We start from the raw sequence: 288,358 nt of genomic DNA, 5'->3' as shown, positions 1-288,358 counted from the left end.
ATAGAGGAGGGAGAAAGGTTGTTTTCTGCTGCTCCAGAGAAGCGGACACGGAGCAATGGATTCAAACTACAAGAAAGAAGATTCCACCTCAACATTAGGAAGAGCTTCCTGGTAGTAAGAGCTGTTCGACAGTGGAATTTGCTGCCAAGGAGTGTGGTGGAGTCTCCTTCTTTGGAGGTCTTTAAGCAGCGGCTTGACATCTGTCAGGAATGTTTTGATGGTGTTTCCTGCTTGGCAGGGGGTTGGACTGGATGGCCCTTATTGTCTCTTCCAACTCTATGATTCTATGATTCTAGAGCTGTTGCCAGTCACTAAACTAGAACTAGTCACTGAATTAGTGGACCAATGCTTTGATGCAATATAAGGCAGTTTCCTATGAAGAACTGTGGACTCTGTGTGTATGTGCACACACACAGAGGATAGTTTTCATGTATGTACGGAAAACATATTTAAAATACTTTAAGTCAGGCAAGCTGGTGGACACATAACCATAACCACAGCCCTGCTTGGTCAGACTAAAGTAGGCCTGTTTTGCTCAGCATGCTGATACCTCAGAATGCCTCTGCAGGTGTGACCAAGAATTAGTGGGGTACTGGGACTCCCCTTCTGATTTCTGGGTGTCAGATGCTGGATTTAGCATATTAAAATCCAACCCAGGAGCCAGCCTGCTAATGGCCTGCTAAAGATGGGTCATTAGGGTGACAAAGGGATTGACTCTGTGCCAGACAGCAAATGGCAGGGGCCCCTCCCTCAACTCAAAGTTAGTTACAAAGACAAAGGCCTTTGAAGGAGAGTTTCAGTGTTTCTGCTGGGATGTGACAAGTAGGTAGCCATGTTGGTCTGACTTGGTCAAAACAAAATAAAAAAAATCCTTCCAGTAGCACCTTAGAGACCAACTAAGTTTGTCATTGGTATGAGCTTTCGTGTGTAAAATGCAGGAAGCTGGAACAGAGGGCCAGACAGATTTCAATTTGAGTCCAAGGCTGCAGCAAAGGAGAAACAAGAACCTTTTGGGGTTTTGATGCTGTGAGCCCCTCCATCATAGGCTTAGGTTGCATATATGTGTAAATAAACCATATATCATAAAGACTCCACAGGCTCTGCTGTCCCTCATTTCGAAACAGAAACATGACCCTGGGTGAGTGCCTGGAAGCCCCAGAATCTTGCACCACTCAGAGACTGGGGTGGTGTGCAAAAGGATGCTTCAACCCCACTGATACTAATGGGTCTTAAGTGAGTTGTGATGCATTTGTTTTCAACAGGAATAAAACGCAGCTCACCTTCTTTGAGAGCCAGTGTGGTGTAGTGGTTAAGAGCGATAGACTCGTAATCTGGGGGACCGGGTTCGCGTCTCAGCTCCTCCACATGCAGCTGCCGGGTGACCTTGGGCTAGTCACACTTCTCTGAAGTCTCTCAGCCCCACTCACATCACAGGGTGTTTGTTGTGGGGGAGGAAGGGAAAGGAGAATGTTAGTTACGCCTTGAGACTCCTTCGGGTAGTGATAAAGTGGGATATCAAATCCAAATTCCTCCTCCTCCTCCTCCTCCTCCTCCTCCTCCTCCTCCTCCTCCTCCTCCTCCTCCTCCTCCTCTTTGCACTGGACCCTCTGTGAGTCTACATGCACTGGGAGACCTCTGACCAAAGTCATCCTAGGAAGGCTTGGACTTTGCTCTGGGCTGAATTTACTGCATGGCCTTTGAGATCTCTCTCAGTCTCGGTCCCCCACCTGCAAAATTGGGATAACTACACCTTACAGAGTGGTTGCGAGGATTACTGAGATCAATGCATGTGAAGGACTCTGAACAACGAACATGTGTTATTTACTGATAGTAAAACATTTATGAAGCATAGTACCTGGTGTCAGAAGAGCACCTGAAGTAGTGTAAAACTTTTAAAGAAAAAAACCGCAATGAATCTCAAGCAAGCAATAATTCAGATAATGATAACAAATCTTTCTTTTTAAAAAAGAACTCAAAACCACAAAGCAATTCAATACACATCTAAATCATCTCAGAGGGAAATGCCAAGGCGGAAACAGAACTTCACTAGAACAAATATTAATTTTATAATACGTCAAAATAGCTGTTTTGGCAAACAAACCTCATTAACTGTTCCTTTATAGCAGAGGACCACTCTGCAGAAATCAGCAAGCAAGCCCTTTCACACTATGGGCACAAGCATGGCCACAAGCGTAGCCACCTGTTGCTTGCCTCTGATCAGTTGGCTGTTAAGGCACAAGAGCAAGTTAGGCCTGATTCCCCCCCCCCATGTAAATTGGCATCCCTGCATAGAAAAATTTCCATCCTGGACAGCTTTGAATATCACCCAGTGCATATACATATTCTGAACCCATTTGACCACTGTCTGCTCCCTGCAGCTTTCTGGGAAAGGCACCCCAGCAAATGGGTTTGAGTCCCATGTTGGGCAAAGAATTCCTGCACTGCAGGTTGTTAAACTCAATAACCCTCATTGTCCCTTCCAACTCCACAGTTCTGTGATTCTAAGAAATATTGGAAGTGGCACAAATCGGCACAGCACCTCCAGCAGCCCTTCGGCCAGTCTCCCCCAACTCTCCTGTCCCACAGATGTTTACAACTACAACTCCCAACTTCCCATTGATGGGAAGGCTGAAGTTCAAGCCATCTGCTGTAAGCCATCTCCTTTCAGAATGTCAGATATTTTTGCTCCTCTGTCATCTACAGATTATGAAGATTCCCAATGCCTAACCCCCCACCCCACCCTCCATTCAATTAAATTCATTTAAGTTTTCAGTGAGAAACATAGCTTGTAGCAGGGGGTCTGAGGGCTTGCTGCTTCTCGGGCTTTTTTGGGGGGTGGTGGTGTGTGTGTGTGTGTGTGTGTTTAAAGGCTGGACTCGTGGGTGGAGTGCTTATTGTTTTCCCCAGCTTTACACTCCTGTGTGGGGACAGACTGAGCTCCAAGTTCTCATGAAGTTAAAGCTGCAAAGCCCTTCAGAGAGAGAGCAAGACCAAAGCCTTTCAGACTCTTGGCCTGCCAACTTTGAGTGAGCCCTGCTTTCTCAGCCCCACAACCATCCCAGCCTTTCTTCTCGGAGACAATGTGAATTTTAAAGACGGCCCAGCAGGGTGTAGTACATTTTTCATTCCAAAGAGAGGAGGAGATAAAAAGGGAGGGGAGAGGAAGGGGGGTACTGAGGGGGGGGAATAGAATCATGCAAGGCAGCTTGGCTTGATACAACCTAGGAGGGAGGGAAAGATACAGGATTACCAGAAAACCTGAATAACACAAAGTGGTTGGGGTTTGGTTTTGGTTTTGCTTGGGAGCTGAGCAGATCACCAAATCAAGGGCGAGAGAGAGCCGGTCTGCGGAAGCGAGATGTTGGTGGCTCCAGGAGAAACAGGATGGGCTCCCCATGAGCCAAGCAAAGTGGATGTGGGGTTCCATCCTAGCTCTTGTGGCTGATTCAGCCCTGGGTCACCAAACAGAAAAGGCCCGCTGGATTGGAACTTTGCAAGAGGCCCGGCCAAGCTGGGCACCTCTGCTCTGCTCAGCAGCCAATCAGATGCCTCTGAGAAGCAGAGCCCCTAGGCTGCAGCCCCTCTTCCAGAGGATGTTCCAGCACCTGGTATTGAGAGGCTAGTTTCCACACTCCATTTTCCACCCTCCATCCTGGTTCAAAGAGACCTTACAGCTGAGCGGAAACTCTCAGATGTCTGCAAAGGAGTGCGGTCAGAAAGAGAGGACTGGAGGGCTTTTGAATGGAAGCTAAACTTTAACCTTGCAAGTGTGGGGAACAAAACTGGGACCAGGGAAGTATTGGTCCTCTCCAGGTTCTGTCTTTCTTCTCCCCACCACCCCTGCCCCTGCATTTTCATCTGCTAGCTATGCTCTTGCATTCCTCCTCCACTGGGATTCTGCAGAAAACAATGCTGGCTCATTCAGCATGAATGATTATGGCCATTCTCAACAATCCTGCGTCGTGCCATTTTGTTAAGAGGATTGTGCCATGCCAAGCAGCTGCTCTCAGGCTTCTCCTGCTGCTACTGGGTGGCCACAGATTGTCCCCCCCACCCACCCCACAGCCCATGATCCTCCTGACACAGCAAGTTGATCCAAGGCAGGCCAGCCACAGTGTTGCTGGGTAATAACCTCCCTCCAATATTTAACTTTTCCTTGGGTCTTTTTAAATAAAAAAATTCCTTCCAGTAGCACCTTAGAGACCAACTTAAGTTTGTCATAGGTATTAGCTTTCGTGTGCATGCACACTTCTTCAGATACACTGAAACAGAAGTCATCAGACCATTATATATAGTGAGAGGGTGGGGAGGGGTATTACTCAGAAGGGTGGTGGGTGACTTCCGGTCTGGCAGCCATTGGGATCGGCGGGGGATTCTCGATCTCCGAGATCCCCGAGCATTGCAGAGGGGGGGGAAGGTCACCCGAGCGAGGTGGCCCCCCAGAGAACCCCTGGACTGGGCTGTCCAGGGACATGGCACCTGGCAGAGCTCCTTGAAGTCGCGGCCGCTGCGAGTAACCCCTCTTTTTTAGGGGGCGAAGTCAGCAGGCGGTGCGCGACGGAGCCTCGGGACAATACGCTCACTCTGCGGCGCAAAGCTCCGAGCCGACACCAACTGCGCACCAGATGCCTCCAGAATCAAAATTGGATTATCAAGTAAGATTGTACATTTAAATTGAAAATAATTCGGACTTGGGGGAGGAATTTAAAGATGACGGAGGTCGTTCCCCCCCTTCATTGAGACTCTCTAGACGCAATTACCGAGCCTGCAGCCACTAAGCTGGAACGGGACTTGGAATCTCCCTAAAAATAGCAAGCAGGAGCTCTCCCCTGTGGTTAGCAGATCCAAGGGGAGACGATTTTATGCCACAAGACTGGATTTCTGTAAAATTGGATTTATTTTTCTAATTGACGACCCCTTTGGAAACCGGGGGCGGGAATCTGGAGCCCCGGCTGGCGAAGTGTAAGATACGTCTCCGACACTTCTGCCTGATCGCCATATTGAAATTGGAGAGGACAAAGGAAATCCCTAGACAAAACAACATCACAAGATGGGAGAGAATGGGATACAAAGAGTCTGGGAAAAAATCTATGAAATCTTTGAAGGAGTAAAAGAATACAAAAGGATTACAAAGTCATGCCTTGAGACACAGCAACGACTTCTCTCCATTGACAAGGAAGAAAAACAAGAGGACGAACTAGAGGATGATAAGAATACTGATACAAAGTTGACAGAACAAGAAGAGGAAAAGTTTGAGATTGAAGTGCAAGCGGTGAGAGAGCTTGCACAGGACCCAGATTGTTACCAAGGAGTTCCAATGCCTAAAAAAATCCAGGAGCTGTCTCTCCTAGTGAGAGGAGGAGAGTTGGCTCCAGGAAAAAAGAAGCAAGTGATGGCCCGGATTCGAACCTCCTCAGTGAGAGAGGGGAGGGGAGGTCCGGGAGAAGGTCATGAACAATGGGGGCGACAGAAGGGTTGCTGGGAAGAAGAGAGGGGGTTGGAGTGGGTGAGAGACGGAATAGGTTGATTGCCAGAGGACATTACAAATAAGAGACGGATAATACGGTTTAAAATCGGACTGCTGGTCGGGTCATCCAGAGAAGGGCACCCGGATGAAGGAGGGTGATCTTCTGTAAAATAATAAATGTTCTTTTTTGTTAGAGACTGTTAAAAATAGAGATTTGAGGAGATTTTTAGGGAAAACATGAGGCTGAAGGGAATTATTATAGATTTAAAGTGTGGGGAATATAATTGAAGGGATTGTATGTAATTGGATATTATAAGGATTTAATTGAGATATGTGGATAAATGTAAAGAATTAGAAAAATTGCCAAAATGGGATATTAACAAGACTCGGGAAGGACGGAACGGGGAAGTCTAAGGTTATTACAGTGGTCTTCATATCAGATGTTTAACTCTTTTTTCTTTATTTTTTATTATTATTATTTTTTTTTTTCAGTGTGCTTTTTTTCTCTTTTTTGTATTTTCTTTTTTTCCTTTTTTTCCTATTTTTGTTGTTTTTCTTTTTCTTTGTTGAAGATATAAAATTGACGTGAAGGTATATTGATTTGTATTGTTGCAAAATTCAATAAATATTATTATAAAAAAAATTACTCAGAAGGGTGGTGGGAATGGGTGATTGGCTGATAGGTGTGGTAAACCTGTTGATGAGAGTTAACGACTGCAATTCGTCTTACACAGGGGTCAGCAAACTTTTTCAGCAGAGGGCCGGTCCACTGTCCCTTAGACCTTGTGGGGGGTCGGACTTTTTTTAAAAAAATTTGAATGAATTCCTATGCCCCACAAATAACCCAGAGATGCATTTTAAATAAAAGGACACATTCTACTCATATTAAAACATGCTGATTCCTGGACCGTCCGGATTTAGAAGGCGATTGGCCCGCATCCGGCCCCTGGGCCTTAGTTTGGGAACCCCTGGTCTTACAGGAAAAAGCAAGGAGTGAGATGGCTAAAAATAGCTTTATCATGTATAATGAGATAAGAATCCAATGTCTTTATTAAGACCAGGTTTCTCCATGGTTCTAAGTTTGGTGATAAATTGCAGTTCAGCAACTTCTTTTTCCAGTCTATTTCTGAAATTCTTTTGTAATAAGACAGCTACTGTGAGATCTTGTATAGAATGTCCTGGGAGATTGAAATGTTCTCCTACTGGTTTCTCACAAGACAGAGAAATCAGGAGAACACTTCTTATTATCTTGAAGGTAGGGTGTCTTTTCTGCTTTTACCACTTGGTGTCGCTGTTCATTTCTCTTCGTTGTCTTCTGCGCTTCGAGTTCTTTCTTTGCGTCCAAATCCCTTCTCCTGTGTCCTTATGTTCTTTCCTTTCACTCTTTTTGGTCCCCGCCTTACTCCCCACGCTGCTCCATCTTGTCTCCAACAAAGACCAAGTCACCGTAAGTCCTTTCTGGGTTTGTTGTTTTAAAAGTCCTTTAAAAATCTCTTTGCATCCCTTGTACGCGTAGCCTCAATTTTTTTAAAGTTCATTTTACTTAGACATTTCTGGTTATGTTTCTTATTTCTCCTTTTCGCCGTTGTTTTTTTGTTTAATTCTATCTCTCCCACTCCTCCCCTCTCTTTTGGCTTTTTGCGCTGAGTTGCGCTATGTTACTTTGTTTCCCCATCTCTTTGTCTTAAAAGTTCAATACCAGGATAGGGAGGGTGTGGGGGGGTGGGCTGGAGATAGATTTCGGCAACAATATCTCAGCAAATTCTTTCTCTTATCCCCTGAAGCCTCTTAGTTTTACTGTGCTAGCGTTTTGCAGCAAGTATAACTTCATCTCAAGGTCTTTCTTTTTATCCCCCCCCCTTTTTTCCTTCTTTCTCCGTTCGTTTCTGAAGTTGTTTAAAGTGCTCCCTTATCAGTCCACTGAACGTTTTATCAAAAATACGGGGTAGTTTAGTTGGAAACTTTACCGCTGCTCACCGTTTCGGGTTCTGGGGCTTTTTGTAGAGAGGCGTTCTTATCCTTGCGTCTGGGCTCCTCCGCTCTTTCGTCCACGGACGTAGAATGCTGAGGTTCCCTTCCAACGCCGCTGGATACTTTGCCTCAGGGTCACTCTCTGGGGCTTTGTTTGGGGTCGCGCAGCCCTCGCGTTACCCCCAAAAGCCTCTTCTACAAACACTCCTTCGTGGAGCTTCTGCAGAGTGCATCCGTCCCGGTCGCGGTATCGCCGGAAGTCTAAAAAAGCTAAGGAAAACAACTGGCCAGGTGATTGTTTAATTACCTTTACAACAACTAAAATAAAAAGTAGGATTCTCCGAACTATAAGAAGGAAAAAAATTGGAAATAGAAGGAAAACAAATCATTGCCCTGAAAGAGGTTCCACCACGCATTTTGAAAAAAAAGGAGAAATATCACTTCTTAACTAAACACCTGAAAGCCAAATCCATTTTCTTTAAATGGGAATATCCCGAAGGATTGACCTTTACCTTTAAGGGAAGAAAAAGGAGATTTGAAACACCAGAGGACGCAGATATATTTTACAGGAAGTATAAATCAGAATTGGGAGGAGAAAAACAACAGCTAGAAAGAGGCTCCAATCTGAAAGAAACACAACAGGACTACGAGTCAGACAGTGAGTGAAGAATTTACAAAACAGAATGAAAAGAGCATAAAAAGGACAGAATAAAGACTTTTGCTTTTATTTTAAAACGATACTGAAATAAAATTAAATAGATTTCCGAAATAAAAAGTGATATTGAAACAAATCACATACACTTTGTTGGAATGTGAACGGATTAAATAACAAAAAGAAAAGGAATAAGATACAACATATATTGATAAATCAAAAACTAGATATCGTGTGCCTCCAGGAAACACATGTAAAGAAAGAACATAAAAAAATACTGACATACCCGAAATTAGGACAAGAATTTATAGCTGCAGACAATGTAAAAAAAGAGGGGTAGTAGTGTATGTAAAGCCACGGTTGGAACCACAACTAATATATACGGACGAAGAAGGCAGAATAGTAATACTCAAAATTAAAAATGCATGAGAAACTATAAACATAATTGGAATATACACACCAAATGGCCAGAAAGAGGAAATTTATAAAAAAAAAAAAACTGGAAAAAAGCTGTTAGAACATATAGAAGGAAAAATGATAATTATGGGAGATATGAACGGAGTCAACGATCCAGATTTAGACAGAACAGGAGAAAGGAAAGGAAAGAAACATGGGAAATTACCTCCCACCTTTTTTAAGATGGTAGAGGATTTAGATTTAAAAGATGCATGGAGATTGAAAAATGAATTAGAAAGAGACTATACATATTTTCTCCGAAGCAAAAAAATCGGCAAGTAGGATCGATGCAATATGGGTAACAACAGAATTAGTAAACAGGATAAAAGAAATACAAATAATCCCAAAATTAATATCAGACCATAATCCGATCCTATTGCAGCTAAGTCCGGAATGGAGAGGAGGTCTAAAAAGATGGAAGTTAAATGAATCTCTGTTATTCGATGAAAAAATAGTAGAAGGTGCAAAAAAAAAACATTAAAAGAATTCTTTGTGTTTAATAATAAAAAAGATACAGATGAGAAAACAATATGGGACACAAGTAAGGCCCTCATTAGAGCATACTTTATAAATCAAAATGCCATTCAGAAAAAAGAGAAGGAAAAGGAAAAAAAGAGGTTAGTGGAAGAATTGAAAAGAAAAGAAAATGATTTAAATAAGAATCCCAAAAATAAAAATTTAATTAATGAGATAAAGCTATTAAAATCAGAATATAAAAGAAAAATTGAACAAGAAATGGATTGGAAATTGAAAATTTGGAAAAGAAATAATTTTGAATTTGCGAACAAACCAGGCAAGTATTTAGCCTGGCAACTTAAGAAAAAGAATAGTGAAAAGATGATAAACAGAATTAAAGTAGGAGAAAAAATTATAGATAATCAGCAGACAATAATGAAAAAAATTGTAAAATATTATGAAGAATTATATAAGAGAAAATAAGAAAATAAGGAAGAAATGCAAAAATATTTGGATGAAAATAAATTGGCAGTGAATATAAAAGAAAAAATTAAAAAACTAAATACCCCCATAACAATACAAGAAATAAGAAATATAATGAAAAAGGCAAAAACTGGAAAAAAACCAGGTCCAGACAGACTGCCGTTAGAATATTACAAGAAAATGGAGGAAATATTGATAAGTCACCTGCAAGAAATAATGAATAGGATATTACAAGAAGGAAGTATGCCGGAATCTTGGAAAGAAGCATATATTACACTACTACTGAAACCTGATGCAGATTTAGACAGTAAATGCCTAACTATAGACCTATATCACTACTAAATGCCGATTATAAGATCTTTGCCAGAATAATTGCAGATAGATTAAAACAGGTACTTAAAGAAATAATACACCATAACCAGGCCGGATTCTTGCCAGGAAGGCAAATATCAGACAATACAAGAAACATAATAGATTTAATGGAATACCTGGAATTTAAACCAGATAAAAAGGCGGCCTTTTTGTTGCTGGATGCCGAAAAGGCCTTTGACAACGTATCATGGCAGTTTATGAAGGCTCAAGTCAAAGCATTAGGAATAGAAGGAGGGTTAGAAAGAGCGGTAAATGCTATTTATGATCTACAGAAAGCAAGATTAATAGTGAACGGAAACTTGACAGATAGTTTCCAAATAACAAAGGGGACAAGACAAGGGTGTCCGCTTTCTCCACTATTATTTATTACCGGTATGGTCTTGGAAATTCTATTAGAAAAAATCAGAAAAGAAACGGAAATAAAAGTAATAACTATTGGAGAAAGATCTTATAAAATCCGAACATTTGCCGATGATTTAATAATTAGCACACAGGACCCGAAAGAAAATATACCTAAGGCATTAGAGATAATTCAAAAATATGGGAAGGTAGCAGGGCTGAAAGTTAATTACAAAAAAACCACATTGATAACAAAAAATTTAAATGCAGAGGAAAACATAGAATTACAAGAACTAACGGGTATACAGGTAAAAAATAAAGTGAAATATCTAGGTTTGTGGATAACGAATAAGAGTATCCACTTGTACGAGAACAACTACGTAAAAGCATGGAAGGAAATAAAAAAAAATAGGAGACATGGAGTAAATTGCACCTCTCTTTTTGGGGTAGGATATCAGCAATTAAAATGAGTGTCCTCCCTAAAATGTATTTATTTCAAAACATTCCAATTTTAGGGGGGATGAAATGTTTTGTTGAATGGAGGAAAGAATTAGCAAAATTTATCTGGAACGGCAAAAGGCCGAGAATTAAACATAAATTGCTGACAGATAAAAAAGAGAGAGGGGGCTTCGGCTCAGGGGCGTACTCAGGATCAAAATTAGGGGGGCAAGGGGTGGGAGGGGAGGGGCCACATGGGAATGTGGGCGTGGCTACGTTGCCTGCACCACCCAGCTCTTCCGAGGAGGCGGCCCCAGGCTCCTGCTCCCGACGCGAAGCTCCAGAGGCGTGCAGGGAACGCAAGCCTGTGGCTGCCTCCTCCGCGCCTCCCTGGTCTTCTGAGGAGGCGGCCCCAGGCTCCTGCTCCCGCCGCGAAGCTCCAGAGGCGCGCAGGGAACGCGAGCCTGTGGCTGCCTCCTCCGCGCCTCCCCGGTCTTCCGAGGAGGCGGCCCCAGGCTCCTGCTCCCGGCGCGAAGCTCCAGAGGCGCGCGGGGAACACGAGCCCGTGGCTGCCTCCTCCACTTACGCTCCCCGCACGCCGCTGGAGCTTCGTGCCGGGAGCGGCAGCCTGGGGCTGCCACGCCTGCGCCCTTCAGCCTTTTGCTTCTAGGGGGGGCAATTGCCCCCTCCTGCCCCCTGCCTACGCCCATGCTTCGGCTTACCCGAGCTCGAACTGTACCATGCAGCTGCAGGATTGTCATGGATAAAAGAGTGGGTTACACTAAGAAATCCAGAGTTATTAGACCTGGAAGGCTATGGAATTCAGTATGGATGGCATTCCTATTTAGTCTATGACAAGACTAAAGTACACAAGGTAAGAACCTTACCAGAACCATCTGGTAAGAAAGTCACTCTAAGTCTACAACATATGGTCAAAATTTAAGGGGGTATTGGAACCAAAAATTCCGCTGTGGGCATCTCCAGAAGAAGCCACAGCGGTTAAAAAATTAAATATGAAAACAGATTGGGTAACATACAGATTTATTATGGAAGGAACAAAAGAGAAATTAAGATTGAAAAATTATGAAGAAATTAAAGAAAAGATATCGGATTGGTTCCAATACTTCCAGATAAGACAAAGGTTCTTGACGGATAAAAAAATAGGAATAGCTGAAGAAACATCAAGATTTGAGAAAGCAGTGGTTCAAAGTAAAGGGAAGCACATTTCACAATTGTACGATATATTACTGGAGTGGGAGTTGAAAGAAGAACAAACAAAAGCAACGATGGTGGAATGGGCTCAAGACTTAGGACACAATATTATGATAGACCAATGGGAAAAACTCTGGCAGGTGGACATCAAGTTTACGGCCTGCTACAACTTAAAGGAGAATGTCTTTAAAATGATATACAGATGGCATATAACACCTGAAAAGCTATCTAAAATGTATAAAAATAGGTCCCCCACATGTTGGAGATGTGAAAAGGAGAACGGGTCGTATATACACATGTGGTGGACCTGTAAGGAGGTCAGAGAACTGTGGAACATCATATACGAGGAATTTAAAAAAATATTGAAGTGTAACTTAAAAAAAAACCCAGAGTTATTTCTGTTGAGTCTTTTGCCAAAGGAAATAGAGAAAGATAAAAGAACACTGCTTATGTATGGAACGGTGGCGGGAAGAATTATAATTGCAAGGAACTGGAAAAACAAAAATGTACCCACAATAGCGGATTGGAGAATGTTAATGGTAGAATATATGCAGCTAGCAAAAATGACAGGCAAAATGAGAGGGCAGATGAAACAAAATGTCTGTAGGGAATGGGAAGTATTTGAAGAATATTTAAAAAATAATAATGTAATAAGAACTCCATTGGCAAATCTAGACTGAGCCTGACTAATTATTGTATGAAATGACAAATAGGATAGAGACTATGAATAAAATAAGGGAAAAGGTAACTAAGATAAATAACTGTGCAGAATTACCCAGTTAATATATAATGCAGCAAGTATAATTGGAGGTCAAAGGAAAGTAGAAGTAATGTAAATAGTAGAAAGAGAAATGTGTTTGTATTAGTATGGGTGTTTGAATTTGTATGTTTTGTGATTGTATCTGTGTATGCATGTTTACTTTACTCTTTTCTTATCTTTTCCTTCTTCCCTTGATTGCTTTTTTGTAAATCTTCATTTTAATCATTTTCATCAATAAAGACTTCATTTTATTTTATTTTTTAAAAAAGAATTATTGCTTCTTTTACATTTCCTTGTTCAATCTCAGGAAAATTTCTCAAGCGTAAATGAGCTTCGCGTTCCTTCATCTGAAGAAAAGCAATCGCAATCTGGGTTGCCTCCTCTTGTTTCTTCAGTTGGAGTCTCTGGTTTTCCAATTCTGTAACTCTGATGTCTACTCCTTGTATCTGGACTTTGTTATCTTGTACATCCTTTCTTAAAGTTCCAATATGTTGTTTGATCGGACATGCAATTTTCACATGGAATTGAGTCAGGTTGTGCATCCACAGCAGTGGTCAGAGGAGGAGTGACTGCTGGGAGGAGCAAAGAGAGAAGAAACCCCGTGGTGCATTTGCAGCAACAAAACTGGACACATTCATCTGCCCCAGCTGCAACAAAACATATCTCTCCCCTATCAGTCTCTACAGCCACAGCAGGCGCTGCAACTCTCCAATGGTTTGACTTTACCTCCAAAGGTGCACTCCTCCATTTTCTCTGAAGAGACAGGTGGATGCCAACTGCCTTAAATTCAGTCACATACTGGTAAATTCAGGTTAAGAACACAAGAAGAGCCTGTTGGATCAGGACAGTGGCCCACATAGTCCAACATCCTGTTCTCACAGTAGCTGATCAGATGCCCATTATGGGAAGCCTAAGCGCAGGAGCTGAACACAAGAGCACTGTCTCCCCTCCTGCAGTTTCCAGCAGCTGATATTCGGAAAGATTGCTGCCTCTGACCATGGAGGCAGAGCAGAGCCATTGTGGCTCATAGCCACCAATAACCCGCTCATCCATGATATGTCTACTCCTATTTTAAAGCCATCTAAGTTGGAGGTCATTGCTGTCTCCTGGGGGTGTGTGTGTGCATTCCACAGTTTAAGTATGCACTCCAAGTTCGTTTTCCTTTCTAACAAACAAAACAGAAACAATGCTCATTAAGTAGCCAACGTCATCTAACCTTCCTGCAAACAAATGAGGATGAATGCCTATAAGCAGGTCAACTGGGAATACCACCCCCCTGCTTTCCAAACCAACTGTTTTGGTACCAGTGGCAAAAGCTGCAACCCTAGTCACACAGCAGACAGTTTTGGAAACTGTATCCCACAATGCAGCTGGTGCTTCTTGAACTCTTGGAAGTGTTGGCCATTTGGGAGTGAGGTGTTGGGCGACACTATGTGTGAGGTTCACATCAAACAGCGGAGGTCCTTGGAGGCAGGCAGGCAGAGGGATGACTAAACTTCTTTAGCTCCCACACAGAAGCCCTAGGAAGGAACTATAGTTAGTTACTCCTAACAGCAGTCTACACACCACCGTAATAAAACTACAAGTTACAGGTTTATTTGGGAGGCTGGGAGGCTGGCCTGGCAATCTGCTTTAGGTGACAGTGACCTGCTTCAGCCATTACCATGAGGTTGCAGGTGGCAGGATAGATGAAGGCAGGAATTTGTGCCTGCAGGACAGGCTCCATTGCAATCTGGATGTGTCCCCCACTATTCATAAGAACTCTAGGACTTCCTGGGTCCAAAAGGTGGCAGGGGGAGGGCCTGAATCTCCAGGTAAGCAAGACTTACCATAATAATATAATATAATATAATATAATATAATATAATATAATATAATATAATATAATAAATATAATATAATATAATATAATATAATATAACATAATATAACATAATATAACATAAAGGTAAAGGTAAAGGGACCCCTGACCATTAGGTCCAGTCGTGACCGACTCTGGGGTTGCGCGCTCATCTCGCATTATTGGCCGAGGGAGCCGGCGTATAGCTTCCAGGTCATGTGGCCAGCATGACAAAGCCGCTTCTGGCAAACCAGAGCAGCACATGGAAACGCCGTTTACCTTCCCGCTGTAGCGGTTCCTATTTATCTACTTGCATTTTGACGTGCTTTCGAACTGCTAGGTTGGCAGGAGCTGGGACCAAGCAACGGGAGCTCACCCCGTCACAGGGATTCGAACCGCCGACCTTCTGATCAGCAAGCCCTAGGCTCAGTGGTTTAACCACAGCGCCACCTGGTTTATTGCCCTACAATTAGACTGAACCAGGTAACTGCACGGCAAAGTGCAGAGCTGGACCATAACCTTTATCCAAGTTACAAGCCATTGCAAGCTCTTTGGTTTCTAAAATTTTGGGCCCAGTTCCTTCAATTCCCCCTGCCTCTCTTTTTCTTAACATTCTAGATTTTGCTTTTTAGGTTGAGCAAAAGGGGGGAAAGGTGGGGGGAGGGGAAGTGACTGAAGGGCTTATAGGGCAGTAGGCAGTGGAGGTGAATGCCTGGCACCTTTTAAGATCTGGGGGCCAACTAGGATGACATGGCCAAAGAGGCAGTTAGTGAATTTGGAGAGACAGCAGCATATAGGTAAAGTGATACCCTTTACTGGGCCAACCTTTGTTGTCGGAAGATTATAGAAAGCTTTGGAGTCAAGCAGAAAGCCACCGCAGCAGGGCATTCGTTATTGCCAATAGAAATTGTTCCAGTGGAAGGGATTTCCTTTCCTGTCTTGCATTGCATTCTTCCCGGGCATGCAATGCAGCAATTGGCAACACCGATTGCCTAGCAAGTTTTTTATTCACTTGTGCTTGCCATGCACAGTTCTGAAATCTGTCTGTTGGAGAAAACGGGCAGTGTGTGCATGCCTGAGAAAGGAATCCTCTTCCAGGCAGCAGGCGCCCTCGCTAGGAAAGGGAGATCCATTCCCCGCAGAGGCCTGGTTTCACACCCGGCAGTTGCTCAGAGGGTAATCTTAGGAACTCAGCTGGGAAGATCAGCAGCCTCTGCAGCACTCCCAGGCAGTCATCACTTGTGTAGATGAATGCGGGAATCACAATGGCACACTCCAGAAGGCCCCTCGCCCTTCCTTTAGCCCCCCCCCCCAACTGCAAAAGAAAGTGCCAGTTTTAAAGCACGTGGAACCCGGGTGGAGGCTTTGATCTATTTTTTCCACGGGAAGCAAGATCAATTTTCATCTACCTTCTCTAGTCACAGATCAAAAGGAACAATGTTCAGAGGAGGAAAATGGAGAGGGGGAAAGGGGGTGGATTCTTCTGTACCCTGAAAGTGTAAGAGGAATGCAAAACAAGAAGCGGAGCTGCCTCTGTCGAGGGGTGGCAGGGAAGAGGAACACCCTCTGGCTGCTCGCTGCGCCTGGCCCTGCCTGGCGGAGCACGAGGGGCGCCAGAAGGATCATCGCGCCATGGCACCTGATACACTTAAGATGGCCCTGTATGTATCTATGTCTTCTTGTCCCTGAACCTGTTGCATTGTGGCCCCTTATTTTGACCACACTCTTGTCTTCAGACAATGCAGAGTTGGTGTGTAGAGAGACACTTTGGTGTTTAGTGTTTAGAGCAGAAGTTCCCGAACATTTTCAGGGCACTGCTCCCTTGGTCCATAAACTAATTCCCAGTGCCCGCTATTCTACCCTAATCTATAAAAATCATGATTCACAATACAGTGGAACCTCGGTTTATGAACACCTCGGTTTACGAATTTTCGGTTTACGAACACCGCGGACCCATCTGGAACGGATTAATTCACTTTCCATTACTTTCAATGGGAAAGTTCGCTTCAGTTTATGAACGCTTCAGTTTATGGACAGACTTCCGGAACCAATTACACCCATGCTTCGGGTTAAGTACGCTTCAGGTTGAGTACTCTGCAGACCTGTCTGGAACGGATTAATCCACTTTCCATTACTTTCAATGGGAAAGTTCGCTTCAGTTTATGAACGCTTCAGTTTAAGTACTCCGCGGACCGTCTGGAACAGATTAATCCATTTTCCATTACTTTCAATGGGAAAGTTCGCTTCAGTTTATGAACAGACTTCCAGAACCAATTGTGTTCATAAACCGGGGTACCACTGTAGTTGTTTGCATGACCTCTTTAAGGAAAATAACTACACAGTAAAATTCAAAACAGTAGCAGTTTATTGCACAAAATAAAAAAAATTCCAATAGTAGCACCTTAAACACCAACTAAGTTTTTATTTTGGTATGAGCTTTCTTGTGCATGCACACTTCATCAGATCAGATCAGGTATCTGATGAAGTGTGCATGCACATGAAAGCTCATACCAAATAAAAACTTAGTTGGTCTTTAAGGTGCTACTGAAGGAATTTTTTTATTTTGTTTCGACTCAGACCAACATGGCTACCTACCTGTAACTACTTTATTGCACATTTATTCGAAATCCAGTTAAAGCTATTGGGTTTAATTAATTGAACAAAACTGATGAACTTCAATTATACCTTTTCAAAGTCTGATAGCCATTTAGAACTCCAGTGCCCTACTGCTAGCCCCTTGCCTCTTAATGCCCCCCATGGTCATCCCACAGCCCCCCAGATAGTGGTGCCACCTCCTTTGGGAACCAATGGCATACAGTCTTAGACTAGAACCAAATAGATCCAGGTTCCAATTCCACCCAGCCACCAAGCTCACCGGATGAACTTGGGACAGTCTATTCAATTTATTTATTTCATAAAATATATACTTTGATTGATTGTATGAAAACCCCTCAAAGTGGTTTACAAAAGGAGTGAAATGATAATCAGGCGATAGAATGGAAAATAAAGATGATGAGACAAAGGACTTTTGAATCGGCAAATAAATGTGGTAAATGATTGGCATGGCAATTAAAGAAGAGACAGAAGCAGTACACGATCACAAACATTGTTGAGGATGGAAAATCTATAGAGAACCCTGCGGAGATAAGGAAAAGCTTTCAGAAATATTACAAACAGTTGTATAAAAGAGAGAAGGAGGACAATGATAAAATAGAACAGTTTTTGGGCAGAAATGGATTACAGAAAATCCCCCCAAAAAAGATCCTACTTAATGGTTTGATATCGAGACAAGAGGTGGAGACAGCAATAAATCAAATGCAAATCGGCAAGACCCCAGGCCCTGATGGATTGACATCCAAATATTGTAAGACATTAAAAGATTGGCTCATTCAACCGTTGATGGATGTCTGCAATAAGATAATTAGGGGGGGGGACAAAGCACCCGAGACTTGGAAAGAGGCCTTCATTACTCTGATTCCTAAGTCAGATTTGGATAGAGCTCAAGTGAAGAATTACCGACCAATTTTCCTATTGAATGTGAATTATAAAAAATTTGCAAATATTTTGGCCACAAAATTGAAGAGGGTTTTGAATGAATACATTCATAAGGACCAGGGGGATTTTCTGCCTGGGAGACATATGAAGGAAAATATTAGGAATGTGATAGATATTTTGGAAATGTTAGGAGTTAAGAAAAAATGTAAAGCTGTATTAATGTTTATCGATGCTGAGAAGGCTTTGATAATGTGACATGGAGGTTCATGAAGAGAAATTTGCATAACATGGAGTAGTTACAGGTAGGTAGCCATGTTGGTCTGATGCAGTCAAAACAAAATTTAAAAAATCATTCCAGTAGCACCTTAGAGACCAACTAAGTTTGCGATTGGTATGAGCTTTCATGTGCATGCACACTTCTTCAGATACACTGAAACAGAAGTCACCAGACCCTTATGAAGAGTCAGAGGGTGGGGGTATTACTCAGAAGGGTGGTGGGAATGGGTGATTGGCTGATAGGAGTGGTAAACCTGATGATGACTGTTAACAACTGTTAACGACTGCAATTGGTCTTGCAGGGGGGAAAAAGGGGTGAGGTGCTGAAGAAAGTTCAATCATGTATAATGAGATAAGAATCCAATGTCCTTATTCAGACCAGGTCTCTCCATGGTTTTAAGCTGGGTACTGAGTTGCAATTCAGCAACTTCTCTTTCCAGTCTGTTTCTGGATTTTTTCTGTAATAAAACAGCTACTTTGAGATCTCCTACTGGTTTCTCTGTCTTGTGATTCCTGATGTCAGATTTATGTCCATTTATCATTTGGCGTAGGGATCATCCCTTTGATTGGCTCCACCCTGTCCCGAACCATGACCCATCCCGCCCCCTCCTCAACCAAACCCCTGGATAGTGGGGTAGAAGTGGCAGGATCATTAGGTGGGAGTGACCATGGTCTTCTGGAGTTTATTATACAGCGGAAATGAGAAACCAAGCATACTAAGACTCAAATTCTAGACTAAGAAAGCTGACTTCAGAAGACTGAGGGAAACACTGGGTGAAATCCCATGAACAGAAATACTAAAAGGGAAGGGAGTTCATGATGGTTGGGAGTTTGTTAAAAGGGAGATAATAAAAGCACAACTTCAGGCAATACCAATGAGACAGAAACATGGAAGGTGCCTAAAGAAGCCAGGGTGGCTATCTAAAGAACTTTTAACTGAGTTAAGATCTAAAAGGGATATGTACAAAAAATGGAAAAGGGGGGAAATCACCAGAGAGGAATTCAAACAAATAGCCAGCACGTGTAGAGACAAAGTCAGAAAAGCTAAAGCACAGAATGAACTCAGGCTTGCTAGAGAGCTTAAAAGCAACAAAAAGGGCTTTTATGGGTATGTCCGTAGCAAAAGGAAGAACAAGGAAACAGTGGGGTCACTTAGAGGAGAAGATGGTGAAATGCGAACAGGGGACAGAGAAAGGGCAGAACTCCTCAATACCTTCTTTGCCTCAGTCTTCTCCGAAAAAGAAAACAATGGCTGACCTGAAGAATATGGAGCAGATGATTCAGAATGGGAAACACAGCCCAGAACAAGGAAGGAGGTAGTACAATAATACTTGGCTAGTATACAGTGGTGCCTCGCTTAACAAACGCCCCGTAAGACAAAATTTTCACTTAAAGAAAGGATTTTTCTAGCGGAGGTTGACTCGCTAGACAAATTCGTTTTACGAAAAATTTGTCTAGCGAATCGCGGTTTCCCATAGGAATGCATTGAAATTCAATTAATGCGTTCCTATGGGCAATTTAAAAAAAAATAATCAATGCATTCCTATGGGATTCGCTAGACAAATTTTTCGTTATAAGAATAGACCCATGGAACGAATTAAATTCGTCTAGTGAGGCACCACTGTAGATGTATTTAAGTCTCCAGGGCCAGATGAACTACATCCAAGAGTATTAAAAGAACTGGCAGTGGTGATTTCCGAAGCACTGGCAGTTATCTTTGAGAATTCCCGGAGAACAGGCGAAGTCCCAGCAGACTGAAGGAGGGCAAATGTTATCCCTATATACAAAAAGGGGAAAAGGGAGGACCCAAACAACCACTGCCCAGTCAGCCTGACACCAACACCAGGAAAGATTCTAGAGCAGATCATTAAGCAAATGGTCTGTGAGCACCTAGAAAGGAACACTGTGATTACTAAAAGTCAGCATGGGTTTCTGAAAAATAGGTCATGTCAGACTAATCTGATCTCATTTTTTGACAGAATTGCAAGCCTGGTGGATGAAGGGAATGCTGTGGATATAGCCTATCTTGATTTCAGCAAGGTCTTTGACAAGGTGCCCCATGATATTCTTGTAAAGAAGCTGGTAAAATGCGGGCTAGACAATGCTACCATTCAGTGGATTTGTAACGGACTGACTGACGAAACCCAAAGGGTGCTCATCAATGGCTCCTCTTCATCCTGGAGAGAAGTGACTAGTGGGGTGCCACAGGGTTCTGTCTTGGGCCCAGGCTTTTGCAACATCTTTATCAATGACTTTGATAATGGGCTTGAGGACATCCTGATCAAGTTTGCAGATGACACCAAATTGGGAGGGGTGGCTAATACCCCAGAGGACAGGATCACACTTCAAAATGACCTTAACAGATTAGACAACTGGGCCAAAGCAAACAAGATGAATTTTAAAAGGGAGAAATGTAAAGTACTACACTTGGGCAAAAAATGAAAGGCACAAATACAGGATGGGTGACACCTGGCTTGAGAGCAGTACATGTGAGAAGGAGCTAGGAGTCTTGGTAGACCACAAACTTGACATGAGTCAACAGTGTGATGCAGCAGCTCAAAAAGCCAATGTAATTCTGGGATGCATCAATAGGAGTATATCATCTAGATCCAGGGAAGTAATAGTACCACTGTATTCTGCTCTGGTCAGACCTCACCTGGAGTACTGTGTCCAGTTCTGGGCACCACAGTTCAAGAAGGATACTGACAAGCTGGAACGTGTCCAGAAGAGGGCAACCAAAATGGTCAAAGGCCTGGAAACGATGCCTTATGAGGAATGGCTTAGGGAGCTGGGTATGTTTACCCTGGAGAAGAGAAGGTTAAGGGGTGATATGATAGCCATGTTCAAATATATAAAAGGATGTCATATAGAGGAGGGTGAAAGGTTGTTTTCTGCTGCTCCAGAGAAGCGGACACGGAGCAATGGATTCAAGCTAAAAGAAAGAAGATTCCACGTAAACATTAGGAAGAACTTCCTGATCGTGTGAGCTGTTCGACAGTGGAATTTGCTGCCAAGGATTGTGGTGGAGTCTCCTTCTTTGGAGGTCTTTAAGCGGAGGCTTGACAGCCATCTGTCAGGAATGCTTTGATGGTGTTTCCTGCTTGGCAGGGGGTTGGACTGGATGGCCCTTGTGGTCTCTTCCAACTCTATGATTCTATGATCCCCCACCCAGGCGAGCTCCCAACTCCACTCGGCCCAGTTTGGAAAGCCGACCCAAGATTCTGTGCAGAGGGAAGTCTTTCTAGGTGCAGTACCAGAGTAGCCGTTGCTAGAGGGCGCTATTTTGCAACTCTCCTGTGCTCCCAGCATGCACTTTTGTCTGATTTGTGAGTTCTGAAATACATGCTTTTGGGGTTTTTATGTTGCACAGGTGTGATATCTGTCTTTGAAAACGGTATAGGCTTGCTCTCATAGTCACATTCAACTTTGTGTCTAAATTTGAATGCAATCGGTCAAGCGGTTTCCTTGAACATTGGAGACGAACACACATGCCCAGTTTACATTTATATATATATACAGGAAGATTGAAAAATGTGTTATAATAAAATAAAAACACCTTTTTTAAGAAACCGGAAGCCTTTCTACTTGGAATAGTAGGGGAAGAAATCCCAAAAGAAAAGATGTTAGATTCTTTTTGTATGCCACAACAGCTGCAATAATATTACCTACTAAGAACTGAGCTACCCAAGATATACCAACTGTAGAAGAATGGCAAATGAAGATGATGGACTTTATGGAACATTCCAAAGTGACTGGACGACTCCGTGATCAGAAGGAAGAGACGGTGGAGGAGGATTGGAAGAAATTGAAAGTATATTTGAAAAAATATTGTTATATTTGATGTATTAAAATATTCTTTTTGGAAGTTGATGTAGGCTATCAGTTTAGAATTAAGAATAATAATTAGATAAGAATATTATCTATCTATCTATATATATGTGTTTTGTTAAACCCCAGCTTTCTCCGAAACCGCATGCCCGATCGTCATCAAATTTGGCCACAATGTGACTTGCGGATGGTACAGTGTTCATATCAAGTTAGATTGGACAGATGGCACACCTATGGCAGGTATATACCTGATTTTGTGTCAAAATAAATAGCGACCTCCAGTGGACATCAAAGGAATAGGCAGAATAGGAGCATACTCCCGTGAGATCAGGCAGTCTGCCGAGATCCAGACCAACCAACGAAATTTAGGCCCAACGGACAGCCCCGGCCCTGAGATCCACATACCTCACTGAGATCCACCCTGCCCCGCCATCCACCGCACCAAAATCAAACCCACCCCACAATCCAAGCAAACCCACCCCCATCAATACCACCCCACGATCCACCCCCCCCGAGACATCAGATCCATACCTTTCCGGACACCACTCAACCGAAATCCAGGCTGCCTTGAGCCAGGCCGCTCACCCAGGATCCACCGCCGCCCACCGAGATCCAACCACCCCTGAAGTGAAATCCAGGCCGCCTCGACCCAGGCCGCTTGCCCAGGAGCTGCCTCCACTCACCGAGATCCACCCGCCCCTTGAGCCATCCCACCTGGGAGACTGCACCATCACAAAAACAAGGCCTCCCCGGAGATCCAACCCCCCTCCCCTGCCATCCACCACAAACTCCATACACCATAACCAGGGCTATTTACTGTCTGGCTCTGAAGCACCCTCTACGATTGCATGAAGCCCGGACAGCCCCGTGATTTCCCCAGGAGCTGAGGGTGATGAAACAATCGTTGAGACAGCTAGAGCACCAGTGGCGGAAAACTCGTTCTGGATCAGACTGGACATGGGTTAGAGCTCAACATTGAGCCTACCAAGTGGCGATGGTGATGGCGAAGAGGACCTTCTTCACCATTTCTGTTGCATCTGCAGAAAACAGCAGCAGGAGACTCAGGTGGTTTGCAATCTCGCGGCCTGTCTCTCCTTCCTCTTCCTCTGTGCGGCACCAGGTCCGCCAACTGGGACAAGCGCCCGCCTCTCCATAACGGCCGGGCTGGAGGGCAGCGCCTCTGGTGGGGAAGAGGAGGAGGCTCCGGGTGCGGCATTGCTTTGGCGTGACGGGCAGGGGCGCCACGTCCAGCCTCCGCCTCTTCCCTGGTGCCAGGGAAGCCCTGCCCAGCAATGGCAGGAAAGTGAAAGTTGCTGAGAGGAGGGAGGTGCAGGGTCCCGAGCATGTGCCGGTGCGTGCACAGTCGGCACAAAAACCAACGGGGCATGTGCAGATCGGGTCACCTCCAAGCTCTCCTCCCCTTTTCTTTGCTTCTCGCAACCATTTTCTCTGCAGGCCAGCCAGCCATATGGTAGACCAGCGTCCAGCGCCCCGGGCAATGCGCCAGTAAAACCAATGTGAAAGACGACTCTGGCCAAGGATGCAGAGTCATTTAAGGTCATGTCCAGCCTGGCCCTCTGCTTCCAAGGACTCTGGAGAGCCCACAAGACATCAAGGGTCACAGGATATGCAGACAATCTTAGTATCAAGTGAAGTGAAGGAGAAGGAAGCAGATCTAGGGTACTTGCTGACCGAAGGACACAGTTGGCGTGTGCAGCGGCTGAGGAAGCCCCTCGGGCACCCAGAGCGGCACCCAGGGGCATGTACCTGGGGGCAGGGCATTGCCACACAGTGCGCATGTGCGCCGTCGCCACGCATGACGCATGTGTCGTACATAGCAACACTGCACATGCGCGCCATGCAGCAGCAGCAGCGGCACTGCAGCGCCGCACGGGGATGGCACCGGGACCCGCCGTCCGTGGCTGCAGCCACAAGCAGAGGACCCCGGTACCATCCCCGTACAGTGCTGGAGCGGCGCTGCTCGGCTTGGGAGTCACGGGGGCGTGCCCAGGACGGACCGCCCCATTGCCCCCTTGCTACACCGGGGGGGCATGTGGACAACCAGGTTGCCCAAATGTCCTCTGAGAGGGAGGTGGCTTCAAGCACAGTGGCACTTCAGAGCATTCATCCTTGGAGAGGAGGTACCTAGGTGTGATTGGCCACCTCATGAGAAGAGAAGAATCCTTGGAAAAGACCTTGATGTTGGGAAAGATGGAGGGCACTAGGAGAAGGGGACGACAGAGGATGAGATGGTTGGACAGTGTTCTCGAAGCTACAAACATGAGTTTGACCAAACTGCGGGAGGCAGTGGAAGACAGGGGTGCCTAGCGTGCTATGGTCCATGGGGTCACGAAGAGTCGGACACGACTAAACAACAACAACAACAACAACAACCTAGGTGTGACGGATTGGCCTGGTGGGCAAAAGAACTCCAGGGTGCAAAGAGTTAAACCCCCAACCTCCTGGATAAATGACGCATTCCATTCCTGAGGGGCGGGACTGCCAGGAGTTTAAAAGGAATGGGAGGCAGTTAATTCGGGGGATTGTGAGAGGGTTGTGGGAGTGAAGAGATAGCGAGGGAGTGTGTAGGAGCAGGAGATCTTAAAGTGTTCTGAGGAGTTTAATTGAATTATATTATCTAGCCATTGTTAAATGAAACTAAGAATATGATCTAAGAGCCTGTACACATGAAACCATTACGCATTTAAAAGACATCTAGTGTAAATAAAGCTTTCTTAAATGTTAGTGGATGTGCTTAGTTATTCCAGCTGGGTATCTAAACTCACAGAAGTGGTGGCTCAATAGAGGACAAAACTTACCTCGGGATTAGAGGCGACAGTTTGTGTCTTAGAGTTACACTGAGGAGGCTTAGGAGGATAACCTGGGGTGCCACAAAGTTGCCAGAGTGGAAAGGGCAAACCTTTGCAGTGGGGAATCAAACTGAGTGAGACCCTTTACTGTAGGCAGGAGGTTATTCTGTCAAACAGCCTAGAGTTTCTCAAGATACCAGGCCACGTAAGCTGGAAGACTCTCTTTACTAAGAAACCCACAAGTAAAAGGGGTTTATTTTAAGGCGGCAGGAGAAGAGGGAGGGTGGTTTCACCCCTGGATTCCTGTGTCACATTTTTAGTAATAGAGAGGGAGGACATTTCGTCACATAATTGGTGGCAGCGGATCCCCGAAAGTTTAGTGACAACGCAGGGACTGGGTTTGTCGCATATTAATTGGTGGCAAAGTCCTTGGGTCCGTCACACTAGGCCTTCCTTAACCCAGTGCAGGAACTCAATGCAAACAGCTGGAGGGAAGGAGGGAAGGAGGAGAAGATGGGGAAGCTGAGCCCCAGGAGGGTGAGTTGCCCCACAAGGAGGAAATCTTTCCTTCAGGCATTAATATGAGTCATGCCAGGAAGGAGGTGGGGCAGACCAGTTGCAGATGCACAATTCCCCCCCCCCCAAATGTTGTAGAATCATAGAGTTGGAAGGGACCACAAGAAACTCCCTGGTGCACCTGTATCAGCCCATCTGGACGCCTTCCTCTGCCTCAGCTGCAACCAAACACCTCTCTCCCGCATCAGTCTCTGCTACAGCAGGCACCGTAACTCTCCAATGGTTTGACTTCACCCCTGAAGACATACTCCCCCACTGTCTCCTGAGACAGACAGGCTTATTTATCTAAGGGTCCTGAGCCAAGCAAACTATAATTCTGCAAATTTATTCTGTGCCCACCTCATAAACTAAAAGGCTGAACAGCAGATGCTGTGGCGGTGATATCATGAGAGCAAAATTCCCCACCCCACCAATAAACTCTATTTGCTATTCAGTGACTCAACACACTGCAACAGGAAGGAATTAAAATTAAAGGAATAGAAATGCAAGCTCCAACCACTTCCAAAGCACTTACCTGCTAATCTACAAAGGCCAGATATTTGCATACATTTCCCAGCTTCTCAAGGTTTGGCAAGGTTTTTGTTGTTGTTTATTGCAATCTGGTGGACCTTTTGGAGATCCAAAAAAAATCCTCTGGAAGCTAATGTGTTCTCATCCTGAAGAGCAATTGAAGGGAACGGTGGTCGCCAACATGCATCAAAGTTCCAAATCCTGGATATTACACTAAGATGCTCTCTGCATGTGGCCAAACCTCTGCCAACACCCAGGTTCTACATTGTGTGAACGACAGTTCTGAATGCAATGAATCTATTTTTTTTTAAAAAAAGTTGCTAGCTGCACCAGAAGTAGAATCAACAAACATATATCAATCTTTCTGCCATTGTTTTTTTTTGAAGTATTTTTATCAAAGATTTCTTGATTTACAAGGGGGTGTGCAGTGTCTCTCTCTCATTTTTTTACATATATCATGTTTGCAAAGCCGTTACATTTGTTGAGACACTGGGAAGAAAGAGGGGGAACGAGGTGGATAGGGGGTGGGATCGGGTGGTGATGTTTCTATTTGACTTAATATATGTAGGGTTTGATGTCAGCATTGTTTGTGCAGGTTCGCTTTTATTCGCTTCTGTTCTTTTGGTGGCGAGAGAGTTAATTTGTGGTTGGCTGCGGTGGTCTTTGTTTTCGTGGGTGGGTGGGTGTTTTGGATCAGATTAGCCATACTGATTTGTATGCTGTTGGTAGATTTTTTTGTCATTGTCTTGCTGGGCTGTGGTGTGATAAAGGGGAGCCATACCAGGGCGAAGGCGTCCTCTTCTATTTGTCCCCGTGTCAGTTTCAGCTTATTGGTTAGCTTTTATAGTAAGGCTGTTTCTCATACTATTTGGTACCATTGGTCCATGCTGATTCCTGACAGGTCTCTCCAGTGTCTGGTTATGATGTTTCTGGTTGCTGAAAGTAGGTGGGTTATGAGTTCTTTGTGGTGTGAATGGGCATTATTGTCTTGGAAGATGTTTAGTAAGGCCAATTCTGGGGTGATTTCTATTACTTGCTTAGTTATTTTACATATTTCTCATATGGTTGTTGTCCAGAATAATTGGATTTTGGGGCATTCCCACCACATGTGGATTTATGTCCCTGTGGAGGTGCACCCTCTCCAGCATTTTGGTGAGGTTCCTGGGCGTATTAGCGCTAGTTTTCTTGGTGCTAGGTACCACCTGTAGGTGAGTTTTAGGGTGAGTGATTTTCTTTTCATTGATATGGATTTAAAGGGGGGTTTAGACCACATTCTGGTCCACTGAGTGGGGTTAATCTCATATCCTATGTCATCCTCCCATTGTTTTTTTATTGCGTCTAGGGAGTTTGTGGGATTTTGGAGTAGTATTTTGTATATTGCGGATACCAATATTTTCAAAGGTTGTCAGGGGTCTAGTTGCTGCTGATTTTACTGCTGGATTGTTTAGGAGGGTTGGTGTTGTGCTAACCAGGGCATTTGAGTGTCTTCTAGTTTGTCTTGTGTTGACAAAGGTTTGATATATCTATAGAAGTCTGTTAGGTGATGTAAGCCTTTGGTTTGACAGGTTTTTATCTGGAGGTTTTGTGCTGCATGATGGAATAATGGGTGGTAAGCCAGGGGAATTAGTGGGGATGGAGTTGGGGATAGTTTGCCTGTTTCTGTTTTCCATGCTTTGAACATGGTTTGTGTGTACCCGTTAAGTGTTTTGGGAATTTTCCTTAGTTTATTTGGGAGGAATGGGTATGCTGTGGTGCAGATATTTTCAATTGAGTCCCTCTCTAGGTGTACCCATTGTTTTGTCTCATCCTCCAGTATATATGGGATTATATGGCCTATTTGGTTGGCTTTGTAATATGCTTCTATGTTGGGGATTCCCCATCCTCCTGTTGAGGTGGGGAGGTGCAGGTATTTGGTGCTTATTCTTGGTTTTTTATGTGAGAAGATGAAAGAGTGTAATTTTCTCTGCCATTTGCATAATTGGGTTGGGGGGATCCAGACTGGGAGGGTTTGGAATAGGTAGGTTAGTTTTGGGAGGGTGATCATTTTGATCATGCCTATTTTGTCTGAGAGAGTGGAGTTCATGTTGTCCCATCTCTTTGGGTCTTTATTTATTTGTCACCACAGGGGCTTGTAGTTGCGGAGGTATAATTTATTGAGGTTTTTGGTTATTTGTACCCCTAGGTATCTGAACTTGGTGTGACAGAGTTTTATCTTGGTGATACTGGTGAGTTTTTACGGTGTGTGTGGAGGGGTGTTGAAGCACATGGCTTTACTTGTAGGCCCGATGCCATTGCAAATGTGTTGAGTTCTCTGATTAGGGAGGTTGCTGCGTTTAAGCTGTTGTGACCATTAGGTCATCTGCGAAGAGTCCTAATTTATAAGTTCTGTCTTTTATTTCCACTCCCTTGATGTCTGTGGCTGCTCGGATTCAGATTGCTAGGGGTTCTAGAGCCAGAATAAATAGGAAGGGAGACAGTGGGCACCCTTGTTTTGTGCCTCTTTGAATTACTATGGTATTTGAGTCCATATTGTTGACTCTGCATTTTGCTGAGGCTTGGGAGTATATTTGTTTGAGGATTTGTAAGAAATTGGGGCCAAATTTCATGCTAGTTAGCACTGCTAATAGATAGTTCCACTCTAAGCAATCAAAAGCTTTGAGGATGTCTAGGGACATAATTGTCAGTGGGAGTTTGGTTGCCTTGGAAGCCGGTTTGGTCTGTAGCTATTAACTTGGATAAGAAGATTTTTAGGCGGTTGGCCAAGATTGATGTGAATATCTTGTAGTCTTGGTTTATTTTTTTTATTTTTTATTTTTTTTACTTTATTGGTTAAAAAATAGGTTTATACAGGTATATCTTCGATTTGCATTACGTAAATTTACAACAGAAAACAAAAATTACATAGAAATTACAAAAAAAAGATTACATAAATAATGCATAATCTAACGCAAAAAGCTACATTCGCAACGTGAACAGCTTGTAGCTGATATTTCTTTTCCTAATGTCTCATAACTACTTCCAGACCTCCTAATTACACAATATCATATTTTTTCCAGTACTGCGGATTGGTGTTCTAGTTTTCCCATTTCTTTTCTTTTCTTTTTTTCCCTTTCTTCTTTTCTTTTCAAACGTTACTCTATTTCTGCTAATAAACAATTGTTTGGATAGTATAGGTTTAGGTACCTTTTATAAGCACTTCATTCTTTTGATATCTTTTGTGGTGGTACTTCTCTTATTGAGTTGGTTAATTTTGCCAGCTGCAAATATTCAAGCACAAGTACTTGCCATTCTGTTACTGTGGGCAAGTTCTCGCTCTTCCATTTCCTAGCCACTAAGACTCTGGCTGCTGTGATTGTATATAGCAGTAGAGTTCTAGCTTCTTTCTTAATATCTGGTGGGAGTATGCTCAGTAGAAACATTTCTGGTCTTTTCTTAATTGATTGTTTTAGTAGTTTTTTAATCTCTTCATAGATGGTATTCCAATATTTTCTAATGTCTTGGCAAGTCCACCACATGTGATAGTACGACCCAATTTCATTCTTGCATCTCCAACAATGTGGATTTGCCCCTTCATACATTTTGGCCAGTTTGTGGGGAGTGAGGTGCCAACGGTAAAACATTTTCATGTTGTTTTCCCGCAGGCTGTAACATGCAGTAAATCTCATGTCTTCTGCCCACAACTTTTCCCACTGCTCCATCTGAATGTTATATCCGAAGTCCTGGGCCCACCTGATCATTACTGCCTTGGTCTGTTCCTCTTTTGTTTCCCATTCCAGGAGGTAATCATATAGTAAGGATACTTTTTTCTTTTTTGTTCTTATTAGGTTCATTTCAAATTTAGATGTTTCCATTGCCAATCCTTGTTTTATATCTGTTCCGAATTTTTGGTTTAATTGAAAATATTGCAGCCACTCTGTTAGATTATTTTTGATCTCCTCGTATTTTTTCAATATTGGTTTTCCTTCTTTAATTTCTAATACTTCTCTATACGTAGGCCAATTACTTCTCATGTTCTTTCTTTTCACCGCACTGGCTTCAATTGGTGATGTCCAAAGCGGAATTTTCGGTTCTAATATGTTTTTATATTGTACCCAGATTTTATACGGGGATTTCCTTACTATATGATTTTAAAAACCCCTGTGCGCCTTGACCTTTCCATATATTAAATAGGAGTGCCACCCGAATCTTGCGTCGTGGCCTTCCAGATCCAATATATCCATTCTTTTTAATTTAATCCACTCCCCCAGCCAGACGAGTCCGGCAGCTGCATGGTACATTTCCAAATCAGGTAATGCAAATCCACCCCTTGTTCTTTTATCTATTAAGAGTTGGTGCTTAATTCTGGGTTTCTTCCCACTCCACACAAATTTAGCTATCTCCTTTTTCCATTCCTTAAAACACTTAGATCCTCCTAGAATTGGGATAGCTTGAAATAAGAACATCATTTTGGGTAGGACGTTCATCTTTATAGCCGACACTCTTCCCCATAAAGATAAATGCAATTTATTCCATACTTCCATGTTTTTTTTTATCTCTTTCCATGCCCTATCATAATTGTCTTCATATAAATTTAGGTTGTTGTTTGATATCCAAATTCCCAAATATTTTCCTTTGTTTGTTATCTCCAATCCTGTTTCATCCTGTAATTCTTTTTTCTCCTCCTTTGTCATATTTTTGGTTATCATTTTGGTTTTTTGGTAATTTATTTTCATTCCCATTATTTTTCCAAATTCCGTGATTGTGTCTATAACCACTGGGATACTCTCTATGGGGTCCTGCGTTGTTACTATTATGTCATCGGCAAACGCCCTTGTTTTATATACCCTCTCACCAACTCTTATTCCTTTTATATTGTCTTTATTCCTAATTTCTTGTAATAGGGGTTCTAATGCTAGTATGAAAAGCAGGGGCGACACTGGGCAGCCCTGCCTTGTTCCTTTAGCGATTTCGATTTTATCTGATACATTACCGTTTATTAATAACCTTGCCGACTGTCTGTTGTATATAGCTCCTATTCCTTTTCTGTACCTCTCCCCGATGTTCATTATTTCCAATTGCTTCTTTATATATCGCCAAGAGACATTGTCAAATGCCTTTTCTGCGTCCAGAAGTAGCAGTGCCGCCTTTCTTTCATTGTTTACTTCCAGGAGTTCGATTATATCTATAATATTTCTTGTGTTGTCTGCTATACTTCTCCCTGGAAGGAAACCTGCCTGGTCTGGATGTATGATCTCCTGTATTGCCTCTTTGAGTCTATTTGCAAGAATATTTGCAAATATTTTGTAGTCGCTATTAAGAAGCGAAATTGGTCTAAAGTTAGACATTAATTCTAAATCTCCTCCCTGTTTGGGGATAAGGGTTATGTATGCCTCGGTCCAAGAATCGGGTATCACTCCACTCTCTAGGGCTTTATTCATAATATCTTTAAGTGGTGTTGTTAGTGTTTCTGCCAAGCTCTTATAGTATTCCGATGGGGGGGCCATCGGGGCCTGGTGACTTACCCGTCTTCAGTTTTTGTATTGCTCTTATTATTTCTGTTTCCGATATTGGGGCGTTTAGCTTTTGTAGTTCCTCCTCTCCTATGTCAGGTATTTTATGTTGTTGTAGATACTCTTCTATTTGTTCTTCCTTCTCTGTATCTTTTTTATAAAGATTCTCATAATATTTCACAATTTTTTTGATTATTAATATAGGGTCATCTATAAGTTTTTCTCCCACTTTTATTCTGTTTATTTGTTTACCAATTTCTCTCTTTTTCAGCTGCCACGCTAAATATTTTCCGGGCTTATTTGCAAATTCAAAATTATTTTGTTTATTCCATCTCACCTTTTTCTCTATTTCCTGTTCTAATTTTCTTTCATATTCTGTTTGCAGGAGTTTTATTTCTTTTCTTATATTTTCGGGGTTTGATCTTTTTAACAGCTCTCTTTCTTTTTTCTTTATTTCTTCAAGTAAATTTTCTTTTTCTTTTTTCCGCTTTTCTTCTATACTTTGCTTTATAAAAAAGCCCCTCATGACCGCTTTTCCTGCGTCCCAGATCATACTTATATTATCATTTCCCTTTTTATTTATCTCAAAATAGTTTTCTAATTCTTTTCTTGCTCCCTCCACAATCTTTTCATTCTTTAATAGTGACTCATCTAGTTTCCATCTCCTTAATCTTGAGACCCATTTTGGTTTTATTTTTAACACAACTGGATTGTGATCTGAGATTACTTTGGGGAGTATTGACACTTCATCTACTCTTGTTATTAATTCCTTAGATATCCATACCATGTCAATTCTGCTGGATGTTTTCCTGACCTCTGAATAGAAGGTGTAGTCTCTTTCCTCCCCATGTTTATACCTCCAGGAGTCTATTAAGTCCAGAGTTTCCGTTAGATTTGTGAAAACTATTGGGACCTTCCCTTGATTTTTGGTTTTCTCTGACCTGTCTAATTGTGGATTAATCACCCCGTTAAAGTCTCCCAGAACAATCAACTTGTCCCCCATATATTCCATTAATTTTGTTTCTACTTTTTTATAAAAAGCCGTTTTCTTCTCATTTGGTGCATAGAGCCCCATTATTATAAAATCTTCCCCCTGTTGTGTTATTTTGACTATTAACATTCTTCCATTTATATCAGAGTATATTAATTTTGGTTCTAGAGTTGGTCTAATATACATTACTACTCCCCTTTTTCTTGTTTGGTCTGCTGCAATGAACTCATTTCCTAGTTTCGCGTTGATCAGTACCCTTTTATGTTCCTTATTTACGTGCGTTTCTTGCAGGCACACAATGTCATTTTTTTGTTTACATAATATGTGTTCTATTTTATTCCTTTTCTTTTTATCATTTAAGCCATTCACGTTCCACGTCAATATTTTTAAAAACATCTTTATTAAATCAAATTTTTAAAACATAAACAACTGGATAGTTTTCCTGGCTTCTAGTTCTTTTAATCTGGGTCTTGCTTTTCTTCGCTCTGTCTTTATTCACTTTCCTCGTCTTCTTCCTGATCTGTGTGTCTTTGTTTTGCATTTTCTGGGCCGGGCTCTCTTTCTGCTATCTGTCTGTCACCCCCAAAATCGTTTCTATATGTTCTTAGGAATTTTTCTGCATCCTCTAACCTTTCTATTCTTTTCCTTATTCCTTTGAAGGTAAAGGTAATCCCTTCCGGGATTTCCCATTTATAGTATATTCCTTTCGAGTTCAGGGCGTTTACCAGGAAGTGGTATTTTTCCCTCTTTTTAAGTATGCGTGGCGGGATCTCCTTTAGTATTATGATTTCCTCTCCTTCTATTTTCAATGGATTTTTCCTTCTATTTCGAAGCATCATATTTCTGATTTTGTTTGATGTTAATGTGATTAGGCAGTCCCCAGGCCATCTGTTGGCTTTTGCCTTTTTAGAATTTACTCTAAATATACTTTCTGTGTTTTCCATCATTTTTTCCTCACTTATTCCTATCCATTTCGCCAGTGGCACTATTATTAATTTTTGTATATCTTCTTCCTGTTTTTCTGGCACTCCCCTTAATCTGAGAATCCTTTCCTTGGCTTGCATCTGTAAGATCGACAGTGCATCCCATGTCGCTTCTTGTTTTATCTTGAACTCCTCATTTTCCTTCCTGATCTTTTCACTTTCTTTTTTATGCTCTCTGTACTCTCTGGTTGATTTCTTTGATGCTTCCTCTAACTGTGAAATTTTTGTTTTGAGTTCCTCTACCTCTTTTTTCATTTCTTTATTTTCCTCTATTACTTCTTTCATTTGGGACTCTAATTCTTTTATTGAATTTGCATTGTCCTCTGTTTTTGTATCCATTTTATCAAATTTTTCCTCCAGACTCTTCACTTTCTCATTCAGGTCACTTTTCATTTCTGTAAATTCCCTCCTCATTTCCCCTATGTCCCCCCTTAGGCTCAAGATGAGCTCTCTCAGATCCATTTCGTGGTCCTGTCCCGAATTTCTCCTTGTCTGATTATTTAGGGAGCCTGAGTTGTATTTTTTATTCTGGGTCATGGTGGATAACTTATTCCGTATTTCTGTCTACCAAAGTAGATATCTCCCACAGTCTCCCCTTTTGTATTAATTCACCTCTTCTCCCACTTTTAGCAATTATCTCTAGGCCCTCTTCTTTCTCCCTTTCTTTCCTTATGAAGAGGGAAGGAAAAAAGAAAGAGAGAGAAGGAAAAAGAAAAAAAAGAAAAAGGGGGGAGAGGAGGAAGAAGGAAGGAGGGGGAAAAAAGCAAGAAGGAGGAAAGACCACTTTCCCACTTTCCAAATTATTTGTTATGTATTGCTGCTTTCCCCAATTTAGACCAATTTAAACCAATTTGAACCTCCCTCCCTCCCAGAGAGGAAGCTATAACAACTATAACAACAGTATCGGTAGAGTAATATCAACAGAGAAGTAAAAATAATAATATCAGTATAGTGGGAGCAGCAATATCAGCAGAGCTGTCAATAATATTCCATCATGATGGAAGGTACTTTTGTTCGAAGCTCCAGATGGAAAAACACAGCCCAATTTCCCCTTCTTCAATAAAAGGGAGAATAAAAGTCAGTTTGCTTCGGTTCTTATATTCCTTTCCTGCAGTGTCTTCTTTCCACCTTTCCTTTCTTTTTCTTTTTCTTTTTTTCTGTCCGTTGTTGTCTGCTCTGGGCTGGAGTTTACCTTTCTTGTGAGTCTATTCTTTGACCTCTTGGCGTCGCTATCACTCACTCACGTCAGTCTCTCTTTCTCCTCCTCTCTCTCCTCCCGCTTTGCAGTGCTATGCACTCCGTCGTCTTCCTTCCTGGTTGCTAATCAGCCCAGCCCAGCTCAGAAGCACGCTACTCCATTTTTCTGTTCTTACTCATTAATTACACATAAAGGTATTGTCCATTTAATTCAAGATTTGGAGGTTGGAGTTTAAGATTCAGTGTCTCTCCTCTTTTGTTTTTTCTTTAAGTTCCCTCCGCCTCCTCTCTTTCCTTTCTTTAGATTGGCTTTATTAACTACTCAGTTTCTCAGTTGCTCAGTGTTCCTTATTTAAAATCTGTCGCAATGTCTCTTTTCTATTCTCCCCTTTTCTTGTTAACGTTTGTGGGAGAATCCCCGCAGTGGTAGCTTTTGTATAATTAGAAGGGCTTCCTTTGTTTTCTCCCTTCTAGTCCCCGATATGTACTTCACCGGCGCCTTTTCCTTAGGGTGGGGTGTGTGGGCTTATTATGCAGAGCTGCATTCAGCGTCTGTATTTTTCTTTTCCGCTCCCCCTCTCCTTATTTCTTTCTATTGGCTTGTCTTTGTCCTTTGGGGTTGTTGTGTTGGATATCCCCCCACTTTGCTCCCTCGGACTTTGGGGCTTGCTTGCCTTGGGTCGTTCTTAGCCTAGCGCCACGAGTCCCCCCTGTCGTCTCACCTCGTCGGAGATGTAGGCTTCAGGGGTTTCTCCTCTGGTCGCCCTGCAGGCTATTGTTTGCCCTGGTTCACCCCAGGGCTTTTTAGGGGGTCGCTTAGCCTCGCGTTGCCCCTAGACCCCTTAGGCAGCTGCTTTGAACACGGGCGAGCGCGAGGAAACAGGAAGTCCCCGAAGTTCTGCTCCTTTTCCTTGTAGTCTTGGTTTATTAATGAGATCAGGTGGTAGGATTCTACTTTGAGGCTATCTTTCGATGGTTTTGGGTCCAGGTTTTGGGGATGGGCCCCCCTTTCATGGTGTCATTAAATAAGCGTGTCATGTCGGGCATCAGGGATTCTTGTGAAGCCGTCTGGGCCTGGGGCTTTGTGTGGTTTCAAGTTTTTGAGGACCGTGTCTATTTCCTCAGGGGTGATAAGACTGTACATGAATTCCTGTTCCTCATCAGTTAAGGTAGGGATGGTCAGTCCTGTTAGGAATTTTCTGATTTCCTTCTCAGGTGGGCTGTGGGAGGCGTATAGGTTGGAGTAAAATTCTGCGAATTCTGAGGTTATTTCTTTGGGGGAGAATGTTATGTTGCCGTCTTTTTTGGTGATGCAGTGAATTCTTGTTTTGAGTGCTTTTTTCCTACATCTATTTGCTAATAGTCTGGAGTTTCCCCCTCCATGTTCACAGAAGCGCTGTTTAGAATATAAAATGTCGGTCATTGTTTTGTTGATTTCTTTTTTTAAAAAATTTAAAAATACCTTTATTAAATTTTAAACAAATTTAAAACAAAACATCCATATAGATTGCAAACAAAAATAAACAAACAAACAACAATACAAATTCAGACAGATTCAGTTTTGTTGATTTCTAGGGAGTCTATTTCTCTTCTTTTTTGTTCTATAAGTTGACGTAGGTTTTTTTAGATCCTGTTTGTTTGTATCGTGATGAAAGGGCGGAGATGTCTTGTTCTATTTTGTTGCTTTTTGAAGAGGTTTGTTTTTTAAGGAGTGCTTTCTCTTTTATGCAAGCTCCTCTGGTAACCGCTTTCATTGCATCCCATAAGAGGGGGTTGTTATATTTTCTACATAATTTTCCTTAAAGGAGTTTTGGAGAGTTTTTCTGAGACTTTCCCTGATTTGTTTGTTTGTAGTTAGGGTGGGACTGAAGGACCATTATGGGATGGTTTGTGTTCCTTCTCCTATTTTAACAGAGACTTCTACTGGGCCGTGTTCTGTGATTTTTATGTTGCCTATGTTTGTTGATTCCACTAAAGGGATCAGACCCTGTGTGAGCAGAATGCTGTCCAGTCTGGACACTGTACCCATGGCGTCTGGATTGGAATGTGTGGCTGGTGTCTCCCGGGTTATGGTCACCCCACATGTCGTATAGAGCCCTGTTTTTAAACATTTTTAGTAACTTGTAAGAGTCCCTAGTTGCGGTTTTTTTTCTTGAGGAGGGTTGCCCGTGGGTTTTTCAGGGATATGCCTTTCATATTTAGGTGGAGGTCACCTCCTATGGTGGCGCTGTGGGTTAAACCACAGTCTAGGGCTTGCTGATCAGAAGGTCGGCGGTTCAAATCCCTGCAACGGGGTGAGCTCCCGTTGCTCGGTCCCAGCTCCTGCCCACCTAGCAGTTCGAAAGCACGTCAAAGTGCAAGTAGATCAATAGGTTCCACTCTGGTGGGAAGGTAAACGGCGTTTCCGTGCGCTGCTCTGGTTCGCCAGAAGCGGCTCAGTCATGCTGGCCGACATGACCCGGAAGCTGTCTGTGGACAAACGCCGGCTCCCTCGGCCTATAGAGCAAGATGAGCGCCGCAACCCCAGAGTCTGACACGACTGCACCTGGTGGTCAAGGGCCCCTATACCTTTACCACCTCCTATGATTGCTTCCCCTTCAGAGGAGAGGAACTTAGAATCATAGAGTTGGTAGAGACCACAAGGGCCATCCAGTCCAACCCCCTGCCAAGCAGGAAACACCATCAAAGCATTCCTGACATATGCCTGTCAAGCCTCTGCTTAAAGACCTCCAAAGGAGACCCCACCACACTCCTTGGCAGCAAATTCCACTGTCGAACAGCTCTTACTGTCAGGAAGTTCTTCCTAATGTTTAGATGGAATCTTCTATCTCGTAGCTTGAATCCATTGCTCCGTGTCCACTTCTCTGGAGCAGCAGAAAACAACCTCTCACCCTCTTCTATATGATATCCTTTTATATATTTGAATCATATCACCCCTTAATCTTCTCTTCTCCAGGCTAAACATACCCAGCTCCCTAAGCCGTTCCTCATAAGGCATCGTTTCCAGGCCTTTGACCATTTTGGTTGCCCTCTTCTGGACATGTTCCAGCTTGTCAGTATCCTTCTTGAACTGTGGTGCCCAGAACTGGACACAGTACTCCAGGTGAGGTCTGACCAGAGCAGAATACAGTGGTACTATTACTTCCCTTGATCTAGATGCTATACTCCTATTGATGCATCCCAGAATTGCATTGGCTTTTCTAGCTGCTGCATCACACTGTTGATTCATGTCAAGTTTCTGGTCTACCAAGACTCCTAGATCCTTTTCACATGTACTGCTCTCAAACCAGGTGTCACCCATCCTGTATTTGTGCCTTTCATTATTATTTTTTGCCCAAGTGTAGTACCTTACATTTCTCCCTGTTAAAATTCATCTTGTTTACTTTGGCCTAGTTCTCTAATCTGTTAAGGTCATTTTGAAGTGTGATCCTGTCCTCTGAGGTATTAGCTACCCCTCCCAATTTGGTGTCATCTGCAAACTTGCTCAGGATGCCCTCAAGCCCATCATCCAAGTCATTGATAAAGATGTTGAATAAGACTGGGCCCAAAGAGAACCCTGTGGCACCCCTCTAGTCACTTCTCTCCAGGATGAAGAGGAGCCATTGATGAGCACCCTTTGGGTTTGGTCAGGCAGCCAGTTAAAGATCCACTGAATGGTAGCATTGTTTAGCCCGCATTTTACCAGCTTCTTTTTTTTTAATATATTTTTTATTGATTTTACAGATTACAAAAAGAGACATATATAAAAGAAACACTTTCATAAACAAATTTTCCACCTTCTTTCCACCCCCCCTCCCATGGGCCCTCCCCTGCCACAGGAGTATCCCATGCAGGCAGGCAGTTGAAGATGTTCCATTTTGTAGATGAGTTTATGTCCCCCCTCCCCCACCCACCCAGAGTCCCCCCCTGCCACCAGAGAACTCCAGGAGCAGAAAGCAGAGAGACAACCACCCAGCAATCCAAAAAGAAAAAAGCTACACTAAAAGAAAAAAGAGAAAAAATTTCAAAAGAAGAATAATAAAAAAGAAAAAAGACAAAAAACAATAATAAAAACAATCTTTTTCAAATTTACATTGATAAACCATATTTTGTGGGCTTCCCCTACCTCCCCCCTTTCCCAGTTTTCATCCCTTTACTATCCTCTTTAACAGTTTCCATATCTATAAACAACTTACTTTTCCTCTTCATAAAATTTTTAAACTTAGCTAATACCATTTTCTCTGAATCTCTTAATCCTTATAATTCATCATCCAATTTTTCTTCCCTTGCCTAATTTTTTCCCCCTCAATAGACTTCTTAAAATTTTAAATCCCTAAACTTCTTTTATTTTAACTTTTCCCATAATTAACTCTTACACTCTAAAAAATCCCAATATAACCTTTCTTCCCCAAATTCCGACTACCTCCCTCCAATCCAGCAAGTTCCGTAATCAACAATCCTAATTTGCTCTTGATAATCCGTCCTAATAATTACACTCCCATTTTTCCTTCATCCCACCCCCTTTTTCCAATGTTTTGTCCCCCAGATATCCATGGGGCCCCCCTGAGTTTCTCCCCTTCTTAAGTTATTCATGTCCTTCTCCTTGTGGGAAATCTGTAATTCCATTGGTTCCTGTCGTTCCCTCCTCAAAGGAGGGGTACTCCGCTTCTCTTTTTGTAAAGCAATATCAACTTTTTCCTTGTGGTGTGCTTCATTTTGTGTTGTATTGTCCCAGTCATCATCGTTGTTCTCTTCGTGCTCCACGTCAGAGTCCACCTCATTGACCAGATCATCCAAATTGCTGTCGCTATCATTGTCGCTATCTTCCTCCTCCATTTCCATTTCAATATCCTCATCATCTGAAAAATCATATTCAGCAATCACCGTCTGAAATTGCTGCTTTAGTTCTTGCTGTTGAATCTCATCTCGGCATAGTCCTATTTTTAGTTCCCACATGGCTGTCAAAACAATCCGCTGGAACTCAGGCGAGTAGCTTTTTGTTGACATAGTTCCGTCTTGTCAAGGTCACTGCTTATCGTGTGGGGTGGAAAATGGTCGCTGCTTATTTTCCCAGTCTCAGCAAAATAGTTGCATTTTCCAATTCCAGATTCACAAAGGTCCAAACCAACATTTCACAATTCAAACATTTCAAAAGCATATACTCCTAGCTTCTTGAGAGTCTAAATAAAGTAAAACTCATTTATAAATCCTCGTCAGCTCGCTGGGTTGTCTGGGCTGCCGGCTCCCGGGGAAACAAAAGGTTTTCCTCTTTCTTTTTCATCATTCTGCAGAGAATCGTCCTTCTCCCCTTTTACCCTGCATCCAGGGGAGGACCTTTTATGTCTTTTGAGGATGCCTTTTAAACATTCAGTTCATGGCTTCGGGTATTTATTTTACTGTTCCTTAGCTACCGGTGGGAGGGGGTGGCTTCCGTTTTATTTCCCTCTCTCCCAAATCCAAATTAGTCCAGATTAATATTCAAAACAATCCAAATTTGAGAGCTTACTTACAGTCTTAACTTCTAATTCTTTCTTTTGGAAGAATCCAGCGCTCTCCGCCTCCGGCTCGGAGCTTCTCCCCGCTAGAGCGACGATGGTGCTCAAAATGGCCCCCGCGACTTCGACCCTTCTCACTCCGGCGCTCTTACTAGGGCAGCCGGACGGTTGGGGAGTCCGGTTTTGGGCTCTGCCGAGCAGTTTTGCCCCCGGGACGCCCGACCCGGGGTTCTATGGGATGCAGCGTTGCTCTCGCTGCCCTCCCTCCTCTAGCAAAGACGGGCTGTCTCGGAGCGAGACAAAGACCCCGCCGATCGGCGCTGGCGCTGGACTGGAAGCCCCTACCAGCTTCTTTACAAGAATATCTTGGGGCACCTTGTCAAAGGCCTTGCTGAAATCAAGATAGGCTACATCCACAGCGTTCCCTTCATCTACCAGGCTTGTAATTCTGTCAAAAAATGAGATCAGATTAGTCTGACATGACCTATTTTTCAGAAACCCATGCTGACTTTTAGTGATCACAGCGTTTCTTTCTAGGTGCTCACAGACCGTTTGCTTAATGATCTGATCTAGAATCTTTCCCGGTGTTGATGTCAGGCTGACTGGGCGGTAATTGTTTGGGTCCTCTCTTTCCCCCTTTTTGAAAATAGGGACAACATTTGCCCTCCAGTCTGCTGGGACATCGCCTGTTCTCCAGGAATTCTCAAAGATTACTGCCAGTGGTTCTAAAATCACCTCTGCCAGTTCTTTTAATACTCTTGGATGTAGTTCGTTTGGCCCTGGAGACTTGAATACATCTAAACTAGCCAAGTATTCTTGTACTACCTCCTTCCTTGTTCTGGGCTGTGTTTCCCATTCTGAATCATCTGCTTCATATTCTTCAGGTCGGGCATTGTTTTCTTTTTTTGGAGAAGACTGAGGCAAAGAAGGCATTGAGGAGTTCGGCCCTTTCTCTGTCCCCTGTTCGCATTTCACCATCTTCTCCTCTAAGTGACCCCACTGTTTCCTTGTTCTTCCTTTTGCTACGGACATACCCATAAAAGCCCTTTTTGTTGCTTTTAACCTCTCTAGCAAGCTTGAGTTCATTCTGTGCTTTAGCTTTTCTGACTTTGTCTCTACACGTGCTGGCTATTTGTTTGAATTTCTCTCTGGTGATTTCCCCCTTTTTCCATTTTTTGTACATATCTCTTTTAAATCATAACTCAGTTAAAAGGTTCTTTAGATAGCCACTGGATGATTTCAACCCAAATGGCATACGATTGAAGCAATACCTTCCCCACGGAGTATTAAATGTGCACGACAACGCTGACTTTTCATCTAACTTCACTTGCCAATAACCATCCTTTTCATCCACTATTGTAAAGAATCTTTTACCAGCTAAGGAACTTAATACATCATCAATTGTGGGGATAGTATAGTAATGTCTACTGATTGCCTTGTTTAGATCACGAGGATCAAGGCATACACACAGTTTTCCACCCCCCACCCCCCGTAATCACCAAACTACTCACCCACTCAGTAGGGCACTCTACTTTGGAAATTACTTTAGCTTCTTCCATCTGGCCTAAGGTCTCTTTCAGTCTATCTAAAACTCTATACGGCACTTTTCTACAAGCATGAACTACAGGGGAAACACTAGGAACCACCTCTATGTGGTAGGAGCCTTCAAATTCTCCCAGCCCCTCAAAGACATCAGAATACATTGTCACTAACTGCTCTTTTGACACCACTTCTGGTAGTTGCACATTATCAACTCTACATATCAAGTTCAAAGCCTCACAAGCCACCCTTCCCAATAATGGAATGGTTGATCAGTAACATAAAATCTCCTTCTGGTGGTGCTGGTCTCAAGAACAATTGTGCCCAAAGGCGCTATCCGTGTCCCTCCATAGGCCATCAATGCTGTCTTTGTCTTGGCCAGACTCTTCTTCCCTGGGACCTTATCATATATTTCAACCGGCAGAACATTTGTCTCAGCTCCAGTATCAAGCTTAAACTGCACCTTCAATCCTCTCAAAAAAAATGTCAGCAAACCATCCTGGAGGCTGTGCAGCTATAGTGTCCATTTCCTGAGATAGCACTCCTATAAACAGGCTGTGTAAGTCCATATCATGAACTTGGCGACTTCTTTGATCTTTGGCAACTCCAGTTGTAGATGCCTTACACATTCTGGCGAAATGGTTTTTCTTGCCACATTTATAACAAACCTTTCCTAATGCCAGACATTTATGAAACTTATGTGTGCTCCCACACTGAAGACATCCTTTATATCCACCATAGTCTTGTCTCTGCCCCAAACATGAGTTCACATTCCCAAGAGTCTGTACTGGGACTTCAAAGTTCTCTCTTATCTCTGCAGTTTCATTGAGGTGTTTCATCATAGTAGACATCTCACTGAGCTGGTTTGCTGTTACTTGTTCTATTTGACAAGTCTCTACAGCCTTTTCGAGAGTAAGGTCAGACTCCTTTAACAACTTCTGCTGCAACCTCTCCGGTGCACTAAACACAAGTTTATCTCTGACCAACTCATTAAATGCCGAACCAAACTCACACCTGCCAGCTCTTAATTTAAGTTCAGTTACAAAACGTTCAACAGTGTCCCCCACCTTCCAAGGATGATTTTAAAAAAAATACCTTTCAAATATCACATTTTTTCGTGGAGTGCAGTACTTTTGAAATTCTTCCAGAACCTCGTCCACAGTATGTGGTTCATCATCAGGAAAACTAAATGTCTCATAAATCTGTACCGCCTCTTCTCCCACACAATTCAACAAAACAGCAACCTGCCTCTTTGCCGAAAAGCGATCAGCTCCAGAAGCCGTCAAATACACACAAAAAGCTTGCTCCCATCGTCTCCAATTCTCTGCTAGGTTTCCTTGGAGCACAAGAGGACACGGGGGTCAAAAAGAATCCATCTTCTGACACCATGTAATGTCTCCAGGAAACCCTGGACTTTGGCAGTGAGGAAGCAATGCTGCTAAAACAGTCTTTACTAAACTGCAGTCATAGTTTATTAGTTTATTAAAGAGTTACACACACCCTGTGCCAACTGCCATAACTGTCACATACATCACAGCCCCCCTGGCTTCTTTAGGCACCTTCCATGTTTCCGTCTCATTGGTATTGCCTGAAGTTGTGCTTTTAATATCTCCCTTTTAACAGATAGGTAGCCGTGTTGGTCTGAGTCGAAGCAAAATAAAAAAATTCCTTCAGTAGCACCTTAAAGACCAACTAAGTTTATATTTTGGTATGAGCTTTCGTGTGCATGCACACTTCTTCAGATACACTAGTATATGTTTCTAGTGTATCTGAAGAAGTGTGCATGCACACGAAAGCTCATACCAAAATATAAACTTAGTTGGTCTTTAAGGTGCTACTGAAGGAATTTTTTTATTTCCCTTTTAACAAACTCCCAACCACCATGAACTCCCTTCCCTTTTAGTATTTCTGTCCATGGGATTTCACCCAGCGTTTCCCTAAGTTTTCTGAAGTCGGCTTTCTTAAAGTCTAGAATTTGAGTCTTAGTATGCTTGGTTGCTCCTTTCCGCTGTATAATAAACTCCAGGAGAGCATGGTCACTCCCACCTAATGATCCTGCCACTTTTACCCCACCTTCCAGGTTGTCAACATCCTTCTTAAATTGTGGTGCCCAGAATTGGACACAGTATTCCAGGTGGGGTCTGAGCCATGGGCATAGCCAAGGCAGGGTGGAGAGGGCAACTGCCCCCAAAGCAATAAAAATGCATAGCTAACTGAGGTTGTGCCCCTCTGCTAACAAAAATCCTTGCTACACCCATGGGTCTGACTAAGGCAGAATAGTGTGCGACTATTGCTTCCTTTGATCTGGGCACAAGATTTCTGTTGATGCAGCTCGGAAGAGCATTTGATTTTTTTGCTGCTGCATCACTCTGTGAACTCATGTGAAGCTTGTGGTCTCCTAAGACTCATACAGTAGATCCTTTTCACGTGTACTATTAGTAAGCCAGGTGTTTCTTGTTACAATAATTTTAAGGTCATATATAAAAATAATTAAATGTTCATAACTGTATATATAAACCACATGTCTGAAACCTCACAGATTAGGTCCTGAACAAATTGACCTCAAATATTTCTCTGCAAGGTCAAAGTGGGAAACCTCCCCATTGTCTCTTCCTCACATATCTACTGGTAGTCCTCACAAATCCTGTCTTAAGGGCACATTCAAGATATGAGCAGGGTGTGAGCCTGTGGCCTAGATTCAGGAATTAAATAGTTATAATAACAAAAGAGTGGCCAAAACCCAGATAATGCAACCAGGTAACTTGCCAGACAGGAGATAAAAAGCGCACTTATATTTCTATTGTAGACCGCCTTTTCTGTGATGTATGTATGATGTTTCTGGGGGTGGTCCTGGACTCCAGGGCGGGCAATTTAAAATGTCTATATAAGGGCAGGCACACCTTTGTTCTGGGTCCTCCTCCTTTCTCCTGCCTGGGAGGGGAGCACCCCCTTGCAACAGCTTTAATAAAGATCAGGCTTACTAGCTGCTTTGCTTCTCAATTTTCTCTGGTTGGTCTCTGTTATTTTCTCCTACTGATAGAGAACTTACAAAAGGACTCTATATGAGCTCTTGGGTACCCCATAAGAGAAAAGGAGCAGTTTTTCTTCTTCTTCTATCACCCTCATCTTATATTTGTGTAGTTTGTTCTTCCTGCCTAAGTGCAGAACTTTACATTTGTCCCTCTTGAAATTCATTTTGTTAGTTTTGGCCCAGTTAAGATCTGTTAAGGTCATATTGAACCCAGATTCTGTCTTCTGAGGCTTTAGCCACTGCTCCCAATTTGGTGTCAACCCCACAGAGGTTGTCTCTAATAACTCCCCCCACCCCTGCCCCCCAGAGAAGCAAACAAGAAAAGCTGCTGTTCCCCATCTTGTAATGCAGTCACTTAGTAGAGGGAAATGTCTGAGATAAATCACAAGTTCCCCAAACTGTGTGGGAATTCTAACCTCTGGAGCAGAAGTGGAGAACCATTTCAGGTCAGGGAGCCGCCACCACTCATGTGCAATCATCTGGGGCTGCATAATGCTGGTAGGTTTGGGTTGAGGCTGGAGAGGACCCAAGTCATTTTGCAGATACACAACAAACGTTCATTTTGTGGGGAGAGGAAAGGTCACCCTTGTTAATCCCTCTTTTGGGGATGGAATGTACACAACTGTCACTCTCCTTAACATTTAGAATTAAACAGCCCCTCTGGCTTGTGTTTGCTGGGTGTTTATTTTCCCAACTTGGCAACAAGCTTGATTTTTAATATGCCTGGAGGCTGAAGGAACACAGGGCTTTTAGGTGCACATTTTAGTTTCTCCAAAAAGCAAAACTGCAGTTGCCAAATCTGCAGCATTTTTTGGGGGGGGTGGGCCCTTAATCTCTGATAATCAGTTCCAATTCTTATTTGTCTAAACTAATCAATAGCCTCTTTCCTAACAAAGGGCATTGGTACCGGTAATTATTTGGAGAAGTTGTAGTAATTAGCTGTGGGTGTGTAAAGACAATGAAAGCACAACGCTGGGTGGTGGTGCAAATCATTCTAAGGAAGACAAGGGAAAACTGAGAGGGGTACTGCCTGTGTGATAGCTCTTCTTGTCTTGGAATCTGGAGACAGCCCTAGCAGCAGTGGCAGAAACAGTGGAAGCAGAGAAGCAGTGGGGTGTAGTGCTTAGCGCATCAGACTAGGACTGGGCCAGGTTCAAATCCTCGCTTGGCCATGAAACTCTTTGGACTGTCTTCCCAACCCTGAGATCCTCTGTTGTTGAATTGCAATGCCCTCTCACCCCAGAGCATTTGCCAGACCAGCTGGGGCTGATGTGAGTCCAGAACATCTGGAAGGCCCCCAAGGCTGTCCTTTTGCATCATGGCTGTGTCATGAGCAGCAGTCCAGAGCAAGTCATGAGCTTGGAGTTAGGACCAAAGACCAACCAAGAACAGAGGACAGGACCAAAGACCATAACCAGAAACACAAGGAACACAACACCTCAAGTATTTACCACCTAAATCTACCACAGAGGCCTGCCAGTTTCTAGGAATTCTGAACTTCTTGGTGCAATTTTGCCCTGCCTATCTAATGTTACTGGCCCACTCTGCCAGCTGTTAAAACTGAACAATGCATTTGTCTGGGGCCTGCGTCAGGAATGCTCCTTTAAAATGACCAAAGAGTGGTGCCTATTCTTTTGACATTGCCCCACAGAAAAAGACTATTGTCTCCACAGGTGCCTCACCTTACATTTTAGGAGCTGTACTGCTGCTGTGCCAGGAGGATGGGCACATCCAGCCAGTTGTCTTTGCCTTGAAGACCCTATTCTGAACCAGCCTCTGATATAAAGTTGCAGGAGATTTGGAGAGCTCAGCAGACAAATCCCATTTCGTGTAAGAGATGACACAGCACAGTAAGGGAGGGTGGCCTGAAAAACGCTTGCTTGACAGCCCTCATAGCTGGAAACCCCTTAACCTTGAAGAAACCCTTTAGCCAGAAGGTAAAAGTTAAGGTGTGAGGCCTCCAATCAATGATTACCCAGGCCTGTGATAAAATCAGCCTGTTGCTCCATGGCCCAACAAGGACATTTGGGCTCAGCTGTGCTACCTGTGGTCCTGAACCCACATCTTCATCTCTCTCCAAGATGCTGTCTTTGCCTACTCTTGCTGTTCATCCCTCTCTGGGTGACCACGATGTGGCAACCTCCCACTTCCCTGGGCATCATGCCACCTTAGCAGTCAGCATCTCCATGGATTATGACACTTTTTTTCTTTAAAAATGTTTAGGGGTACTCTCATTTTGACTCAAGAAAACCATTTTATAGTTCAAATCAGGAAAAATAAATACAGTAAATGGACAAAAGTACAAAGATTCACAAAATGTTTAGGGGTATGTGTACCCCTGCGTCCCCCCAGAAAAAAGCAGTGGACACAGGTGTTCTGATCATGTGGTGGCCCAATGCACTCAGGTGAAGTGACTTCTTTTCAGGTGCCCATGCACCCACTCTGTGGATGTTGTGGGTGGGGCCAGCAGTGGGGCCCCCTCCGCCTCCACATGAGTATATGTGAAGAGGGCTTCTGAGCATGATGAGAGTGGTTCGAAAGCACGCCCCACAGACTATAGCTAGTGTGTGTGAAAGCCACTTTCACTGCCTCTCCCCTTAGAATGCCTCTCTAGATTCAGTATCCTTGTCAGCAGGGGAAGCATCTCTGAGCTTGTTACTCTGTACAAGTACCACAAGAGGCAGCTTGGTGTAGTGGTTAGAGGGTTGGACTTGGGAGAGCAAGGTTCAAATCCCTGCTCAGCCATGAAGCTCAATGGGCGATTTTGGACCTTGGGTGGTATCCAATGTCATTGTTCTCTAGTGCAAGAATTTACATTGGTGAAATGGAACTTGCTCCCCTTTCTCTCCTCCATGCCCATCTCAAATCTGCTCTGGAGGGCTGGGAGCCCCCGCCCCAAGCAGGTTTACAGGAATCACGTGGGGGGGGGAGAATGGGGTGTGTTCCATCACACAAGGAGAAATCCTTGTGCTAACAGAGCTAGTGACTTAGCACTACTTTGGATGCAAGCCACAGTCCCACAGCCTAGCCTACCTCACAGGGTTGTTGATCAAACAGTAAAGGGGAAAGCATTGTAACCACTTTGACCACTTCCGAGCAAAAAACACCCATACTTATTTCTGATCTTATGTAAGATAAAAGCAGTACAGCAAACCCCCCCCCCGGGGGGGGGGGAAAGGATGACAGAAGGTCCAAGCAGGGGTGCAGTGCAGACCAAAGGCCACAACAATTGACAGAAAGGCTCCGTGGCTTCCAGGCAAGCAGATGGTCCTCTGGAGGACCAACAGGACAGCAAGCTCGGGGTTGTTTTCTTTTCTTTTTCTTTTTATAAATAATTTTTATTGATTTTCACATATAGGGGGGGAATTAAACAAAAAGAAAAATACAAAAATACAGAACAATATAATCACATCTTGTTTCTTCAAACTTCTTCACTTCCCCTTTTTACCGCCCTTTAATAATTAACTCATACCATTTCCACTCTTAAGTAGACATCAAAAAATTACATCTTAACTCCCATTTCATATCTTATCCTATATAATAAAGTCCCTGTGTCTCTGCGTCCAGATTCCGTGTGTCCCGTTTTCCGCGCTAATGCGCATGTGCCCCAGGGACACAGGGATTGGACGCAGAGACAATATCTTGGTTGCGCGCCCAGGACACTCTCATGCGGCCCGGAGGCTATGCTAGCGGGCCACTCCCAGCGCTGGCCTCCATGGGCGCCTAGAGCAGCGTTTCTCAACCGCTGTTCCGCAGCACACTAGTGTGCCGCGAGACACTGGCTGGTGTGCCGCGACGTGTGGCGACGAGAAGGGCGATTTGCATTGTCACGTGCCTGGCGGCCGCCAATAGTCACCACTGAACCGCCGGAAAGGAAGCCGGCCGGGTCACGACGCGGGGCGAGCGCAGCTCTCAACAGCCACCACCACGGGAGGGTGGTTTTAGACAAACTTAAAGAAGCTGGCTGGATGAGCTCAACCTGAAACTTGCTGAGCAAAGGATTGTGCTGGCAGAGAAATCAGCGGCTTGTGAAGCCTTATTACAGGAGATTGCAACCAACACAGCAATTGGCAAGTGTTTCTTACAGTCATAATTATATAGTCAATATAGGGCGGCACAGAGCTAAATTTTTTAACTTTTTTAATGGTGGTGTGCCTCGTGATTTTTTTCATGGAACAAGTGTGCCTTGGCCAAAAAAAGGTTGAGAAACACTGGCCTAGAGGATCCCCTCCCCCTCCCACCACCGTCACCCCGGCTTCAGCCCCGCAACAGCCATGGGCGCCCCCGGAGCCACCTTCGTCACCAGCCTCCGTTGTTCTGGTGAAGGAAGGAGGCGGTGGCGGCGGTAACAGCAGCAGCGGGAGCAGCCCGGGCCAAGCCTGCCTCACCTTCCCTGGCCTCTGCCCGTCCTGAGCTCCTCGCCCTCAGGGGGCCGGCCTCCATGGGCAGCGACGGAGGAGCCCGTGAGAGGAGCGACGAGGCCGCGGCCTTCCCTCCCTCTCTGCGCTCAGCTGCGGGGCACGACGGGAGAGCGAGTTTGTTTACTTGTGTTCCTGGCGCGCCCCGCGGCCGAGCGCAGAGAGAGAGAGGGAAGGCCGCGGCCCCGCTGCTCCTCTCACATATCCTCTAGCGCCCATTTTCTAAACAGGCTGAACGACACTAGTTCATACATAATTCTTATTCATTTTGTATAGAAGAGTGAAGAAAAAGTAGAAAGGAAAAACCCACAAAAATAGTAAAAAGACATAATCATATTTTTTCAATTTCTAATCTAAGCATTTCGGACTTCCTCATTCCCCCTTCTTGAGTTCCTTATTGTTCACTAATTATTGCAGTTTCCAAATCTAAAATTACATTCTTTCTTCCAATTTGTAACTTCTTTTTAACCATTTACCCTTCATACTTCTCTTTACCTTTATTACCCAACATTCTCTACCCTTTTACCCAAAAATATTCAAGATTAATTTTCAAAATCTCTCCCCCCCTTTTAATTCCCACCCTCGAAAGTAAATCTACCCCCTTTCCTTGGAATCGGTGTCTCCAGAGATTTCAGCCAGCTCTTTGATGCTTTCCGAGTTCAAACTGTGTTTTATCAACCTGTAAAAATTACTTCAATTCCTCTTCACCCCACTCCTGCTCTGTCCCAACCTAAATTTTGCTCAACCCTTCCCCCCTGCTGTATTCCCAACATTTTATTTTCAATCTCATTCTCTTTCTGCCCCCCTCCTGCTTCCTTCTCCCCCTCTCTCACTGGGGTAACAACCTTTTTGTTTTCCCCCCTTTTGAGGGACTTTTGAATCAAAACCCTTCCCTGTTCCACCCCTCCCACCGGTGAAACAGTGATTTCTTCTTCATCCTCTTCTGTCTCAGAAATCAGTTCTGTTGGTTCAGCAATCTGCTCTCCCGTAATTGTTGCGTTTCCTTCAGAGTTACGGTTCTCCTCTGCCATTTCCAGAATTTTCCCTGAAGTCATATCACAGCATGCGTCTTCTTCTAATCCTTCCTCTTCTTCCTTTTCTTCCTCACTAAATTCATGTGGATTGTCTATTTCAAAGTTCGGTTCTATTAATTCATCAATCCTCTCATCCATACTTGTTACAGCTCCTTTAGGATTACGGATCTCCTCTGTCATTTCCAAAATTGTTGTCAAAATCAAGTCCCACTGTGTAGCATTCTTCTCACAGTCCAGAACCTTCTCTTGCAACCTGTTGGTGCTCTCCGCCTCCATAATTGTGGCAGGCAGGAAGTGGTATTGTTGTTGTCCTTGTCTTATATTTTACAAATATATAAAAAAATAAAATCCCGTCTGAACTGGATCCAACCTCTATTTCATTACTTTTCTCTTAATGTTCAGTCTCAAATTCAGCACTGAGCAGCCTTAAGATTTATTTTTGAAACTTACTCTTTTACTTGTCTGCAGCTCTCAGTCTCAGGCTTATACAGACAGTCACATTCTTTTCTATTGTGACGTCATAAAGACGGCTAGCCGGTCCTTCCTTTGACCCGACTCCAAGTTCACAGGGGGGTTTCCCCTTAACAAATCACAGTCTTTTACAGAGATTTATAAACACTTTGTCCTTTTCCCTAACTCTGCATCAGGAAAAAGTTTTCTTTTAAAGCAAAGCTTCTGAGCTTTCCATAGTTTTACTGCATCATCCGTTACTCAATTGGGGGGGGCACTTCCCTTTTAAGCCTCCTCCCAGCGCCAAATTTCTCAGTCCAATTCACAAATTTTGACTTACTTGGTCCAAATCTGATCTTTTAACAGGAAGAATCCGCCGCTTGCAGGCTGTAGGCTCGGAGCTTCGCTTTGTGGAGGTAACAATGGCTCCCAAAATGGCTCCCGCGACTGCCACTCTGCTGGCTCTCGGGGCTCTAACGAGCTTACCAGGCAGCGGAGGAGTCGCCTTGTGTCACGGTCCGGTCGGTGGGCGATTGAAGCCCTGACTGAGGACGTCAGGACCAGAGGCAAGATGGTGATGTAGAAGCAGGAACAGGTGCAGGGCTGAGGGTCCAGCAGCAGGCAGTCACAGGGTCAAGGAGCAAGGCAGAGGCGAAGGTCTGGGAATCAAGGAGCAAGGCGTCAGCAGGGCGAAGTCCAAGGGTCGAGGATCAAGGCGGCGGCAAGGCGAGGGTCCAAGGAGCAAGGCGGCGGCAAGGCAAGGGTCCAAGGAACAAGGAGCAAGGAGCAAGAGGCCAGATGCAACCAGGCAGGGATAGCGTTGCTGTGGCAAAGAGCTGAAGGGAAATGCTGAGCTTCTATCCCTCCCAGCTCCTGCCACCAGGTGCAGTGAGATATCAAGTGGCCTCACCTGAGTGGCCACTCCTTGCTTCTCCAGCACAAGCTGAGGCAGGCCCCAGTCCTGCAAAGCACTACAGGCCCCAGAGCCTGACTCCTGCCCATACTCCTGACACCTTGGGGCTCTGCCGGGCTACTTCGCCCGGGACGCTCTACCCAGGGTTCTTACGGGGATCCACGTGGCCCTCGCGGGATTCCCCCCTCCCCCAGAGCCAGAAACCTTGGAGCTCGAGGTTTCTGCGCCTCTCCGCCAGCACGGCAGACCGGAAGTTGCTCGGGGTTGTTTTCTTTGCGCTGGCTGGATCACACTCAGCAGATAGGAAGCTGTTCCAAGTCTGGATGCCCTTCATGTCTCAGTAGAGCCATCCTCTCTCTCGTCAGGCTCCTGCTGCTTTTCTGCTCCAGTCGTCGTTGGAAGCCATCTCTCCTGGAAGACCATAACAATACGTAGTGTGGAGGACAGCCCCTTGTCAGTTGCTTCCTTGACTGAAACGGATAGCATTGCCAGGGAGCATTGGACCCCCAAGCTTCCAGCTGCCTACAGGAGCATGGGGGCTTTGGGAATTCTTTTTAATCACAACTCAGCCAGCTCCATGGAATCATAGTATTGTAGAGTTGGAAGGGACCACGAGGGTCATCTAGTCCAACCCCCTGCAATGCAGGAATCTTTTGCTGAATGTGGGACTCGAACCTGCAACCCTGAGATTAAGAGTCATGCTCTCCCAACTGAGCTATAGCTTTTCTACTTTGAAATTCATGTGTGGATGCAGAGAAGCATCTGGTGCTAATAAGAGGTTAAATCCCCAACTGGCACTGCCGTGGGTGGGGAGACATGGCAAGCCCCCAGTTGATGCCGGCAGCATTACGAGTTAAATACACTGGGAATTGTTAAATAAGTAAGTGCTTATCCATCACTCCAGAACTCTGTATGCATTGGCCAGCAACTCAGGAACTGCCTTAGACCACTGGTTCACCTAGCTCAGTATTGTCCACACTGACTGGCAGCAGCTCTCCAGGGTTTCAGGCAGGGGACGTTCCCAGCCCAATCTGGAGGTGCCATTGGGGAACTGAAGCTGTGATCTTCTCTGTGCAAAGCAGGTAATTTAGCTCTTCGCCCGGGGGGGGGGGATGGAAGGTGGGCAGTTTCCTTGTAGAATATCTGTCTGCACATCGCCATTAAGTCTTTGTAAGTATGAGAACAAGAGAGACATACTTAAAAAGGAAAAAAGCTGAAAATTCAGGGCAGCGACCTAAATTTTATTCGAAGGGGGAAGCAGCTCCTTCACTCTGGCTCTCGTTCAAGTGCAAGGGAAAGCCACACTCACTGTCCTGCCCCTTTGTTCCATATGTGTGCAGGCATGGGCTGTCACTCAGTGGTGCAGAAAATGCACTTTGGACATGCTCAGTAGCAGTTCTCTTACTCATTAGTGCATGGGTTCCACGGCTTGTGCTAAAACCCTCAGCCTCAGTACTAACCCTGTGGTTACCAAGTGATGGATGAGAGTGACGGGAAGAGGAAATTTAGTACAAAAGAAAACACTGGACCACATGAAAAGCTACCTTTGCAGCACCTACAAGTTTCTGTAGTGTAGATCAATATCAGCTCCTTGAGTTAAGATGGAAATAATCCTGTGGTCCTGAGAGCAAATTTAGTATTTCCTTCATGGTGCACCTTAATTTTGGGAACCTGAAGCTACAGGAGAGATGCCTTTAAAACAGGGGTCAGCAACCTTTTTCAGACGTGGGCCAGTCCACCATCCCTAGGAGCATGTGGTGGGCCGGACTATTTTTTGGGGGTGGGGGGTGGGGAATGAATGAATTCCCATGCTTCACAAATAACCAGAGATGCATTTTAAATAACAGCACACAGTCTATTCATGTAAAAACATGCCGATTCCCGGACCATCCGCGGGCCGCATTGAGAAGGCGATTGGGCCGCATCTGGCCCACGGGCCTTAGGTTGCCTACCCCTGCTTTAAAAGATTAAATAAATTCATAGGGGAGATGTCTTATCAGTTATCACTAGCCATAATATATATGATGGAGACTCCATGTCCACAGGCAGTCTATCTGTAAATACCTGCTGCTGGTGAGCAACAGCCAGAGAGGACTGTTGCCACCAAGCCCTGCTTATGGCCTTCCTGGAAGCTTCTGGATAGCCGCTGCGAGTGCAAGTCTCAGCTGGGAGTGCCCTTGAGTATGGTCGAGTAGGGTTCCTGTTTTATTTTAAACTAGCTGGCCCTGCCACACATTGCTGTGGCTCATCCCTGTGATTTTCCCCACCCTGTGCTGATCCATGAAGTATCCCGCCCATAGCTGCCAAGTTTTCCCTTTTCTCGCGAGGAAGCCCATTCAGCATAAGGGAAAATCCCTTTAAAAAAGGGATAACTTGGCAGCTATGATCCCGCCCCCAACCCCCGGCTTATCCCTGTGATTCCCCCCTCCTCCCCCCGGTTTATCCCTGTGATTCCCCCTCCCTATCCCGACCCATGACGTATCACACCCCTTTCTCTGCCCACCCCCCACCCAGGCGAGTCAGTACCTCCATTCAGCCTAGTCTGTAAAGGCTTCGGCCTAGTATGTAAACAGGAGCCGAGGTGCTGTTGAGAGAGAAGGTTTTATAGGTGCAGTACTAGAGGGCGCTGGTTTGCAACCTAGTTCTTTTCCCAGCATGCACTTTCGTCTGAGTGGTGTGTTTTGAAACACGGGGTTTTTGGTGTTTTACCTGCCACAGGTGTGACATCTGTCTTAGCAAACTTTATAAGAACCTTTGGACATTCGCTTGGGACATTGTGTCAAAATGTGAATGCCATCGGTCAAGCGGTTTCGGTGAAAAGTGGACACAAACCCACATGCCTTTTACACACACACACACACACACACACACACACACACACACACACACACTGCATGCATTCAGCCACTGGGGCTTCCCAGGGCTGCAATGGGTTCTTGTGTGAAATCATGAGCAAGCATTTACAACTTAGGCTGCATTTATGGAAGGTTACTGGTTCATTTTAAAACCGGACACTCTCCAGTTCTTACCTTCCTCAAACATTTCCTTTATCTTTTGGGGAGACCTTTTGTTTCTTGCACATTCCTGTGATCCATTTTTGTTGAGGAAAGCTCTCCACACCCTTTTATCCCTAGCTAGGAACAACAATGCAACAAAGAAAAACACCAGAATGCTATTCCTCTCTCTTCTTCAAATGCCTAGCAAACAAAAACCAAAAAACCACAACCTTATAGCAAAGTTGCGTTAAAACAAAGTGCATCTCATGTGTTATGAATTTCAAGAGTTATTTGCCAAAAAAAAGTGTGGAGGTGAGGTAAGGTGTTCACATCACAAATGAGAATTTAATGGAAAGAGCTTCAGATATGGAACTTAAAAAAAAATTTAAATCCCCGCAAACGAGAGCCAGGGCAGATGGAAAGTTGAGACATTTGTGTTGATGTCTGCAAATGTTTCCCACCCAAACCCCTTATTGCAGGGAGGGTGCCCCCTCTGCAGATACTGTGGGACGCCCAACTCTTATCAGCCCTGGTCAGCCTGGCCAACAGTCAGGGTTGTTAGGAGTTGCAACCCCACAATACCAGGAGGGCCACCTGTGATCTACGACGAAGCTTTGCCTGCTGTATGCAAGGGAGGGAGGGAGGGTTGCCCCTATTCAAAAGAGGAGTTTATCTTCTTAGATCAGAGATGGTGCAGCCTGCAGCTCTCCTGATGCTGCTGGACTCCAACTCCCAGCATGATCAATGGCCAGGGATGATGGGAGTTTTAGTCCAGCAACCCCTAGAGGTCTGCAGGTTCCCTGATGTGCAGCTACTCAGATGTAGGTCCCTCTGAATTCAATGGGCCTTTCCCCACATAAAACTGTGCATGGGATCGCAGCTTTAAAGGCAGACATTGAAGCGTGTGTGTAGTCTTGCAGCTGCAATGAATGCAGAAACACACACATGCACACCCACCACTATAGATCAACTTGCCTCATGTGGCGCTGGAATCTATTTCTCCTAAAAATACTGCCTGGCTGCCTCAACAGCAAATTATAAACCCAAAGCGGCCCAACTGGGCTGACCTCCAAAGACTCAAAATGCAGCCTCTGAGCACAACACCAATGATAAATAAAACACCATTTAGTTGTCGGTGGTTTGTTTTTTTAGAAATTTATTTAAAATGACATGCTTGCTGTTTTGTGTTCTCTGCAAAGGGCTTGTTGCCTCTTCCTACAGCGTGGAGGCCTCTCCAGAATTGCCTATCTTCCCATCACCAATCAGGTCTGCTCCACAAGGGCAGGCTTTGCATTACCGGTAGTTCTGCCCATTTTCTTCCCAACTCCCAGCACCCATCTTTTCCAGGAAGTGATCTGTTTGTTTGCAATTCAGGGAGCTGTCTAGGCAGCCATGTAACACACATAAACATTTCTCCAACATTTGTATATGTAGCTCATAATTAACCACAATCCAGAGTTCCAAAACAACAACAGCTCAGTCTGGATGCCTCATGCCAATCTTGCTACAGATGTTGAAAATTCAGTACAGGGGTCCAGCCCTCAGAGTGAAAACATGTCATCGCTGCTTTGGGACATTGTAATATTCCCATTGTAGGTTTCTCAGGTGAGTGTCCACTAAAATTCGTCCAGTTACTGAATATGTATATGCTGTACTTAAAAGCCAGTGGATGAAGCTCAATGCCATTTTTAAGTGACCATGCCAATTAACTCAAGATGAAACAAGGCCGTTGTTCTAAAAAGCAATGAAAAACTTCCATCTTCATAAATCTCTTAAGGGATGCAAATGTTGAGGTATATTTACCCTCTTATGATTAGGCAAGACTTCTCCAAAACACAAGAACTTTCCTTTGTTCACTACATCTACAACGAGTCCCTCCCTCGAGTCTTATTTGAATGTTTAAAAAATGAAACTTATTTGAAGCTGCTCTTTCCACATGCCTTGGGAGGAGAAAGAGAGCTTGTGAGCAATCTTCACAAAAGGAATGTCACAAATTCAATGAGGAGGTAGTTCCACAACTATTTGGCAAGCAGAAGAAGTAGGACCGTTAGGACAGAGGCCAAAAGATCCAGACCCGGCATCACGATGCCTGTTCCAAGGTTGTGAATCACTGACACCTCTTTGCTTTTCTGATCCCAGAGCTGCTTGCTTGAAGGGATGTTGTCTGTGTCCAGATCATAAGCCAGCTCTAGAATAAAGAAAGGAAAGAATATTGAATATGGGCGGGAACCTACTGCTAGCGGTTCAAATGACTTTAAGAGAGGGTTTGAGGACTCCAGGTCTATCAGTACAATATACCCACATCTTGATTTCAACCATATGCTGCTGAAGCCTGGCTGGTTGAAATTCCACAAGTTAAATGCTAGTAAGGTGGGGAGCTTTTAAGGCTCTCTTGGCACACCAGTTCTGGGATAATCTTGCTCTACCTTTTTGGAGGGGTGTCCATTTCCCATTTTTACAATCTTCAGTTCTCGTTCTCCACATTTGCACAACTTTTCTTCATGAAAATTCATCAGGATTGTAGTGAAAATCTCTCCTAATACACACATTTCACTGCACAATTTTGCCAAATGCACACATTTTGTTTTGCAAACCAACATTCCCTAATGTAATGCTGACTCTCCTGTGCCATTTTTCACTTATCATATGTATTTTTACACACACTTTGCCCTACTAGATTCATTTTGGCAGAAGAACTGCATTTCAAAATTCCCAGGTTTTCACCACAACATTCCTTTCCTTTAAAGGAGCAGCCTGAGGTGTGGGAGATGTGGGTTGAGGGTGGGGGGGATGGAGAGAGAGAAGAATCCAGACACCTTACGTAGTGTTGAGAATTCTTCTCTATTCACTCCAGCAAAAGCAACCACAAAGCAGGATTCCATTGGGGAGCACAGACCACACACCACATGGCACATTCGCAGAGGACAAGGGAGCCCAATCACGTTAATGGCTTCTGTATGATGCAAACATTCCTGCCAGGGAGCCAGTTCTCAATTAAATCTCTTGGTCCTGCCAAGATTCTCTCCCCCACCCTACCCCGCCACACAAGCTCTTCCAGGCAGCCTCCCAAAATCAGCTCCGGAGCTGAACCAGGCAGGCTACACCCATGTGGCAATTTTGACAACCTGTGCTAATTCAGTTTCCCCAGCCTCCCTCCTCTTATGCTCCAGTCCTGTACTTTGTGCTTCTAGTTAGACAGACCTTTTGCAAGGATATTCGTTAGCTCCGCTGGCATTTTCGAGCAGGAGAAGAGGCACCTCCTCACACCAGCAACTCTTCTCTTGAAAGCACCAGCACACACCCACTCTCTCCGAGTGCATTTGTGTGTGTAAAAGCTCCCTTCTAGTGGTGAGTGGCTGGCTGGGCTTGGATGTTTGGTTTTTCAAACTGGTAGCACATCGAACGCAAAGATCTTCTGGACTTGCTTCAACATGCAACAGGAATGACAGCGACCAGCAGCTGTAAGCCTTCAAATATGTGCTTTCCATGTCAACAACAAAAAATGGGGGAAGGGTTAAGGGGTGGGGGACATTCCACAGGGGAAACACAATTTGAATTATGCCTCTCATCTCGCTTGGCACAAACTTTCCAGGTACCGAGTCATCACCAACCAGCCGCCTTTTGCTGGACGCTAACATTTCTGGAAAGCTCTGCAAGGGCAGATAAAGTCATGCCAAAAGCCAGGAAGAGAAGGAGATTTACTTTTGAGCTGCCATAGCAAGCCTGTGCATTGCAGCAGAGAAAACACACACACACACAATGTAAAAATAAACCTAGTGGGTAGGGTATATGGCAGGGGTTTTATATATCTGTGCCTGGCTCCCTTCTGCTCTCCCCTCTGTTCACAATCCTCACCATCCTCACCCCATTTTCAGCACCATAAAAGGCCAACCTTTGACTCATGCCTTGCAAGCAAAAGGAGAACATGAAAGGCAATGTGAGGCTGGCACCCAGCCAGGCAGCCACAGGAGAATTGGGGGGGGGAGTGATTGCTAGGTGCCAATGCCAGAGAATGCCTTCATGTTGCCATGCCTCTGGGCCTTCTGAAGGAGATGCCAAGCACAGTCTGGTGGATGGCCTTGAGGTTGGACAGAGCATTAAGTTGAGCAACATCTTATCCTCTCCCGTAATTGCATTGCTGCCATGAAGACTGTGCCGTGAGCATGGAGGGGAAAGAATTATTTGTTCTTTGACACCTAACACCCATCAAGGATGAATTGAATCAGGAGGTTGAGAAAGGTGGGGATGTTGACCCACAGATGAGCAAGAAGGGCAGTGCTACCAAGGCACAGCTATCAAAGAGGCAAGAAAAGCAAGGGTGACCTGCATGTTGCTGAAAAGATAACAACTTTTGAGCCTTGCTTGGTTTACCCAGTAATGGTGACACTGAGTGTCCTCGGACCATTGTCAACTGGGAAATGGGAACATTAATACTCCCTGCCTCAGAAGGGTATTTGTGAAGCTTAAGTCCCTTTGCACTTCTGACAGGCTAAATATTTAATTTTCAGTATTCCTTTGCTGCCTCTCTTTTGGGAAAAAGAAAGTAACAACCCACTTTGAAATCTAAATAAAAACAAGATGGGCCACTGCATCGAGCCCATTTATTTTTTAAAAATCAAACAGATAGTTAGGGAGGGTCTGGGATTTTGTCAATGGACTCTGATGCAGCTGGATCAGCAGCAGGGGCTCCTTCAGGCTCTCCTGCCACAGGGCATTTTGTCACTGGGAAGGAGGAGGCAGGAAATCCCCAGCAAAGTCAAGAAATTTAACATTTTACTGTACCCATTCCAGTTTACAAACTTTCTCTCTCTTACACACACACGGACACATGGCAGTGAATGCGAGTGCAGAGTATGAGTGCAAAGGCAACAGAAGATGGAATACTTTGGCAGACTTTGGAGCCAACTGAAAATCCCCAAAATGGACCAGCCTTGGTTTCACCAACACGCGTGCAGAAGAGGGCTGCACTAGATGACCTCTGACAACCCATCCAACTCTTACAGGCTGTATCCACCCAAGTCCTACTCAAGGGGGAAACCCATTAAAATAAATGAACCTAAGGCCTAGCATTGGTACAACCCTATGGTGCCTCATTGAGCAGCACACAGAATATTGTGGGTGTGACGTATCCCTGGTGTTTCAGAGGTGCAAGCCCTACCTCTCTCTGTTGTTGTTATGTCCTGGCCTCACACATTCCAGCCCCTTTCCTCTCCCTCTCCAGCTCCCCAGAAGCTCATCGTTCACCAAGCTCCACCGAGTCTCAATCTGAGAGTACAATGAATATGATTCTATAAGTTTCAACAGTCCTGCATTAGTGGGAGGAGGGATGGGAAGGGAGTTCTCTGTAGTGGCCCCTGGTGCCCCAACTCCTCCTTCATTTATTTCCAACAATTGTAGCTCATCTTGCTGCCAAGTTCCTTTTAAAATAAAAGAAAATCCACTTGCAGCAATAACACAACACAACTAAAATAAAAAGGTGCAAAATTAACCCCAGCAAGGTGAATGTGTGGGATTCTGCCTGTCTGACGTTGACCAAAGGGTAACGGCGGGGGTAGCCGAGTTTTTGGTAGCAGTCCTCCAAGGAGCAGGTTAACAAGGAAAACCACTGACTCTATATGTATATATATATATATGTATGTATCCAACTGCTGCCTTTTTATATATATTTCAAGGCTTTTATATGTTATTTTCTCTTTTATGGTTTTATTTGCATAATGCCTAATAAAGGTTTGATAAGTAAGCAAAATTAAAAAACTACTGATTGAAAAAATAGCCAATTCAGCAACAAATCAATATCATAAAAAGGACCCAGGAAGCTGTCACATATTTGGCCAAACTATTTTTTTTTAAATTTTTTATTGAGGATTTTCTTGGTTTACAAAGGTAATGCAGTGTCTCATATTTTTTCCATTGTTATACATCAATCTTGCTTGTTGAGACATTAGGAGGAAGGGGGGTAGAGGTGGGTGGGGTGGGTGGGGTGGGTTGCCTATGTTTCTGTTTTCCTAGATATATGTAGGGGTTCAGTGTCAGCATTGTTTGTGCAGGTTCTCTGTTGTTCGCTTGTACTCCTTTGTTGCTGAGAGAGGTCGGGGGTTGGCGTAGGGCAGGGGTCCCCAAACTAAGGCCCGGGGGCCAGATGCGGCCCAATCGCCTTCTAAATCTGGCCCGCAGACGGTCCGGTATTCAGCATGTTTTTACATGAGTAGAATGTGTGATTTCACTTTAAAATGCATCTCTGGGTTATTTGTGGGGCATCGGAATTCGTTCTTTCTTTTTTCAAAATATAGTCCGGCCCCCCACAAGGTCTGAGGGACAGTGGACTGGCCCCCTGCTGAAAAAGTTTGCTGACCCCTGGCGTAGGGTGTGATTATTCATTTGTGGGTGGCTGTGGTGGTCTTTGGTTTCTTGTGTGAGTGGGGGTGGGTGGGTGCTTTTGATTAGTTTAACCATATTGATTTGAATGCTGACGGTGGGTTTTTGTCATTATCTTGTTGGGCTGTGTAAGTGATGAAGGGGAACCATATTGGGGTGAAGGTGTCTTCTTCTGTTTGTCCTCGTGTGATTTTCAGCTTGCTGGTTAGTTTTTCTAGTAGGGCCGTTTCCCATACTACTTGATACCATTGGTCCATGTTTGCTCCTGACAGGTCTTTCCAGTGTCTGGTTATGATGTTTCTGGTTGCTGACAATAGGTGGGTTATGAGTTATTTGTAATCTGCGTGGGCGTTGTTGTCTTGAAAGATGTTTAATAAGGCCAGTTCTGGGGTGATTTCTAGCACTTGCTTAGTTATCTTACAAATTTCTCGTATGGTTCTTGTCCAGAATGATTGGATTTTGGGGATATTTGGCCAAACTATTTGCCCATCCTGCCCATTTGTGATCTGCTCTGACCACCAGCAGCTCCCCAGGGCTGTGGCAGAGAAGGGTCTTTACCCAGCCATCCCATGAGACCCCACCCTCTTAAGTGGAGATGCCAGGATTGAACCATGGATCTTCTGCCCCTCTGCCACTGAGCTATGCCTCTCACAAGTGTAAAGCAACAGATAAAAGGAAACAGATAAAGCAGCAAATGCAGAACAAAGCAAACCCACTGTACTCCCAGGAAGGCTCAGAAGAAAACGCAAAGGTCTTTGCACAGATTGCTTCACAGTCAACAATAAGGGCCTGAAGGGCAGGTGCTTCTAACCAGCAGGGGGCGCTAGTGAATGCTTTCACTTCCTGAAGACCATCTTCATCTAGGGGAAGCTGTTAAACAACCATGTCCTTTTAAATGTATTTCTTCTTCTTCTTCTTCTTCTTCTTCTTCTTCTTCTTCTTCTTCTTCTTCTTCTTCTTCTTCTTCTTCTTCTTCTTCTTCTTCTTCTTCCTATTGTAGTGTAGTGGGTCTTCAGTAATTTCAGCTCAGTGCAAATAAGAAACAGGAGGCGAGGATCTGATACAACATCTCTTTACTTCAAAGAACAGGTAAGAGCCAGAACACAGGAATGGGGAAAACTGGGGCTTATATAGTAACAGAGAACTAGCAGGGAAAAGATACATTTTGGTGGGAACCAATGGCAAGGAAACCCTCCAGCGGAAACCAATCCGGCAGAGGATCCAAATCCTGCACCCTGAACCAGCAAATGATAGACGTTCTCGCTGGAACTCTGTAATACACTACAATAAACTCTATGTTACAGTACATACTTGGCTGTGCTATTACTTTAATACACAACAATTATTATTATTATTATTATTATTATTATTATTATTATTATTATTATTATCATGCAATGCATTTTGTGTTTTGTAAACCGCCCTGTGATGGTTGGTATATTAATTTTTGTTAATGATGCTGATGATGATGCAGGCATGAGATGGACCTCTTATTTCCTCTCATTTCCATGGACTCTGCCCAAGAACCACACCCCCTTCATACCTGGCTGCTGGAGAGCATCGAGTTCTGGACAGCCCAACAAGCAGGCTGAGCACATGTTTAGGCCATCAGCAAAACAGAACTTGGCATTTGATGCTTCAAAAGAATTAGTCACCACAGGGAAAATAAAAACTTAGCCGGACTTCCTTAAACTCCCCATTTTCCTCTTCTCTTTTTATTACTTATCCCTGCCTAAGCCAGGGGGTATCCTACTAACACTGATTGATGTCAGCCTGACATCAATACAGTACCAGGAAAGATTCTAGAGCAGATCATTAAGCAAACAGTCTGTGAGCACCTAGAAAGAAACTCTGTGATCACTAAAAGTCAGCATGGGTTTCTGAAAAATAAGTCATGTCAGACTAATCTGATCTCATTTTTTGACAGAATTACAAGCCTGGTAGATGAAGGGAACGCTGTGGATGTAGCCTATCTTGATTTCAGCAAGGCCTTTGACAAGGTGCCCCATGATATTCTTGAAAAGAAGCTGGTAAAATGCAGCCTAGACAATCCTACCATTCAGTGGATTTGTAACTGGCTTACTGACCGAACCTAAAGGGTGCTTGCTCATCAATGGCTTCTCCTCATCCTGGAGAGTAGTGACTAGTGGGGTGCCACAGGGTTCTGTCTTGGGCCCAGTCTTATTCAACATCTTTATCAATGACTTGGATGATGGGCTTGAGGGCATCCTGAGCAAGTTTGCAGACGACACCAAATTGGGAGAGGTGGCTAATACCCCAGAGGACAGGATCACACTTCAAAATGACCTTAACAGATTAGACAACTGGGCCAAACAAAGCAAACAAGATGAATTTTAACAGGGAGAAATGTAAAGTACTACACTTGGGCAAAATAAAAAATAAAAAATGAAAGGCACAAATACAGGATGGGAGACATCTGGTTTGAGAGCAGTACATGTGAAAAGGATCTAGGAGTCTTGGTAGACCACAAACTTGACATAAAAAAGCCAATGCAATTCTGGGCTGCATCAATAGGAGTATAGCATCTAGATCAAGAGAAGTAATAGTACCACTGTATTCTGCTCTGGTCAGACCTCACCTGGAGTACTGTGCCCAGTTCTGGGCACCACAGTTCAAGAAAGGTACTGACAAGCTGGAACGTGTCCAGAAGAGGGCAACCAAAATGTCTTATGAAACAATGCCTTATGAAACAATGCCTTATGAAGGAACGGCTTAGGGAGCTGGGCATGTTTAGCCTGGAGAAGAGAAGGTTAAGGGGTGATATGATAGCCATGTTCAAATATATTAAAAGATGCCATATAGAGGAGGGAGAAAGGTTGTTTTCTGCTGCTCCAGAGAAGCGGACACGGAGCAATGGATTCAAGCTACAAGAAAGAAGATTCCACCTCAACATTAGGAAGAACTTCCTAACAGTAAGAGCTGTTTGACAGTGAAATTTGCTGCCAATGAGTGTGGTGGAATCTCCTTCTTTGGAAGTCTTTAAGCAGAGGCTTGACAGCCATCTGTCAGGAATGCTTTGATGGTATTTCCTGCTTGGCAGGGGGTTGGACTGGATGGCCCTTGTGGTCTCTTCCAACTCTATGATTCTATGATTCTAAATAATGCGAGGAAGTCAGATCTTGCCATTACAACATAGGAAGAGCCGGCTGCTGGATCAGGCCAGTGGTCCAACTCTAGTTCAGCCAGTGTGGTGTAGTGGTTAAGAGCAGTGGACTCATAATCAGGTGAACTGGGTTCGCGTCTCCGCTCCTCCACATGCAGCTGCTGGGTGACTTTGGACTAGTCACACTTCTCTGAAGTCTCTCAGCCTCACTCACCTCACAGAGTGTCTGTTGTGGGGGAGGAGGGGAGAGGAGATTGTTAGCCGCTTTGAGACTCCTTCGGGTAGTGATAAAGCAGGATATCAAATCCAAACTCTTCTTCTTCTTCTCTTCTTCTTCTCTCAGGGCCCAACAATGGGAAAACCACTAGGAAGAATTAAGCCCCAAACCACTAACTTCTCCTGCAGTTTCCAGCAACTGATATTCAGAAGCAATGCTGCTCCTGACCATGGAGGCTGAACAGAGCCATTATGGCTCACAGCTGTTGATAGTCCTCTCCTCCATGAATCTGTCTAATCCTTTTAAAAAGTCATTTAGGTTAGTGGCAACCACTGCCTCCTGTGAGAGGGAGTTCCATAGTTTAACCATCAGGGCCGGCTCTAGGTAGACCCCCAGTGGTGCGGTGCCCCAGGGTGGAAACCATGCTGCGCCCTGCGAGGGCGGGGGCGCCGGAGCGATCTCCGCCCCTCAGCACCAGTGCGCACGACTTGCTCAAGACTGCCCTGTTAACCATGCTTCATGTTACACACAACACACATGCATTTCTATTTCAGCATACATGTAAATTCTGTGCCTTTTCAAAAGTAAAATTTTATTTTTCAGTGCAGTGCTCTTATTTTGAATTGCATGTAGAACCCACCACAATCTGTTCCGTGCTTAGGGCAGGGTCCCCAAACTAAGGCCCAGGGGCCGGATGTGGCCCAATCGCCTTCTAAATCCGGCCCGCAGACAGTCCGGGAATCAGCATGTTTTTACATGAGTAGAATGTGTTCTTTTATTTAAAATGCATCTCTGTGTTATTTGTGGGGCATAGGAATTTGTTAATATTTTTTTTCCAAAATATAGTCCAGCCCCCCACAAGGTCTGAGGGACAATGGACCGGCCCCCTGCTGAAAAAGTTTGCTGACCCCTGATAGGGCTTCTAAAGGGCATAATCTGGCCCTGGCAGTACCCAGTTCTTTTCTACATCTTCTTAGAATCCTGCTGCATGGCAGGGTCTCCGGGTAGAAACAAAGCTGCTGGGTGCCAGTTTGCAATTATCCTGCATGTTGAGTCGCATCATGGGCAAGTGTCGTGGCACCAGAGAATTTGTGGTTTCTACCTCTCCCAACTCCAATTTAAAAGGGGTGTTCACTTTTAAATGCAGTGGATTATGAGAAAATGAAAAAAGCTGCTTCTCACCCAGAGAGGGTCAGAGACAGAGAAAGAGTGCTCATCAGTGTTGTGTATTGAGTCAAAGGATTTTATCTCTGTATTATTATTGTCTGTATTTGCATTAGGATAAAGTAACTGCCTTTTGGTTCCAGAGGGTACAGCTACTATTGGTTCATTTAAGCTGCTGTATTTGGATCCCCTGTCTTATTGGTTCCCTCCAAAAGGCAGCACTGTGATTGCCTGATATTGTTCCCTCCAAAATGTATCCGTTTCTAGCTAGTTCCCTGTCCCTATAAATGTAGCCTTCCTGCCCTCACAGTCAGTCTTGTTCACTTTAATAAAGAGCTGTTACTAGAGAACTGTCTCCAGCATGTTATGTCAAGAGAGCTGAAATCACAAACCCCACGTCACAACAACTGTCGACGAGGATGGGATCCGGAATGCTGAGGAGCGGTTAAACACAGCCCTGCCTCAGAGTCCGGATTGCAGCGTAGAACAAGACTCACTGGCCAGCTGAGTAGACGACCCTGCCCGCTAGGACAATGGAGAGTCCAGGGGTATTGGAGCCCTTCCAGCCATCAGAGCCCCACACGTGGGAAGACTACGTCGAACGCTTTGAGTTCTTTGCAGTGGCTCAAGGGATCACCGATGCCAGCAAAAGAAGGGCCACATTCCTGAGCTACTGTGGGCCCGAGACCTTCAAGCTAGCCAAGGCATTACTTGCTCCAGTGAAGCTGAGTGAGACATCTCTCCAAGATATTCTTGCCTGCCTAACAAGCCACTTGGCGCCTACTGAGACCAAGATGGCCCGGCGGATGGAGTTCCATAAGAGGCAGCAGCATGCTGGGGAGTCTGTATCCGCATTTCTGGCTGAACTCCAGAAGCTCGCTCAGCACTGCGGCTTCCAAAATCTGGAAGAGACTCTCCTGGATCGGTTTGTTGGTGGTCTGAGCAGCAAGAAAGCCAGAGGACGCATCGTGGCTAAAGAAGAGGTTACCCTTGCTTCAGCCTTGAAGGAGGTCACCGCCACGGAGAATTATGAAAGAGAGGAGCTTGATGCCAGTCGCAAGGCCACTAAGCCACAGATAGAAGTTGCGCATGCCATGGACGAGCTAGAGGCTACTCCGAGCCAGAACCCAGTCCGTGGGGTCGAGTTGGTGCGTCAGGCCTGCACAGTGCACAAAGATCACTGAGGCAGTTGCCCAGGTTGTGGCGGAAACCATGGGCGGAAGAGTTGTCGTTTCAGGGATGCTATGTGCCGGACGTGCGGAAAGACGGGTCACATCGCCAGGGTCTGTAGATCGGCGGCGTCGGGAGCGACAGGAGCACCTAGACTGGAGCATTGCAGACCGCACACAGCAACTCGTTTTCTAAAGGACTGCCACTACGTAACGGAGATCAACGGGAGGGCCGTGCAGTTTCCAGCGCAAGGCAAGGCACACGTCAAGGTGAAGATTGAGGGTCAGCAGTGCAACATGGAGGTGGACTCCGGATCTGCATTCACCATCATGTCGGACCAGACCGCGAAGACATTCTTCCCCAGGGGTAAGTTGCCCCCTCTGGAGCCCTTCCCGGCAACCTTGCAGTCGTACTCAGCAGGCCGCATCCATGTTATGGGAATGTGTGCTGTGAGAGTACAGTTCCGGGACAAACAGGCTGTACTCAAACTGGTGATTGCGAAGGGCAGTCGCCCCAGTCTCCTGGGCACTGACTGGTTCCCCGCCCTGGGACTGAGTGTCTCAGGGCTTAATTCAATCCAAACCTGCCCTGAGATGAGCGAGGCATTATGCAAGGAATTTGCTGGTCTCTTTAATGGAAAACTGGGTTGTTATGAAGGGCCCCCAGTTGACTTCGAGTTGGACCCCGGGGTGGCCCCAATCCGACTCAAACCAAGGCGAGTGCCATTTGCACTGCAACCCAAGATCGAGGCAGAGCTGGATAAATTGGTCAAGCAGGGAGTTCTCTCAAGCGTGGACTCTGCTAAGTGGGAGACTCCAATCGTCACGCCCCTTAAAGCAAATGGGGAAGTCAGGATCTGTGCAGATTACAAATGTAATAAGGCACTCAGGGGAAACTCATACCCCATTCCAGTTGTATCACATCTGTTGGCTAAACTGGCTGGGGGCAAGGTGTTCGCCAAAATTGACCTGGCACAAGCTTACCAACAGCTGCCAGTAACCCCACAATCAGCGGAAGCACAGACTATTGTCACACATAAAGGGGCGTTCAGAGTTAACAGATTACAGTTCGGAGTTTGTGTGGCCCCAGGGATTTTTCAAGGGCTCATGGAACGCCTGTTAAGAGGTCTGCCAGGGGTCTTGCCATTTTTTGATGACGTTTTGATTGCTGGAAAAGACCCACAGGAACTGGTTGCGCGTGTCCGTGCAGTGTTGCTCAAGTTCAAGGAGGTGGGATTGCAACTGAAAAAGGAAAAATGCAGTTTTGGGGTGCCAACGGTGGATTTCTTGGGGTTTAAGATTGATGCATCAGGCATCCACCCCACAGATGCTAAGATTAAGGCCATCATCGAGGCACCACAACCACAGAACAAGACGGAGTTGCAGTCATTCCTGGGACTTATTAACTTTTATCATTCCTTCTTACCCCAGAAAGCTTCGGTAGCTGAACCATTACATAGACTTTTGCAGAAAAAGAATGTGTGGCGATGGGGGCGGGAGCAGCAGAAGGCTTTTGACTCCTTGCGAGAAATGCTGAGTAGCAGGAGCGTCCTTGCTCATTATGATGAGTCGAAGCTGCTGGTCCTGGCATGTGATGCCTCTCAATACGGCCTGGGGGCTGTGCTGAGTCATAGGGAACCGGATGGGTCGGAAAAGCCCATCTCTTTCTATTCCCGTACGTTGTCACCCACGGAGCGCAACTATGCTCAAATTGATAAAGAGGCACTAGCAATTGTGTCGGGAATCAAAAGGTTCTATTATTATTTGTACGGTCGCCAATTCTCCATTGAAACGGACCACAAACCACTGTTAGGGTTGTTCAACCCAAACAAACAAACGCCACAAATTCTCTCCCCCAGAATGTTGCGTTGGTCAATATTCCTGAATGGGTTCCAGTACACCTTGACCCATGTGCCGGGGAAACAGTTGTGCCACGCTGATGCGCTGAGTTGATTGCCCCTTCCTGGCGGGAGCAATGAGGATCCTGCTCCGGCGGACCACATTATGATGCTAGAAACACTTCTGGGGGCTCCTGTAACAGCTACTGATATAGCTGAGAAAATGAGGAAAGATGCTGTTCTCTCCCGTGTGCTCACTTGGGTGGGGAGGGGGTGGCCAGGTGGTCCGCATGAAGAAAAATTCAGGCCTTATGCGACAAGGCAGCACGAATTGTCCATGCATAAGGGTTGTCTCCTATGCGGAGATAGGGAGATCATCCCAGCACCACTGAGAAACAGGGTTCTTGAGACGCTTCACATGGGACACCCGGGAATGGTCAGGATGAAGTCGCTAGCCCGATGTTATGTGTGGTGGCCTGGAATGGACCAGAACATAGAACAATGGGTACGAACATGCAAGGCATGCCAAGAGGTGCGGCCAGAAGTGGCCAGAGCACCAGTCCACTGGTGGGAGCAGTCCAGGACTCCCTGGAGCCGGCTGCACATAGATTTTGCTGGGCCATTCCAAGGGAAGGTCTTTTTGGTTATCGTTGATGCATATTCCAAATGGTTAGAAGTGGCGATGGTCCCTAGCATGGCATCAGCTGCCGTAATCAAGGTGTTGAGGCAGCTGTTTGCAACCCACGGGTTACCTGAGACCAGCGTATCAGATAATGGGGCAGCTTTTGTATCCCAAGAATTCAGGGCATTCTTGGCTGATAACTTCATAAGAGGGGTCACATCCGCGCCCTTTCACCCATCCTCCAATGGGCAGGCTGAGCGCATGGTAAGAACAGCCAAAGAATCCATTGCGCGCTTAATGGAGGGTAACTGGTCGGCTCACATTGCGCGAATGTTATTTTTGCAGCATGCGACGCCGTGTACTGCGACGGGCAAGTCGCCAGCCGAGCTGCTCTTAGGTAGAAGACTGGTAACGGTGCTGGATTATGTCCACCCAGATAAAATGCCAAACCGTAATTCAAGAGCAACCCCCCAGGCTGAGACTGACACAACAAGGTATCTCACCCCTGAAGATCTGGTCTGGGTGAGGAACTATTCACGAGGTCCGCGGTGGGTGGCCGGTGTGATCACCCGGGCTAGTGGACCTGTGTCCTATTATGTGACCTTGGAAAATGGGCAAGTTTGGAAGAGACATATAGATCAGCTGAGGCGCCGGGCGCTCAGCAGGGAGGAGTCAGATAATTCATCCCTGGCTAATGACGCACAGCTGCGAGACCAGAGTGAAGATGGCCCAGAGGTGCAGTCACCAGGGGCTTCAGCAAATGAACCAGGGTCTGCTAGTCCTCAGGATGACGAGGTACAGGTAGGGGGCCCTGAGATGTCTGGGACTCCATCTGTTCCTGACGAAACCCCTATAGCAGCCCCTCCACCACAGGTAACACCCAATCCAGAACCTGCAACACCTGTTGTCAGGAGATCAAGTAGAAGTTGTAGGACCCCACAGTACCTGAGGGATTACGTCTGCTGTGCTCACTAGGGGGGGAGGGGTGTTGTGTATTGAGTCAAAGGATTTTATCTCTGTATTATTATTGTCTGTATTTGCATTAGGATAAAGTAACTGCCTTTTGGTTCCAGAGGGTACAGCTACTATTGGTTCATTTAAGCTGCTGTATTTGGATCCCCTGTCTTATTGGTTCCCTCCAAAAGGCAGCACTGTGATTGCCTGATATTGTTCCCTCCAAAATGTATCCGTTTCTAGCTAGTTCCCTGTCCCTATAAATGTAGCCTTCCTGCCCTCACAGTCAGTCTTGTTCACTTTAATAAAGAGCTGTTACTAGAGAACTGTCTCCAGCATGTTATGTCAAGAGAGCTGAAATCACAAACCCCACGTCACAACAATCAGCACCATGGGGCATTAAAGGCATAGGAGCAAAGATAGCTAGAACAGTGGCAACCCAGGAAGGCATGCAGACTTCTCCCCTTGTGTTTGCCCAGTCGTTCTTGGAGCTGCCATGGATTCCAATACACAAGCGACCATTTAGTGTCATGGACAAAACATGGACAGGATGGTGAGGCTTACCTCCCCTGTTGGAGACAGCATGCGCTCTGAATGCCAGTTGCTGGTAATCACAAGAGCTGCTGCCCTTCTGCCTTATACAAAGTCTGGTCATTGAACCCATCTAGCTCCATATTGTCTGCACTGACAGGCAGTGACTCTCCATGAATTCAGACATGAGAGAGGTTGCACAAAGTAACATGCAGTTGTGTTGTCATGTAACAAGAGGTTCTCTTTCTACAGGTACGTATGACTCACTGTTACATGTGCCTGTTGGGACCCCTGTAAGCCTACCTTCCACCACCTCTGTGTGCTTATTCTTCTAAATACCCAGGTCTTTTCCTACCTGTGTGTGCATGTACCTTTTCCTTTCATCCCTGGCCTGCCATCTGTGACATCCTGTGCTAATGCCTCAGCACATTTTGCTAGACAAGGCTGCCCCTGTTCACCAGAGGTAGGGCCTTCTCCTCCTGCCTGGCATCCTTTTTGGCCAGCTTGGATCTTTCAACTTACTCATTGTCAAGAAGGTGGGGAGGGGAGAAGTATTGCCTTCAGCATGGGACAAAGTCATTTCCCAACTGGGCTCAGCTGTATCTGGAATGCAATGCACAGGGGAATGAAATCCCCTGTAAAAGTATTGCAAGGGTGTCATTGTGTAGAAACACCCATTAGTGTACAAACAGGTTCTTGCCATGGCCAAGGTTTTTGTAAAGGTTTAATGTGCATCAATTTAAGCATGAGATTTAGCTATGGTTCCTGCATTGCAGGTGTTGTGTATTGAGTCAAAGGATTTTATATCTGTATTACTATTGTCTGTATTTGCTTTAGGGCAAAGTAACTGCCTTTTGGTTCCAGAAGGTACAGCTACTATTGGTTCATTTAAGCTGCTGTATTTGGATCCCCTGTCTTATTGGTTTCCTCCAAAAGGCAGCACTGTGATTGCCTGATATTGTTCCCTCCAAAATGTATCCCTTTCTAGCTAGTCCCCCATCCCTATAAATGTAGCTTTCCTCTCCTCAGAGCTAAGTCTTGTTTGCTTTAATAAAGAAGTGTTACTAGAGAACTGCCTCCAGCATATTATGTCAAGAGAGATGAAATCACGAACCCCACGTCACAACAGCTGGCGACGAGTGTGGGATCCAGAACGCTGAGGAGCGGTTAAACGCAGCCCTGCCTCAGAGTCTGGATTGCAGCTGAGAACAAGACTCACTGGCCAGCTGAGTAGACGACCCTGCCCGCTAGGAGTATTGGAGCCCTTCCAGCCATCAGAGCCCCACACGTGGGAAGACTACGTTGAATGCTTCGGGTTCTTCGCAGTGGCTCAAGGGATCACCGATGCCAGCAAAAGAAGGGTCACATTCCTGAGCTACTGTGGGCCCAAGACCTTCAAGCAGGCCCCAGGCATCGCTTGCTCCAGCAAAGCTGAGTGAGACATCTCTCCAAGATATTCTTGCCTGCCTAACGAACCACTTGGCGCCTACTGAGACCAAGATGGCCCGGCGGATGGAGTTCCATAAGAGGCAGCAGCGTGCTGGGGAGTCTGTAACTGCATTTCTGGCTGAACTCTGGAAGCTTGCTCAGCACTGCGGCTTCCAAAATCTGAAAGAGACTCTCCTGGATCAGTTTATTGGTGGTCTGAGCAGCAAGAAAGCCAGAGGACGCATCGTGGCTAAAGAAGAGGTTACCCTTGCTTCAGCCTTGAAGGAGGCCACCGCCACAGAGAATTATGAAAGAGAGGAGCTTGATGTCAGTTTCAAGGCCACTAAGCCACAGATAGAAGCTGCACATGCCATGGACAAGCTAGTCCAAGCCAGAGCCCAGTCCATGGGGTCGAGTCAGTGTGTCAGGCCTGCACGGCACACAAAGATCGCAGAGGCGATTGCCCAGGTTGTGGCAGAAACCATGAGCGGAAGAGTTGTCATTTTCGGGATGCTATGTGCCGGACATGCGGGAAGACGAGTCACATCGCCAGGGTCTGTAGATCAGCATTGTCGGGAGTGACGGGATCACCTAGACTGGAGCATCGCAGACCGCCCACCGCAACTTGTTTTCTAAAGGACTGCCACTATGTAACGGAGATCAATGGGAGGGCCATGCAGTTCCCAGCACAAGGCAAGGCACACGTCAAGGTGAAGACTGAGGGTTAGCAGTGTGACATGGAGGTGGACTCCGGATTTGGATTCACCATCGTGTCGGACCAGACCATGAGGACATTCTTCCTGGGGGTAAGTTGCCTCCTCTGGAGCCCTTCCCGGCAACCTTGCAATCATACACAGCGGACCGCATCCATGTTATGGGAATGTGTGCTGTGAGAGTACAGTTCCGGGATAAACAGGCCGTGCTCAAATTGGTGATTGCGAAGGGCAGTCGCCCCAGTTTACTGAGCACTGACTGGTTCCCCGCCCTGGGACTGAGTATATCAGAGTTTAATTCAATCCAAACCTGCCCTGAGATGAGCGAGGCATTATGCAAGGAATTTGCTGGTCTCTTTAATGGAAAACTGGGTTGTTATAAAGGGCCCCCAGTTGACTTCGAGTTGGGTGGCCCCAATCCGACTCAAACCAAGGCAAGTGCCATTTGCACTGCAACCCAAGATTGAGGCAGAGCTGGAGAAATTGGTCAAGCAGGAAGTTCTCTCACCCGCGGACTCTGCTAAGTGGGAGACTCCAATCGTCACGCCCCTTAAAGCAAATGTGGAAGTCAGGATCTGTGCAGATTACAAATGTACTATCAATAAGGCACTCAGGGGAAACTCATACCCCATTCCAGTTGTATCACATCTGTTGGCTAAACTGGCTGGGGGCAAGGTGTTCGCCAAAATTGACCTGGCACAAGCTTACCAACAGCTGCCAGTAACCCCGCAATCAGCAGAAGCACAGAGTATCGCCATGCCTAAAGGGGCATTCAGTGACAGATTACAGTTCGGAGTTTGTGTAGGGATTTTTAAAGGGCTCGTGGAACATCTGTTAAGGGGTCTGCCGGGGGTCTTGCCATTTTTTGATGACGTTTTGATTGCTGGAAGAGACCCACAGGAACTGATTGAGCATGTTACTCAAGTTCAAGGAGGTGGGGTTGTAACTGAGAAAGGAAAAATGCAGTTTTGGGGTGCCAACTGTGGATTTCTTGGGGTTTAAAATTGACGCATCAGGCATCCACCCCACAGATGCTAAAATTAAGGCCATCATCGTGGCACTACGACCACAGAACAAGACGGAGTTGCAGTCATTCCTGGGACTTATTAACTTTTATCATTCGTTCTTACCCCAGAAAGCTTTGGTAGCTGAACCATTACATAGAAGAAAAAGAATGTGTGGCAATGGGGGCGGGAGCAGCAGAAGGCTTTTGACTCCTTGTGAGTAGCAGGAGCATCCTTGCTCATTATGATGCATCAAAGCCGCTGGTCCTGGCATGTGACGTCTCTCAATACGGCCTCGGGGCTGTGCTGAGTCATAGGGAACCGGATGGGTTGGAAAAGCCCATCTCTTCCTATTCCCATACATTGTCGCCAACGGAGCACAACTATGCTCAAATTGACAAAGAGGCACTCGCAATTGTGGCAGGAATCAAAAAGTTCCACGATTATGTGTACAGTCGCCATTTCTCCATTGAAACGGACCACAAACCAGTTAGGGTTGTTCAACCTGAATAAACAAACGCCACAAATTCTCTCCCCCAGAATGTTGCATTGGTCGATATTCCTAAACAGCTTCCAGTACACCTTGACCCATGTGCCGGGGAAACGGTTGTGCCACGCTGATGCGCTGAGTCGATTGCCCCTTCCTGGTGGGAGAGATGGGGATCTTGCTCCGGCGTAGCACATTATGATGCTAGAAACACTTCTGGGAGCCCCTGTAATGGCTACTGATATAGCTGAGAAAACAAGGAAAGATGCCGTTCTCTCCCGTATACTCACTTGGGTGGGGAGGGGGTGGCCAGGTGGTCCGCATGAAGAAAAATTCAGGTCTTATGCGACAAGGCAGCACGAGTTATCCATGCATAAGGGTTGTCTCCTGTGGGGAGATAGGGTGATCATCCCAGCACCACTGAGAAACAGGGTTCTTGAGACGCTTCACATGGGACACCCGGGAATGGTCAGGATTAAGTCATTAGCCCGATGTTATGTGTGACCTGGACCAGAATGTAGAACAATGGGTGCGAACATGCAAGGCATGCCAAGAGGTGCGGCCAGATGTGACCAGAACACCGGTCCACTGGTGGGAGTAGTACAGGACTCCCTGGAGCCGGCTGCACTTAGATTTTGCTGGGCCATTCCAAGGGAAGGTTTTTTTGGTTATCGTCGATGCATATTCCAAGTGGTTAGAAGTGGCGATGGTCCCTAGCATGGCATCAGCTGCCATAATCAAGGTGTTGAGGCAGCTGTTTGCAACCCACGGGTTACCTGAGACCAGCGTATCAGATAATGGGGCAGCTTTTGTATCCCAAGAATTCAGGGCATTCTTGGCTGATAACTTCATAAGAGGGGTCACATCCGCACCCTTTCACCCATCCTCCAATGGGCAGGCTGAGCACATGGTAAGAACAGCCAAAGAATCCACTGCGCGCTTAATGAAGGGTAACTGGTCGGCTCGTATCACGCGAATGTTATTTTCGCAGCATGTGACACTGTGTACTGCGACGGGCAAGTCGCCAGCCGAGCTGCTCCTAGTTAGAAGGCTGGTAACGGTGCTGGATTATGTCCACCCAAATAAAATGCCAAACCGTAATTCAAGAGCAACCCCCCAGGCTAAGACTGACACAACAAGGTATCTCGCCCCTGAAGATCTGGTCTGGGTGAGGAACTATTCACAAGGTCCGCGGTGGGTGGCCGGTGTGATCACCCGGGCTAGTGGACCTGTGTCCTATTATGTGACCTTGGAAAATGGGCAAGTTTGGAAGAGACATATAGATCAGCTGAGGTGCTGGGCGCTCAGCAGGGAGGAGTCAGATGCAGATAATTCATCCCCGGCTAACGACACACAGCTGCGAGACCAGAGTGGAAATGGCTCAGAGGTGCAGTTACCAGGGGCTTCAGCAAATGAACCAGGGTCCGCTAGTCCTCATGATGACAAGGTACAGGTAGGGGACCCTGAGCTGTCTGGGACCCCATCCGTTCCTGACGAAACCGCTATAGCAGCTGCTCCACCGCAGGTAACACCCAATCCAGTATTTGCGACACCTGTTGTCAGGAGATCAAGTAGAAGTCGTAGGACCCCACAGTACCTGAGGGATTACGTCTGCTGCGCTCACTAGGGGGGGAGGAGGTGTGTTGTGTATTGAGTCAAAGGATTTTATATCTGTATTACTATTGTCTGTATTTGCGTTAGGGTAAAGTAACTGCCTTTTGGTCCCAGAAGGTACAGCTACTATTTAAGCTGCTGTATTTGGATCCTCTGTCTTATTGGTTTCCTCCAAAAGGCAGCACTGTGATTGCCTGATATTGTTCCCTCCAAAATGTCTCCCTTTCTAGCTAGTCCCCCGTCCCTTTAAATGTAGCTTTCTTCTCCTCAGAACTCTGTCTTGTTTGCTTTAATAAAGAAGTGTTACTAGAGAACTGTCTCCAGCATATTGTGTCAAGAGAGCTGAAATCACGAACCCCACGTCACAACAGCAGGGGATTGGACTAAATGACCATTTGGATCTCTTCCAACACTTATGATTCTATGTCTTTGTCTCTAACATACTCAGCCCTATCTCTTGCTGCTGCTGCTGCTGCTGGGGACTGATCCTGGGATCTTCTGCACACAAGATAGGCTGTGGCCTATCCCCTAAAGATATAGTAGTAATCTAGTCCTGGTGGTTTCAGAGGAAGAACTGAATTAAAGAGCAACGTGCAAAGCTGTGTTATGCTGAGTCAATCCACTATTTCGTATAGCTCAGAACTGTCTACACTGACTGGTTCTCTGGGTTTCAAGTGAGGGAAATATTTCCAGCCCTCCCTGGAAATGCCACGGGGGGGTTGAGCCTGGGACCTTCTGCATGCAAAGCAGGTGCTCTGCCATGGAGCTACAGCCCTTCCTACAAGGACGCATCATTTTAGGGAGTGAAACTTAATTTTTGCATATTTCTTCAGTGAGCGGTCTGAAAGCATGTTTCTGGGTATGAGGAATTCTAGGGAAGTAATAGTACCACTGTATTCTGCTCTGGTCAGACCTCACCTGGAGTACTGTGTCCAGTTCTGGGCAGCACAGTTCAAGAAGGATACTGACAAGCTGGAACGTGTCCAGAAGAGGGCAACCAAAATGGTCAAAGGCCTGGAAACGATGCCTTATGAGGAATGGCTTAGGGAGCTGGGCATGTTTAGCCTGGAGAAGAGAAGGTTAAGGGGTGATATGATAGTCATGTTCAAATATATGAAAGGATGTCATATGGAGGAGGGAGAAAGATTGTTTTCTGTTGCTCCAGAGAAGCGGACACGGAGCAATGGATTCAAACTTCAAGAAAGAAGATTCCACCTCAACATTAGGAATAACTTCCTGACAGTAAGAGCTGTTCGGCAGTGGAATTTGCTACCAAGGAGTGTGGTGGAGTCTCCTTCTCTGGAGGTCTTTAAGCAGAGGCTTGACAGGCATATGTCAAGAATGCTTTGATGGTGTTTCCTGCTTGGCAGGGGGTTGGACTGGATGGCCCTTGTGGTCTCTTCCAACTCTATGATTCTATGAATTCAAATCTGCTATTATTTTTGTGACTGGGCAACATTTAGCTTGGTAAGGCAAAGTTTGATGAAGAAAAACAAAGTGCTTTTGGAAACCAAAGAATTTTAATCTTACCGTCTGAAAATGTCAGGGAATGCCAAATACTACTGCTACAGGTAGTAATATATAATATATGTAATTTTGCACAGATCTTACTTACCAGTCAAAACTAAATTATATTAATTTAACCAACATATGTTTTGAATTCCCAACTCATGTTGCAACTTTTTACCCAACCCCCCCCCCACTCAAAAACAGAGCACAGAATTAGTGCCGGCACCCCTTATGCCAGGGGGAAGGTCCTTCTAAGAACAGAGCAGAGGCACAACAACCCCAGAATTCAGGCCGTGGCTGTTTTTTCATACAAGGTGCATTGCAACAGGGTGCTTCCAGCCCTTGTTGCTAAGTTGCTTTGAATTACATCAGTTTTTTTTAAAAGCAACTAATAGGTTTAATAAATACACAATAATTTCCATGATGCTTCTAACTGCAGCTTCAGCTGCTGCCAACTAAAATAAAGGGGAGCCAATTCACTATTATAGCAGGGAGGCTGTGGCTGTCAAGATGTTGCTGGAATCCAACTGCCCCTCATTCCTCCCCATTGGGCCCTGCTCTCTGGGGTTGGAGGGTGCTGGAGTCCAGCAGTGTCCAGGGGGCTCCACGTGCTTTTTAATCCCTGAGCTAAGAGGCGGCATCTGCCTCGCTCAGGAAAGAATGCCTCTTCTAAGCAGAGGTATCCTTCCATATCTTGCATGCAGTCATGAATGCTTGGAGTGAATTTAGAGGGGAAAGGCTATCAAATCTCTGATGCTTTAATTGGGAAAAGAATGGAAGATGCATAAAGAGAAGCAGTAATTTTTTCAAAATCAAGATGAAAAACCACGGCAAATACAGCAGGTAATGGGAACAGAAGAAACAGAACTGGGTGCAAACTAATGAATACATAATGAGTAAAGAACTATGGAATATTATTTTAATATATGGTCACAGCAGAGAGACTCTTGTGTGGACAAAGACGGAAAGGCTAATTATTGTTTAATACGGAGGAATTGTTTAATTTATTGGAGACAAAGTTGATAGTAACATTACTTACAGAACCTCTTTTGGACTTTTTGTTTAAAAAGGAAAATGAATTAATCTATCTAGGTCAGAAGACTGGGGAAATATTGCCAAACTGAAAGCAGATCACTTTGGTATCATTCAGTGGAACCGTCTCCCTCGGGAGGTGGTGGACTCTCCTTCCTTGGAGGTTTATAAGCAGAGGTTGATGCCTACATTGCAGGGGGTTGGACTAGATGGTCCTTGGGGTCCCTTACAATGCTAAGATTCTATTATTATTATTATTATTATTATTATTATTATTATTATTATTATTATTCTGTGAACCACCCTGAGACCTCCAGGTATAGGGGGCTATATAAATTCAATAAATAAAAAATGATTCTAGAGAGAACACTTTGAATAATTTATTTCATGTAACTGAGAGATGGGAAATCTGAAGTCCTATCTTTCCTTTCCTTTGGTGCTTTATTTTCTTTTTTATCCCACTCTCTGTTTTAGTTTCTTTTATTGTATTATGAAAAAGAATTAATAAAATCTAAAAGAAGAAGCAGATGGTGACAGCAGTCACGAAATTAAAAGACGCCTGCTTCTTGGGAGAAAAGCAATGACAAACCTAGACAGCATCTTAAAAAGCAGAGACATCACCTTGCCGACAAAGGTCCGTATAGTTAAAGCTATGGTTTTCCCAGTAGTGATGTATGGAAGTGAGAGCTGGACCATAAAGAAGGCTGATCGCCAAAGAATTGATGCTTTTGAATTCTGGTGCTGGAGGAGACTCTTGAGAGTCCCATGGACTGCAAGAAGATCAAACCTATCCATTCTTAAGGAAATCAGCCCTAAGTGCTCACTGGAAGGACAGATCGTGAAGCTGAGGCTCCAATACTTTGGCCACCTCATGAGAAGAGAAGAATCCTTGGGAAAGACCCTGATGTTGGGAAAGATGGAGGGCACTAGGAGAAGGGGACGACAGAGGACGAGATGGTAGGACAGTGTTCTCGAAGCTACCAACGTGAGTCTGACCAAACTGCGGGAGGCAGTGGAAGACAGGAGTGCCTGGCGTGCTATGGTCCATGGGGTCACGAAGAGTCGGACACGACTAAACGACTAAACAACAAGCAGAGGCTTGACAGGCATATGTCAACAACAACAACAAAAGAAGAAGAAGAAGAATGCTGCTTCTTAGATCAGGGACCTGCGGCTCTCTGGGCATTGTTGGCTCCAGCTGCCATCAGCCCTGGCCCTGGTCATGCTGCCTGAGGCTGGTGAGAGTTGGGGGTCCTATAACACCCAGAGATCCCCAGGGCCCCCACCTTTGGCTTAAGTAGATCACCATTTAGGCAGGGTCCACAATTCCCTGCTTCATACTTGAAAAGCCCCAAGTTAGATCGCTGACGTCTCCAATTAAAAGGACCAGGGAGCAGATGGTTAAAAAAAACCTCTCTCTGCTTAAGACCACGGAGATTCACTGCTCTTGAGCTAGGAAGACCAACTCAGTTCTGACTCAGCATACTGTAGCTTCCTCTGTTTGAGGTGCACACCAAGAAGCTCATCCCTCCACATCTGGCCACCTTCGCCAGCCCAACAGTTTATTCATAGGCAAACTGGTTCTTAAAAATAAAAGGCCAGTTGCAAGAACACCATCAGTTGCATATCTGTCGCCCTGGTACCAAGATCCCTCCGGCGCCCCCCGTGAGTGAGGCGGGCAGGAGGGGCGCACGGGGAGCTGAGAGGCGCGGAGGAGGTAGCCCCAGGCTCACGCTCCCTGCGCGCCTCCGGAGAGCGGCCTGAAGCTGCTCAAAAACTGAGAGGTGTGGAGGAGGAGGCCCCAGGCTTTTGATCCCCGCGTGAAGCGCGAGCCTGGGACCGCTGCGCTGCGCCTCTCAGCTATTCAGGCGGCCCCAGGCCAGCGCTCCCCGTGCGCCTCTGGAGAGCTGCCTGAAGCCGCTCAACAGCAGAGTCGCGCGGAGGCAGACACCAGCGTTTGGCGCCCCTTCTGTGCCCCTGATGGCCAGGCGCCCTGGCGCCTTGTGCCACCCAGCCCGGGCCTAGGGACGGCCCTGATCAGTTGCAAGAGCACCCAGAAGCAGGTGACTGCTTCATTTATTTACTTATTATTCTTACTACTTTAAAATGAAAACCTGCAGTTTGTCAAAGGTTTTGTGAAACTGAGCTATGTATGTCAAACCATTCTGACTGTGTCAGTCTCCTGAGACTGAAACACCGTTCAGCTGCTCTCCTGCTCTCCTGAGGACAAGATGTTCTCCTCCAATTACATCAGGCCTCGTGGAAGAACCCCCGTTTCAGCCTCACCATGGAGCTGGAACACTGTGGCAAAAGAGAGGGTGGGGAGAGCTTTGGAAAGCAACCCTCACTTTTCACAACAGATGCTTTGAGTCCCTTCTGTGGGAACTGGCTGTGCTCTGCACTTTGCCACTCAGCAGACTCTGGAAGAAGCAGCCGCAACACAGAATGCTGTGGGTGGGAGAGAGAGAGAAGCAGACAGACAGACAGACAGAGAGGGTTTCTTTATCCACATTGCCACTTCTCAGATTAATTTGTAGCAGCAGCCCTTCTTTCAGTGGAGGCATAGCTGCCAAGTTTCGGATTTGAAAATAAGGGATCAGCACCCTCACCTGTCCCAGGGACAGTCTATGATTCTCAGGGACAGTCCACGCCGCGGTAAAATACAGAAATCCACCAAACATTAAAAGCTTCCCTAAACAGGGCTGCCTTGAGACGCCTTCTAAATGTCTCAATAACCTAAACTGATTTGTTAAAATGTTAGAGGGGAAAAATATGAGAGACATTGTACACACCTCTGTAAATCAAGAAAATTATTATTTATTTTAATATCCTTCTGAAAGCCGCCCAGAGTGGCTGGGAAAACCCAGCCAGATGGGTAGGGTACAAATAATAAATTATTATTATTATTATTATTATTATTATTATTATTATTATTATTACTGTATATATCTGGGAGCACATACACTCAAACTATCAGGATTCAAATGTTAAGGCATATGAAGTCTATGGTCCATCCAACAACCTTGCATTAAAGTGGTAGCTATATATAATAGATTCAGCCCCTGATTCAGCTTTGACCATTTCTTTTAGTTTTGTTTATTGTCAGAACAAAGAAATTTTCAGCTCTTCTTAGAAGATATTACAAAAAGTTTTTGGATGTTTCCAAACTACTACTGCTCTTTTTCTACTTTTCAGAAAGTACTACCAATTATTTTGTAAATGTATCCTTTGTACAGGTAGAGCTTTCTTCACCACAGCATGAGAGTATTTTTCCATTTCTCTCTTACTAAAAACACATCTGTAAAGTCTGCCTCTAGTCTTTTTTTTAACTGTGGCGTACATAAAGGGTTTTTTAAAAATAAAAAAGAGAAGATAAAATTTTCACACCCATCTTTTACTCACTATGAGATTAGAAGTATCAGCTTGACCAAATACAAGTACTGTAAAGGTATTCACTGGACAGCCCACTGATTGAGAACTGTAGAACTGTAGTTCCACATCTCCCCCCCCCTCCCCGGATATACAAGCCAAGTAAATTGATTTGTCTGCCTCAGTTCCCCCAATGACATGCTCTCTGCTTTTGTACAGGTAACTTGCAACATTTACAAACTTTGCCATCACCTAGCATTTTCAGCTTTTCTGAAAGGGAAAATCAGTATATACATACTATCACATGTTGTATTGCTTCTCTGTAAATATTACAATGCATTGCATTCATGCAAATCATTAAAGCTTCCCAATGTCTGGAGCAGGGGTAGGTAACCTAAAGCCCGTGGGCCAGATGCGGCCCAATCGCCTTCTCAATCCGGCCCACGGACAGTCCAGGAATCAGCGTGTTTTTACATGAGCAGAATGTGTCCTTTTATTTAAAATGCATTTCTGAGTTATTTGTGGGGCCTGCCTGGTGTTTTTACATGAGTAGAATGTGTGCTTTTATTTAAAATGCACCTCTGGGTTATTTGTGGGGCACAAAAATGTGTTCATATTTTTTTCCAAAATATAGTCCAGCCCACCACATGGTCTGAGGGACGGTGAACCGGCCCACGGCTGAAAAAGGTTGCTGACCCCTGGTCTGGAGCCCCACAAGTCCCTCTCTCACCACAAGGAAAAGGAAGATTCCACTCTGCTTTTTCTCCCAAGGCCAACTGAAACAGATGAAATTCTGCCCCCCAAGGAGGTCAAATGGGAATTTTGCCACAGGTTTTAATAGAGCCAGGACTCCCCCCCCCCAGCCAACAGAATAGCTCAAGGCTTCTGGTTACCAGCTTTCTATTTTAAAGTCTTTGGGCTGCACACAAAGTACGTTTCTAACAACGCTGCTTTTGGGGAAATAACCGTGATTAAACGCTTATCAATCACGGTTTGGAAAGTAGCAGTTTATGCATATCAATAAGCTTATCACTCTTTTCTATAGCACCTGTAACCATGATCCCCCCATGATTTAAAAAAATACAATACGACTTTGAGAGAATTAAAACGCCTGCTTAATTATTATTACTATTATTTAGCAACAGAATTTTGCCAATGCAGAGGCTTAAAAGGGGTGGCTGTAGGCAAAAGCAACCACACATAACACACCCTAAGGACATGATGGCACATACAAAAGGGTGGATGTGCAAATCACCCCAACACACACACATACACCCTCTCCAGATTCCTCCTTTTTTGCGCACAATATACAGCACTGCACAGGGAGGAAAAAGAGATGCAAGATAAGCACTGCGATCTATTTTCAGAATTAAAATCTGGCAGTGATCTACCCCTGTTTTGGGGGGGGGGGAAGAGAGCCCCGTTTTTTAGGGGTTTGGGTCAAAGCTGTTTAGCTTTTTAGAGAGAGGGAGTGCCCTATTTTAAGCCCTGTTTTATTGGGGTTCAGGGAGGAAAGTTAGTTCCGTTTGGGGGTTGTTCTGGGGAAATTTAAGGAAGAAGGGGTTTAATAGTCACTCACCAAAAGATCGCTGTGAAAGCAATCTGCCTCACAGCAAAAACTCCGTCTTCCGTTCCAGAGATCAGGAGAAAATGCAGGGAGGGGAGAGGGGGCGGGGCCAAGTGCTCTTGCCTCTTAGGCAAAAGCAAAGGAAACGGAGACTCCGATCCACTGGAACCTGCCAGGGATCGACCAATTGCTGCCCAGCCGAGTCTGGGCTAAGGAGGAGGCTGCTTTTGGGGGTGAGGGGAGAGAGGGAGGGCGAGGCTTGTTCGCTCCTTAGCTCGCCGGGGAAGATGGTTCCTTTGCAAGCGGCTGCTTCTGGGGAAGAGGGAGGGGAGGGGAAGGTTCAGGGAAAGGAGCTGCTTCCTTTAAAATACGGGAGATTTAAGGGATATTTTATGATCCGGGCTGCCAGCGGGAAACACATTTAAATGCGGGGTTTCCCGCCAAAAACGGGAGACTTGGCAGCTATGAGTGGAGGCCTGATCATACAGCTTCAGTTCATTAACATATTGCAACGGGGCTCTGTAGACCCATCCGTTTTGGAAATGCTTGGACCACAGACTGGAGCAGCCATAAGTGGGGTGACTGGGACCAGGCATGGGCTATGTAGAAAATTATACCACTGCTAAGTGGTTTGAGCAACTATTTCATGAAACATGTACACATTTGCATGAGTGTGTAAGCATAAACATGTTTAATCAGTCATTATTATAGAACAGGCATCCCCAAAGTGCGGCCCTCCAGATGTTTTGGCCTACAACTCCCATCATCCCTAGCTAACAGGACCAGTGGTCAGGGAAGATGGGAATTGTAGTCCAAAACATCTGGAGGGCCGAAGTTTGGGGATGCCTGTTATAGAATAATAGATTACTACTACTACTACTACTACTACTTTTTAATCACCTTCTAAACCAGTCTCGGACCCAGGTGGCGCTGTGGGCTAAACCACTGAGCCTAGGGCTTGCTGATCAGAAGGTCGGCAGTTCGAATCCCTGCGGCAGGGTGAGCTCCCGTTGCTTGGTCCCAGCTCCTGCCCACCTAGCAGTTCGAAAGCACGTCAAAGTGCAAGTAGATAAATAGGTACCGCTATAGCGGGAAGGTAAATGGTGTTTCCATGTGCTGCTCTGGTTCTCCAGAAGCGGCTTTGTCATGCTGGCCACATGACCTGGAAGCTATACGCCGGCTCCCTCGGCCAATAATGCGAGATGAGCGCGCAACCCCAGAGTCGGTCACGACTGGACCTAATGGTCAGGGGTCCCTTTACCTTTACCTAAACCAGTCTCATGGCAATTTTCACATAAGAAAATTAAATACAGTTAAAACCACAAAACCAACAGATACGTTTAAGGCATGACTAAAAGTCCAACAAGTGGATCCTTGTGGCAATGACCCATTCATCCAGCTGGGAATAGCCTGTTGGAACAAAAGCATCTTCAGTTGTTTCCAGAGAAGCTGCGTCTCAAGAGGGAATAGGGGCAGCCACACTAAAAGCCCTGCCACACGTTTGTGCAGAGTGGACTTATGAGATCATAGAATCATAGAGTTGGAAGAGACCACAAGCGCCATCCAGTCCAACCCCCTGCCAAGCAGGAAACACCATCAAAGCATTCTTGACATATGCCTGTCAAGCCTCTCCAAAGAAGGAGATTCCACCACACTCCTTGGCAACAAATTCCACTGTCGAACAGCTCTTACTGTCAGGAAGTTCTTCCTAATGTTTAGGTGGAATCTTCCTTCTTGTAGTTTGAATCCATTGCTCTGTGTCCGCTTCTCTGGGGCATCAGAAAACAATCTTTCACCCTCTTCTATATGACATCCTTTTATACAGGGCAGTCTCGAGCAGGTCGGGCGCCTCCGCCCTCACAGCATGGCTTCCGCGCGGCTTCGCTGCACAGCTTCCCGCCTACCGTCTACTCTATACCTAGAGCCGGCCCTGCTTTTATATATTTGAACATGGCTAACATATCACCCCTTAACCTTCTCTTCTCCAGGCTAAACATACCCAGCTCCCTAAGCCGTTCCTCATAAGGCATCGTTTCAGGCCTTTGACCATTTTGGTTGCCCTCCTCTGGACACGTTCCAGCTTGTCAGTATCCTTCTTGAACTGTGGTGCCCAGAACTGGACACTGTACTCCAGGTGAGGTCTGACCAGAGCAGAATACAGTGGTACTATTACTTCCCTTGATCTAGATCAGGCATGTCAAACATGCGGCCCTCCAGATGTTTTGGCCTACAACTCCCATGATCCCTAGTTAGCAGGACCAGTGGTTGGGGAAGATGGGAATTGTAGTCCAAAACATCTGGAGGGCCGCATGTTTGACATGTCTGATCTAGATGCTATACTCCTATTGATGCAGCCCAGAATTGCATTGGCTTTTTTAGCTGCTGCATCACACTGTTGACTCATGTCAAGTTTTTGGTCTACCAGGACTCCTAGATCCTTTTCACATGTACTGCTCTCAATCCCATCCTGTATTTGTGCCTTTCATTTTTTTTTTTGCCCAAGTGTAGTACTTTACATTTCTCCTTGTTAAAATTCATCTTGTTTGCTTTGACACAGTTGTCTAATCCATTAAGGTCATTTTGAAGTGTGATCCTGCCCTCTGGGGTATTAGCCACCCCTCCCAATTTGGTGTCATCTCCAAACTTGCTCTGGATGCCCTCAATCCAAGTCATTGATAAGATGTTGGATAAGACTGGGCCCAAAACAGAACCCTGTGGCACCCCACTAGTCACTTCTCTCCAGGATGAAGAGGAGCCACTGATGAGCACCCTTTGGGTTCGGTGAGTCAGCCAGTTACAAATCCACTGAATGGTAGCATTGTCTAGCCCGCATTTTACCAGCTTCTTTACAAGAATATCATGGGGCACCTTGTCAAATGCCTTGCTGAAATCAAGATAGGCTACATCCACAGCGTTCCCTTCATCTACCAGGCTTGTAATTCTGTCAAAAAATGAGATCAGATTAGTCTGACATGACCTATTTTTCAGAAACCAATGCTGACTTTTAGTGATTACAGCGTTTCTTTCTTTCCTGGTATTGATGTCAGGCTGACTGGGCGGTAATTGTTTGGGTCCTCTCTTTCCCCCCTTTTGAAAATAGGGACAACATTTGCCCTCCTCCAGTCTGTTGGAACTTCGCCTGTTCTCCAGGTATTTTCAAATATTATTGCCAGTGGTTCTGAAATCACCTCTGCCAGTTCTTTTAATACTCTTGGATGTAGTTCATCTGGCCCTGGAGATTTGAATACATCTAAACTAGCCAAGTATTATTGTACTACCTCCTTACTTATTCTGGGCTGTGTTTCCCCTGCTGAATCATCTGCTCCATATTCTTCAGGTCTGGCATTGTTTTCTTTTTTTGGAGAAGACTGAGGCAAAGAAGGCATTGAGGAGTTCGGCCCTTTCTCTGTCCCCTGTTTGCATTTCACCATCTTCTCCTCTAAGTGACCCCACTGTTTCCTTGTTCTTCCTTTTGCTACGGACATACCCATAAAAGCCCCTTTTGTTGCTTTTAACCTCTCTAGCAAGCCTGTGCTTTAGCTTTTCTGACTCTGTCTCTACACGTGCTGGCTATATGTTTGAATTCCTCTCTGGTGATTTCCCCCCTTTTCCATTTTTTGTACATATCCCTTTTAAATCTTAACTTATCCCTAAATCAATAGATTACCTGCTTGGTCATACCACATCTGACTTTTAAAACTTGGTCAGGATGCACTCCTCTCCCCAACTTAACCCTCTCCCCCTTTTTTAAAGCAGACTCACCTTAACTGAAAGAGATATTGAGACTGCAATTATGGGAACATCTCCTGGGGTGGACTTGTAAGCTCAGCCCAATGGGCCTGAATTACTGAAAATTAGCAAGGCTAATTTTAATGTCACCATTCAGCCAGGCTCATGATTTGCAATTTCTTAATGGCCTTCGCAAAAGGAGCCTTTATATATGGCACAATCCTGGCTTCATTCTTACCTAAATTCCTCCTCTTAGGTCCTGTGAATGGGCCTGTTTTGTAGCCAACACAAACTTTGTCCAGTAAAATAATGTAAGGGACTCGGAATGAAAGGAGCTTAGCTGTTCCTTTGCTCCTGTTATTTTAAAGCAGAAATAACTTTGGTTTCTCCTGAGCCTGGAGACAAAGCCCTGAAATGCAAAGCATGCTCCGCTCCTCAGCTCCCCATGAAAAGGGCCTTCAAATATTCGCTAGGACAAGTAATGGACTTATTAGAGGGATGAAAGGAGGGGCTTTTCAGAGAGCGAGCCACTGCGCTTTAGTCCTGTCATATCAATGATCTTGCTTCAGAATTTCATTCTGTTTACATTCCTCTCCCCCCTCCCTTTTAAAATTCCCCCCTCCACCTCCAGCAGCATTAAAAGACTGACACTTGTAAAAATGCTCATTTATGTATGTTAATGGGTGCAACATCAACTGGAGAGGTGGGAAGAAAGGGGGGGGAGAATGCCATGATAAAAAAGAGGTGGAGCTAAGCACTCATGCAACAGTTTCAAAATGGGTGTTCCATTTCATGAAGGACCCCAATATATTTGCACCCTTATATAAGCAAGGTCACACATTTAAAGAGTGGGGGGGGGAGAAGCCTGATCTCACAAGCAACTAGCCTGTATCTGACATCTGCATAAACACAATGGGGCATACCACTGCTGGGGGGGATATTCCTCTGTGCAGCCCCGCATGGCAATTTCACAGAAGCAAAGGCTTGGGGTGAGTTATTGTGCACAGGATATTTCAGGTTTGGAAAAGGTTCAGAAAAGGGCAGCCAAACTGATCAAGAGGATGGAGAGACCCCCCCCCCCCCGTGGAGGGAAGTTATAGCATTTGGGACTTTTTAGCTTAGAGAAAAGGAGAATAAGATGTCATGATATAAGTTTATAGAGAAGCAGACATAGAAAGCTGGTAGAGAAAGTGGACGTACCATGAAGCTGAACATTGGGAGATTCAATGAGGCATAAGGAAGGAAAGTACATCTCCACACAGTAGAGCAATGGAACTCACTCCCATGGGAAGCAGTGATGGGTACCATGAAACTAAGATGGCTTTAAAAGGAGGGGGGGACCATTGCCAGCTATACCTGGAATTGCACCTGGAGTTTCTGCAAACAAAGCTGATGCTCTGATGCTGAGTGACAGTCCTTCCTCTTTCAAGTTCCCCAGACAATTGCATATTCCAGTGGCAAGAAGATCTAGGTACTTGGGGAAGTTTTGATCTTCCCTGGAAACGATGCCTTATGAGGAATGGCTTAGGGAGCTGGGCATGTTTAGCCTGGAAAAGAGAAGGTTAAGGGGTGATATGATAGCCATGTTCCAATATATAAAAGGATGTCATATAGAGGAGGGAGAAAGGTTGTTTTCTGCTGCTCCAGAGAAGCGGACACGGAGCAATGGATTCAAACTACAAGAAAGAAGATTCAACCTCAACATTAGGAAGAACTTCCTGAGAGTAAGAGCTGTTCGGCAGTGGGATTTGCTGCCAAGGATTGTGGTGGAGTCTCCTTCTTTGGAGGTCTTTAAGCAGAGGCTTAAAAAGCAGAGACACCACCTTGCCGACAAAGGTCCGTATAGTTAAAGCTATGGTTTTCCCAGCAGTGATGTATGGAAGTGAGAGCTGGACCATAAAGAAGGCTGATCGCCAAAGAATTGATGCTTTTGAATTATGGTGCTGGAGGAGACTCTTGAGAGTCCCATGGACTGCAAGAAGATCAAACCTATCCATTCTTAAGGAAATCAGCCCTGAGTGCTCCCTGGAAGGACAGATCGTGAAGCTGAGGCTCCAATACTTTGGCCACCTCATGAGAAGAGAAGAATCCTTGGAAAAGACCCTGATGTTGGGAAAGATGGAGGGCACTAGGAGAAGGGGACGTCCGAGGACAAGATGGTTGGACAGTGTTCTCGAAGCTACGAACATGAGTTTGACCAAACTGTGGGAGGCAGTGCAAGACAGGAGTGCCTGGCGTGCTATGGTCCATGGGGTCACGAAGAGTCGGACACGACTAAACGACTAAACAACAAGCAGAGGCTTGACAGGCATATGTCAGGAATGCTTTGATGGTGTTTCCTGCTTGGCAGGGGGTTGGACTGGATGGCCCTTGTGGTCTCTCCCAACTCTATGATTCTATGACCTTGCCTGTGCCTGATTTTTCTCTTCCAACCGTGGCATGCTAAATGTGGCATGGAGGCCATCTGTGTGTGCCGTGGGCAACACACAAGCATTGAAACCTTGTGCATCAAAGCATGCTGCCTTTGAGGTTCCCTTTGTTTCCCAGGCTGGATGTTTGTGGAATGATAAATCTGGATTTCAAGTGGGGTTGGGAGGAGAGAGAGCAGGGCAAGAGTGGGAACACCAGTCACCAGAATTAGCTCCCTATTCAAAAGTCACATCATCAGGAGAGTGCATGCGTGCACACAATGCAGCATCTGCTGCTGGCTATTTCCAGCATCTGGCAAGGATGTCTGCTTCTGGACCTCTGGCTGCTCAAACACTTCTTTCCATCTGCTTTTCTGGATGACACCATCTCCCCTCCGAGACTGATGGAACCAATCACTAAGGTACAGGTGCCAGGCAAACCCAGACCTCTCTAAATTCCTAAAAATCCCTGCTCCAGAAAACAAAAAGGTGTGCCTCTTATTCTTGTTTACAAAAATATCCTACCTTTCTTTCAGGAAATGCACAGAGCTCTCGCTCCCCCTCCTCCATATTTTATTCCCACAACAACCCCATGAGGCAGCTTAGGCTGGGAGACTGTGGCTGGTCCAAGGTCACCCAGCAAGCTTCATGGGTGAGGAGGACCTGGAACCTGGGTCTCCCAGGTCCTACTGAAACACCATTGCCACCACTCCATTCTAGTTCGGAGTTTTTGTTGCTTCAGCAGCAGCAGATGGCATGGTCTCCAAAGTGGTCCCAGGTTCAATTCACTGTCAGCATCTGCAGATGGGGCTGGGAGACAATCCTGTCTGAAAATCTGGAAGATACTCAAGTAGATGGACCGATGTTGTTGCTCAGAAACTCACTGGGTGTGACCTTGAGCCCAGTCAATGTCTTTCAGTCTAACCTACTTCACAGGGCTGTTGTAATTAAAGATGGGAGGAGACGATATTATGCACACCACCTTGAGCTCCTTGAAGAAACAGGTGGGATAGAAATGGAACAAGCAAACAATATGGAACTCTTCTCATTCATGTATTGATTTTATATCCTATGTTTCCCCCCTCCCCCAAGGTACTCAAGGTGGCCTACATGGTTTTCTCCCCCTCCCACAATTACTCTGTGAGGGAGTTACAGGTAGGTAGCTGTGTTGGTCTGATGTAGTCAAAACAAAATAAAAAACAATTCCTTCCAGCAGCACCTTAGAGACCAACTACCGTAAGTTTGTCATAGGTATGAGCTTTCGTGTGCATGCACACTTCTTCAGATACACTGAAACAGAAGTCACAAGATGCGCCCTCATATAAGCATCTGGTGACTTCTGTTTCAGTGTATCTGAAGAAGTGTTCATGCACACGAAAGCTCATACCTATGACAAACTTAGTTGGTCTCTAAGGTGTTGCTGGAAGGAATTTTTTTATCCTTTTTTTTAAAAAATAATTTTTATTAGTTTTATACAAACAAGACAAACAAAACATGCAATGTAGACTCTGTCCCTTCATTTTCCCTCCACCCACCAGTCCACTTCTGCCACCAGTAGAACCCGCGGGCGTTGAGATTCAAAGGGGTCCCTTGTAAGCTGGGTTTAACCTCCCCCCTCCCTCCTCCCCCCTCCTCCCCTCCCTGCCACTGAGAGGACAGGGATGGTGGAGCTCTGAGGTTTGGTTTTCCCCCAGCTGTTTCTTCAGCACAACAATCAATTTAACAATACACAACAAAAAGAAAAAGAAAAAAGAGAAAAAAGAAAAATACAATAAAATATCCAGTTCTTATTTTGTTAACATTATAATTGTGACTTCCTCGACTCTCTTCCTCCTGGTTTTCCTAACTTCTTTAATTAATTATGGCAGGTTTTCTTTTCTAGTTCAAAATCTTATATCTTATAATATTAACTTAATCCTCCTCCTTCTTCATGCTGCCCCCCCCCAAGTCCCCTCCTGCCACAAGAGTAACCTGTGGGGCACAGCACTTCAAAGGATCCATTTTTTGTGTCTGGGTTTCCCTCTACCCCTTCCCCTCCCCTCAGAGCACCCAGGAATTTTTTTTATCCTGTGAGGGAGGTTAGCCTGAGAGAGGCATTGACTGGCCCCCCAAATTTTGCCCATTGAGATTCACAGTCAAGTGGTGATTCAAACCCTAGTCTCCCATGTCCGGTTCACCCCCCCCCCAAAAAAAGCCAAAGATTGGCTTTGACAGGAGTTTTACAAGATCTCATACGATATTCAAAGCAAAATCCTGTTTCATAAGTGATAACCGTCAGCTCCAGCTACTCGAAATTAACTTTGTGCAGAAAAAAAAATGACTGGTACGTTTGTGTGTGTGTTTAGCACTAGGTACAATTTGTGCCTGAAAAGGCAAAGTGAGACAGGCAGTATTTTATTTTATTTTGAAAATTAATTTACTGTCTTTTGTACAACAGTTGCCCTCCAGCGTGATTTAGGGAGCACACAATAACTCCCAGGTACGTAGCTATGTTATGAGCTTTGCCTAACACAGAGGAGTTTCCTTGGGGGGGGGGATGGAGAGCAAAAAGTAAACAGCTGCAGCGAACTGATGGAGCTCAGAGAGAAACACAACATTGGGAGTGGGGGCAGAGGGAAGAGATATTACTGATATCCCGATAATAAGCAGAAGTCCCACCAGGCAGCTTGAGCGGTATGGCAAATAGGAACAGGAAAGGCTCTCCCCACTCTAACCCCCCCTCCCCCATAACAGCTGTTTGAAAGAGTGAGTTCCTAGAACAGGAAGCACCTTTCAGAGACCCAAAATAGTGGCAGTTGCAACCCCTCTCATGCCCAAAGCAAGCAGGAGGAGGAGGAGGAGGAGGAGGAGGAGGAGGAGGAGGAGGCTGCACTTAAGCCAAAGTAAGGAGAGGCTGAAACAAGGTGCCAGATTCACTACTACCCTGTTTCTCCGAAAATAAGCCGTAGCCATAAAATAAGCCGTAGCAGGATTTTTAAGCATTCAAGGAATATAAGCCATAGCCCGAAAATAAGACACAGTAATAGGCGCAGCAGCAATGCCGGCCACGGCAGGAGAAGGAGGAAAAAAATAAGACATCCCCTGAAAATAAGCCATAGTGGGGGTTTTTTTGAGGAAAAATAAATATAAGACGGTGTCTTATTTTTGGAGAAACATGGTAGGATGAGGGTGCTGAATGCAGGCTTTGCCATCCTGGTATGAGCTTTCATGTGCATGCACACTTTCATGTTCATAGGTATGAGCTTTCGTGTGCATGCACACTTCTTCAGATACACTGGAACAGAAGTCACCAGATGCTTATATGAGGGCGCATCTTGTGACTTCTGTTTCAGTGTATCTGAAGAAGTGTTCATGCACACGAAAGCTCATACCTATGACAAACTTAGTTGGTCTCTAAGGTGCTGCTGGAAGGAATTTTTTAATCCTGTGAGGGAGGTTAGCCTGATCCCTCGTAGCCAGGTAAGATTGTATTCCATGAAAACAGCCTTAACAGTGAGTCCATAAGTGACTGTGGAGTCCAATTCTGGATCCACACGTCCTTCCACAGTGGGGACATTGGTTTCCGGGCAGGATCACAGTGAGGGTTTTCCAAGCACGCCTTCCTCTTAGCATGTTTCCCCCTTTTGTCCTGAGTTCAAGCGTCTTCAAAGCCCATGACTCCTTTGGTCAAGGCTGTTCTCCAACTGGAGTGCTTGCAGGCCAGTAGTGCATGTAGTGTTTATACTGCATTTTTATTGTCTACAATGACTGGCAGAAGCTCTCCAGGGCTTCACGCAGGGAGTCTCTCCCAACTCTTCCTGGAGATGCCAGGGATTGACCCTGAGACCTTCTGCATTCCAAGCAGGTGCTCTATCACTGAGCTCTGCCTCTTCCTCACAAGGTCAGTCTCTGTTTTGGTCATACTACCACCAATGCTTTATTGATTGTATTTTGTAATGCTGTATTGATTTGATCCTTACATGTTGTACTCTGCCTTATGAAAGTGCAGGTTATAAATTCAAAAATATATAAAACCATCATTCTCCATCCCATTTTCAGCTAGCTTGCCAGGAAATTGGTTCTTCGCTTCTTTTCATTATATATATAACTATATACTAGCTGGCCCGGCCACGTGTTGCTGTGGCTCAGTCTGTTAAATGGATCCTCAGAGTCCCCCTTCAGACTCCCCTCACCTTGAGAGTACCACTTCATTTTGCTGAAATGTTTCACGCATGTTCTGTTGATGCAGGGTCATCCATGTGACTCCCCCCACCCTGTCCCGACCTATGAGGTATTGCACCCGTTCCTCCCCCCACCCTGGGTCATCCCTGTGACTGTCCCCACCCTGTCCCGACCCATGAGCTTTCGCAGAGTCTCCGACCCCCGACCCCCCGGCACATCCCTGTGAGTGCCCCCCCTTGTTCTGGAGGCAGTGGCTGCGGCAACTTTGGGGTGGGGCTTGCAATGTTGGCTGAAGCAGCGCCGGGCGGGGCCCGGCTCTCGAGGTGTTGGCGGCCAGTCTGTCTCTTGCCTGCGGCCTGACTTTGGGGTGCGGCCTGAGTCAGAGGTAGGTTGGAGGCACTGGTGGCAGCAACTTTGGGGTGTGGCTTGCATCGGAGGTGGACTCCAGGCGGCCATTGGGGTGCGTCAGAGGTGGGATTGAGGCATCAGTGGTGCGAGGTGAGCTCAAGAGGGCCATTAGGACATGACCTAGGAGGAGGAGGGAGTGGGTGGGTTGTGCCGGTTCCGTTATTGTCCACTGGAGGTGCAGTACCAGTGTGGTCGGCGCTAGAGGGTGCTGTTTTGCAAGCTCTCCTGTTCCTTTCCCCCCCAGCATGCACTTTAGGGTGAGTTGTGAGTTCTGGAACACGGGGTTTGGGGGGTTTTACGTGGCCCAGGTGTGACATATGTCTATGTGAATTGCCTAAGATACCTTGTGTATTCGTTTGGGATGTTGTGTCAAAATTTGAATGCAATCGGTGAAGAAGTTTCGGAGAAAGGTTGGAAGTCACACACATGCACCTTTTACATTTAGATAGATAGATAGGTAGGTAGGTAGGTAGATATAGATATATTCCCAAGATTTATATACTTTCCAAGATTTATATACCACTTAACTGCAACAAACCCACAAAGCAATTTACAAAAGTAATATAAGAATAAAGTAAAACAGTAAAAACAACATTTTAAAACATTTAAAAATTATTAAAATCAAATATTAGCTGAAAACCAATTTAAATCACACATCACATATCTGTGTGGGCTTGTGAAAGCAAAAAAGCTTTTAGCAGGTGCAAAATTAGTACAGTGAAGTCACCTGCCTGATGTCAATAGGTAGGGAGTTCCAGAGGCTGACTTCTTAGCGCTATGCTGCCCTGCAACAGCACCAGTTCCACAGACTGAAGCCACTGAGTGGGTGCATGTGAGGGGAAGATGATCTTGCAGGTAAACTGGTCCCAAGCTGTTAAGGAACAACCTGACTGAAATATACTTGGAGTCGAGAGTGAATTTCATGTTCTTTATTCAGCTTGTAGTAGCAAGAGGAGAAGAGGGGAAGAAAAATGGCTCTTTCCCCAATATGTCTGCTTATATTCATTATTTACACAATGGGCCTTGTGTGATTGGCTACTTCAGGGCTGCACCTGTGGGCCAATCAGGTTGCAGATTCACTTCTGCCAGCAGCCTGATTGGCTGCTCCTGCAGGCCAATCAGATTGCTGATTCACTTCCAGCTGGATTGGGTGGCTCCTGCGAACCAAACAGACTGCTGCATTTTGGATCATATTGTTCTAGGATTCTGCTCAGTACATAACACTCACCTTTAAATTGTCCAGGTAGTTTGTTCATTTATTTATTTGACTTCTACCCCATGACTCCTCCCAAAAGGGCCCAGGTTGGCAAACAACAAAAAGTTAAAACAATATTTCTTTTCCCCCCAAAAAAAACAAAAACAAAAAAACATTTAAACTATTTTGAAACAATTAAGAAAAATCTAAAAATAACCCATAACATTTAAGAGCAAGCACCTACCCTCACAGCTGCTAATTTCAAGTATCATTAAGTCGCCCGGCACCTGGGTAAACAGGAACGTTCTAAAATTAATCCTGAAAGGTCAGAATGGACTTTGGCCAGACAAACTAATCACAAGAACCTGGTGTGACAAAAACTCCAGGCTCAACATGCGACAATCAAGCTCCCTCTGAGCACAAGACCCTGTTAGGCCACATTTTTAAAGTTATTGCATTTATCTCTCACCTCGTTTCATAGTTGCCATTCTCTCCTCCCCATTTAATCCCCACAACAACCCTGTGAGGTAGGTTTTGCTGGAAGGCAGGGACTGGCCCAAGGCCTTAGTTTGGGGACCCCTGATATATGCTCCCCATGGGCATGGTCAAAATTTTATGCAATGCCCACGTCCTTTTTTCTTTTTGCAAATGCCCAACGCAGTAAGAGGAGGAATGAGGAAGTCAATAGATTAGAAATAAGATTTATAAGTGAGAGGTTTTTTTATGTTTTTTTGTCTTTTTTGTGTATGTTTGTTGTTTTTTGTATTTCTGTATTTTGTATTTTTGTATTTTTATATTGTGTAGAGTGTGTTTTGTAGTTGTATTTTGTTGTTGTTATAAAATTTTAATAAATATATTTTTTAAAAAATGAAATGAACAAATCTGGCCAGATGACCGCAGAGTCACTTTTCACACACACACACACCCCTCTGCTTCTCCATATACAGTACAAAAACACACAATCCAGATACAGATGTCATCCCAGAAACACACAGATGACCTAAATCTTGAAATGGCAAAAACTTTATGCATCTGATTTAACTAAATTACTGTAACTCATTTGTGCAGCTGCTGCTGCAAACCGAACTATTTCCATGGGTTTGCATTTCTCATTGAAAAGAATGTCAATTCTCTTGGTCAAGAGAAACCTTATCAAACAAAAAAAGCAAGTAGATGTTCCCTGGGACTTGATTAAGGAGCACATAAAAGTTAAGAATATAACAAATGCCCGCTGGGTGCAGCATCCTACCTCACAAAGGCCAATCAGAGGGAAGCTGCTTGCTGTTCCTCCTGAGCTGGTATCCAGACTTTCTCAACCAGAAATTGATTACCAGTACATTGCAATCAAAGTGCCAAATTCCAACAAGCTTCACAGCCAGGGCTCCTCCACCAGGCTTCCAAAACACTCTTCTTCTAGCACTGATCTCTGGGCTTCCCATCTAATAATGCAGACAGTCATGCCAAATATTATCTTGTGCTCCATCTCATAGCTTCGTCAGCCTTTCCAGGATTAAGGATTGAGGCTGCAGGCAGGCGACAGAAAGGACACTTTTCTGCTCGAGACCCTCCTAGAACATTTCTGCCAGTCTGAAGAAATGGATAGACCACTATCCACAGACCACAGATCTGAGGGACCACTTTTGTCCAGCGGGCCAGATCCAACCTGCTTTTGGCCAGATTTGAGCAGTGGACCCAATCCTGCCAAAATTCATCTTTTCAGGTGAGTGTGTAGGACTCGTGCTTTTTAATACATTACTGGATGAACATTAAATATAGCATTGTTTGTTGTTTTACATTTTAAATTGCTTTTATTGTTGTATTTTATTTTTTCATGTTACTTTGAAACTATTTCTTTTCTATTGTTATAGGGTTTTTTAGGGGGTCAGTCTGGATGTATGTGTGGTCCCCTTCTAGGCCTGTGATCCTTTATGAGGTTAGGATCTAGAAAAGGAAGTCAGTCAAACCAGCTATTTTGTAAAGGTAATGGCCACAGCTGCTCAGCTAAGTATCTATCACTAGCATCTTAAATAGATTGCTCTGTTGTCATAGAAACAAATGGGTGGGCTTTTCCCTAACTCACCTGTCATCCTAGGATGGAGATCAACAGTCTAAGATGGGCTGGGTTTGGGGGAGTTTTGGCTAACGCTAGAGGGGTTGGGGGCTGCCTGGGGGCACTGTCATACAGTGGTTCCGCTCCTTCCTCCTGGGCTGTGTTCTGAAAGTGGTGGTGGTGGGGATGAGTGCTCAGACCCCTGGGCTCTCATTTGTGGGGTGCCTCAGGGCTCTGTCCTCCCCCCCATGCTTTTTAACATCTACATGCAGCCTCTGGGAGAGATCATTAGAGGGTTTGGGCTGGGTGTTCATCATCCTGCCATCCAGGATGCATAGCAGAGCACATGAATCTGTACACATCTTCTGTTTTGAGAGTTTTCCACCTGCAGGAGCCCTGAACACTGCTGTTTTCCAACATAAAAACAATAAGCAAGTGAATCATCTACGTATCTTCCCCTGATTATGAGTTACTTCTTGAGTTCTTTTTATGAAGTGGATTGACAGCTGTGGGAAGAAGACTCAGTGGCAGGCAGCCCTGAGAAGGGGGAAAGCAGGGGTAAGTTAAATCCTGTTGCCATGAAACAAGATCCTTGCAAAGCCAGTGGCTCTCTAGCAGTTTATATCTGATGTATGCCAGGGTCAACAGTAATGCCTGGAGCAAACTAATATTGGGTTGTATTCAACAATTCTCCTCCTCCTCCTTTTTATGACAATTATTATAATTTAGTAGTATTTTAATTTATTCCCTGCCCTTCACCTGAAGGCCCCAGCACAATTTAAAATACAACGCTAAAAAATGGTTTAAAAATACTGCAATCGCAAAAATAGGGTGGGTCCCAAACATACATGTCTCAGTTTTACTCAGAGTAGAGCAATTAAAATGAACTTAAAATCAGTTGAAAGATTTCATCTCTCAGGAATACTTGACATGGATGCTGAGGGCTGCCAGAACCTTAGTTACCCCCAAATGGAAAACCTTGCAGGATTTGTGACTTTTGCTTTGGTATAAAAATATGTGGGTTTAGCATTGCTGGGGGGGGGGGGCTCATAATTTACAAACTGCCAAAGGCAAAAAAAAAATGCTATTTGTATACACAAATTTAAGCCCATGCACATATCCCTGAGCTTCCTCTTTTGGGCCAGTGCATTGGAACTCACGCCCACCTCTCCTTATATTCAGGGCTTGCACGCTTGACCTTGCTATGTCGTCGTGTGTTGTCTGTCATTGGGACAGGGGCACGGCAGGAATTTTCCCCACTTAGCTGGTTAGCTGGTGCCATTTGGGCTTCACCTGCTGTGTAGCAAATCGTCACAACTTGTAAGGTTGTGGATAGGCTCTGGTTCAGGTGATGGGGTGGCAGAGCGCTCTGGCCATCCCTATGCAATGGGTATTCCACTAAAGGAATCCATTGACTCATTGGTTGGTCCTCCCTGTGAGGGGTTGTGCCCTGAGCCTAAGTCCAGGGGACATCTAGGTGGAGGACTAGCAGGGCTCCTGCTTTTCACTGTCCCAGGTCAGGGGCGTAGCCAGGATGAAAATCAGGGGGGCAAGGGGCAGGGCCAAGGGGCGGGGGGAGGGGCCACAGCGGGGCAAGGAAAGCTCCCTTCTCCCTTGCCAGCTTTCCCTCCTCCCGCCCTGGCGATCGTGGAGGGGGAGGAGGGGATCGGAGCAGCTGCTCTGACTCCCTCCTCCCCCTCAGCGATCGGCAGGGGTGAGGGGGCGCCAGGATCAGCCCGAAATCGGGCTGCTCAGACTCCCTCTTCCCCCTCCGCGATTGGCAGGGGCGCCAGGATCAGCCCGAAATCGGGCTGCTCAGACTCCCTCCTCCCCCTCCACAATCGGCAGGGGCGAGGGGGCGCCAGGATCAGCCTGAAATAGGGCTGCTCCGACTCCCTCCTCCCCCTCCGCGATCGGCAGGGGCAAGGGGGAGCCAGGATCAGCCCGAAATCAGGCTGCTCCGACTCCCTTCTCCCCTCCGCGATCGGCAGGGGCGAGGGGGAGCCAGGATCAGCCCGAAATCGGGCTGCTCCGATCCCCTCTTCCCCCTCTGCAATCGCCGGGGCAGGTGGAGGGAAAGTCCCAGAGCCACGCAAAGCGGTTGCCTGGCTTTCCCTCCGCCCGCCAGGGAGAAGGGAGACGGCAGCGGGGCAGGCTGGCCAGCGGCCCTGCTTCTAGGGGGGGCAATTGCCCCCTCCTGCCCCCCTGCCTACGCCCATGTCCCAGGTGTTCACCCAAGGCTGACTTATGGTTGGTGCCCTGGGTCAGCGCTGCCTGCAAGGGTGGAGGGAGCTAGTTGAACCAGAGCCTATGCAACCACTCACTTTATTGTAATCAATAAAGTTCTGGCCTAAATTCTGCCAAAAACAAAAACAAAAAAATTGAGTTTTGTCTGAATTTATTTCGGGGGTGGTTAAAAGGTCTACACTCGCAAATATTGGTTAGAGTGCAGTGCTGAGAATGCAAAGGTTGCAGGAATTGGGTGGCTGCATATTCCTACATTGGACACAGGAGAACAAGCACAGTGTTAAAATGAGTAATAACATGTTTATTATTTTATGTACCATATATATTAACTGAATTTCTTGCCCACTCTTTATGTCCCATAAGAATCTAAAAGCATAAGGAGAGCCTGCAGCATAAGGCGAGCCTGCAGGATCAGACCAATGATCCATCCAGTCCAACGTCCTGTTCTCACAGTGGCCCCCCCAGACGCTCCAATGGGAAACCTTCAAGCTGGACTCCTGAGCACAAGAGCCACACTCTTCCCTCCTGTGGCTCCCAGCACTGGCATTCAGAAGCATTGCTGCATCTGACCAGGGAGGCAGAGCAGGGGAGTTGTGTCCCATTTTGCTGCTTGAGGCAAAATGGGAAGTGGCTTTGCCACCTTCCTCAACCTGTTGCCACTGCCACCACGCCACCCACCACTGCCACGTGGCACCTCCCTCACGTCACCTCTGCCACTTGCATCGCCCCTGCTTCTCTGCCAGAGGTCATAGGAGCCAAGTCCTAGGGGCTGAGGTCACTTCAGCACCTCCAGTGAAATATTTGAGGGGGCAAATAAAATAAAAAATGTGGGGCGGGGCTTACTTGCCCTCATCCCCAATATTTTATTCAAGTTGCACCCCTGCCAGTGGTGGAGGTGTCAGGGTGGGTGGGGGAGACTATGGGGGTGATGCCTAGGGGACTTCTGCAGCCTGAGGCAGCTGCTTCACCCCACTTCATGGGTGGGCTGGCCCTGAGGCAGAGAAAAGCCATCATGGCTAGTATCCTCATAAGAATCGATCAAGTGCTCCCCATACCTCCTTGCAAACACCCCTACTAGGCTAGAGTCCATTTTGTTATTCCCATTTTCACAGAATAGAATCATACCGTTGTAGAGTCGGAAGGTCCCCTGAGAGTCATCTAGTCCAACCCCCTGCAATGCAGGAATCTCAGCTCAAGCATCCCTGACAGATGCTTACAGGTGGCAAGGCCAGGGAATGCTTGCTTGCCCAAGACCACCTAATGAAACCAGGGCATAGCTGCCAAGTCTCCCGTATTCCCTGGGAAACCCCCGTTTTTCCAGCTGCCCCCAGCCGAAAAATGGTTTTTTTTGTTTTCCCCCCGGTTTATTCTGGCGTGGCGGCCATTTTGGAACTGGGCGGAGCATGCTCAGAAGCGACTTTTGATGCTGCTTTGCCCAGTTCCAAAATGGCTGCAGCGCGACTTCTGGTGCGGCGGCCATTTTGGAACAGGGCAGAGCAGCATCAAAAGTCGCTTCTGAGCATGCTCTGCCCAGTTCCAAAATGGCGGCAGCGCTACTTCCGGCCTGCTACTTCCGGTCCAGTCCCTTATTTCTCAGGCTGGAACTTGGCAGGTATGAAACCAGGGTGGAGCCAACATTTGAACTAGATGCTTTCCAGCTCACCCCTGTTAAGCCACTACTTCCCCCTAGTAGTCTTTCAGTGGGCGAGGGTGGAGTCAGGTCTGTTCATTGCAGCCTGAGCAAACATGATAGCACAGAGTTGTGCACCTGAAGCCTGTGCCCCATTTTCCACAGCAGATTTGACATCTGGCCCAGCATTATCATATCCTCTGGTTCTGCCCCCCCCCCCAGTCAGGGTCAAACCACACATTATGAAGGGGAATGGTTTTATTGACTAATGAACTGCAGGCGTGTGGGGGTGCTACAAGAGACCTACTTGACCCTCTCTCTATTTTACCTCATTTCCCTGGTCTCCATCTCTACCTATCCACTTCACCCCTCTCCTGTTTCTCCCACAGGGGGTTGATGGGTGCCCATGGAGGGTCAAACACCCCCTCCCCCCTGCATAGCTTCTCAGATCCAAAACTGGCTGCATTTCATTAAAGATGAGGCCACCAACAGATCCAATTGCAGACCTGCAGTTTTGGCCCTGAAGATGGCTTGAGCATTAGATAAGGAAAGGGAGATGCCTCCCTCTGTATATGAACCACAGATGTCCTCTCATTGCCCAATGTTCACCAGGGCTGGATAGGATAATTCAAAGGTCACTTTTGCTCTCTCTTACCCAGTATTTTACTATCTCGGTGTTTTATTTATCCATATATATATATATATATATATATATATATATATATATATATATATATAGTGCCTGACAAGCAGCGGCTAAATACCTCAGCTTCCACTCCATTAAATAGCAGGTAATTGTCCCTGATCAAGGGGAGGGAATTTATACAAGCATCTGGCCTCATTTTAAGAGACCCTGTTTTCCTCTTTAAACTTGAAAGCTGGAGGGCTGAGCCTACCCAGGTTCATTTCTCTGGTCTTGGGAAAGGGAAGTGAGCAGCAATGCTTGGGAAAAGAATGCTTTTGCAGGGACCGAGGGGAGTGACATTTGCGCTGTGGTCCACATAGGAGGGAGGAAGGAATGTGGGAGAGATTCCGTTCAGTTCACAGAGAAAGCAGAACTCGACATAACACTCACTTTGCAAAACAGGGTGCAAAGCGAAACACACCCATCCTTCAAAATCTGCACTTCTCCGAATTAACATGCAGAGAAATGCTAGGGTAACTTATGCACACAGATGAAAGTATTGATGAAAGCGGCAAACACTGTGGAATGTGCTCCTCAGTGAGGTCCACCTGGCACCTTCATTGACATCTTTCTAACACCAGGTAAAGATTTATATCATCCCCCTACCAAGCTTTTGACAAACTACTGTTCGCATGCAGACAAAGCTTCCTGTGTTTGTTACGTGCTTTATGGTATGAATATATTTATTTGTGTTTTTACCTGTGTTATAAGTCTCTTGGAAACCTTCAGGTAATAACACTGGCTGATCTAGTACCGATAATGATAATGGTGGTGATGTAATTCTTATATTGGGGAAAATCGCTTTGCAAATACTTGTATGTTGGGATAAATCCCTATCCCCATGGTGATGGGCAGACAGGCCATTGGCCCGATGGAGCAGGATCTTCTTACATTTTTGTATACCCAAGGCACAGTGGTTAAGGGCACCCAAAGGTGTAGAGTCGCAGGACACAGCCTTCCTAGCATTTTTTTTTAAACATACTTGTTATTAATTTTACAAAATACAAAAAAAACGGTACATACATAAACACCTTTTCCACCTCCTTCCTACCCACCCACATGGGTCCTCCCCTGCCACAGAAGTATCCCATGTATGTGAACAGTCAGAGATGGTCCATTTTATGCTTGGATTTCTGTCCTCCTCCCCCTCCCCTGACCCCAAAGCCCCCCCCTGCCACCAGGGAGCTCCAGCAAACCAGGGCAGTACGCAGGAGGCCATCCATCCAACCATCTATTGTCATACCAAAAAAAGAGAAAAATAGAAATAGGAAAAAAGAGAAAAAAGAAAGGGCAAAAAAAGAGAAAAAAACAATACAAAACAGAAAAATCCATCCTTATAATCACAACATCACTTTCCCTTCACCCCACCCCCTGTTTACAGTCTTTTGCCATCCAGGCCACCATACAGGACCCCTGAATTTCTTCTCTTCTCTGCATATTTTTTCCTTCTTCCCTGTGGGCGTTCTGGAGTTCCAGTAATACCAATCGTGCCCCCCTCAAAGGCAGGGCACTCCATCCAACTTTTTGTAGAGTAAAGTCATCATTTTTTTCGTGGTGTGCTTCATTTTGTGTTGAATCATCACAGTCCTCATTTTCCTCCCAAATCACAGTCACCATCATTGTCATTCTCACAATCATCTTTTTCAGTGTCAAAAGCTTCATCTTCTAAAAAATCATATTCTGCCATCACCATCTGAAATTGTTGCTGTAACTCTTGCCGTCGTGTCTCCTCTTGACATAATTCTATTCTTGTTTCCCACATTAAGGTCAAAACAGACCGCTGGAACTCAGGGGAACACTTTTTTGTTGACATAGTTCAATCCTGCCAAGGTCAAAACTTGTCACGTGGGGTGGAATATGATCACAGTTTATTTTCTCGACTCCATTTTAACAAACTGGCTGCATTCTTCAAGTCTTATTAACAATAAAGTTCGAACTCACATTTCACAAACATTTAAACCAAAAAAGAAATTCCACAAAGTCCAGAAATACAAAGTGAAATAAAAATTGACTTATAAATCCTGATCAACTCACTGGGTTGTCTGGGCTGCCGGCTCCCGAGGAAAAGAAAGGTTTTTCTTAGTCTTTACCTCTTGCTGCAGGGCACTCACAGTCTCTCTCCCCTTTCACCCTGCATCAAAGGGGAGATTCTCTTTGATGCCTTTGAGGGATCCTTTTGAATTGCAAATCTTCTGTTTACGGCTTCGGGTTTCTATTTACTGTCTCTTTTGTTGCCGTGGGGGGGGGTGGCTTCCTCTTTTCTCCCCTCTCTCCCAGATCCAAATTGTTTTATAATCCAAATCGTGAGGTTACTTACAATCTTGTTTCCAATCGTTTTATTTTCGGAAGAATCCAGCGCTCTCCGCCTTCGGCTTGAAGCTTCTCCCTGCTAGAATAACGTTGCCGCTCAAAATGGCCCCCGCGACTTCTACCCTCCTCGCTCCGGAGCTCTTATTAGAGCTAGCCGAAGGGTTGGGGAGTCCGGATTGGGGCTGTGCCGAGCAAATTTGCCCCCGGGACGCCCTTCCCGAGGTTCTAAGGGGCGCAGCGTCGCTCTCGCTGCCCTCCCCACTCCTAGCAGGGACGGGCCGTCTCGGAGACGAGACGAAACCCCGCCGATCGGCGCTGGCGCTGAACCCGGAAGCCAGGACACAGCCTTCCTAGCAACACCCCAGGGATCTGTGGTTCTTGCCCATCTACTGTTGCTAGTTTGATGTCTATGGCTAAAAGATGCCCTGGAATCCACATAGGCCATATAATGAGATTCACCACTTTGGGGAATGACCCTTGCAAGACACTGTGGTCACTGAGCTTTCACTTGGGTGGTTTTTCCCAAGCTAATCATTTCAATTTCTGGACTACCATCCAATTCTGAAGGATCTCCCAAGGGTGGTTCCATAAAGTGAATCTGTTTCCAGGATACAGCATCTGCTGTGGGGAGGAGAGCAGCACACCACTCTCCTCCCAAAACAGTTTATTTCCCACGATAGGTGGGGAAACCAGAGTGGTGGTGCTGGTGGGGAGAGAAACTGTCATGTCAGCAACACCAGTTTTGAGGCCTATGTGAACACAAGTGAACACTATGTGAACGCAAGATGATGATTGGGTTCATCTAGCACAGCATTGTCTATATCAGTGATGACGAACCTATGACACGCGTGTCAGACGTGACACGCAGAGCCCTTACTGCTGGCACGCGCCCCATTGGCCCATTCGCGCTGTCGTTGTTGTTTCCCCCCCCCATTTGTGCTCACGCTCCTGCTCACGCTACAGCTTGTCTCTGCTGTTAAAACCCGGATCCTTTGTTGTTGTTGTTGTTGTTGTTGTTGTTGTTGTTGGTAGCCAGAGATTAGTTTTTTAACCCTTTCTGTGCTGTTTTTATGGCACTTTGGCAGACGATGATTGGGTGTAACAGCGTTCGTTTTTTAACCCGTTCTGTGCTGGATTTTTTGGCGCTTTGGCAGACTGTCGGTGCTGCGTGTTAGTTCCAGCGAAAGTATTATTCGTCATTTATTTCTGTTCTCTCCCCCCCAAAAGCAAAGCAACTTTTGCACCTCCCCAAAAAACCTCCAAAACTTTGGTCAGCAGCTCCCCCAAAAAAGCTCAACAACTCTGGGCACTTTGTGATAAATAAGGGTTTTTTGGTTTGCTTTGGTTAAATAATTAGTTTTTGGTTTATTAAATACAGTAATATATTGTAATTATACATTTTGTTATTTAAACTGTAAATATCGTGAAATTATGTTTTTTTCTCTCAAAGTGACACACACCCCGAGTTATGCTCGGTTTTTTGGCGAATTTTGACACACCAAGCTCAAAAGGTTGCCCATCACTGGTCTATATGGACTGGAAGAGGCTCTCAAGCGTTTCAGACAGGGTGAATTCACAGCCCTGTCTGGAGACACCAGGCCTGAACCTGGGACTTTCTGTGTGCAAAACAGATGTTCTTCCACTGAGCAACGACCCTTCCCCATTGGAGGTGGAGGAAAACAGAAGTTAGCCTCAAAACTGCAAATCCCTTCTCTAATTTAAGTCCTTCTTCACATGCATGTATCTATGTGTGTGTTCAGTTTTTGAGAAGCACAACCAGCCTGTGTGCAAGAAAAAAATTAATAGAGGTAAGAAGAGCTAAAAGCAACATGCCCTCACTGCTAATAATTTCAAGCCTCCCAGGAAAAGCCACCATTCAGACAGACTCCTTCACCAGGGAGGGTGTTCCACAAGAGGGGAACCACCACTGAAAGTCCTGATCAAGGTTCAGTGGCAACTCAGCAGTGGCACCACCAGTAAAGCCTCCTCTGTCAAGCGTTGCAAGTCATCACAGATGGGTACCCACCACTCCTCAATGAATCTGCCCAGTCCTGCTTTTAGTTCTGGAACTGGGGGACAGTTAATGCACAGCCAAATATTGGCTGTCCTGGTTGCAGACAACCCCCCGCCAGGAAAGGATAAAGAACTGGCTAGTTCAGCCTTGCCCACCCACCTCACCAGTTACCTGCCAAGAATCTCAACTGACTCTTCACTCTTAATTCCCCATTTCCAGAAGTTGCACCACCACAGATGTCCTCGTCATCACAGCCCCCACTTCCTGCTTCATCCTCATCTTCTGGTTTCTCCAGATTTTTCCAGTGAGAGATGGACATTCCTTTTAAGAGCTGGAAGACAATATATTTAACGGGGAAAGGATCAGAGAGGCTTCAAATGCCAGGAGATTCATCACAACTGTTGCCTTTGATTCTTATGTAACTTTTATATTGTTGTATTCTCTGTAAGTCCTGTATCCCTCATAACACCATGCAGGGCCGGAGCATCCATAGAGGCGAGCTAGGCAACTGCCTAGGGCGCCGTCATGGGGGGCCCGCTGCCAGCCTGCCCCCTGCCCGCCGCTCTCCCTCCTGCTGCTGCTTGCTGCAGAGGTGGTTCCCTGCAATGCCCTGCAGGGGGGCGCAGGGCCGCACCGCATGACGGAGCAGGTGGGGAAATCTAAGTGCGCGTGCGCCCAGCGCAACAGCAACGGTGTTGCCCGGCCAGCCGAGCACCATGAGCCCGCTCCCCGATGGGGTGAACCCCGTGCGCGGCACAACGCTCCTTTTGCACAAGGCGTGCCCAGGAAGAGGCGCACCCCACGGCCCAGGCACCGGCGCCGTTGCCCTTCCCCAGGCGCCGCGGCTTACGCTAAGACTGTGAGGGGAGAGACTCCATCAGGCAAGGCCTCTTTCCACCTGCCTTGCCTCGCCCCCTCCGGCCCTGGGACTCCTCATAAGGAAGCTGTGCCTGGAGGAAGAACTGTGAGGGGAGAGACTCCATCAGGCAAGGCCTCTTTCCACCTGCCTTGCCTCGCCCCCTCCGGCCCTGGAACTCCTCATAAGGAAGCTGTGCCTGGAGGAAGAACTGTGAGGGGAGAGGCTCCATCAGGCAAGGCCTCTTTCCACCTGCCTTGCCTCGCCCCCTCTGACCCTGGGACTCCTCATAAGGAAGCTGTGCCTGGAGGAAGAACTGTGAGGGGAGAGACTCCATCAGGCAAGGCCTCCTTCCACCTGCCTTGCCTCACCCTCCAGTCTCTATTTTTCAATTTGTATTGTATTGTTTTATGCACTGTGGCTTGCTGTTGTTTTATTGATTATTGTTTTGAAATTTATTGTAAATGTTAAGAGTGGGTTTCTGTTTAAATTTCATATGCTGATATTATTCTATACTATTTTAATGATTGTTGAACGTTACATTATTTGATTGCTTATTTTAAAGCTATGTTTTATTATCATATTTGTGTATTGCATTAGATTGTTATAAGGTTGTTTTGTATTTCATGAGATTCTGTTTCTTCAGCTTGTAAACCGCTTTGAGTATTGTATGATAGAAAGGCGGTATACAAATTAAAAGTGATGATGATGATGAGAGAAGGAGAGCCGAGGGGGCGGCGGTGGCCCCTCCCTCCCCAGTCACCACGGTGGCGATGACGGGCCAGGGGTCCTCCGAGCGCAGCCTCACCCTCTTGCCAGAGAAAGCCCCGCAAGGGCGCATGAGGCGGCTGGGCAGAGGCGCAGCGCGGGGGGCTCTATGGTGGATGTGGCAGGCTCAGCTGTGCACCTCCAGCTCTGCAGCCTGCCGCTCCTCTCCTGTCCTTGCTGTCAGCTGCAGAGGTGGCGGGAGAGGGACGAGTGCGAGAAAGGAGCCCTTTCTCGCCGCTGCCTGGTCCCCCCGCCGCCCACCTCTCGCAAAACCGCCATCTAGGCCGGGGGGGGTGGGGGCGCCAGAAGGTGATCTTGCCTAGGGTGCCAAAAACCCTAGCACCGGCCCTGACACCATGTATCCCTTACACCCCCAGGAGTTCCCTGTGGCCTGCGGGAGAGTTTCTCCTGCAAGTTCCAAAGATTTGCAGTTACTCGGAGCAGGGCTTTTAGTGTGGCTTCGCCAATTCTCTGGAATAGCATCCCTGTCTAGATATGACAAGCACCTACTACATGTACTTTTCGAAAACAGTTGGAGACATTTTTGTTCAACAGGCTTTCCCTGCTGGATGAATGGGTCTTTGCCACAAGGATCCACTTGTCAGGGTTTTAGTCTTCTCTTAAAAGTATTTGATGAGACTGTTTGATTATTTTCAACTCAATGGAATTGAGGAATGAGATATTGAGACTGAGCTTTGCTAATAAACTGATTATTGGAGGAAGACCTATAATCATCTTTAAAGAAATACCAGGAAGGTTCTTGCGCAAAAGGGACGCTTATAAACCGATGGTGTCATTGTTGAAGAAAAATGGAATACAACATAAGTGGGAATACCCAGAAGGGATCATGTTTTATTATAAAGACAATAAACATATGTTGACAAGCATGTCTGACATTGGAAAATTCTTAAGGAAATACCAGAAGTTCCTTGGAACGTTGGAACCAAGCTTAGCAATCTTAGCAGAAGAGACCGCAGAGGAAGAAGAGGAAACTAAGCCAAGGAGGAGAAAAGGAAAAAAGAAGGATGAGGAAGAGGAAGAAGAAAAGGAAGAGGAAGAGTCGGGAGAAGAAGGAAAATCGGGAGATGAAAAGGAAGAGGAGGAGGATAAAGACAGTATTATAACACCCATCTAAAACTAAAATAGATTTTTGAAGTAGAATTAAGCATGGCACTTAAGGTGTTGTCATGGAACGTGAATGGTTTGAATGATAAAAAGAAAAGAAATAAGATTGAACATATATTAAAGAAAAAGAAATTGGATGTAATTTGTTTGCAAGAAACTCATGTTGCAAAGAAACATAGGCATATTTTGATTAATAAAGGACTGGGAAAAGAATTTATAAACTCAATTGCTAATAAAAAGAGAGGAGTGGTTTTGTATATAAAAGAGAAATTGGACCCGAAACTGATCTCAAGGGACGAAGAGGGAAGAGTGATCGTTGTACAGATAACATTACATGGAGAAAAACTGATTTTGGTTGGACTCTATGCACCGAATGAAAACAAGGCAGAATTTTTTAAGACGTTGGAAGAAAGATTAACAGATTATATGGATCAGAAGATCATCTTAATGGGAGACTTCAATGGAGTGGCGATACCCGAAATGGATAGAACAAGAAAGAGAAAACACGATGGAAAACTACCTAAATCTTTTTTTGATCTTGTAGAATATAATCTGGGACTGGTGGATATTTGGAGAATAAAACACCCGACGGTGAAACAATTTACTTTCTTCTCAGAACCAAATCAGAGTTCGGGAAGAATTGACCATATGTGGATATCTAAAGAACTAGTGCCCAGGACACTACGGAGTGAGATTACGCCACGAACATTGTCGGATCATAATTCAATATTTATGGAGATGAAAGGAAAAGAACAGAATTCCTTCAGATGGAGAATGAACGAAGAACTGCTGGAGAACAAGGAAATTGTCGAAAAGGCTAAAGAAATCTTGAAGGATTACTTCCACTGGAATTTACACAAAGAAACTGGACTAGATATGGTATGGGATGCAAGTAAAGCAGTAATGAGAGGCTTCCTAATACAAAAGAACAGTTACCTGAAGAAAAAAAGGAAAAGAAAAAAGAAGAAATTATGAGACATCTCATGGAGAACGAGAAGAATTTGATTGATAAACCACATGATCAGCAAATTAAGAATAATATAAAGATGTTGCAGACACAATTCTCCATGTTGGTGAACCAGGAGATAGAATGGAAGATAAAACAGATGAGACAAAAGAATTTTGAATCGGCAAACAAAACAGGGAAACTGTTGGCCTGGCAATTGAGAAAACGTCAAAATCAAAATACAATAAATAAAATTAAAATCCAAGAAGAAATGACGGAGGATCCAAAGGAAATTAGAAGAGCCTTTCAAAGATATTACAAAAATCTATATAGCAAAGGAAAAGAAGATGTTAGAAAGATAAAAGAATATTTGGAGAAATACAAATTAAAGCAAATTCCAGAAAAAGAGAGAAATAAATTAAATGCCTCAATAACTGTACAAGAAGTTCAGAATGCGATAAAGAAAATGAAGCAAGGAAAAGCACCAGGCCCGGACGGACTTTCAGCAAAATACTATAAAGTACTGAATGGACAGCTAACACCTATTTTAGTAGAAGTAATGAACAATATATTCAGAGGAGGAAAGATCCCAAATACTTGGAAAGAGGCGTATATAACACTGATACCGAAGCCAGGTTCAGATGGTTTAGATGTGAAAAACGACAGACCAATTTCATTATTGAATAATGACTATAAGCTTTTTGCAGATATAATGGCAACAAGACTAAAAGGGATACTGAAGGAACTGATTCATAAAGATCAAGCAGGATTTCTACCTGGTCGACAATTAAAAGACAATGTAAGACATATTATAGATGTGATAGAATATTTGGAGACCAGAATAGATAAACCTGCGGCATTGATGTTTATTGATGCAGAGAAAGCTTTTGATAATATATCTTGGCAGTTTATGAAGATGAACCTGGAACAGATGAAAATAGAGGGATCCTTCCTGAAGGGAATAGAAGCGATATATTCGGAACAAAGAGCAAAACTGATAATAAACAATGTATTAACAGATTACTTCGAAATTACGAAAGGAACAAGACAAGGATGTCCGTTGTCACCGCTATTGTTCATCACGGTCCTAGAAGTATTACTGAACAGAATTAGAGAAATTAAAACAATTAAAGGAATTAAAGTAGGTGCAAAAGAATTCAAATTAAAAGCATTTGCGGACGATTTAGTATTGACTTTGGAAAACCCTAAATAAAGTGTTGCAGAAGTGATAGAAGTAATAGAAGAATTCGGACATTTGGCTGGATTTAAATTAAATAAACAAAAAACGAAGATGATGATAAAAAAATTAGAAAAAGAGGAGAAAGAAGAGTTACAACAAAGACATGGTATTGCAATTGCAAAAAACGGTACAATACTTAGGAATATGGATGACAGCAAAAAATATAAATCTGTTTAATGACAACTACGAACTGGTGTGGAAGGAGATAAAGAAAGATCTAGAAGCATGGAATAGAATGAAGTTGTCGTTCCTTGGAAGAATAGCAGCAATAAAGATGAACGTATTACCCAAAATGTTATTCTTATTTCAAACAATACCTATAATAAAAGGGACAGGACAAATCAAAGATTGGCAAAAAGAATTGCAAAGATTTGTCTGGCAGGGGAAGAAAACAAAAATAAAATATAAAATTTTAGTTGATAGGAAAGAAAGAGGCGGATTCTCCATGCCGGATTTGAGAATATACTTTGAGGCGTCCTGTCTCTGCTGGATAAAAGATTGGATAACACTGGGAAATACGGATTTATTAGATTTGGAAGGTTACGACAACAGAGCCGGTTGGCATTCATATCTATGGTATGATAAGAAAAAAACACATAAAGGGTTTATGAACCATGTGATAAGAAGATCTTTGTTTGAAGTATGGGAAAGAAACAAATTGCTGTTAGAGACTAAGACCCCATGGTGGATTTCACCAGTGGAGGTATTTACAGTAAAAAAGGTTAATATGGAAGGGGAGAGGCCGACATATGAGGAAATTTTAAGGAAATCTGAACAAGGCTGGAAATTGAAACCTTATGAAGAAATTAAAGATTCCCTGACTAGCTGGTTGCAATACCACCAAATAAATGATATATTTTCAAAAGACAAAAAGATAGGTTTTGAGGACAAAAGGTCCAAATTTCAAACAGAGTTGCTAGAAGGCAGAACAAAAATATTGTCTAAAATGTATAATTTGTTGTTAGAATGGTATACAAAAGATGACTTGACAAAAGAGGTGATGATAAAATGGGCAAAAGATTTTGGGCATAATATTGAATACGACGCATGGTTGAAATTATGGAATCAAACATTAAAATTCACTGCATGTACCGCCTTGAAAGAGAATGTTTGGAAGATGATATATAGATGGTATTTAACTCCAGTAAAACTATCTAGAATGTATAGAATGAGTAATAGAATGTGCTGGAAATGTAAGGAGAAGGAAGGAGACTTTTATCATATGTGGTGGAAATGCGAAAAAGTTAAAGAATTTTGGGAAATGATATATAATGAATTGAAGAAGATTTTTAAATATACTTTCCCCAAAAAACCTGAAGCATTTTTGTTAGGAATGATAGGCCAAGAGATTACTGAGGATAATATATTATTTCTGTATGCAACAACCGCGGCTAGGACATTATTAGCCCAAAAATGGAAGACTCAGGACTTACCGATGATTGGAGAGTGGCAGACAAAAATGATGAACTATGCAGAATTAGCGAGACTGACTAGCTGGATCCGGAACCAAGGGGAAACAAGGTTTCTAAGAGATTGGAGTAAATTTGTGGACTATATGGAAAAGAACTGTAGAAGTTTAAAAACACTTGCAGGACTGAAATAAATCCTACGAACTGACTTTAAGGTGAAGATATAAAGGAACTGCGAGATAAGAACTGATTAGAAAACCTATTGAGGGGAGGGAGGGAAGTCAAGCTCGGCGGAGCACTGTTAATAGAAGATTGTGAGAAGGTTAAAAAGAATGATGTATGGTACTGTGTTGTTTTGAATGTTTGTTTGTTTTGTTTAATGTCTTTAAATGTGTTTTAATTGGAAAATTTAATAAATTGTTTATAAAAAAAGAAGAAAAGAAAATGTTATGAAAATGATGTATAGATGGTATTTAACACCAGTAAAATTAGCTAAGATGTATAGGATGAGTAGCAAAGTGTGCTGGAATTGTAAAGAGAAAGATGGACAATTTTACCATATGTGGTGGACATGTAAAAAGATTTTGGGAAAATTTATACAATGAGCTGAAAAAGATATTTAAGTATACTTTCACCAAAAAACCAAAGTGTTCTTATTGGGACTAATGGGCGATGAGATTGCTAAGGGGGACCAGAGACTTTTTATGTATGCTACAACCGCGGCGAGAACTTTATTAGCCCCAAAGTGGAAAACACAGGATGTACCAACTATTGAGGAGTGGCAGAGAAAAATGATGGACTATGCTGAACTGGCAAAGTTGGCCTGTGGGATCCGAAAGCAGGGAGAGACAAAGTTCCAGAGAGAGTGGAGTAAATTCATTGACTATATGGAGAAAAACTGTGCAAGTGTAAAGACACTTGCAGGACTGAAATAAATCCTACGAAGTGAGACTGAATGCATAAAAGGAACGGTTTTGTTTTGTTTTATGTTTTGTTTAATTGGAAAAATAAAAAGTATTTTTTTAATACTTTTAATATCCATGCTGACATGACCTTACAAGGGGCCGCTCGGGACTTCGTGGAAAGTATGGCCTCCATGGGGCTGTCCCAGAATAAGTTTGGCCCAACTCATAAGGACATGCCTTAGACCTGGTGTTCACTCTAGTGACGGGGGCAGGGCCGTCTTAAACGCCCCTGCCGCTGTGGTGCGCCGGATCTCTCCGGCGCCCTCCCGCCCCGTTTCCCAGCGCGGTGGGCGGGTGGGCACAGCGGTGGGCGGGTGGGTGCAGTGGCGGGCGGGCAGGCACAGCGCGATCTCTCTGGCGCCCTCCCGTCCCGTTTCCCAGCGCGGTGGGCGGGTGGGTGCAGTGGCGGGCGGGCAGGCACAGCGCGATCTCTCTGGCGCCCTCCCGTCCCGTTTCCCAGCGCGGTGGGCAGGTGGGTGCCGCTGCCCGGCGGATCGGCCAGCGGGCGGGCGCAGCTCGCTGCGCCTTTCTGGTGGGCCGGCGCCATGGTGCCCTGCGCCACCGGGGGTCTACCTAGAGCCGGGCCTGGATGGGGGTGATCTGACACTAAGTAAAAGTGAAACAAAGTAAGTGCCATGGTCAGATCACTTCCTGGTGCAACTGGACTTCTCTGCGGTCCTACAGGGAGGTAGGACCAATTTGGATGGTCCGCCCCCGCCACTTAATGGATCCAAATGGTTTCCAGAGAGCAGTAGGGTATGCTTTATCCCATGTCGATGGCCTTTCAGCTGATTCTCTGGTGACCCGCTGGAATATGGAGTTAACCAGGGCTATTGACTGTCTGACTCCGAAGTGCCCTCTCCGATTTGCATGGAGCCCGGACAGCCCTGTGGTTTCCCCCGGAGCTGAGGGTGATGAAGCAATCACTGAGATGGCTAGAGCGCTGGTGGCGGAAAACTCACTCTGAATCAGACTGGACACGGGCTAGAGCTCAACGTTGAGCCTACCAAGTGGTGACGGCGATGGCAAAGAAGACTTTCTTCACTGCCTCTATTGCATCTGCAGAAAATAGTAGCAGGAGACTCTTTCAGATGGTTCGCAATTTAACAGAACGACCTTCACCATCAGGGCCCAAGATCTCCTGCAACAATTTTGCAAAGTTTTTTGCAGACAAAGTTGCTCAGATTCGGAAGGAGGTAGACACCACCAGAGGGAGTAAGGCTGAGGCAGGAGAGTGCTGGAGCTCTGTCTGGTCAAGTTGCATGGAATCAATTTCAATCCATTACCTCTGAGGATGTGGACAGGCTGCTTGGACGAGTGAAACCAAACACCTGTCTCCTTGACACTTGCCCATCCTGGCTAGTAAAAGTGAGCCAGGAAGGGCTGGGCGATGGGCTATGCGGTTTGGTGAATATTTTCCTCTGCGAGGGAGCCTTCCCAGGCCCACTGAAAGAGGCAGTCATTAAACCGCTTCTTTAAAAAACATATTTAGATGCGGCCAGGTGATTGAGCGGGTGATTGCTGAACAACTCCAGGGACACCTGGAAGAAGCAGACCCTCTTGGATCCCTTCCAGTCGGGATTCAGGCCTCATCATGGGACTGAAACTGCCCTGGTCGCACTGGTTGATGATCTCCGGAGAGCTAGGGACAAAAGGTGAGAGCTGTTTCCTAGTTCTGCTGGATCTCTCAGCTGCTTTTGACACCATCGACCATAACATCCTTCTGGACCATCTAGAGGGGTTGGGAGCTGGGGACACTGTCATACAGTGGTTCCGCTCCTTCCTCCTGGGCCGTGTTCAGAAAGTGGGGGGGGGAATGAGTGTTCAGACCACTGGACACTCACTTGTGGGTGCCTCAGGGTTCTGTTCTCTCCCCTATGCTATTTAATATCTATATGAAGCTGCTGGGAGAGATCATCAGGGGGTTTGGGCTGGGTGTTCATCAGTATGCGGACGATACCCAGCTCTACCTCTCTTTCAAATCAGAACCAGTGAAGGTGGTGAAGGTCCTGAGTGCCTGGAGGCGGTTGGAGGATGGGTGGCGGTTAACGGATTGAGGTTGAATCCTGACAAGACAGAGGTACTGTTTGTGGGGGACAGGAGGCGGGCAGGTGTGGAGGACTCCCTGGTCCTGAATGGGGTAACTGTGCCCCCGAAGGACCAGATGCACAGCCTGGGAGTCATTTTGGACTCACAGCTGTCCAAGGAGGTACAGGTCAATTCTGTGTCCAGGGCGGCTGTCTATCAGCTCCATCTGGTATGCAGGCTGAGACCCTACCTGCCGGTGGACTGTCTCACCAGAGTGATGCATGCTCTGGTTGTCTCCCGCTTGGATTACTACGATGCGCTCTACGTGGGGCTACCTTTGAAGGTGACCCGGAAACTACAACTAATCCAGAATGCGGCAGCTAGACTGGTGACTGGGAGCGGCCGCCAAGACCATATAACACCGGTCCTGAAAGACCTACATTGGCTCCCAGTACGTTTCCGAGCACAATTCAAAGTGTTGGTGTTGACCTTTAAAGACCTAAACGGCTCCTGTCCTGTATACCTGAAGGAGTGTCTCTACCCCCACCGTTCAGCCCGGACACTGAGATCCAGCGCTGAGGGCCTTCTGGCGGTTCCCTCATTGCAAGAAATGAGGTTACAGGGAACCAGACAGAGGGCCTTCTCGGTAGCAGCACCCGCCCTGTGGAATGCCCTTCCCTCAGATGTCAAGGAAATAAACAGCTATGCTAATTTTAAAAGACATCTGAAGGCAGCCCTGTTTAGGGAAGCTTTTTAATATTTAATTCTGTATTGTTTTAATATTCAATTTGGAGCCGGCCATAATGGCTGGGAAAACCCAGCCAGATGGGCAGGGTATAAATAATAAATTAAGGGACCCAGGTGGCGCTGTGGGTTAAACCACAGAGTCTAGGGCAGGGGTCAGAAAACTTTTTCAGCAGGGGGCCGGTCCACTGTCCCTCAGACCTTGTGGGGGGGCCGGACTATATTTTGGAAAAAATATGAACGAATTCCTATGCCCCACAAATAACCCAGAGATGCATTTTAAATAAAAGGACACATTCTACTCATGTAAAAACATGCTGATTCCTGGACCATCCGAGGGCTGGATTTAGGCGGTGATCGGGCCACATCCGGCCCCCGGGCCTTAGTTTGGGGACCCCTGGTCTAGGGCTTGCTGATAAGAAGGTCGGTGGTTCAAATCCCTGCGATGGGGTGAGCTCCCGTTGCTCGGTCCCAGCTTCTGCTCACCTAGCAGTTCAAAAGCACATCAAAGTGCAAGTAAATAAATAGGGACCGTTCCGGCGGGAAGGTAAATGGCGTTTCCATGCACTGCTCTGGTTTGCCAGAAGCAGCTTTGTCATGCTGGCCACATGACCCGGAAGATGTCTGCGGACAAATGCCAGCTCCCTCAGCCTATAGAACGAGACGAGTGCCGCAACCCCAGAATCGGACATGACTGGACCTGATGGTCAGGGGCCCCTTTACCTTTACTATTATATTATTATATACCTAGATTCTATTTCAAGGAAGGTGTCAGAGGTTGAATTTGGGATCTTCTGCAAGCGAAGCATGACCTCTGCCACTGAGCTAAGGCCCTTCCCCAGCACTGAAATGATTGGCCAACGGGTGGGCCACTCTTGAGTCCTTAAGTAGGGGTGCCAACTGCCAAAGATTGCAGCAGTTTTCAAAATAGCTGAACCAGTGTCTCCTAACCAGTGACATTCTTGAATTGTTCAAATGAAGGTTCATGCAGACTGAGAAGTATCGGTTACTTCCACTGTGAGACTCAGAGCTCTGGAATTTACCGTACCACTCTTTTTTTTCTTCTATAAAGAGGGGCTCAAATACCAGCATCAATATTTTAAGAATATATTCTAAAATGGGGAGTTATTATGGACTATCCAAGGATTTAGCCTGCTTCATTTCATGGAAAAAGGCTACTTCTTTGAGTATTTTTGAAATACTTTGAATATGTCGAGCCAGGTTTTGAAAAACTTTGCGGAGTCTGAAGTTTGCAAGGCTGTGGAGTTATACTTGTGGCATCTCGTCTCATATGTCCGCAGTAATATAAAAAACTTCCCCTTTTGTTTGTCTTAGAGGAGCAAACTTTCACTAAGAGTCCTTTGGTTCATTTTGTATTCTCTCCACTGCTATAAGTTTCTTTCTTAAATATTTATAAGAGAACATCTTTTTAAAAGTTGCTTTAAAAAAATCACAGCAAGTAATGGGTTTGTTCACGGTGCACAATAAATATTTAAACCCTCTCCCCATGGAAACCAACACCAGATAATTCAAGGTTTCGTGCCTCACCCTTGTTCCCAGACTGGCAAGAAAGTCACAGAAACTTTTCCAGGATCTGTGGAGTTTTGTAGGGCTCCTAGGAAGCCTTTGCAAACATGGGGTTCTTCCACCTAAACATTAGGAAGAACTTCCTGACAGTAAGAGCTGTTCGACAGTGGGATTTGCTGCCAAGGAGTGTGGTGGAGTCTCCTTCTTTGGAGGTCTTTAAGCAGAGGCTTGACAGGCATATGTCAAGAATGCTTGGATGGTGTTTCCTGCTTGGCAGGGGGTTGGACTGGATGGCCCTTGTGGTCTCTTCCAACTCTCCGATTCTATGATTTATGATTCTATATACACTCACTGATTGACAAGGAATGGATGGCTACGTAATCACAGGAAGCAGCAGCCCTATGCTGATCCTGAACCATCTCTGTGGCCCATGAACAACCCATGTCAGAGATCTGATGTCGAAGCATCAGGAAATGAAGCAGCCCCTAGACTACTGCAGACCTCCCCAAGGGCCCCTATTTTCCAGGGACAGTTCAGGATTTACGAAAGCCATCTCGGTTTCAGATGTGAACCCAGAATTTTCTACTTTTCCTTAGGACGTCACTATTTTAATCAGAGAAATGTTGGAGGGTATGGCTCAGTTATGCCCCCCCCCCCGAGCCAAGCAGATAAGTAACTCTACAACCTTTAGGAGACATCTGAAGGCAGCCCTTTATCAGGAAGTTATAAAATATTTTTTTATGTTTTTATATATGTTGGAAGCCGTCCAGAGTAGTAGGGTATAAATAAAATTGTTATTGTTATTGTTGTTGTTATTATCACCCCTATTTTCATCAGAGAAATGTTGGAGGGTTGTAACTGGCTTGTACTATTTTAAAGAATTTGAATAATACTTTTATGGGTATGGACAATGATTTATTCCAAAAGGACTCAGTTATTATGCTTCTAGTTGCTTCAAACTGAACAATATCAATATCTGCAACAATTTTAGAGTAGGGTGTAGCTGCACTGGGCGTCCCACTGCAGGGGGGCACCAGAATAACACTGTAGAATGGAGCACAGGAGGCGGCGGGGGGGGGTGAATTTTAGTGTTGCACAGGATGGGAGTAGCCAAGTTTTTTTGTTGTGGGGGGCAGGACTTTGGGGGAGGGGGCAGAACCGACGTGATTACTTAGTTAGTTAAGCATTTCTATTGTTTTGCTTGGTCGGGGCGGGGGACTGCCCCCCTCGCCCCGCCTTGGATACACCCATGTTGCACAGGGTATGGTTGAAATTTGAGAGCCCAAAGTCCACCTCTGTCCTTCAGTACTACCTAATTAGCCAAGCACTCCCTGCAATCAGTAAGGGGTGCTTTGCATGTTAGCAAAACAGCAGCTGCACACCTGTACATAGACACCTGTACCTGCTACATTTGTCACTGTCCTGCTACTATCTCCAGCCAATCAGGCTTTGAGGCTTGTGCAGCAACAGAAAAAAAGTCATAAACTGCTGAGACCATACAAGGATAATACAACAGCAACAATATAAAGTAGACTCGGGGCAATGATGGCTCCATTACACTTCCTTCAAATCTCGGGGGGGGGGGGGAATCCTATCGTTTGCACATAGCTTAAGGCTGTTATTCAACTTGCGTTTGTAATAAAGTGTTCTATTTCCCCACAGCGCGGCTTGACAAGAATGTTTCAATCTTTCAGCTTCTGCAAGAGTCAGACCCACAAGCCATGACAATTTCCTATTAAGTAACAATTACAGCTGTTTCCCTCCCTCTCACCGGGGGGAAAAATGCATCTGGTGGTTTCTCTGCCTTTAAATAGCTGCTCTTGCTGAGTTGCTACCCTGGCATTACGGCTGATTCTCATTTTGTGGCAAGAGGCAGGAAAATATGCAACCCGATAATCACTGAGAGCAACATGTAACAATAACAATAAGCAGGTTTTAACTTAATGATAATTTATCCAGCTGCAAGAGTTTAACCAGAACTCCCCCCCCCCTTCTGCCGAACCAGGATGGTAGAAAAAAAAAAAACCACCAACCCAACCCAACCCAAAACCACATACGGAGGACAACAAATCAATCCTGAGCAGTACATGTGAAAAGGCTCTAGGAGTCCTGGTAGACCACAAACTTAACATGAGTCAGCAGTGTGATGCAGCAGCTTAAAAAGCCAATGCAATTCTGGGCTGCATCAATAGGAGTATAGCATCTAGATCAAGGGAAGTAATAGTACCACTGTATTCTGCTCTGGTCAGACCTCACCTGGAGTACTGTGTCCAGTTCTGGGCACCACAGTTCAAGAAGGATACTGACAAGCTGGAACGTGTCCAGAGGAGGGCAACCAAAATGGTCAAAGGCATGGAAACGATGCCTTATGAGGAACGGCTTAGGGAGCTGGGTATGTTTAGCCTGGAGAAGAGACGGTTAAGGAGTGATATGATAGCCATGTTCAAATATATAAAAGGATGTCATATGGAGGAGGGTGAAAGGTTGTTTTCTGCTGCTCCAGAGAAGCGGACACGGAGCAATGGATTCAAACTACAAGAAAGAAGATTCCACCTAAACATTAGGAAGAACTTCCTGACAGTAAGAGCTGTTCGGCAGTGGAATTTGCTACCAAGGAGTGTGGTGGAGTCTCCTTCTTTGGAGGTCTTTAAGCAGAGGCTTGACAGGCATATGTCAAGAATGCTTTGATGGTGTTTCCTGCTTGGCAGGGGGTTGGACTGGATGGCCCTTGTGGTCTCTTCCAGCTCTATGATTCTATGATTCTAAATAATGCGAGGAAGTCAGATTTTGCCATTACAACATAGGAAGAGCCGGCCCTTGTGGTCTCTTCCAACTCTATGATTCTATGATTCTAAGTTTCGGACTGATTGACATTCTATGGCTTTTAAAATGTTTGTGCGAGGGGGTTATTTTGTATTTTTCTCATTTTGCTTTTTCCTTTTCTGAACCACCCTGGGATCTTCGCATGAAGGGCAGTATACACATTTAATACACAATATTAATAAGATCCCACAATGGTCCAAAATCTTAGTTCCCAAGAGCCAGCAGTAAATCACACAGAGTAAGAGCAATTAACTCTTTATTTGCAGAAACATGGTCAGCTCAGGAGTGTCAGACCTAATGAGCACAGCAATTCTTCTCAGTAGATCTTGCCCCAGTTGTGGAGACTGAAGGTTCCCGCCTTCCCACAGCTGCCTCAGTCTCCTCCTCTTCTGGATCCTTCTCAAGTAATCTGAGACTATTTTAGCTTGCCTGTTTTTGTTCCTGCCGCTTCATACCTCTTCTGGTCCTGGTAGACTGGAAGGCAAGGGAACTTATCACAGCAGGAAGGGGAGACACCGATGCTTCTTCATCAGCCTGACTCCTTCCCTGCTTTGGCTTCTGTCTCTGATTCTGACTGCTCTCTGCCACAGACTCTCCCTGCTCACTATACCCTGTGACCTCTTCAGCTTCCAACACCTCCTCCTCCCAGGCTTCTCCCTCTTTTCCCCCTGACTGCTCATTGTCATCCCAAAACCACTCTTCTGGCTCTGAGCCTTCTTCCCTTGGGGGCTCCCCAGCTGGGGCCTCCCACCATTCCTCTGTGCCCAGCTGGTCTGTGAAAAAGCAGCACAAAAACTAAGAAGACCAGAAGCTGCCTTATGCCGAGTCAAAACATTGATTAACCTCGTTCAGTACTGTGTACACTAACCGGCAGTAGTGGCTCTCCAGGGTTTCAGCCAGGGAACATTCCCAGCACTACAAGAAGATGTCACCAGGGACTGAACACCGGACCTTCTTCATGAAACAGCATGTGCTCCACCACTGAGTGACAACCCTTCCCCCAAAGCAGTAAGAAATAGCATAAAGCCTGCTTGAATCAGCGAGTCTTTCACCTGTCAAAATGAGGCAAGGGAAAGGGCATGGAGGCGAATGGGCAGCCTTAGCACCACCACCAAAAAGGCTGTGTAGACAGAGATGTAGTGCAGCGTCCCCAATGATCACCTTATGGCACGGGGTAACTCCATATAGAGGGGCATTCTTAACATATCCTGATTGCTTTATCTAGCCCTTGTTATATCAAAACAAAGGTCTACTTACAGATCAGCAAGGTTGCACTTTCTGAGCCAAATTTATTTTTCACTGCATTTATATCCCACCTTTTTCTCCAAGAAGCTCAAGGTGGCATACAAGAGGGTTCTCCCCTTCCTCGTTTAATCACCACAACCAACCCTGTGAGGTAGGCTAGGCTGAGGTGCAGTGACTGTTCCAAGGTGGGGGATTTGAACCCTAGTCTCTCTGGTAAGAGTCCAACACTCTAAACACTACCCCATACTAGCTCTCATTTAATCACACACACCAGGGTGCCTGCATTTGCCAACCCCAATAATATAACAGGAGTGTAGGACAGACAGGCTGTATGGAGTCAGCAAAGGATTATTTTTTGGGGGGGTGTATAGCTCCTCAAACTATCATTCACCCACCCCAACACCTCCTGTGTCAAAATCTTTTATTTTCTTCCATTTTTACCCTCCCGCCTTTCTCTCACCATGGAGCCCAAGACAGGTGGCAGACACTTCCCAGACTGCCTCCCTCCTTATTGCCAGCAAACACAGCAAGTCTTACCACTATTCCAAACTGAAGCTGTCAATGAATAATGAAAGTTATCCTGCCCTTTTAAGGGTATTTTTTTAAAGCTTCTCAACACTCCCCCCCCATTAAGCATAAACAAAGCAGCAAACTGTGACCTCAATCATTAAGATAAGAGCAGAAGGTTTATTTCAAGCAAAGGGTTACCTTAGGAGTCTGCCAAGGCAGAGAGAGAGAGAGAGTCTGAATTACCGTAATATTTATACTCTTCCTGGAGTACATATTTCTCCTTTAATTTAGTCTGCATGACTGAAAAGAATTTAATAAAAAATGTTCCAAGAGTTGTGCTGAAATTCTTGGAATATTTTTCCATAAGCCCTTGGACAATGATCAAGCGTGGAGATTGGAAAGGCTCGATAATGGGTCTGCAGCTAAAACAATAGTTCAAATGGCAATGAAAATTGGACCAAGCATTGCTGAAAGAGCTTCCCATATGCATCTGTCTGGCCACTCAGCACCAGACTCTGGACTCGATGGTCTTTGGTCTGATCTGTACGGAAATAAAGATGTGCCTGGTGGATCAGTCCCGTGGTCCACCTGGTCCAGCGACCTTGATCACGTTGGCCAACCAGATGCCGCAGTGGAGAGGCCCCAACAGCACCTGAGCACAACAGCAGCTCTCTCTCTGCTTGACAGTTAAGTCCAGTCGCACGTGTGGCCAGCATGACTAAGCCACTTCTGGCGAACCAGAGCAGTGCACCTTGACGGGCTTTTGAACTGCTAGGTGAGCAGGAGCTGGGACCGAGCAAAGGGAGCTCACCTTGCTTTAAACTGCACTTCTGAAGAAGACAAGTCGAGTTCCTGATAGTGCAAAGCTATCCAATTTGAACAGCATAGTCTTGCAACCTCCTTTTACATGATAATTGAGGGGGTGGATTCATTAAAAAAGTAAAAGTCAATTAGGCTACAAGCAAGTGGATTCTGCCAGAGGAACAAGACTGAAGATGTGTCCTCACCTGAGTTTGGATGCTTAGTGGTGCTATGCATTTTATTTTTTATCCATAAAAATTTGTAACCTGCTTTTTCCCTTCTACCAAAGGAGGAGCCCTAATCAGTTTACAAATCAAAAGCAAACACAAAGAGCAACAACAACCCATTGATTAAAATACATTTTAATCACACACAGGGGACCCAGGTGGCGCTGTGGTTAAACCACTGAGCCTAGGGCTTGCTGATCAGAAGGTCGGCGGTTCGAATCCCTGTGACGGGGTGAGCTCCCGTTGCTCGGTCCCAGCTCCTGCCAACCTAGCAGTTCGAAAGCACGTCAAAATGCAAGTAGATAAATAGGAACCGCTACAGCGGGAAGGTAAACGGCGTTTCCATGTGCTGCTCTGGTTTGCCAGAAGCGGCTTTGTCATGCTGGCCACATGACCTGGAAGCTATACGCCGGCTCCCTTGGCCAATAATGCGAGATGAGCATGCAACCCCAGAGTCGGTCACGACTGGACCTAAAGGTCAGGGGTCCCTTTAATTTTACCTAATCACACAGGGGAAAAAACTGTTTTAATTTATTGCTAGTGTTAGCTTTTGTTTTGAAGAGTTGTTCTTACTGATAATATTATTGTTCATTTCTTTTTGTAAATTGCTCTGAGGTTGTTTTACAATCAAGCAGTGTATAAAATAAAATAAAATGGTTGGTTGACATCTATCTGTTTGCGTGGGATCAATTTCAATCTGTTACCTCCGAGGATGTGGACAGGCTGCTTGGACGAGTGAAACCAACCACCTGTCTCCTTGACCCTTGCCCATCCTGGCTAGTAAAAGTGAGCCGGGAAGGGCTGGGTGATGGGCTTCACGGGTTGGTGAATGCTTCTCTCTGTGAGGGAGCCTTCCCCGATACGCTGAAAGAGGCGGTTATTAAACCGGTTCTTTAAAAAAAATCATATTTAGATGCGGCCAATATGGCCAACTATCGCCCAGTCTCAAATCTTCCCTTCTTGGGCAAGGTGATTGAGCGAGTGGTTGCTGAACAACTCCAGGCACGCCTGGATGAAGCGGACCATTTCGATCCCTTCCAGTTGGGATTCAGGTCTCATCATGGGACTGAAACTGCCTTGGTCACACTGGTTGATGATCTCTGGCGGGCTAGGGACAAAGGTAAGAGCTGTTTCCTAGTTCTGCTGGATCTCTCAGTGGCTTTTGACACCATCGACCATAACATCCTTCTGGACCGTCTAGAGTGGTTGGGAGCTGGGGGCACTGTCATACAGTGGTTCTGCTCCTTCCTCCTGGGCCGTGTTCAGAAAGTGGTGGTGGGGGATGAGTGTTCAGACCCCTGGGCCCTCCCTTGTGTGGTGTCTCAGCGTTCCGTCCTCTCCCCCATGCTTTTTAACATCTATATGAAACCGCTGGGAGAGAACATTAGAGGGTTTGGGCTGGGTGTTCATCAGTATGTGGATGATACCCAGCTCTACCTCTCTTTCAAATCAGAACCAGTGAAGGTAGTGAAGGTCCTGTGTGAGTGCCTGGAGGCGGTTGGAGGATGGATGGCAGCTAACAGATTGAGGTTGAATCCTGACAAGACAGAAGTACTGTTCATGGGGGACAGGAGGCAGGCAGGTGTGGAGGATTCCCTGGTTCTGAATGGGGTAACTGTGCCCTTGAAGGACCAGGTGCACAGCCTGGAGGTCATTTTGGACTCACAGCTGTCTATGGGGGCACAGGTCAATTCTGTGTCCAGGGCAGCTGTCTATCAGCTCCATCTGGTACGCAGGCTGAGACCCTACCTGCCTGCGGAATGTCTTGCCAGAGTGGTGCATGCTCTAGTTATCTCCTGCTTGGACTACTGGAATGTGCTCTATGTGGGGCTACCTTTGAAGGTGACCCGGAAACTACAACTAATCCAGAATGCGGCAGCTAGACTGGTGACTGGTAGCGGCCGCCTGGACCACATAACACCGTTCTTGAAAGATCTACATTGGCTCCCAGTACGTTTCCGAGCTGGTATCTGCAATATACAAAATACTACTCAAAAGCCACACGAACCCCCTAGATGCAATCAAAAAACAATGGGAGGATGACATAGGATATGAAATAAACCCCAACCAATGGACCAGAATGTGGTCTAAACCCCCCTTCAAATCCATATCAATGAAAAGAAAAGAACTATCCCTGAAACTAGTCCACAGGTGGTACCTAACTCCAAGAAAACTAGCTCTAATACGCCCAGGAACCTCATCAAAATGCTGGAGAGGATGCACCTCCACAGGCACATACCTTCACATGTGGTGGGAGTGTCCTAAAATCCAATCACTCTGGACAACAACCATACAAGAAATTTGTAATATAACCAAGCAAGTCCTAGAAATCACCCCAGAATTGGTTTTACTAAACATATTTCAAGACAACAAAGCCCACTCAGACCACAAAGAACTCATAACCCACCTACTGTCAGCTACCAGGAACATCGTAACTAGACACTGGAAAGACCTGTCAGGAGTAAACATGGACCAATGGTACCAAGCAGTATGGGAAACAGCCCTACTAGAAAAACTTACCAGTAAGCTGAAACTAGCACGGGGACAAACAGAAGAAGACACATTCACCCCAGTATGGTTCCCCTTCATCACTTACACAGCCCAACAAGACAATGACAAAAACCTACCATCAGCATACAAATCAATATGGCTGACCTAATCAAAACACCCGCCCACCCCACTCACACAAGAAACCAAAGACCACCACAGCCAACCACAAATGAACTATCACATCCTACGCCAACTCCCGACCTCTCTCACCAACAAAGGAACAAAAGCAAACAACAGAAAACATGCACAAACAACGCTGACACTGAACCCCTACACGTATTAAGGAAAATAGAAACATCGGCACCCCACCCCACCCACCTCCCCACCCACCTTTTCCCACCACCCTCTTCCCAATGTCTCAACAAGCAAGATCGATGTATAAAAATGATACATGGAAAAAATATGAGATATTGTACTACCTTTGTAAACCACGAAAACCCTTAATAAATAAAATAAAATAAACGAATACTACAATTCCCCAGTGGCGAACGGTGCTCCTTGGCTGCCTGGGGCAGCACCCCCTGGGGCGGGGCATCATGACGCACGATGCATGTGCCAGGACGAGCCCAGTCTTGGCACTGCTGCTCTGCTTGGCTGGCGCACTCGGTGCAGTTTTGGCCTCAGCTGCCTGCACACAGAGTTGGGATGAATGTAGACATCAGTTAAATCTTAAGGCTTAAAAACTTCAAAACAAGGGCATTCCTTTCTCTGTGAGCAGCACGAGGATACCGGTTGTCGTGCCCTGAAAGCTTTCTGCAGCACCTCACCGTCACGATGCAGGAACAATGCCAGGTTTCCTCCGCTGTTTCGATCACAAAGTTTTAGCCAAGTGCTGAGAGAATGTGAATCATCCCAGGGGCACCACCTTCACCTCTCTCTTCCTGCTGCACCTCAAACGCAGCGAGGAAAACACACAGCCGGATCGGTGCCAGAGAGCGCCAGCCCCTCAATCGGCAGGAGAGCGACACAGGGCCGCCGCGACCCTCTTGCTCAAGGGGGAAGCCAAACTGCGTCCCACCCCTTCCACGTCACAGCAAAGCCCCCACAAAGCCCTCGGAGACCCCCCTCCCCGCACCAAGCAGCATCTGCCCTCCGGAGCCGGTGGGGATGGCGAAGGAGGCTTTGAAAGCGAAGGAGAGTCTGCTGGTGGGCGGGAGGAGAACAACGTGCGGCTCCCTCGGCTTCTGGGTCAAAAGGGGGCAGCTTCTGGGGCGTGCCCTAGAGTGCAATACAGTGGAACCTCGGTTTATTAACACCTCGGTTTATGAATTTTCGGTTTACGAACGCCGCGGACCCATCTGGAACGGATTAATTCACTTTCCATTACTTTCAATGGGAAAGTTCGCTTCAGTTTATGAACACTTCAGTTTATGAACAGACTTCCGGAACCAATTACACCCATGCTTCGGGTTAAGTACGCTTCAGGTTGAGTACTCCGCGGACCTGTCTGGAACAGATTAATCCACTTTCCATTACTTTCAATGGGAAAGTTCGCTTCAGTTTTTGAACGCTTCAGTTTATGAACAGACCTCCAAAACCATTTGTGTTCATAGTACCACTGTACTACATAAACACAAGGGAGCGAGGGCCACTGGCCTGTGCGACTGAGCCCACGTCCTCTCTTTCTCTCCCCCCGCACCGCCACTTTCACCGCCACCGCCCTGTGCTCGCCAGGCCACTCTGGAGACGGGCACTCGTGGTGAAAAAGGCTGCCTCCAGTCAATAGGGAAAGTGGAGCTCCTGATTGGCTGGTGTCGTCTTTCGGCTCCACCTGCCGCCGCTGCTGCAGACGCATCCCGAACAACAAGCCGTGAGGGCACCACAGTGGGAGAGCAGTGGGGCGCCTGGCCTTTGCAGCCCTCCCTCCCTCTCTCCCTCCACGACAACGACTGAGGGAGCGAGAAGAGCCGTCGCGCATGAGGAGATGAATAAGCGGGCAGTGGTGGCGAGGGCAGCAGCAGCGAGGGCGGCGAAGGCGAGGGGGGGCCCGGGGGCGCTGCCCCCGCCAGACTGGAGCTAGGGGCAGCCCGCCCCCTACGCCCCTCCCTGGCTACACGCCTGCAATTCCCAAAAGGCTGAGAATCAGAGGGTGCAATACTTTAAAATCAAGGAAGGAATAGCCATGCTATTAACAAACTTCCCTCTGGTTTTCTGAAGAAGTAGCCAATAAGCTCATGACAGCTTATGCTCCATTAATAAAATTAATTGGTCTTGAAGGTGCTGCTGGACCAGGATACACTTGCAGCTTATCAGCTTCGCAGCACTTGCGCAAAGTTCTTGCCAGGTTTTGGGTTCCCATGCTGTTTGCTTCCCTTATCCCTCAAGAACATTGGAGACTGAAAAAGCCATTCCACCCCCCTCACCCCCCTTCCTTAAGTGAAAGGCTGATTCTGCAAACTAAGTTATAATTTGGTTCATGTGCATTCCAAAGATCTGTCAAGATATGGTAGGCCTGAAATATTTCCAACCATCGACTGCACCGTAACCTCTGGAAGAGAAACCATTTCCCTTCTAAAAGGGAGCTAACAGGACCACTGTTTCCCTAGCTAACAGGACCACTGGTCAGGGATGATGGGAATTGTAGTCCAAAACATCTGGAGGGCCGAAGTTTGGGGGTGCCTGCATTTGACTATAACTTCCTCCCTCCCTCTCTGCTCCCCCCTTTACCACCTCCAGCTTCAAGCTCAGGAACTGAATAAAGACTCACTCTTTGATTACCCTCTGATGTTTTAATTGCTTTCTTCAAGGCTGATAATTAGGGAATGGGGTCCACATTTGAAACAAATGCTTTGCCTTTTGCAGGGAAGTAGCCTCTGGAACTTAATTGTCTAATACTATAGAGAGTATGGACATTTCTTTGGCAGAGACCTTAAGCATAACTGTTTGGAAGTTACACCGAAAGAGCGCTTTGTTCCAGGGCTGATCCAAATGCCAAAATTTTCTTCTCTTCCAACCTCTGTTTTGCACCCACCCACCACTGTTTTTACCTTCCTACTATGAATTTATCAGCAAATATGACTTGAGGAAGGAGTCCTCAAGGTAGTGCTGGCCTTTCTACAAATATGTTAACATCATGTGGAAGAAATAAGAAGGAAATCTATTGGGAAGACACCTTAAAAGGAATGTGACTTAAAAATCCTAAGGCTTACATCACTACCTTCCTCAACAGCAACAGATGGTGCTGTTGCATTACACATTCCTATTAGGAGCAACACAACCAGCTCTACACCATCACGTCTGTGGTCTCTTACTCCATACATTCATATAGCTCAACAAGGTCTCCCCTGACTCAAAATCTCTTAAGTACCGAACAGTTCCTCAAGGAACAGCATTTAGCCTCAGCAACTGACCTGGAAAAATACACTCTTCAGGTCTAGATTCAGGTACAGCCACAGCCAACCCTGGCCTCAGCTATGCACAGTTCTGGCTTCCAGTATGGGATAATTTCTAAACAGGGAACAATGTCTCTCCGTGGGTTTGTGAATGCAGATTTACCAAGTCGGGCAACTGGGTCATTCTGAACATTCAGTGTTCATCAATGATTCAGCCATAAGCATCTAATAGAGAGTACCGTACATGAGCTTACCTGATTAATGTGTTTCAGCTTATCAATGATCTGGCTAATGACAGGCTCAGGTCCCTTCACCTTGACTTCATGGTTGCTGAGCTGGGCCTTCCCTCCGTTCCTCACTGTCTTGGGGGTGTACCTGCAAGGGCATGACAAGCATGAGCAACACAAATGGTGTGCAAGAAACAAGACATAAGAAGATGCTGAGTTTGAGGGTCCCAGAAGGAGGCACAAAGTGTAGAATGCCACCCCCCCCCCAAGAGTCTAAGGCAGATTGTCCAAAGATTTCTTGAAGAGGCAGAAATTGAGCAGGGAAGTTGGGGTTTTGGGAGAACCTTTGTTTTCTGAGTTACCCAAGTTCCCTTTGCCGTTTCCAAGTCTTGATAACAATTCCCTTGGTTCCATCTTGTGGAACAACAGCCACAGTGCATGGCACCCGGTGCAGGTGTCTTATGCTTTGAGTAATCTGTAAGTGCTCTGTTCCTGTTGCTTTTGCAGCAGCCAAGGCAGGCAAGAAAAGGTCAGCTCGGAACACACCTATTTTTAGCAAATACCCTCATTAAATTAAAACAATAACAGCAAAAGTATGTGGGGGGGGGGAGTGAGCAGAGCAACATGCAAAACAGAATGACCAAGAGGATGGAGTAATTGCCCTCAAGGAAAAGTTACAGCACCTGGGACTTTATAGTTTAGAGAAAAAGCGAGGAAGAGGTGACATGATAAGACCTTTGTGACATTATGCATGGCATGGAGAAAGTGGAGAGAGAAAAGTTTCTCTCTCTCATAGAACCCAATGGCATTCAATGCATGTTGTAGGTTCAAGGCAGTTAAAAAGAAAGGCCTGAGACTTCCAGTGAAGGTGCGCTAGTGAGCGGGTCGGGAAGAAGAAGCTCCGACTACTACGGAGCCAAAACTGCAGTTAATTAACTTATCGGGGGGTGTTTGGCGCCTGAAAACCCCCCCCACGTATAAAGGCAAGGGTACGGAACCCTTGCTGAGATAATAAAAGCGGCGAAAAGCGGCAGAACTCGGCAGCGGCACACCAAAGGTGGAAGCTGCGGAGAGGAGCCGACGCGACAGCGGCTGCGGCGGTAAAGGCAGCGAGCGCTACAAAGTAACTGCAGACGCAGCGCCCCAAAGACTCGCCTAGAAAGCACCAGATCTCTTTGGCTAAAGAGAAGAAAGAATATACCGACCTGTGAGTGTACAGAGAAATTTTAAAGAGACATACAACCATAACGCGGGCGGGGGGAAGAGTCGGAGGAACTTTTTACACATCGCTACGGACTTGCGATCGATAGCCCCGTGAAAATCTAGAAAGAAATATGGAAAATCAAGCCATAGACTAAATTACAAGGGGTAGGGGGTGAAAAAGAAGGAAAGGAAAGAAGTAACCCCTAAATAAGCGAAGTAAGAACTTTGTTTCAAAATGGAGACTTGGATGAGTGCCAGGACTTGCTAAAAGGTTTCTTCCTGGCCGAGAAGGCAAGGAGGGGAAGGACGGGGAGGAGGAGGGAGCGAAGAGAGAGGCGACGTGACTGCAAGCACATCTAAGAGGATTACAAAATCAGATAACGCGGGAGGGAGCGCTGCAATCTAATACCCTGACCAGCGGTTTGAAACAGAAAGGAACTGATTAGTGCAAAACTTTCCCCTTTTGATCTTTGAGCTGGCTGGACTAGAAAAAATGAGCAGCTAAAGGTGGGGAAGGGAGCTCCCAAGAAAGAGGAAAAAAGGGACTCGTCAAAACATAGAAGGCTAATATACTTTGACAGCAAATTTGACAGAAGGCTGAAATACAGCAGAGCATGCCTTTAAAGAAATATAAGGAACAACAAGGGATCACAACAACAACAACAATGGCTGGAAATCAAAGAAGACAATCAATGTCAAACCCAAGTGACAATGATGCTCTAGCTGATACAGTGGCACCTCGACATACGAATGACTCGACATACAAATTTTTCGAGTTACGAAGGGAAAAAATGGGGGCGGGCTTACGAATTTATTCGACTTACGATCGAATGTGTGCCAGCCCCGCTTGGGATCGGGCCCGCCGGCTCCGCTGCCACCGCCGCTGCGAGGCCGGCCTCCTGCTACCGATCTTCGTGTGACAGGCGGGGGGGGGGAAAGCAGAGGAAGGAAGGAGCCTCCGCTTCCCCCCCCACCCCCGCCTCTCACACAGCACAGAGCCGAAGATCGGCTGGCGCTGCTTGCTGGGCTTGCTAAGCCCGGTAAGGAGCACCCGCCGATCTTCGTATGACAGGCGGGGTGGGGGGGAAGTGGAGGCTCCTTCCTTCCTCCGCTTTCCCCCCACCCCGCCTGTCACACGAAGATCGGTAGCAGGAGGCCGGCCTCGCAGCGGCGGTGGCAGCGGAGCCGGCGGGCCCAATCCCAAGCGGGGCTGGCACACATTCGATCGTAAGTCGAATAAATTCGTAAGCCCGCCCCCATTTTTTCCCTTCGTAACTCGAAAAATTTGTATGTCGAGTCATTCGTATGTCGAGGTGCCAAGCAGCGCCCGCCGATCTTCGGCTCTGTCCCCGATGCGCTACGGCTCGGGGAAGCAGGCAGGGAGACGGCAACAGCCCGCAGCTTTTCCGGCTTTTGCCGTCTCCCTGCCTGCTTCCCCGAGACAAAGTGCCTGTGGGAACGGAGCCGAATGCGGCGCAGCGGGGTTTTTTCGCCGTTTGCCTTCCCCGAATCAAGGGGAAGGCAAACGGCGAAAAGCCCCCGCCGCGCCCCAATTCAGGGCTCGCAGCAGCGGTGGTAGTGGAGCCGGCGAGGGCCCGATCCTGCACTCCCTCGCTGGCCTCCCGCCACTCACGCTACCTCCCGCAGCCCCTCCAGCCGCCACCACCGGCCTCCCACCGCCCCCCCCCAGCTGCCGATCCGGCCATAGGGCCGGATCTGGCCCATCGCTGCCTCCCGCCAGCCTTTAAAGTGCCTTTTTTTAAGGCCCCGGAACGAATTAATCCATTCCCAATGCATTCCTATGGTAAACATCGTTTCGACTTACGAATGTTTCTACTTACGAATGTGCATTCGGAACGGATTAAATTCGTAAGTAGAGGTTCCACTGTATAAAAGAGCTCATAACAGAAATGAACAAATCATTAAACGAAAATTGGACTCTGTAGAATTCAACCTTCAATCTAAAATTGAAGGAAACTCTAAAATGATTGCAGACCTGACTGGCCAAATGAAGGAACTACATGGGAAGAATAAAGAACTGGACAAAGCTGTAAAGGATCTAAACGCAAAAGTGAGCAAACAAGAAGAAGCAATAAAGAAAATAACAATGGACAATAAGGAAATGAGGATGACAAGAGAGAAAGAAGAAGAAGAGGCACAAAAGATGAAGAGAATGCAGGAGGACTTGGCTGATCAAATTGCTCTTCTTGAGATGAAGCAAAAAGAACTGGTTTTACGAATGAGAGGCGTTCCGGAGACAGCGAATGAACAAATAGAATAGAAAATAATTATAGGACTGGCCGATTGGCTGCAAGTAAAAGAAGAAGACCTATCACTGGACATTGAGAAAATTTATAGAATACGTGTTGACAGAGCAAAAAATATCAAAGGGCCAGGTGATTGTATGTTAACTTTGAATTCTATATTTTTGAAAGATAAGATCTTACAAAAAAAGAAGCAGGAAAATTTGATTATTGAAGGGAAGACAATAGCCATATTTAAAGAAATACCCAGGAGATTTAGAATTAAAAGACAGGCTTATAAAAATTTGACAGAGGCCCTAAGAAAGCAGGGAATTTGGTTTACCTGGGAGTACCCTGAAGGGCTCACCTTTGCTTTCAAAGGCAGGAAAAGAACATTTAGATCGGTGGAGGACGCGGAGAAATTCTGTAACAGAAATAGGAAAGAGCTCTTTAAAGAAAGTGAGGAGGATAGAGACGAACTTGAATGATTGATGGTTTGAATGTTAAGTATAGTTTGAACTTGAATCTTTACCTGCTGTTTTCTTTTTTCTCCCTTTTTCTTTTTATTTTCTTCCTTTGAAATTCAAGTGAAAGTATAATGAGGCTGTAAATAGCAGAGTGAAGTGAATTGACTGCTCTCTCTCTCTTCTGAGTTATTAGACCTAGGATATCATAAGGGTATATCCCCCCCACCAACCCTCCATTGGGGAGAAATTTCCTTCTCTTATTATTTTTTCTGTAGAAACAAATTTTGGAAATTTATTTTGCAAAGTTAAATAAAGTAATGGATTTTAATATTATCTCTTGGAATATTAATGGCTTAAATAATAAATATAAACGAAATAAGGTGGAACATATAATAAAAAAGAATGCATGGAATATCATTGCTTTACAGGAAACACATATTTCCCAAAGATATGAGAGAATATTAATTAATAAGAGATTAGGAACTGAATTCATTTCGTCAAATAAGAAAAAGAAAAGAGGGGTAGTAATTTATGTTAAGCAGAATATTAAATCTGAAAAATTATTCCAAGACGATGAAGGAAGGGTGGTAGGGGTACGACTATGCTTACCGGAAGGGAATATAATTGTAGTGAATATTTATGCTCCAAATGGTTGTAAAAAGGAATTTTTCAAAAAATTAGGAGAGAAAATGGGAGAATATATAACGGATGAAGAAATAATTTTATTAGGGGATTTTAATGGAGTAATGCAATCAGATTTAGCTAGAACAAAGAAGGGGGGGAAAGATAGAGGGAAATTACCAGAGGTCTTTCTAAATTTGGTACGAAATTATGAATTAGAGGATATTTGGAGGAGAAACAACCCGGAGGAGAAAAAATTTACTTATTTTTCGAATGCTAAAAAAACAGCCTCAAGAATTGACATGATATGGCTAACACCCGGTTTAATACAGAAAGTAGATAAAAGTACAATAATGATTAAATCAATTACGTACCATAACCCAATTATGACCAGAATTAAGGGCAAAAGCAAGAAATATAATAGATGGAGAATGGATGAAAGGATCCTTAATGATGAAGTGTTTGTTAAAAAGATGAAAGAATTATTAAAGGAATTTTATAGTATAAATATATCGGAAGATGTAGACTTAACAACAACATGGGATGCGGGTAAGGCCTTCGTCAGGGGACTGTACATCCAGCAAAAAAGTAAAATCAAGAGAGAGAAAAAAAAATATGGAAGAGATTAAGAGGGAAATTGGAGAAAAAGAGAAGGAATTAGCGGAAAATGCAAATAATGAAGAGTTGGGATTGAGAATAAAAATCTTACAGAAAGAATTATTGGCATTGGTAGGCCAGGAAATAGAAAGTAAAATAAAATGGGCTAAACAAAAAACCTTTGAATGGGGAGATAAAGCGGGGAAATTACTAGGATGGAAATTAAGAAAGATACAAAAAGAAAGGATAATTACCGGGATCATGGACAGAGGGGGAAAATTAACAAAACTAGAAGATATTCAAAAATGTCTCAATAAATATTATAAAAAGTTATATGAAAAAAGGATAATAGAGGAGGAAAAATTGGAGGATTATTTCTTAAAAAGAAAGAGAGATGTAATTACAGATGAAGAAAGAGAATCGCTTAATAAGCCTGTGACCATTCAGGAAATTCATGATGCTATTAAAAAATCTAAGATAGGTAAATCCCCAGCGACAGATGGCCTACCTAGCCAATATTATAAATTTTTTAGAGAGGAATTAGGAGGCGTTTATCAAAAATTAGTCAATAGAATTCTAGAAGGAGGACCAGTACCAAAGACGTGGCAAGAGGCATATGTAACCCTAATTCCGAAAGATGATGAAGAATTCAAGCAAGTCGGGAATTTTAGGCCAATTTCACTTCTTAATGTCGACTATAAACTATTTGCTGATATCCTTGCCAGCAGATTAAAGAAAATATTGAGCAGAATCATAGGGCAGAATCAACAGGGATTCCTACCGGGAAGGAGAATGGCTAGAAACATAAGGATCCTTCTGGATTTAATAGAATATTTGGACTGGACACCGGGGGAAAAGGCTGTATTTGTCTTCCTTGATATCGAAAAAGCTTTTGGTTCGCTATCCTGGGCATTTATGAAAAGATCTTTAGAAGCGTTTGGAATTAGGGGGAATTTTATGGAGGGAATCAATTCAATATATAAAAGACAATTTGCTAAATTAATTTTGAATGGAGAGGTTATGGAGGAATTTGAGATTGGGAAAGGAACAAGACAGGGTTCTCTCCTCTCCCCATTACTATTCATCCTGTCAATTGAATTCCTGCTAGTGGATATCAAGGAAGACAAAGAAATTAAGGGAATTAGAGTAAAAGGGAGAGAATATAAAATTAACGCATTTGCGGATGGCATGATAGTGATGTTAGAAGAACCAGAAGAATCGGTTAAAAATTTAAGAGAATTTTTTTAAAAAATTGAAAAAGTATCAGGGCTTAAAATTAATGAAAACAAAACAAAAGGGATGGCCAAAAATATAAGAAAAGAAGAAATAAATAAATTGGAGAAATCTATAGGATGGGAAATAGTAAAAAAATTCAAATATTTAGGTGTTATAATTAGCGCAAATAACACGGATCTATTTGAAAACAATTATGGGAAATTATGGAAGGAGATTAAAAAGGACATGGAAAGGTGGAAAGAACTGAAGCTCTCCTTCTCGGGTAGAATTGCGACAATTAAAAGATATTATTCTTGTTCCAGATGCTGCCCATAGTAGGGGAAAAAAGAAACATTTGATAACTGGAGAAAAGATCTATGTCATTTTATTTGGCTTGGGGGGAAAGCAAGGATACAGTATAAATTGCTCACTGATGTCAAAGAGAGGGGAGGATGGGGAGTCCCGGACCTTAGAATCTACCATGCATCCGCCTGCTTGTATTGGCTTAAGGAATGGCTGTCATTGGAAGACGAGGAAATTTTGGAAGTAGAAGGGTTTAGGAACATAACCAGATGACATACATATTTACTACAGGGAGATGGGAGAAAGTTCAAACAATTTACGGATCATAGAATCATAGAATCATAGAATCATAGAATCATAGAGTTGGAAGAGACCACAAGGGCCATCCAGTCCAACCCCCTGCCAAGCAGGAAACACCATCAAAGCATTCCTGACAGATGGCTGTCAAGCCTCTGCTTAAAGACCTCCAAAGAAGGAGACTCCACCACACTCCTTGGCAGCAAATTCCACTGCCGAACAGCTCTTACTGTCATGAAGTTCTTCCTAATGTTTAGGTGGAATCTTCTTTCTTGAAGTTTGAATCCATTGCTCCGTGTCCGCTTCTCTGGAGCAGCAGAAAACAACCTTTCTCCCTCCTCTATATGACATCCTTTTATATATTTGAACATGGTTATCATATCACCCCTTAACCTTCTCTTCTCCAGGCTAAACATACCCAGCTCCCTAAGCCGTTCCTCATAAGGCATCGTTTCCAGGCCTTTGACCATTTTGGTTGCCCTCTTCTGGACACGTTCCAGCTTATCAGTATCCTTCTTGAACTGTGGTGCCCAGAACTGGACACAGTACTCCAGGTGAGGTCTGACCAGAGCAGAATACAGTGGTACTATTACTTCCCTTGATCTAGATGCTATACTCCTATTGATGCAGCCCAGAATTGCATTGGCTTTTTTAGCTGCTGCATCACACTGCTGACTCATGTCAAGTTTGTGGTCTACCAAGACTCCTAGATCCTTTTCACATGTACTGCTCTCAAGCCAGGTGTCTCCCATCCTGTATTTGTGCCTTTCATTTTTTTTGCCCAAGTGTAGTACTTTACATTTCTCCTTGTTAAAATTCATCTTGTTTGCTTTGGCCCAGTTGTCTAATCTGTTAAGGTCATTCTGAAGTGTGATCCTGTCCTCTGGGGTGTTAGCCACCCCTCCCAATTTGGTGTCATCTGCAAACTTGCTCAGGATGCCCTCAAGCCCATCATCCAAGTCATTGATAAAGATGTTGAACAAGACTGGGCCCAAGACAGAACCCTGTGGCACCCCACTAGTCACTACTCTCCAGGATGAGGAGGAGCCATTGATGAGCACCCTTTGGGTTCGGTCAGTAAGCCAGTTACAAATCCACTGAATGGTAGCATTGTCTAGCCCACATTTTACCACCTTCTTTACAAGAATATCATGGGGCACCTTGTCAAAGGCCTTGCTGAAATCAAGATAGGCTACATCCACAGCGTTCCCTTCATCTACCAGGCTTGTAATTCTGTCAAAAAATGAGATCAGATTAGTCTGACATGACTTATTTTTCAGGAACCCGTGCTGACTTTTAGTGATCACAGAGTTTCTTTCTAGGTGCACACAGACTGTTTGCTTAATGATCTGCTCTAGAATCTTTCCTGGTATTGATGTCAGGCTGACTGGGCGGTAATTGTTTGGGTCCTCTCTTTTCCCCTTTTTGAAAATAGGGACAACATTTGCCCTCCTCCAGTCTGCTGGAACTTCGCCTGTTCTCCAGGAATTTTCAAAGATTATTGCCAGTGGTTCTGAAATCACCTCTGCCAGTTCTTTTAATACTCTTGGATGTAGTTCATCTGGCCCTGGAGACTTGAATACATCTAAACTAGCCAAGTATTCTTGTACTACCTCCTTACTTATTCTGGGCTGTGTTTCCCCTGCTGAATCATCTGCTCCATATTCTTCAGGTTGGGCGTTGTTTTCTTTCTTGGAGAAGACTGAGGCAAAGAAGGCATTGAGGAGTTCTGCCCTTTCTCTGTCCCCTGTTTGCATTTCACCATCTTCTCCTCTGAGTGACCCCACTGTTTCCTTGTTTTTCCTTTTGCTACGGACATACCCATAAAAGCCCTTTTTGTTGCTTTTAACCTCTCTAGCGAGCCTGAGTTCATTCTGTGCTTTAGCTTTTCTGACTTTGTCTCTACACGTGCTGGCTATATGTTTGAATTCCTCTCTGGAGATTTCCCCCCTTTTCCATTTTTTGTACATATCCCTTTTAAATCTTAACTCAGTCAAAAGTTCTTTAGATAGCCAGCCTGGCTTCTTTAGGCACCTTCCATGTTTCCGTCTCATTGGTATTGCCTGAAGTTGTGCTTTTAATATCTCCCTTTTAACAAACTCCCAACCATCATGAACTCCCTTCCCTTTTAGTATTACTGTCCATGGGATTTCACCCAGCGTTTCCCTAAGTTTTCTGAAGTCGGCTTTCTTAAAGTCTAGAATTTGGACCTTAGTATGCTTGGTTGCTCCTTTCCGCTGGATAATAAACTCCAGAAGAGCATGGTCACTCCCACCTAATGATCCTGCCACTTCTACCCCACTAACCAAGTCATCACTATTGGTTAGGACCAGATCTAAAATGGCTGATCCTCTTGTTGCTTCTCCCACTTTCTGGACAATGAAGTTGTCTGCAAGGCCAGTGAGGAATCTGTTCGACCTTATGCTCTTGGCTGAGTTTGACATCCAACAAATATCAGGATAGTTGAAATCCCCCATTACTACTATCTCACTTCCTTTGGAATGCTTGGCCATCTGTTCCAGGAAGGCATCATCTGTGTCCTCAGTTTGGCTTGGGGATCTATAGTAAACTCCCACAATGAGATCACTGTTGTTTTTCTCTCCCTTAATTTTGACCCAGATACTCTCAATTTGGCTTTGAAGTTTTAAATCCTGGATCTCTTCACAGGTATACATATCCCTAACATATAAAGCTACTCCTCCTCCTTTCCTGTTTGGTCTATTTCTCTTAAATAGATTGTATCCCTCTATTACTACATTCCAGTCATGAGACTCATCCCACCAGGTTTCAGTGATGCCTATTATGTCATATTTAGTTTGCTGTACCAAGAGCTCAAGTTCATCTTGTTTATTTCCCATGCTCTGTGCATTAGTATACAGACATTGAAGACCGTTGATCATTCCCCCATGTCTCTTATTTAAGGATATTTTCGTCCCACCACTAGGTCTGCATGCTGCTTGCTCCATTTGGTCCTTGACATTTGGATGATCATCTTCAGCATTTGATAGACTCCTACCTTCAGGACAACTGTCTCCCTCCCCCACATAAGTCAGTTTAAAGCCCTCCTGATGAGGTTTTTGAGTTTTGTGGCAAAAACATTCCTCCCAACTTTTGTGAGGTGCAGTCCATCACTTGCCAGAAGTCCATCTTCAAGAAACTGCAGACCGTGATCTAGGATCGTGATCATGTTATTAAAAAAACCAATATTTAGAACCTGGTTGGAATTTAAAGACTTAATGGAACCTAAAACACCTTGGTGGGCTTCTCCACTGGAAATGACAACAATGGGAGGGAAAAACAAGAAAGGGAATTGGCTAACCTACCATGATTTAATAGAAAAGAAAGAAGATCAATTAGTGCTAAAATCATATGAACAGATAAAATCCAACTGTACCAGTTGGTTACAATACCTTCAGGTACAAAGTTTATTTAAAGAGCATAAAACAATAGGATTTGCAAGGGAAAAATCTAAAATTCAAGAATTAATAATCAATAATAAGGTCAAACCATTATCAAAAATTTATAAATATCTCCTGGAATGGGAGCTAAAAGATGAGGAGATAAAGTGTGTAATGGTTAGGTGGGCACAGGATTTGGGAAAGCCAATTTATAAAGCTCAATGGGACAGGCTGTGGAAATCAACAATGAAATTCACAGCCTGTACTGGAATTAAAGAAAATATGATGAAAATGCTATATCAATGGCACCTCACACCAAATAAAATTGCTAAAATATATAAAAATGGAGATAAAAATTGCTGGAAATGCCATAGTAAAATAGGAGATTATATACATTGCTGGTGGGGTTGTGAAAAAATTAAGAAATTCTGGGGAGAAGTCTACAAAGAACTGAAAAAGATGGTAAGGGTTACCTTTCAAAAAAACCAGAATATTTCCTATTAAGTCTTTTACCAGAAAATTTTCCAGAGGATAGAAAAAACATTTTCCTTTATGGTTGTGCAGCAGCAAGACTGCTCATAGGACAAAAATGGAAAAAAGAAGAGGCACCCAATATAACAGAATGGCAGATAAAACTGGTGGAGTTCATGAATTTGGATAAAATGACTGCCGCAATAAGAAATGTACCGAAACAAAGACTAATTAAAAATGGGAATATATAGATGATTATTTTAGGAAGAAAAATGTAAAAACAGAATTAGTGGTTTGTTTAGCTTAGAGGATCACAGGGGATTTACAAAGGAAATGGGATAAGAAAGATATGTATAAAGATTTTTTTTGCTTTCAGAATAATGGTAACGCAAGAAAGGAAAGAACTCGAAAGATAAGCGATGAGTAAAAGTTTGGAAGTGGTTTTTATTTGTATATGAAAGTTTGATTTATGTAACAAAATTGGAAAAAATGTATTGGTTTTTTCTCTCTTTTATTATTGCATTACTGTACTGTTTTTAAAATGAATCAATAAAGCTTATTTTTAAATATAAAAAGAAAGAAAGAAATGCCTACTTCACACAGCTCATAGTTAAACTGGGGCATGGGCTCCCTCAGAAGGTAGTGGTGGCCACCATCTGGGATGGCTTGAAAAGAGGATTAGACACATTCATGGAGAAGAAGGCTATAGATGGCTACTAGCCAGGATGGCTATGCTTGGCCTCCATGGCCAGAGGCAGGAATGCTGCTGAACACCAGTTGCTGGAAACCGCAGAGGCAAGGAGGCTGTTCTCCTATTGATGCAGCCCAGAATTGCATTGGCTTCTTGAGCTGCTGCATCACACTGCTGACTCATGTCAAGTTGGTGGTCTACCAAGACTCCTAGAGTCTTTCCTCTTGTTGAAAGTTGAGGAAAGGAAGAGCCATAGGAGGAACAGGTACCAGAAGAGGGGCTTATCATTTCCAGATTGAGAAAGTGAGTCTTAAGAACAGATTTTTAATTTTATTGACTGCATTCCAGGACATAGGCAAGAAAGGAAGGCCTCATATTGTCAGTGGTTTTGGTAATGACTCCATTCTTACGCAGGGCATGTCCAAACCTCTGGTGATGTGGAGCATTGTTATTATTTGTTTTAGTTGAAAAGCATCAAAATAAAATGGTCTATAGAGGTATTTTTGGCAAATCTGTTGTGCTTACGCTTTGTTGTTGTAGCATTCTATGAGTGTATTGCTGCTTCATTAGAGCCTTGGTGGGTTTGTCTATTGGCAGAACTTGAGATAGAAATGGAAAGCAAGGTAAGGTGTAGTAATACAACTGAGTCGTGAAAAGCCTGTTTGTTTCCACCTGCAAATAGGTCAGATTGGAAGCAAGGCTGGTGCCATTTCTTTTTGTACAGTTGCTTTAAGTCTTTAGTTAGTGTCACCCCCAGGTATCTGAACCCTAAATAACATGGCTAGAAGCCAGAGGAGGTTTGCATATGGTTTCTTGCTTCTCCAGGGATATTATTATCGTGGATTTGAAAATATTTTATTATCGTGGATTTGAAAATAGAATCACAGAATCATGTTGACTCATGTCAAGTTTGTGATCTACCAAGACTCCTAGATCCTTTTCACATGTACTGCTCTCAAGCCAGGTGTCACCCATCCTGTATTTGTGCCTTTCATTTTTTTTGCCCAAGTGTAGTAGCTTACATTTCTCCTTGTTAAAATACATCTTGTTTGCTTTGGCCCAGTTGTCTAATCTGAATATTTTATTTGATTCCTGCTGTTTGTATATATGTGGTCTACAAGGTGGAGCATTTCTCCACTCCAAATTTCATTTTGTTTCACAAAGATTTAATAAAGCTGCATTCAACTCTGCCTAAGGCTTTGAATGGATCCAAGGAAATGAAGGCTGCCTGAATTTTGCTCGAGGAAATTTTACAAACGACTTTCAAGGCTTGGTGTATAGAGTAGAATATGTGTTGCTTTGGAATAAATCCTGTTTGATGGAGAGATATCAACACATTCAACCTCTTTACCATTACTGCTGACAATATTTTTTTCATCTTGATCAATTAAGAAAATTGGAAAGTAAGATCCTAAAAGAGCCGAGTCTTTATCAGGTTTTTATACAACCGCTATCTTGGAGCGTCCTAAGGATTCAAGAATAGCCCCACCTTCAAGTATATTGCTAAAAATTTTAGTGAGCCATGGAGCAAGTTCAGTTTTAATACTTTTTGTAGAATTTGGCACCCAGAGGCGTAGCAAGATGCGGTACCCGGTGCGGAAAATTTCTTGTCACCCCCCTCCCAAACATTGAAATTATTAAAAGAAGGAAAAATAAGATACTTACAGTTGCAAGTGTTATTTTCTGGTTTATTTACTTAACATTGTGAGCGTAAGCACTTTAAAAAAAATGTTCCCCTAACTTTGTTCTCACACCCCACCTTTCCTCCTGTGCGTTCCAGGGGTTGGGTCCTGAGTTGAGGGAGTTTTTCCTTCTCTCCTTCCCTCCCCCCTCTGCTTATTTGCTAGCCCAGTGGTTCCCAACAGGTGGTCCGGGGACCCCCAGGGGTCCGCGAGCTATGCCAGAGGGGTCCGCAAGATGCTATTAGAATAAAAAATATATTAAATATATTTCGTATGATAACAGATTTTTTGTTTTGGCCGCTTCCTGCATGAGCAGAGTCTAGCGCAAAACTAGAATTAGATAGAGGCAGTAGTTCTGTTGTATGCCATTAGGTGGCACTTTACAAACACTACTGTTTTGCAAAGAGGCAGCGTGCGCATTCTACTAACGCTCACCTCCCCAAGATGCTTTGCGTGCGTCGGCTTCATTTGTGCGCTACTGCGCAGGTACCCTGTCTTCTCCATTCCCCTCCCTCCTCCCTGGCGCGCACTGCCTCTTTGCAAAACAGTAGTGTTTGTAAACAAAGCGTTGTTTTTCGCGGAAGCTACAGTTCGCGTAGTTAAAAATGGACCGTTGGTTAAAAAGTGGTTCGTTAAAACGACAAAGGCCTACACATGAAGAGGAAGATAATGCATTTGATGTTCAAGCAAGTAAGTCAGTGACTCTCGAACCGATCTTGCCAGTGTCCATTGAACCTAAATCGTCGGCGTCCCTTGAACCTAACCCTTCCAAGGTCAGTGTTAAGCTTACTGGAAAAATTAGATTAGGAATTAGATTTAGGATTAGGAATTAATGGGGGTCCTTGTCACAATAGCGGCTCGATGAGGGGTCCTCGAGAAAATTTTGTTGGGAACCCCTGTGCTAGCCTGTCTCCTTCCCATCCTCTCCCTCCCTGCCTGCCTCCTTCAGCAGCCCGGGAGTGTGGGATGCTGCACGCCTGCAACTCCCAAGCCTCCCCCGAGCTGTTAAAACGAGGGGGGAAGGCTGCTGGCAAAGCGGCACAGCTCCTCCTTCCCCCAATGACTCGGGATAGGCTTGGGAGTCACCAAATGTCACCTTCCCTAATCGATGACACCCAGGGTAGTCCACCCCCACCGCACCTTCCTACGACTCTGGTGGCACCAAATCCACCAGGAGCTGGGGATTCCCCATTTTTAGTGTTTTGCTAATGGAGAACACCCCCAATTCTTGTAGTGGACTATTAAGAAATTACCCTTGATCTGGTGTAGGCATGCTTATCAAAGATGATGTTATAAAGTTCTCCGTTATTTGCATGTCAGAATTACTTGGGAGCTGTGGTTAAACCACTGAGCCTAGGGCTTGCTAATCAGAAGGTCGGCGGTTCGAAACCCTGTGACGGGGTGAGCTTCCGTTGCTCAGTCCCAGCTCCTGCCAACCTAGCAGTTCGAAAGCACCTCAAAATGCAAGTAGATAAATAGGAACCGCTACAGTGGGAAGGTAAACAGCGTTTCCATGTGCTGCTCTGGTTTGCCAGAAGCGGCTTTGTCATGCTGGCCACATGACCTGGAAGCTATACGCCGGCTCCCTCGGCCAATAACGCGAGATGAGCGTGCAACCCCAGAGTCGGTCACGACTGGACCTAATGGTCAGGGGTCCCTTTACCTATAAGTCGGAAGAGAAAGTGCTGAAGACCTTATTAATATCCTATAGTGCAGGGGTGGCCAATTCCCAAGACACTGCGATCTACCTCATAGAGCAGGGGTCAGCAAACTTTTTCAGCAGGGGGCCAGTCCACTGTCCCTCAGACCTTGTGGGGGGGCCGGACTATATTTTGAAAAAAATATGAACGAATTCCTATGCCCCACAAATAACCCAGAGATGCATTTTAAATAAAAGGACACATTCTACTCATGTAAAAACACCAGGCAGCCCCCACAAATAACCCAGAGATGCATTTTAAATAAAAGGACACATTCTACTCATGTAAAAACATGCTGATTCCTGGACCGTCCGCGGGCCGGATTTAGAAGGCGATTGGGCCGCATCCGGCCCCCGGGCCTTAGTTTGGGGAACCCCTGTCATAGAGTTAAAAACTGGCAGTGATCTACCCCCTTTTTGGGGTTCAGGTCAAAGTGGTTGAGCTTTTTTTTTTAGGAAGGAAAGCCCTGTTTTTGGGGGGGGGGTACAGGCCAACACTGTTGAACTTTTTTGGGGGGAGCCAAAGTTGTTGAGCTTGTTTGTGGGGAGCCAGTGATCTACCGGTAGATCACAACCTACCTGTTGGACGTGCCTGCTATAGTGTATTTCACCTGCTTCTGTCCATGTTGAGGCAATTGAGTTCAAATGCTAGTAACTTGAGGCCCTTATCTCCAATTTCATAGTATTTGCCTTAAGTTTACTCTTTGCCGCATTAATGTTGCTTATTTCCAGTGACTGCCATTCATGTTTTTTAGACTGAAGAAGGTGGGATGCTTTACCCCCCTGTTTGTTCATTTATATGCTCTTTCAAGATGTCTGAATCTGTTGTTCCTGTTGCCATGTTAGGGATAGCCTGGTTTTCCAGGTCTTGCTGGTTTCTGCAATGCAATGGCTTCTCAGTACCACCTTCACAGCATCCCAGAGGGTTCATGGCTCCATGCCTGGAGTGTTATTGCTTTCTTAATAATCTTCTATTGGTTTGATGCAGGTTTGATGCAGCCAGCGCTTGGGTGAAAGTTCAATTGGCAAGTAATGCAGAAAGCTTTTGTCCATGCAATGTCTCCCTTGACTGGTGCATGGTCTGAGACAGTTGCTATTCCGTTTTTCTGCCACTCTGACTTTTTGCATGAGTCCTGAAGAAATCAATATGCAATCATAATGGGAATAAATAAAGCAGTGTGGGAAAAATCTGAAGTCCCTGGGGCAGGTGTCACTATAATCGCATCAGACCATGAGCACTGCTTATTAGCAATGTTTAGTGCCTGAGCTGTTGTTTGACTTTGCACTGTGGCTCTTGTCCATAGAGTCATTGAGGCAGATGTTCCCACCCCATAATATTATGGAGACTTTTGCAAAAGCCTTGAGATTGTTCAGTGTGAATTTTAAGAATGATGATTGATTGGTGCATACAAAGCTCCCAGGGTGTATAGTTCTCTGGGAAGCATCCCCTTTACAAAAACATCCGTTTTACAAAGGCGAATCTGCCATTAAGATCTGTGATGGTACTGTATACTGCATTACAAAGGAGCATTTCTGGGTAATAATAACTGTCACTCCTCTTGCTTTTGATGTGCCAGCTCCACCTATTTGTAATTCTAGCTGCCTTCCCTTGAGGTTCTATACCCAGAATTTATCTTTTGCTCAGTTTCCTGAAGAAACACAGTTTCTGGTTATTATTATTTTGGAAACGCTTTGATTCCTGCCCTCATAGCTGCCAAGTTTTCCCTTTTCTCGCGAGGAAGCCTATTCAGCATAAGGGAAAATCCCTTTTAAAAAGGGATAACTTGGCAGCTATGCCTGCCCTTTAACCGGGCTTCCAAGCCCTTTTACATTCAATGTCAGTACCTTAATTAAGCCGCTAGATGGAGCTCTTGTGCTTGAAGTACAGTGGTACCTCAGGTTAAGTACTTAATTGGTCCCTGAAGTCCTGAAGCGTACTTAACCTGAAGTGAACTTTCCCATTGAAAGTAATGGAAAGTGGATTAATCCGTTGCAGACGATGAAAAACACACTCTAAAACAGTACAGTCGTACCTTGGGTTACGAACTCCGCAAACCCGGAAGTATTTTCACCGCATGTGCATGCACAGAAGCGGCGTGCACGGTTTGCGCATGCGCAAAGCACGAAAATCACGGAAATTGCGCTTTGCGCATGCACAAAATGGTACTTTGGGTTACGACCATTTCGGGTTACGAAATGCGTCCCGGAATGGATTGTGTTCGTAACCCAAGGTACCACTGTAATTTAACATGAATTTTACTGTCTAATGAGACCATTGATCCATAAAATGATGGCAATAATCAATGTACTGTACTATAAAATAAAGAAGACAGTATTTTAGATGAAAAAAATTTAACATGTTTTTTTTTCTTATGTGCACTGATGATAGTCAGTTTGGATGGGGGGCTTTTATCCATTTCTGCATTCACACAATCAACCAGTAGCTGAACTGGGTTCCACACAGTCACAAAAACATGCCACAAGTCAGTCCCATAAAATGAAGAACAAGTCACAGCCAAAAAACTGAAAAATCCTCACAAACAAGTCACACAAACAAGAGAGAGAAGAAGAGAGAGGGAAGAGCGGAGGGAGGGAGGGAGGGAAGGAAGGAAGGAAGGAAGGGGAGAGAGAGAGAGAGAGAGAAGGAAGGAAGGAAGGAAGGAAGGAAGGAAGGAAGGAAGGAAGGAAGGAAGGAAGGATGGAAGGGGTGACAGAGAGTGAAAGAAAGAGGGAGAAGGAAGGAAGGAAGGGTGGAAAGAAGGGTGGAAGCTTGGAGGAAGGTCGGAAGGGGCTCCCGTGTAAGTGGCTCTTGCTCTGCTCGCTTTACAGGGAACCGGGAGACGGGACCCCTCCTCCCGGCTCCCTGTAAAGCGAGCGGAGTGGGAGCTGCTTACACAGGAGCAAAGGGGGAGGACCTCCCCCCCATGTCGTTGTCAGTGGCATGCGCCTCTCCGAACCCTGAGACGGGTCCTGTGCTTGCTCTTGCAAGCGGCTCTACTCATCCCTCCCCCCCCCCGCCTTTGCCATTGACAGCAGGCACTTCTCGCTGAACACGGGGGAGGCGGCGAAGGAGATGCTTGCTGGCTCCTCCCCACCGCCTCCGTTAGCAGAAACAGACTTGTTTTTGCAAACGGAGCTGGTGGGGAAGAACCAGCCAGCATCTCCTCCGCCGACCCTGCTTCTCGCTGAATCCAGCATCCAAGCTCTTCTCATGATCGGATTTGGAGTCCAAAGCATAGCTGTCATGTTCTCCCTTTTTATTTATTTTTTATGGTTATTTTTATTAGTTTTTCAAAAAAAAGATACAAAATAGAAATAGAAAAATACACAAACAAAAAGAAAAATACAACAAGAAAAAAATAAGAAAGAATAAAGAAAAACAAAAAATTCCATACATCATTTACTATTGTAATTCTTGTATCAGTGACTTCCTCCATCCCCCCACCCACGTTTCTAATAGTTGCTATTTCAGCGCTAACATTTTCAACATTCTTCACTTTTTCTAATACCAAACTTCTTATAACTATTATCAACCCAATTCTTATTTTAAATCTATGCATTTATACATTAGCTCTTGTACTCTAAAAGTCACAAATCTTACTCCTTACTTCTTTAAACTATTGCTTCTATGGCATCTTTGTACTTCCACAACCCTTATTGTCCATTTTTTAATTTATAATTCTTTTCCAAATAAATCTTAAATTTCTTCCAGTCTTCCTCCACCATCTTCTTTCCCTTTTCGCGGATTCTCCCAGTCAGTTCAGACAATTCCATATATTCCATCAACTTCATCCTTCAAGTTCTCCCTTTTAAAAAGGGAAATTCCCTTATGCTGAATAGGCTTCCGCGCGAGAAAAGGGAAAACTTGACAGCTATGGTCCAAAGACACATGGAAAATCTGCTGCAGATGGACAGCATAATACTACTACTAAGAATGTCAAGCATAACAACAACAACAACAACAACAACAACAACAACAACAACAACAACAACAACATCTCAGAAATGCAGGGTCACTAATGGAGAAGGAAACAAAAGAAATGGATTCATTTTACCTTTCTACAACTTCTTGGCCATTCCAGCAATGGGTATTATTATGTGCAGTGGAGCTGCGGCTGCAGATGTATTCTGGCAAACTGCTGTAGAAACCACTGTGGGCTCTGAGTTTTGTGATAAGTTCCCTGAAACAAAGCAGAGGTGCCAAAAATGAAACTAAAGGCTTAAACTAGGAATGCTATTGTTTTAAACTAGTTCACAAACCAGTCTTGAATCACAACAGAAAGCATTTAGCAGACGCAAACATACAATGAGTTCATATGCTTGTCCTCCAGTGTTTGGTTCCTTGGATTTGCATGGTGATTTAAGTGGTTTACAGTCTCTGTGTGGCTTAGTGGACTGAAATGCTACAGAGATGCTTTGGGGATTCCTCCTGCAACAGCTTTGACCTGGGGTCAGCAACCTTTTTCAGCCGTGGGCCGGTCCACCGTCCCTTAGACCAAGTGGTGGGCCAGACTATATTTCCCTATGCCCCACAAATAAACCAGAGATGCATTTTAAATAAAAGCACACATTCTACTCATGTAAAAACACCAGACAGGCCCCACAAATAACCCAGAGGTGCATTTTCAATAAAAAGACATATTCTACTCATGTAAAAACACGCTGATTCCCGGACCGTGGGCCGGATTGAGAAGGCGATTGGGCCGCATCCGGCCCACAGGCCTTAGGTTGCCTACCCCTGGCTTTGACCAATATTTAAACATGACGTTGTAATGCTTTCCTCTGCCACTAGGTGCTGCTGGAGGATTGCAGCAGTTTTGGCTTCTGCAATAGGCAGAGGATGCAGAAAAACAGCATTAAGCACATAGCAAAAGTCAACTACGGAAAAAGTACGTAGCTAAGTTTCCCTGTTGCAGCAGAACCCACACAACGTCCCAGAGCACCCCGAAGACCAACACATTTGTTATGGCACACACAGCCTGCTCATAAAGCTGCTGCCTTATCCCAGATGTTGCTATTTGTGCATCCAGACCAGAATGATCTGCTTTTGGGCAGAGGCCGCCCTCCCGGTTATGGGAAGAGGCTCCTTCCCTTCCCCAACACCCAGATCTATCTCAGTGCAGATGCTGCCAGGGAATGAGCCTGCATGTGGAATGCTCTATCTGCCCCAGGGGTGGGCGGAAGATATACAACCTTCTAAGATGATCCAATAATTTGGTAACTATTCAATAATACTGATTAGGGGTGCATTGAGACAATCCAATACAGATCTCCATGTGTTGCCTTTGAGCTGGACCTACTGCTTCCTGTGTGTGTGTGTGCATAGGCAAATGATTTGGCTCGCTCCAATGTCTTCTTTTGCAGTGACTTCAGTTGGGTTTTCCTTGAATTTCCAGGGTTAGTAATGGAACTTGCACACCATTCTCTGGAAACTGAAGCCACTTCTCTTTACAGTGTCCCAAAATCATTAGTTGTGCTCCTCGGTGTTCTTCCCATGCCCCTAGAATCATAGAATCATAGAGTTGGAAGAGACCACAAGGGCCATCCAGTCCAACCCCCTGCCAAGCAGGAAACACCATCAAAGCATTCTTGACAGGTGGCTGTCAAGCCTCTGCTTAAAGACCTCCAAAGAAGGAGACTCCACCACACTCCTTGGTAGCAAATTCCACTGCCGAACAGCTCTTACTGTCAGGAAGTTCTTCCTAATGTTGAGGTGGAATCTTCTTTCTTGTAGTTTGAATCCATTGCTCCGTGTCCGCTTCTCTGGAGCAGCAGAAAACAATCTTTCTCCCTCCTCCATATGACATCCTTTCATATATTTGAACATGGCTATCATATCACCCCTTGACCTTCTCTTCTCCAGGCTAAACATACCCAGCTCCCTAAGCCGTTCCTCATAAGGCATCGCTTCCAGGCCTTTGACCATTTTGGTTGCCCTCTTCTGGACACCTTCCAGCTTGTCAGTATCCTTCTTGAACTGTGGTGCCCAGAACTGGACACAGTACTCCAGGTGAGGTCTGACCAGAGCAGAATACAGTGGTACTATTACTTCCCTAGATCTAGATGCTATACTCCTATTGATGCAGCCCAGAATTGCATTGGCTTTTTTAGCTGCTGCATCACACTGCTGACTCATGTCAAGTCTGTGGTCTACCAGGACTCCTAGGTCCTTTTCACATGTACTGCTCTCAAGCCAGGTGTCTCCCATCCTGTATTTGTGCCTTTCATTTTTTTTGCCCAAGTGTAGTACCTTACATTTCTCCTTGTTAAAATTCATCTTGTTTTCTTTGGCCCAGTTGTCTAATCTGTTAAGGTCATTTTGAAGTGTGATCCTGTCCTCTGGGGTATTAGCCACCCCTCCCAATTTGGTGTCGTCTGCAAACTTGCTTAGGATGCCCTCAAGCCCATCATCCAAGTCATTGATGAGGAACATTTCTAATGTTACAGAGCAATCTATTAAGTTGGATCAAGTGTTAACACTTTTGTCATTGGACATTAATATCAATTCAGTTCTGCAGCACAGGGAGCTGGTCAGCTTCCAATGGTCTGCTGCTCACTTGGTGAGCAACAATGGAACTCTAAAGAAATTACTATTCAATGCTTAGAATGCCTTATGTGACAAGGAAATAAACGATAAATTGCAAGAACTCAGGCCAAAAGAAGATGGATTTCAAAAAAATCTTCACAAGGTTTTATTGATGTGATGCGGAGTTTAAATGGGAATCAATCCCAATGTTGAAGGCAAATAAAGATAAATTCCAGTAAAAATCAGGACAAGGCCCTGTTTCGACTATTCTTCGTCAGCAAAGATTCACAGGTCAAAGTGTACCAAGTATGTTTGCCTTGCTAGCTCAAATTGTTTGCAGCACTTATGTGACAAGGAAGACTTGTAAGAGGCTCCTCAGAATAAGACGCTTTTGCTGGAGCCTGGCTTCTTTTTCTTTCACGCATCAATGCAAGCGAGAACAATCTGCCTCCACCTGCTACCCAACCTTTGACGTGGACAGGATATGTTAAAAGTTAGTAAATCTCAGGATTTTGCATGTGATAGTTACAGTGTGGGCTGGACCTTAAAGGCACAGAAAATAAGACTTGTAACTGGACCAGTGCTTTCTTGTTTACCTGGTTGTACTCATGATGAAACAATTTTTTTTCTTGTTGAAAGAACGAAAAATTACAGAATTACAAACCTGGTAGATGAAGGGAACGCTGTGGATGTAGCCTATCTTGATTTCAGCAAGGCCTTTGACAAGGTGCCCCATGATATTCTTGTAAAGAAGCTGGTGAAACAGGGAGAAATGTAAAGTACTACACTGGGGGGGAGGAAAGGCACAAATACAGGATGGGAGACGGCCCTGGTCAACAGTGTGATGCAGCAGCTAAAAAAAGCCAATGCAATTCTGGGCTGCATCAATAGGAGTATAGCATCTAGATCAAGGGAAGTAATAGTACCACTGTATTCTGCTCTGGTCAGACCTCACCTGGAGTACTGTGTCCAGTTCTGGGCACCACAGTTCAAGAAGGATACTGACAAGCTGGAACGTGTCTGGAAGAGGGCAACCAAAATGGTCAAAGGCCTGGAAACAATGCCTTATGAGGAACGGCTTAGGGAGCTGGGTATGTTTAGCCTGGAGAAGAGAAGGTTAAGAGGTGATATGATAGCCATGTGCAAATATATCAAAGGGTGTCATATAGAGGAGGGAGAACGGTTGTTTTCTGCTGCTCCAGAGAAGCGGACACGGAGCAATGGATTCAAACTACAAGAAAGAAGATTCCACCTCAACATTAGGAAGAACTTCCTGACAGTAAGAGCTGTTCGACAGTGGCATTTGCTGCCAAGGAGTGTGGTGGAGTCTCCTCCTTTGGAGGTATTTAAGCGGAGGCTTGACAGCCATATGTCAGGAATGCTTTGATGGTGTTTCCTGCTTGGCAGGGGGTTGGACTGGATGGCCCTTGTGGTCTCTTCCAACTCTAGGATTCTATGATTCTATGCACACAGTCCAGAGCTTCTTACAGGAAGGGGGTGGGGATAAAAATATAATACGTACATATTGAAAATAAATGGGAATCTTACGAAGATGACTGGCATTGGCTTTCTCACCTCCTTCTAGTGGACAAAGTTTCTTCATGTTGCACAGGAGCAACCCGTGTCATCTTCTCCTCAACAAAAAGGTCCTCAGGATACCAAGCAGACCGGGAATGCCTCTTCTGAGAAGGGCTGCATAGCTTGCCAATCTGAAAAAAATAATAAAACCGAAGAACCATGAACCTCTCTCCCTCCCTGATATAGTTGCTGAAAAGTTGATTCATTGTTCAAGGAAACAGAATAGAGAAAAACCCATAGACCAGCGGTTCCCAAGAGGTGGTCCGCAGACCCCCAGGGGTCTGCATGCTATGCCAGAGGGGTCCGCAAGTTGCTATTAGAATAAAAATATATTAAATATATTTTGTATGATAACAGATTTTTTGTTTTGGCCGCTTCCTGCATGAGCAGAGTCTAGCGCAAAACTAGAATTAGATAGAGGCAGTAGTTCTGCTGTATGTCGTTAGGTGGCGCTTTACAAACACTACTGTTTTGCAAAGAGGCAGCGCGCACATTCTACTAACGCTCACCTCCCCAAGATGCTTTGCGCGCGTCAGCTTCATTTGTGCGCTACTGCGCAGGTACCCTGTCTTCTCCATTCCCCTCCCTCCTCCCTGGCACGCGCTGCCTCTTTGCAAAACAGTAGTGTTTGTAAACAAAGCATTGTTTTTCGCGGAAGCTACAGTTTGCGTAGTTAAAAATGGACCGTTGGTTAAAAAGTGGTTCGTTAAAACGACAAAGGCCTACAGATGAAGAGGAAGATAATGCATTTGATGTTCAAGCAAGTAAGTCAGTGACTCTCGAACCGATCTTGTCAGTGTCCATTGAACCTAAATCGTTGGCGTCCCTTGAACCTAACCCTTCCAAGATCAGTGTTAAGCTTACTGGAAAAATTAGATTAGGAATTAGGAATTAGATTTAGGATTAGGAATTAATGGGGGTCCTTGTCACAATAGCGGCTTGATGAGGGGTCCTCAAGAAAATTTTGTTGGGACCCCCTGCCATAGACAATACTGTCTCCTAGTAAAGCAGTTGCCAGAACTGATGATCTGTGCCTCCCACTTCCCTCTACATCTCCTGAACCAGATGTTTTTACCTTGAACTCCATCAGGGAGAGGCCCCCTGTCTTAGCTGCCAAGTATCCCATTTTTCGCGGGAAACCCCCGGATTTAAATCCATTTCCCACTGTTGTCCTGAATGGAGAAAAATCCCGGAAATCCCCCGGATTTCCTACCTGCCGGGGAGCCTCCATTTTGGGTGCCGCTCTGCCCATGTGTGGGCATTGGAAATAGGGCAGAGTGGCACCAGAAGTCGCTTCTACGCATGCCTGGCGGCCATCTTAGTCACCAAGATGGCCACCGCCATGCGGCCACCACTAAGATGGCTGCCAGGCATGCGTAGAAGCGACTTCCGGTGCCGCTCTGCCCTATTTCCGATGCCCACACATGGGAAGAGCAGCCCCGGAAGTTGCTTCTAGGCAACTTCCGGTGCCGCACTGCTGCTGATCCCGCATTTTTCAGCGGGAGACTTGGCAGGTGCTCTTTGTTCTCCTAGATGCAAGGTCCTCCCGGCCCATGGAGACAAGGGAGGAGGGCAGCTGGATCCATTAGGACCAGGCTCCTTGTGAAGCTGCTGCAGCCTCTGTCCCTTAGCTGCTTGTTCTACTTTCTGCCTGTCCTAGAGTGCTTTCTGCCTCATCTTCCTCTCTCTCACTCAAGCTTCTTGCTTGTTCAGCATCCAACCATTCTGCCCCCGCTTCATCCTCTGACCTGTCTTCCGTGTCCCACCACCATCTCCCTGGCTCCGAGCCTTCCTGTTCTGGGGCCGCCCTTGGGGGTTCTCTAGCTGGAGCCACCCACCCCAGGGCCGTCTTAAGCATATCTAGCACCGTGGTGCAAAGATCCCTCGGGCGCCCCCCCCCTTTCCCAGAGTTGTTGACCTTTTTAAGGAAAGGTTCCCCAGAGTTCAATGTGGAAAATGAATCAACCCACAAAAAGTCACTAAAAGTCAATGTACAGTAGCTATATCAAACATTTTTTCAATTGGAGCCACGGTTAGTTTGCTTTCATCTCATTAGCACATACTGTATGCTTCGAATCCCAGTTAAGAGATTTTGTGTACTATTGGTCAGATAACGTTGTTAACATCAGTAGAATTCACACCACCAAAATGCTTGCCCCTAGCACATTTCACAGCTTCAACTGCTACAGACTGTCACTGAAAACAATGCATTGGTCAGTTTGAACCACGTCAAGTAAACTATGGAAGTAGCATATCCACAACACAAACTTTCTTTTCAAGTCTAATTCCAAAGTGGGTACAATCTGAGGGAGCCACTACTCCCAGCCTGTGAAAAGTAGTGGAACTTGGCTATCAGACATTTTGAAAATGTGATAGTTACAGTATATTCTTGCAGCCCAATGCCAGGTTCCAGGCATTGCAGTGGGTTGGACTAGATGACCCTTGGGGCACTTCCAACTTTACAATTCTAAGATTTAGTAAAAGGTCCTTACAACATAACACAGTTTAGTCCCATATGATTAAACAATTATAAATAAATGAGTCCCCCCCTGAGAATAATGCACTCAGATAAACTGGTTCGTGCAGATTTTATTGGGTAAGATACTTCAGTCATAATAAGAGGCTTTGTTGTTGTTGTTTAGTCGTGTCCGACTCTTCGTGTCCCCATGGACCAGAGTACACCAGGCACTCCTGTCTTGCACTGCCTCCCACAGTTTGGTCAGACTCATGTTGGTAGCTTCGAGAACACTGTCCAACCATCTCATCCTCTGTTGTCCCCTTCTCCTTGTGCCCTCAATCTTTCCCAACATCAGGGTCTTTTCCAGGGAGTCTTCTCTTCTCATGAGGTGGCCAAAGTCTCGGAGCCTCAGCTTCAGGCTCTGTCCTTCCTTAAGGGGCTGATTTCCTTAAGAATGGATAGGTTTGATCTGTCAGGAATGCTTTGATGGTGTTTCCTGCTTGGCAGGGGGTTGGACTGGATGGCCCTTGTGGTCTCTTCCAACTCTATGATTCTATGATCTTGCAGTCCATGGGACTCTCAAGAGTCTCCTCCAGCACCATAATTCAAAAGCATCAATTCTTCGGCGATCAGCCTTCTTTATGGTCCAGCTCTCACTTCCATACATCACTACTGGGAAAACCATAGCTTTAACTATACGGACCTTTGTCGGCAAGGTGATGTCTCTGCTTTTTAAGATGCTGTCTAGGTTTGTCATTGCTTTTCTCCCAAGAAGCAGGCGTCTTTTAATTTCGTGACTGCTGTCACCATCTGCAGTGATCAAGGAGCCCAAGAAAGTAAAATCTCTCACTGCCTCCATTTCTTCCTCTTCTATTTGCCAGGCTACATCCAGCCAAATCCTACTTAGGGCAGACCCTTTGAAATTAATGTTTGGATTTTTAATTCATTTCAGTGAGTCTACTCTGAGTAGGACTAGCATCCGAGGCAACCTGTGTGTGTGTGTGTGTGTGTGTGTGTGTGTGAGAGAGAGAGAGAGAGAGAGAGAGAGAGAGAGAGATGTAAATTTACACAGCAGGAGGATGGCAAATGAGGGCTGACAGCAAATGTAAAAGGATGGGACAGCTGCATATTCCTGCATTGCAGAGGGTTGGACTAGATGATCCTCAACAGGGTCCCTTCCAACTCTACAATACTATTATTCTAGGGGGAAGGAGCTATAACTCTCTCTCCCAGTGGGTCTAGGCACTACTATTATGGACAGATCCTACCTGTTGAAGGCTTTGTTTTAAAGGGACCGGAAATTGTGTTCTACCTGAGCTATACATATATCAGGTTTCTGTAGGGGTGCTTGGCATCTGTTGAAGGATGGAAGCCACCTTGAGTAAACCTTTTGAGAAAGAATGCAGGGTAAAAATGATAAAAAGAAACAAAAATTGGGTCAAGCTAGACATGACATTAACTGTGTGAACGTGAATAACCTAAATCTTTATTTTGTTATGTTTCCCCTAGGATTTTGCCCTATAGACAGGTCTTACGTTTCCCCAAACCTGTCTATGCCCCATTGATCTTAAATTGTTTAAGATGCTGTACTTAAAAAGATGGAAAGTACTCTCCTAATTGACACTTCTTTTTCTAGTGTAATGTTAAATCGGGTCCTCCCTGCAAGAGAGGACACGCGTTGCGGTGGGACCTGGCCATCAGGCCTAGGTGTTGGGGCGGGGACAAGTGGAGCAGCCACACCACCCTATTGGTGGTCCCTCTAACGGGGAGCAATTGGGCTATGGGCATGCCAGTCAAAGAATTAGAGGGACCACTATTTAAGCGCTGCACGTGACCTAGAGATCCTCTTTTCGGGTCTCAGTACACCGGAACACAGTACCTTTCTCTGTTGCCAGCGATCCTTCAAGGAGAGCATCAAACGGTGATCCTCACCATCAGTGTCAGTTTCCTCCTCCTCCTCCGTGGTGCCCCTGCACCCCCTGGCTTCATAGACACCCTCTCCCAGGCCCTCTGTGCATGGCCAATCATGGGGAACAGGCTGATCCGTGACACGTAGGTCCAATATTTTGCAACATTAAATGTATCCTTGGATTTCAACCATTATGGGTGGAATAAACCCGTCGGATCCCCACGACAGGGTGAGCTCCCGTTGCTCGGTCCCAGCTCCTGCCAACCTAGCAGTTCAAAAGCACGTCAAATGCAAGTAGATAAATAGGAACCACTACAGCGGGAAGGTAAACGGCGTTTCCGTGTGCTGCTCTGGTTTGCCAGAAGCGGCTTTGTCATGCTGGCCACATGACCCGGAAGCTGTATGCTGGCTCCCTTGGCCAATAACGCGAGATGAGCGCCGCAACCCCAGAGTCGGTCACGACTGGACCTAATGGTCAGGGGTCCCATTACCTTTACTTTAAAGCAGCACATCAGTTTAAGTATTTGACAGCCCAAGTCAGTCAGAAAGAGCAGGGGCACTGGGCAGGGAGGGCTCTATTTGCTATAAACAACCCCAACTGACAGAGCTTGTCTTGCGAGGTGCACAACCTCTCCTGTATTAATGCTGTCCACAGCATGTTGTGTGCAACCACCTGTTAGGCTCCGGGGACTTAAATCACGGCATGCCACTGGCTGCACCCAAACTCTGATGGTTCATTCATCCACAAGAGCAGGGTTGTTGTTGTTTTTACAGATAGTGAATGGCGTTGTTGAATTTTTATGTTCTTGGCCCAGCCAGCTGGCTGTGTCCAGCTGTTCCTGAGAAGCACTGCAGTGAATTGATGTTAAAGGGAGATGTCAATGCTATCAATCAACAGTCTCTATACATCTGAACCTTTTTCTAGGTTGCTGAGCTCAAGGGAAAGAGACATACAAACAAGCAGCGCACTGAAACGCTTGCTAAAACCTCATTGGCGGCCTTCCTTCAGAGGCTGGAGCCCCCATTTTTCCCCCAAAGAGAAGCTTATTTTGTTTCTTATTAGTTTACAAAGGAAAAAAGGGCAACAATTAAGGTTAGGCCATCAACCGCCTAAAATTATGTGTGATGTAGGGGAGAGTGGAAGATGATTTCTTTGTGTGTTAATGGAACTCAGGGTCACCCAGCGAAATCAGTGGGCAGGAGGTTCAGAGCTGTCATGAGAAAGTACTCTATGTAACATGCGTAATTTATGGAATGCGCTGCCACAAGCTGTGGCGACAGTATCTGGCATAGATGGCTCCAAAACATGGCTGGTCACGTTAGAGTTCCACCGAGGAGGAGAGAGATCTATCCATGGCTAATGATCGTGACAGCTGAATGGAGCCTCCACATGTTCAGAGGCAGAATACACCTGGGAGTGACAAGGAGAGCTCAGTGTCTTGCTTGTGGACTCTCTGGAGGAATCTGGTTGGCACAGGAAACAATGATGCTAGACTAGACTTCAAACTATGGTGTAAGATCCTGGCAAACCTAGTTTCCTGGTTTGGACGCAATGAGAAACCATGGCCAACTGCACCCAGGAAGTGTTGAACTTCAGCAAGCCAATAAAGAATGAGAGAACAGGCAGCAAGGGTGAAAGGCTCACATAACCTTGGCTTAATAAATTGAAAAGGATTTTTTTATTATTATTTTTTGACTGGACCATAGTTTAGTGTTACACATACCATTTTTTTCAAGCATCAGGCTCAAGTGCTACCTCCCACGCACACCATAGCTGCCAAGTACCCCGTTTCCCCCGGGAACCCCCCGTTTTTACTTATCTTTTCCCGGTGGTCCCCCGTATCACTTCGTCTCCCGTTTTTCTCTGTTATTTTCTCCTGCCGGCAGCCTTTTTTTTTTCTTTCCAATTTGCCCTTCTATGGGCACCAAAAATGGCCGCCGCCGGCTTCAAAAGTCGCACCTACGCATGTCCGGAAGTGCATAGACGCGACTTCCGGTGTCGGCGGCGGCCATTTTTGGTGCCCATAGATGGGCGGAGCGACACCAGAAGTTGCGTCGACGCACTTCCTGACATGTGTACAAGCAACTTTCGAAGCCGGCGGCGGCCATTTTTGGTGCCCATAGAAGGGCAAAGCAACACTGGAAGTTCCATTGACGCAACTTCCGGTGTCACACGGCTGCCGGTCCCGGATTCTGCAGTCCGGGACTTGGAAGGTAAGACCCACACTCTCCATGTGCGGCAATCAGAAGTTTGTAACAGCAAGTAGAAGCAAAGCATCCTTTGCTGCTGAATGTGAACTTGACTTGCCAAGACCTCAAAAGCATGATCTGATCCTGGTTTGCTGGAGAACTGTACCTGAGCAGCCCCACCATGTAGCAAATTATGTAGCATGTGCCTTTCCTCTGCCCTTAGCCAGCTGCATGCTCTGCGGTTAAAAGGAAACCGTCCCACCCCATTAGCAGCCTCACTGTGCAGTTCAGTAACTAAATCAGCAACACACACATAGACACTTGTAACGGACAGGGCTGGCTTGCGGTAAAACCCCAGGGTGGAAAGTGTTAAACCCAACCTCCTTGTTGAGTGACGCATTCCATTCCTGAGGGGCGGGACTGCCATGAGTTTAAAAAGGAATGGGGGGCAGTTATTTCAGTGGATAGAGTGGTGAGAGTGGATAGAGTTGAGAGGGGTTTTGGGGAGCGGGAGCATGTGGATAGTAGTAGGAGATATTAGAGTGTTTTTGGAAAAGTTTACTAGTATTAGAACTATATTATTCAGCCAATGTTATCTGTAACTAAATACATGATCTAAGAGCTTATACGCATGAAACCATTACACATTTTACATGTCCTCTAGATTAATAAAGCTTTCTTAAATGTTACTTTAAAAACGGATGTGCCTAGTTATTCCAGTGAAGTATCTTAACTCAAGAGGGTGGTGAAAAGGTTAGACTAAAGTGAGGAGGTTAGACTAAATCTGAGGAGCAGGAAAATAGTTTAAAACCTCAAGGTCAAGCCCAGGGAAGACAAGTGCCAGGAAGAAGGTGCCACAAAGTAGCAACAGGCTGCTGGGGTGAACCTTAGGTAGAAGGGAATCCTGACTGTGAGCACAAGGTGGTTCCTGATACACTTGCCGGGAGTTAAAAGGGATACAGAGCCACGTTATTGGGAGAACTGGAACTGCACTTCGATCACTAGCAGACCCCAAACCTAAAGAGGCAGTTTATTTGGGCGCAAGAAGGATAGGTGGGTGGTTTGTGAAATAACCAGTTTGCTTCAACACTCTGCTAGTGGTATAGAAAGGGAGGCACATCGCATTGGTGGGATCCGCACATATTAAGTGGGATCATTGAAAGTTTTAGTGACAACGCCTTTCAGGTTATTAGTTAATAGGGCCATTTCTGCCAGTTCCTGTAATTTACTCTGCCAATCCATCAAAGTGGGGGCTTCGGTCTCCTTCCAGCTTTCCGCTATCAATAGCCTAGCTGCTGCGGTTGCGTATAGGATTAGTTCTTTCATTGCAGTTGGAATCTCGTTTCCAACGATGCTTAGAATGAATGCTTCTGGCTTCTTAACAAAGGTTGTTCCTAACATTTTCTTGATTTCCTCATAGATTTGGTTCCAGAATGTTTTGATTTTTTGGCAAGTCCACCACATATGGAAAAGGTCACCCTTGCTTGCCCCACACCTCCAGCAGGTGCTTGATGCGTTTTTATATATTTTTATATATTTTCTATAAGGGGTCAAAAAACTTCTCAGAAAATTGGATAAAATATAAACTATACGTTCAAAAATATACTAAAGGTGCACTGGATTTGGTAATAATTGATTAAACAAAAAGAAGGGGGGAAAGAAAAATAAAATTTATATATACGGTTTTTGATGCATGAAGAAAAATGAACGTATTAAAGGTAAAGGGACCCCTGACCATTAGGTCCAGTCGTGACCGACTCTGGGGTTGCACGCTCATCTCGCATTATTGGCCGAGGGAGCCGGCGTATAGCTTCCAGGTCATGTGGCCAGCATGACAAAGCCACTTCTGGCAAACCAGAGCAGCACATGGAAACACCATTTACCTTCCCGCTGTAGCGGTTCCTATTTATCTACTTGCATTTTTTACGTGCTTTTGAACTGCTAGGTTGGCAGGAGCTGGGACCAAGCAACGGGAGCTCACCCCGTCACAGGGATTCGAACCGCCGACCTTCTGATCAGCAAGCCCTAGGCTCAGTGGTTTAACCACAGCGCCACCTGGTTTTTGATGCATGAAGAAAAATGAATGTATTAGATATGTGTAATAGAGAAATATATGTGTATTTATATATATGTGTAATAGAGAAATATACTGGGTTTAGTACGTTCGCATAAGTTTAAAAATACATTAGAAAATGGCAGGAAGGAGTCAACATTTTTAGTTCTAAGGATTTCTATTGGACTCTCTCTCTCTCTCTTCTTGTTTTGAAGTTGTTATATATAAATGCTATATATACTGTACAATATGGAAAGAGGGTAACAGGAGGGAGGGAGGGAAGAGGGTTAGGAAATGGTTGGAAAGAAAGAAGGGAGGGGGTGGGAGGGGGGAAGGGGGAAGGGTTTCCTCCCCCGCATAGATTCGCATAGATATAGGCAATGGTCATGATTTATAAGATCTGATGTATTTGTGTTATACTGTTGCCATATATACTTTTGCTCTATGTCATATTTTAAATTGAGTAATAAATTTGTTTTTTAAAATTAAAAAAAAGAGAGAAAGCATAAAAAAGTTTTAGTGACAACGCCGGGATTGTCGCATTTAATTGGTGGCAACGTCCTGGGTTTGTCGCAACACTCCTCTGCCACCACTGTATCATCTGCAGCACTGTTTACACAGGCAGCTGTTCTGCTGCCAAGACATTTCTATTACCTTTCCTGCCCCGACCTGGCCACAGTGACCCATGCGACAGTCACCTCCAGGCTGGACTACTGTAATTCGCTCTACGCGGGGCTGCCCTTGAAGCTGTCCCAGAAACTCGAGCGGGCGTAGAATGCTGCAGCGAGGCTCCTCACGGAGTCCCTGCCATGGGAGCATATTCGCCCAATGCTTTTCCAGCTGCATTGGCTCCCGGAAGTGAGTACAGGGTCAGATTTAAGGTGCTGGTTTTGACCTTTAAAGCCTCAACTAGAACCAGGACCTTCTCAACATCTGGTGGAACGCTTTGTCTCCTGAGACCAGGGCCCTGCGGGACCTGATTTCTTTCCGCAGGACCTGTAAGACAAAGTTGTTCTGCCTGGCCTTCGGCCTGGAACCAACTTGATCCCCTCCCCCATTTTCCCTTTCTTTTTCCCTTTTGTATGAGGCTGCATTTTTATTTTCTAATTTTTAATTTTTAATTTTAATTGTATTTATTCTTGTTGTTGAATTGTATTTTAACTAGTTTTATATTTGGTGTTAGCCTTGGCTGGGTAGGGCGGGGTATAAATTAAAAAATATTATTATTTATTATTTTTATTACTAGTTAAGATCTCAGCTGGCTAGCAACAAGCTCCTCGGCACCTGAAACCATCCTTTATGAAACAGCTTCCACTCCACAGCAGCTTTTGCTTTTTCAGTTTCCCTGCAATCATTTCTTCCTTCCTTCCTTCCTTCCTTCCTTCCTTCCTTCCTTCCTTCCTTCCTTTTATCCAACTCTCTCTGTAATTCTTCTCCTCAACATGCCATCTCCCCCCCCCATTCCTGCTACCAAGTCACAGGCAAGGAAATTGCTAAATAAGCCCTACTGTGTTCTGGCAACCACCAAAGAAGGTCAATTTGCCCCACCAATTTCACTAATTACATTTTATTAGGGAAAACAGCTTGAAAAAATGGGCACATTAGCTTAAAATACACACAAAAGTGTGTTTATGAGGAGAAATTCACATTACAACTTTGAAAATATTTCAAGACAACCAACTGCAAAAACAAATACAAATAATAAAGGCATGAGAGTGTAGAACACACAATTGTTTAAAATAAGAACATAAGATACAAATTACAATTAAAATGAGACTATCATCTTGAAAGACCTTCAAACAAGGAAGAGGAGCCTGACCACTGAGTCTTCCATCATCCTGTTTGTATCAGCTGAGAAATATCTCAAGGACTATTTCAGTGTCCTGCCTGGGTTCACCCGGGGCAAAAAAAACCCACCGCCCCCACCGCCTAGCTATGACACTGGCCCTTGTGTGGTATTTTCTTTTTCTTTTCTTTTTAAGCATTGCAAATTTCTGCAGAATGGTGAAGAACTTGATTTAAGAATGGAATTTAAATTGTATTTAATGATTTAAGAATCGCTCTGCGGTCCAGCGCCGAGGGCCTTCTGGCGGTTCCCTCGCTGCGAGAAGCCAAGTTACAGGGAACCAGGCAGAGGGCCTTCTCGGTAGTGGCACTAGATGTCAAAAAGAAAAACAACTACCAGACTTTTAGAGGACATCTGAAAGCAGCCCTGTTTAGGGAAGCTTTTAATCTTTAAGAAAGTAGTGTATATTTTAATATTTCTGTTGGAAGCCGCCCAGAGTGGCTGGGGAAACCCAGCCAGATGGGCGGGGTATAAATAATAAATTATTATTATTATCATTGTTAATATTATTATTATAAAAATGAAAAACAGGGAAACCGGAACTGGAAGATTTGCCTGTCCCTAACTGTAAGTTTGGGGACCCAGGTGGCGCTGTGGTTAAACCACTGAGCCTAGGGCTTGCTGATCAGAAGGTTGGCGGTTTGAATCCCTGTGACGGGGTGAGCTCCTATTGCTTGGTCCCAGCTCCTGCCAACCTAGCAGTTCAAAAGCACCTCAAAATGCAAGTAGATAAATAGGTACCGCTCCAGCGGGAAGGTAAACGGCGTTTCCATGTGCTGCTCTGGTTTGCCAGAAGCAGCTTTGTCATGCTGGCCACATGACCTGGAAGCTGTACGCCGGCTCCCTCGGCCAATAATGCGAGATGAGCGCGCAACCCCAGAGTTGGTCACGACTGGACCTAATGGTCAGGGGTCCCTTTACCTTTAACTGTAAGTTTATTCCTGCTTAGTTTTAATTAATGTCAATCCCTTACTATTGTGTTTGCAGCTTTAAAAATATTTATCATAAAGTTTAGCCTTTCCCTCAACTTCTCCACCCTTTGCAGCTCCCCCCCCTTCCTGCAGCAACCTGTTAGCGGAATGCTCTGCAGTGCAAATACTGTAAGTGCCTTTCTTCCATTTAAAGTTACCATAAGGTGACCCTCAACTCCATTAAGCACTTACTGCTATAAAAGTCAGTTTAATTAAATTCCCCTCTCTTTTTTTAAGGGAAATGTTTAAAACATACATTGGAATGAGGGGGTGTAGAGCATGAAGTTTTTTAATAGTAGTAACCAGCTCCATTTAACACTTCTACAGGTGTAATAAAAATGCTAATATATGTTAATGTTTAGTCTGTGGTTAATGTTTTGTCTTCTTAATTTCCCCAGGGCTTTTATTGCAGACTTAAATCTGCCAGGATTCTCAATGGATTGCATCGCTTTCTGCAAAGGCTCTTCTCCCCAGCGAATACTGATTAAGACCAACGTGAATAAACTTCTCACTGCCCCCACCTCAAATCACCCTCTTATTGTTGCACGCCTGTCATCATTATACACATTTTTTCATAAAGAGGAATCATGCTCCTCCCCCACTTCTTCCTACCTTGGGTTGGGGGACTTATGGGAAAAGTAAGAAAATTCATGCTAACGCTTCTTTAAAAACACCAGAAAAAGGGACACCTTGCCTGGACTAGTGGCCCAAATCACTTAAACAGGCCAGCTGGAAGAGTGGAAGCCTGAGAGCAGAATACCAGAATCATAAGTACCGTGTTTCCCCTTTTTTAAGACACCGTCTTATAACTTTTTTTCCTCAAAAAAACACAGGGTGGCTTATTTTTGGTGGGATGTCTTATTTTTTTATTATGGTTTTTATTACCTTACGGTCTCCTTGGCCGGGTCAGGCCGCTGGCTCAGGGTGCTGCTGGGCACTGCACACGGCGCTGCTGGGCTCTGTCCTACCTGACAAGGCTGTTGTATGTATTAGAACAATACAATGTATGCAAAAATATAGTTTGTTAAGGGTTGGCTGGGAACTGTAAATTTTTGAGGAGCAAACTTCTGTATAATGCCCAGAATTCTTTGAGGGAAAGCAAGTTCTTTGAATGTGCATGAGATTTGAGTTAACGCTGCAGTCTACTTTTGCAGTGGGAAGACTTTCCTAGGAAATAAAGGTCAGACAGAAATCTGTCTATTTTCTGCTGATGTAGCTTTTCTCTCATTTATCTCTATCACCTACCAGTAAAGCAGAGGATATGCTGTTGACAGGATGGGCGTATGGGGGAAAAAAGAGAGAGAAGAAGAAAGGGGCAAGGGCGCTTCTGGGTGCTCCGAGCTGCTGAGCACTCGGTGCGCTCCAGCAGCTGGTTCAGGGTGGCGGGATGGCAGGGCGCTCCGCCTGGCGCTGCTGCGCGCTCAGCGATGCTGCGTGTTTGGCGCTGCAGCAGCGGCGGTTCTGGGCGGCAGGGAGGAAGGCTCCTCGGCCAGGCTCGGCAGAGGCCCGGCCGCTGGTTCAAGGGCTCCGCTCAGCACTGCCGCGTGCTACGAGCGCTCGGCGATGCTGCGTGCTTGGCGCTGCAGCCGCCGCCGCTTCCAGGCGGCGGGGTGGAAGGCTCCTCGGCCGGGCTCAGCAGAGGCCCGGCCGCTGTTTCAGGGGCTCCGCTCGGCGCTGCTGCGCGCTCCGAGTGCTGGGCGATGCCGCGTGCTCGGCGCTGCAGCAGCCGCCGGTTCCGGGCGGCAGGATGTACCGTAAGGCTCCTCGGCCAGGCTCAGCAGAGGCCCGGCCACTGTTTCAGGGGCTCCGCTCGGCGCTGCTGCAGCCGCCGGTTCCGGGCGGCGGGATGTAAGGCTCCTCGGCCAGGCTCAGCAGAGGCCCGGCCGCTGTTTCAGGGGCTCCGCTCGGCGCTGCTGCGCGCTCCGAGTGCTCGGCGATGCCGCGTGCTTGTCGCTGCAGCAGCCGCCGGTTCCGGGCGGCGGAATGTAAGGCTCCTCGGCCAGGCTCAGCAGAGGCCCAGCCGCTGTTTCAGGGGCTCCGCTCGGCGCTGCTGCGCGCTCCGAGTGCTCGTCGATGCTGCGTGCTTGGCGCTGCTGCAGCCGCCGGTTCCGGGCGGCGGGATGTAAGGCTCCTCGGCCAGGCTCAGCAGAGGCCCGGCCGCTGGTTCGGGGGCTCCGCTCAGCACTGCCGCGCGTTCCGAGTGCTCGGCGATGCCGCGTGCTCGGCGCTGCAGCAGCCGCCGGTTCCGGGCATTGGGATGTAAGGCTCCTCGGCCAGGCTCGGCAGAGGCCCAGCCGCTGGCTTGGGCGCTCCGCACGCTTGCTGCTGCAGCAGCAGCCAGTTCCAGGCCCCGAGCTGGCAGGCATGGGGGTACGTCTTATTTTCGGGGTATGTCTTACATTTTACAAATGTTTAAAATTGCTGCCCTGGCTTACTTTATGACTACGTATTAAAAAGGGGGAAACACGGTAGTTGAGTTGAGTCTGCGGTAGCTTTTCCAGATGCAGAGACTTCAATGCTAGAATTGGCCCAGATATAAACTTATTCACAGCAATCTCACAAACCATTATCTCATGGAAGTCCTACGACAAGTCCTACGTGAATAGGGAAGGCATTTCTTTAATTGAAGTTGCAATCAACCATGGTCTATACAGCCTACACGGCACTCCCAAGACCGGTCTGAGGGTTTCTTCACCTTTATAGGTGCATAGCTTTGATATCTTCAATAGGCTGGTGACCACCTCCCAATTGCCATAACAATCCGAATCCAGCACTCGAGCTCCTTTCCCCAATTCAATCAGCAGGAGTTTTTGCCTCTGGCGCCAAGAAGAAAGAAATGGGACCTCCATCTAGAGCATGCCCTTAAGGCCCACTTAACCTCCCCAGTAATTCTGGATTTGAAAGACCAACTCACAAGAATAAATGAGGCTCACCTTTCCTTCTCATTGTTTCACCAAATCACCTCTTCCCTCTTCCCGGTTCTCACTAAACCGCCCCGTATGCCCAACATCCCCTGGAATGCTTCCTGGTTTGACCAAGAATGCAAGCAATTTAGAAGGAAGCTCCGACTCCTCCAGGCTGAATTGAAATCAGACCCCACACAAAGTAAAATCAAGGCGGTTGCTCAATCCCGCACACATTACAAACAGTTGCTTAAACTCAAGAAGCTACTCTTTGCCAAAGAACAATGGACCGAATTGGACGCTGCTACTAGACGCCGAGATGATAAGAAATTTTGGCAGCTAATAAACTCGGGCTTAACCTCCCCTGCCCCCTCCTGCAACAACATAGCCGGCACTGCCTTTGAAGTAAGGTAAAGGTAAAGGGACCCCTGACCGTTAGGTCCAGTTGTGACCGATTCTGGGGTTGCGCACTCATCTCGCATTATTGGCCGAGGGAGCCAGCGTACAGCTTCCAGGTCATGTGGCCAGCATGACAAAGCCGCTTCTGGCAAACCAGAGCAGCACATGGAAACACCGTTTACCTTCCCGCTATAGCGGTTCCAATTTATCTACTTGCATTTTGATGTGCTTTCGAACTGCTAGGTTAGCAGGAGCTGGGACCGAGCAACGGGAGCTCACCCCGTCACAGGGATTCGAACCGCCGACCTTCTGATCAGCAAGCCCTAGGCTCAGTGGTTTAGCCCACAGCGCCACCTGGGTCCCTAGCGCCTTTGAAGTAGCAGCCAATTATTACAGAATCTTTTGGTTGTTTTATTTAATTTCTAATATGTATAAACTGTACTTCCGAAGACAAGTAACAAGGCAATATACAACATGAAAATACAATACTGCAACAAAAACATTTGAGGGAAAAGAAACACCTACAATTTGTCAATCAAACGAGCTGGTTTTCAATCTTTTAGTGTGGCAGAACCTTCACTGTATGCTTTTCAGTACCTGCTAAAAACATTTTTTTGCAAGCTTGTTCAGACATGTAGAATGTTTATGTGTGTTTCATTCTGGTTTTTAGCTTACGGATGATTTTAATTCTTCTTTGAATATTTTAAATAGTTGTTTTTACTAATAATTCATTGCTTCATTCTTTTATAAACTGTTTTAAGGTTTCTTTGGTTCTACTAATCAAGTGATATATAAATTTTATGAAACAAATAAATATGTAGCTGGATTTAAAAAAAACAACGTTCAAAAGGCCTGTCTGAAGAGTACATTTTTTAGGAGATGCCATTAAAAAAAGCAGCCTGACTCTTGCTGGACTTCTGTTGGCAATGAGTTCCACAGGGCAGGGTCTGAAAAAGGTCAGTTGAAACTCAGGGGTGTCAGGAACCACCAGTGGTGCCAAATCATGAGATCTCAGTGTTTAATGCAGAACATAGAAAATTGGGGGTCCTTGTAACTGATGCAGTCCAATCAGGACAGTCTCCCTCAAAAAGGATATTTTGCAGAGCTCAAAATGGTTGAGAAATAATTGAGAGGAAACAGAGAAAAGGCAAGCAAGAGGGTACATGATGGGGTGCATAATACAGTATTATGCATGATTCTAAGGATGTGGATGAAGGGAAGCTTTTCTCATGCATAATGCTAGAACTTATGGACATACAATGAAGCATTGTATGGGCTGCATCAATAGGAGTATAGCATCTAGATCTAGGGAAGAAATAGTACCACTGTATTCTGCTCTGGTCAGACCTCACCTGGAGTACTGTGTCCAGTTCTGGGCACCACAGTTCAAGAAGGATACTGACAAGCTGGAACGTGTCCAGAAGAGGGCAACCAAAATGGTCAAAGGCCTGGAAATGATGCCTTATGAGGAACGGCTTAGGGAGCTGGGTATGTTTAGCCTGGAGAAGAGAAGGTTAAGGGGTGATATGATAGCCATGTTCAAATATATGAAAGGATGTCATATGGAGGAGGGAGGAAGATTGTTTTCTGCTGCTCCAGAGAAGCGGACACGGAACAATGGATTCAAACTACAAGAAAGAAGATTCCACGTAAACATTAGGAAGAACTTCCTGACAGTAAGAGCTGTTCGGCAGTGGAATTTGCTACCAAGGAGTGTGGTGGAGTCTCCTTCTTTGGAGGTCTTTAAGCATGTCAAGAATGCTTTGATGGTGTTTCCTGCTTGGCAGGGGGTTGGACTTGATGGCCCTTGTGGTCTCTTCCAACTCTATGATTCTACCGTACTATAGACAAAAGGCTCTTATGCCTGCTAATGGAAATTCATTCGGACATATCGGCCAGAGTGAAATTTGGATCACACAGCGCTCTATCCCGCCCCTTTCCTTTAACCAGAGGTGTCAAACAAGGCTGCCTTTTGGCTCCCTGTTTGTTCAATTTTTATATAAACGATATTGTACCAGTTATAAAAGCCCTTAAACAACCTGCCCCATCTTTTAATCAGGCTAAAGTCCCCATTTTACTCTATGCTGATGATATGGCAGTCCTCTCGTTAACAAAGCTAGGACTTAATAACATGTTGAAAGGGCTTATGCAATTTTGTGAGGAAAACTCCTTGAAAATCAATTATTCCAAAACCAAAATCATACCCTTTGGCACGCGTAAACCGAGTCCTGTGTGGACTCTCGAGGACAACACCATAGAACAATGCCCAGTATTTAAATACTTGGGCATTACTTTCCATCATAGGCTATCATGGTCAGCTCACCTAAACACGATCATTTTGGCCGGCCACCGAACCATGGAGGCCCTGGTAAAAAAATTCTATGCCAAAGGAGGTCAGCTGGTGGTGCCATTAAGAAAGGTCTATATCAGCAAAATCCCTCCAATGTTGCTATACGGGGTGGAAATATGGGGGTGGAATTTGAAAGCACTCCAATGCCTGGAGACCCTGCAAAACCTCCTGGTAAGAAAGATCTTGGGTCTCCCCAACGGGACCATCCCGGCCCAATTAAGAATGGAACTGGGCCTGCCATCTATCGTGGCAAGAGTTCACTCACATCAGGATAATCACTTATTATAAATCTCTTGCAGAAGCCCCCAACTCGCTTCTTGCCAAACAAGCCTTTCTAGCCTTTACTGGCAGCCGCATTTGGTCAAAAGGCATGGAGGCCATCTGTGAACGTTATTCCCTCCCAAGCTTTCTCCGCTCTGATCGCTTGGGACAATGATAAAATCCATAAATGGATTCTAGATAGGGACGAAGCGCTGGACCTGGCCCTATCTAATGCGGCCAACCTATCCACGTGGTATCATTGCGTGAAGGCAGTAAGAACTATGGCTCACTATTTGAGCGACCTGATGAACCATTCACAAAGAAGGGCCTTCACACTTGCCCACTGTCAGGAGTATGGGCAGGAGTCAGGCTCTGGGGCCTGTAGTGCTTTGCAGGACTGGGGCCTGCCTCAGCTTGTGCTGGGGAAGCAAGGCGTGACCACACAGGTGGAGACCTCAGCTTGTGCTGGAGAGGCAAGGAGTAGTCACCCAGGTGAGGCCACTTGAGATCTCACTGCACCTGGTGGCAGGAGCTGGGAGGGATAAAAGCCCAGCATTTCCCTTCAGCTTTTTGCCACAGCAACGCTATCCCTGCCTGGTTGCATCTGGCCTCTTGATCCTTGCTCCGTGGACCCTTGCCTTGCCGACGTCTTGATCCTTGCTCCGTGGACCCTTGCCTTGCCGACACCTTGATCCTTGCTCTGTGGACCCTCGCCTTGCCGACACCTCGATCCTTGCTCCTTGGACCCTCGCCTTGCCGACACCTTGATTCTTGCTCCGTGGACCCTCACCTTGCTGACGCCTTGATCCTTGCTCCGTGGACCCTTGCCTTGCCGACGTCTTGATCCTTGCTCCGTGGACCCTTGCCTTGCCGACGTCTTGATTCTTGCTCCGTGGACCCTTGCCTTGCCGACGTCTTGATTCTTGCTCCGTGGACCCTTGCCTTGCCGACGTCTTGATTCTTGCTCCGTGGACCCTTGCCTTGCCGACGTCTTGATCCTTGCTCCATGGACCCTTGCCTTGCCGAAGTCTTGATTCTTGCTCCTTGGACCCTTGCCTTGCCAACGTCTTGATCCTCAACCCTTGTACCTTCGCCTTGCTTCTTGTTCCTTGAGCCTTCGCCTTGCTCCTTGGACCTTCGCCTTGCCGACGCCTTGCTCCTTGACTCCCAGACCTTCGCCTCTGCCTTGCTCCTCAGCCCTGCACCTGTTCCTGCTTCTACACCACCATCTTGCCTCTGGTCCTGACGCCCGCCGACCGGACCGTGACACCCGCTTCCATTCCATTCCAACAGCATTTTTACAGGGTATATTTTCCAACACTCCCCCCCCCCGATCTCCGACTCTGCCCATTCAACAAGGGAAAGATGGAGGATTTTATCCATTTTTTTTCACTGCCCCCTATACGACGCAATAAGACCGAGGCTCCTCAAACTAATTCCTTCGCTTATCGCCTTGGAAGACGACTGCATGAAATTTCTATTGGTGGACGCTAACCCCAGGGTTACCCACGGAGTGGCCATTTATATCTTGCAGGCCCTGAAACTCTGAGCTCTTTCGACTGGCTAATTCTCTCTAGACGCAGATTTCACTAAACATTCTCCAATGGACAAAACACATATGATTCATCCTAGTTTTTACCAAATTCTGTTTTATATCGCATGTTTTTATATCCGATGTTTTGTAAGTGCTTTCGATACACGCTCTGTATAATAGCGGTAGGTTACCGCTAGGATTTTTTAATGTTTTATGTATTATGTGCTATGGCCAACCGGCTAATGCAATAAAATTTTTGATTTGATTTGATTTGAAAGGCAGTGAATCGGACAAAGTTATGTAAAAGCAACTTTTAAAATTTAAGTCCTTCTGACATGACCTCACATGCCACAGGAGAAGGAAACACACCCTGTGCCCAGCAGACAGTTCAATAATGCAAGAGCTTTCAATAATTCATTGTCAAAACATGTCAAAGCATCAAAAGATAAATGCTTAGAATAACACAGTCTTTGTCACAGCAGTTTTAACACTCTCTCCTGAAAAACACGCTACTGACATCATGGCCACGACCACAACAGATGCCAGCATTGGGTTAAGTGGTGTGGCAGTAATACAGAATTAGACACACAGAGCGGGCAGGGGGTGGTGGCAGAAAATCTATTAAGTGGTTCAATTCTAGTACTTTAAAAAAGTAAGTGTGTGTGGGGGAGCCCACTGGATCAGGCCAAAAGGCCACCCAGCGGCGTCGTTAGCCTTCTGGCTGCCCGGGGCGGCAATCCAGAAGGCACCCCCAAAGGGGGCGGGGTGTCCATCGCGCGCATGTGTCACGTGTCTTGACGCACGCGTCACGACGCACATGTCACGCTACGGAGCGGGTTGCCAGGTGCCTCGGATCCGGGCGCTGGAGCACAGCCGCCGGCAACCCACTCCATAGCGCGACGTGTGCTTCTTCCTACTCAGGCGGAGCGGCGAGGGGCATCTCCGCTGACGCCCCTCGCCGCTCCGCCTCCTCCCGAGTAGGAAGAAGACAAAGCGCGCTATGGATTGGCTTGCCACACGCTTTGTCTTCTTCCTACTCAGGCGGAGGCGGAATGGCGGGGGCGTCAGCAGCTCTCTGGCCTGCCCCTTGCCTCTGCCCCACCAGGAAGAAGCGAGGGGCGAGGCCAGAAACATTGGGGGGCCCTGCCAGCACTGCAGTGAGAGAGAGTGAGTGAGCCAGGCAGGGGCAGAGAGCTGCGAGCGCGAGCGCGCCCCCCAGATATTGTGCCCGGTGCGGCCGGCCGGCCCCCCCCATGCTACGCCACTGAGGCCACCTAGCACAGGATCCGGTTCTCATTGTGGACAAGCCCACAAGCAGGACCTGAGGGCAGCAGAGACACTTTTCCCACCTTTGAACCCCAGAAACTGGCATTCAGAGGAATGCTGCTTCCTGCAAGCTGAAGGGCAATGGAACTACAGTGGGACCTCAGGTTACAGACTCCGCTAACCCAGAAACAGTACCTCGGGTTAAGAACTCTGCTTCAGGGTGAGAACAGAAATCATGCAGCGGCAGCGGGAGGTGATACCTAAAGTGGTACCTCAGGTTAAGAACAGTTTCAGGTTAAGAACGGACCTCCGGAACGAATTAAGTTCTTAACTTGAGGTACCACTGTATCAAAGTTTGCAGCTACTGATCTTGATTAGCAAGTTGGATTTACCATAATGTTCTTCTGGTCAGCAGAGAGTGCGGCACCCAGGAAAGGGTTAACACTCTAGAGGCAGAAGAGTGTGATGGCAGCAGGGGGAGGTACCCTTGGACTCTGCCTCCAGAGAGACCACGGTCAAAACTGGCTGAAGGACTGGAGCCAGCCTGACTTCTCCAGGAAGGCAGTTCCAAAGTCTGGGAGCAGCCCTTTCCCGCGCCCCCACCAAGCATGCTAAAATCAGCATGGTACTTGGGGAATCCAGGAATCCAGCAGGTATAATACATAGCTAAGCAAGCAAAGACATTGACACACCCTCAGACTCCTGTTATACAGGAGCAGGGAGGGCATGGCTTTAGCATGGTGCTCAGGGTGCCTCTCTGGGCTGGGCAAGCAAAATGGAACTCCTTCTGGTGGGCTGGGGCTGCACCACTGTTTGCACCAGACTGTCCGTGTCCCAGGTGATGGGAGGAAAGCCAGCACTTCCTTCCAGGGAGCCAGACTCCTGTCACTTCCTCTTTAGGCAAAGATGTCTCAGCTGAAGTGGGCAGGGAGGAAGGATCTAATGGCACAAGCAGCAGAACGGGGGCTTCTGGAGAGGCTTGCATGGGCTGGCTCAGTGTGACCGTCCACTAGGTTTCTCCCTGGGATCTGACTCACCACCCATCATGTCCTCCCCAGCCTACTTGGATCCCTGGGCTGCCAGCCTCCCTCTCTTTGGGCTCCTCTCACCCCTTGTCCTGATCTGACCCTCCCCTCCAAGCCAGCTCCATAGGAATCATGGCGCCTGGGACCTTTCACTTGCGAGACAAAGCCCCAAGAAATCCCAATAACTCACAACTGACACAATATTTTGTGCAGCAGCTTTGGGGCATCCCCCCCCAAAAAAGCAAAGCAACTTTTGCACACACACCCCCCAAAAAACCTCCAAAACTTTGGTCAGTAGCTCCCCCCAAAAAGCTCAATAACTCTGGGCACTTTGTGATAAATAAGGGTTTTTTGGTTTGGTTTGGTTAAATAATTCATTTTTGGTTTATTAAATACAGTTCTATATTACAATTATACATTTTTGGTATTTAAACTATAAATATCACCAAATTATGTTTTTTTTTCTCGAAGTGACACACCACCCAAGTTATGCTCGGTTTTTTGGCGAATTTTGACACACCAAGCTCAAAAGGTTGCCCATCACTGGACTAGATGGAAATGGAGTTTGGGTTCTACTATGAGGCAGCTTCTTTATTTTATTTTATTTATTAAAGATTTTATTGATTTACAAAAATATGTGCAATGTCTCTCATAATGTTTTTACAAATCAGTTTCATTTGTTGAGACATTGGGAAGAAAAGGGAAAAAGAGGTAGGTGGGTGAGGGATCAGGTGGTGATGTTTCTATTTTGCTTAGTATATGTGGGTTTTTTTGTCAGCATCGCTTGTGTAGATTCTCTGCTGTTCGCTTGTGTTCCTTTGGTGGTGAGAGATGTTGGGGTTGGCCTAGGATATGGTTGCTCATTTGTGGTTGGCTGTGGTGTTCTTTGTTTCGTGGGTGAGTGGGGTGGGTGGGTGTTTTGGATCAGGTTAGCCATATAGATTTGTATGCTGTTGGTGAATTTTTTTCGTTGTCTTGTTGGACTGTGTATGTGATAAAGGGGAGTCATCTTCTTTTATTCGTCCCTGTGTCAGTTTTAGCTTATTGGTTAATTTTTCTAGTAAGGCTGTTTCCCATACTATTATTCTGATATTCCTCAATGAAAAAATTGATTTAGCAAAAGGACCTGTTAACTGTGCAAGGGGTGTCTTCACCCAATAAATATAATTTTGTTTCCTGTGAGAGCAAATGGCAAGAACCTAATTTTAAAGAACTTGTATTTCATATTTTGTAAAAGGTAAAGGTAAAGGGACCCCTGACCATTAGGTCCAGTCATGACCGACTCTGGGGTTGTGGCACTCATCATTGCGTTATTGGCTGAGGGAGGCGGCGTACAGCTTCCAGGTCATGTGGCCAGCATGACAAAGCCACTTCTGGCAAACCAGAGCAGCACATGGAAACGCCGTTTACCTTCCCGCTGTAGCGGTCCCTATTTATCTACTTGCATTTTGAGGTGCTTTCAAACTGCTGGGTTGGCAGGAGCTGGGACTGAGCAACGGGAGCTCACCCCGTCGCGGGGATTCGAACCGCCGACCTTTTGATCGGCAAGCCCTAGGCTCTGTGGTTTAACCCACAGCGCCACCCACGTCCCCTTTATATTTTGTACCACTTTGTATTTATTTATTGACTGCATTGTACATTTGGGAAATGCCTTTCGCTAAAAGCAATGCATACAGCTGTTCCTAAACCATGCATGAGCAGATTTCCAGCATGCAGAGTATACTTTTTGTGCAAGGACCTCGCTCACCCTTCACAAAATGGGGGCTTACAGGGTAGGAAGTGACAGCCTCCTCCACCCCCACACCCCCAGTGCACTCAATATGCTTTGGACCATAACTCACATACCGGTAATCTCTGACCATTGGCCATACTGCCTGGGGCTGGTGTGCATTGTTGTTCAAAAGACCTAGAAGGCACCAGGTGGAGGAAGGCTGATTGCATCCCATGAGTCACACCTGGGATGCCTGGATCAGCAATTTATCTTAGCATTGCCCCTTACATCTTGTTATTGTTTCGTCGTTTAGTCGTATCCGACTCTTCGCGACCCCATGGACCACCCCTACATCTTTGGCTGTATTAACAGAAGCACAGTGTCAAGATTGCAAGGAGCTGTGCTTCTACTCTATGCTGTGCTGGTCAGACCACATCTGGAACACATCTGGAGCACCGAATTCTGGGTGTCACATTTCAAGAAGGACACTGACAAACCAGAGTGCACCCAGAGGAGTGTAACTCCAGCTGAACTAGTCTAAAGTGCACAGAGAGCGACTTCCTGATCGGCGAGGAATCCTCGAGCTCTGAGGTTCCTGGCACTGTGGGGTAGGGGGAGCCGCAAGAGCGCCGCAGACCCCCCAAAAAACCCAGATTGAGCTTTCTGGGGACGGGAGAGTTTGACTGCCCCCAAAATGACTCCTCTGCTGCCCGGTAAGCTCTTTTAAGAACCCTGAGAGCGAGCAGAGTGCAGAGTTGCGGGCGCCATTTTCCAGCAAATCGCTACCGTCACAGAGTGAAGCTCCAAGCCGGCAGCGGAGGAACAGTAGATCTTCAGATTTCCAATTCTTTGCTAATAGAATCCTTGCTGCTGCTGTGGCATACAGAAAAAAAGTAACATCTTTCTTTGGCAATTCTTTCCTTGTAATTCCGAGTAAGAAAGCTTCTGGTTTCTTAACAAACGTGTTTTCAAACACTTTCTTCAGCTCATTATAAATCTTATCCCAGAAGCTCTTTACTCGGGGACAAGACCACTACATGTGGTAAAAGGTCCCTTCCGATTCTTTGCATTTCCAACAGGATTCTGGGTAGCTGCAGCTGTCAAATTCTGTCACCCCTCTCTGTTCATTAATAATGGTGTCCTGCTCTCCCCCCATATAATTTTTTATAACAACTTCATATTATTTTCCATAACCTTTCCCAATCTTCAATCATAATATTATGTCCTAAATCCTTTGCCCACTCAATCATTACTGATTTTGTTTGTTCATCTTTTGTATGCCATTCCAACAATAACTTATACATTCTTGAAAGATTTTTGACTTTTGGTTCTATTAATTCTGTTTCCAACTTTGATTTCTCAAATTGAAAACCACTTTTTAAAATCCATTTTATACCTTTCATTAATCTGGTGATACTGCAGCCAATCATTCAATTGGTTTTTCATCTGATCATATGGTTTCAACTTCATCTGATCGTTTACTTCTATCAATATATCCTTATATTTTAGCCATTTATCTTCCATATTCAACTTTTTCTTGACTTTTGACTCTAAAGGCGATATCCACCTGGGTGTTTTCTTCTCCAAAAGATCTTTATATCTAACCCAAACATTAAACAGTGATTTCCTTATAATATGGCATTTAAAACCTCTATGAACCTTGACCTTATCATACCATAAATAAGCATGCCAACCAAATGCGTTATCAAAGCCTTCCAAATCTAAAACATCAGTGTTATCAAGCATAAACCATTATTTCATCCAGCAAAATGCCGCAGCTTCTAAATATATCTTTAAGTCTGGCAGGGAGAAGCCTCCTCTTTCTTTAACATCAGTTAATAGTTTATATATAATTCTAGGTTTCTTTCCCTGCCAGATAAATCTTGATAGGACCTTCTGCCATTCTTTAAAACACCCAGATTTCTCTACAATAGGTAACGCTTGAAACAAAAATAGCATTTTTGGCAATACATTCATTTTTATCACTGAAATGCGACCTAGCAGAGAGAGAAAGAGCAATAATTATTGGGCTTTTCATAGGTGCATTTAGGCTTTTCTGTATGCAGAAGATTCATCTCTTTACCTCTTTAGTTCTGAGCATTGCCAGTTCTTCTGTGACAGGGGTATTTTGTGGCTCCCAGAGCAGTTTTTCTTGGCTATCCGACTATGGCTTTTGGTTCCCAATGATCCCCTGAAATAATGCATCCATCCTGACAGTTTATTTCCCCACTCCCAATAAACAAGGGTTCCTTCTAACTGGTAGGTCTGAAAACCATGCAGGCACCTTCTTGTTATCCTGAGCACCTGAAGTTGGCTTCTGCGTTACATTTTGAACGCAGTCAAGACTGGAAGATATGTTTATTCCTGATCCAGTGTGGTGTAGTGGTTAAGAGCAGTAGACTCGTAATCTGGGGAACCGGGTTTGCATCTCTGCTCCTCCACATGCAACTGCTGGGTGACCTTGGGCTAGTTACACTTCTCTGAAGTCTCTCAGCCCCACTCACCTCACAGAGTGTTTGTTGTGGGAGAGGAAGGGAAAGGAGAACGTTAGCCGCTTTGAGACTCCTTAGGGTAGTGATAAAGCGGCATATCAAATCCAAACTCTTCTTCTTCTTCTTCTGACTGTATGTCTTGTCTAATGTACTTACTTGTTCATAGATAGGTGTGGGTAGCAAAAGAGTTCCTGGAATGCTTCCAAGAAGGGATTTTTATTGGATTGTAAATCCAAACAAGTTCAGCGACTTACAAGGTTGCTTCATGTGTTCCAAAATTGTGATTACCTTCTACCAGCTGATAATTAAACGGCCTATTTTCATTGGTATGCCATGCTGGAACACTGTTATATAAATATGTACTGTCACAGGCGCGGTAGCGGCTACTGTAGAGTAAAGACTCCTCACGACGTTGCCTTTTCATGCTTTTATTCAGTGCAAGCTATTTACAGTGCAGAGACAGTAGTATGTACATGTTGTCAGTGTGGGTCAGAACCTCCGAATGGAGATTCCTGCGTTTTCCTCCAACAAAGTAGCCTGGGAACATTGAATCTCCGCCCCCGCCGCTTTTTGCGCAATTCCGGTGTTGGCGGGAGCGGTCTTCTGGTCGCGCTTTCCCTGCTTCCTACTTCCTCTCCTGAGCGGAGCAGTGGCTCTGCTACCCTACCTGAGCTGTGCCTTCTACTTCCTGATTCCCCGCTAGAGACATCCCCCTCCCCGCTCCCACTGGCGCTGGGAGAAGAGCTTGTGCTCAAGATGGGAGGGGGCTGTCTGTAGCTGCTCTCCCTCACATGTACAATTGCTATTAAGTTGCTAATAGGGAGGAAAGGAAGGAGAGAGGTCTAATTAAGGAGATAGGATACCTTCATCAGTTTCCTCCCTCTCCTCTCCGCTCTGCTTTTCACAAGCAGTAATTTGAAAAGGGCCCTATTAAAGTCATCGGTGGACAAGTTAATGCTCCATTTCCTAGAATATTGCTCTTTACTCTGAAGATGATAGTCCATCATAAGGGGAGCTAATTGCAGAAAACCCTCAGTCAAAAAAACCTCTGCTTTCCAGAGTTTGATGGGTCTGGACTTTCTCCCCCCACCCTTTTGTAAATCTTTTGCCTTCTTAGAGGGAAGCCGTTAAACTTACTGTGCTTCTTTTGTGCATTGTAGTGATTCACAGCAGTTCCTCCCTGTCCCCAAGTTTGGAAGAAGGTGTCAGTGGTTTGTCACTGCTGGTGCTTAAATAATATCCCCCATAGTCTGTTTTAATTTATTTATTTCCAGCGCAGGCAATGTTGTGCCTTCCAGATGGTGTACCAGCTGGCATTCAGGGGCTTTCTGTCTCTTGGCAGTGGAGGCAGAACACTGCAGTCAGGGTTGGTAGCCACTGATAGCTTTCTCTTCCTCCATGAATTTGTGCAATCCAAGCCATCCAAGATGGTGGCCATCTTGTGGGGCAGAGATCTCTTTCCAATTCTCACTCCAATAAAATGAGCAGAAAGGCAACACTTCTTGGAGCAGACAAAGTTGTTCACTCTCAAGCAGGAGGTGTGTGGGGGAGAGAGAATATTAATTGCTACCACCGGAAGTAAGCTAAAAACTTATCTTTTTTTATTAATTCATCTTTATTAGAAATTTTTCAAACAACAAGGACAAAATAGAAAACACAAAAAGAAAATACAAAATACAAAAAAGAAGAAAAAAGGGAAAAAAGAAGAGAAAAAAACACCAAATACAAAAATACAAAAATGCAAAAAACAAAAATTCTTACTTATTACTTGGTAATAACTTCCCGACTTCCCCGCCCCCCCCTTCCCGAATCTACTCTACTCCCCATTCAGACAGCTTTCATAATATGCAAAGGAAGAAGAAAAAACAAGCCTCATCTAACATTACCAATCCACATCATAAATAATATAATGCTCAATACAAGAAAGAAAAATCATACGTGCACATATCTTACTCTAGTTAATCCCTTTTAGCCTCTAAATTCCCCCCCGAAAGTACCCCACTATGTTGCATTTCTAATACTCTAAAAAATTAAAATAAATGACAATCCCATCTAAGTCCCCCCTCCCTTCCCCGGAAAACATTTCCCTAGGAGTCCCGACCAGTCCCTTAAGACAATCCAGTTCAGACATTTTTATCCGTCCATCAATTACATAATCCCTAAATCTTTCATCCTACACCAACTCTTGTCCACTCCAGTCCCTGCTGTTTTCCCACCCTCCCATTCTGTTTCTGTTGTGTAAAATCTTTAACACATTCCCCATGCCAGTATTCATTTTTTGCAGTTCCCAATCCCACAACTTGCGCTCTGTATGGATTGTGCTTTCCTTCGTAAGCTAAAAACTTATCTGCTGGCAAACATGGGTCAATATATCTGTAATATGCAGCCAAGGAGTAAATAAACAGGATGGCAAAACAGCCCAATAAAAGTGAATCCTTCCACAAATTAATGTCACCAGCACTGATGCACTCCGCTCTAGGTGAGTGCCTAAAAGCCTCATTTCCACAACTGATGTTGGGAGGGACAGGGAACTAGGGGTGAAAACTGATTTAGGGTAGAAAGACCAGCCAGCATACAGTAAATGACTGCTGAACTCCATGGCACATGGGACCCCTTAAGTAAGCTGCAAACCAAGCGACTGCCATCTTCTTATGGGGAAGACCCATCACTCAGCTGGCCTGCCCCATGTTCTGCAGGCAGAAGGCCCTGAATTCAGCCCCCGCTTAAAAGGATCAGGAAAGATTCTGGAAGGCAGCTGTCAACCACCCAGCCATCACCAACCTGGCAGCTTCCATAGAATCATAGAATCATAGAGTTGGAAGAGACCACAAGGGCCATCCAGTCCAACCCCCTGCCAAGCAGGAAACACCATCAAAGCATTCTTGACATATGCCTGTCAAGCCTCTGCTTAAAGACCTCCAAAGAAGGAGACTCCACCACACTCCTTGGGAGCAAATCCCACTGCCGAACAGCTCTTACTGTCAGGAAGTTCTTCCTAATGTTTAGGTGGAATCTTCTTTCTTGAAGTTTGAATCCATTGCTCCGTGTCTGCTTCTCTGGAGCAGCAGAAAACAACCTTTCACCCTCCTCTATATGACATCCTTTTATATATTTGAACATGGCTATCATATCACCCCTTCACCTTCTCTTCTCCAGGCTAAACATACCCAGCTCCCTAAGCCGTTCCTCATAAGGCATCGTTTCCAGGCCTTTGACCATTTTGGTTGCCCTCTTCTGGACACGTTCCAGTTTGTCAGTATCCTTCTTGAACTGTGGTGCCCAGAACTGGACACAGTACTCCAGGTGAGGTCTGACCAGAGCAGAATACAGTGGTACTATTACTTCCCTAAATCTAGATGCTATACTCCTATTGATGCAGCCCAGAATTGCATTGGCTTTTTTAGCTGCTGCATCACACTGCTGACTCATGTCAAATTTGTGGTCTACCAAGACTCCTAGATCCTTTTCACATGTACTGCTCTCAAGCCAGGTTTCACCCATCCTGTATTTGTGCCTTTCATTTTTTCTGCCCAAGTGTAGTACCTTACATTTCTCCTTGTTAAAATACATCTTGTTTCCAGAAGTTGTTGGAAACAACAGGGCTGTTGGGAGCTGTAGCTAAAGAACATATGGAGGTTACAAGGTTGGCAGGCAAGTAATCCACCTCACTTGGTGGCACCATTCAGCCGCAGAGTTCCCAGTACATGCATCTGCCCAAATATTCTTCCTATGTTAACAGAGTGAAAATTAGTCATAACAAGGCCCCATCTGCACAAAATACATTTAAATCAGTATCATACCACTTGAAACAGTTGTGGCTTCCCCCAAGGAATTCAGGGCACTGTTGTTTGTTGTGGGTGCTGAGAATTGTCAGGAGACCCCTATTCCTGCCCCCTACCCCACCTAGAGCATCAATTTGCAGTTCCCTGGAAAGAGGCTGGGTTGTTAAACTGCTCTGGGAATTGTAGCTCAGTGATGAGAATGGAGCCTCCAGAGAACTCTGTGCCCTCAATGAGCTACACTTCCCAGGACTCTTTGGGGGAAATTGTGGTTGTTCTAAAGTGGCATGATACAGCTTCAAATGCATAATGCAGATGGAGCTCAAGTTACCAAGGGACTCCCTTGACTAGGGCAGGGCAAAGCATTCCCGACAGCACACTCTCATTGAAGGGCTTTGGGCCCAGCAAGTTTATTAATGGGTAGTAGAAAAGAAATTAAGAGATGAATAATAGAGCCCTTAAGAAGGGGAGCTAATTCATTTGGCTTCAATCAATACACATCATTCTCAAATCTGGTCAGCAGCCTGTGTGTGATTCTGCTGCCGTGGATTACTGCAAATCCTGCTTTTATTGCTATTAATCATTTTTAGTTCACTTTGTTTTATTGTGGGGATGTGGGATGTGGGAAAAGAAAAGGAGATATAAATGAATGATGCCCATTCTCTATAATCATTTGACCAGAAAGTATGTAATGCTATGTCTTGGCTACACACACACACACACACACTCCAAAAAGAGACAAGGAAGGTTACTTTTGGCTTCATTCTCTGCAGACCTGTTAACAAAGCAATTAGCCAGGTTCTAACCTAGTACTGTAGCTCCCTTGGGAGCAACTGCCAGTGGTAGCCGAGTCAGTGCAGCTAACATCAAGGATGCCCTAGGAATGACCCACTAACAATGCACAAGTTGCAGCCTGAAGAAGGAGATTTTTATGCAATTGGCAGGCAGATCTAGAGTTTGCAAAGGGCCACAACATTTTTCAGGTGGGGTTTATATGGGTTGCCATCTGTTGAAGAGCAAAAACGGGTTGCCAACTTCTACTTTTAACTATGGATCGCAATGATGACTCTCATTTTACATACCCGTGAAAAAGAGGACATGTCCTGGATAAAGAAGACATATGGCAACCCTAATCAGGGCTTAGCCACACTTATCTTTCGCCTCACTCTTTCCAGGGACAAGCCTACACTTCAAAGCTCTTTTGACCTGGAGTTTTCCTTGCAAAAAAATTGTTTAAAGCTGAAGTACAACGATCCACTGTTGGAGTTTTCTAAAGATTTCCATTTACTCCAATTCAGTTTTAAATAGCAGGTTTAAATGGGTGCTCAGACATGGGGCTTTAAAGTGTGGACCATGCCTGATAAGCGTGGAGGTAAGTATGGATCAGTCTTCAGTCAACGATGCTCCCACACCGCTATCACACCATGTCATCTGTATTCTGAAATGGTGCATTAGATCTCGGCAGTGGCTTACAATTTATGGCCTGTCCCTTCACTTAAGAACTGCAGAAAAGGTGAAAGTCACTCTTAAATAAATAGACAGTCCCTAAACCCAGGCTTAAGGGACCCAGGTGGCGCTGTGGGTTAAACCACTGAGCCTAGGGCTTGCTGATCAGAAGATCAGCGGTACAAATCCCTGTGACAGGGTGAGCTCCCGTTGCTTGGTCCCAGCTCCTGCCAACCTAGCAGTTCGAAAGCACGTCAAATGCAAGTAGATAAATAGGAACCGCTACAGCGGGAAGGTAAATGGCGTTTCCGTGTGCTGCTCTGGTTTGCCAGAAGCGGCTTTGTCATGCTGGCCACATGACCTGGAAGCTGTACGCCGGCTCCCTCGGCCAATAATGCGAGATGAGTGCGCAACCCCAGAGTTGGTCACGACTGGACCTAATGGGTCCCTTTACCTTTACCTTAAACCCAGGCTTACAATCCATAAGACAGAATACAAAAGGAAAGGGGGATCAGTAGGGGTGGGGGAAAGCAATGTCAGGCACCCATTCTTAAAAGCTACAGTTCTTAAACAAGGCAGACAAAGCAAGGGGCATCACTAGGGGACAGGTGAGGGGGGGGGAGCCGAAAGGTGCAACTTCTGTCTCAACAGAACCAGTGGAATGGCCCTGCTTCCCTTCTCTCCCTCTGCCACAGCCTGATGTTTTCTCTTCTCCTTTTCAACATCAGAGTGTGAAATAGCTCTAACGGAAACATAACCAGGCATAAAAAAGTTAGTTATCCTCCTTGCCTCCATGAATGACAATTTAAAAATTGATTGAACACATCAGAGATAAAACAGGATGGAAGGCATGGTAAGAGGGTGTGAGAGAATTTGCTTTTACCCGCTTTGGCCACTTGGAGGGAATTCTGTCGAGGCAGCCACATGCTCACCCCTCATATCTTCACTATAGCCCCATCTGTTACTGTGGGAGTGAGACAGTCTCAGCAGTAATTTGCTAGTTTGTCTGCTGGGGACCATTCTATGCTGTAGATGCTGGCATTCCCTTTCTTCTGCAATTGCCATAACCTGCCCTGGGACCACTAGTGAAGAGCACATCTACACATCCAATTTATTTATGTCAAGCTCTTCCTCCCAGGGCAGCAAACAGTAAGTGATGAATCATAGAATCATAGAGTTGGAAGAGACCACAAGGGCCATCCAGTTCAACCCCCTGCCAAGCAGGAAACACCATCAAAGCATTCTTGACATATGCCTGTCAAGCCTCTGCTTAAAGACCTCCAAAGAAGGAGACTCCACCACACTCCTTGGGAGCAAATTCCACTGCCTAACAGCTCTTACTGTCAGGAAGTTCTTCCTAATGTTTAGGTGGAATCTTCTTTCTTGAAGTTTGAATCCATTGCTCCGTGTCCGCTTCTCTGGAGCAGCAGAAAACAACCTTTCACCCTCCTCCATATGACATACTTTTATATATTTGAACATGGCTATCATATCACCTCTTAACCTTCTCTTCTCCAGGCTAAACATACCCAGCTCCCTAAGCCGTTCCTCATAAGGCATCGTTTCCAGGCCTTTGACCATTTTGGTTGCCCTCTTCTGGACACGTTCCAGTTTGTCAGTATCCTTCTTGAACTGTGGTGCCCAGAACTGGACACAGTACTCCAGGTGAGGATGACCAGAGCAGAATACAGTGGTACTATTACTTCCCTTGATCTAGATGCTATACTCCTATTGATGCAGCCCAGAATTGCATTGGCTTTTTTAGCTGCTGCATCACACTGTTGACTCATGTCAAGCTTGTGGTCTACCAAGACTCCTAGATCCTTTTCACATGTACTGCTCTCAAGCCAGGTGTCACCCATCCTGTATTTGTGCCTTTCATTTTTTTTGCCCAAGTGTAGTACCTTACATTTCTCCTTGTTAAAATTCATCTTGTTTGCTTTGGCCCAGTTGTCTAATCTGTTAAGGTCATTTTGAATTGTGATCCTGTCCTCTGGGTTTATTAGCCACCCCTCCCAATTTGGTGTCGTCTGCAAACTTGCTCAGGATGCCCTCAAGCCCATCATCCAAGTCATTGATAAAGATGTTGAATAAGACTGGGCCCAAGACAGAACCCTGTGGCACCCCACTAGTCACTACTCTCCAGGATGAAGAGGAGCCATTGATGAGCACCCTTTGTGGCTCAGGCACACTGCAGTCCCCGTGGGATCAGCACAGGGTAGTTGCTTCCCTCCCAGCTGCCCTCTGGTGGCTGGGGACAGTCGCAACAGCCCAGCACACTGGGAGCCAAGCCCTGGGCCGTGCTGATTTTGGGAGCAGTGCACCAGGCTCTGGGGCGCCTGGCCTTGGCTCTGGGGCGCCTGGCCCCCAAGGTAAGTGCCGTCCAGGGCACCCCACCCTCCCTGCCCCCCTTAGCTACAGGATCACCTGCTCTATCATCTGGAAAATCCACAGAACAGTCAGGAATTCACCAGTCTCTGGGAGTGGGCCATCATAAATGGTCCCTCGCCTTTGCAGGGGAGAATCATCGCTGCAATTCCAAACCTCACCATGAAGTGTTCTGACCGTGATAATGAGGTGATGGTTACCCCCTATTTCCAGGCCAATGTTGGACCAATGACCACCTGAGACAAACCCACTGTTGCCGGGGAGGCCATGAACTCCTGAGCGAGAGAACTGAGGCACCCTCAGCATGGATGTTGAAGTCACCTGCAGCCTTTTCTCTCCCAGATACTTCGGTGAAATTAGTGCTGTGAGTAACAAGTGAAATGCTGAACAGCTTTATCCCCAAGTGCTTTAATCACGGTTCTCCTCCAGTTATCCATTTGAATCTTTGTTTACCTTTAATGTACCAGTAAATTGTTCACGAGTTATTAATCCCAGAACAGAAAAGGCCATTTGTTTAAAATCACCAGCCCTTCCTCCTCCTAGCCCCCCTCCACCTGTCAGCTAGTTCCCTGCAGTTAGAATCATAGTTGGAAAAAACCACTAGGGCCATCCAGTCCAACCCCCTGCCAAGCAGGAAACACCATCAAAGCATTCCTGACAGATGGCTGTCAAGCCTCTGCTTAAAGACCTCCAAAGAAGGAGACTCCACCACAGTTCCTTGGCAGCAAATTCCACTGCCGAACAGCTCTTACTTTCAGGAAGTTCTTCCTAATGTTAAGGTGGAATCTTCTTTCTTGTGGTTTGAATCCATTGCTCTGTGTCCGCTTCTCTGGAGCAGCAGAAAACAACCTTTCTCCCTCCTATATATGGCATCCTTTAATATTTCATTTCTGTGCGCTGCTCTGGTTCGCCAGAAGCAGCTTTGTCATGCTGGCCACATGACCCGGAAGCTGTCTGCAGACAAACGCTGGCTCCCTCGGCCTATAGAGCGAGATGAGCACCGCAACCCCGGAGTCGGACACGACTGGACCTGATGGTCAGGGGCCCCTTTAATATATTTGAACATGGCTATCATATCACCCCTTAACCTTCTCTTCTCCAGGCTAAACATGCCCAGCTCCCTAAGCCGTTCCTCATAAGGCATCGTTTCCAGGCCTTTGACTATTTTGGTTGCCCTTTTGTAAGGCAGAAATCCTTCATCACACTTCATTCCTTTCAAACTGTGAGTTAAATCTTCTCTGCTGTTCCTCTTTCTCCTAGCCCCAAATAAAGCTCTCCAGGCCCTTTTTGCATTTTGCATCTACAGCAGCATTCTACCAACCCAAAGCTATTTCTCTGCCAAGCCCACGATACTCTATGTTTGACTCAGAGCAGCTTATAGCAGCATCTGGATTCTGAACAGTTCCTGCCAGCCATCCGCCAGCATGTCTAGTGGTCAGAATTGACCCATTCTCCTAAATCCATCAGTTACAGACTGCAAACTGAGTATTTCTTGCTTGCAAGTAATCTCATTTTTTTACAGAATTACAAGCCTGGTAGATGAAGGGAACACTGTGGATGTAGCCTATCTTGATTTCAGCAAGGCCTTTGACAAGGTGCCCCATGATATTCTTGTAAAGAAGCTGGTAAAATGTGGGCTAGACAATGCTACCATTCAGTGGATCTTTAACTGGCTGACTGACCGAACCCAAAGGGTGCTCATCAATGGCTCCTTCTCCTCCTGGAGAGTAGTGACTAGTGGGGTGCCACAGGGTTCTGTCTTGGGCCCAATCTTATTCAACATCTTTATCAATGCCTTGGATGATGGGCTTGAGGGCATCCTGATCAAGTTTGCAGATGACACCAAATTGGGAGGGGTGGTTAATATCCCAGAGGACAGGATCACACTTCAAAATGACCTTAACAGATTAGACAACTGGGCCAAAGCAAACAAGATGAATTTTAACAAGGAGTAATGTAAAGTACTACACTTGGGCAAAAAAAATGAAAGGCACAAATACAGGATGGGTGACACCTGGCTTGAGAGCAGTACATGTGAAAAGGATCTAGGAGTCTTGGTAGACCACAAACTTGACATGAGTCAGCAGTGTGATGCAGCAGCTAAAAAAGCCAATGCAATTCTGGGCTGCATCAATAGGAGTATAGCATCTAGATCAAGGAAAGTAATAGTACCACTGTATTCTGCTCTGGTCAGACCTCACCTGGAGTACTGTGTCCAGTTCTGGGCACCACAGTTCAAGAAAGATACTGACAAGCTGGAACGTGTCCAGATGAGGGCAACCAAAATGGTCAAAGGCCTCGAACCGATGCCTTACAAGGAACGGCTTAGGGAGCTGGGTATGTTTAGCCTGGAGAAGAGAAGGTTAAGGGGTGATATGATAGCCATGTTCAAATATATTAAAGGATGTCATATAGAGGAGGGTGAAAGGTTGTTTTCTGCTGCTCCAGAGAAGCGGACACGGAGCAATGGATTCAAACTTCAAGAAAGAAGATTCCACCTAAACATTAGGAAGAACTTCCTGACAGTAAGAGTTGTTCGGCAGTGGAATTTGCTACCAAGGAGTGTGGTGGAGTCTCCTTCTTTGGAGGTCTTTAAGCAGAGGCTTGACAGGCATATGTCAAGAATGCTTTGATGGTGTTTCCTGCTTGGCAGGGTGTTGGACTGGATGGCCCTTGTGGTCTCTTCCAACTCTATGATTCTAAGTACTCATGGGACTTCCTGGGAATGCAATGGGGAAGAAGAACAAACAGCACAGATAATTAATTCTGACAACACATTGCTCAACTGGAAGGGAGGTCATTCTAAAGCACTCAGGCTAAGCCAAATATTGTTATAGGGATGCACAAATTTTTAAATATGGATCCGATAACCATCAATCTCATTTAGATGCCTATTTGGCCATATGGACAAACTGCATCAAGATATATATTTCAGAATTGGTGTATTATTTTTATTGTTGACTTGAGCTGCCAATGTTTCTTTCCATTTTCTTGTTATTATACTGATGAAATTTTTAAAAAAGAAATCTATAGGTTGTATCCAATGGAGCAGTAAGTTAAAGTCATTTAGTGGGACAGTTGACATGCATCACGCACAGGGTTACATCCCAGGGATTGCACACGAAGTTGTGGGTATAGCCAGAACAACCCCACATAACCATCCCCACCTTTCTGAAGCTGACATTCCAAGCAAGCTTTGTTCTGTGCCTTGCTAGCCAGGCTCTGTGAACCTCTCAGACCCCAGTAAGCAAGTCTGAGAGCTTATAAGCTCTCCACCTTGTGTGCATTTAATTTGGGTGATTTCAGCTGGCTGGCTGCGTAAAGCTGCAATCACACAAGTTGCAAGTCAACTGCACATTCATTCCAAAGGTGAAATGTTTTGTGCCAGCAGAAAGTTGTTGCACAAATGAACAAGCAAACAGATCACTCATAACATTGTTGCACAACAGAGTGCACCTCAATTGCCTGGGCAACGAGTGTCCACTAGCACAACTGTTGCACTGGATTCCTCTGTTGTGCAACATTCAAACTCATCCATCCTCTAGTGCAAAAGTCCTTGTGCCAATGAATAGAGAACACTTGATCCAGCCCCATGTTGTTGTAGGAGAGTTAGCCATCATCAAGACCCCCACACCCCCAGGCTGGTCAATGCAAAGTGAATTTCAAGGAGAGGGAAAGGAAGCCTCTCTCATTTACACTGGTCATCAGCAGCATTTAAACATCACTGGCAAGGCTGGTCTTCAAGGAAATCTGACAACTGTTCTGCTGAAAAAACTTTCTGGTAGGGTTCCAGGAGGCTTGAGTGAAGCCTCATTCGAGGACAGGATCACACTTCAAAATGACCTTAACAGATTAGACAATGTTAAAAGGGAGAAATGTAAAGTACTACACTTGGGCAAAAAAAAAAAAAATGAAAGGCACAAATACAGGATGGGAGACACCTGGCTTGAGAGCAGTACATGTGAAAAGGACCTAGGAGTCTTGGTAGACCACAAACTTGACATGAGTCAACAGTGTGATGCAGCAGCTAAAAAAGCCAATGCAATTCTGGGCTGCATCAATAGGAGTATAGCATCTACATCAAGGGAAGTAATAGTACCACTGTATTCTGCTCTGGTCAGACCTCACCTGGAGAACTGTGTCCAGTTCTGGGCACCACAGTTCAAGAAGGATACTGACAAGCTGGAATGTGTCCAGAAGAGGGCAACCAAAATGGTCAAAGGCCTGGAAACAATGCCTTATGACAGGGGTGTCAAACTCAAATTCATCGGGGGCCGCATCAGCAGTTTGGTCAACCTCAAAGGGCCGGTTGTATCTGTAGGACTATGTGTCCACTCTTTATTATCATAAATTATTGTCACTGCATTCAATTATTACTGTTTTTTTGTAATAATGTAAGTAATAACTAGCTCTGAAAGCAGAAACATAGTCAGAATAATGGCAAGTAGATATTCAAATGTACAATCATTGTACAATTTATTGAAAAATGATTTTTGGTAACTGCACTGGGTGGTGGAGGCTCGCTAGGGTTTCATGCAGGAGCTTTGCAGAGCTACTGGTACCTGGAGATGCTGGGGTCCTTCTGCATGCAGGACAGATGTTCTGCCAGTGAGCCACCACCCTTCACCAAAGGGACTGGCTGAGGTTGACTCACTGGAGCTGCTCTCCTGGTTCCAGGGTTTAAGGGCCAGAAGTATAAAGCAGCATCCTATGTTTCTGAGGAGAGGGAGAGGGAGGGGAGGGGAGGGGAGGGAGGAAGGAAGAAAAGAGGGGAGAGAAAGAAGAGTAGGAAAGAAGGGAGGGAATAAAGAAGGAAAGAAAAAGAAAGAGGGAGAGAAGACAGAAAGGGAGAAAGAAGGAAGGAAGTAGAGAGGGAAAGAAAGAATAAGAATGAGGGAGAGGAAGAAAGATGGGAAGGAAGGAAGGAAGGAAGGAAGGAAGGAAGGAAGGAAGGAAGGAAGGAAGAAAAGAGGGAGCAGGAGGGAGAGAGGAAGGAAGGAAAGAGGGGAGAGAAAGAAGAGTAGGAAAGAAGGAAGGGAATAAAGAAGGAAGGAAAAAGAAAGAGGGAGAGAAGACGGAAAGGGAGAAAGAAGGAAGGAAGTAGAGAGGGAAAGAAAGAATAAGAATGAGGGAGAGGAAGAAAGATGGGAAGGATGGAAGGAAGAAAGGAAGGAAGGAAGAAAAGAGGGAGCAGGAGGGAGAGAGGAAGGAAAGAGGGGAGAGAAAGAAGAGTAGGAAAGAAGGAAGGGAATAAAGAAGGAAAGAAAAAGAAAGAGGGAGAGAAGACGGAAAGGGAGAAAGAAGGAAGGAAGTAGAGAGGGAAAGAAAGAATAAGAACGAGAGAAAGGAAGGAAGAAAGGGAAGGGGGGGTCGCCACCTTGATTCAGCGCCAGAAAAGAGCGCGAAGGGACCCAGGGGCAAAAAGCATTTCCCGTGCAGCGTGAGGCAGCGGGTGTCCGTTTTAGGAGACGTGTGTAAAGCCTCAGAGTTGCACGTTCATGAGGCTGAGCCGCTGCTGAGCTCACGTTCATGAGGCTGAGCCGCGGCAGGAGGAGGAGGTGGTGGAGGTGAGGCAAGAGGAGGAGGCGGCTTGCCGGGTCGGTGCCCGGCAGCGCCGTACGGAGAGTCCTGAGCCTCTGGGACGCAGCAGTGCTCTGTAGCACTTTGAATCCTCTTCCTCCTCCACGCGGCGCTGCTGGGTGCTTTGTCTGTGCTTCAGCAGCAGCAGCCGCCGTTTCCAGGCGCCGAGCCGTGGCAGGAGGAGGAGGATTCAAAGTGCTACAGAACACTGCTGCGTCGCAGAGGCTCGGGACTCTCCGTGCGGCGCTGCTGGGCGCTGACCTGGCAAGCTGCCTCCTCCTTCTCCTGCTGTGGCTCAGGGCGCTCCACGCAGCGCTGCTCCGGCCGCCTTTCTACCCCCCCCCTCAGGCCCCAGCTGTTTGTCGGCGCTTTGTCGGCTGGGTCCCGCTGGCTGGGGCGCTCGGCGGGCCACATGACGAGGTCTGGCGGGCCGGATTTGGCCCCCGGGCCTTGTGTTTGACACCCGTGCCTTATGAGGAACGGCTTAGGGAGCTGGGTATGTTTATCCTGGAGAAGAGAAGGTTAAGGGGTGATATGATAGCCATGTTCAAATATATGAAAGGATGTCATATAGAGGAGGGAGAAAGGTTGTTTTCTGCTGCTCCAGAGAAGCGGACACGGAGTAATGGATTCAAACTACAAGAAAGAAGATTCCAGCTAAACATTAGGAAGAACTTCCTGACAGTAAGAGCTGTTCAGCAGTGGAATTTGCTCCCAAGGAGTGTGGTGGAGTCTCCTTCTTTGGAGGTCTAAGCAGAGGCTTGACAGCCATATGTCAAGAATGCTTTGATGGTGTTTCCTGCTTGGCAGGGGGTTGGACTGGATGGCCCTTGTGGTCTCTTCCAACTCTACGATTCTATGATTCTATTCTATGATTCTATGAGTGAGGAGGGACCCTCCCATTCTTCTCATGTACACTTGTGTCTGCTCCTTCCTCCAGAGCATGAGGTTCAGTGGGGGGCATTTTCTGAAGATATACTGGGGAGGAATCAGAATGCAGTTTTTTTGCAATACCTTTTTTTTGCAATCTGATGTTATCTTCATTTACAATTACAAGAAACTGCCTCTGAAGATGGTTTGGAAACTTCAGATGGTGCAAAAATTTAGCAGCCAGGTTACTCACTGGGGCAGGATAGTTTGAACATATAATGTGAATCCTGGCCCATCTGCACTGACTGCCAAATAGTTTCTGGACCCAGTTCAAAGTGCTGAACCTTAAACAGCTCAGGACTACAATTCCTCAAGGACTGCCTCCCCCCATATTGATCTTCCTGGACCCTGAGATCATCTTCTGAGGCCCTTCTTCGTGTGCCCTCTCTCCATGAGAGGTCTGGAGAGCGGCAACATGAGAACGGGCCTTTTCTGCAGTGGCTCCTTGTTTGTGCAATGCTCTCCCCAGGGAGGCTCACCTGGGGCCTTCATTACATCCCGCAGTGATGGTGAACCTATGACAGGCGTGTCAGATGTGACACACAGAGCCCTCACTGCTGGCACGCAGCCCATCGGCCCATTCGCGCTGTTGTTGTTGTCCCCCCCCCATTTGTTCTCCCGCTCCTCATCACGCTACAGCTTGTCTCCGCTGTTAAAACCTGTTGTCTCCGCTCTTAAAACCCAGATCCTTTTTTGTTGTTGCTGCTGGTAGCCAGAGATTGTTTTAACCCTTTCTGTGCTGTTTTTTCTGGCGCTTTGGCAGACGATGATTGGGTGTAACAGCGTTCATTTTTTAACCAGTTCTGTGCTGGTTTTTTTGGCGCTTTGGCAGACTATGTTGGTGCTGCGTGTTAGTTCCAGCGAAGGTATTATGCCTCATTTATTTCTGTTCTCCCCTCCCCAAAGCGCAGCAGCTTTGGGGCACCCCACAAAAAACCTCCAAAACTTTGGTCAGCAGCTCCCCCCCAAAAAGCTCAACAACTCTGGGCACTTTGTGATAAATAAGGGGTTTTAGGTTTGGTTTGCTTAAATAATTAGTTTTTTCTTTATTAAATACAGTTATATATTACAAGTATACATTTTTGTTATTTAAACTATAAATATCATGAAATTATGTTTTTTTCTTGAAGTGACACACCACCCGAGTTATGCTCGGTTTTTTGGCGAAATTTGACACACCAAGCTCAAAAGGTTGCCCATCACTGCCATACTGTATTTTTAGTTGTCAGGCAAAAGCATTCCTCTTCTCCCAGGCCTCATAAACTGTGGGAGGGTTGTATTGTTGCGTTTACTATATTATGCATTTTGTGTTTTTATACTGTAAACCACCCTTCGCTCCTCACTATTTAATATAAAAACAAAAACCATCTAGAAGGCAGTTGGTTTCTATGTGTAAATGTGGCCAACATCATTGCAGTTCTATATTACACCCAAATACTTCCTTTTCATGTTTTAAATCCTAATTTAATTTTTTGTTTGTTTGTTTGTTTGTTTGTTTATCATTTCCCCTTCCTTGACCCCAAGGTACTAGGGCAGGTGACAAGAATTAAAACACAGTATCAGAAACAGTCCAAAGCAATGTGAAACAAGGTGGGCCCTGAAAATAGGGTAAAGGGGCACATCTTCAGCCTCTGCAGGGAGGAAGAGACTCAGGGGGTACTATGCAGTCAGCAGCGAGGAAGGGGGGAAAGGACAGGCGAGAGTATCCGCCTGCATCTCCTTATCCTCCCCTCCCACAACTGCATGTTTAATTAGGGTTTAAAATGGCCACCCACTTTGACAGTGGCAGATTTTCCCAGGTGCATCCAACCCAAGAATGCCTCAAACCCATTCCAAGCAAACCCCGGATCAGCCTGATTTGGGATCTGGGATTTTCCTCAGCTGTTGCTAAGCTCTATTGCACATGTTCACACGTAGTTGCTTCTGCATATGTTTCTTTCCGCTCACCCCTCTCAAAGAAATAAAGAAATAATAGAAACATGAGAAGAGCCTGCTGGATCAGGCCAGTGGCATGCCTGGCTCAGTATCCTGCTCTCCCGATGGCCAGCCAGATGCCCCAACGGGAAACCAGCAAGCTGGCCCTAAGCTCCCCTCCTGCAGGTTCTAGTTACTGGTATTCAGAAGCAGAACTGCTTCCCACTGTAGAGCAAATGGTCTGTAAAAACTGGAAGGAGAACTCACCGTCACTGACAGCTTCCCAGCATTCTTCTGCATGTACGTGATGGCATCTTGTATCAAGGAGAAGAGACTGAGAAGCACATGCTCCATGTTGTAGATGCCCCTCATGCCTCTCGTCAGCCCTTCCAGAGAACGGAGGTACTCCTGCCAATAGCTATCTATCTCCACCACGCTGGCCAGGCACCCCTGCAGCACAGAGCCACAGAACCCAGCACATGGCTGCACCATCATAAGGTCTTGGCAATGGGCACAGTACCACATCTTCAGCAGGGCCCTCCCACAGTCCTTGCTGAACTTCAAGTGGTCAGTGGTGTTCACCACCTCAATGCCAAGGTTGAGTGCCTGGAGGAAGACTCGCGTCACCTGGAGAGACTTGGACACCTGTGTCATCATGATTTTGGGAAAGTTCCCAAACACCTTCAGGTCTCGCTGGGCAAGTCGGAGGCACTCGGTCATTTCCAGTGAAGGATCCAGTGAGCCCGGCTTCACCAGGCGCGGGTAGACCAATGGGAACAAGCTGTCAAAGAATTCATTTATCATGTCATTGACGTTGATGTCTGAGCCCAGGATGTACAAGGATATGTCTGTAAAAAACTCCCCCACCAATTTAGAAGCTCTGGCAGCTATATTGCGATAATAGTTTCTGAACATGGAGTTGGTGTAGTTTCTCGCATGCCGCACTACAATTTCAAAGGCTTCTGGAAAAAAAAAAAGAAAGGAGGAGGGGTCAGTGAATCCTGTTTCCAGAAAGCAGAAACAGGGGAGTCTTCTTCTATGTGGGTCTTCTTCTACGAGGAGGGTCTTTAAACCAGTTTCAGGCAATGTATAGATACATCTCCCATGCCTTCTGAAGGCACATCCGCAGAACCACACAAGGAGAAAAAGAAGTCCAAACTGAAAACGATTAAAGGGGAGTGGTTACATCACAGAGTGAAAAGGGCATCTTAAACCATGACTCCCTCTCACCCTGAAGGCAATTAGAAGCACAGTCTGCTTTAATTAAATCATTTGCTTTAAACTGTGCCACGCCCCCCCCACCATACCTGCCAAGTCTCCTGCTGAAAAATGTGGGATCAGCAGCAGTGCGGCACCGGACGTTGCGTAGAAGCATGCGGCCACCACCAAGATGGCCGCTGAGCATGCGTAGAAGTGACTTCCAGTGCCGCTCTGCCCTATTTCCGGTGCCCACATATGGTCAGAGCAGCACCCAAAATGTAGGCTCAATGGCAGGTAGGAAATCCGGGGAGGGGGGTTTTCCGGGATTTTTCTCCATTCGGGAGAACAGTGGGAAACGGATTAAAATCTGGGAGTTTCCCATGAAAAACGGGATACTTGACAGCTAAGGGCTATGCACTGTAGAAGCTGAAAACTCCCAAATAACACCACACTGGATGACTGGTTTTTGACTCTTTCTCAGACCAGCAGAGAACCGCTGGAACGGGAATGCGGCAGTCCCACTACAGCAGCACAGCCTCAAAGGATTGGCAAAAATAATTCAGAATGAGAAGAAAAGTCACTTGATGCAACAGTGTTAGCCCGTCTGGAAGGAGTTGCCCCAAGATTGGGCAAAAACCTCACATCCGAATGTATTCAAACAGTTGAAGGTGTTGTGATAGCAGCAAACAAAGCTATGGAGCTCAGGCTGAAAAACTGGCCTGCAATCAAATGAATCAAAATAATGCAGGCAGACATCAAATTAATGTTGAGAAATGCACAGGATAGAGACCACTGCCTTAACGTCTGTATCTGTGGAGCACCAGAGCACTTTGCAGAATCAACTTGATGGGAAGCTTTTGCAGTATTAATAAGATGCTTCATGATATTGCTCTGGAGTTTGAAACAATTGAAAGAATCTATGGCATGTCCAAAACCTAAAGCAGAAGAACCCCCAAGGGACATTCTTGTTATTCTTTTGTTATTTGCGCCTCCCCCCCCCCCCTTGGGCTGGCAGCAGCCAAGGCATGCAGAGCAGCCCAAGCCCAAGCCCAAGCTCCCCCCACCCCCAAAAAAACCCTGACTTCCTTTAAAATGTAAAAATCCACCCATGTTGGCCCCCCAAAAGAGGACATGTCTCGGTTTCCCCAGACATATGGCAACCTTACGCAACCCTCTTTGAAGACATCTCTTTATAAAATTTTGTGGAATATATATTTACACACACACACACACACACCATGAATGCAAAAACAGGCTCCAGCGGTTGGAGTGGGCAAGACCAAGAGTGGGTCCAACAGTAAAGTTGGCAGTTCCTGCATGTGCCGTAGAGGGAAGTGAGGGCAGGTGGGGCTCATCCACCTGGGAAGGGAGCCCATCTAGGAGAAGGAAAACTCTGGCCCTAATCCTCTGCTGCCTTGTGGGACATCTTTGGGAGAAGAAAAGGCTAAGGAGTAAACCCTACACAAATCCGCAGTGGAGTCCCTAAGAGGGTCGGACGGCGCCTTGTACACCTCCTTCTGGCAACTCCTGCAGTCAAGCTGGTGCCAAATGTAATGCTCTGCTTTCCTTTGGATCACATCTTTTTTTATTATTTCCATAATAATCTTTATTTACTTTACATATTTACAGCCAAATACATTTCACTTATGTCAAATTTTCTGTAACATTATTTTCCAGCAGTAAATAAAAAGAGAAAAAAGGGGAGAGGGAAAAAGAAAAAGGAAAAGGAAAAAAGAAAAAAGAAAAAAAAGGAAAAAATCTTTAACTGTAAATCACATATTAATGCATAAATTAAAATATGGCTTCCACTCTACCTTTGTTTGCCTTTTTATAGACTACTTTACATTTGCGCGGTTTGTCTTTCTTTATGTTTATGATCCTGGTTTCATTATTATTAATTTCTTCACATATGTACTCAATTTTCTTTCCATGTTTGTGTCAATCCAATTTATACACTCTATGCATTTGAAAACTTGTCTTATTATCTAATACATTGCATTTGTTGTTCTGCCTGAGTGCCAATAAAGAAGTTTAAGCCATGGTTATGAGATTGTGTTCGTTTTGCTGAGCTCCTTATGATGTTAATATCCTATCCATATTGAAATGTACTCGGAGTCGAGAGTGAATTTCATGCTCTTTATTCAGCTCATAGTCATCAAGGAGAAGAGGAGAAGAAGAATGGCTCTTTTCCCAAAACCATCTGCTTATATACATTATTTACACAATGGGCCTTGCATGATTGGCTGCTTCAGGGCTACACCTGTGGGCCAATTATATTGTGGATTGACTTCTGCCTGCAGCCTGATTGGCTGCTCCTACAGGCCAATCAGGTAGCAGATTCACTTCTGCCAGCCGCCTGATTGGCTGCTCCAGCAGGCCAACCAGGTTGCGGATTCACTTCCACCTGGAGTTGGATTGGGTAGCTCCCGCTGATTCTGAATCCTATTGTTCTAGGATTCAGCTCAGTACATAACACCCCTCCCCTCTAAGTTCCAGTCCTGCCCGGGAAGTTGCATTCGTAGTCCCCAAGGTCTGCTGGCCGCCTCTGTGTGCGTTGTGGCCTGGGGTGTTCCTTGGTCAGGGGTTCTGGTTCTGGCTCGTGTTCTGAGGCTGCTGGCTGTGCCGGGGCTGTCTGGTCTGGCGCCACTGAACCACTAGGTTGTAGCTCTGGTTCCGGTGTCCTTCCAGCCTCGGGGCGCCCCTCTGTGCCTACTGCTTCTGCTTCCCCTGCCCACCCCTCTCGCTCTACAGGCCTCACTGCCCTGCTGTCCCCTTGGGACCCCTCTGTCCCACTCTCCTCCCGGGTTCCTCCTGGGAATCATCGCCGTAGCTGGTCGCAGTGGCGGCGCCAACATTGCCCCCCTTCCGTTAGTACCTCGTACGACACGGGACCGGTCACCTTGGTGACTGTGGCGGGTACCCATGCTGGGCCTGCCCCAAAATTCTTTGCGTACACTGCGTCCTGGGCCACAAATGTCCGGGGGTTCCTGCCTTTCCCCACCACTACCTCATCCTGGGCTCTGTCGGGGTGAAGTCGGTCCAGTCTAGTTGCAAGGCGTCGGCCCATTAGTAGTTCAGCTGGGCTCCGGCCCGTCGTTGTGCTTGGGGTGCTGTGCTGTGCTAGAAGAAATGCGGCAAGGCGGTATTCCCAGGCCCCTTGTGTCATGCGGCGGAGGCTGTCCTTGGTGGTCCGCACCATGCGCTCTGCTTGGCCATTGGTGGCAGGGTGGAATGGTGCTGAGCGGATGTGGCGGATGGCGTTCTGCGCTGTGAAGGTCTGGAACTCCTCTGACGTGAATGCGGTTCCATTGTCCGAGACGAGGGTGTCAGGGAGCCCGTGGGTTGCAAAAAGCTTACGTAGTACCCGGATGGCTGCCGCCGTAGAAGTGGACGGTACCAGTGCGACCTCCAGCCATTTGGTGTAGGAATCCACCACTATGAATAATGTTTTTCCCTGGAAGGGGCCAGTGAAGTCCACGTGCAAGCGTGACCATGGATGTCGGGCGGACTCCCAGGGCTGGACTGGGGCCCTTGGGGGATCCGGGCGGGATTCTTGGCAGGTCTGGCAGTGTTGGACCCAGGCCTCTATCTCTCTGTCAATCCCCGGCCACCACACATAACTCCTGGCAAGGGCCTTCATCCTCACTACCCCTGGGTGTGTCTCGTGTAGGGCTGTGAGGACCCTTTTGCGGGAACAACAACCCTGCTTCCCCATAACAGGCACCCCTTGTGGGCCGACAGTTCATGTTTGCGGTTTGTGTAGCCAGCGAATTCTGGCCCGGGGCTGCTGCTGGGCCATCCTCGCCACACCCAGTCCAGGACCCGGGAGATGACCCTATCTTTTGTGGAATGGTGCGCAACTTCTTGTGCCTGAATGGGTCGGTCGGGAAGCAGCTCCAGGGTCATAACCTCTTGCGCAGGCGCTGGGTCGGGGCCTGTTTCTGGTAGTGGTAGCCTGCTGAGGGCGTCTGCGTGGCCCATCGCCTTCCCAGGGCGGTGGATTAGTGCATACTGGTAGCCGGCAAGGAAAATTGACCACCTGAGGACACGTGGAGACAACACTTCGGGGGTCTGCTTCTCGGGGGCAAACAGGCCAAGCAACGGCTTGTGGTCAGTCACTATGGTAAAGGGCCGCCCGTACAAGAAATCATGGAATTTTTTTACGCCCTTCACGATTGCCAGACCCTCCTTGTCAATCTGTGAGTAGTTTCGTTCGGCTGCAGCAAGCGTCTGGGAGAAGTATGCCACCGGCACCTCTCTTCCATCCGGGAGTTGGTGTCCCAGGACAACGCCGATGCCATAGGGAGAGGCGTCGCATGCCAGCACCACTGGCAGCCTCTCGTCGAAGTGTGCCAAGACCGAGTTCGAGACGAGCAAGTCCTTGACTGCCTGGAATGCGGCCCTTTGTCGCTGGCCCCACACCCAAGGGGCCCTTTTATCTAGGAGTCTGTGTAGGGGCTCCGCTACCGCTGCCTTATGGGGAAGGAAGGCATGGTAAAAGTTCAATAGTCCCAAGAATGACTGAAGTTCGGGCTTGCTCTTGGGCGCTGGGGCCTCACAAATGGCCCGTACCTTGTCACCGGTTGGATGGACCCCTTCTGCGTCCACCTTAAATCCCAGAAAGTCCACCTGCGGCACTCCCAGTAAACACTTTTCCCGCTTCACCTTGAGGCCCGCCGTCTGGAAACGGTGCAGGACGGAGCGGAGGCGGTCCTCAAATTCCTCTGGTGTGGGCCCGGCGATCAGTACATCATCGAAGAAGGGGGTGACGCCAGGAATCCCTTTAAGGAGAGAGTCCATTAGATTCTGGAATATGCCTGGTGCCACGCTAACGCCAAATTGCAGCCGCTTTACTCTGAATGCCCCTCTGTGCGTCACAATCGTCTGAGCCTCTGCTGTGGCTTCGTCCACAGGCAACTGTTGATACGCTTGGGCCAAGTCCAGTTTGCCAAAGATTTTTGACCCAGCCAGGGTGGCGAGGACATGGCTGACCACTGGCACTGGGTATGCATGGGCCGTGAGAGCCTTGTTTATGGTGCATTTGTAGTCTGCACAGATGCGGACCGAACCGTTAGGCTTGACGGGTGTGACAATTGGAGTTTCCCAGGGGGCGTTGGGCACCGGCTCCAGCACTCCTTGCTCCACGAGCCGGTCCAATTCCTCGTCTATGCGGGGTTTCAGGGCGAACGGGACCCGGCGGGCCTTGTGCCTGATGGGTCGTACAGCGGGGTCTAGCTGTAGGGCAATGGGGAGTCCTGTATATCGTCCCAATGCCCCATCGAAAACCCCTGGAAACTCTTTGCATATGGCGTCCACGTCCACTTGTAAGCTAGTGCGGTTCACCCCGGTAACGGCTAGCCCCAGAGGTCCAAACCATGCCAGTCCCAGTAAGCTAACGTAGGGGCCCTTAACTACCAGAAAGTCCAATTGTTGCTTTCGCCCTCGATATTGCACCCTGAAGGTCCCCACCCCCATTGTAGGGACCTTACGTTTCTGGAAGTCCCGGAGGGTGAATGGGGCCGGCCTTAGTTTGGGACCCCCATTAGGGCACAGTTCCCTTAATGTTCGGGCCAAGATTATGGATAGAGTTGAACCCGTGTCCAGCTCCATGCGGCATGGGGCTCCCTCTATCTGTACCTCTATATAAATTTTCTCTGTGCTGGGATGGGGCAACTGGAATACCTGGTAGTCCGTGATCTCCGTCGAGTTGCCTTGGTGCATGGTGCCGTGTGACCTGGGGCTCCTGGGTCGGTCATCTGATGCTTGTCGACGGGTGAGTCGAGCCCGACACACCCGGGCGATGTGTCCCAATTTTCTGCACTGCCTGCACTCTGCGTTGCGGAAACGACAGGTCCTCCTCTCGTGGTTCTCCCCGCAGCTTGCACAGTTCCCTCCTTCTCGTCGAGGCTGCTGTGGTGTGTGTGCTGCTTGAGTGCGCCGCTGTACTCGGTGTACTTCCTGTCAGATTCGGATTCGTCGGTGAGGTCTTCGTGGTAGACCCTCGGTTGGGATGGCGGGGCCGGTCGTGCCTCTTGCGTTGACCTCTCGGCGGCTTCGGTTGCCAGGGCTTCCTCCAGAGCAATCTGGAACGTGAGGTCTTTTTTGGCGTAGAGGCGTCGTTGCAACATCTCGTCCCTCAGGCCACTGACGAGGCGGTCACGAAGCATGTTCTCCAACTCTGAGAAGTTGCATAGCCGGGCGGCTTGGCGGAGGGAGGTCACAAACCCAGTTATGGTTTCCCCCGGGGCTTGCCGCTTTGCGTAGAAGGCATTTCGGCAAGCTACCACCGAGGGCTGTGGTGAGAAGTGCTCCTTCAGCCGTTCCATTATTGTTTTGTAAGAGACGGTAGCGACATCTCTAGGTGCAAGGAGAGCCCGGGCGATTTCAAACGTCTCCTCTCCACAGACGCTGAAGAATGTCGCCCTCTTCATGGCATCGTTGGTGACTTCTTTTGCTTGCAGGAGGAAGTTGAAACGGGCGGCGTACCCTTCCCAGTCTCCTGATGCTGGTTTGAATGGCGAGAAGCTGCTGTCGGTTGCCATTCTGGGTTCCTTGGGTCCTGGAGCTGAAGCCTGGATGCACGGTGTGATGCAGCGGTGCAGCAGGTGGCGGTGCTGCGGTGCAGTGCGTGGTGGCGGTCAGCTCAGCAGGATCCCACCTTCGTCGCCAGTGAAATGTACTCGGAGTCGAGAGTGAATTTCATGCTCTTTATTCAGTTCATAGTCATCAAGGAGAAGAGGAGAAGAAGAATGGCTCTTTTCCCAAAACCATCTGCTTATATACATTATTTACACAATGGGCCTTGCGTGATTGGCTACTTCAGGGCTACACCTGTGGGCCAATTATATTGTGGATTGACTTCTGCCTGCAGCCTGATTGGCTGCTCCTTCAGGCCAATCAGGTAGCAGATTCACTTCTGCCAGCCGCCTGATTGGCTGCTCCAGCAGGCCAACCAGGTTGCGGATTCACTTCCACCTGGAGTTGGATTGGGTAGCTCCCGCTGATTCTGAATCCTATTGTTCTAGGATTCAGCTCAGTACATACCACCTATATTTCAAAAAATTTCCCCATTCTCTTTCATACGTTTCGTTATCTTGGTGTCTTATTTTTGAAGTTAGTCTAGCTACTTGCATGTACTCCACCATCTTTTTACGCCAATCCTCTATTGTAGGGATTTTATCCTGCTTCCATACCTGGGCTAAGATCATTCTCGCTCCAGTTGTTGCATAGAGGAAAAGTTTTATATCATTTTTCTCTACATCTTCTCCCACCATTCCTAAGAGGAAGGCCTCTGGCTTTTTCTTTATTGTATATCTTAAGATCTTTTTTTATTTTGTTGTATATGTTCTCCCAATAATTCTTTACCTTTTGGCATTTCCACCACATATGGATGAAATCGCCCTCTTGGGTACCACACTTCCAGCATTTTTTATCCCCAGTCTTAAACAATTTGAACAATTTCATTGGTGTGAAATACCACCTGTACATCATTTTATATAGATTTTCTTTCAATGATGTACAGGCTGTAAATTTCATTCTCACGTTCCATAATTTCTGCCATTCTACATAGTCAATGTTGTATCCTAAGTCTATAGCCCATTTAATCATGACGGATTTGGTTTGTTCATCCTTGGTCTTCCACTCAAGTAAAAATTCGTAGATTTTTGATAGCTTTTTCGTATTATTATCCATTGCTAATTCCTCCAATATTGTCTTTGATTGCTCAAACCCTTTTGCTCTTCTATCCTTTACAAATGAGCTATAGATCTGTTGGTATTCCCACCATCCTTGTAGTTTATCTTTTAACTCTTCGTATGTCCTCATCTTAAAAGTATTATCCTCTGCTGTTATTATGTCCCTATACTTCAACCAAGTCCTCTCCATATTTAGCTTCTTCACCGATAGAGCCTCTTGCATCGATAACCACCCTGGAGTCTTCCTTTCAAACCACTCCCTATACCTCAGCCAGACTTCCAGCAGTGGTTTCTTTATAGTATGTTGTGAAAAACCTCTATGAACTTGTGCCTTGTCGCACCACAAGTATGCGTGCCAGCCAAATCGGTTTTGAAAGCCTTCAAGATCAAGTAGTTCTACATTCTCTAGTTTTATCCAGTCCATTAACCATAAAATGCAGGCAGATTCATAATACAGGCCAAGGTCCGGTAGGGAGAAGCCGCCCCTTTCTTTTTTGTCCGTTAGTATTTTAAATTTTACCCTGGGCTTCTTCCCCTGCCATATGAACCTTGAGATTATCCTTTGCCATTCCTTAAATTGTATTGTGCCTGTGATAATGGGGATTGTTTGGAACAAGAAAAGTAATTTTGGCAAGATTGACATCTTTACGGCTGCCATTCTGCCACACCATGATAGATTCAGTTTATTCCACGTTTCCAAACTAGATTTCACTTCCTTCCATGTTGGTATATAATTGTCTTTAAAAAGACTTGAGTTTTTTGGTGACAACCAGACACCTAGATATTTTGCTTTTTTAACTGCCGTTATTCCTGTTTCTAGTTGCAACTGGTCTGTTTGTGTACTACTCAGATTTTTTACCATCATTTTTGTCTTGTTTCTATTCAGTTTTAAACCCGCTAACGCCCCATACTCTTCTATTACTCTTAAGGCCTCCTTTAATGAAGTTTGTGGATCTTGCAACGTTAAGACTATATCGTCAGCGAAGGCCTTTAGTTTGTATTCTCTTATTCCGTGCTTAATTCCTATTATATTTTCTGTTTTTCTTATTTTCTGTAATAGAACTTCTAGTGTGGCTATAAACAGTAGGGGCGAAAGCGGGCAGCCCTGCCTCGTACCTTTCGAGATACAGAAGGCTTCAGTCAAATCGTTATTTATAATAATTTTGGCTTGTTGTTCTTTGTATATTGCCTCCACACAGTTCATCAAACTCTTTCCTATCCCCATCACCTCCAAGTTCTTTTTCATAAAGCACCATATGACATTATCGAATGCCTTCTCGGCATCGATGAAAATAAGGGCTGCGTGTTTATTAATTTTGACGTCCAAATAATCTATTATGTTTAGGACGTTTCTCATGTTTTCTCTAAGTTGTCGTCCGGGTAGAAAACCTTGTTGATCTAAGTGGATTTGTTGGTTCAATATTCTTTTAAGTCTCTGTGCCAATATATTTGCAAAAATTTTATAGTCTGTGTTCAACAGAGATATTGGCCTGTAATTTTTTACGTTGGATGGATCTGTCCCTTCTTTATGAATTAGTGTAATATAGGCATCTTGCCATGTTTTAGGTAATTGGCTCTCTTTCATTATATTATTCATTATTTCTTTCATAGGTGGTACAATTTGTTGTTGGAGTTTTTTATAATATTTTATTGTCAAGCCATCAGGCCCTGGGGCCTTCCCCTCCTTACCTTTTTTAATAGCTTCTAAAATTTCCTCTTCATCTATTGGTTTTTCTAGTTGAGCTGCCAATTCCTGCGGGATCTTATTTAATTTATGATCTTCTAAATATGCTATGATCTTTCCCATGTCTGGTTTCGGTGCTTTATATAATTCCTTGTAGAATTTAAGAAATGCCTTTTTTATCTCCTTCTGACTGTCTATTGTTTTGTCATTTTGGGTAATTTTGTTTATGATGTTTTGCGATCTTCTTTTTTTCAATTGCCAGGCGAGCCACTTTCCAGTCTTATTGCCAAATTCAAAACTCTTCTGTTTTAAAATGTTTATTTTCCATTCTATCTCTTGACTAATTAGCCCCTCAAGTTGTGTTTGCAGCATATTATATGTTTCTTTTAATTTCTTGTCCTGCGGTTTTTTTGCCAATTTCTTCTCAGTCTCCTTGATTTTTGTTAGGATGATTTCTTTATTCCTTTCTTTTTCTCTCTTACGGATACAATTTTGTTGTATTAGGAGACCCCGCATGAACGCCTTACTGGCGTCCCACACTACTTTAATGTCTGTACCTTTGTTCAAGTTCATCTCGAAATACATTTTTAGTTGTTCTTTCATTTTTCCTAAGATCTTACCATCATCCATTAGACTGTCGTTCATTTTCCATCTAAATGCTTTTATTTCTTTAATCTTCCATTCTAATAGTACTACTCTATGGTCTGATATAGTTTTTGGCATTATTTCCGTTTTAGTTACCTTAGTTGTTAACTCTTTTGATACCCAAATGTGATCTATCCTGCTCCAGCTCTGAAACTGTTGCGAGAAGAATGTAAAGTCTTTTTCTTTCGGATTTTTCCACCTCCATATATCCACCAACTCATTATTTTTTATTAGTGAATCAAATGAGGTTGGCAATTTCCCCTGTCTGATATTTGTTTTCTTTTTGGTTGATTTGTCCAACTCTATGGATGTTACTCCATTAAAGTCTCCGGCTAAAATGATCTTATGTTCCATATATTCCTCCAAGATTTTATCTAGTTTCTTATAAAATTCTACTTTTGCGTCATTAGGGGCATACACCCCCACAACCATCAGTTTCTGCCCTTCTATTTCAATCTGAACTCCTAGGATTCTGCCTTCATTGTCTTTAAAAATTTGTTTTGCTTCATATTTGTCTTTTACATAGATAACTACCCCTCTCTTTTTCTGGGTGTCTGAGGATGTAAATTCTTTCCCCAACTTCTTGTTTTTCAATACCCTATTATGTCTTTTAACTATGTGAGTTTCTTGTAGGCAGATTATGTCTACATTTTGTTTCTCTAATATATGGGCGATTTTATGTCTTTTAGATTTCTCATTCATACCAGCTCACTTCGGTGCTGCTATGCAGCGGTTTGACTTCACCCCCGAAGGCGCACTCCATTGTCTCTCAAGACAGATGGATACCATCAGATGGAGAGTAGCTAACCTTGACCTTAGGGACTGCTCAAACATGTCTGCCAGGTAAAAAGATTATGCAAGGCTAGACAATCATTTAATTTCCAAAGGATGGACCTCAATACCATAGTTATCGGGTGTTGTGGATGTGCATGAAAATTCTGTCAAGTGGTTAAGCTTACCACAACAAATGACAGTTTAGCAGAAATTGTTTTACTCTGCAAACACAAGCAGACACTATATTCACAGGGAATATAAGGACAAACTTCCAGTAGCAGTTTCTGCCATGTTATCCCTGGGAATTTTATTTAATTTTGTAGTGTAACAATAATAATAATGAAGAAATTCATTTTTATTATTGTTACACTACAAAATTAAATAAAATAAGATGGCGAGCTAAAAATGCAATGGGATCTGATAATATCTTTTGAACATGCAAGATAGTTTAGAAAGAGTTTTCAGGCAATTAAAAACCCACACTGACTTTCTTCAAGGAGGAGGACTTGCCAGAATTGCAGAGTTTCTGCTGATGGAGACACAGCTCATGAAAGTCTGCAGAAGCCAGGTTTCAAAGATCAAGAGAACGTCTGATTTATAAATAAATTATATCAAGGTGCTTTGGAATAAGGAAAGGGGTTGGAAGATGAAAACATGCTATCAAAAGTAGAGTTGAGATGTAATCATCCCCACACTATGAATACATATTTCATAATGTTTACATGCAGAAACCAACAGAGAATATATTATTGAAGACTCTTAAATATACATCTCCATTATTAAAATGTTTAGACTCATGAATTTTGCTGCTGTGGCAGCAAAAAGATTAAAATGGGGTGAGGGGAACAGCAGCATTGTTCTATCTGTTTGGAAATTTGAACTCAACATACAATTCTGGGCGACGTAAAATCCTAGAAGTTAAACTCTTGCAAATCTTTATGAAATTGATTGCAAACTTGTCCCTCTGCCTTCCCTCTGTTTTCTCCACCCCCAATTTCCTCCTGATGCTGCACAACAAAGTCATCTCTCAAAAAGAGGGAAACCAAGCTAAGCAATGGCTGCTGAGAAGACTGTTCGGACATAGCCTGGAAGCTCTAGCTTGTGGAAGAAGCAGCTGCCATGCAGCCACTCTTAATTCATCTCCCTGATGGAAAGAAAGACGCCCAGGTGGGGAGACAGAGCCGACCAGAGAAAGTGAAGAGGAAGGAGAAGCCCAATGGAGGCACTGGGAATGGGCCAGCCAAGTTGAAGGCATGGAACCTGCCCCTTTTGAAGAGTCCTTTCCCCAGAGATATCTAAAACACACAGGGGAGTAGATAAGTTAAGGTGCAGCCATCCAGAACTCTCCAGGAAAAATCTTGTTTACTTTGGACCAAGATTTAGACTCCAATGAGTGGTTTCACTTTCAGCTTAAGCTTAATTAGCTTATAAAAATAGCTTATTCTGACAAATGATCCACTTTTAATTAAAATAAACACCCGAGATTAGAGATCCTGGTTTGACACTCCAGTTTGAAAGCAAAACAAAAGTTGGCAATGATAAGGCTTATGTCAATTCAGACACTACAATAAACCACAGGTGTCACTAACCAGCAAAGGGAGAGGAGGGGAGTGTGAGCATCAATCCATAGTTCAGCTGTCGCCAAACCACAGTTCACCCACTAGACTGCAATGTTACCATTGCCTTCGGGCAAGAGATACAGAACAATTAGATCAAGAACGAATAGATTAAAAAACAGTTTCTATCCAAGAGCTATAACCATCTTAAATGCTGTAACTAAATAATATGATCCCGGGGAGTTGGAATGGGTGTGTATGTATGTGTGTGTGTGGCTGTAATTGCGTTTTTATTTTGTTTTTTATGGGATGACATTCAATTTTGTTGTACAATGACAATAAAGTATCTATTCTATTCTATTCTATTCTATTCTATTCTATTCTAATGTCTTAGGGAAGGGAAGGGAAGGCACATGAACTAGGGGATTTTGTGGAACAACCTCAATTGCCACCTGATTTTGCTACCGTAATATTCCCTTAGAGGGGTTCAGCTACAATACACTTAAAAGTTACATGCCTCTCGCACTTAATTCCTATTAATGTGCACTAACCAAAACTGTTGGGAATCCAGAGGAAGACTCACTTTCCTCCATAAAGAAAAGAGGCTTCTGGCACGTGAAAGCCAAATGCAAACAAACGGAAGTGGAACAGAAATAAATTGTCCAATGATTTGCATTAGTCATATATGTGTTGGCTAGTATACAAACCAGCAATGTGGCTGGACAATGTGAGATATATTTTTGTTAGTTATGCAGCTGACTAAGCAGTCACCTGCAATGTATGCTTGAAGCCAGAAAAGAAACAAATGAAGTTACAGTATCCAGCTGTCATGGAGGACAATATTTTTAATTATTCTTATTTATTTTAAAGGAATGCATTAGTACTATGCATAATGCTTTGTATTTTACACATTTCCCTTGCTTTATGATATCTGCAGAATCTGTAAGAACGTCCCCCCTCCCCAATTATAGCCAGTAAAACTGCCCATTTTTGTGATTAATCATGCAATCATATCAACTCATATGTCCCCCCCCCTTATAATTTCGACTTGATCCTTCTATCAAATCTCTATAAACTGGCCAATTTTTTCTCCTATTAATTTTTAATGTAGAATTTGCCTCTATTAGAGACATCCACCATGGAGTTTTATCTATTATTTTCTCTTTTGTTCTTTCCCATACTTCAAATAGAGCTTTTCTTACCAGATGATTCTTAAATCCCTTATGCATTTGTATTTTCCCATACATCAGATACCTGTGCCAGCCAAAGATTTTATCCCATCCTTCCAGTTCTAGTAATTCAGTATTTTATAAAAGCAACCACTCCCTCAACCAACTCCAACACGCAGCTTCGTAATATCTTCTCTGGTCTGGAACTGTAAATTCTCCAATTTCTTTTGGTCCCATCATTACTTCTGTTTTTATTCTTGCTTTTTTCCCTTGCCAGATGAAATCGGCAAGATCTTTTTGCCAATCCTTAAAATGTTTTGTTTCGATCACAGTTGGGATGTTTTGAAAAAGAAATAAATTTTTCCATAACGCCAACATTTTTATCATTGGTATTCTTCCCCATAGAGAAATTTTTCAAACTCTTCCACTTTTCCATACTTCCCTTAATTTCTTTCCACTTCTTGATGTAGTTATCTTTAAATAAGTTTGTATTATTATTATTTGTAAACTGTATCCCCAAATAATTTACCTTAACTCCTGTCATCTTTTCCAGCTCTAATTCATCTTTCGCTCTCATATTTTTTAATCAACATTTTTGACTTCTCCTTATTCAATTTAAATCCTGAGACCTCACCCAATTCTTTCATTTTACCTAGTGACTTCTGAATACTTACTTCTGGTGTTTCTGTTGTTATAATCACGTCATCGACGAACACTTTAACTTTATAACATAATTTTTCCAAATTTATACCCCTTATTTCACTATCTTATCTTAATGCAATTAATAACATTTCCAGTAGTACCATAATGAACAAAAGTGGTGACAGGGGGCAGCCTTGTCTTGTCCCCCTTTCAATATTAAATCCCTCTGTGATTTCATTGTTTATAATAAATTTTGCTTTTTGTTCTCTATAGATTGCTTGAATTCCATTCATAATTCTATTCCCTAAATATAGACTTTCGCATGTTTTGATTAAGAACCTCCATGAAACACTGTCAAAGCTTTTTCGGCGTCCACCAACAACATTGCTATTTTCATACTAGGCTTCATTTCCGCATACTCTAATAGATCTATAATTATCCTTGTATTATTTTTTATGTGCCTTCCCGGAAGGAATCCAGCTTGGTCTCTTTTTATTATTCCATTTAGGGAAATTTGCATTCCATTTGCTATAATTACCGTAAATATTTTATAATCAATATTTAAGAATCCCTTTCCCATGGAGATTTAAAATTATCCCTCAGAATCAGGGGGGCCAAACCCATCGGTCTGAAACATAGTTTGAGCCATAGCCATAATTTCGCTTTCAGGGCCACATACGTAAAGGCTTGGCAACCGGTCTCCAATCTCATGATCACACCCGCAACAGAAGGGGGATCCTGAGAATGGCCCTGAGGAATTGTGATTGGATAGATTCCAATCTTACAAAGTCCCTACGCGAACCCAAGGCAATGCCCACCAGAAGTAGTGGGAGAACTTTCATTTTAAAGAGTCGCAGGGCAACATCTACTGTTTGTAAACCGTGGTTTACTATGCTATGTGACCATTGCCACAGAAACATGCCAGAACTCAGGAAGATCTTGTTGCTGTGGTGGAGTTCAAATGTACTTCATTGTCTAGGCAAATGTTCCAACCTGAGTTTTGTAGTTTGCTGTGGAGTTTTGTAGTTTGCTCCACACATGGAGAGGCCATGCAGAGGAGGGCCTGGGATGGTCATATCTGGGTCCAGGCAGGTGTATATGGGGAAAGAGAGTATTTTAGGTATGGATATAATTCAGTGGACAAAGAGTATAGCATGATGAACTTATGCTGCTCACTTTTGCAGCAAATTGTTCCGTAACCATTGACAGGTGTGTTTTTCCCTTGGAAATTACAAAATATTCCACAAAAGATGCTGTTTTCTACTGCCATGTAGATCATAGAATCATAGAGTTGGAAGAGACCACAAGGGCCATCCAGTCCAACCCCCTGCCAAGCAGGAAACACCATCAAAGCATTCTTGACATATGGCTGTCAAGCCTCTGCTTAAAGACCTCCAAAGAAGGAGACTCCACCACACTCCTTGGGAGCAAATTCCACTGCCGAACAGCTCTTACTGTCAGGAAGTTCTTCCTAATGTTGAGGTGGAATCTTCTTTCTTGAAGTTTGAATCCATTGCTCCATGTCCGCTTCTCTGGAGCAGCAGAAAAAAATCTTCCTCCCTCCTCCATATGACATCCTTTCATATATTTGAACATGGCTATCATATCACCCCTTAACCTTCTCTTCTCCAGGCTAAACATACCCAGCTCCCTAAGCCGTTCCTCATAAGGCATAGTTTCCAGGCCTTTGACCATTTTGGTTGCCCTCTTCTGGACACGTTCCAGTTTGTCAGTATCCTTCTTGAACTGTGGTGCCCAGAACTGGACACAGTACTCCAGGTGAGGTCTGACCAGAGCAGAATACAGTGATACTATTACTTCCCTTGATCTAGATGCTATACTCCTATTGATGCAGCCCAGAATTGCATTGGCTTTTTTAGCTGCTGCATCACACTGCTGACTCATGTCAAGTCTGTGGTCTACCAAGACTCCTAGGTCCTTTTCACATGTACTGCTCTCAAGCCAGGTGTCACCCATCCTGTATTTGTGCCTTTCATTTTTTTTGCCCAAGTGTAGTACCTTACATTTCTCCTTGTTAAAATTCATCTTGTTTGGCTTCTGCTGGGCTGCTGCAAGCCTGTCCTTCCAAGATGAAGAGCAAGCAGCGGCCAGTGACCATCCTGCTGCATTGCACTATAGGCAACCCTTCAAGCGTGGCAGTCATCGCATGGAAGCAGATGAAGAATCAAATAATCGTTGCAGAGTTGGAAGGGATCCCAAGGCCCATCTAGCCCAAGCATAGGCGAACTTGGTCCTCCAGCTGTCTTGGGACTACAACTCACATCATCCCTAGCTAACAGGACCAGTGGTCAGGGATGATGGGAGTTGTAGTCCCAAAGCATCTAGAGGGCCAAGTTTGCCTATGCCTGATCCAGCCCAACCCCCTGCAATGCAGCAATCTCAACTAAAGCATCCATGACAAATGACCACCCAGCCTCCAAGGAAGGAGAGTTCACAACCTCCCAAGGGAGACAGTTCCACTGTCGAACAGCTCTTACTGTCAGCAAGTTTTTCCTGATATTTAGTCAGAATCTCCTTTTTTGTAACTTGAAGCCATTGGTTTGAGTCCTACCCTCCAGAGCAGGAGAAAACAAGCTTGTTCCATCTTCCATGGGACAGCCCTTAAGATATTTGCGGGTGATTCTCATATCTCCTCTCAGTTTCCTCTTCTCCAGGCTAAACATACCCAGCTCCCTCAACCATTCCTCATAAGGGCTTGGTTTCCAGATCCTTGATCATCTTGGTTGCCCTCCTCTGCACACGCTCCAGCTTGTCAATATCCATCTTAAATTGTGGCACCCAGAATTGGACACAGCATTCCACGGGTTGTCTGACTAAGGCAGAATAGAGTGGTACAATGACTCCCCTTGATCTGGATACTCTACTTCTCTTGATGCAGCCGAGAATAGCATTAACTTTTTTGCTGCTGCATCACACTGTTGACTCATGTGATGCTTGTTTTATTTAAAGAATTTATTGGTAAATTTATTGCAATTTGGTGTGCATATAGACAATGATGATTGTTCATCCTATATAATAAAGTCCCTATGTCTCTGCATCCAGATTCCCTGTGTCCCGTTTTCCGCACTACTGAGCATGTGCCCCAGGGACGCAGGGATTGGACGCAGAGACTGCACGCACGCACACACACACTCTCTCCCCACCCCACCCCTCTGCCCTGCACTGGCTCAATAAGCAGTTAAAACAGAGGCCACCAGGTGGAAGGCAGGAGCAGGCAGCAAGGCCCCTAAGCAGGGCAGGCCCTCTCTCAACGTGCCCAAGGGCCTGAGGAGGAAGCCGGGGTGACCAAAAATTGAGGCCCCGGCCTCTCCTCACCAATAGGCCCAAAATGGAGGCCCAAGCAGCGCAAGATAAAGCAGGCCACCAGTGGAAGGCAGGAGCAGGCAGCAAGGCCCCTAAGCAGGGCAGGCCCTCTCTCAACGTGCCCAAGGGCCTGAGGAGGAAGCCGGGGTGACCAAAAATTGAGGCCCCGGCCTCTCCTCACCAACAGGCCCAAAATGGAGGCCCAAGCAGTGCAAGATAAAGCAGGCCACCAGTGGAAGGCAGGAGCAGGCAGCAAGGCCCCTAAGCAGGGCAGTCCCTCTCTCAACGTGCCCAAGGGCCTGAGGAGGAAGCCGAGATGACCAAAAAATCGAGGCCCCGGCTTTTCCTCACTAACAGGCCCGAAATTGAGGCCCAAACAGCGCAAGCAACCGGGAGACCCCCGCTGGGCCGGAACGGCCAGGAAAGGCGCGGGGAGGTCACCGAATGCTCAGTGCCAACCGTGGGACCCTCAGAAAGCGCCGGGGTGGGCGCAAGCCCCCCGGATGGCAAAGCTCCCTCCCGGACGCAGCAGGCGACTGAAAAACAGCCGTGGAGGCCAACAAAAGTAGCGGGAGCCACCCCACCCCCCGAAAAACTGGACGTACACCCCGGAGCAGCCGCCCGGGCCGTCCAGGAGCCAGAATTCAGCCACTGGGCCCTGGCAGCAGCAGCGCTATTGACGGGGGGAAATTAGGAAACAAACGGCAGGTGCAAAAAGCGCGCGAAAACAGGGTGGGGAGGGATCTGCACTCCAAACACAAGCTTTGGAGGGGGTAAAGGAAGAAATACCCACCGCACCCCCCAGCCGAGCCCGGGCTGTAAAGGTAAAAAAGGGGGGACTTTGGCTTGGGGTTTGGGAACGGGGGGGTGGAAATTAGGGATAAATTAAGGATCAAAGGGAGGGGGGAGGAACAATCAATTAGACAAGGAATAAAAGCCCCCCACGCGCCGCTGCCACCGAAAAAGGCCGAATGTTCTAGCGCCCATTTATTAAACGGGCTGAATGGCACTAGTCTGATAATAAACTGTAAACAAAACCTTTGTATATTTGAAAACCAATCAAAATTTGAATTACAAAATTCACATTGAAAGGCACTGAGCAGGGCTGCCTTAAGCATATCTAGCGCCATGGTCCAAAGAAACCTCTGGCGCCCACCCCCGTCAACTCCAAAACAAGGGAGGGGGCAGTGGAAAAGGTCATCTGCCTCCCCCAATGCCCCAATCCCTGGCGTGGTGGCAATCAAGCAGTAAAACGTGCTGGCAGAAATGCTCTCTGGTGTCGGGGTGCCCAAGAAGGCAGCCAGGGAGGGCTGCGTGACGCCTTTCGCCAGGAAGTAGGACAGTGATGGCGAACCTATGACACACGTGTCAGACGTGACACGCAGAGCCCTTACTGCTGGCACGCGCCCCATCGGCCCATTCGCGCTGTTGTTGTTGTTCTCCCCCCCATTTGTTCTCCCGCTCCTGCTCACTTGTCTCTGCTGTTAAAACCCGGATCCTTTGTTGTTGTTGTTGGTGGTGGTGGTGGTGGTAGCCAGAGATTAGTTTTTAACCCTTTCTGTGCTGTTTTTATGGCACTTTGGCAGACGATGATTGGGTGTAACAGCGTTCATTTTTGAACCCGTTCTGTGCTGGGTTTTTTGGCGCAGACTATGTTGGTGCTGCGTGTTAGTTCCAGCGAAGGTATTATTCATCATTTATTTCTGTTCTCTTTCCCCCCAAAAAAGCAAAGCAACTTTTGCACCCCCCAAAAAAAACCTCCAAAACTTTGGTCAGCAGCTCCCCCCCCCAAAAAGCTCAACAACTCTGGGCACTTTGTGATAAATAAGGGGTTTTTGGTCTGGTTTGGTTAAATAATTAGTTTCTGGTTTATATTTACAGCTATATATTACAATTATATTTTTTTGTTATTTAAACTATAAATATCACGAAATTATGGGTTTTTTTCTCGACGTGACACACCATCCGTGTTATGCTTGGTTTTTTGGTGAATTTTGACACACCAAGCTCAAAAGGTTGCCCATCACTGAAGTAGGAGGAGGACAACGACCAGGAGCAGGGCTGTCTTTAGCAGCTGCAGAGGCTTGGGAGGGAAGCTGCGCGCCTACCAGCCATATAGTTGGTGGGGCTCAGCTGGTGGGTGTGCAGGGAAAGGGGAGGCTGCCAGCAAGACAAACAGCTCCCCCACTCACTAGGGCACCCCTGAGAGGCCGGCGCCCTGGCGCAACGAACCACTAAAACCAATGGGAAAGATGGCTCTGGCACTGAGTATGATGAGAACGATTGGAAGGACGATACAGGTGAGTTTTTAAAATATGTAATCATGTTTGTGGCAAATAGAAGGGGAAGAAATGGAGGCAGTGAGAGATTTTACTTTCTTGGGCTCCTTGATCACTGCAGATGGTGACAGCAGTCACGAAATTAAAAGACGCCTGCTTCTTGGGAGAAAAGCAATGACAAACCTAGACAGCATCTTAAAAAGCAGAGACATCACCTTGCCGACAAAGGTCCGTATAGTTAAAGCTATGGTTTTCCCAGTAGTGATGTATGGAAGTGAGAGCTGGACCATAAAGAAGGCTGATCGCCGAAGAATTGATGCTTTTGAATTATGGTGCTGGAGGAGACTCTTGAGAGTCCCATGGACTGCTAGAAGATCAAACCTATCAATTCTTAAGGAAATCAGCCCTGAGTGCTCCCTGGAAGGACAGATCGTGAAGCTGAGGCTCCAATACTTTGGCCACCTCATGAGAAGAGAAGAATCCTTGGAAAAGACCCTGATGTTGGGAAAGATTGAGGGCACTAGGAGAAGGGGACGACAGAGGACAAGATGGTTGGACAGTGTTCTCGAAGCTACGAACATGAGTTTGACCAAACTACGGGAGGCAGTGCAAGACAGGAGTGCCTGGCGTGCTATGGTCCATGGGGTCACGAAGAGTCGGACACGACTAAACAACTAAACAACAACAACAATCATGTTTGTCTTTTCTGTATTACATCTCTGATACATCTCTCAGTCCAGTATACCTGAAGGAGCGTTTCCATCTCCGTCGTTCTGCCCGGACACTGAGGTCCAGTGCCAAGGGCCTTCTGGTGGTTCCCTCGCTGCAAGAAGCCAAGTTACCGGGAACCAGGCAGAGGGCCTTCTCGGTAGTGGTACCCGCCCTATAGAATGCCCTCCCACCAGATGTCAAAGAGAAAAACAACTACCAGACTTTTAGAAGACATCTGAAGGCCGCCCTGTTTAGGGAAGCTTTTAATGTTTAATAAATTATTGTATTTTAATATTTCTGTTGAAGGCTGCCCAGAGTGGCTGGGAAAACCCAGCCAGATGGGTGGGGTATAAATAAATTATTATTATTATTATTATTTACTACTTTTCTTCTCCTTTTTCTTTCTTCTTCGTAATTCTTTTCTTTTTGGATCCCTTTTTCTCTTTCTTTATATATCTCTTATATTTTATTAATTGATGTATTATTTGTAATTTTTAACCAATAAATAATATATTTTAAAAAAAGAAAAAGAAAGCTTGGGCTTAATGTTCCATTTCTTCTGAGGAGGGGTTCACTGTAGTGGAGCTGGCATGGTGTTGAACTGTGGGGGGGGGGAGAGATGTTTTCCTGCCGGCCAGATTGACCTTCTTGCAAATTTGACTTGGTCTCCACCACCAGCGGAGAGGTGGGTGGTGACAATCCCCACACGATCTTCTTTCTCCATCACAGGAGAAGTGGGATAAGGCTTCCTCTGCAAGTACACCCCAGCCATGGAACTCCCTCCCCCCCCCAGAGGGAAGGATGGCCACAAGTTTGAAGAACCTCCTGTGCCTTTTTGAAACACACTTAGTCATCCAGGTATACAATATAGTGGACTTCTTTAAGCCTCATTGTGTACTGCAATATTCTGGTTGTGTTTGATCCATTATGTTTTAAAGGTTGCATTACTCTATTGTGTCGAAAGCCGCTTTGGGCCATTGCAGATGTGAAAAGCAGTCTGTGTAATAATTTTGTGACTTTGGTAATTGAGTTTGATCTGTTTCACCTCTCCCCCCCCCCCCCCAATTGTCTCTTCTCTCTTCCTTCTGTATCATTTGCATACAGAAGATGCTAGGGGAGCCTTTTTGGCTGAAAGGCATGTTAAACATTATTATTTTAAAAAAACAAATAAAAAATTCAAATAAATCAACTAGAGAAAATCAAAGTAGATTTTGTAAAAACTTCCAACCCTGGTAGCCTAGGGCAAGGGCGTACCCACCATGCGGCAAGTTAGGGCAGCTGCCCTACTCTAGAAGCAGGGCTGGTGGGCAGAGGCGGAGCACAGCCCGGCGGAGCGCGAGTTCGCCATTCCCGCCGCACCGCGCCGCACCCTCCCTCCAGCTCCCCGGCGCGCCCTCAGGCAAGGCCAAGCGCGGCGGGGAACCAGGGAGCGCGGCGCGGTGGGCGGGAACGCCGAACTCGCGCTCCGCTGGGCTGGGCTCCGCCTCCGCCCACCAGCCCTGCTTCTAGGGAGGGGCACAGCCCGGCGGAGCGCGAGTTCGCTGTTCCCGCCCACTTTGTGGCCCCTCCCCTTCCGTGCCTTGGCCCCTCCCCTTGCCCCCCCTAGTTTTGATCCTGGGTACGCCCATGGCCTAGGGGCAACTCTCCACTCACCATGGGGTGAACAGGAAACCAACTACTTCAAAACTCCCTTCAAAAAAGCCACCAGTGTTTACAGGTTATTTTCAGCAAGGGTTACAGGTAGGTAGCCGTGTTGGTCTGGATCGAAGTAAAAATAAAAAAATTCCTTCAGTAGCACCTCCCCATCCCCACCCCTCCCCACCCCTTCTCTACATAAGTGCCTGGAAACTTCCATTTCACTGTATCTGAAGAAGTGTGCATGCACACGAAAGCTCATACCAAAATAAAAACTTAGTTGGTCTTTAAGGTGCTACTGAAGGAATTTTTTTATTTCAGCAAGGGTGTAAAACCACTAAAAATCAAAACTATCAAATTAACCCAACAACGATTTGTAAAGCAAAGTAGGCCAAGTATTTTCTAGTTACCATCTTTCTTTGGTGCCAGAATAAAAGAAATGGCACACAAATAACTTCAGTAATCTCACTCACCGTTTCATTTTGTAGCATAGTGTCAGCTCTCCCTCGCTTACTGCAAAATCTTTTTTTATTGACAATTCAATCATGTCCGTTTGTAACAGTAGGATCACTGATTTGATCAGCCCTCATTGGATTTTCAATATATAAACGACAGGACCATATCAGACTTGATTCTAGAAGCAGCTGCCTTTTATTGATTTATATTCCACTCGCTAGGGGGAAAAAATTGCAACCTAATCTAGTTGGGATAGGCCGAGATCGATGCCAATTTTTTTCTTAATGACATGAAGGCTGAGATAAGGACTGCATAAGTCAAATCTAGACAGATCAAATTTGCCCCATATCCCTTTCAATTACAGTGGACATACGGTGGATATGTAACATTAAAGCCAAGGGGAATAGAATCAAAGGGGCTTAAAATTACAGCGGGCAGACAAGGCTGCTGCCTACATCCCCTGGGTTCTTGAAACTGATACAAATGGGGAGTTTTTTAAAAAAGTGGCCTTGAAGATAGAGGAGACTCAAGTTTCCCAGTTTGCAATTTAGCTTGCAAAGTGGTGTTAAGAGATAGCCTATTGCCAATGTGTCAGAGGAGCCTATTAGAACAGAGGCAAAAAGATCTTTCCAGCATCCTGTTTTCAGCAGTGGCTGAGCATATGCCTTTGTTTAGCCGGTCTCCCCACCCCCACCCCACTTGCTGAATATAGGAGCTGGTAAAAGGTCCAATCGCGGACGACTCTGGGGTTGCAGTGCTCATCTCGCTTTACTGGCCGAGGGAGCCGGTGTACAGCTTCCGGGTCATGTGGCCAGCATGACTAAGCCGCTTCTGGCAAACCAGAGCAGGCACGGAAATGCCGTTTACCTTCCCGTCGGAGCAGTACCTATTGATCTACTTGCACTTTGACGTGCTTTCAAACTGCTAGGTTGGCAGGAGCTGGGACTGAGCAACGGGAGCTCACTCCATCGCAGAGATTTGAACTGCCGACCTTCTGATCGGCAAGCCCTAGGCTCTGTGGTTTATATCTAAAACCAGGACATGTAAAAGCTATAGAACAAAATTCCTTAAATGCTCATCCAACAACACCCCCAACTTGCTAAATAATGAGCCCCACAGTAGATGCTCACTTGACTGCTAAAGTCAAAACAAAATAAAAAAAATTCCTTCCAGTAGCACCTTAGAGACAAGCTAAGTTTGTTATTGGTATGAGCTTTCGTGTGCATGCACACTTCTTCAGATACACTGAAACAGAAGTCACCAGACCCTGATATATAGTGAGAGGGTGGGGAGGGGTATTACCCAGAAGGGTGGTGTGAATGGGGGATTGGCTGATAGGTGTGATAAACCTTGACTGCTAAAGGTCTGTGTAAATAACTGGAAACCTAAAACTAACCACTGTGCCAGGTATGTATTCCTGATTAGAGCATTCCATAAATGTGGAGCCACCACTGAGAAGACCCATTTTCAACAATTCTGCACACATAACACAATGTTGGGTAGACCTTGAACCGCATATCATTTACACAAATTTAATGTAAAGGATGCTAACAAGATGTCGAAAAGGCACCAGATTATTTGGGTTTAAAAGCAGACAGCCTCACAGTGGCCATCCGTCATAATGGCTGAATGAAGCCTCCTTGCTTTGCAGGGCATTTGCATCTGAATACCAGCTCCTATGGGATGTGTATAAAGTGACAAAAGATGTAAGTGAGAATAGCAAACGTAGGCAAATGAAATGTCTAGTGAAAAGCCAGTGGCTTGATTCACTTAGCCAAGCGCCCAGGTCTTTAAAAAGATCACACCTCCTCAAACTTACAAATAAGAACAGTATGCAATATTAGGGAATGTTACTACAATAAATGCTACAGCGCAAAACTAATAAAGGTATTTAGCAAAAACCAAAATGGGGGAAAATAACAATAACCCCAAGTACCATTAAGACTAATTTAAGATACAACTGGGTTAAACAAACTTAATAAAGCATACTTGGGAATCAGATCTACAGAAAGGGATTGAAGAGGTGGTTGGCAGATCTTATGGGCTAAGAAATCCTTAAAATCATAATCATCATTATTTACTTATTAAATATGTATACTGCCCTTTATCTGTGGATCTCATGTATCCACATGCATAAAAGAAGACATGCATATTTTCACATGCATAAAAGTGGATGTGGCACTAATATTCTCAATGGTTGGTCAATGTTTGTTTGTTTTATATACTGCCCTTCATCAAAAGATCTCAGAGTGGTTCACAAGATGAAAATAAACATTATGTGTTTCCAGTGAAGATCATGGGACAGCCAGCATCCCCAAGCCTTGGATTCTCCAGTAGCCCAATAATCACCCTTAGTAGACATACCTATGGAGGGTGAAGGAGGTCCAAAGAATGTGCATGGGAATGTGGTAGAAGTTGCACATCAAAGGTACATTGAAGCTGAGGTGGCCTTTCCTGGGGACCCTTCAAATGTGAACCACTTAGTTGCTGTTTTATTATATTTTTTCAATGTAACTTTGTGAGTTGAGAGGGTTAAATAGTGTTTCCAACCCATCACGGTTTGGGGGGACAACCAGCCCTATTTGAAGCTGGCTGAGACTGGCCAATTTAAACCAAACACGTGGACATTCATTTTCAGAACGTTTGCCAAAGTGTCCACACTGGATCGGTAAAACTGAGGTATTGCCCGAGCCAGGAGAACCTGGCAGATGGGTTCACCAAACCTTTGAGTTTCTAAAGACATGGGGAATTCTGTAATGGTTTGTGTCTTGCGTAAGAGAGTTATTACGCTACCCCTGTGATGCAGGACGAGAGGGGGTGTGGGCTGAGAGGGTTAAATAGCTCAGCATTTCGCCCTGCACCCGCAGGCCTATGACGTCTGCATCCAGGAATGTGTGTACTACTGCATTCTCTGTAACATGAGACGTCCTTACTATTTCTGTACTGTTGTGACCAGCTCCCCAGCCGGGAGTGAGCAAAGGCTCTTGGCTGTAGAGTTCCTAAAGTAAACATCTGTGTTTTCAATGAGAAAGACTTGCATTCTATTATTTACAGACACAGAAGCTGATTGCTTTCTGGCTGCGGATCAAACTCTGCTAATCTGAACGGGAAAGAAAGACTTTTGAGACTTAGGCAGCAGAAAACGCCACAGAAGCGTACTGAGGATTCAAACGCAGGAAAGAAATGCTGTGGGCAGATAGGTTTCTTTGCCTTCTGCCCCAGCCCCTGTGTCGTATCTTTTTCAATATACGCCATAAACTTCAATCTCAGACAATCCCTTAAGCATCTTAAGTGGAGACTCCACTATCTGGACTGAATGGTCCAAAGTTGGCTCCTAGTGTGAAGTAGAAACAGATCCTCATCCTTATCGCCAGCATACAATGGCATCACCACCACAGACAGCCTATGTGCAATACTACAGTTCCCAAGCCAGGATGGTTCAAGTTAACATATTACAGGAGGGAGCAGAGTCCCATCTAGTCTGACTCTGACTCTGGGCCACTTGACTCCTGTCTGTGGTCTCTGAGCCATCATCTCCCACAACTTCCTTCTCCTGGGATAGTTCTCCATAGCAGTCCTTTGTTTGCAGTCTCCACACTCCTTTTTCTTTTTGTTTAAGCTCATTATGCTCTGTACAATATGTCACTGTGCCCTTTTAGTGCAATTATACTGAAGAAATATAATGCACTAGTGGAACGTTTTATTCATCCATGGCTAAGCTCCAAAAAGCTAAGTGACAAAGATGTTACTTCCACTCTGGAAAACACACCGTAATTTTTACTTTTGCAAAACCAGCCCAAAAGGAGAGGGAAATGCACACAGAAATTTCATACTTTCCTACAAAGAAAAAGATCAACCAGGCTCACTCTTTAAAGAAGCAGTGCTCTTACATTTTATGATAAATCAATAGATTTAACTTATTTTTTATTTATTTTTAAAATAGAAGCAATGCAATTATATTTTTGTGCAAATCTAAAAAACAAACAATGGGACATGGGTGGCGCTGTGGTCTAACCCACAGAGCCTAGGGCTTGCCGATCAGAAGGTCGGCGGTTCAAATCCCCGCGACGGGGTGAGCTCCCGTTGCTCGGTCCCAGCTCCTGCCAACCTAGCAGTTCGAAAGCATGCCAAAGTGCAAGTAGATAAATAGGTACCACTCCAGCAGGAAGGTAAACGGCATTTCCATGCGCTGCCTTTATACAAATACAAAAAGTAATTCAAAAAGATGTACAACAAAAAATAAAAACATGTAACACAAATGTTAAAAGGAGCATAAAAGAAAGACTAATTGGAAAGAACAAACGTCTGTAATCTTGCAACTTCTTTCCGGCTTCTCAAGGAAGTGGCTCCCTGGTGTGCAGAGAAGACACATCCAAAACACAGCTTCCTTTCTAGATTGATTAAATGATGCTGCAAGCTGAGGGAAAACAGAGATACTTGGTAATCTGCTTCCTCTGGCCAGGGGCGTACCCAGGATCAAAACTAGGGGGGGGGGGAGCCATGGTCGTTCAGGTTGTGACATTTCAGCATGGAAAAGGCGAATGAAAACAAAATGTAATAAGGAAATATATATAAGGAAAAATGGGAGGGGAAACAAAAATTAAAACACAACCACCAATGCAGCAGAAAAGCAGGGTAGGAAGAAGAGGGGTGGGGATGTAGATATTTGCTTAGATGTCAAAAATAAATTAAAATGAAGCACCAGGGGGAGGGAGGGAGAGAAAAAAGAAAGAAAGAGGGGGAAAGGATGGAAGGAAGGAAGGATGGAGCTCCCATCTGCCCCCACCCCAGCTCAGGCTGCTCCTCCCCCCCTCCCACGTTCCATCCTGTTGCTGGCTTGCTTCTGGGGGGGCAGCTGCCCCCCTGCCCCTCGCTGGGTATGCCCATGCCTCTGGCCATCTTTCTTTCTTAGACCAAGACCAGTTGATACTCCATGGCAACAATGAATTGCTTAAATGATTGCTTCTAAATTCTTCAGCTCCAGCATGCATCACAACAAAAGGGGTCCTTATCTCCTGGGACAATTATCAGTTGGCTGGAGCCAAATATCTTGTTGCAAAATCACTTCAGAAATGGAGCAGATCAAAATTTTCAGCTGATCAAAACAGGCCATCATGAATCAGAGAGGAGCAAGATCATTTCAGGGTCCAGTCAGCTGACCAGAGAACCAGAAGAAATAAAGAAGAAATGAGAAGAAACAGGATCACACTTCAAAATGACCTGAACAGATTAGACAACTGGGCCAAAGCAAACAAGATGAATTTTAACAGGAGAAATGTAAGGTACTACACTTGGGCAGAAAAAATGAAAGGCACAAATACAGGATGGGAGACACCTGGCTTGAGAGCAGTACATGTGAAAAGGATCTAGGAGTCTTGGTAGACCACACACTTTACATGAGTCAACAGTGTGATGCAGCAGCTCAAAAAGCCAATGCAATTCTGGCTGCATCAATAGGAGTATAGCATCTAGATCAAGGGAAGTAATAGTACCACTGTATTCTGCTCTGGTCAGACCTCACCTGGAGTACTGTGTCCAGTTCTGGGCACCACAGTTCAAGAAGGATACTGACGAGCTGGAACGTGTCCAGAAGAGGGCAACCAAAATGGTCAAAGGCCTGGAAACGATGCCTTATGAGGAACGGCTTAGGGAGCTGGGTATGTTTAGCCTGGAGAAGAGAAGGTTAAGGGGTGATATGATAGCCATGTTCAAATATATGAAAGGATGTCATATGGAGGAGGGAGAAAGATTGTTTTCTGCTGCTCCAGAGAAGCAGACACAGAGCAATGGATTCAAACTTCAAGAAAGAAGATTCCACCTCAACATTAGGAAGAACTTCCTGACAGTAAGAGCTGTTCGGCAGTGGAATTTGCTCCCAAGGAGTGTGGTGGAGTCTCCTTCTTTGGAGGTCTTTAAGCAGAGGCTTGACAGCCATATGTCAAGAATGCTTTGATGGTGTTTCCTGCTTGGCAGGGGGTTGGACTGGATGGCCCTTGTGGTCTCTTCCAACTCTATGATTCTATGATTCTATGAAACCCAGATAAGGAGATAGAGAATACATGTGAACATAAAGAGGATGACCCTGGATCCATGGAAGAAGAGCATGGTGTTATCATGCAACTCCAAGGAGTGTGGTGGAGTCTCCTTCTTTGGAGGTCTTTAAGCGGAGGCTTGACAGTCATCTGTCAGGAATGCTTTGGTGGTGTTTCCTGCTTGGCAGGGGGTTGGACTGGATGACCCTTGTGGTCTCTTCCAACTCTATCATTCTATGATTCTGCCTCTTTCGCTAATAAACCCCACAAACAATGACAGCCTCCATGCTCCCAAATGTCATATGAACACCTGTGCACTCAGTCAACACTAGACTTCAAGCACCTAGCATCTCAGATTTATAAATTTTGCAAAGGCAACTTGACTCGCCAGACTGGCTCGGGGCACTTTTAGAAAAAGGAGGACTTGTTGGTTGCAACCTGGCATCCTTTCGTGGACTTTGTCAAGAAGCGCCCGGACACCTGCCCACCAAGAGCACACATGTCATCTTGGATGGGCCCCAATTGTAACACAGATATAGCATATTTCTGATATTTCATTCTGCCCTCCCCATTCCCCCCACCGTGCTCACAAAGCTCATTTACCATCCTCCTCTCCTTTCTATTTAAGCATATTGAACAGAACCACCACATTTGACACTTTGCTGACTTAACAGTCATGCAGGGCCATTCTTCCCATTGGGCTGACTGGCACGGTGCGCCAGGGCACCCGCCCAGCAGGGGATGTATCAAGGAGGTGTAGCCTTATTAGCTACTAAGGGTCCTTTAAGTTGCGCCCAGGCAAGGACAAAAGATAGTCAAAACGACGCCGGGGTTGAGTTCCAGAGAAATAATTTAATTCTTAAATTTAAGAGACTCCTGGTGGTCAAGCTCACGACAGGAGTAAAGAAACACAAATTGCAAAGCTTCTTATACACTTCTTGGGCTCTGTAAATGTGCGCACGCAAGGGGGTCACAAGTCCATATATGGATCTTCCTGTGTCCGGTCATAAACACATTACGCCATGTGCGTAAACACATGCTGACTCATGCTACCCTAGTAGCATCCTCAGGCAGCCTTGACTTACCTTGCCTGTTCTGCACGTCAGACTGATAGCGTCAGACAAAGCCAGCCATCATCCAGCCTTGAGCTGGGCATCCTGTTCCTTTTGCTTTGCCCTTTGACACACTTTGGTGCAGAGACGCAGAGGCACTGGAAAGCATTTTAAGAAATAAGGCATCCGCAGAATAGGAAACTATATGATCAGATTTGGCTCAATAATACAATTTGCAAATCCTTCCCTTCAGAGGCACATGGAGCCGCCTGCGCCTCCACCTCACCCACTTCGCTCCTTTTCCGGCAGCGGTGGCTGAAGCAAGGCAACGGCAGCAGAGCTGCCTCCATCAAGGGGCGGCAGGGAAGAGGAACATGCATGCAAATGAGGTGCCACGGAGCATTGTGGCAAATGAGGTGCCACGGAGCATTGCCACAATGCTCTGTCAGCAAACCTTCTGTCGGGGCAGCAGCTAGGGCTCCCTGGACTCCGCCTGTCACGTCGCGCCCTCTGGCTGCACGCTGCGCCTGGCCCTGCCCGGCAGAGCGCGAGGAACACCAGAGGGATCATCGCACCATGGCGCCCGATACACTTAAGACGGCCCTGCAGTCATGATTATTTACGTTGTGTGTTCAATAAAAATATTTGAGGGGGGGAGGGTGGGTCTCTATGGACCAGGTTGCTTGGAAAGAGAATGAGAGTGTTGGGGCAAGGGGAGAGACCCAACCTTCGCTTGCTTATTTAGAGAAAGAGAGAAGCAGAGAAACACTAATGATGTCTTTGATATACAGCAAGTAACCAGATGAAAAAGCCAAATGCTACCTGGAACAATATCAAGTTCATTATGATATAAAGGGTAACAGATAATGATATTACAAGTATTGAGCCTGGGGTTGCTATAGGAAATAAGCAAGAACAGAATTAGTCTTGACAGTAACAGTGGTGGGATCAGCAGCAGAGGAGGAAGAAGCTGGCAGTATGCTGATAGATACTGTAGCTGCTGATAGCTCCATTAAAATGTGTATGCAGGTATAAGGCAGGGGTAGGCAACCTAAGGCCCGTGGGCCGGATGTGGCCCAATTGCCTTCTCAATCCGGCCCACGGACGGTCCGGGAATCAGCATGTTTTTACATGAGTAGAATGTGTCCTTTTATTTAAAATGCATCTCTGGGTTATTTGTGGGGCCTGCCTAACCAATTTAATAAGCATGGTAGTCATTTCAGCAAACCTCAAAGCAGCAATGGGAGGGGGAGGATTAAGTACAAAAATAAAAATCCATTCATAATGAATCAGTTCTTACACAGCAGCAGTAAAATGAAATGAAAGCACAAATCCTTAAAGAAAGCCCAGCCCACCCAGCCCCCATTATATTAGCCCAAACTGATGTAGGATGTCAGAAAATGTTCTCAGCATCTTACCTTCAACCACCCAAACATTTATAAAATTTATAGACTGCTTTTCACCACAGTGAGGTCCCAAACCAACACAACCTTTTAAACATTCTGCAAGTAAAATCAAGCAGCAGTGGTGCAACACAAGCACTCCTAACTTTCAGAGCCAAATATTCTCTTTTTTAAATTTTAAAAGAATACTTTATTATTTAAAATAGTACAAAACATAACATATGTATGATACAGGTACAACATAAATTTTCCTTTCATCGAGTCTTTTACAAATTTTTTTTATGAAAAACAAATGCATAACTCGAAATAAACTCTTCTTCGCAATGTGAATAGTATACCATCCTTGTATTTTTTCCTAATTCTTCCCTCTTAGATACTTCCCGTCCTTCTAATAATACAATAACAATTTCTTTATTTTCGCGGGCCTGCAGTGTAATTTTCTTCCTTTTTTCTTTTTTCCTTGGTTTTTCCTAATCTCACTTTTTTTTCCCAAACGTTATTCAATATCTGCTAATATGGAATTGTTAGGATAATACATTTTTAAATATTTTTTGTAAACACTCCATTCTTTAGATACATTTTGTGTTGATGTTCCCCTTACTGAGTCAGTAAGTTTTGCCAGCTGTACGTATTCTAACATGAATGTTTGCCCCTCCATTACAGTGGGTAAGTTCTCACTCTTCCACTTTCTTGCCACTAATACCCTGGCCGCGGTCATTGCATACATCAATAGAGATTTTATTTCTTTTTGGATTTCTGGTGGTAATATATTCAACAAGAATATTCTCAAGGCTTAGGAGGACAGATGTGTGTGAGATTGAATCCTGACAAGACAGAAGTACTGTTTGTGGGGGACAGGAGGCGGGCGGGTGTGGAGGACTCCCTGGTCCTGAATGGGGTAACTGTGCCCCTGAAAGACCAGGTGCGCAGCCTGGGAGTCATTTTAGACTCACAGCTGTCCATGGAGGCACAAGTCAATTCTGTGTCCAGGGCAGCTGTTTATCAGCTCCATCTGGTACGCAGGCTGAGACCCTACCTCCCGCTGACTGTCTCTGCAGAGTGGTGCATGCTCTACTTCAGGGGTCCCCAAACTAAGGCCCGGGGGGCGGATGCGGCCCAATCACCTTCTCAATCTGGCCCGCAGATGGTCCGGGAATCAGCATGTTTTTACATGAGTAGAATGTGTCCTTTTATTTAAAATGCATCTCTGGGTTATTTGTGGGGCCTGCCTGGTGTTTTTACATGAGTAGAATGTCTACCTTATATTTAAAATGCATCTCTGGGCTATTTGTGGGGCATAGGAATTCATTCATATTTTCTTTCAAAGTATAGTCCGGCCCCCCACAAGGTCTGCGGTACAGTGGACCGGCCCCCTGCTGAAAAAGTTTGCTGACCCCTGCTCTAGTTATCTCTCGCTTGGACTACTGCAATGCGCTCTACGTGGGGCTACCTTCAACTAATGTTCAACTAACCCAGAATGCGGCAGCTAGACTGGTGACTGGGAGCGGCCACCAAGACCACATAACACCGGTCCTGAAAGACCTACATTGGCTCCCAGTACGTTTCTGAGCACAATTCAAAGTGTTGGTGTTGACCTTTAAAGCCCTAAACGGCCTCGGTCCAGTATACCTGAAGGAGCGTCTCCACCCCCATCGTTCTGCCCGGACACTGAGGTCCAGCTCCAAGGGCCTTCTGGCGGTTCCCTCACTACGAGAAGCCAAGTTGCAGGGAACCAGGCAGAGGGCCTTCTCGGTGGTGGCACCCACCCTGTGGAATGCCCTCCCACTAGAGGTCAAAGAGAACAACAACTACCAGACCTTTAGAAGGCATCTCAAGGCAGCCCTGTTTAGGGAAGCTTTTAATGTTTGATGGATTTCTGTATTTTAGTGTTTTGTTGGAAGCCGCCCAGAGTGGCTGGGGGAACCCGGCCAGATGGGCGGGGTATAAATAATAAATCATCATTATTATTATTATTATTATTATTATTATTATTATTATTTAGGAAGGTTGGCTGGGGAACTCCTCCTGGGACCCGACTCTTCTAGCCCAAGGAGAGCAGTACTTCTCATGGCAGGGATGGGAACAGATAATGGCCACATGGTGAGCCAAAGACCGGAGGGTGCCCAAGGGGGGAGAGAAAAAGAAGACAAAGCCGGCTGGGAGGCTGAGCTATTGGGCACTTCCACTTCCTACAACCCCCCCCCCCCAAGTTGCTTTTGCTTTGATGAAATTTGCATGACAAGGAACAATTATTTTAGACAACTTCTTTTGCCCCCTCAGTGCCCCCTGGACAGTCAGCGTAGCATTTTCCTCCACTAGAGGAGAATAGTAAAACCCAGTGAGCCAGGCAGCACCAAACCTTCCACTGGCGGCTGAGTGTGGTGCAGAAAAATCACATGATTACACTGCTAATTGCAGAAGCTCAAGAATTCAACTTTTAAATACATGACACAAAATGTAAGTCACTCTGGGATGCCTAATGGGAGATTTTGTCTTAGCTGCTGGAGTGACCGCTCCACTAATTCTGACTCTTCATAGGTGTTGCCATGTTGTGTAGTGCCCTGTCTCCATTAGCATTAAGCAACCTGCTCCCTTTCTTTCTCTCAAGCTACAATGGTGCAGTAAGGGACCCAGGTGGCGCTGTGGTTAAACCACTGAGCCTAGGGCTTGCTGATCAGAAGGTCGGCGGTTCGAATCCCTGTGACGGGGTGAGCTCCCGTTGCTTGGTCCTAGCTCCTGCCAACCTAGCAGTTCGAAAGCACGTCAAGCGCAATTAGATAAATAGGTACCGCTGTTCTGGTTTCGATGTTCTGTTGCACCAGAAGGGGCTTAGTCATTCTGGCCACATGACCCAGAAACGCCACCTCCCTTGGCCTGAAAGCGAGATGAGTGCCACAACCACAGAGTCGCCTTTGACTGGACCTAACTGTCCAGGGGTCCTTCACCTTTACTTTACCTTAGCTGGATCCTCCAAGCTTAGACTGCATAGCTTAAGCAAATCACCTTTGTGTTTCTATACAAATAATTTACACTTACCATTTTGGAAACTAAGTTATACTGCTTCTTTTCTTGAAGTTGTATGGAAAAGCACATCAATCTGATTTTTTTAAAAACCTACCTAATGTGATCTCTGTCTATGCTGCAGGACATGTGGAATTGGGGGGGGGGACTTAGAAGGGATATTCTAACAACCTATATTTCCATGCTTTACTTTGCTGCATGTTTTGTGATTTTAAATCTCTATTGGGGCTCCCCCACCAATGAGTACTTGCCCCAAATCTGGCTCTAGGCATCCAGGGAAACCTCCTTTTATTTTAACCATATGTGTTTTTCCTTTTAACCAAACAAAACCAACCTTAAATGTGTAACAGGAAACCACAGTATGACAGGGGTCCTGCTGCATCAGACCAACAGAAGAATTATAAGATTAGCAATATTTAGCAAAGAATTTGGAAGTAAAAGGAGGTTGCAGAAGTAAGTTAGATATGTGGCAAGATTTAGTTAAGTGATATGACGTTTATGTGTTCTTAAGATTAGAATTATATTAAGAGATTTTGTGTATTCTGTATTGAGAAGGGATTAAGAGTATTATTTAGAGTAGATAATTATGAAAAAGATTGGAATAAAGATTTAGAAAGTGCTAAGTAAGTGATATATAGAAATGTAGTTGGGAGGGAAGGGAGGAAGTCGATAAAGATATGGAATATAGGACTGATTGAAAATATTGTTGTTTTTGTTGTTGTGTATTGTCATTTATTATGTTTTTTGTATATTGTATGTTATGTTTTTTATGTTTTGTTATTGTAAAAAAATATCAATAAATATATATATATATATATATATATATATATATATATATATATATATATTTAAAAACCTGCTTCAGAATGAAGCAATGACTTTGGAGATAAAATTTACTCATTTGGAGGCCTCATCTATGAACAGATTTGCCAAAGCACCACATTTAAAGCATTAAAAAAAAGGATACCAGAGCAATGTAAAATGTAGCCAGTAAACATGCCAGGCTTTGATGTTAGATTTGTACTAGAGACTTTTTCATAAAAAGAAAACCTAGGATGTGGAATGATCAATTCAGAAAACTGCCTAGGCTGCAGGTGGTTTTTCCTACACATCTGGCAGAAAAATGTGGACCAAGGACATGCATTGGGCAACCAGTAAAGGGCCTTGCACAAAACAAAACCTTTTTCATTTTAAAAAAACATTTTCCTTTTGAGGTTCCTGGTATCTCCATGCAGAGCAAGAGCCCTTTGTTTGCCTGGGCTGCCTCTTCTACAGCAAAGGGCAGAATAAGGTAGTACCCTAATCAACTGGCCACTCAAATATCCCTCCAGGCCCAGAATGCCACCATGCAAGAGGAAGCAGCCCTTTCTAATTCTCAAAAAAAGTTGGCAGGCAGACGTGTGCGCTGCAAAGATGCAGTGAAGTGTTGGGTGCAGGGCCAGAAAATACTAAATACTTATTATTTTTATTTATTAAACTTGTATACAGTGGTGCCTCGCTAGACGAATTTAATTCGTTCCACAGGTCTTTTCTTATAACGAAAAATTCGTCTAGCGAATCCCATAGGAATGCATTGAATTTTTTTTGAATTTTTTTTTTTTGCCCATAGGAACGCATTAATTGAATTTCAATGCATTCCTATGGGAAACCGCGATTCGCTAGACGAATTTTTCGTAAAACGAATTCGTCTAGCGAGGCAACCTCCGCTAGAAAAAACCTTTCGTTAAGCAGAAATTTCGTTAAGCAGGGCATTCGTTAAGCGAGGCACCACTGTACTGCCCTTCATCCGTAGATCTCAAAATGGTTGATGAAAAACTAAAAATATTTGTTTTAATTTCCTTGCAATTCTTCAACTATATGCAACCAAATCTTTTTTTAAAAAAAAATCAGTCAAATGTCCAACCCTTAGGAGGGGGCCCACTGACATTGTGTAACCAGCACTGGTTCAACCACGCAGCCACATAGTTAAGTCCAATACTATTTACTTTCATCTTGTGTTTGGATTGGTTCCTGACATTGCTTCCAGCTACAAAACTCAGGTTAAAACACACAAATTAATCACCACAGTAAACAGAGAGGGCTTTATACTTTTTAAAATTAATAAAAAAGAACATTGGCTGTTTTAGAATGGCAGCCTTTTGCTAACATGGAACAACTCTATATCACTTTGAAATATGCAGCACTCTCATACTGGCTCTAGGTAGACCCCCGGTGGCCCGGTGAGGCAGGGCGCCGCACGGAAACCATGCTGCGCCCTGCGAGGGCGGGGGCGCCGGAGCGATCTCCGCCCCTCAGCGCCAGGGCGGCCGACCTGCTCGAGACTGCCCTGCTCTCATACCTATGCAAGCAGAGGGGGGCTCCTTTCTTATTGACCAGGAACATTAATTGGCCATTGCCCAGACTTTATTGAAGTTCTCAGCCTATACAGATAAAAGAGCCTATTGCATTTAACGCTCAACAGTTCCAGTTGATTACTGGAACTGCAGGCTCTGATTCCTGGGCTGTGTTCCATTTTTGCAAGCACAACATAATTTCCACTTCTTGGATACCTGTTTCATTATAAGATAATGTGATTTGTAACAGCGGCGAAGAGGAGAAATGGAACAGTACCAGTTTCCATGAACACTCAAACGCTGCAGTCCCTTAAGGCATATAAGTTGGAAACCTTTGCTCTAAACACTAAGTGCTTCACTATCTCAAAAATCCAAGCACCAATTAAAGGCTCAGCAGGGCTCTAGGAGTAAAGGCAACCCCAACAGTAACTCCCAAGCCAGATAAGAATCTCAGCTCCGCTTTCAAGATTTGAAGGGATGTTTTAATTCCACTGAATGTTTTATGTACCTGGAAATCCGAACAGGCAAGAAAGACATAGCTGCCAAGTTATCCCTTTTTTTAAGGAATTTTCCCTTATGCTGAATAGGCTTCCTCGTGAGAAAAGGGAAAACTTGGCAGCTATGAAGAAAGATGTTATCAGGCTGATCCGCTAAGGAATTCTCTCAAACACACACACTTCTAGAGCATTAGCTGCCTGGGGATGCAACACCATCTTTCATTTGGAAATCTGACTGCATTTTGCAGTTAAATGGCAGCCTAATAGTTTCAGTCTGCAAAAGCTTCCATACCTGAGTTCTAAAATCAGTTTCCATCATAGGTGGGCTTTTCCATCTGCCTTGCCCAAGGAGGGAGGAGCTGCTGTTCAGGTACCGGTACTTACTTGAATTCATACTGAATATCCAGTGCATTGCACCAAAATGAGTAAACGTGATAAAACTAGGCCGCAGAGTACAGAAATCCCACTTATTCCTGTTGTTGTTGTTTAGTCGTTTAGTCGTGTCCGACTCTTCGTGACCCCATGGACCAGAGCACGCCAGGCACTCCTGTCTTGCACTGCCTCCCGCAGTTTGGTCAAACTCATGTTCGTAGCTTCGAGAACACTGTCCAACCATCTTGTCCTCTGTCGTCCCCTTCTCCTAGTGCCCTCAATCTTTCCCAACATCAGGGTCTTTTCCAAGGATTCTTCTCTTCTCATGAGGTGGCCAAAGTATTGGAGCCTCAGCTTCACGATCTGTCCTTCCAGGGAGCACTCAGAGCTGATTTCCTTAAGAATGGATAGGTTTGATCTTCTTGCAGTCCATGGGACTCTCAAGAGTCTCCTCCAGCACCATAATTCAAAAGCATCAATTCTTCGGCGATCAGCCTTCTTTATGGTCCAGCTCTCACTTCCATACATCACTACTGGGAAAACCATAGCTTTAACTATACGGACCTTTGTCGGCAAGGTGATGTCTCTGCTTTTTAAGATGCTGTCTAGGTTTGTCATTGCTTTTCTCCCAAGAAGCAGGCGTCTTTTAATTTCGTGACTGCTGTCACCATCTGCAGTGATCAAGGAGCCCAAGAAAGTAAAATCTCTCACTGCCTCCATTTCTTCCCCTTCTATTTGCCAGGAGGTGATGGGACCAGTGGCCATGATCTTGGTTTTTTTGATGTTGAGCTTCAGACCATATTTTGCGCTCTCCTCTTTCACCCTCATTAAAAGGTTCTTTAATTCCTCCTCGCTTTCTGCCATCAAGGTTGTGTCATCTGCATATCTGAGGTTGTTGATATTTCTTCCAGCAATCTTAATTCCGGCTTGGGATTCATCTAGTCCAGCCTTTCGCATGATGAATTCTGCATATAAGTTAAATAAGCAGGGAGACAATATACAACCTTGTCGTACTCCTTTCCCAATTTTGAACCAATCAGTTGTTCCATATCCAGTTCTAACTGTAGCTTCTTGTCCCACATAGAGATTTCTCAGGAGACATATGAGGTGATCAGGCACTCCCATTTCTTTAAGAACTTGCCATAGTTTGCTGTGGTCGACACAGTCAAAGGCTTTTGCATAGTCAATGAAGCAGAAGTAGACGTTTTTCTGGAACTCTCTAGCTTTCTCCATAATCCAGCGCATGTTTGCTATTTGGTCTCTGGTTCCTCTGCCCTTTCGAAATCCAGCTTGCACTTCTGGGAGTTCTCGGTCCACATACTGCCTAAGCCTGCCTTGCAGAATTTTAAGCATAACCTTGCTATTCCTGTAATTACCTGAATTGCATGGGTAAAGGGACCCCTGACTATTAGGTCCAGCTGCGGACGACTCTGGGGTTGCGCGCTCATCTCACTTTACTGGCCGAGGGAGCTTCCAGGTCATGTGGCCAGCATGACAAAGCCGTTTCTGGCAAACCAGAGCAGGACATGGAAATGCCGTTTACCTTCCCGCCGGAGCAGTACCTATTTATCTACTTGTACTTTGACATGCTTTCGAACTGCTAGGTGGGCAGGAGCAGGGGTGAAAAAGATTATGAGTAAATTGAGTTGAATTTTATTTGACATAATATTATAAATATTATAAATAATGGAGAATTTTTGGAAAGGGTATATAGGCTAAAGGTAGGGAAATAATTTAAATTACGCGAAGGACTTGATTAAAGAAGGAGATAAAGTTAGGATTTATGTAAACTGGCAAAGATGAGTGAAAATGAAAATCAGAAAGGGGGGTTCGAGGAAGTCCAATTAAATATGTTCAAGAAATTAGGTGAGAAAATAAGATTTTTGTGTTTTTTTGTAGTTGTTATTGTGTTTAATTTTGGTTTAAGTACCAGAAGTTGTTTTATTTTAGGATAAAGGCAGGCAAGGGAAGCTCCTCCAGGGTGGGAGGCTAGGAGCTACCTTTGTGGGGCTACCTTTGAAGGTGACCCAGAAACTACAATTAATCCAGAATGTGGCAGCTAGACTGGTGACTGGGAGCGGCCGCCGAGACCACATAACACCGGTCCTGAAAGACCTACATTGGCTCCCAGTACGTTTCCGAGCACAATTCAAAAGTGTTGGTGCTGGCCTTTAAAGACCAAAATGGCCTCAGTCCAGTATACATCTCTACCCCCATTGTTATGCCTGGACATTGAGGTCCAGTCCCGAGGGCCTTCTGGCGATTCCCTCAGTACGAGAAGCCAAGCTACAGGGAACCAGGCAGAGGGCCTTCTCAGTAGTGGCGCCCGCCCTGTGGAATGCCCTCCCATCAGATGTCAAAGAGAAAAACAGCTACCAGAATTTTAGAAGACACCTGAAGGCAGCCCTGTTTAATGTTTTTAATGCTTTTAATGTTTCATACATTATTGCATTTTAATGTTCTGTTGGAAGCAGCCCAGAGTGGCTGGGGAAACTCAGCCAGATGGGTGGGGTATAAATAATATATTATTATTATTATTATTATTATTATTATTATTATTATTATTATTATTATTATTTCTCTCTCTTTTTCACAATCACACAGTGTATAAATTTTACCCCCACCCTCTTGCAAAGATCTTTCTTTGCAACAACTTGCCTTTCTTCAGTTTTTAGGGGCGACAGCCCTAAAGAAAAACAAAAGAAAAAGCACCAATTTCCATTTTGCCTCCAACTTGTTTGATTTACTTCTGAAGTTCAAAAAAATGCACCACAATGCCATTTAGCTGCCATGGACTATCAAGCAGGCACAGCTGGATCGCAAGCAACTTAGAAGCTTGCTGGCTCCCGGGGTTTCCTGCTGAGCTGCCTATAGTGAAACAGATTTCAGAGTCTAAATTCTAAGTGCGCCTGCCACTCTCATTAACTGTAATGGCATCCGGGAGAGAAAAGAAATTGCTGAAGGGGCAGTGAACTGAGGAATGTCGAAGAGGAAGCCCCCCACCCAGTGGCAGAGCGCTCATCAAACTTTGCTTTACATGACTCCATTTTGAGAGATCTGTCTCCCACAGCAGCCATAAAGATTAGCAAGCCATCCCAAAACTCTGGAACTGGGTCTTTGGTAAACATGGTACAGCTTTCGTTCTGCAACTGGAAAGCCACAAAAAGTTGGCCTCATTTCCTTGATCAAAGGAATGCCACACATCAAAATTCTGTTTCCCTCGCCTAGTAAGGTTTCCCTCCACACACTTCCATTCTCCCTACTCCTCAAGTTGAGCAATTTAATTTCTTGAGTCTAATTCATCTGACTTGGATGATGGGCTTGAGGGCATCCTGATCAAGTTTGCAGATGACACCAAATTGGGAGGGGTGGCTAATACCCCAGAGGACAGGATCATACTTCAAAATGACCTTAACAGATTAGACAACTGGGTCAAAGCAAACAAGATGAATTTTAACAAGGAGAAATGTAAGGTACTACACTTGGGCAAATAAAAATGAAAGGCACAAATACAGGATGGGAGACACCTGGCTTGAGAGCACTACATGTGAAAAGGATCTAGGAGTCTTGGTAGACCACAAACTTGACATGAATCAACAGTGTGATGCAGCAGCTAAAAAAGCCAATGCAATTCTGGGCTGCATCAATAGGAGTATAGCATCTAGATCTAGGGAAGTAATAGTACCACTGTATTCCGCTCTGGTCAGACCTCACCTGGAGTACTGTGTCCAGTTCTGGGCACCACAGTTCAAGAAGGATACTGACAAGCTGGAACGTGTCATGTATTTTCTTTTAAGAGGGATAAAGGGGAAATACAAGGAAATATATATATTATTCTAGATAAGTGATGGTGAACCTATGACACGTGTGTCAGCACTGACACGCACAGCCATTTTCGGTGACACACGGCCGCATGCCAAGACCTCACTTCCGGCCGGTGGCGGAATGCCTCAGGCGACACATTTCTTACAAGACATCCTGAGTTAACAGCATAATCTCAGAAAGGCAGGCTTGCTTAGAAAAAGTAATATATACATGTGAAGTCCACTCATATGGGGTGATGTCACCATGACCCCTTACAAATATATTTTTATTAATTGTTTTATAAAACACAAATTTTCAAAAACATAAAAATACAAAAACATAGAAATACAAAAATACAAAAATACAAAAATACATCAACATCAAACAGAACAAAACAAAAACATATCCTCTTCAATCCATTATTATATTCATTGTCTTTTGGCTTCCCCAATTCCCCACTATCTGATTTTCCTTTTTTATATACATCTGTAGCAGTTTCTATTTCATCTTTCTTACCCATCGCATAATCCCTTTAACTCTTCTTATTTTCATCTTTCTACCATCCACCAAAATTTACTACTTTTAACCTCATATTTTCTCCCTATTGCCTTAACTTCTTTATTTCCCTGGATATTCAGAGTCCTAATTATCAAATACTTTCCCTATATATATTTTAAACCTCCTCCATTCTTTTTCAACTTTGTCACTTGTTTGGTCCCGGAGTCTTCCTGTCAATTCTGCCAATTCCATATAGTCCAGCATTTTCATTTGCCATTCCTGTAACGAGGGCAATTCCTCTTTTTTCCAATATTTTGCTATTAAAATCCTAGCAGCTGTGGTGGCGTACATGAACAAAGTAACATCGTCTTTGGGAATTTCTTCCCCTACTATTCCAAGTAGAAAGGCTTCCGGTTTCTTCAGAAATGTATTTTTATAAATCTCTTTCATTTCATTATAAATCATTTCCCAGAAGCCTTTTATCTTAGGGCATGTCCACCACATATGGTAGAATGAGCCAACATCCTCTTTACATTTCCAACATTTGTTGTCACTTTTGTGGTACATTTTCGCTAACTTAACCGGCGTCAAATACCATCTGTACATCATTTTCATCAGATTCTCCTTCAACACAGTACATGCCGTAAACTTCATACCCTTCTTCCACAATTTTTCCCAATCCGACATCATCACATTATGACCCAAATCCTTGGCCCATTCAATCATAACCGATTTTGTTTGTTCATCTTTCAAATGCCATTCTAACAGCAAATTATACATTCTGGACAAATTCTTGCTATCTGTCTCTAATAATTCTATTTCTAATTTCGACTTTTCTGATTGGAATCCTATTTTTTTATCTAACTTGAATGCTTCATTTATCTGCACATACTGAAACCAATCGCTCAACCTATCTTTCAATTGTTCATATGGCCTTAACTTAAATTGGTTTCCCTCCTCCATCAAAATGTCTTTATATTTCAGCCTATTCTCATCCATATTTGTCCTTTTAGGTTTCTTTGCCTCAAGTGGCGAAATCCACCTAGGAGTTTTTCTTTCCAACAAATCTTTATATCTAATCCATACATTAAACAATGATTTCCTAATTATATGTATTTTCTTTTAAGAGGGATAAAGGGGAAATACAAGGAAATGCCATTTTCGGTGACACACGGCCGCATGCCAAGACCTCACTTCCGGCCGGTGGCGGAATGCCTCAGGCGACACATTTCTTACAAGACATCCTGAGTTAACAGCATAATCTCAGAAAGGCAGGCTTGCTTAGAAAAAGTAATATATACATGTGAAGTCCACTCATATGGGGTGATGTCACCATGACCCCTTACAGACTGCGACGGACTGGATCCGGTGCTTGCACAGTCCGTGCAGGGTGCCGCTGGCCTGCGGTAGTTCCATGGGGCATCGCTCGCTCACAGCGGCCCTTTACGGGGTGCCACGCAAGAGTGGCGCACCCCATAATGGGGTGCCACTGCCTTAGTTGGTTTAGTTTCACAGTCCTATTTCTGTCACACATTAAATGATTAATACACTTGCTCAACATATCCAGGGGAAGAGAACAGTGCATGTCCTGAAGCTGTAGATGATGGTGCTTAGCACAGACTTCTTACTTTGGATCTCTCTTCTGTCCCTAGAAAACACAGTGTCATTTGAAGACTTGAATACTCCTGACACAAAACGTTTAGTATAGATGTGTAAATAAAGATGGATTCTGCTCAAATCTGAAATCTGATTTAATTTATATTTTATATTTGCTGTATTAAGCCATTATAGCATTAAATAAAATCTAAGATGAGTAAAAATGTCAAGGAAAACATTAACAGCTGCAATAAAAAACAGGGCTTACCATGAAGCATATACTACTGCTGCAGGTTCGTAGCTTTAAAAAGAAATAATTTAAAATTCTTCAGCAGCATGGTGATATGCAAGTCCCTGTGAAAACATGCAGTGTAGGTGATTATAACTGATATAATATTTTTTTCATTAAAATATAATTGGAAGAGATTTATGTTTTTACATTATTAAGAGCATTTTCTGCATATTTTTAATAACAGAGGATCTAAGTCCATGCACAAGGAAGTGCCTTCCAAACTGAGGAAGACTTTCCAAAGGCAACCCACATCTGGTTGCAAGGGTTGTGTTCCATATGATTTGCCATTGTTCGACATTTGGATTTCGAGCTGTGATGCATGGGCGTAGGCAGGGGGCAGGAGGGGGGCAATTGTCCCCCCCTAGAAGCAAAAGGCTAAGGGGTGCAGCGTGGCAGCCCCAGGCTCCCGCTCCCGGCGCGAAGCTCCAAAGGCGCGCAGGGAGCGTAACCGGAGGAGCGCTAAGCGGGAGCGGGGAGCGTAAGTGGAGGAGGCAGCCACACGCTCACGTTCCCTGCGCACCTCTGGAGCTTCGCGCCGGGAATGGGAGCCTGGGGCCGCCTCCTCAGAAGACCTGGGAGGCGCGGAGGAGGCAGCCATAGGCTCACTTTCCCCGCGCGCCTCTGGAGCTTCGCGCCGGGAACGGGAGCCTGGGGGTGCCCCCTCAGAAGACCTGGGAGGTGCGGAAGAGGCAGCCATAGGCTCGCGTTCCCCGCACGCCTCTGGAGCTCCGCTCCCGGCGCGTGGGGCCGCCTCCTCGGAAGAGCTGGGTGGGCACAGGCCACGTAGCCCCACCCACATTCCACTGTGGCCCCTCCCCTCCCGCCCCTTGCCCCCCCCTAATTTTGATCCTGCTGTTATGCCTTTGCATTCTGTTTTTATGGTATAGCTGGGAGTTTTAAGACATAGCTAGAGACCAGAACAGATTTATTGGAGGTGGTGCACTGTGCTGCTACTAAAATATTGTAAAACCATATAGGATCGTTGAGCTGTTATTGTGTGTTTTATTGTCTGCCAGTTATATATTTAATTTTGACAGTTTTTTCAATTCTTGCATACGCATGTGAGAGAAATACACAGTGTTCATCTAAAAACTTTGATTTCATTCATTTACAGTATTTGCATTCAGTGATTGGTCAGGGGTGAAGTTTACTTCCTTGATCTGGGTGTCATTAGCAAACCAAAGAAGGAAGGAAGCAACTGCAGTTCATTCCCAATCCTCCAAGGCAAGGTTTGGAGGATCAGCTGAACCAACTCAATGCTTAAAAGCTGCAAGGGTTAAGTGTTATGCCCGCGCAGCGTGAATGTGCCCCAGCCAACTCCTGAATGTCCACATTATCTGGAGGACAGCTCCTCCTGCGTGTGCACACTCCCTCTCTCCTTTTATTTTAAATACAGATTAATTAATATACCATCATAACATATCATAAGACTATAAATGGCTGGATTGATTTTGCAGGACCTGGCAAGTGTCGCCAGCATGAGTTAATGGTTCCGAGGTGACCCAGTTTGTCAGAGAAGATACGAAATCGGGGCATATTGACAGCTTAATTGGCTCAGGAAGAGTTCACATCTCTGCTTTGAAATGTGTCATTGGCCTTTTTATCGCTTCATCTTGCTGCAGCTTTAAAAGTGAAGTAGGTGACTATCCAGCAAAATGTTTCTTTTACATAAGCCTGTCCTTGACTTCAGGGCTGCCCCTCCGAGCAGCCCCCCCCCTTCCCTGCTTTGCAATGTTTACAGACTGCTTCTTCTCTGCATTTTAAATACTCCAGCACAGTCGGAGAGAATTTATCTCCTGGCTTAATCCTTCAGACTCAGAGACCCAGCACATTTGGCAAGCCCAGAGTTTGCACTAAGGATTTGGGGGTTGGGGGTGGGAAGCAGGAAGAGGGGTGGGAGGGAGAGAGAGGAGAGAAGCCAAAATAGTGACATGGAGGAACATAAATACAGCTTTGGAAGGTATCTTGACATTTATGGCTGGCTAGTGAAAATCCTGAAAACATAATTTGGCTTTTTTATAGCTTTATGAGGGCACCTGAAATATATCAGGACTTTGTTCTAAGCAAAAATCTGCTCTTATTCCCTTATGGGGTACACAAGAGCCTTATTGGGTTCTCCATCGGTCGGAGAATATATAACAGAGGCCAACCAGAGAAGTTTGAGAAGCAAAGCCTTTATTTGCTGTTGCAACAGGGTCCTTCCCCTCACGCAGGAGAACAAGGAAGGAACCCAGAACAAAAGAGAACCTCCACTTTTATCAGTTTTCCCATCACCAAGAAACGCCCCCAATACATCATTCCTACATCACCGCTATATAATCAATACCTCACAAAAAAGGAGGGTTCAAGGTAGAAATCTGAGCACTTTTGACACCTCTCCTAGTCCTCCTATCACCCCTCCCAGGTATGAATTCCTAAACACAAAGAGAAATTAACATTTTCATAAGAGTTGATCACTGTCTTTTGTTCAGAGGAGTCTTCCATTGTGAATGAGATACCATTGATGGGGAATTATGGCTCCCAAGTTGCTAGTCATGTGGAAATGTGTGCATATACTGATCCTTAAGCCTTCCTTAAGGCAGGGTTGAGTCCAAGCGGGAGGGGTGAGGGTCTCTGGAGTGGAGCAGAGGCGAAGAAGGTGGTGTTGCGAGGGATTCTGGGTAACTGCAGCTGTCAGGTTAGGTCACCCCACTCTGTTCATTAGTAATGGTGTCCTGCAACCCCCTTATAATTTTCTATAACAACTTGAACTGGTGAAGATAACTCTTGCCTCGGTGTAATTACGGAAGACAAGAGCTAACCCCATTCGAATGCTTCGGAGAGAAAAGGCCCGATGGAGGTTGGTGCAAGAGGCCTCCACTCTCACTGCATACCCTCCAACATTTCTCACTCCCCACAACTAACCCTCCTCAACCCCCCACAAAGCATTTCCACCAATGGGACACGGCAAACATGCCCGCCCCACCATCCTGAGAAAACCCCATAATCCCGATTTTAATTCATTTTATTCAATGGTGGATTTACAAAAAGAAAAACACACCAATCATTTTTGTTTTTAGGAAGATGCAGGCGTACAAATCATTAAAAAACAAACAAACACAAGTCTCCTTGCGCTCTACTCTGCTCCCCCTTTCTTATCACCCAGGGCGCCCTGCCCTCTGCCTCCCCCTCAGAGCTGGTGGGTCCCATGGGGCAGCCTCTCCTCCTCCTCCTTGCCTGCTCTCCAGCAGCCTCTAAAAGCTGCCCAAGGGAGAAGGCCATGGAGAGGCAGCAGGGTGCAACTCCCTGGCAATTGCTGCTGCTTGGGACAAGCGCTGGCTCCTCCTTCCTGAGCTCCGTGGTGGCAGCATTGGCAGGCAAAATAGGGACAATCCAGGATCAGATCAGAAGCTGGGGTGGCTTTTGTAATTCCAGGATTGTCTCTGGAAAATCAGGACACTTAGAGGGCATGCCACGGACATGCTCATTTGAAAACCAAAGCACCCCAACTGCAAAAGGAACAGAATCTATGCAAACTTGATACTTTATGCAAGTATTATTTCTGATCTCCAAACATCCAGGAACCACTCCTCAGACCTGCTCTTCAAACATGCAATCCACTAGATCAGTGTTTCTCAACCTTTTTTGGGCCACGGCACACTTGTTCCGTGAAAAAAATCACGAGGCACACCACCATTAAAAAAGTTAAAAAATTTAACTCTGTGCCGTCCTATATTATAATTATGACTGTAAGAAACACTTGCCAAATATTGCTTTCTGGCGGGTCAGTGTTGTGTATTGGCGGCCGCCAGGCTCATTTGCACTGAGCTTTGGGAAAAAGGAGGAGAAATATTGCTTTCCTGCGGGTTAGTCCTGTCTATTGGCGGCCGCCAGGCACGTGACAATGCAAATCGCCCTTCTCGTTGCCGCACGTCGCGGCACACCAGCCAGCGTCTCGCGGCACACTAGTGTGCCGCGGAACAGCGGTTGAGAAACGCTGCACTAGATTGCAGTGCACTTGGCATTCTCCTGATCTACAGCTTCCTATCAGCTTCTGAGGGGAAGCAGGGAATGGACGCTCCTATGCTGGTTCATCCAGTCCAGTATCCTGTTCTCACAGTGGCCAACCTGCAAGAAGTCCCAAAGCAGGACCACCTGCTATATCAGTGATGGGCAACCTTTTGAGCTTGGTGTGTCAAAATTCGCCAAAAAACCGAGCATAACTCGGGTGGTGTGTCACTTCGAGGAAAAAAAACATAATTTCACGATATTTATAGTTTAAATAACAAAAATGTATAATCTATATATATATAAATGTAAAAATCTTGAAATTGTCGGCCACTATGTTCTCCGTAACCGCTTGACCGATCATCCTGAAATTTTGACACAACGATCCAGGCCACTCCCCAGGGGTTGCTGGGGACAAGAAAACCTCAAATCACACACCTGGGCAGGTGTATTTATCCACTCCATTACAAGTTCCCCCTAACGTCTCCAACACCGTCCTCCGATCCATCCACTCTCACAATAACACTCCCCCCCCCACAGACACTCAGAGCCTTTCCACCATCTTGGGAAACACCAAACCACCATCCTCCGATCGGTTCCCTCTCACCATCCTCTCAACATTTCCCTCTCAACCCCCCCCCACATACTCTCATGAATGCTTTTCTTCCTCTTCATCCCCTACTCAATAACATCCTCCAAACCTCTCCAACAGCGTCCTGCGATCCTTTCCCTCTCATAATCACACCCACCCCAATACCCCTCAAAACCTTTCCACAATCTTGCTGACCTCCTAAACCACCGTCCTCCGATCCATTCCCTTACCTTCCTCCAATACTTCCCCTCTCAAAATCCCCTCATAAACAAAGTCCTATAAACCTCTCCAACAGCATCCTTCGATCCTTCATCCACTCCTAAACATCGTCCTCCAAACCGTTTCCCACTAACAATCACAGTCTCACAATCACACCATTCCCTCTGACAATCACACCCTCTTGCCATCACTGAACACTCCACACACCCCATTTCAATTATCCTAAAAATCGGTAAAACAACCTAATAAACCCCAAATATATTACAAAACTCCCCAAGGGAACCACAACACTCCAAATAAAACAGGGGTACTCTAAGCCTACCAATCCACTATCCAGACCACGCAGAAATACACTTCCATCACCAAAACTAACACTTCTACAATCAAAAAAGAAAATTAAAGATAAAATAACTTAATTACTGGCAACTCCAACATCCATTCACACCTTCCACAGTTCCAGGACAACCTCAGGATAAACTACCTTCACCAAAACGACAACTCCACCAATCCAAAAAGGACTCTAAAGGTAGGATGCCACATCTCTACCCCCAGCAACATGACTTTTTACCTTCTGAATATTTACAATTCTTTTCGGATCTCATACCAACCTCACACCCTTTACTTGCAGATCACTCCAACATCCATTTCTACCTAGCAAATATCCAGGACAACCCCAGGATAAACTACCTTCACCAAAACTACAACTCCACCAATCCAAAAAGGACTCTAAAGGTAGTATCCAATATCTCTACCCCCAGCAACATGACTTCTTAACTTCCTAATATTTACAAATCTTTTCGGATCTCATACCCACCTCCCACCTTTTACTTACAGACCACTCCAACACCCATTTATACCTACCAAATATCCAGGACTAAACTACCTTCACCAAAACTGCAATTCCACCAAACCACAAAGGACTCTAAAGGTAGGATACCACATCTCTAACTCCCACCACAAAATCCCTTAAAAAACACCAACAATCTCCAATAACTCCATAATACCACACATTACTAAAAAAATCACAAGGCCAAAATTAAAATTCTGTGGATTAGACCTAGAGTCAGATTGCTTCTCACATGGACAACTATATGTTGCATGCTCAAGAGTTGGCAAACCAGATAATCTCTACATCTTCACAACAAATGGAACAACTAAAAATATTGTCTACCCACAAGTACTATCATGTTAAAATAAAAATAAAAAAACCCCTCATCAACCATCTATTCTCCCACTAAAGTACAACAAAACTAACATCACCTCAAACCCCCCAAAATGACAAAGAAACAACAAAATGAACAATACAAATAAGTACCTTTGAGGAATGGAGGAAAACTATAAGCAGATTTGTTTGGGCGGGGGGGGGGGGGGGGAACCCAGGATACAATACAGACTGCTAACAGAAGCAAGAGAGAGGGGGGGATGGGGGGTCCCTGACCTAAGGTTATATTATGTGGTGGCCAGCTTCTGCTGGATAAAAGATTGGCTGACTCTAAAAGACCAAGAACTCCTTGAATTGGAGGGATTTAGAAACATTAAAGGGTGGCATGCCTATCTGTTGTTGGAAAAGAAAGGAAGCCAAAGAGAATTCACAGATCATATATTTAAAAAATCATTATATCAAACATGGATTGAATTTAAAGAGTGGGTGGAACCACAAAGTACATGGTGGGCGCCCCCAGTGGAAATGATGGCTACAGGCAATTGTGGAGGGAGGGAGAGGTGGCCAACCTACCAAGAATTATTAATAAAAGAAAATGATCAATGGCACTTGAAAACATATGAAAAGATCAAAGAGTACTGCCAAAGTTGGCTACACTATGGACAGGTTCAAAGTATTTTTAAAATACATAAGGAGAATGGTTTCCCGGAGAAAGAGTCTAAACTCCAAGAATTAATAATTAAAGATGGGGGGAAACCATTGGGGAAGATGTACAAATTTTTATTAGAAGAGGAATTAAAAGATGAACTGACCAAGAGTGTCATGATAAAATGGGCTATCGATTGCGGGAAGACGCAATTTCTGTAAACCAATGGGAGAAAATGTGGAGAGTGGACTCTAAATTCACAGCATGTATGTCTATCAGGGAAAATTTATTAAAAATGTTCCATAGGTGGTATGCCACACCGGAAAAAATCGCCAAATTTTATAAAGTAGGGGATGGCAAATGCTGGAAATATAGAAAGAAAATCGGAACTTTCTATCATTGTTGGTGGACTTGCCCAGAGGTGGCCACCTATTGGAATAAAATTTATGAAAAGATTAAAAAAATGCTAAAATGTACCTTCGAAAAGACCCCGGAATTATTTTTGCTAAGTCTCATTCCCTCTAACATACCAAAAGACAGAGTGAATATTCTATTACATGCGTGTGCCGCAGCTAGGATCCAATTGGCAATGAAATGGAAAGGAGATGCATTACCCTCAATCCAGGAATGGCAGGAAAAATTACTCGAATATTTGAAGATGGCGAAATTGACAGCTATAATTAGAGACGTACCCAGGCAGAGAATCATGAACGAATGGAGATATGTACAGGATTATATGGAGAAAGATAATCTAGAATGTAATTTAATGATGTGCTTAGAGTAAAGAAATTACAAGAGGAGAATTCAACATAATGTGAATTTATTTGGTATGAATTGTGTATAGACATAATTTAGAATTCAGCAATGGAAAAGTAATATATCCAGGGACGCGTGTTACAAATAATAGGAAACAATTCTTTTTATTTTTAGCTGCGTCTTCTTTTTTCCTTTTTCTTCTTTTTTTTCCTTTTTCCTTTTCCTTTTCTTTTCCCGTACCTTTGAGCCTAGGCATTTTTATGTAAAGGTATGTTGTATTCCTTTTCTCTCTCTCTTACTTTTGAACTTTTAATGTATTTTTGTCTTTATTTGATTTGTATATTTGTTTTTGTATTCTTTGTAATTCTTTTGAATAAAGTTCTATTTTAAAAATTAAAAAATTAAAAAAAGAATACATCAAAAGACACAAAACAACAACTAAACTTCACCAACCACAAAAACACCTCACCGTGATCAAAGTTTCAACTCAAAAAACAACTTTGATGGTAAGTCTAAACCAACCACTGAAATGAACACCTCCAACAATTCCTTCAAAAAAGATGAAGACAATATCTTACCATCAAATAAATAAATAAAAACCTTCACAAAACACCATCCTACCCCTCGAGACAAGGACTATTTCATACACCCTTCCTTCTATCCAGTAACAACAACACTACTCATCCATTAAATGCAGCATTTAAAAATTACGACTCCTAGAACATCAACAACATCCATCACCTTCAAACAATACCTTCAACAACGCCATCCTAAGACTATCACGATGACAATTCAACCACAACAAGAACTTCAACAACCACGGGGGGGGGGGAACCCACCAAAATACAAAGGCAAGCATCCAAAGAACAAACGCTAACCCAAACATTGACTCAATATCTTCCTACTTTTCAAACTACAAACACAACGCCACAGCAACGCATGGCCGGGTCAGCCTTAAACTTATGAGCTAGTTGTAATATATAACTGTATTTAATAAACCAAAAACTAATTATTTAACCTAACCTAACCAAAAAACCCTTATTCATCACGAAGTGCCCAGAGTTGTTGAGCTTTTTGGGGGGAGCTGCTAACCTTTTGGGGGGGGTGCAAAAGTTGCTTTGCTTTTGGGGGGGATGCCCCAAAGCTGCTGCACTTTTGGGGGGGGGGAAGGAAAGAGAACAAAAATAAATGATGAATAATACCTTCGCTGGAACTAACACGCAGCACCGACATAGTCTGCCAAAGCGCCACCAAAACCAGCACAGAACAGGTTAAAAAATGAACACTGTGACACCCAATCATAGTCTGCCAAAGCGCCAGAAAAAACCAGCACAGAAAGGGTTAAAAAACAATCTCTGGCTACCAGCAACAGCGGAGACAAGCTGTAGGAGGAGCGGGAGAACAAATGGGGAAAACAACAACAACAACACGAACGTGCCAGCTGTGAGGGCTCTGCGTGTCACGTCTGACATGCGTGTCATAGGTTCGCCATCACTGTGCTATATGCAGCAACAGGTGTCAAGAGGCATTTCACCTCCAGCACTGCAGGTAGAACAGTAGTCAAGGCTACTAGTCATTCTGTGGATTTTGTGTTACTGTGTGTCTATTCTATTGACATAAGCCACTCTGACTTTTCAGTCGGGGGGTGGGGGGTGGAGTGGGAAACAAGTTTTATAAACAGTGGCATCGCTAGCCTTCTGGCTGCCTGGGGCAGCAAACCTGAAGGCACCCCGCTGGAGGGCGGGGCGTCCGTCGCACGTGACAACGCACGACACACGTGGATCCGAGGATCCCGATGCTAGAGCGGCAAGCTGCCGGCAACCTGCTCCGTGGCTTGCTGACGCCCCTCACCACTCTGCCTGAGCAGGAAGAAGCACAAAGCAAACTACAGAGCGGGTTGCTGGTGCCGCTGCTCTAGCATTAGGATCCTCAGATCCAGGTGCTGGAGCACCGCCACCAGCAACCCACTCCGTAGCACACTTTGTGCTTCTTCCTACTCAGGCGGAGGTGGAGCGGCAGCGACAGCAGAGGGAAGATGAGCAGCGCGAAAGGGCTGCCTCCAGAGAGGGGCTGCTTAAAATGGTGCTCAGCCAGCTCAGCCCAGCCCCCTTCCTCCTCTAGGCAGGGCAGGGAGAAGCCAGGAGGGGAGAGGGGGAAGCACCATCGTGGTGGGTGGGTGTGAGAGAGAGGGAGAGGGGGAATGGAATGGCACTGGGGGGGAATGGCACAGCCCAAATGAACAGAATCCCCATGCCGATCCACGGACAGTCCGTGGGCCGGATCCTGAAGGCAATTTGGCCTGATCCAGGCCCCAGGCCTTAGTTTGCCGACCACTGCAATAGAGTTTTTAAGCCATTCCAGAGGTGTGGAGCCAATTGGTCTCTAACCCTTAGGGGCTTTCCCTGCATACAAAAGACAGGCTCAGACAGATGGAGCAGACGAGGCCACTAGTGGGTCCAGCAGTCAAGAAGGCTGTTTCTGCACACATGTTGCCCAGGGAAGTGAGGGGCAGATGGGGCTCATCAGCCTGGGAAGGGAGCCCATCTAGGCAGCCCAGGACCTCCATAGGCACTGCCCAGGTTTGTGCCCTGGGGAGATAACTTCAGTGCTGCTAACACAGCAATTTGACTTCACACCCAGACGCACACTCCATTGCAGGGTGCACTTTGAGAGCAGGGCACAGTTAGTGAAGTCATTTACTTAACATTGTTAGAGACCTTTCCCTTTTTAAAAGCATCTGGTCTCATATCAACGTTAACATAGCAAAAACTGATTTGAGTTTGAAAGTGAAAGGACCTTAAAAGGAGACGGGTACGCTCTGCTTTTTTTTAATCAAAAACGAATATTCCAATAGATGGAACACAAATCTTTTATCTTGCAAGCTCCAAGTATGATAAAGTTCTTCCAAGAAAACTCAATAAAATTCAGACATTTTCATCGTAACAAATAATTTAGCCTCCTCTTTTAGCCGACTCCAGGATTAGGATTGGCTATCTGATATATTTGTGGCGTAGGTGCCTCTAAAGTCATTAAGATAACCTGATAGAAGTTTGCTGTATAGAAACTGCCTCTTTTCACCTGACAGATGAGAAAGAAACAGCTAAAAAACCAAAACTGGAGGCAAATCTTCCAGTAGCAGAGAATCCACCAACTTTGGAGAGTGCCAAAATCTATCAGGAACGACAGCGCATTTGCTAGTGGGGCCCCTACAGTGCAAATGAGGAGGAACAGCATCTCTAAATGAAGCCCAATAAAAAAGCTTGTGTGTTATCCCAGCCATGGGCGTACCCAGCATGGGGCAGCGGGGGGCAGCTGCCCCCCCAGAAGCAAAAAATTAAATGGTTATAAAGTGATGAAACAGGCAGCAGCCAAGCAAGGAAGGCAGGCATCCCGCTGGCGACACAGCCTAGAAGGGAAAGGGCTCGGCTCTTGCTCCAACACCAGCAGCAGCCCCAGCATGCTCGCCACCCTCCCGCTCCCGATTCCCACCCCCTAGTTTTAATCCTGGGTACGCCCCTGATCCCAGCCACATTTAAACCACTAGATAAAGCTTCTGCCTGATCAGAGTGCCATGCAAGGGCCAGGGGATGGGCGGACATTACTGTAACATTGGTGTAACATGTAACATGGTGACAATTACCACATGATCTACCCAAATTTCAGAATACTTTTATGCCAGCAGAAGTGCCCACAGATAGGAATGGGCAGATCTTTCAGTTTCTCATTTTTTCCCCAGTTGCCAGTTCACTTCACCACATTGCCACATCAGCCTGTTATTACTGTTAATGAAGCAACAACTAAAAAAATAAGCTAAACATCGCAATAAAATGAAAAGTCATACTATATCATCAACAAATCAATACAGCATTTATAATCTGTAAAACAATTTTAGTGACACTAACACAATAGTAGCCAAAAGATAAACTAAGCACTGTTAAGTTCGTGCCTACACTCTCCCCACCCCCATTACTCATAACCTTTCACAATATTCAGCTCATTAAAATGCGCATCATGCCTGTGGCAGCAACTCCTTGGGCTGGAGGTGGGTCAGGAGAGGTGAAGTCAACCACCCCCTGGTAGCAGGCAGAGTCTCTCTCCCTTCACATTTGTTCTTTCTTTTGTAGTTGGGGTCAGTCCAGGCTCTGCCATCAAAGGGGAGGTGGGGAAAGGCCTGAAAGGCAGAGAGAAAGCGCATACACTGTACTGCTATTCAAGATCCGTGCATTTAAAGTGGGTTAAGGAGCTCTAGCCCAACCATTTTTTCCTCTTTCTTTCTTTCTTTTTTTTCCAAGCAGACTTTTTGCACTTTGACTGATTAATGGGAGGATGTGTTACACCTCACAGGCAAACCCGGGTGCTGAATAAGCAAATTATCCGGAAGCACCCATAGAAACGAGACTTCTGTGTTACACTGTGACAAACCACTGGGTTCCCTTGACTCCCTTAAGTTACCACGGATATTCATCTCTCACAAATTAATAAAAAAAATGCATGTTTCGCAAATGCCAGAGAATTGACACTAGTGTTTTGTAAGAGAGTTTTACTTGGTAGTATATCCACCCTAGTGAATCTCTGCAGAGCTGAGCTTAACACCACCACAAGTGATACTGTAATGGACTAAAAAGGAGAACAATACAGACTCTTGAAAACAAAAGAAATATTCTGAAAACCCTTCTATGGCAAATGGACAGAGAAGCTCAGTACACAATAACACACATGTAAAACCACGATTTCTTCCCCAGCCCTTATTTGTGTGTGTTATTCCTGTTATACATGCAAAGGCCTGAAGGTCTCAAATCTTCATAATCTAACAAATTTTGCTAAGTGAACACAGTAACAGACATTCCTGGATGAGATTTTGGAAAATGCCAGGCAATTCCCCATGATCTTTATCAGCAGTGAGGCTGATGTGATTTCAGTGGGAATAAAATGTAACCCCACTCGCTGGATCATCACCTTGTCGTGGTGAGTGGACTTGCATATTCCTATGACCCTTGTGAGCGAAGCCGTCGGGAATCTCGTACTCCCAGCAGGGTCACCCAAGGCAGTAAGGTCAAAGGGAAGGAGCTAGACAAAGAATTATCCAATAAGTCCTCAACGACAGAACAGGAGGATGATAACAAGTGGTATGTTACAACGGCTGTGAAGGCGGATGAAGGCTGCAGCAGATAGGAATCTACCGGTCTGTTGTGACTACAGTGGAACCTCGGTTTATGAACACCTCGGTTTACAAATTTTCGGTTTACGAACTCCGCGGACCCATCTGGAACGGATTGATTCACTTTCCATTACTTTCAATGGGAAAGTTCGCTTCAGTTTATGAACAGACTTCCGGAACCAATTACACCCATGCTTTGGGTTAAGTACGCTTCAGGTTGAGTACTCCGCGGACCCGTCTGGAACGGATTAATCCACTTTCCATTACTTTCAATGGGAAAGTTCGCTTCAGTTCATGAATGCTTCAGTTTATGAACAGACTTCCAGAACCAATTGTGTTCATAAACCGAGGTACCACTGTACTTTCATGCCATCGGAACAGAGCCCTACTGCGAAGACTCTGCGTTGGTCAGCATGCACTGGTGTACACACATAAAACAAATTCAAGCACAGGCATCTTCCAAAAACTGAACCCAAACCCCAAAAGTCCCATGGTGATTGGCAAATGGTAACGGGGGCAGGATCGTGAAATCTGGAAACCCCTAGTCATGAACCACATGGAGGGTGGATACAGATTCAGTCGTTCTGACTCAAGGAACGAGGCAGTTGAGCAGCTCGGCAGCTGTATCCATGACTGAGTGAGCAGCCCTTTTTAGGATCCACTCTGCTCACCCCAAAAAGGGGGAGGAGCTAGAAAAGGTGCCCTAAACATAGTCTGCCTCCTTCTTCCCCTGACTGGATTACCGCGCCCAGTGGGGTCACCACCTAGCGGTCGTAAAAGACAATTGAACTTTGGAACATGGAATATACGGACTTCGTTAGATGACGCAGACAGCGGGCGTCCTGAACGCAGAACTGCCATCATTGCAAGAGAGCTGTGGCATTTTAACATCGATATCATAGCGCTTCAAGAGACTCGAAGAGCGGGCGAGGGACAACTGAAGGAAGAAAAAGGAGGCTACACATTCTTCTGGAAAGGTCTATCTGAACAAGAACATGGAATACATGGGGTACGCATCGCTATCAAAAACGACCTTGTGACGCTCCTGTCAGACGTCCCTACCGGCATCAATGAGCGACTCTCAACCCTTTGAATGAAGGTCTCCATATTTTATATTCCAAATATAGAAGATTGGCTAACCAAATTAACAAATTATCAAAATTTAGCAGTTAAAAGTGGGAATATTGAAAGGGTTAAGTGAAGAGAAAGCAGGGAAGGATTGGAAATTATTCAAATTATATTTAAAGAAACAGGTAGAGAAAGCGAATCTTGTAGCAGAGATATGAAGGGCATAAAAACAAAAAGCAAAAGAGAAAAGAAAAGTAGAATAAAGTATGCAATATATCAAGGTAATATAAATCAGCATACAGTGGTACCTCTACTTACGAATAACTCTACTTACGAATGTTTCTACGTACGAATGGAGCTCCGCCCGCCATCTTGGATGCGGTTTAGATAGGATTTTTTCTACTTACGAATTTTTAGATAGGGTTGCTTTGACTTACGAATTTTTTCTTCCAATGCATTCCTATGGGCATAGCTGCCAAGTTTTCCCTTTTCTCGCGAGGAAGCCTATTCAGCATAAGGGAAAATCCCTTTAAAAAAGGGATAACTTGGCAGCTATGCCTATGGGATTACAATTTTTTTCTACTTACAAATGTGCGTTCGGAACGCATTAAATTCGTAAGTAGAGGTACCACTGTATAGGAGAGGCTAGAAGTCACAAGTGGTGGAGGGGTGTGGGGTGAAGCCTTTTTTAGAGTTGTTTAATCTTAGGATATTTTTGTTATGTGTTACTTCTGATTATTATTATTATTATTTATTATTACACATATGATTTAAAGTTACGTTATCCTTATGTATTTATGATTTGGACTTAATTTTATTTTACAATTTTTCTGTTTAATTTTGTTGTTTGAGGTTTTTTTGTTATTTGAATGTCTTTTATGTTTGAGCTTTTGTTATGTTGAGACCTCTATTAAGTTGTGTTGATTATGTTTGCATTTTTTTTCCTTTTATGTATATGTTTTTTAAAGAAGTAAATAAAGTTCTTTTAAAAAAAATTTAAAAAGAAAAAAATAAAGGTCTCCAAAAACCAACAGGCTACTATTATAAGCGCTTATGCACCAACACTGGATGCCGATGAAGACATTAAAGAAAAAAATTACTCTCATCTGGAAGCTGTGCTATTTCAGACACCTAAGGAAGATAAAATTATCCTCCTGGGTAATTTTAATGCAAGAGTTGGGCGAGATTTCATTCTGTGGCCTGGAACTATTGGGAAAGAAGGAGTTGGCAACAACAACAACCAGAACGGAATCTTAGTTTTGACGATATGTGCAGCACACAACCTTGTTATTACTAACACACTCTTTTGACAGAAAAATAGACTTAAAACTTCATGGGCGCATCCTCGGTAAAACCACTGGCACCTCTTAGACTATGTTATTGTCCATGCTAAAGATCGCTGTGATGTGCTCCTTTCCAGAGCTATGACGAGCACTCACGACTGCTGGACAGATCACCGACTAATACGCTCCACGATGGCTATCAAGATTATACCTCAACGCAAGCTTCAAGGAAGGAAACCAAGGCGCAAAATGAACACTCAAGCCCTTCAAGATCCCATCAAGCGGGATTGCTTCCAAACGACTCTTAAGGACCACCTGCTTTCAGAATTCCCTGATAACATCAAGGAACATGGACCAAGCTAAAAACATCCATTATTGCAGCCTGTGAACAAACTATCAGATACCAAACCAAGAAACACCAGGACTGGTTTGATGAGAATGACAGTGAGATTGAACGCATGATTGACAAGAAAAGGAAGGCCTTTCAGATCTGGCAAAGATATAGAAACTGTGCCACTAAGAAAAAACCTATGCCAACGCTAAGGCTAAGGTCCAAAGAATAACCAGGGAACTAAAAAACACCTGGTGGATAAAAAAAGCTCAAGAGATCCAGCACTTAGCTGACACTCATGTTGCACACAGTTAAAGCCACAAAGACCATCTATGGGCCAATAAATCATGGCATACGCCCCCTACGCTCAGCAGGCGGTAACACACTTCTAAAAGATAAAGAAGCTATTGCACTGCGCTGGAAAAAACATTACCAACATCTCCTTAACCGCAACTCCCCCGTAGCTGCTGAGGTCCTCTCACAAACTCCGCAAAAGCAAGTTAGAGATGAGTTTGCAGTATCTCCAAATCTGGGAGAGTTGTGTACAGCTATTAACCAAATGAAAAACAACAAAGCCAGTGGACCTGGTGGGATACCTGCCGAAATCTTCAAAGTGGGTGGAATTGAACTTACACAACAACTTCACAAGCTCATCGAAAAAATCTGGGAAAGAGAAGAAATCCCAGCAGACTTTAGGGATGCCAAAATTATCAATCTCTTTTTTTAAAAAAAGTGACAGAACTGATTGTGGAAACTATCGAGGCATCTCTCTATTAGCTGCAGCTGGCAAAATTCTTGCAAGGATCTTAGCAAACCGTCTGGTTTCTTTGTCGACGGGAAACTCCCTACTGGAGTAGAAATCATATATCGAACAGATGGAAAGCTCTTCAATCTGAGCAGGCTGAAAGCAAAAAGTAAGGTTACTGTAACTTCCATCATAGAGCTTCAGTGTGCTGATGACAACGTAGTGTGCGCACGCTCAGAGGATGACCTCCAAACCATCCTAAACAGCAAAAACTCTGTCTTCCATTCCAGAGATCAGGAGAAAATGCAGGGAGGGGAGAGGGGGTGGGGCCAGGTGCTCTTGCCTCTTAGGCAAAAGCAAAGGAAAAGGAGACTGCGCTGCCTGATTTCTGGTGCCCAGACATGGGCAGAGCACCCGAAATCGGTTCTGCGCATGTCCAGACATGCGCAGAAGGAACCTCCCTGGCAGGTACTGAAATCGGGGGATTTACAGGATTTTTTCCATTCCGGGCTGCTAACAGGAAACGGTTTAAAATACGGGGGTTTCCCACGAAAAACGGGAGACTTGGCAGCTATGGGCAGGGGAAGTGCTGGTTTTCTGCACTACAGCAACAAATTGGATCTCCACCAGGAGATCCCAAAATGAACTGTGCCAATCTGAAGCTCAGTTCCTGAGCAGCTCACTGGGTACCTGCAGCTCTCATCGTTGCAGTTTAGCCATGTTTCATAAACTCAGGAAGAAGGGTGGGGGACTTACTCCCTGACCCTCTGAAGATACCCTGCCTGGCATGCCTAGCTAACCCCAGCCAGTGGCCATCCCACGCAATGCTGCCACCTACCTTGGAATGTCGCCGCGTTCTGGATGATGAGGAACTTCAGCTTCATGCTGGCCGACTGCAGGAGCTGCTCCATGTTGGAACGGGCCATGACTTGGTATTTCTCCTCCATTTTCCGGGAGCAGCATGTCGGGCCTCTGGGGAGGCATACCTGCAAATCTGATCCTGTGGGCAGAACATCAGGGAGCATCCCATTAGCACAGAGCAGGTCTTCAAACAGGCAGGGACCGGGGATGTTCAGAGACTCTGGGTGCTTTGGTAAAGGAATACTGGCAAGCTCTGGTCTGCGGTTGGAATATATGTGCTGTTTCCTCTCTTTCCACCAATCAAGCTGCACATTGCATCTGGACCCCAGAGAGGAAGGGGGTGGAACAGAAACCCCTTCATAGCAGCTCTACTGTGAGGTTCTCTTTTTTTTCTAGAAACTCACAAATATAATTTTGATGCATTTCCACCAACCTGTAGCCCTTCTCCCTCCATCTATTTTGGACCACATCTGCATTGGTTGTGCTGGTTGGGGCTGGCAGGAGTTGCCGTCCAAAAGAGCTAGAGGGCACCATGTTGGCAATGGCAAGGTCAGGTGTGATTTCTTTATATCCCACCTTTCTCCCAATATGGGACTCCCGTCTGCCTACACAGTGTCTTCCCCAGTGATCTCCTGAGAAGATCTGGGCCAGTTTGAGACCTGCTTAGCTTTGGAAAGGGAATGACCTCATTTACCCCAGAAGAACAGGCCCTGGAACCATCCATTTTAGCAAAGAAAGGGGAGGATTATATTTGGATCAAGCTGATGGCCATGCTCTGCCTCCATGGTCAGTGGCAGTAATGCTTATTGAGCAGCAGCTGCTGGAAGCTGCAAGAGGGGAGAGTCAGTACTGCTCTTGCTCTTAGGTTCTGCTTGTGGGCCTCTCAATGTGGCACCTTTGTGGCCACTGTGAGAACAGGAGGCTGGGCCGGACAGACCCCCTTTGGCGCTCTTGACCTGCCCTGAACAAGGAACACAAGACCCTTGCCACCTGCACTCCAATAAGTCATCGCTAGTTAACAAATTAAACCTTCCTCTCTTGTTTTATCCATTTTCATAAGGGCATTAGACTCCTTGGCTAATTGCAAAGGAATGCCAGACAAGCACCACTTGTTCTTCTGCTCAATAAAAAGCACATTAAAAATAAAAAAAAATCAAAGGGAACTATTAAACACCCCTGGTGGGAGCGGATGCTCCAGTTGCACAGGGCACTGTTGGTTGGCAAGCCCACTTTCTCCGCTATAGGCAGATATATAGAAGGCAATCAGACACCGTTCTATCACCACAGGAAGCCTCAGCGAGGACAGGAAGTCTTTCTGACAGCATGGTCTCTGTGCATCATGCTAAAAGAGGGTGGAAGACATGCCCTCAAAGCATAGCAAGAAAGAGGCAAACCTATGGTGTTTGACAGCAAGTGGTATTGAGGTACAGTGGTACCTCGGGTTACAGACGCTTCAGGTTACAGACTCCGCTAACCCAGAAATAGTACCTCGGGTTAAGAGCTTTGCTTCAGGATGAGAACAGAAATTGTGTGGTGGCGGCTCGGTGGCAGTGGGAGGCCCCATTAGCTAAAGTGGTACCTCAGGTAAAGAACAATTTCAGGTTAAGAACGGACCTCCAGAACCAATTAAGTTCTTAACCTGAGGTATCACTGTACACTATGCCTGGTCATGGGGCTCCATTTAGTCAAGGGAAATGGGAGGTGTGTGTCTGACAGTCTGCAGCCAGGGGCGTAGAAAGAGGGGGGCGATAGGGGCGCTCCGCCCCGGGCAGCACAATCCCGAGGGTGTCATCGCGGCTGCCCATCCCCGCAGGTGACGCACCATGCCCCCAGAATGTGCACCTGACTCCGCAGGTGGCACACCCCACCCCCAAAATGTGCACCCCAGCCCCAAAACGCACCCCAGCCCTGCCCCGACTGCTCTCCGCCCCCAGTGCTGGAGCATGAAGCTCCGTCACTGTCTGCAGCCCCCTCAGGCTTCATAAATTTGGCTGGCCCCTGCCAGCAGCCAGATACTGCCCCCCCCCAGGAACGCTTCACCCTCCATTCGACTCTTCTAGCATGATTCCCCATTGCACTGAAAAAGGGCAGATTGTTTTAAGGAACTTAAATGCAGGGGAAGCAGACCGGAACAGCTGCAAAGTCAGGAAATTAGATTTCGGAGCAAGAGGGAGGGAGGTGAAGAAGTATGTGAGTGAACTGGACTGTGCCGTTGCAGGGAAACAGAACGTGACAATGACATTGTCCCTTCCTGAGCCAGGACTGTGGGAATCAGTGACTATTTATGTATTTATTTATTTATTTATTTATTTATTCATTTATTGCTTGCTTGCTTGCTTGCTTGCTTGCTTGCTTGCTTGCCTTGGTAACCCACCTACCTTTTCTTCCAAGGAGCTCAAGGTGGCATACCTGTGTCTCTCCCCCTCTTCAATTTAACCCTCCCACAACGACCCTGTGAGGTAGACCAAGCTGAGACAGGCAGAGATTTGCCCTCAAGGTCACCCCAAGGAGCTTCTTGGCTGAGTGGGGAATTGAACCCTGAAGAAAGAAGAAAGGCCTGCTGGGCTGGATCCAGGGACATTTGGCTAAACCAAAAAGGGCTACATCTCACAGCAAAGTGTGGCATCTCCCTCACTCTTTCTGCCCTGTTCTTTTGTGCTGGCATTCTCAATGTCCACAGAGTTGGAAAGGATTTTCGGAATCCCCTTGTCCAGCACCCTCCACAATGCAGGCTTCCACAAGCTGTGGCATCCCCTCCAAGATCCCTGGTGTGCTGCTGAGGGGTGCAGGATTGGGTGGGACTTGGGGCTGGCATAGCAGGACTCCGCTTCCAGCTACCCAGATAGAGGAGAACTGACACCTCCCGTCTTCTAAACAGCTTCTTGCCTGATGCAAGTAAAAATTGCCTCCCAAATGAAGAGTTTGCAAAACTGGTAGGATTCTTTCACTCGCCCATCTCGGTTTTCCAGACCACTTGATGTGCCACAAATGGCAAACAGCCACCCATGAAGGCAAGCCGACCAGTAAGATCCCTCCTCTTCAGGGAGGGGGGACATTGCGGGTGGGACCCGCTCTACGCACTGAGCAGGGGGGGTGTTCGGCCCCCTGCTCCACCTATCCCTGCTGCCGCGCTCAGGGCCCTGGCTGGCCAATAGGGCCAGCTCGTGGGCGGGGTTTCCCTTCTCAAAAGAGCGCGGCAGCCTCCAGATCGCCCCTTTTCGCGCTGCTCTTCATCGGATCTCCCGCCCACCCTCCCTTTAGGTCTTCCCTTAGGGTGTTCGCTTTGACCTTGCTATGGACTTCGGTTGGTCGCCTTTGGTTGCTCAAGGGGCCTGGTAGGAGTTTTTTATCCAATTGGCTAATTGGCACCGGCCTCTTGGTTTTTTCGCCTACCTCGTAGCAATTCGTCACAACTTCTTCGGTATTTGGCGGTAGGCATTGGAATATGGAGTCGCCTGGTGTGTTCGAGGACTGGTTGTGGCCATCATCCAACCCTCCTCTTATAGGGGTATCCCCTTAAGGGATCCGGCGGTCGTGGATCCCGTCCTACACCCTGCTGGTGGCTAGGGCCATGGCACGACCCCCGGTGGCACCAGGGGGAGCTTTCAGTTGTATTTGCATCAACAGGCTCCTTCCTTGGGGTGTTAACCTGATATGACCCCCCCCCGCGCGCCGAGCGGGGCGGAGTCACACTTGCTAACGGGTCCAATGCCTAAGCCAGTGGTTCCCAACAGGTTCCATGGGGGTCCGCGAGCTATGCCAGAGGGGTCCGCAAGATGCTATTAGAATAAAAAATATATTAAATACATTTCGTATGATAACAGATTTTTTGTTTTGGCCGCTTCCTGCATGAGCAGAGTCTAGCGCAAAACTAGAATTAGATAGAGGCAGTAGTTCTGCTGTATGCCGTTAGGTGGCGCTTTACAAACACTACTGTTTTGCAAAGAGGCAGCGCGCGCATTCTACTAACGCTCACCTCCCCAAGATGCTTTGCGCGCGTCGGCTTCATTTGTGCGCTACTGCGCAGGTACCCTGTCTTCTCCATTCCCCTCCCTCCTCCCTGGCGCGCACTGCCTCTTTGCAAAACAGTAGTGTTTGTAAACAAAGCGTTGTTTTTCGCAGAAGCTACAGTTCGCGTAGTTAAAAATGGACCGTTGGTTAAAAAGTGGTTCGTTAAAACCACAAAGTGGTTCGTTAAAACGACACATGAAGAGGAAGATAATGCATTTGATGTTCAAGCAAGTAAGTCAGTGACTCTCGAACCGATCTTGTCAGTGTCCAATACCATGTGTCACTGTGTCTTTATTTCTTGCGGGGGCGGGTCCTCGAACCGCAAATACATCTGGGAGCCAATTGTTTATGCTAAATCACACTAAGCCCACCCTTCCACTTCCAAGCAAGGCTGCTGCATAAATTTGCTCAATTACAAAGAGCGCAGTTAGATGCATCTGGTCACCCCAGGGGAGGTGTTCAGGTGCAACTCTTGTTCTGCTGCATAGCTGCCAATCACTAGCCTCAGGTGGAGAGATAAGCCCCACAGAGCATCAAGTCTGCCTGAGCATGCAACACACTCTTCTCCCAATCATTTTAATTCAACTCTGAGAGCTCTCTGGAGATAAAATCTCTTTGTGTGTGTCAGCTAAAATATATACTCGAGTATAAAAGTGAAAAGGAGTATAAACATGTGAAAAGGATCTAGGAGTCTTGGTAGACCACAAACTTGACATGAGTCAACAGTGTGATGCAGCAGCTAAAAAAGCCAATGCAATTCTGGGCTGCATCAATAGGAGTATAGCATCTAGATATAGGGAAGTAATAGTACCACTGTATTCTGCTGTGGTCAGACCTCACCTGGAGTACTATGTCCAGTTCTGGGCACCACAGTTCAAGAAGGATACTGACAAGCTGGAACGTGTCCAGAAGAGGGCAACCAAAATGGTCAAAGGCCTGGAAACGATGCCTTATGAGGAACGGCTTAGGGAGCTGGGTATGTTTAGCCTGGAGAAGAGAAGGTTAAGGGGTGATATGATAGCCATGACAGGTGAGTGTTCTGTGCCTGGCGTGCATGGGGCGATCCCATTTGCCACCCTCCTTCTGGAGGAGAAGGGGTGGGACGGATCCCCTAACCTTATTTGGGTGGGTGAAGACACGCTCACTGCCAGGCATGTGTGTTGCTTTTCTCTGGGGTCTGCAGGCACCTGTTGGCAACTGCCAACAGCATCTTAGGCTTAGGGAGCTGGGTATGCTTAGCCTGGAGAAGAGAAGGTTAAGGGGTGATATGATAGCCATGTTCAAATATATGAAAGGATGTCATATGGAGGAGGGAGAAAGATTGTTTTCTGCTGCTCCAGAGAAGCGGACATGGAGCAATGGATTCAAACTTCATGAAAGAAGATTCCACCTCAACATGAGGAAGAACTTCCTGACAGTAAGAGCTGTTCGGCAGTGGAATTTGCTACCAAGGAGTGTGGTGGAGTCTCCTTCTTTGGAAGTCTTTAAGCAGAGGCTTGACAGGCATATGTCAAGAATGCTTTGATGGTGTTTCCTGCTTGGCAGGGGGTTGGACTGGATGGCCCTAGTGGTCTCTTCCAACTCTATGATTCTATAATTCTATGATTCTAAGTCCTGTTAAAAAGTGCTCATCCTGGCTAGCTACCGGGTACCAGGCTGGAATTCCTCCACAGGAAGGAGCAGGCCCAGTGACAGACAAAACAGCGTTAAGCTTTAGGTCAGCTAGGCTGGTATAAACAGACAGCCCTTCTGCCTGGCCAATGGAGCAGCACATCCTGCCTGCCACCCTGTTGGGTTCTTGATTCACATTTGCCCAGAATTTCTGGCTCCCATATTCAGCAAGGGACCTTCAGAAGTCTAGATTCAGCCACTGCATAGCCCAACCTGTTCCAGAAAAGTGGGGTACAAAGTTGAACTTCGCATCTCAGTAGAGTTCAAAAAATCATCCGACAAGAGTCTGTGACAAGAGCACCCCTGCGACGAAAGTCCCTCTCACTTTCCGTCTTATAACTCTGACCTCTCAATTATTAAAAGCACTAGCAGGGATTTCTGAGGTAAATAAAACCTCCCACTTATCCCTCTAGCCTTTCTTTAAACCCTCTAGCACTTGTGGGTTTTCAAAAATAAAAGAGAGTCATCTTCCAGCCTAAACGTGACCAGGTACCTATATAGACTTGGGGCTATAAATAAGACTGTTCCTATGTGCGCTCAGATAAGGGTTTCCCTTCGCTAGAACCTCCCTTACTGTAAAGCTAGCCTCCTTCCTGAGGTAACTTTATTATCACTCAGAACCTGTCTCCTCCTTTAGCCCCCCCCTTTCTTGGTGCACTCTCAGCCACAAACTAACCTTTCTCCTCTAAAAGGCAGTTTTGGCAGTTTAAAAGAGTTCCCCACCACCTGGGTTCCTGGGTACCTTAGCTGGAAAATAAAATAGACGATTACTAACTCCTCTTGTCTCTGAGTTTTATTGGCTAACTCAGAAGATAAGCCATTTTTGGCTTACAACAATGTGACACTTTAAAGATGGATATTTATTGGCTTGAATCTTAATGGTTGCTTTCTGGTAACATTGGTACAAACTTAATTTCACAGATAACGTTCTTGGTAATCAAATAACAGAATACCTATCCACTACTTCATCTACTCTAAATTCTACCTTCTCCACAACCACCCAAGCTCCCACACAGAAAACCCCAACCGCCAACTGACATAACTGTTCCCCTTTCCATTTAAACCCCATGCAGGCCACGCCTCCCATGGAATGTTGCTGCCAGTTAACCAGGAGTCTGGGTTAACCCTTCGATAGGTCGGTTGCGAAACAAAAACATAACATAACTGTTTCAAATCCGCCACAACCCCCAGAAAATTGGGGGTGGGGGAGAAAGGCAAAGAGGGGGGAAGCATTGCATTGGGTGGAATTTGGCAGCTTCAAACCATTTCTTGACAAATCTCAAACAAGAACAGTTTCCCCAAAAAAGACCAGATACAGCAGCAGCCTAGCAGGGATGTGTTTGGTGACAGGCAGAGGCGTACCATGGAGATCACACTTTTTATATATATATTTAAAAAGCAAGAGAGAATTATTAGGCCATTGGCTTTTCCTGTGCCATATTTTATTTTATTGGAAAGCTCATATATCCACAATGCAATAAATATATTGGGCGTCTGATACAGAAAAAGAAGAAAGGGGTGGGGAATGACAGCATGCAGGTCAAGCTCTGAGCTATCTGTTTTTAAGAACCTCATTAAAAAGAGATAAATTGTATACCAACGATGCTCAATACGTTATATAAACCAGAACACAAGGAGGATCTGCATGGGCGTAGGCAGGGGGGCAGGAGGGGGGAATTGCCCCCCTAGAAGCAAAAGGCTAAGGGGCGCAGCGTGGCAGCCCCAGGCTCCCGCTCCCAGCGCGAAGCTCCAGAGGCACGCGGGGAGCGTAAGCGGAGGAGCGCTAAGCGGGAGCGGGGAGCGTAAGTGGAGGAGGCAGCCCCAGGCTTGCGTTCCCCGCGTGCCTCTGGAGCTTCGCGCCGGGAACGGGAGCTTGGGGCCGCCTCCTCAGAAGACCTGGGAGGCGCGGAGAAGGCAGCCATAGGCTCGCATTCCCCGCACGCCTCTGGAGCTCCGCTCCCGGCGCGTGGGGCCGCCTCCTTGGAAGAGCTGGGAGGGCGCAGGCCACGTAGCCCCGCCCACATTCCCACTGTGGCCCCTCCCCTCCCGCCCCTTGCCCTCGCCCCTTGCCCCCCCTAATTTTGATCCTGGGTACGCCCCTGAGGATCTGGCTTAGGGCATCTGTTATCCCTTATCCTGTGTGACACCTCCCTGCCTCCAGGCCCAAATGTAGTGTGTCTTAGTCAAGCTGTACCAAGTTGAGGTTGCAATGGCCAGGAAAAGGATGATGCCACGGGTACCATGTATCTCTACCCCAGCACAAGCAAAGGAAGTCTCTTGATCTTAACCAAATCCACCATAGCACCAGGAAGGGCCCCTGTGCGGTCGAGAGGAGAGAGCATTAGGTCTGTGACTCAACAGGCAGAGCACCTCTTTCACAGGCAGGTGGTCTCTGGATCACCCCCCCACACACACACACACACACATACCCATAACTTCTAGCCAGAACTAAACAGGGCCGGTGCGTCCATTAAGGCGAACTAGGCAGTTGCCTAGGGGGCCAAAATGGAGGGGGCGCTGGCCAGCCTCATCCAGGGCTGCCACGCTTACAATTCCTGATGTCGGAGATGAAGACAGCCAGCCCGTACATCCTGTCCCCCTTCAACACAGCCGGCATCTTGGCGACAAAGCAAAGGCTCCCGCGGGCGCTGCTGCTCCTCCTGTTGCTGCTGCGCCGCCGTCACTACTCGCTCTAAGGACCTTTAGCCTCTGAAGCCGCCTCTCTGCCCATGCCGCTGCTGCTCCTGAGTGCAAGTGCGGTGTTTTGGCTCCGTTGCCTCCCAGCCCCTGACGGTTGCCAGACGAGGCCTCGAAGTGCCACCTCGTGTGTGGGGCCGGCTCAGTGCAGCCTCAGGCAGAAAGGGCCAATGGGAGAGGCGGCCCGTGGAAATCAGGGGGGGGGGCTTTCCCCAAAATTAGCTCGCGTAGGATGGAGAGATGCCGCACGTAGGTGTTTGCTATCGGGTTGCTGATAGCATGTCTACTCGAAAGTCAGACCCACAAATTTTTAAAAAAGCAAACGTGTGTTCAAGTATTTCTACTCAGAAGTAAGTCTCACTGAGTCCAATGGGACTTACTCCCAGGAAAGTGAGAGAAGGGTCGGCTTACAGTGCAATCCTATATATGCCTACTCATATATACTCATGATTGAAATATGATTGGCTGGGGGGGGCACCAGAAGGTGATCTCGCCTGGGGCGCAAAAAACCCTAGCACCGGCCATGGAACTAAACATGGAATAATTTAGAACAGGGCAGTCCAACACACCCAAAGGCAGTCCAACTGCAGCCCTCAAGGCCTTTTTCTTTTCTATTTTGAGGCCCATGACAACATTCGACACCCCCCCGCCCAGAAGTCCTCATGCTGCCTTGCCAGGCCAGTGAGGAATCCAACATGGTGGATCACTCTGTACTTCATCTGCCTGCAGCTTTCCTCCGGGTGTTTCTCCGGGTGGGTAGGAGCACTCTACCTTAAGCTCCTTGGATAAAAAGACGGGATATAAATGCAACAAAACAAATAAATGTGGAAACATCACATGTACCAGGCACGTGGTTCTGCCACGTGGAGTTTTGGGGACTCGACACATGCCACAGCTGGGCTAGTGTAGCACAAGAGTCATGATTTGGGAAGCCCTGCACCCAGATGCTGCTTCTCCTAGAAACCTGCCAGATGACCTTCTGTAGGAACACCTCCTCTTAGCTCAGTGATGGCGAACCTATGACACGCATGTCAGATGTGACACGCAGAGCCCTCACTGCTGGCACGTGCCCCATCGGCCCATTCGTGCTGTTGTTGTCCCCCCCATTTGTTCTCCCGCTCCTCCTCATGCTAGTCTCTGCTGTTAAAACCTGGATCCTTTGTTGTTGTTGCTGGTAGCCAGAGATTGGTTTTTTAACCCGTTCTGTGCTGGGGTTTTTATGCTTTGGCAGACTATGTCAGTGCTGCATGTTAGTTCCAGTGAAGGTATTATTCGTAATTTATTTCTGTTCCCCCCCCCAAAAAAAGCGCAGCAGCTTTGGGGCACTCCTCCCTAAAAGCAAAGAAACTTTTGCAACCCCCCCAAAAAACCTCCAAAACTTTGGTCAGGAGCTCCCCCCAAAAAGCGCAACAACTCTGGGCACTTTGTGATAAATAAGGGTTTTTTGGTTTGGTTTGGTTAAATTATTAGTTTTTTGTTTACTAAATGCAGTTATGTATTGCAAAACCACTTCCGCTGACACGGAGGTGGGGTTGTGGGCTTGGCCCGACAGAACTCTCGCGATGGGGCTGAGATTCAGCCCTCTCGCGAGTAGGGGAATCCCCGCCACGTCATAAGCAGGCTGGCCAATCGGGTCAGCCGGGGCGGGGCTTCCATCCATTTAAACTGGGACGGGGTGGGAACGCGTCCTCTTTCGCCCCGGATCCCAGAGGAAGAAGTTCGCCATTAAGAGTGTGGCCACGTGCGCCTCCCGTGCGGCCATTTTGAAAGGGTCCATCAGTCCCAGCCCCGGCGGCCATCTTGGGAAGGCCCACGTGTCCGAGTGGGGCGGCCATTTTGAGTGTCCTCTTCCCGCTCACACTTCCCCTTAGCGGCAGCAGATTTCTCATTGGCCTTACTGTATTATTCATGGTCTTGGGGGCTGGCTGTATTGGCTGCACTTCGCTCATTTAGGGATCCTTGGATATTTTGACCTGCTGTTTTGATTCTGCGAATAACCCGTATTATTGTGCCTTCACTTTTCGTGAATACTGAGCTGATCCTGGGAATCCTGGGAATATTTGGTGTGCTTGCATTCCTCTCTTGCGTGCATTCCTCTCTTAGCATAATAGCCTTTTGTTGGTGGACCTTTGCTAAATATCTGGGCCTTGCTTAAACATTGTCGGGGGTTGTGTGGGCATTAATTAACTCACATAGTAAGCTAATACCTATTTGTCTGCTCTTTTCCACATTATTTTCTTATTGCCCCTTTCCAACTCTGCCTGTTACCTCTGACTGTCACCCGCTTCTCCAAGCTTGGGGGTGATTGCGTCTTTGGCTCGGTCAGTGCTTTATTAGTGGGCTTAGCCTAGCTGTATATTCTTTATCTTAGCATTAACCCGTTGCCTTACCGCCATTAGATTGCAGTCGACTGCTGCTTTTGGAGGGAGCTAGCTTTGGGCGGGCGTTGCTGCACACCGCTACGTATAGCGCTTTAGTTAGGCCCGCTATAGCCCGCAGGACCATGGCTGGCCGCAGCCTGCGCAACAAATCTAAGGGTGCAGCCCCCCCAGCCAACACTGACCTCGCGGCTGCAGGCCCTGCCCCGGCTTTCAACCCCGACGCCTTGGCCCAGGTGGCTTCTAATTTGCAGAATATCTGTAATCAGCTAGGTCCATTGTGCAGCACTTTGGCCCCACTGTGTGTTTCTCTCGCCTCTGCAAACCGGGCGTCACAAAATAGTGTTGCCAGCTCCCAGGCCTGTGTCCTCGAGACTCCTCTGGAAAATAGTCAGGCATCTAGCTCCTCTAATTTCTCCCTTCTTAGTTCTCAAACTAGCAGTGGGGGAGCTCCTGGCCCCTTGCTTACCAGCACGCAGCGGGATGATGGTGCCCGCCCGGGCACATCGGCGTCTTTCACGAATAATTTTGCCCTTCTTAGTTCTCAGGCCAGTAGTGGGGATGCTATCAGCGCGTCTGCCGCTTTGTTCCCTAGTCAGCGGCAGGACGCAGAAGCACGAGGGGGCACATCTGCCTCCTGCATGCCTAACCCTCATCAGGTCCAGGCTGCACCTGCCTCCTTCATGCCTAACCCTCATCAGGTCCAGGCTACAGCGCAGCCTTCTCAGCAGGCTAGTGGAGCCTCCTTCATGGCTAACCCGCATCAGGTCCAGGCCTTAGCGCAGCCTTCTCAACAGGTTAGTGGTGTCTCGCAGGGTTCATCGCCTTCCTTCATCCATAACCCTCAGCAGGTTGCCAACACGGCACAGGCAGCGCAAGCAGGCGTTCAGATCCCCCACCAAGGTCCACGTGACTCCTCTCAGGACGTGGGTCGTGCCCCACCGTCCCCCCTCCTGTCTGCTCAGTCTGTTTCAGATCTCCTCAGGTCTCAGGCGGTGCAGGCGCAGACGCGCCCTGGACCGCTTCAGGCGGCTGCAGGTTTGAGCTCGGCACCAGAGGCCATCGGCACGGGGCCTGGGCCCGCCAGTGTGGCCCCAGCCACCGAAGAGGGACATCAAGGTGGGAAGGCGAAGAAGAAGACCAACAAGCGGAAGCGCAGCAGGAAGGACGACTCCGATGATGAATCAGGTACGTCTTCCGACTCGGACGCCGACATCCCTATGGAGGATTATTGGGGGGTGGCTGAGGACCAGATGGGCCTCCCAGCCTGGGTGCATAGGAGGAGGGCTAGCTCCCATCGGAGGTCCTTTAATGGTACGCTAGAGTGTCGGGGCGGTGCTGTGGTTCCTGAGGTGAAAGTCTCCACCTGTGCGGACACTGACATAGTGCTGGGGTCCCACCTTTCAAACCGTAAGCGGGAAAAGATACTGAACGGGGACTTCATAGATGTCTTCACTCTCCTGCCCCTGTCGCACATGTTAGGGAAAGGGGAGAAGAGGAAGCAGTATGGCAGGCGCAAGTTCAGAACCCCGCGCGCAGAGCGTACTTTTGACAACTGGCACGAGGGCATACATATTTGGGTGGCTGTGATTTCGGCAGCGTATCCCAAGAGGGCCATGCATTTGATGGCTTACATAGCGGATGTCAGGTTGGCCTATTCAATGGCTGGGGAGGCGGCGGCACTAAACTATGATGAAGATTTTCGTAGAAACGCCTCTCAAAATGCAAAGACTCGCTGGGACCAGAGGAATCAGCATTTCTGGAGCAACCACGTGGTCCCCTATGTCGAAAAGAAGCAGGTGGAGCCACAAAAGTCTCTCAGGTTGGAACCCAGGAAGGACCCCCGTCGTAGGGTCTGCTGGGAATTTAACAGGGGCCTCTGTCAGAGGCCCAATTGTAAGTACGCGCATGAGTGCGACAAGTGTCTCGGACGGCACCCTGGGGTATCTTGCTTCAAGGGGAGGCAGCCTTTTCGGGGGGGAAGAGGCGGTGGCTCCAACCAGGGTTCCAGGAACCCTCAAGGAAGTGCGCAAGGATCAGCCCCTGGCCAAAATAGATACTAACACATCGCTAACAATAGCACGCTCCCCCATAAAGCTTTCCCCCCTGCGTTCACTCCTAGACCTCTACCCCAACATCAGTGCGTCCACCTACATCTGGGACGGTTTCTCTCAAGGCTTCAGAATCCCGGTGCTTTCCCCGCCTTTGTCGGGCGACCCGCCCAACCAAAAGTCTCTGCGGGAGAGGCCAGACATAGCGATCAAGAAAATCAATAAGGAAATAGCTGCTAGTCAGGTGGCGGGCCCCTTCGAAGCACCACCCATCCCCGGACTCCACATTTCCCCCCTAGGAATCGTGCCAAAAAAGACACCGGGTGAATTCAGACTCATTCACAACCTCTCTTTCCCTATTGGTAAATCGGTAAACGATGGAATCCCGCAGGAGCTTTGTACCGTGAAATACGCTTCCTTTGACCAAGCCGTTAAGTTGGTTAGACAATTTGGAAAAGGGGCCTTGATGGCCAAATGCGATATAGAGTCGGCCTTTCGCCTTCTGCCAGTTCACCCTCAGGACTTCAAATGGTTGGGCTTCAGGTTTGAGGGGGCGTATTTCATAGACAAAGCCATGCCCATGGGCTGTTCGGTTGCGTGCGCAGCATTTGAGGCTTTCAGCACGTTTCTGGACTGGGCCCTCCGCTTTAGAACAGGATTAGCGGGCGTCACACATTACCTAGACGACTTCCTCTTCGTGGGCAAGGGAAATAACGCAGACTGCGCAGGCCTTATGCGGGCCTTCGCTGCCCTTACTCAGGAACTTGGGGTGCCCCTGGCGGCCGATAAAACCGAAGGGCCCATGGTTAGATTAACTTATTTAGGGATAGAATTGGACACCGTGGCGCAAACATCGCGCTTACCCATGGATAAGTTCACTGCCCTTAAGGAACTAATCTCGGAGCTCATCCTCCTCAAAAAGGTTACCCTTAAACAAATTCAATCACTACTTGGCCATCTTAACTTCGCGTGCAGGGTCATTTCGCCAGGACGCCCTTTCTGCCGTCGCCTAGCGAGGCTGACAGTGGGTCTCAAGCGGCCATACCATAGAGTCTGCTTGCCCAAGGGGGTAAGAGCCAACCTTGAGGCCTGGCTGACCTTTCTGGACCATTTCAACGGGGTATCACTTTGGCAGGACAATCTGAGCCTGAGTTCTGATTTCCGGGTGCAGTCGGACGCAGCGGGCTCCCTGGGTTTTGGTGTTTACTTTAAGGGCAGATGGTGCGCTCAGCCTTGGCCAGCAAGTTGGCATGACTCAGACATCACACGTGACCTAACTTTCTTAGAATTCTTTCCAATAGTGGCCGCGGTGCACTTGTGGGCTGAGGAATTCAGGAACCGCCGGGTCTGCTTTAGGACCGACAACCAGGCGGTGGTTAGCGTCCTTTCATGACAATCATCCCGTTCCAACAGAGTCTCTGCCCTTCTTCGGGCTTTTGTGCTGCGCAGCCTAGAATTGAACATGCATTTCACAGCAAAGTTCGTTCCAGGGGTAAATAACGATATCGCGGATGCATTGTCTCGTTTCCAGATGGACCACTTCCGCTCGTTGGCACCGGAGGCACAGCAGTGGCCAGAGCCATTCCCGGAGTCCCTATGGAGCCTTGGGAGCGAGAAATCTTGAAGGGGGTATTTGCGTCTGTTGCCCCCTCCACGTTGAGCTCATATAGGCGCGCGTGGAACGAATTTTTAAGTTTCAGACGTAAGGGTCCCGTTCCCGCACCGCTTGACCCCCCTTCAGAAAGGGAGGTCATGCAATATGTGGTTCACCTCAGGGAACTGGGTCGCGCAGCGAAAACACTTAATTTGCACACAGCAGCCATCTCATTCTTTTGCAAATCACTCTACTCTAGGGACCCCTGTGATAACTTCCATCTACGCAGGGCCATGGAAGGATGGCGCAGGTTGCAACCGCCGGCTCGCGACTCAAGAAGGCCCATCACGTTTGATCTGCTGTGTCAAATTCACACCCACCTGCGTGCCCTCTGCTGGTCCGACTACGAATCTAGTCTCTTTTCAGCAGCCTTTTCCTTAGCATTTTTTGGGGCCCTAAGGGTGGGAGAAGTAGTGTGCGAAGACCACCCCAATGGTCTCTCCCGGGGGATCAGGATGCAGGATGTGTCCTTGTCCAATTCCTTAGCGGTCGTGCACATCCGACGATCAAAAACTGACCAGCGGGGAATGGGTGCCACCATTCGCCTGCCAGCAACTGGCAGTCACGGCCCATGTCCAGTGCAAGATCTAAGGTGCTTCCTTTCCCTGAGGCCGGCTGGCACTGACCCTCTGTTGGTTCACGAAGACAAGTCCAAACTCACGCGTGCCCAGTTCACCCGGGTTCTACGTAAAGCCATAGCAGCTTGTGGCCTGGAACCCAGCCAATTCTCCGCCCATTCCTTTCGTATTGGGGCAGCTACCTCCGCTATGCACATGGGTTTGTCGTCTGAAAGGATTCAGGAGCTGGGGAGGTGGAAATCGAATGCTTACAAGGGTTACCTGCGCCCCACCCCTTAGCCTTCTCCCCAGACTGATCCCCGCCTGTCATTTTCCTTTTTCAGGTGGGCACCACATCTCGGTGTGGATAGCGGGTCACAGCATCGTCCATTGGGCCCAGAAAAGGGCAGTTGAAACGGGTCTGGGGAACGGTCTCGGCCTCCCAGGAAATGTGAAAGTTTCGTGGATTTCCCGGAGGGGGATGCGATGGAGCGAACTCTTACCAGCAATCCAGGCCAGGGCTGCTTCAGTTGAGCCCCCCCACGCGCTGGTCATACAGCTGGGGGAGAATGATTTGGCGTACAGGAACGCCGTGGACTTGAAATTGAGCATCTTTGAGGACTTTGATAAGTTGCTGGCTTCCTTCCCTCGGATGACGCTGCTGTGGTCCTGCCTGTTGCAGAGACGTGTTTGGCGTGACGGGCACTGCCCTAAAGCTTTGAACAAATCCAGGAGGCTTCTGAATTCGTTTGTGATGCGCAGGGTGCTGGACCTTAACGGTCAGATAATCGATCACCCAGAATTGATACGCACTGAAGCAGCCCTTTATCGCGAGGATGGGGTACATTTATCACCACTGGGAAACGATATTTGGTTGGGGGACCTAGTCAGGGGATTAGAGCATTGGTTGCGGGTGTGAGGGTATTGGCGGCGAGCCTTTGGGGCTCGATTGGCGGTTAGGCATTGGAAATTTGCATAAGAGAAATGGGGGGGCAGATTGCGTCATCCTCTGCCCGCAATTTGGAGATTTAACCCCGTTAAAGGGGTTCCGGGGGCGGTTGCTTTGTCCTGGGCCTACGGAGGTCAGGGCCTGATGGCACCCCCCAACGGTGGCCACAGGAGGTGTCTCAGTAGATTTACATCACTGGGCTCCTTTCTGGTGGTTAATTTCTCCCAGACTGTAACACACGGGTTGCAGTCGGATATAGTCGGTTAGGTTCCAATGCCTAAGCCAATACCGCTCAACATCCGAAACCAATAAAGTTGTGGCCTTTTCGCCCACTTAAATCTAATTCACTGTGTCCTGTGTTTTTATTTCCTGGGGAGGGAGGGACATTGCTACACAATTATATATTTTTGTTATTTAAACTATAAATATTGCAAAATTATGGGTTTTTTCTCGAAGTGACACACCACTGGAGTTATGCTCGGTTTTTTGGCGAATTTTGACACACCAAGCTCAAAAGGTTGCCCATCACTGTCTTAGCTTATCACAAGAACCTAAATACACGTGAAGCACTAAATACACCTTAAGATACAAGCCTTTGTTATCCAAGTGAATAAAAACATGGAACTGCCCTGGCCAACTTGATGTTTTGGATTACCATTACCTTCACAGCCAGCCAGCACAAGTCATCGGTCCATCTACCTCAGTTTTAACTGCATTGACTGGCAGCAGCAAACCAGGGGTTCCGAGAGCAGCTTTTCCAGAGAATGAACCTGGGAGCTTCTACGTGCGGGGCAGATGGTCTATCACTGAACAAAACAGTGAAATATATTAATTTCTACAGTTCTCTGCCTCATGGGGAGGGGGTAGGATTAAATTAACATTTGCTGATAAAATCATAAGATTCTCAAATAACACAAAGAGGGCCATGTAAACATCCAAGACAGATTCTGAACATTTCCAACCATAAAAAGAGCAAATTTCCAATCTGTAGAGGTCTATAGCCCCCATATATTTTAATTATGCATATAAATACATAACACAGTTCCTAAATCCATCAAGGGAAGAGGAACACTTGTGAAAAGAGAGCACTTCAGGAAGTTGTTAAAATTAATCCCTTGGCAAGCCCTAAATGACCACAGTGTACAGCAATTGCCGCAAGCAGGTTGAGGCAGTTTGGAAGGAAGCGGGGGGGGGGGCTCTCCTTGCTTCTCTGCTATCAAGAGAATAACTTACGGGCCTGAAATAATTAAGAGCAGAAAACTCAATTACGCGGCCAACTAAAAGACCTGAAAACTGCCACACACTGCTAAATGGGGAAGGAGTAAAGCAACCAAAAGCATCATTAACGTGCACTTTGAAATCACATATATATCTATAATACATCCCTGCCCAGGAGAAGCCAATTGCCACAACTACTCCAGGTTCTGCAGATGCTTTTCACTTAACCCCCTCTTCAAAAGTCTCATTTCTCTGTACCAAAATGTGACAGATTAATCCTTCCTATTTTTCCAGGAGGGCATCCATATATGCCGCTTTTGCAGAGATGTGCTGGGGAAGCAGCAAGCAGACACAAATGCTGTGAGCCAGGGAAGAAGTCCAAGCAGCCAACATCATCTGCTAGGAGCAAACTATGAACTGCAAGCCATAGCCTCCAGAAGATCAAAAGTGATTATGAGGCTCTGGGCAGGAAGTTGAAGCAATTAAATGCACAAATTGTCATCTCATCTGTCCTCCCAGGTGAACAACATGGCCCAGGGAGAGAGGGAAAAATAGGGGAAGTGAACAACTGGCTTTGCAAATGGTGCAAACAGGAACGGTTTGGATTCTTAGATCACGGTCTGCAGTTTCTTGAAGATGGACTTCTGGCAAGTGATGGGCTGCACCTCACAAAGGTTGGGAGGAATGTTTTTGCCATGAAACTCAAAAACCTCATCAGGAGGGCTTTAAACTGACTTATGTGGGGGAGGGAGACAGTGGTCCTGAACGTAGGAGTCTATCAAGTGCTGAAGATGATCATCCAAATGTCAAGGACCAAATGGAGCAAACAAAACGCAGACCTAGTGGTGGGAGGAAAATATCCTTAAATAAGAGGCATGGGGGTGATCAATGGTCTTCAATGTCTGTATACTAATGCACAGAGCATGGGAAATAAACAAGATGAACTTGAGCTCTTGGTACAGCAAACTAAATACAGCATAATAGGCATCACTGAAACCTGGTGGGATGAGTCTCATGATTGGAATGTAGTAATAGAGGGATACAATCTATTTCAGAGAAACAGATCAAACAGGAAAGGAGGAGGAGTAGTGTTATATGTCAGGGATGTGTATACCTGTGAAGAGATCCAGGATTTAAAACTTCAAAGCCAAATTGAGAGTATCTGGGTCAAAATTAAGGGAGAGAGAAATAACAGTGATCTCATTGTGGGAGTTTACTATAGATTCCCAAGCCAAACTGAGGACACAGATGAAGCCTTCCTGGAACAGATGAACAAGCATTCAAAAGGAAGCGAGATAGTAGTAATGGGGGATTTCAACTATCCTGATATTTGTTGGATGTCAAACTCAGCCAAGAGCATAAGGTCGAACAAATTCCTCACTGGCCTTGCAGACAACTTCATTGTCCAGAAAGTTGGAGAAGCAACAAGAGGATCGGCCATTTTAGATCAGGTCCTAACCAATAGTGATGACTTGGTTAGTGGGGTAGAAGTGGCAGGAGCATTAGGTGGGAGTGATCATGCTCTTCTGGAGTTTATTATAAAGCAGAAAGGAGCAACCAAGCATACGAAGACTCAAATCCTAGACTTTAAGAAAGCCGACTTCAGAAAACTTAGGGAAACGCTGGGTGAGATCCCATGGACAGAAATACTAAAAGGGAAGGGAGTTCATGATGGTTGGGAGTTTGTTAAAAGGGAGATATTAAAAGCACAACTTCAGGCAATACCAATGAGACAGAAACATGGGAGGTGCCTAAAGAAGCCAGGGTGGCTATCTAAAGAACTTTTAACTGAGTTAAGATTTAAAAGGGATATGTACAAAAAATGGAAAAAGGGGGAAATCACCAGAGAGGAATTCAACCACCAGAGAGGAATTCAAAAATATAGCCAGCACGTGTAGAGACAAAGTCAGAAAAGCTAAAGCACAGAATGAACTCAGGCTTGCTAGAGAGGTTAAAAGCAACAAAAAGGGCTTTTATGGGTATCTCCGTAGCAAAAGGAAGAACAAGGAAACAGTGGGGTTGTGGCGGAATAGTGCCTGATGATGATTCCGGTTCATCACTCCCATGATAGGCAGGTGTTCCCTGGGAGGCGGAGCTAGAAGGCATTCTAAATGGAGGGGGAACAACCCTTGAAAGGCAGTTGGGGGTTGGCAGTGGAGAGTGGAGGAGATGCAGGAGATGTATTAACAAGTCTGTATTATATGAAAAGAAGATATGCACTTTTAAGAACCAGAGAAATCCATGTTTTCAAGTTAAATAAGAAAGTTAAATGTGCCTAAACGTTTGTGGACTCAGGCAGTATCTCAGTACCTAAATTTTAGTGTCCTAAATTTTCCAACATTCAGTTTCCTTGACCAGGCCTAGAAAGATGGCCACTCACTGCGCCTTCTCAGAGACAACCAAGAGCCAGGAAGCACTCCGTTCAAGTTTCCCCTCCATTACACACGCAGAGGCCCATCTAGTCCAGGATTCAGAGTCCCACAGTTGGCCTGCAAGATCCCTTCCAGAAGCCCACAAACATGGCATGTAAACAACAGCTCTCTCCTCCCCAGCAGCAAGCCCTCCCTGGTAGACTGTCTCTGAACATGGGGTTTTTATTCAGCCCTGATTGCCAGCAGCCTTCACTAGACCTGCCTTAGTTCTCCTTTTAAAGCCATCTAAGTTGGTGGCCCGCACCGCCATCTTGCAGCAGGGAGTTCCACAGAATCAGAGATACAACTGAACCCATAATTCAGAAGCCACCATTCTGAGCCATAATTGGGGGCAATCCACACTGATGCCGGCCTACCTTACAGGAGCGTCACCAGGATTATGACTGGTGCAGAATGGACCTTGAGTCTCCAATATTTAGAATGCACCAGCTCATAATTCAACTGTGGCACTATCTCCCAGTGCCAGATTTATGTATAAGCTAAACAAACTATAACATAGGGGGGCCCTTTCTAGGGGCCCCAAAAAAAATTTAAAGGAAAAAACCGGATGTACATTTCCAAAATATAAGTTCAATTACTTGGAAAAAATACATATCTTGTTATGTGCAAATGGCATTAGATACCTATTAGGTCCATAAGTTTCCATATACTGTAGCATATATTCTACACAAAGAACAGCGACAATTTGTTGTTGACAAAGGACAGCTGGACATAGAAAGGGCCCCGTGACCTGCACAGACATGATTTCCGGCGTCTGCATGTGCAAAGACATGATTTCTGGCACCATGGAAGCGAGTCCCTGCGCCGCGCTGTGCCAGTTTAGTGCAGCGTGTGGGGACTCGCCAAGCGGGCGGCTCAGTTTCGGAGCTGCTTGTGGGCTGGTTAAACGACCCCCGTTGGCTGCTTGTGGCCCATGGGCCTAAGGTTGCCTACCACTGTCCTGAGAAAAAACCCCTAATCCCAATTTTAACTTTATGTTATTCTTTGCAGATTTACAAGAGGAAAAACACAAACAAATAAAAAAATTCTAGAAAGGGGCAGGATTAGGCACGGGTGCACAACACAATTTTTTATGTTTTTTTTTTTAAAAATAAGACTCCTTGCGCCCCTTTCTTCCCACCCAGGGTGGCCCTGCCCTCTGCCTACACCTCAGAGCCAGGACATCATACAAGGCTTTGCAGCAGCAGCCTCTCCTCCTCCTTGCCCACTCTGCAGAAGCCACCCCAAGCTGCCCAAGGGAGGAGGCTGGTAGCAGCAGCCATGCAGAGGCCATAGAGGGGCAAGGGGCTACACCCATGTACATCCCAGTATTGAATCAGAAGCCCAAATGGCTTTTGTAATTCCAGGACTGTCCCTGGAAAATAGCAGCATAGATTTGGTGATCACAGAAGTGCCACAGGTTGAGAAATCCCTTGGTTGCCCTGAACCTAGCAGCTGTGTGAATAAGATCCGGATGGGCCCAGAGACAGGAGTGTTCTGCATTTCATTCTTGCTGTGGGGATGCTGGTGGGACCTCCATTTGCTGAAGACCATAATAACATGTTGCCATAATGAACACAATGGCTGCCTTTTATCTTCTAGGAATAGGCCCATTCCAGAAGATCTCTGCAGAGTAATTACACTTAGGTGATCATTTACCATGTTCAAATATATTAAAGGATGCCATATAGAGGAGGGGACATGGAGCAATGGATTCAAGCTACAAGAAAGAAGATTCCACCTAAACATTAGGAAGAACTTCCTGACAGGAAGAGCTGTTTGACAGTGGAATTTGCTGCCAAGGAGTGTGGTGGACTCTCCTTCTTTGGAGGTCTTTAAGCAGAGGCTTGACAGCCACCTGTCAGGAATGCTTTGATGGTATTTCCTGCTTGGCAGGGGGTTGGACTGAATGGCCCTCTTCCAACTCTATGGTTCTACTTTCCAGAACTGACTACATAAATCTCAGGACTCGGGGAAGAGTCATTCCAGGGGGGTTGTTGAGCTCTGGTTCCCAGTTTATTACTCCCTCTCTTTCTCTCCCAGTCTTCTTTCATTTCTCATTTGAGAAAAATAGTCTGATCCACCCCCCTCTTCGCCTCCTGCCTCCAGTTGCGTGTACGTACATCTGTTATGGACTTCAAAGAAGTTTTCTTGCAAGGCTTGGCAGAAAATGAGCATTTTCTGATTGAAATAACCTGGTGCAGATACAAAGCAGTCCTAAAGAGAAGGGGGTGAGTGGGTGGCTTGTGAATTGAGAGCCAGTGCAGCGTAATGGTTACAAGAGTGTTGGCTGTGATTTGGGAAACCAGGGTTTGAATCCCCACTCAGCTATGAAGCTCCCTGGGTGACCTTGGAGTCAGTCACCATCTCTTAGGCTAACCTGCCTCACAGGGTTGTTGTGAGGATGGAATGGGGAAGAGAACCATGTATGCTGCCACCGTAAGAGGGGAGTAATCCACACAGATACTGGCCTACGTTACAGGAGTGTCACAACTTGGAGCAGAGTTTGTGCACAACAGATTTTGTGTAACAAAGCGCATAGTTAACCTGATGGCACTCCCTCCCACAAGAAACAGTGGTGGGTGGCCATCAACCTAGACGAGGTGGGCATTTGGCCTGATGCAGCAGGCTGTTCTTAGGTCCTTAAAAAGGAAACAGTGGGTAGATGTGGGGCTTGAAGGAGGAATTGCAGCATTAACCTCCCCAGGTAGAGTTGGGGAAGTAACAGAGAGGAGACCCAGGTGAGAGCTGAGTGTAGCCACCATCCAGCTCATGCAAGTCAACTGAGGAATGCCTTTTGGAACACTCACCCAACATCCTCACCTCCAGTTCTGCACATTACCATTTTATTCCTGGGTTTGGCATTGTTCTCTCTCCTGTTTACTTGTAAGCCATTACAATTAGGTTAGCTTATTTGCATTTCCCCCCTGAAATGTTGTACAGAGTGATCACAATTTTGTGGGAAAGTGGTATTCAGAAAAATGGAAGATATTGATGCTGAGTTCCACATGATCAAGGGCATATTCCTTTTGAGGTTCTGACTCCTTGAGCCCCTATTCTTACAGGTGTTGAACTGGGGTTCTGGGTGATGTGGAGAGCTGGCCTGGGCTCCCCCCGGGGAAGGTAATGCTTCCTGGACATTCTGCCCTCTAGGTCACCTAGAATCCCCTTCTGCAATCCTTAACAAAACACCTTTTCTTTTTTTAAGGCTCATTTCAGAACTAATTACAGATCTGTTTTTAAGCTAGTATTTGAAATGTAAAAATGGAGTCAAGTGGTCACTTTGATGTCTGAAGGCAATCGTGTGATTTTCAGCTCTTTTTGACGCATCTAAGGATATTCAAATGTTTGTTCCATTTCAAGGGACAGAAAAAAAGAGAATCTGGACCCATCCACACTGCAAACTTAAAGCACATGGCTCCCCGCAAGAATCCTGGGAACTCTAGTCTACCCCCGTGGAGCTACAGTTCCTGGGAACATTCACAAACTACAGTTCCCAGTATTCTTTGGGAAAGTGAAGACACTTTGAATATGTGGAAGGGGCATAAGCTCATTTCTGGTGTCCTTGTTGCCTTGGGGCTGTCACTCCAGTTGTGAACCTGATCAGAATTTGCTTTACCATGTTTGCTTCCTATTCCAGCACACACACACCTTTTCTCCCCCCCTCCAGCATCTGCCCAAGCTGGTATTGAACTGATTGCACTGCTGCTCATCACCCAAATCTCTGTGTGGTGCAAGATGCCAATGGTTCTAGGCAATCAACCAGAGATTGTGTTTCCTTCAGACTGAAGTGACTGTGGTGTCTTTATGATACGTAGCTTGTTCCCTTCTCTATCAGAGCCAAGGGGCATCAAGTCCATAGAATCATAGAGCTGGAAGAGACCACAAGGGCCATCCAGTTCCACCACCTGCCAAGCAGGAAACACCATCAAAGCATTATTGACATATGGCTGTCAAGTCTCTGCTTAAAGACCTCCAAAGAAGGAGACTCCACCACACTTCTTGGCAGCAAATTCCACTGTCGAACAGCTCTCACTGTCAGGAAGCTCTTCCTAATGTCCAGCATCCTGCTTGCCTCAAAGACCAATCAGATTCCCACAGGATGTCCTCAAATGGCTCTCTTAGGGGGTCAGTGCTTCGGCATATCCCTTTCCTGCGTGCTTCACTCCTCCACTGACCAAGAATGGCAAGCTGGGCTTTCCATGAAGTGTTCTTTTGTCAGCAGAGAGTGCAGCATGGAGCCCCGCTTGGTGCAGACATCAGGCTCCCTGGGGTCTCCCCTCCAGTCTAGTACAGGGTTTGCCCAGAAGCCTCCCAAGAGTTGGGTATCTTCTAGGGCTCTCTGTTCTGTTCAGCAGAACGAGGCTGCGGGCCAAGCAAGGCAAGGCAGGTGGAGAGGGAGAAGGAGACTCTTGAACTCCCCCTTGTGACAGGAATGGGCAGTTCACACCTGAAGCGACCAAGAAGCCTTTCAGCCAAAGCAAGCACAGCCTCTGAGGAAGGAGGGAGGACCATCTCCTCTGGCATCCTGTTCTCAAAGCCAGGTGCCCTGAGTGAAATACCCCCCTCGCTGCTACCAATCCCCAGCCACTGGGATGCAGAAGCAACACTGACTCCAACAGTGGAGGAAAACATTGACAATGCAGCTAGTAGCCACGGCTAGCTGAAGTTTTCCCTGGAGCATCTCAACACACCTGCCCCTTCCCTGTAGAGAAAAAAATGCTTCAGAAGCTGCAATCTTGCCAGAAAGGAAAGGGTGGGGGCACACACACAATGGGCATAGCCAGAGGGCAGGTAGGGCAGCTGCCGCTCCCTAAATGAAGTAAATAAATAAAAATACTTAACTAAAACTAGAAATTGTAGAAATATTTTGACAGCTTTTCCTGATCACCTGGGGTCAAAATTAAGTATCCAAAAGAACTGTTAAGACATTTCATTCTGAATCTGCCAGATTTCACGAACATTTCCCCATGGAAATGAAAAGCGCCAGATCATGTTGCGCTTTGGGAAACTTTCTGCTGCGCATTCAGGCGCCTCTGCGCGCAGCCACCACACCAACTGGGCTCCCCTGAAAAAGCTTCCGGGTCCTAAACCTGACCTCGGCTTCCTCTCGGGCAGCCCTGCTATCCCGACGGCGATTGTCAGCGGAGGGGCATTCCCACTTCCCAGTCCCGCCCGGAGACGCCCGCGATTGAACCCGGAGCCTCTGCATGCAAAACCGGGTCTCCACGCCCGAGCTGTACAGCATCTCTCACCCTCTCGGCATCAAAACATCCAGGGCTCCCCTCCCCCCCCGCATCAAGTACAAGTATCCCCCTCGGAGTGCGCAGAAATGCGTTTGCAAAGGGCAACATCAAAACTGCAGACGGCAGTAGGAGACTGCTCTGGTTTCTTACTTGGGAGAAAACCCAGCCAGGAGGGCGGAATTAATTCCGAATCCCATTCCCAAATAATAAAAAGCGCAAGGTTCACTAAAACTTGCCTCCGCCCCCGGCAACTCCAGGAAAATTTGCCCGGGATCGGGACGCTAGGAGCAAGGCCGGCACCTGCTGGCACCGAGGAGCAGCGGTGGAAAGTGGGGTGCCCGGCGCCTGGCCAAGGAAAGGCAGCTTTGGAGGGCCGGGGGAGGGGCACCCAGGTGCCTTCCTCGAGTCGAGGCTATGTCCGGGCTCAGCCCCAGCACCTTTTTCAGCCAGAAAAGTCGCAGACCCCGGGTCCGTCCCCACAGACGGGCACTTCAGTTCAACCTTCCTTGAGGACTTCCGATGTCCGGAGCCGACCAGACGTCCCCCAAAGCCATCACCACCTGGGGCCGAGAGCCAGAAGCCAATTTGGGGGGCTGGCTCTGAAGTTGCGCAAGCCTCCGGAGCTGCTCAACGCTGCAAAGTTGCCAGCCCAGCCCAGCCCACCCCACCGGACCGCCGCCTGCGCCGCCTACCGCGCTATCAGGAACTCACCTGCCCCGGGACTCTCGGGCAGCCACTTGGCGCCGGGCTGGAGCGCCTGGAAAGCGGCGCGGACGCGCTGGCAGGTGGGCTCCGCCCTGACGCTGAGCAGAGCAGCGGCTAGGATCGCGCAGAGGCGGAGTGGACAAGGAGGGGGCGCCGCGACTGGCGCAGCTGCCCCGCTGCCCTTCATCTTAGCCTCCGGGCGGCTGCCGCGCTCTACCGCTGCCCTCGGTCGTGCATTCCAGGCCCGGAGGAGAGGAGACGGCAGCCAGTCCGCCAGTCAGCGGGCGATCGAGCTAGAAGCGCCACAACGGCTGTCTGGACCGCAGCGCCAGGCAGACTGAAGCAGCCGCCGAGCCGCAGACGCCGCTCCAGCACTAGAAGCCGAGGTCCACGCTGATTGGTCCCAGCGGCACGCCGCCCCCTCCTCACTGGCTCCGCGCAAACTTTGCCCGTTGCTCATTGGTGCGCCCGGGCGCGGAAAGGAGGGAAGAGGGACTAATGCTTGGAACAGCTGGAGCTCTGATGGGCTGGAGCAGCCCCTCCCGCTGGTCTGGTACACTGCTTCTCACCAAGAAAGCTCCACCTAGCGAGTTCAAGGGGACTCTACTTCCTACCTGCTCGAGAAACTGTCAGGTTACCTGTTCTGGATGCAGTTGCCCTCCCTCTGAAGGAGCCAGTGTGCAGCTTGGGGATATTCCTGTATATCTTGTTGTCACCAGAGGTCCAAGTGTCCACTGTGGCTAGGAGTGTCTGGCTCTTCAACTACAGTTAGTCCTGGACAGGGATAGCCATATCCTGGTCCTTCAACCATTCCTCATAAGACTTTGCTTCCCAAACCTTGATCACGTGCCAGCCGGTCAACCCCTTCTTAAATTGTAGTGCCCAGAATTGGACACAGTAGTCTTTATCTTTTCTTAAAGCTATTAGAAGCGTTTCAAGTATTAAGATAAACAGCAAGTGGGACAGAGACGTTGTCTTGTCCCCCTTTCAATGTTGAATTCTTTCGAGATCTCATTATTAATAATTAGTTTGGCTTTCTGTTCTTTATAAATAGCCCGAATTCCATTCAGTATTTTGTTCCCCATGTTCAGACTTTCGCAGGTGTTGATCATGAAGGTCCAGGACACGCTGTCGAACGCTTTTTTGGCATCCACTAGTAGCATTGTCATTTCCATACCTGGGTTCATTTCCACATATTCCAATAAATCTATAATTATCCTCACATTGTCTTTTATCTGCCTTCCTGGGAGGAAGCCGGCCTGATCTTTTTTAATTATTCTGTTTAAAACAACCTTCATCCTGTTTGCTAATATCCCTTTGAATATTTTGTAATCTATGTTAAATAGTGAAATTGGTCTGTAATTTTTTGTTAAATTTAAATCTGCTCCTTTTTTGGGAATTAGTGTTATAAATGCCTCCTGCCACGATTTCGGTATCTCTCCCTTTTCTAATGTTTCATTCATTAATATTTTTAATTTTGGTACTATTATTTCCTCTAGTTTCTTATAATAACTCACTGAGATCCCGTCGGGCCCTGGAGATTTTCCTTCTTTCAGATTCCTTATAACTTTTCTTACTTCTTCCTCTTCAATATCTGCATTTAATAACTCGTAGTCTTTCTCATTAATTTCTGGTAAGTAATTCTCTGCTAAATAGTTTATAATTTCCTTCTTGTCTACGGGTTCTTCTCTATATAGTTGCTTATAATAATTCACGAAGCTATCTTTAATTTGGTCTACATCAGTAATTTCTTTCCCCTCATCAATAATTTTATTTATTATTCTTCCGGTTTGCCTTTCTTTAACCGACCAGGCTAGCATTCTTCCTGGTTTATTTGCCTGTTCGAAATATCTTTGTTTCATCCAGACAGTTTTATTTTCAACCTCCTTATTGATCTGATCTGCCAAATGTGCTTGTAACCTTTTAATCTGTTGTTGGATTTCTTCGTTTTTTGGGTACTTAACTAATTCTTTCTCTTTTCCCCTAATTTGTTCGTTTATTTCCATAATGTTTTTCTTCCCCTCCCCCTTCTTATCCTACCCATTTGTTGTATTCCAAACCCTCTCATATATGCTTTGCTTGTTTCCCATATTATATTTTTATCTGTTCCTTGGCCCTCATTAATTTCAAAAAACTCATTGAGTGTCTATTTTGCTTTGGTTACCCTTTGATCTTCTCTCCATATTTCGTCATTCATTCTCCATCTCCCTTTGATATTGTTCTTCAATTTTATTTGTATTGTTACAGGGTTGTGATCAGAAATTGATTTACAGTATTTAGAATATCGGCTTTATCTAAGTATAGCATTAATTTCCTTGATATTCAAATAGTGTCTATCCTTCCACCCAATTTTTGTGCATCTGAATAATGAGTAATATTTCTCACATTGGGATTTTTCATTCTCCATGTATTGTGTAGATCGAAATTCTCTACCAACTGGAAGAATGTCTGTGGTAGTCTTCCTGATTTATTTATTCTATCTCTTTCTGTTCTGTCTATTTCTATGGACACCACCCCATTCCACCACTCCCATAATTATTATATTCTCTCCTCCATAGTCCCATAATATCTCTTCTACCTTTTTAAAGAATTCATCTTTTTATTTTTATTAATAATAATAATAATAATAATTAATAAATAAGGAATTTTTTTTTATTTGCAGAATATGGATAGATATCTTTTCAAAAGCAAGTACTGCTGGGAGTTGTTTCTTTTTGTTTTCCAATGTAATATTTACCAGTAAAAAATTTAGTGTGGTGTGAGCAAATTTTTATTCTGAGAGTTTGGCCCTGTGAAAAAAGTTTGAGAACCATTGATCTAGGGCAGGAGTGGCCAACTTCCAAGAGACAGCAATCTACTCACAGTTAAAAACTGGCAGTGATGAAAGAATCAAAAGCGGTCAAGGTTGGGGGGGCGCAGAGGCAGAGGCCCACTGCGGGACTCGCCTCAGCGAAGTGCAACTGGGCCTTCCTCGTGCAGAATTAGCAGCACCACCAGCAGCCATGTCTGCCGGCGGCGAAGTGGAGAGGCTGGCGGCGGACCTGAGTGGGGCCGGCGCCGGGGAAGAGGAGGAGGAGTGGCTCTATGGCGATGAAAATGAAGATGAGAAACCTGAGGAAACATCTGGCAATGCTCAACCTCCAACTGGAAATGATGAAGAAGCCACTGCTGAAAATGGTGTCGTGAAAACGAAAGCAACAGAAGCTGAGGATGACAGTGATAGTGATAGCGATGACGATGAAGACAATGTTCAGGTCACGATAGGAGATATTAAATCAGGAGCCCCACAATATGGGTATGGAGCAGCCCCTGTGAATCTCAATATCAAGACAGGAGGACGATCTTACGGATCTTCTGGGGCAAAAGTGAAAGGAGTTGATCTGGATGCACCAGGAAGTATTAGAAGTTGATTTGGATTCCTTTGAGGATAAACCTTGGAGAAAGCCAGGAGCATGAGGTGACAAGTACCTTCTTGTTAGCATTTCAGAACATATAGGCAAGTATCCATCTTCATATTAACAGGGGGTGTTTACATGAAGGTTGACATGAATGCAAACTTGGAACATTTCTTGTACACAGGGCTGAAACTCACTTGTAAAAACTGCAGCATTCCCCTCCTCATTGCAGACAATTGTTTGGTTTGCCTCACAAGGCAGATCTACTTACTTTACAATTTCCGAACCCAAAAAGTCACCCTTTGAAATCTCCACTTTCCTGAATTTTGTGATGCATTTCTCCAAATCGAAAACAGATACAAAATGGGTATGTTTTATGATATAACATACAAAAACGATTTTGTGTTCATGAACTAATTTGCAATAATGTGTGCATTGGCAAAATGTTACTCCGATAGCTACGTAGTACAGCGACTCACACTGAGTTCTGCGGATGATGGGCAGTATACAAATTTCATTAATTAAATAATACATAATAACTTGCTTACTTAACGGCCAGCTAAAATTAATGGACATGACTAATGTAGGTCTATTAATGCCAATGGGTCTACAAAGCAGAACTTAGAATCATAGAATCATCCTATATAATAAAGTCCAAGTGTCCCTGCGTCCAAGTTTTCCCGTGTGTCCCTGGGTCACTGTGCATGTGCCCCAGGGATTGGAGGGAGAGACTGCACGCGCGCTCTCTCCCCCCCCTGCCTCCTCCAACCGCCGCTCCCGGCCGGACACCGCCTCACTGCAGGGCACGGCAGGGAAGCGAGGGTGGAGGCCGGCGGAGGCCTCCTCCTCACAACCCTCCCTGGCCCGTGAGAGGAGCAGCGGGAGGCCGCGAAGCAGCGGCGGCGAGGTAGGCATTTGTGTCCCACGTCCTTCCTGTCGGCGGCTGGAGGAGAGGAAGGAAGGAGGAGAAAGCAGCGCTTTCTCCTCCTCCGTTCCTGCCCCCCTGCCGCCGACAGCAAGGACAGGTCCCAGGCTTCGGAGAAGCGCTGCGCAAGCGCTTCTCTGAACCCTGGGATGTCTCCTTGCTGTCGGCGGCTGCGGGAGAGGAACAGCCCCCCTGCCCCCGTTCCTGCCCCCCTGCCCCCCTGCCGCCGACAACAAGGACAGGTCCCAGGCTTTGGAGAAGCACTGCGCAAGTGCTTCTCCGAACCCCAGGATTCTAGCGCCCGTTATTGAACGTGCTGAAATCCACTAGTAGAATCATAGAGTTGGAAGACACCACAAGTGCCATCCAGTCCAACCCCCTGCCAAGCAGGAAACACCATCAAAGCATCAAAGCATTCTTGACATATGGCTGTCAAGCCTCTGCTTAAAGACCTCCAAAGAAGGAGACTCCACCACACTCCTTGGCAGCAAATTCCACTGTCGAACAGCTCTTACTGTCAGGAAGTTATTTCTTCCTCGTCTATATGACATCCTTTTAAATATTTGAACATGGCTATCATATCACCCCTTAACCTTCTCTTCTCCAGGCTAAACATACCCAGCTCCCCAAGCAGGTTCCTTATAAGGCATTGTTTCCAGGCCTTTGACCATTTTGGTTGCCCTCCTCTGGACACGTTCCAGCTTGTCAGGATCCTTCTTGAACTGTGGTGCCCAGAAGTGGACACAGTACTCCAGGGGAGGTCTGACCAGAGCAGAATACAGTGGTTAATTCAATGCATCCCATAGAGTCATGGTGTGACCAGACACATTGTTTTGCCTTTACACAACCTTCCGATTCCTATATATCTATGTTATTTAGGTTTGCCTGAAGCACAGCAGGGAAAGGTTTCTGTATCCCACCTCAATATTAAGCCAAAGGCGCACCTCAAATTTATGGGCTGATTTACAGCTGTGGGTAAACAAGGCCTGCTCTGGGCTATGTTTGTTTCCACGCCTGAGTGTGCATGCATTTCACTTATCCTTAAATGTTACACAGATATTGTAAAGCCTGTTCCAATGGGAAGGGATTCGCCATAAAGGAGACCCATCAAAGTCGCAGCTCAATTACAATCAACTCACCTCAGATGTTCCATGTAAACTTGGGGTGTAAAACAGGGGTCAGCAAACCTTTTTCAGCAGGGGGCTGGTCCACTGTCCCTCAGACCTTGTGGGGGGCCGGAAAATATTTTGGGGAAAAAATATGAACGAATTCCTATGCCCCACAAATAACACAGGGATGCATTTTAAATAAAAGGACACATTCTACTCATGTAAAAACATGCTGATTCCCAGACTGTCCACGGGCCGGATTCAGAAGGTGATTGGGATGCATCCGGCCCCTGGGCCTTAGCTTGGCGACCCCTGGCATAAAACAACTGCCCTTTCAAGAGCTGTAACCGAGAGACCATTTTAAAGGCTCCAACGTGGAAACGGCTGGCTATTAAAAAAAAAAAAGGCAAAGTTGGTTTTCTCACACCTCAAAAAGCAAATGTGAGGAAAAGGACTGTTAAAATTGCCAAAGGGTTGGACATTCCCCTGACGTGTCCGGTTGGGCCCTTACACCTTCCTTAGGGAAGCTTTTTATATTTAACTAGTGTATTTCAGCCTGTTCAATAACGGGCGCTAGAACATCCTGGGGTTCGGAGAAGCGCTTGCGCAGCGCTTCTCCGAACCCTGGGACCTGTCCTTGCTGTCGGCAGCAGGGGGACAGGAACGGAGGAGAAGAAAGCGCTGCTTTCTCCTCCTTCCTTCCTCTCCTCCAGCCGCTGACAGGAAGGACACGGGACACAAACGCCTACCTCGCCGCCGCTGCTTCGCGGCCTCCCGCCGCTCCTCTCACAGGCCAGGGAGGGTTGTGAGGAGGAGGCCTCCGCCGGCCTCCAGCCTCGCTTCCCTGACGTGCCCTGCAGTGAGGCGGTGTCCGGCCGGGAGCGGCGGTTGGAGGAGGCAGGGGGGGGAGAGAGCGCGCGTGCAGTCTCTCCCTCCAATCCCTGGGGCACATGCGCAGTAACCCAGGGACACACGGGGAAACTGGACGCAGAGACACTTGCATATTATTATATAGGATGCTGTATTGTTTTAATATTTGATTGGGAGCCGCCCAGAGTGGCTGGGGAGACTCAGCCAGATGGGCGGGGTATAAATAATAAACTATTATTATTATTACACCTCTAATATGCTTAGGACTAACACAGGAACACCACAGGGATGCATACTTAGTCCGCTCCTTTATGCTCACTACACGTATGATTGTGTCACTGCTTACTCTAGTAACAGGGTTGTCAAATTTGCAGATGACACAACCGTGATCGGGCTCATCTCTGATAAGGAGGGTGAAACGGACTATAGAGATGAGGTGGAGCGGCTGACAGAGTGGTGCAGAGTTAATAACTTGCTTATAAATACAAAGGAGCTCGTGGTGGACTTCAGGAGACAGAAGAACGGTGTCCAGCCACTTTTGATTGACGGAATGGTTGGACATTCCCCTGAAGTGTGTGGCTGCACCGCGCACGTAGCACTTTTCAATTGACAGCAGCCGCAGGAAAACAAGGCTGGAGAAGACTAGTCAGGGAAACAGCCTGTAAAGAGCTTGCTGGATCAGTCCCAAGGGAGCTCATCTAGTCCAGAATCCTCTCTCACAGGTGCCAACCAGATGCCAATGGGAGCCCACAAGCAGGACCAGAGCACAAAAGCAACTCTCCTCTCCTTTGGCTTCCAGAGATGGGCATTCAGAAGAATTGTTGCCTCCAGCTGTAGAGGCAGAGCCGAGCCATCATTGTTTGTAGACACTGATGATCTTATCCTCCATGAATTTGTTTACTTCTCTTTTAAAGTCATCTAGGCTGGCAACCATCACTGCCTCCTGTGGGAGGGAGTTCCATATTTTAACCATGTGCTGAGTGAAGAAGTCATTTTATTTATTTTTTATATTTCCTCTTTCTTTTATGTGTCCTAAATTTTCCAACATTCAGTTTCCGTGGATGTCGAAAACCATCCCAAGGAAAAGAAAATGCAAGAAAGCAAAACGGCTGTCCAACGAGGCCTTACAAATAACGGGGGAGAGGAGGCAAGCAAAATGCAAGGGAGATAGGGAAAGATACAGGAAACTGAATGCAGATTTCCAAAAAATAGCAAGGAGAGACAAGAGGGCCTTCTTAAACGAGCAATGCAAAGAAATAGAGGAAAACAATAGAATGGGGGAAACCAGAGATCTGTTCAAGAAAA

The 288,358-nt window shown here is 45.8% G+C and overlaps 2 protein-coding genes and 1 pseudogene across 4 annotated transcripts; 1 reads left to right on the top strand and 2 right to left on the bottom strand.

Moving 5' to 3' along the window:
• Positions 1–32,899: 32,899 nt before the first annotated feature.
• Positions 32,900–34,073, bottom strand: LOC132591496 (uncharacterized). Its single transcript, XM_060270227.1, has one exon. It carries the CDS (start codon positions 33,939–33,941, stop codon positions 32,913–32,915), a length of 1,029 nt encoding a protein of 342 aa, XP_060126210.1. The 5' UTR covers positions 33,942–34,073; the 3' UTR covers positions 32,900–32,912.
• A 22,038-nt stretch (positions 34,074–56,111) lies between these two features.
• GPC3 (glypican 3) lies at positions 56,112–281,170 on the bottom strand. Of its 3 annotated transcripts, XM_060270435.1 has the most exons (8): positions 280,761–281,170; positions 255,184–255,345; positions 193,997–194,691; positions 152,322–152,455; positions 148,276–148,401; positions 129,361–129,481; positions 106,182–106,341; positions 56,112–56,644 (listed from the first exon to the last, which is right to left on the bottom strand). In XM_060270435.1, exons 1-8 carry the CDS (start codon positions 280,939–280,941, stop codon positions 56,475–56,477), a joined length of 1,749 nt encoding a protein of 582 aa, XP_060126418.1. In that variant the 5' UTR covers positions 280,942–281,170; the 3' UTR covers positions 56,112–56,474. The 3 variants fall into 3 exon arrangements, with proteins under 3 accessions (XP_060126418.1, XP_060126420.1, XP_060126419.1); XM_060270437.1 differs by lacking the exon at positions 106,182–106,341; XM_060270436.1 differs by lacking the exon at positions 148,276–148,401.
• A 2,511-nt stretch (positions 281,171–283,681) lies between these two features.
• On the top strand, positions 283,682–284,210 carry LOC118083903 (pre-mRNA 3'-end-processing factor FIP1-like; annotated as a pseudogene).
• Positions 284,211–288,358: the final 4,148 nt, after the last annotated feature.

Source organism: Zootoca vivipara, chromosome Z (genome assembly GCF_963506605.1).
Source record: "Zootoca vivipara chromosome Z, rZooViv1.1, whole genome shotgun sequence".
Lineage (NCBI taxonomy): Eukaryota > Metazoa > Chordata > Lepidosauria > Squamata > Lacertidae > Zootoca > Zootoca vivipara.
The sequence above is the reverse complement of the archived record's forward strand: the minus strand, read 5'-3'. Positions and strand labels throughout refer to the sequence as shown.

What these genes read in the sequence shown, in the direction of transcription:
- LOC132591496 (XM_060270227.1), bottom strand. Translation starts at nt 33,941, where the DNA reads ATGACCCAGAATAAAAAATACAACTCAGGCTCCCTAAATAATCAGACA.
- GPC3 (XM_060270435.1), bottom strand. Translation starts at nt 280,941, where the DNA reads ATGAAGGGCAGCGGGGCAGCTGCGCCAGTCGCGGCGCCCCCTCCTTGT. An exon ending in CTGGGAAGCTGTCAGTGACG is followed by an intron (nt 152,456 to 193,996) that starts GTGAGTTCTCCT and finishes TATTTTTTTCAG; the next exon opens with ATTGGCAAGCTATGCAGCCC. An exon ending in AGCTGAAACACATTAATCAG is followed by an intron (nt 106,342 to 129,360) that starts GTAAGCTCATGT and finishes ATTGTCTTCCAG; the next exon opens with CTCTTAAAAGGAATGTCCAT.